This window comes from Schistocerca nitens, chromosome 12 (assembly GCF_023898315.1).
Source record: "Schistocerca nitens isolate TAMUIC-IGC-003100 chromosome 12, iqSchNite1.1, whole genome shotgun sequence".
NCBI classification, from domain to species: domain Eukaryota; kingdom Metazoa; phylum Arthropoda; class Insecta; order Orthoptera; family Acrididae; genus Schistocerca; species Schistocerca nitens.
In genome coordinates, this window is record NC_064625.1 from 23,623,229 (window position 1) to 23,911,586 (window position 288,358).

General features: G+C 40.5%; 3 protein-coding genes across 3 annotated transcripts; 1 reads left to right on the forward strand and 2 right to left on the reverse strand.

The window, feature by feature from the left end:
* Positions 1–20,807: 20,807 nt before the first annotated feature.
* On the reverse strand, positions 20,808–69,595 carry LOC126215196 (putative GTP-binding protein 6). Its single transcript, XM_049941862.1, has 6 exons — positions 68,849–69,595; positions 60,043–60,204; positions 45,418–45,579; positions 34,250–34,345; positions 24,443–24,676; positions 20,808–21,891 (listed from the first exon to the last, which is right to left on the reverse strand). Exons 1-6 carry the CDS (start codon positions 69,557–69,559, stop codon positions 21,589–21,591), a joined length of 1,668 nt encoding a protein of 555 aa, XP_049797819.1. The 5' UTR covers positions 69,560–69,595; the 3' UTR covers positions 20,808–21,588.
* A 53,291-nt stretch (positions 69,596–122,886) lies between these two features.
* Positions 122,887–124,516, reverse strand: LOC126215224 (mitochondrial GTPase 1). Its single transcript, XM_049941891.1, has 2 exons — positions 124,496–124,516; positions 122,887–124,376 (listed from the first exon to the last, which is right to left on the reverse strand). The coding sequence occupies exon 2, from the start codon at positions 124,322–124,324 to the stop codon at positions 123,359–123,361; it is 966 nt and encodes a 321-aa protein (XP_049797848.1). The 5' UTR covers positions 124,325–124,376; positions 124,496–124,516; the 3' UTR covers positions 122,887–123,358.
* Positions 124,517–124,899: 383 nt separating this feature from the next.
* On the forward strand, positions 124,900–226,494 carry LOC126215078 (transmembrane protein 161B). Its single transcript, XM_049941727.1, has 12 exons — positions 124,900–125,011; positions 130,259–130,362; positions 150,675–150,825; positions 170,077–170,190; positions 175,194–175,273; positions 179,788–180,006; positions 191,388–191,504; positions 195,278–195,418; positions 206,786–206,960; positions 213,608–213,704; positions 216,350–216,519; positions 224,573–226,494. The coding sequence occupies exons 1-12, from the start codon at positions 125,009–125,011 to the stop codon at positions 224,690–224,692; spliced, it is 1,491 nt and encodes a 496-aa protein (XP_049797684.1). The 5' UTR covers positions 124,900–125,008; the 3' UTR covers positions 224,693–226,494.
* The last annotated feature ends 61,864 nt before the right edge of the window (positions 226,495–288,358 follow it).

Consider the following 288,358-nt stretch of genomic DNA (forward strand, 5'->3'; position numbering starts at 1 on the left):
AATAAATAAATAAATAAATAAATAAATAAATAAAAATAAAACCTAAACAGCACAGCTGTGCTGGTACTGCAAATGGCTGAAAGCAAGGGGAAACTATGGCCGCAATTTTTCCCCAATTTTTCCCTAGGGCATGCAGCTTTACTGTATGGTTAAATGATGGCATCCTCTTGGGTAAAGTATTCTGGAGGTAACATAGTCCCCATTCCGATCTCCGGGATAGGACTACACCGGAGGATGTCGTTATCAGGAGAAACAAAACTGGCATTCTACGGATCGGAGCAGGGAATGTCAGATCCCTTAATCGGGCAAGTAGGTTAGAAAATTTAAGAAGCGAAATGGATAGCTTAAAGTTAGATATAGTGGGAATTAGTGAAGTTCGGTGGGGGTAGGAACAGTATAACTGGTCAGGTGAATAAAGTGTTATAAATACAAAATCAAATAGGGGTAATGCAGGAGTAGGTTTAATAATCAATAAAAAAAATAGGAACACGAATGAGCTACTGCGAACAGCATAGTGAACACATTATTGTAGCCACGACAGATGGGAACCCCACACCTACCACAGTAGTAGAAGTTTGTATGCCAACTAGCTCCACAGATGACGAAGAGCTTGAAGAAATGTATTATGCGACAGAAGAAATTATTCAGATGGTTAATGGAGAAGGAAATTTAGTACTGATGGAGGACTGGAATTCGACAGTAGAGAAAGGACGAGAAGGGAAAGTAGTAGGTGAATATGGACTTGGGGTAAGAAATGACAGAGGAAGCCACCTGTTAGAATTTTTTCACAGAGCATAACTTAATCATAGTTAACACTTGGTTTACGAATCGTGAAAGAAGGTTGTATACATGGAAGAGGCCTGGAGACACTGGAAGGTTTCAGGCAGATAATATAATGGTAGGACAGAGGTTTAGGAATCAGGTTTTAAATTGTACAACATTTCCAGGGGCAGATATGGGCTGACCACAATTTATTGGTTATGAACTGTAGATTAAAATTGAAGAAATTGCAAAAAGGTAGGAATTTAAGGAGATGGGTCCTGGATAAACTGAAAGAACCAGAGGTTGTGGACAGTTTCAGTGGGAGCATTAGGAAACGATTGACAAGGACAGGGGAAATGAATACGGTAGAAGAAGAATAGGTAGCTTTGAGAAATAAAAATAGTGAAGGCAGCAGAGTATCAAATACATAAAAAGACGAAGGCTAGGGAAATCCTTGAATAACTAAGAGATATTGAATTTAATTGATGAAAGTTAAAAATATAAAAATGCGGTAAATAAAGCTGGCAAAAAGGAACGCAAACATCTCGAAATTGAGAGCAACAGGAAGTGCAAAATGGCTATGCAGGAATGGCTACAAGACAAATGTAAGTATGTAGAAGCTTAAACCACTAGGGGGTAAGATAGGTGCCACCTACAAGAAAAGTAGAGACCTTTGGAGAAAAGAGAACCATCTGTATGAATATCAAGAGCTCAGGTGGAAAAGCCAAGAAGGGAAATTAGAAAGCTGGTGACACAACTGGACAAGTGTCTAAAATGTTCAATGTGACTAGGCTGAAAAGTGAAAAAATGTGCATATTGTACTCTGTGATACAATTTACGTTCATAAATAAACTTTTTCTTACTCAACTACAAATTGGTTCTTACTTTAAAAATGACCCTTTTATATTGTAAATAAACTACAAAAAATGCAAGGGAATCCACTACATAACTTTTATATAAGGTGGAAGGAGTATATAGAGGGTCTATACAATGGAGATGTACTTGAGGGCTATATTATGGAAATGGTAGAGGACATAGATGAAGATGAGAGGGGAGATATGATACTGCATGAAGAATTTTACAGAGCACTGAAAGACTTAAATCAAAACAAGGTCCCGAGAGTATAGACAACATTCCGTTAGAACTACTTGCCTTGCCTACTAGCCTTGCGAGGACCAGCCACCGCGACACCCCTGCGCCCCTTCACTGATGGCCATTTAATAAAAGAATGTTTGGTAGTTGCAGCGGAACATTTGTGTCATATATGCGTCGCATACAGGACATGGCAGACGACGTCCATATTCAGCGAATATTAAAGAGATTCGTCCTGAGCTGCAACTAGAAATTATTGACCTGCACTGTGACAGAGAATACAGAGAGAATTTTCAGAACAAGAAAAACATTTTGGAATTCTACAGACACTTCCCTCAGGATAGATTTCCTCGTTTGCACAAACTGGCGGCTACAATAATATCAGTGTTCGGTTCCGCGTATGTTTGTGAACAACTGTTCTCTGCAATGAAATGTAACAAGACGCACCTGAGAAACGCATTGTCTGATTGAAATTTAAACTGCATGCTGCACCTACAATGCACAAGAACAATTACTCCGAACATAGAAGCAATTGTAAAGGGCAAAAAGTACAAGATAACCGAGAATCCCACACTTCAGTGACACCTTTTATTGTGTAACAGTTCACACATTAATACGAATGTAGAGGCATACACTAAGCTAATAAAATTATGTGACACGTGTCCATTCTCCTTTATTTGTTTCATTTGTCGCAGTAATAATTCGTGAGTGATATCCCTGCAGGTGGCCGTGGATTTACATTGACTGGCGGCAGCTGTTGTGTGCCCCTACGTGACTCTCCCCACACTCCGCTCTGGTCCGGTAGTGGGGGTAGCGTGCTCGCGCTGCTCCGTGCTCGCGCCTTGCTGCTCACAGCTTGCTCCGCGAGCACGTATGTTGTGAAGCCCTGCTGTACAAGGAGACATTCGAAGATGGAGACTGCTGTGTAGTAGATTTAAATAGCCCTACATGCAAAACTTCAGAAACAGTTCTGGGAACTCCCACAGGTAAGAAAGACATGGGCATACAAGATGAACAACAAAGTGCCTTAAGTTTGCTTATACAATACTTGCTGAAAAAAAATAAGGTGATACAGGCGGAGTAAACCATTTTTCCTTGAGCATGGCAGAGACTGCAGCAGTGTTTTCATCATTGTGGCAAAAAGAGGCGAAAATACAGTTTTTCAGATCGTAAGTGAACTGGAGACCCAATAAGCGAAAGGGAATGAAAATGAGTCAAATAACTGAACAATTTTACACAATGTATTCTTAAAATGCCGTATACCTCATTAGGTTGGCAACATATAGGTAAAAGCTTTCTGCCACTTGTTTGTTTCCTTTACAAGTTTTGTAGGAAGTTTGTTACTTTGTGTACTTGTATCTGAGTGTATGCATATGCATGCCAAAAAGTTGCTAGGAAATGTTAGCACTTTGGGGTCCTGAGCAACGTCGAAATCAGCTATTTGGTCACTTGAAATAAAGTTCCACAAGAAGGCGAAGTTTTGAAATTTATATTTGGCTATATACAGACCGACTTACAAACATTTTTAAAGGATTTACCTCAGGGTCAATGACTATAATAGATATTATGATGCCAAATGTCGGTATGTAGGCGTTTCTCTCTAATTTTAAAAGCTAGGGTAATAAGTGTTTTTTCCCCTTTTCTGTGCACAATTCGTTGCTGATAACAGAGGCATGGTGCTTTAGCAACTTGACACAACTGCTTCAAGCAGAAGTGACCTCACCCGCTTCGTCTGACGTCACCAGTTTCGAAGTGCACATCGGGAACAGAATGCGCGGAAACCAGAGAATTGGTACCTGGAATGTTACAACTCTGCTAGAAAATCTTAAAAGAGAAGTAAAATAATCATATGGATCTCGTAGGAGTTGCCGAGGTAAGATGGAATGGATATGGAGAGTTATGGTGAAGTAAAATGTATTGTACTACTAAGGAGGAGAAGTAAAAGGAATGAATGGAGTAGGAATAATTATGACAAAGGAAGTGGGTAAATGTGTGGAATATATGAGGCGGTCCATTCCAAAACTGGTCTTATCCAATTTTTTTTACGAAATGAGTGAAGCCTACTCCAATTTTCTTCAGAACACGATGCACTGACTCATTAGTCTATATTCACTCAAAAGTTGTTCTTTACTCAGGGTGTATACGTAGACAAGAAAAAAAAATCCTGGATTTCCTGGTTAAAAATACACTTTCTCCTGGGTGAAAATACACTTTTTCCGTGTTAAGTGACAGTATACTCTTTCTCGGCACTGTAAAACTCATCAATTCTTTGAATGTTTATGTTTTTATATACCGACGTTTTGAAAGACCTTTGATGTGCAGCAACATGTACGCTGCATATGTCCGTATTACGAAGGCATAAAGTTGAATTCTACCAAACACCGCATGTCACTTTCCGAAGCATTGAACTCGAGATTGCGAGGCGCTTTTGTAAGCCAGTCATAGCTCATTGTCACGTGATCTCGCCAGCTGATGACAGCACGGACACGTGATGCAGTAGGCCAATAGTAAGATCACTCTTTAAGTAGCGCGAACACACGAATAAGAAAAGTTAATGGTTTAAATTAATATACATAGCATTCACATATAATATTGGTCTCTAAGATTAATAAGCTGGAAAAGAAGCTAAGCTTCCAAATATAATGTTGATCTTTTTGCACGTGTTACATTTTAAGATACATCACATAAATGTGCCAGTAAAATTTTTAATAATGACGTATGATCTTGTGGGCTTGAAATTCTTCTAAATGGTCGTCCTCAAAGAGCTGATTTTTAAATGAGAGTCAAACGTTTTGTGATTTAAGTAATTCATCGTAGATTCTCGCACATAGTTCATCTTGCGTAAAAGGAAATTTGGTTTGAATGTAACGCTTTTCAAACCACCATTCGCAATATTTTCCTGTGACCTGTTAGAAATAGGTTTGTTTCCAGTCGGAAGAGAGCGCCAGATAACAGGCGTCACCGCGCTTACACAGCTACAATGACGCAGGAAACCCATTTGTTCGTACGTGTAAAACATTAAAAGATCTTACATCAGAGGATAATTCAAGAGCATCGGAATTTCGTGAACCGTGCTAAAATGCATAATTCGGCTTAAAATGCACATTCATATGTCCAGATTCGTATGTAAATTTTCTTGATGTACCAGTACTGTATTATCTCATGTTTGGTTCTTTATTATGGCATAATGCCATACATGAACTTGAAATGCAGCGAACAGTTGAAACTAGCCAATAGTGTGAAATTAAACACTGTTTCAAATAAAACAGAAAAGATTAATGAAAGCCAAATCTCTTTAGCAAATAGACAAAATAACTTCATTGTTCTGCAAGGTGATTAATGCTTGACTGTCAGGAAGGTAGAAATAAAATCTAAAACTAATAACATATTTTAGCCTTCTGTAATTATGCGGAAGTATTTTAATTCATTTGATAACTCCCGGCCGCAAAAATCCGTTTGTTATCATTTAACGTGAGAGCAATAAACTAAGAGGAAACAACAAAATCACTGAACGTAAACACAGGTCACGTGGAGACGATCCATCTTCCTACCACAACTCAGACTTTTCTGGACATCAGTGACAGATTTACTATATTTCCGAACCGTGGCAATATTAAGTAGTGGCGCCCAGCCATACTTCTGTAACCAGAAGCGAAAGAAGGTACTACTCATACGCGACTCAACTGTGTATGCGCAAGAGCCCGCCCGCCACTGCTCAAACGAATCTAATTTAAACAGTTGTCGCATCACGGTCATCGGAGGCAATTTGTTGTTAGGAAGCATTGCATAGTCTTCCTAAAGCCTTTGACACACTTTGCTGTTGGCAGACTCTTGTATGAGCACTGTGTTTTGTTGTTCTATATGGCGCATTTCCTTTGCAACTTAAGTTTTATTTTCGTTGAGTATTTTGTTAAACTTGCTAATACCGATAAATTTCAAGTAAAAGTGTGCCAAAAAACATTTCTCAATATTTTACATGTCAGTAAAGATAGAATTCAGAGAATTGCCAGAAATCACTACCAAACTGGTGAAATGCCTAAAGAGAAAAGAGGTGGTGCTAGAGACAGGCCACAGTACGATGCAAAGACACAATCTGTAAAGTCTTTTATTGAACGTTTGAAGTGCTGTGAAAGTCACTATTGTCGAGGAAAATCGTTGCAAAGAAAATATCTTCCCGGAAATTTAAGCATTGTAAAGTTACACAGGATGTATAATGCAGAGGTTTGGCACGGTATGAGAGTGAAGCGACAGTTGTTTCGCAACATTTTCACAACAGGTTACAATATTGGTTTTGGTTCACCTGTAAAAGATGCATGTTCTATGTGCATTGAACTTAAGGGAAAAATTGAGCATGCAAAGGATATGTCAGAAAAGATTTTGATGATATTCAGTTTAGGATTCATAAGTTAAAAGCTACAGCTTTTTACGCAAAGCTGCAATAAAAAAGGGATGATATGCTCACAATGTCATTTGACTGTCACAAAAATCTGATTAATCCTAAAATACCGGATCAAATTGCCTACTACAGTCGTCAGATATACACCTATAATTTTACAGTTGTGATGGGCCATTCACATACTGAATTGACAGTATGTTTTCACATATACGTGGATGGAACATGAATACAAAAAGGGATCAAATGAGATATCCTCTGCAATATTTGACAGACTTTCTAAATGTGATTTATCGAACTACTCAAGTTTGCGACTGTGCTGATGGTTGCGGAGGACAGAATAGAAACTCTACAGTGATAATGATGTGCTGCTGTTTTCTGTCAAAAGTGAGTCCCCCAAATGTGAAGCATATTGAACTGATATTTCCCATTCCAGGACACTCCTTTCTGCCATCAGACAGTCTTTGGACAAATAGAGAAGGACATTAGGACCAGGCCAGTAAGTTGCAACCCAAAAGAGTATGAAGATATTTTCGCATCGCATGCTCAGGTTTCTAAATTGGGTGTGGATCGCACAGTGAGAGATTGGAAGAAGGCTGCTGACAATATGATGAAAAAACCAAGTAGCTGGCATTCCAAATGTTCTTCAGCAAAGCAGTTCATCTTGTGTAAAACGTCTGAAGGAAACATGACAGTACAAGGAGAACCGGATTACAATGTAGACTGTGGTTCAGGAAGGTCTGTGACGAAGAAAGGTAACGTTTGATGAATATGGATGTTCCACAAGTTGTATCCTCAGGAGTGCCCTTGAACCCAGCCAAGATTAAGTACGTAGAGCATTTGCTACAAAAACATTTTGGATTGGAGTGGAAGGTGAATGAAGAACTGGCTTTCTACAAGAATTTGTTAGCGTCCAATACTGGAGAAACAAATTACTCCCCTGAAGAGACAATCAACGAATATTGTGAAACTCATGAGGATTTGACAGACTTAGTTATTTGAATTCTGTTCTATGAATAATTATGTAGAATCATTATTGTTTACTATGAACTGTGTTTTTTAAGTTCTAATAAATGAGTATAAACTGAATGCATCAGCACTATCACAAATGCACAAAAAAAGTGTATTCCTGAGTACATGAACTACGCACTTGCAGTGTGCTACAACAAAACTTGTCTAATCCTGGATATAAAGCAACATAACCAATTTCTCGATGGGAATAATTATATTCCCAATTAACAATGAATATTTATTAAAATTATGCTTTCCTACCAGGAAAAGAGTTCAGTTTCTGTCGGCATTAAGAAGTTTTTAGTTTTTTGTGTCTCCTGTAAAATTTCTCTTCATGGATAAGGCAAGTTTTGGAACAGACCGCCTCATATGGACTATGCAAATGACCGGGTTATTGGTGTAGGGCTGAAAGGAGCACAAAAAGATTTACTGATTGTCCAGGTGTATATGCCAACTTCAGAACATGATGACCAAATTGGAGAGGAAACGTGCAATGTAATAGAGAGAATAATAGACAAAAATAAAAAATGGTTCGGGCACAACCTATACATTTAGTATTCATAGATATAGAAAAAGCCTATGATAGTGTGCCTTTATCCAGTTTATGGAAAGCTTTAATATCAATAGGAATAAATCCAAGAATAATTAAAGCAATTCAAAATTTATATAAAAATTCTATTTCAAAAATAAAAATTGGTAAATATCTATCACATGGATTCCAAGTCACAAAAGGATTACGTCAAGGATGTAGCATCTCACCTACATTGTATAAAATATATACAGAAGTAACTTTACAGAATTGGAAGAAAAAATGTCACGCTATGGGAATACCAATAAATGATAGAACAATATACTCGTTACAATTTGCAGATGACCAACTGATTATAGCCCAAGACTATGAGGACATAGAATATATGACCAGAAAATTGATTCAAGAATATAAAAAATCAGGTCTAAATGTAAACATGAATAAAACAAAGTACATGGTAATTGGTGGAGTGAATGGAGACTTAATATTAGAAGAAGGGATGGGAACAATAACAGCTACTGAGGAATATAAATATTTAGGTGTGAAAATTACAAATGATGGGAAACAGGACAAAGAAATTAGATCAAGAATAAATTCTGGAAAGACGACAATCTCTTTATTGAATGGAATTCTCTGGGACAAACACATAACAACTGATAACAAAATAAGGATTTTTAAAACAATAGTTAGGAGCATTATTACATATGGTTCAGAAGTGTGGACAACAAAATGGCAACTGAAATCAAAATTATTAGCCACAGAAATGGATTTCTGGAGACGTTCAGCAAGAATATCAAGACGAGAAAGAATAAGAAATGAAGTAATCAGAGACAAGATGAAATGTAAAAATTCAATTATTGATTTCATCGAGCACAAACAACTTAAATGGTATGGACACATCAGACGAATGGAACAGGAAAGGCTACCAAAATGCATAATCGACTGGGTACCAATTGGAAGAAGAAAAAGGGGACGACCACCTGATACATGGATACAGGGAGTTCAGTCAGCAATGAGGAAGAACAACATTCCTGAAGATTTATGGACAAATAGAGAAGAGTGGAGAACAATAATTAGTGACTTACTGTAATCTAGAATAGGTGCTGGAAAAATGTACTCACATTGTAAATCCAGAATAATAATAATAAATAAAAAATGCTGCAAAATAGTAATGGGAGACTGGAATGCCATTTTGGAAAAAGGGAAAGAGGGAAACATAGTAGGCGGTCATGGTCTTGAAAAGACAAATGATAAAGGTGAATGGTTAATTGACTTCTGCACTGAGAGGCAGCTAATAGTGGCAGATACATGGTTCAAGAACAACAAGAGGAGGCTCTACTCTTGGAAATCACTAGGGGATAAATACAGAAACCAAATAGATTTTATACTGGTAGGAGAAAGATACAGGAATGGAATCAAGAAGGTGCAGATATTAATAGCGACCACAACTGACTTCTGGCAGAAATAGAAAAAGAATGAAAAAACTGAAGAAGGTGACCATGGTGAAGAAGTGGGATCTGGAGAAGATAAGGTCCAACAAAGAACAAATTACAGAAATGCTGTCACTTGAGTTTCTAAACACATTACGAGACAAAGAACCACCCGATAATGTCAACGAGTACTGGAATATGCTGAAAGAAGGAATCACTAAAGCAGGACAGCAAAATATAGGATATGTAATAGGGAAAAGGGCAAAAAAACCATGGGTCACACAAGAAATGATTTCCAAGATGGAGAGAAGAAAATTTAAAAACAAGAACACTGAAGATGGAAGAAAGATGTACCAAAGGTTAAATAATGAACCGCGAAGAGAAACAGAGCAGGCTAGGAATAAATGGCTAAAAGAGGAATGTGATGCAATTGAAGAACTGGACAGGACGGGAAGATACGACTTACTATAAAACAGAGTAAAGACTATGACATGGGATCAAAACAGAGCAAGAAGTGCTACTATGGAAATTGAGTAAAGACAAAGAGGAAGTGTACAAAGATCGTGACAATGTCCTCCAGAGATAGAAAGAATATCTAAAAGAGCTATGTGACACAGATCGCAAACCAGAAACTCTGGAACTCTTAACACTCTAAGCGCCAAGCCCGTAAAATTTACGGGCCTGGGATCGCGCGAAAATCACCAAGCCCGTAAAATTTACGGGCCGCTACATTTAATTTCATTCAAAACACTGCAACGTTATTTCTACGGGTTTGGCCAGCGCTATACGTTTTTCAGATGTTTATTAACAAAATGCGTCCATAGATGTCACGGCAGCGCTGTAATTCATGTTAAAACTTATCTTTGCATTCTCAGTCTGTATATCATTCAGTTGTTTGTCATCATGTTTCGGCGCGGTTTATCAGACGCAGAAATTGCGGATTTGATCAATCATAGCGACACTCTGGATAATGTAGAGAGTGATTCAGACGATTCTGAATGCAATGGTGTGTTTGAAGGTACGTATTTCCGAATTTTCCACGTAATTGTGCAGTACGCACATATCTGTTGAACATGTGTAAACGATGTATGTAGTTACACATAATGTGATATTCTTTTTAGAAGACGAGATTGATGACAGTTTGTCTTCAGATGAAGACGAGAATGATGTTGAAGGTGTTGCTTCAAATCCAGCAGCTGTGCCGTATCCGAAAGACAGTGAGTGGACTGCAGTTGACACCTACCGACCTCTGCCTGTCAACACGACACCCAGGCAGATACTAGTGGATATTGATGAGTCGAGTTCTGTACTGGATTGCAGTAAAGTGTTCCTTACTGACAGTGACGTAAATGAACTCAAGAGACAGACAAATTTGTATGCATCACAGACAATACAGAAGAAAAGAAGAGGAAATAATCTGAAGCCCCATTCAGTTTTGAGTTCGTGGAAGCCAGTGACTATAAGTGAGATGAGGCGTTTCTTGGGTATTATTTTCCACATGTGTGTTTCGAAAAAGCCAAAAATTGCGGACCATTGGAGCACTAATCCTGTTCTTAGTTGTAACTTTTGTCCCCATGTCATGAGCCGTTTGCGTTTCACTCAGATACTGTCATGCTTGCATCTTGTTGACAATTCAAATCAGAAAAAACCAGGCGAAGATGGATTTCATCCACTTTACAAAGTTTTGCCATATTATAATAATTTGAAGGAGCGATGTATCCAGGCATATCGTCCCTCAGAAAAAGTGACAATTGATGAAGGAATTTGCCCATTTCGAGGTCGTGTGAGTTTCCGTGTTTACATGCAAAATAAGCCTCATAAGTATGGACTGAAAGTATATGCTGTTGCTGAAGCCAGTAGTGGCTATGTTGTAAATTTTGAAGTTTATGCTGGTAAGCATATTGTTGACAATTCTTCGTCTGCGGTTATTTTGCGATTGTTGTCTGACAGCAGCTTGCTGAACAAAGGCCACACTGTGTATTTAGATCGATTTTATTCCAGTCCAGAGCTATTTCAGCAACTGGCAGAGAAAGGCACTGGAGCTGTTGGTACTGTGAACAAATCCAGGAAAGGATTGCCTAAAGATTTAGTATCTGCTAAGCTGAAAAAGGGCGAAATGTCTTTTCGGCGTAAAGATAATGTATTGGCAATGAAGTGGAAAGATAAGAGAGATGTGTATACATTGTCTACAAGGCATCAAGCAACATTTGGTACGCATACTAAGAGAAATGGGTCTGTAGTATTGAAACCACTTCAGGTACTTGATTACAACCTCAATAAAATTGGAGTGGATATTGGAGACCAACGCCTGCAGTACAATCCGTTCCAGCACAGAACTGTGAAATGGTGGCGAAAATTATATTTCCATTTGCTGCTTATGGGAGTATCAAATGCATTTTGGCTGTACAATGCAGTGCACAGGAAGAATATTACAATAACAGACTTTATAACAGTGCTTGCAGTTCAGCTTGTTGAAGACGACACACTTGAATTCATTCCAAGAAATGAAGGAACTGTAGGTCGGCTAACAAAGAGACATTTTTTGCAGCACATACCTGCAACTACTAAGAAGTATGCTGCTCGTGTGTGTCACGTGTGCAGTTCCAGGAGCAAGAAACAGAGTGGCAAGGCTTCTCGCAAAGAGACACGATACGAATGTGAACAGTGTGGCGTTGCACTCTGCCTGGAACCTTGCTTTAAAATTTTCCACACTAAAAAACAATATGATTCTGTGTGAAATTTATATGTAATACTGTATACTATCAGAAACATGTAATGTAGTGCCACAATTTTGGTTAAAAATAAATCACAATTGTATTCCCTTATTCGTATGACTTTTTCTAAATTCTTAAAACATCTAAGTGATTTCTATAACTGTACCTTAAAGCTGTGCATTGTAAAGTAGTTTCTTTCACTCAGAATTAAAGTAGAAATGTGCAGCTTCAAGATGGTACCAAATTTGCCACAATCCAAACAGTAGATTTGATGCAGTAATTTTTTTAATATTGGTAAAATTGCCCGGTTTCTAGGGACGGGTGCATAAAATAGGCCTGGTACAGAGAGTGTTAATCACTCAACAGCGTAAATGACGACGAGAAAGGACCAACCGTCATAATGGAAGAAGTAAAGTCTGCCATAGCTGCAGTGAAAAATGGCAAAGCAGTGGGTACAGATACGATACCGGGATAAATATTAAAATGCTTGAACCAAGATGGAATAAGAGAAATATTGAGGTTATGTAATAAAATATACGACAGTGGTGAATGGCCTGAGGACTTTCTGAGAATAGTACGTATTCCATTACCGAAAAAACAAGGAACCAAGAAATGCAGTGAGCACAGGACAATTAGCCTCATTTCACATGCAGCCAAAGTGATGTTAATAAGAGACTTGAAAGACTAATGGAGGAGAATCTCGGCAAGGAGCGATTTTAGACAGAATATGGGCACCAGAGATGCAATAGGGCTCCTACGAATCTTGGGAGAAAGGTTTATTGAAAAAGGAAGAGACCTCTATATGTGCTTCATCGATCTAGAAAAGGCATTTGACAATGTGGCTTCGGACAAGCTGGAGACTATAATGAGGGGAAAGAGAGTGGACTGGAAAACCAGAAGACTTGTAAACTCATTATATCTTAATCAAAAAGCCTCAGTTAAAATGAGAGGAGAAAGTACAAACTGGATCAGACTAGGAAAAGGAGTAAGACAAGGATGCTGTCTATCACCTACCCTTTTCAACCTCTACTTGGAAAATATGATTGACCAATGCTCATTAGACAAAGGAGTAGAAATTGGAGGAAGAAGAGTAGGGTCTTTAAGTTTGCTGATGACATGGTCCTTCTAGCCACAGGGGGGAAAAGAATTACAGGATTTAGCGGACACCACTGAAGCTAATGGAAAAAAATTATGGAAAGAAAATTAACACAAAGAAAACAAAAGTATTGGCACTAGGAGGAAATAAAGGAAAAAAATGCAGAATGGAGAAATATTAGAATAGGTGAAAACTTTAAGTATCTCTGAAGCAGGGTAGACACTGACTGGAAGTGCAGCACAGAAATTAAAACAAGGATAGCAATGGCAAAAGAGGTATTTTATAAGAACAGGATAATTTTCTGCAGCAGTCTGGACAGAGAAGTGAGGAAAAGACTCATAAAATGTTGTGTGTGGAGTGTTCTTCTGTATGGCACTGAAACATGGACTTTGAGAAAGAAAGAAAGAGAAAGGCTGGAGGCTTTTGAGATGTGGACATGGCGAACGATGGAAAGAATAAGTTGGACGGACAGAGTAAAAAATGACGAGTTACTGAGAAGAGTGGGAGAGAAAAGAAAGTTACTAGATGTAATAAAAAGAAGAAAAAGAAATTGGATTGGGCATATATTAAGAAAGAATGATGGACTGATAAAAACAGTTTTTGAAGGTTATGTAGAAGAGAAAAGGGAGTGAGGAAGGAAGAGATTTCAGATACTCGATGATGTGATGGACGGTACAACATACAGCAGCCTGAAGAAGGAAGCAATTGATCACAGAAAATGGAGAGGCAAAGGACCTGCTAATATAGCAGAAAATTGATGACGAACGTCAGACACTATTATGGAATGCGGGCTTCATTCCTTTGTGAGTCGTTCTCCCTTCCACAACAATGGACACGAAGGTGGAAAAAAAAAAGCCTCTCCCGCGGGATTTTAATGGCTTCTTCGAAGCACTGTTCACAAGTCAGCTGCGAGGTGTATCCCAATTTCAGTGGAATTAACTTCCCCGTTGGAGTTGTCTTAAGATATGAGGCTAAACACAGTGCTCCCTGTTGCACTGTTTGGCTTCACAGAAAACCACGTTGCGGTACAGTGTTAACTTTGGGTTGCCAAATGTATGTTTTCAGTTGGAACAGTACAGAATTTTCCTGTTTTGTTCCGGGTATGGTGCAAACCTTTAACCGTACACCAAATGTTCCAATTCCAACACTGTGCTGCTTTCCGAAGATGTCCAAGGCAACATGCAAGGCCGCCTACAATAAATCGCATCTTAAGGCAGATATCGACAGTTGACAATATGGCGGGTATCATGGGGGAAAACAAACTGGTGTGCTTGTGTTTTCGTAACGTGTGTCTAACATTGTATACGTGACATTCAAGAGATTATTAGCTAAAGTATTTATTACTACCTATTATTTCTGCTATATGCTGTGAATGTTGTCACAAGTGCTACACTAGTATTTATTTTCTAGATTCTCTAGTAAGTTCGTCATAATCTGAAGTGTAAACTGTTCTTGCGATGGGTTGTAGCTGTTGTGTACCAGGATGTAAATCCAATTACGGTGAAACAAACGATACTTCAACATTTAAGTTTCCCAAAGAAACAGTATTAAGGAACAAATGGATGAAATGAATTCATAGAGATAATTTTGATGCTATTTTGTCTAAAACTGACCCGGTGAGACCATGGCTGTGTACAATTAATGTAGGTTAATTCTTACAAAGAAGAAGACAGCAACCTAGCTGGGAAGTTAGCAGACATTTACATTAACCACTTAGAACACACATTTTCCAAAACTAACACTCACATCAACAGCAAAATCATCTACTATAAAAGGTATGCAGATGATACAATTATTCTTTTTGATGGCACTAATGAAGAAATTGACACATTAGCAACCAAGCTGAGCAGCATGCACAATAACATCAAATTCACTGTTGAACATGAATCCAACAACATCAATTTATTAGATTTAAAAATTTCCAGCAAAAACCAGAAACATCACTTTGAAATTTACAGAAAGCAAACAGCCACAGATGTGTGCATCAACAGCTCACCTTGGCATCCAAACCAACATAAGATGGCATACTTCAGGTCCATGCTTAATCGCCTGCATAAAATTCCATTGGAACCAGCTGAACAACATAAAGAAACCAATATCATCAAAGCCATACCTCTAAACAATGGATATAACCCACACGATTGATAAATTATCACAAAAAATCCAAAAAAACAGCAAACAACAAAGCCCCACACCAGACACCTATGCAGTCAACACAAAAGTCTGCAGAAAGCAACAGAAAATATGTCTCACTTCCTTTTCTATGGAGCATATCCCATAAAATAAGTAATCTTTTCAAAAACACAAGCATGAATATAATCTTCCACACAAACCATAAACTTCAGCAGCTAACCATTCATAACATACAGAATAACAACCCCTCATACAAAAGATCAGGTATATATAAACTCAGATGCCAAAATTGCCCCTCCTTCTATATTGGATAGACTGGGAGAAACTTTGAGATTCGATTCAAAGAACATTTAGATGCCATACATCTGAACAATCCTTCAAAATCTGCATTTGCAATGCACACAACTCTCAGTAAACATGGAGTAAAAAAAATTGAAGACCACATCCAAATATTGCATCATGTTGAGAAAGGTAGCCTCATGAATCTGCTTGAAGAGAGAAATATATACACATAAAAGCAAATCACCACATCATATTCTCAATGAATAGACAGAGCTAGCAAATGCAACCTTTCTGCAAAACTTCACTCACCCATTATCCAGTTTAGAACATAAATAAACACTACTCCTTTTAACAACAACATGCAATCAATAATCCAAATAAAGCATTACATCATAATATGGCTGCCTGCTCACTCACACATTACTGCAACTGTGAAACTGAATTAAAAATAAAAGTGGTGTGCCATACTACATTAATATAATTACTACTGTCACATTATTCATGTATCTCATGTGTATGTTGTCATCTGTTTATTGCATTGTATTTACACAATACCATATAAGTAACATTCATACAACTGGCCACCACATTTTCCCAATTTATTTGTAATTAATGCTCACTGAATATGGTATGCTCACAATGTAACATTATTCTTTGTAATATAAATACTTTTAATGCTACCTTGATTCCTCAGGGAAAAAAACTTTACTGCAACTATACTGGATTCAAAATTTCAGTGCACCATAGATGTTAATATAATTGTTACAGTCATATTATTCATTTTATCTCACCTCTCTGTTGCTACTTGTATATAGCACAGTATTTACATAATACCACATAAGTAGCATTCACACAAGCTGGTTACTACATCTGTCAACTTCATCTGTAATATTATATGCTCATAATGTGAGATTTACCTTTGTGTTTTAATTTTCATTATGTTATGTCATTCTTTAAAAACAGTCATACTGTGAAATGAAAGCAATCTGTATATTGTAATGTCTCAGAGAGAACGACTCTGACACTGCTGTATTTGTAAATCTGCAATCTTTGTGATAACTTCACATGTGGCAAATTCTTTTTGGTGTGTGTGTGTGTGTGTGTGTGTGTGTGTGTGTGTGTGTGTGTGTTGCTTTGCACAATATGGTAATGTACAAATTACATAAGTGCTGGATACAATCCTGCAACTTCGCAACAAAATCGCGCAGAATTTTCGACATAAGTACCATAACCACTTAATCTCACATATTTATTTACTCTGTGTTTCATAATTTGGAGGTTAGTTATTTTCACATAGAGCACTTCTAACACTGTTTTCTACCGTAGGGCACCAACACACCAAGAATATTTTGCCACAGGGGAAGAATAAAAATCGAAAACTGACGATTATGTAAAGTGTATCTTGCAAATCGTGTGAACACCCGTCTGATGATGAACTTGCCAGTTCGAAACCTAAATAGATAGCAGTATTAATAGTGGCTGGTTGCTGTCTTCTTCTTTGTAAGAATTAACCTACATTAGGTAATTTTGAAGTGAACGATAAAACTGTGGTATGCATTAAGCATTTTGAACCTAAGTTTGTGGTTAGGGTAGATATTTTTCCTGTGGGAAAGCAGTGGACCCATACGTGTGCCACGAGAAATAGCAAAACTAACAAATGGCGCAATTCCAACTATCTTTCCTAATCAACCTTCTTAACACACAGTTCCAGTTCCTAAGGAAAGGAAGAATACTGAAGAACATGTTTAACAGCTACTGGAACGTGATGAGTGTAGTTTCAGTAGCTGGTGCGAAAACGTTAATATTTCAGCATTTTAAAAGCGAAGTGCAGAAAAGGAATGTTTATCCATTTACACTTTTAGTAAACGATGACTATGTGTCTTATTAAATTAAAGGATGATTTATTCAGTGATGTGCCATTAGTTTCAGTGTGCTGCGAGATATCAAGTACCTTGGAAGTAAAAGTGTTTCACAAAAATGTGTGTTTGCCATAAGAAACCGTAAAATGGATATTAAAGTCTGGGAAGCAAGAGAACTTGGAATGTGACAAATGGAAAAAATTTGACAATCTGGTGAGTCACCTAAATGGTTTCACAGATAGCTCTATTGGTACCATAGCAGTGTATCGGTTGCAGCCGGACTTAGTTTTTCGAAGCGAGATTCTGCTGTGACCGGGCCACTGCTGTGAGGCTCCTTCTTCGGGTTGTAGCTACAGGGAGAGAGATGCGCAATACATGGGCCTACCCTTCTTAGCCTCTCCTACCCTCTCCTCTCCTGCGGTATTCCCCCCTTCACGTGGGCCCGCTGATTTCGCCGAGTGGAAGACCGCACCGGGGGCTTGAGGGGGAGGGGAGGAGGGGGGAGCGGCTACCAGCCCCCCCTCACACTATCCCCTTTGTTTCAGTTGGGGGCAGCATTCAAGAAAGCACGAGTGGTGGCCTTTTCGCTGAAGGCACCACCCAAACTTCCCCAGCACCTGCCCGGCCAAACAGCAGTGTCTAAGATTCTGTTCCTGTTGCAGAACTCTTTGGCTGCAGTGAGTGCCACCGCAGTTTCACCACGAAAAACGGCCTCGTGGTCCACCGCCGCCGCCAACAACACCCGGTGGCCGCCAATGCCGAGATTGTCACAGAGAGGCACCGTGCGAGGTGGACAGAACAGGTCCTGTCACTCGCCAAAGCAGAGGCTGAACTGTTCCTCGAGAGGGACGTCCGGTTCTTCTTCGTAAATCGAGGACTTCTACAGATGTTCCCCGACCAAACGCTCGAGTCGATCACGTGCCAACGCCGAAAGCCTGCCCACAAGCAGCTCGTCCAGGACTTCACAGAGGCACTCGAAAGTGGTCAGGGGGAAGAGCCGGTGTCCCGCCGGGGAGCGGAGAGGTCACTGCTCGACGTGGGCGACGGTGCTGCGCCGGCCGATGACGCGGCAGGTGACTTCGCGGCTGACGACACCGAGCTGCCGTCAGTGGGGCTGACCGACGCCGCCATCTGGCAGCACCTGGCGGGGCTACCTGCCTCTGCCCGGCGATTCTCGACCCTCGATCGTATCGTCGGTCTGGAGCCGGGGACGCAGCCGGACATCATCTCGGGCACGCTCCTTGACGCCCTTCCGTCGGTCGGGTCCAGAGAGGAGAAGGAAAAGAAGCAGAAGCCACGCAAGGCACCTCAGCGGCCGCCTGCGGGGCCGCCGCAGCAGAGATGCGAACAGTGCCAATGGGAGTAGGCAAAGACACAGGATGCCTTCCGACGGTCGCGCGCACGCTGCGTGCGTGGCTTCACGGACGGCACCCTGCTGCAGCTGCCACCCGACATCCGCTGTCTGCTGGACTTCTGAGCGGACCTCTTCACCGAGAAGCCAACCTCCACCGCGGGCTTCGTCCGTGACCGCCTACTGCCGCACTCCGAGCCTGTCGCTTTCGCGCACCTGTGGGGGGCGGTCACCAGTGAGGAGGTTGCGGCTGCCTTGCCGCCCAGAGGCTCCCCAGCGGGTCCTGACGGCCTCACTCCCATCGAGCTGCGGCACCTGCCTCCTGGCGAGGGCCCTTCCCGAGTGCCTCCTTCGTGCACGCACGTCCCTCTTCCCCGAAACGGATGCACCGACATCCCCCGCTGACTTTCGCCCCCTCACCGTTTGCTCGGTGTTGGCGCGAACCTCTCACACTGTTCTCGCCTCGCACCTGTTGCGTGTGTGTGCTGTGGACCAATGTTGGCGGGCATTCATCCCTCGGGATGGGATGTCGGAGACCACCTTCCACTTCTCCTGCCACTCTGCCTTTGTCGCATCGTTCGACGTTTCTGAAGCGTTCAACTCGGTCGATTATGTTGCCCTCCACCCTGTGCTGAGGATGGTCTATCGGATGGCTGCAACATCAATGCCTGGAAGTGTTTCACCCTCACCTTGGTCGCATCTGGCCAGGAGAAGAAGGTGAAAGTGGACAGCGACATCACCTTCGAGGCTGGCAACACTATCGTGTTGGCCCTACGATTGGGTGAGACCTTCCGGTACCTAGGGCTGCATTTCTCCACCTCGGGTCGCTGCATCTTCAACCCTTGAGGACACTGCAGGAACTGATGGATGTCATCCCATGAGCTCCACTCGAGCAGCAACAGCACCTCTACGCCCTCATCATTGTGCTGCTGCCTGGCCTGTAACACGGGCTGGCCCTTGGCCACACCCGCGTGGGTGGATGTCACCATCAGAGCTGCCATTAGGAGATGGTTCCACGTTCCGGCGGACACTCCCCTGGGCTACTTCCACACTCCTGTTGCCCGGGGGGTCTCGGCATTCCATCTTGCCTCTGACGTTACAAGAGATGGGGTCACCTAAGGACGGTGCAGCCCCAGACGAGGTGCAGCGCGAGATCACGGTGCTGGAGCGGCACCTGATGTGTGGAGGGTCACCTCCTCAAAACGTCGATGCACGTCGGAGAAATGTGAGCCGCGCGCCTACACACTGTCATCGATGCAGCTGTGCTCCCTTCGTCGCCGCCATCCGAGGGCAACATCAGTGGGTCACCGACACCAGTTGGCTGCTATCTGGGTGTGACTATATCAATGTCACCCGCACCCAATCGTCGCCTTCCCGACGAAGGCACGGCACAGTCGGGGGTGAGAGGTGGACACCAGATGTCGCACGGGCTGCCGAGCCATTGAAACTGCCAACCACGTCCTTCAGGCTTGCTACCGAATGCACGGATCCCAGGTCGAGCTGCACAATGCCACCGTCAAGTATATCGCTCGCAGGCTCGTGCAGAGGGGCTTTGACATCTCTGTGGAGCCCCACCTTTGTACACCCGAAGGACTATGCAAACCTCTAATCATAGGTGACTGTACACAATACTCTGCTAACAAGGGTGTAATAAATATTAATTTTTGTGGCTCCTAACAGGTTAATCTGAAACAATTCTGATGATGATGATGTTTGGTTTGTGGGGCGCTCAACTGCGTGGTTATCAGCGCCCGTACAATTGCCCAACCTTTGCTCAGTCCAATTTCGCCACTTTCTTGGATGATGATGAAATGAGGAGGACAACACAAACACCCAGTCATCTCGAGGCAGGTGAAAATCCCTGACCCCGCCGGGAATCGAACCCGGGAAACAATTCTGAATAGTGTCAGCACAAACTATGGAAACTGAAATTTAGAGTCAGGGGAAGGACAGAGAGCAGTCATTTGGGTGTCTAAAAGAAATCAAAGTGATGCAAAGCCTCGGCCTTACCTCTTAATGCAACATGCTCTGATGCTCGAGACCACTGGTTCATTTGGTGAGAAAAAAGGGGTACACTGCTGTGTCACACATGACGCAAAACATTAATGAGCACTTTGGAGACAAAAAGTATTTTCTAAAGCTCCAACACTTTTTGCCAAATACAAATTGGATTTATTCAAGTCACACAGAGTTGTATTCTCAACATCAGTATATCATTACTAGCAACTGAAGATTGACAATTCAACAACATTAATAGTGTGGCATACCTGAAGGTATTTCAAATATTCAAAAGTACCTGCAAACAAACCTGGTGTGTCTACAACAGCAACATTTACTGAAGTTACACTACAACAGTTACAATCATTGCAACATGGTGTTTCAGTGCAAAACCAGGAAACTGAACGTGATACTAACCACATAACAAATGCTACAGATTGCATCTCAACAAAAATACAAAAGAGCACGACAAGAGTATGGAAGACTGCCAAAAACGTCAGCTTCATAGTCAAAATGACACACTCAAAAAGTAATTCTCATCTCAATTGTCACTTTTGTGTGTTACCAGTGTCAAGCTACGTGCTCTGAACTCGTTGCCAAGTTGCCTATTATAAGAGTGAAGCTTGTTATAAACATACCTTAATACAATTCAAGCCACGTTTGACAAATATTAGTGTCACGACAGAAACAATCCAAATCATTTTCGCACCCAGTACAAAATATAACTTTTCAAAGTGTACAACACATGCAACAATTTTAACTTGGTAACAGCTACTTATCTATCTTGCAACGTTTGCAAGTGAAGGGGCACAATTTCAAAAAAAAATCCACCATATAGTACATTTATAATAAATACAAAAGATACTACGGCAAATGTCAGGTGTCACATTTTGGTACCTGCAGCACAGCAGTCTCTCACACACCGGTCACTCGAAGCACTACGACCTCCCGCGCAGGAACCTCCGCTTGAACTGGCCGAGCTGCTTGTCGGAGATGACGACCTTGACGTAGACGTACTGCTCGTCCTGCGGGTCGACGCTCACGCCGACGACGGCCGCCTCCTTGTACAGCCAGCGAGACTCCTCCCCTCCTGAGGGCACACGGACAGCCATCGACATCCTGCCCGTCGCGCGCAGAACCGCTCCCTCCATCTTCTCGCGGAGGGCGTCCAGCCCGATACTGCGTGTGGCGGAAACTGGCAACCAGTCACTCTGGTGCGCACTGGCCACTTCTGCGGGCAACTGGTGACAGGACAACAAGCCGGGTAACTAATTGTATATCGGTAAGATACCGAAATGGCAGTGGAAAATCCTGGTAGAACGCAGGCAATTTGAAAAGGGAAGAAAACACCTCAACAAATCAAAAAAGCACAGAGCCACCAAAACCCATGTGAAGAACACCAATAACTATGGTTTGATTAAAATTACTTGACAACTGACACATAACATGTCGGACATGCCTCCCTCCCATCACAGCACACAATTTCACGCCCAAACTGTTCACTGTTACCATAGTGCCATAGCAAATGGTCAGTTCATTTCTAAGTCCTCATCTGGCTTCCTTCCCCGATGTGTGTGAGTCCTGAATCCTAGGTCTGGTCTTATTTCAAGTTTCATCAGACACGCTACTCACACCAAAAATAACACACACATAATGATGGCAACAAAATATACAGGTATCATACACAGCACTAGCCAAACACTACTGGATCCCTTAGTACAAAATGTGGTTCAGCTTCACATTTTCAGTTACCATACCACTAACACAGAGGTTAGCCTACAGTAGATAAGCTTCATAAGAAATTGCATCAGCCTGAGCTTTTTGAAGGAAACAAATCATCGTTGTGACTGGTAGTATACACCGTAATAGGAAGTGATGCTGCACATTAGGTGAGGTAGATACCTGACATGCAAAAAGTTGTGCGTACGAGTCTTGTCAAGCGATATAATTTTTTCATTTATCTATCTTCATCGAAATTGCTGATCTCGTCATCATCTTCAACTGACTAGTTTAAATGTATTCATTTTTTTTTATTTTTAACCTTTTGTTATTTCATTTTCATCATCATACTGACTTTTTTTATTTGCTCTCTTTTTTTCTTCTTGTTTCATCTATAACCTATGACCAAGTGCCAACGAAGACTGCCCACCGATTCGTATTGTGTCAGCTCGCATAGTCACTGTGAGGTTAGTTCAGACAACTGATGAAAATTAGAAGTCGCAGTTTGCTTTTAGTGCTGCAACTGAAATTTTTGTGTCTTGAATTTGCTCATAGAGTTCAACTGTAATTGCCGCGAACAAAATGAGTGTGATTAATAGTTCTTTTAGAAGCTGCTGACCCCTGTTTTCTCGGATACACTGTACATCACAGGGTTGTGGTTACGTTAGGACAATAGTGTAAATTCAGGGCTACACAATGTATGGCCTGCCACAGTTCACTGTTCATATGAAATCAGATGTGGACAGAGCATCTTGCGTTCCCGCCATATCAGACAACAGCCATTTCCAACACTGCTCCACATCACATGAAGAGTGACCCGGCGTGTGTGCATGTCACCTTTAACTGAGTGGCAGCGACTGTGGCAACTGGCTGAAGTAATTTTAATCAGACTATAGCACCAAAGGACGGTCAGCACAGAATATAACTGTAAACACCATGTCAAGAAATCTCTCATCATTCCTGAATACTAAAACTACCGTCTCCTCCATACATCCCCCCCCCTCTCCCACTGCACCTAGCAACCAGCCATCCTCCCCCACACCATGACACCATGTGACTGCACTGTCACACAGCTACTGATGTTTCAAACACTGGAAAATCTAGAATGGAACAACAACATTATGGAAAGGACAGATTGGTACTCGGCACATAAAGAAGACATTGACTCACAGATAGGCACAATGGAAAGAATATAGAAATATTTAAGCTTTTGCACTGAGTTTTCACAAGAAACAGGACTCTCACAAATTCACACAACAACAACAACAGCCCCGGCCACTACGCCCCTTGTTGGTCGGAGACAGTAGCTGCGCGCGCGCGTGCGTGTGTGTGTGTGTGTGTGTGTGTGTGTGTGTGTGTGTGTGTGTGTGTGGGCGTGGGGGGGGGGGGGGGGGGGGGATGGTGGGATGTTCTGCCATCATCGTGCAAATGTGTGTGCGAGTTCTATTTCTGATAAACGGCTTTGTCTGAAAGCTTAAATATTTCTAGTGTTCTTTTCATTGTGTGTGTCTGAAATTCAGTGCCTCCTCCATGTGCTGAGCTGTTGTTCTTTGATTCTTAAAACCACATTTCATTAACTTTTTGGTTTCATTAACAAATGTTTGCAGAAAAGGGAATGTTCAGATAGTTATCTCTGTTGAGCAGAATATAATACTGCTTAAGAAAATCATGTCAAAATATCAGCAAAAGTAAAGAGTGGTGCATTTTACATTGCATTGATAAAAAAGGCAAAATTAAATTTTTACAAATTAGCTGCATTTTTTTTTAAAAGAATGATCAATGAAACTGTAATTTTAAAAAATTGAGAAAGAACTAACAAGATGAAGTAAATTTAGAAATCTGTCACATATCCCCTTTACAGCTACAATTTAGCTACTCCACAATGCATTGCCAGAGAATTCAGTACTGCATATCAATGTAGCATTTCTCTGAATGCTTTACTATAAAGCAAAGTGGTTAGTCTACTTTGATCCTAATGTCAGGAAATAACACAAATTAATGATGTCTCACAGAAGGAGCTTGATTAAGTATTCATACAACTTAACCACAGCAGCAGACAGAGGATTTCCTTACCAAGTCAATCTTATTCCCCACTACTATGACATTTTCGAGCAGCTCTGGACTGAGATCAAACGACTTTAGTGTCTGGTCCACATTGACAGCCTGTGCTTCCGAGTCCGGATGGCTGACATCTCTGACATGGACGACGACATCTGCCAACATCGCATCCTCCAGTGTCGCTCGGAACGACTCCAGCAGCTGTGTCGGGATGTCCGAAATGAAGCCTACTGTATCAACGTACAGCACCTGCAACACGTCATGTGACACGTGCTTCACAACATTCCCTCAAAACACAACATTCCCTCAAAACTCAACATTTCAAGGAAAATCAAATATGGAAATATTAGATTGACAAAGGAAAGAGGATTCCGAGTCAGGAAGCAGTGTCGGAAACTTAAGGGGCAGGGATGCAAGTAGGGGCAGGGGAGGGGGGGGGGGTCTAATTCTGAAGGACATTTTGTCTTTGCAAGCAAATGAATTTACTGTACATCAGCAATTCTCTATTTTATTACAGTGTTCGATCTAGACCATGAATATTTTTGGATTCTACTCTTCACAAAAATTTTTGTGATCTAGACTGACAAATTATGATTGCTACATCTTACACAGATACAGAATTATTTTTTGTGAAAACCCTCCTGCAAGTTGTAAGTGCATCATAACTCAAAAAAAGATTAGAATCATTGGAAACATACCTCGTAAAATCTCAAGCAGGCCACTATTTAACCACCACCACCACCAGCACCACCACCACCACCTCACCGCATTACATTGCCTATGTGTCAAATATCATATCTTTTTTATGAAAATTACAGAGTATGGACTCCGGTTTGACCAGGATGTTCACACATACAATACCAAAAAAAAAAAAAAAAAACTGCAACTGAATACAGAATATTCATACACATAAACGAAGAAAAATTTACCACACCAAGCTCTAATAAAGCTTCACACATTATCTGGCCACTGAGACAATATAAAACATTACACACTTCACTTCAAAACACGAGGGGCGTTTGGAAATGATTATAATAGCATTATAGCACTTTTTATCTTATTTATCAATGAACATGAGTCAAATACATTGGATCTCTCAATATATTCCCCACAGATATCAATATACTACCACCACCTATCTACAAACTTCATTACAGCACCACGGAATCATTGTTTTGGGATACTATGCACTCACTAGTCGAAAGCTGCCTAAAATTCTTTGCTGTTGCCCAATCTTTTACCCCACATTGCACTGTTCATGTTACTGAATAAAGCATAATCAAATAGAATAAGATCAGATGAATATAGTGGTATACTGTAATTATTCTGTATAGATAATGATGTGACTAACTTAAAAAAGATAATGATGTGACAAACTTAAAAAAGTTAGGATTCTTGAGTCAATTTTGGTAGCCATGTATTCCATTAAAAAGGCATAAAGTTTCTTGTATTCTCATATCAAGGTCTTGCACAGTGATTTTACTTTCACGCACAAGGAAAATTCGGCCGACATCCTTTTATAGCCACAATGTTGTATCTCTTCTTCCTTGACTGTGTAGCCTAGAATTTGAAATACTGAACTTTCATTCTAAGCACTGGTTAATGAGAAGGAGCAAAACTAACTTTGTTTCATTTTCCACCATATTCTTGCTATAAGTATAGATGCAATATATTACAGTCTCCTATACCATTTCCATCATACAATAACTTTTGTTGATCATTCAGAAATGACTTTTGGTGTAGCAACTACACTAATGCTCACGAAAACAGCTCAAATACTCTAATATCTCTTAAGACTTCATCTAAGAACATGTCTTTTAAAGTATAAGCCTCTACAATGTAATATAAAGTAATGCATTATCTCCATAACAATTCTTAGGCACGGAACATTTATGTGCAGGGCACAGAAAATTTTATATTCTATAAAAGTAAAAGTTGAAATAGTCTTATTTGGTTTTGTCTCTCATTTGGGATTTTCAGCATCTTTTAGGACGAATTCCAGCAGGTGTTGTATTTTTAAATGATACATTATAGTGAGTGAGGCACAACAATGAAGCTCAGTGATGTCAACTTTATTTATCATTCCACTGCTGATGGCAATGATCTGTCCCATAAACATGAGATTCTTGAACAGACATCACAGTTAAACTTTTAGGAATATCTGTTGTTTTGAATCCTTCCTTCCACAAAAATCATGCAGTCTGTCTCTGTCCCATGGTAGTTGCCTTCCATCTTGTCCTCAGCTTTCCCTACTTAACAACAAACAAGTGCTGTTCTTCCATTACACACAGTGTTCAGAATTGTCACATAGCATCTGCACAGCCTGCTAAAAACAGTTCATCGTCCCACAGATTCACAAAACAATGCAGTTGTAAATCATTTCCAAACACCTCTCATAACTCAAACTGTGCCTTCCAAACAAGTATCACCATATTGTAGGTGAATTTTTTAATGACAGGGTATTGTGTGTTGGTGACCTTGATGCTGATACTTTAGATACACATTGTAAATACTTGTTTTATTTCAGAATGAATTTTCACTCTGCAGTGGAGAGTGAGCCAACACAAAGCTTCTTTACAGATTAAAACTGTGCGCTGGACCAGGACTCCATCAGAAAGTTTCATTTGTTTTGTTGTTAGCCAAAGTACATTTTTTGTCCTGTTGTATGTAAACTGAGAAGTGGAAACATTTTTGTGCTTATGCAATTAACAAAATTTACTGTTAGTACTAAAACTGTTAACATACTATATTGTATAATATTTGTAAAGCTGTCACTATTCACTACTGTAAAAGTGTGTTCACAAGTTGTCAGGAAACTTGCTTGTGGTAATGTAGCATCACAGCCAGACTTTAATGAACTTCTTCCAATATCAAGAGAAACAATTATTAAATGACAATGGCTGCTATGCTTATGTGAAACAGTATTTATTTTTTTATTTAAACATCTATGTAATGCAGTGATGCATAAACTTTGTAAATAGTACTGAGATAAAAATTACGTTAAGATAACACTGTTAGAACATTATAAAAGGACATGTATGAATGTGAAAAGTCCTCTCATTCTTTAGCTGCCCTCTCATTCTTTTTTCCTTTGCACTCTTGTTATCAGATCTTTGATGGAATTATGTCTTTGTTGCTGAGCTGTACTAATAAGTGTGAGTTTTATTTATATGTGTAGATTAAGTCTTCAGTAAAGCATATAAAGTAAATTCCTTATTATGACCATGTTATTTGAAGATTCTCTTTCATTTTGGATAAGAAGAGAAAATAGATTTCATCCATGGAAAGTAAGGAAATTAAATATGGAAGCTTTTTGTTTTGTTTACGATTTTTTCAAAAGCCATTTTGTGGTAACTACTATTTGCATATTACATTCATTAGAACCTGCAGTCATTTATTTTCCTCCAAGTCCAATAATTTTTCTGAATGCAATTATTATGAAAGTAAACTTAATTTCTTTTACCACTCAGTAAAATACCAAACCAGCTGTTTCCAAGCTAACTGTGGGTTGGAGCTATTATGCTGTTTTAAAGTAAATGATAATAGTATTATTATCACTGTTGATTTTCACAAAAGTGAGATTAAAACAAAAATAGAAATAGGCCCCAGTTTTCATATAATGTTACCGCCAAAGACAGTTCCAATAAATAATTTCAAAAAACAATTAATGCTCCCGATTATCAGATTCAGAATATAAAGCAAATTTCGTGTAATTACAGGCAGTAATGTTATGATATCACTTGACTTGTCCTGTACCTGAGAAGATAAAAAGATGAAATAGGACGAATAAACTATTAAGCTATGCTATACAATCTGTGTCTTCTTTTCATAAAGTCTCTAATTGCTAGACAACACTTTTTTGGTGAGATTTAGACAAAAATGTGATACATAACTGGAAACCCTGCAGTTTTGCATTCATGTAATTTGTAGGATCGAGGATGATTTTAACTGTGACTGGTTTTGGATAAACATACTACAACAATGGATTGTGTGTGCACTCTGTTCACTATATACTCCCTGAATCTTTCAGTTTTTGAAGACGACCAACAAATTGCTGAAACTGGACGAAGGATTCTTTTACACAGAGAGAACGTCATTCTTTCCAAAAATTTGCAAAAAAGGCTAATAAGACATGTTTTAATGTAATTTTAAAATTTCTTGTGAATTCCAAATACTATCTCATGTCTTGTTACAAAAATTTTAGCATCGCAATGAAGAAATCCACTTTGTACCAGAGACAAGGATGCAGAGTCCAAATGGAAATAATTTCTCTGCTCCTGATTTTCTAATTATACATATCAAGGTTCATACAGATCAGATGTATGATTTGACATTGAAAAATCATTGTACCAATATGGAGTATCAGCAACAGCAACTGAAGCACCTGCCATATTTGGGTGCTATTGTGGAATTATAGGGGATTTAAAGCCGTGTACCGTGGGTGTTTGCAATACACTGCATCATTGATGAATAACATTTATTCGTTAAAAATTTGAGTGATAGATATGTCATTAACACAGTAAACAAAATCCAAAGCAACATGAATAACTCTGCTTTATTTGCACAGTTACACAAAGAAAACAACTAAGATTTTGATTGGTTACTCCTCCTCACCGATGTAGGCTGGATGTCAAAAGACTTGGGTTTACCATAATTTTGTGACTGTTTTAGAATTTCAGGATGCTAAAGATCCAATGTTAAAAGAAAATTTAATGATGTAGAAACCAGACACTGTTTATTTAACACACCTGTTTACCAAATTTAATGAGGTTAACTTGCAGTTATAAGTTAACAATCTAAATTTAAGAAAAACAAAATCCATCATTTCACCTTCTCTCGCCAGGATTATACCAATGAAGAAGCAAAATGTTGGTTGGCATAAATTTTTTCAGTTTCCCAGTCTGTAACAGACATACTGCCTGAGTGAAGTCATATTGACCTACACTCAACATTTAATTGTCCTTGACACAGACTTGGAAACTAAGCTTGAGGATATTTTTACTATGGAAATACATGACTAAATCAATGCTTGAAGTGATACTTAAGAAACAGATGCCATATTACAAGAAGTGCTGATCAGAGTAAGCACTAACAAAGAACTTTAGGAACACTTTAGAAATAGGTATGAGGAATTCTGGGTTGAGAGAGACATAGCTGTTACTTATCCTGTACTGTAGACTATCATGAGAAAGTCTGATAGCTTTTCCACTTTCAAACCTTACAGAAAGGGGTTTCAGTGCACATGCCTATCTCCTTAAACAGCAAAATATAAACATACAAATTGGGACTCACTGATGTAGGAGATTTTGGGTTAAACCAAACTAAACTGAAGATAAAAATCGAAAATTTGCTAATAAAGCTCCTGGCTCATCTCTTCCACTAAAGGCATTTATGTATTAATTTTACTAGATTCGCATTTTGTGTCATTTCATAAATGTATGAAACTCAACATTTTTTTATTTATTTTTTATTCTACACTTCTATAGTTAAACCTATCAAAGTAAGTAGCACTTAGCCTCAAAATCACTTTTGAAATTGATGAATTCGTAAAAACCCCATTTATGAAAGGCAGTGGTCTGCCCAAAGCAAGAATTTCGCTCGTGGTCTACAAGCCAAAAAGTTTGGGGACCTCTGCTTTACAGCAATAAGGATTGTCCGCACAGAATGTTATCACTTTATCAGCACACACCGTTTGGGCATCATTCAAAAATTCAAATGTTGTCTCGGGACACAAAACATTTAACTCTGCTTCATAGTAACAACACCAGTTGATGACTGTTGTGTACAAATTATGGCCCACAACTACACTGAAGAAAGTGTAACATCTAGAACAAATTTTCACACTGCAGCAGAGTGTGCAGTAGTTTGAAACTTCCTGACAGATTAAAATTGTGTACCAGACTGGGGATTGAACCTGGGACCTTTGCCTTCACAGAAGTGTTCGTCCTCCCCCAAGGCATGCAAGAAAACTTATGTGACATTGTAAGGTAGGACAGAGGTATTAGTGAAGCTGTGAGGACGGATCATGAGTTGTGCTTGGGAAGCTTAGTCAATAGAGCACTTTTCCGCAAAAGGCAAAAGTCCCAGGGCATGAGTCCCATTCTGCCACACAGTTTATAGTCTACCACACAGTTTCAGGATGCAATACAACGGTAGACTGTGTTTGGAGGCAACTATAACTGCTGTGTCAACCCAAACAGTTTGCAAGCATTTCCCCGTGATCAATTTTTTGTCTCTAGGCCAGGGGTGGGCAATAGTTTTGGCTCAGAGACCACTTTGCAGAAGCAGAGGTTAGGGACGGGCCACAGCTTCTAAAATGACTGCACAAGTGCTCTACCAACTGAGCTACACCAGCACGATCCACGGTCGATCGTCACAGCTTTGCTTTTGCCAGCACCTAATCTTGTACCTTCCAAACATCACAGAAGTTCTTCTGTTAGTAGCAATCCTACAATAAAGGATACTGCAGAGACATAGCTTAGTCACAGCCTGGGGATGCTGCCACCATGAAATTTTCAGTCTGCAGTGGAGTGTGCACTTATATAAAACTTCCTGGCAGATCACAACTGTGTACCGGACTGAGACCTAAACTCAGGAAATTTGCCTTCCAGACAGAAGGAAGGAGATGCGGTACTGATGGTAGTGAAACTGTGAGGACCGATTGTGGATTGCGCTTAAATAGCTCAGTCGGTAGAGCACTTTCCTCGACAAAGGCAAAGGTCCCAAGTTCACGAGTCTGTCCAGCACACAGAGATTCATATCAGCACACACTTCACTACAGAATGAAAAATTCACTCTAGAAAAATACCCCAGGCTGTGGCTAAGCCACGTCTCCACAATATCCTCTCTTCCAGGAGTGCTAGTCCTGAAAGTTTCGCAGGAGAGCTTCTGTCAAGTTCAGAAGGTAGGAGGTGAGGTACTGGTGGAAGTAAAGCAGTGAGGATGGGTCGTGAGTTGTGCTCGGGTAGCTCAGTCAGTAGAGCATTTGCTTGCGAAAGGCAAAAGTCCTGAGTTCGAGTCTCAGTCTGGCGCACACTTTAGTCTGCCAAAAAAGTTTCATATCACCGTGCACTCCACTGCAGAGTGAAAAAATTCATTCTGAATACACACTCTGGCAATATAAAGCAGCCCTAAATCAGAGGACTTGTTTGAACACTGCAATGCTTCACCAGGTCATACTGGAGGTGCCACACTCTCACTTTCCTCTGGCACCTGTACAGACTTACCCAGGGTGACCTAATATTTAATGTGGACTCCAAAACATCTACATCTATACTATACAAACCACCATAAGGTGCATAGTAGAGGGTACATTCCATTGTAGCAGTTATTATGGTTTCTTTCCTGTCCCATTCACATACGGAGCACAGGAAGAAAGATTGACTGAATGCCTCTGTGCGTTCAATTATTCTAATCTTATCCTCACGATCCTTATGTGAGTGATACATTGGTGGTTGGAGTATACGCCTAGAGTAATCATTTAAAGCTGGTTCTTGAAACATTGTTAATAGACTTTCTCAGGATAGTTTACACCTGTCTTCATGACTCTGCTAGTTCATTTCCTTCAGTATCTCTGTGACACTCTCCCACGGATTAAACAAACCTTATCATTCATGCTGCCCTTCTCCGTTAGTCCTATGTGGTATAGATTGCACAAACTTGAGCAATATTCTAGAACCGGTCCAACAAGTGATTTGTAAGTAATTTCTTCTGTAGACTGATTGCACTACCCCAACATTCTACCAATAAACCCAAGTCTACCACCAGCTTTACCCATTCCTAAACCTATGTGATCATTCCATTTCATATCCCTTTAAAATGTTACACTCAGGTATTTGTATGAGCTGGTCGATTCCAACAGTAACTCATTGGTATTATATTTATAGTATACTACAGGGTGTCTAGAAAAGGGCTCCCCGTTTTCAAAATTAAATATCTCGAAAACAAAGATCGATAGAGGAATGCAGTAAATGGTATGTTTATTGTGAAAGCTGTAAGAAGTTTATACAGCAGTTTGAAATAATAGTTACAAAAGCTGCTAACAGATGGCGCTGTACGCTTTACAGCTCATATCAGCATACATAAGTGAAATAATCATATGAAAACAATCTTTGCAAACAATCACATCACAATGTTTTCAAAATGTTCACCATTGGCACTAAAGAGGTGGCGCAAACGAAGAATGAAATTCGCCATCACATTTCGTAGTGTCTCAACCGAAATGGATTCACATGCCCCAGAGATCGCCGATTCAAGCTCGTCCAGCGTGGCGGGATGCTTCGGGTAGACCATGTCTTTCACTGTGCCCCACAAAAAAAAGTCACAGGGAGTCACATCCGGCGAATATGGAGGCCAATCCATGCCTGCACCAGTAAATTTGGGATATTCCAAAGCAATGACTCAATTCCCGAAGTATTCCTCAAGAAAGTGAAACACTTGTTCAGTCCGATGTGGTCAGGCTCCATCTTGCATAAACCATTCAGTACCTGGTCGATCCTCTAACGCTTGCTGTGTGGTGACAAATTGTTCCAAAATTGCAACGTAACGTGCACCAGTGACCGTTTCTCGAATGAAAAAAGGGCCAATAATGCCTCTACTGCATACTGCAGCCCACACAGTAACTTTAGGAGAATACAGGGGTTTCGCTTCACACCAATATGGCTTTTCGGAACCCCAAAATCGCCAGTTCTGCTTATTCACATATCCATTCAGGTGGAAGTGTGCTTCATCTGTAAACCAGATACAGCCAACATCAAATCCTTCACTATCAATCATTGTGAGCATCTGATTAGCAAAGGCAACCCTTTGTTGCACAGCTCTTACGGGTATGGCCTGGTGCATTTGAATTCTGAATGGAAACATGTGTAGGCTCTTTCTCAGTATTTTCTGCGTGCTGGAACGCTTCAAACCAGTCTCAGATGCAATTCTACGGACGGGTGACATTGGATTTCGCTGAATAATTCCAGAAACTGTGGCAATATTTTCAGGCGTAACTGCGGTTTGCTTGCGGCCAACATGCCCCACTAGATCATCAGCTACGCTGCCTGTTCGGGTCCTTTTGGGACATTAAATCGTGCTTGAAAACTTCGCCTTGTTGCCGTAGGACTCTCTTCTAACCTGTGGTACTCTAGCACCAGAAAAACGCATTGTTCAATGGAGTACATGGTTTTAGTCTCTTCCTTGGTACGCTAACCTCCTTTCACATTTCAATAGTAGAACTGATCGCTCTGAGCTTCAGATCACTATTTATACTAGGCATTACGTATGGCGATTACAGCGCCATCTGTTAGCAGCTTTTGTAACTATTATTTCAAATTGCTGTATAAACTTCTTACAGCTTTCACAATAAACATACCGTTTACTGCATTCCTCTGTCGATCTTTGTTTTCGAGATATTTAATTTTGAAATCAGGGAGTCCTTTTCTGGACACCCTGTAAGTTTTTTTTGTTTTGTAAAGTGAAAAATTTTACATTTCTGACCATTTAGAGCAAGTTGCCAATCTCTGCACCACATTGAAATCTTATAGAGATCTGGCTGTATATTTATGCATCTTCTTTCAGATAGTACTTCATTATAGATAACTGCATCATCTGCAAAAAGCCTGATTATACTATTAATATTGCCTGGCCTAGTACAACACTGCATTTTTCTCATACACAGATTATTGCCAGAGGTGAAGAAGCAACAAGTGACAGAACAAATTCGGGACTGGACAAGGACTGAACCCCACATATTACAAATTTTAGACTGAGAGGTAACAGCTGCGAAACACAGTTGAAACTGACAGATTCCCCAACACAGGAGGTGAGCAGCTGACAGACCTGGAGACGGCACGGTAAGAACCCAGCATGCACCGTCACATCGAGTGTGGCGAAAAGCTCGTCACGAGCCTCCAGCCGGTCATCGCCAGTCAGGGCCTGCAACGAGGGTGAGAAAACAGGTTGATTAGTTAATTACATCTTCTCCAAATCATCTTAATGATTTCTTTATCAAAATTATGCACAACAAATCAGTTTGCAAGTATGTATAATATTTATGAACATATTTTTTAGTGCTACTCACACAACTACACTTAAATGTAGGTTTTCTTTTTTTATAGGTTACCAGTTTTTAAATAAAAATTCACCTATTGAATACAAGGAGTTACGCAAAAGAAATAGTTTTAGATTATATTGGATGTCCAAGTTAAACATATAATATAAATTGTGATAGCTTGAGATGGAATTGAGATATTTATTGTCAGTTTGCTTGTAAAAGTATGGCACCACAAAATATTTTCTGTGTTTTCTTGCAGCAGTTGGTAGTGTGTACGCACATGCATAACTGCTTTGTTCACATAAATGCATGTCAGTAGCCATGTGGACTCCACAGCATAACATGTTGTGCATGCTTTCTTTTGTGGAGCCAAAGTCCGTTGCACTGGTACGTCATTTTCAGCACGAGTATGGACTGTGACCAACTAACGATGTTTCCAGTTACATAACAATCATGAAATAGGACAAATGGCTTAGGGAAAATGGGATTTTGATGTCAGGCCATAGGCCACCACAACAAGTGTGCAGTTCCGGTGGCTATTGTTGTCCTTCCAGCAGAGCCCCCATAAGTCTATACAACAGACAAATGGGAAGTTACAGTACCTCATTCAACAGTACACGATACAGTCCATAAAACATTGCGCCTACGGCTGTACAAACCACAGTTTGATCACAAAAGCCAGCCTGAGGACAGGCCATGATGGAAGGCACTCTCAAAGACAATTCAGACAAAAAAGGATGAAAACTAAGCATTCCTCCATTTTATCTGCTTCTCAGATGAGGCTACATTTCACACTTCCAGCACGATAAACAGACAGAATTGCTGCATATGTGGAATTGAAATCCCCCCCCCCCCCCCACACACACACACAGTGAACCTGGCAAAGTGAACGTGTGGGGTGGATTCTTGAAGAACAGGGTTATAGGCCCATTCTTCTTCACAGAGCATGCAGTTAATTTAATAACATATGTAGACATATTGGAGCTGTATGCTGTGCCACAATTTCCTCATGACGTGATCTTTCAACAAGATGGCGCATCATGACATTTTGCGAACACTGTGAGGAATTTCTTGGATGACAAGTTTCCAGATCACTGGATTTGGAGAGGCAGTCTGTCGATTGCTTGGCCCGCGAGAAGCTCAGACTAGAGATGGGGGATCCGCTCCTGAACTGTTTTATAGAGTTGAATCCTTCAAAGGAGTGAACAATCAGTGATTCAGAAAAAAAGAACGGTAGCTCCAAACGTTTCCCACAGCAGAGAGAGAGAGAGAGAGAGAGACGGAGCATATCAGCGGGGCCTCTGCTGGTCAGAGCACACTGCGCGCCACACAACACAGCCAGCGCCGGCCTCTGCCCTGCTTCTGCCTTGGCTGCCTGCATTGTGCAGTGCCCCATTGGATTTTGTGTTTCACATATCCCGTGCCGTCTCTGTGCTTCCTCTGCCGCGTGCAGTGTCTGGCGCACCTTAGCATCGCACTCCGTCGGCGATCGTTTCAGTCGCACGTCCTGCCCTCTGGGCAGTTGATGCGAGCAACAGGACAGAGAGCCTCCTAGCGGAGAACATAAGAACTACTTGCAACAACCTGCTCGCAAGAGAGCGGACGATTTGTCTCGGAGCGGGTGACTGGTGGCCGCTCACCGCTCCCCCCACCCTCGGAACTCGCCCGCTCAACACTCACCCCACCGTTCTCGACTCTCGCCAGAGCGTTGAGCAAAGCAACTCAGGTGTCACTCTGGTCTCTGCGGTCTTAGCTCACGCAGCAATACAGCTCGCGGCTCGACCAGCTTGACTCAGCGCCTCTGCATCGGAGTTCGTCTATACTGGATATTGTTCTTCGTACTAATACCGATGTGTATATTACATAATTATGTTATGTATACATCATTTGTTTTTATTTTATTTTTATTTGTTTAAACTGATCAGATGAGGTTCCTGACGACTCCTCTTACTATAGGATTTTTTATTATGGACACTCGAATTTACACTTTAATTACAAGCGAACCAATAAACGTATCGCAAAATGTGATACACCAATATTTTCCTTGTTTTATTCTGCATAAGGCTATATGCAGCACTTTGGTCTTACAGTCAAATTTATATTTTTTTTCTAATTGTAGTACGGATTTTGCGATTTTGGGCGTCTTAGGAAGGAAATGTTCACTTTAAAAATATATGGCTTGGGATGTATTTGTACGAGGTTAATGAAATTTTAATACATTATAGCCAAATACATTGTTAATGTAAATCTCAAGTTACAAAATTTTCCGATCACCCAAAAAACCACGATAGTGCAAAATAAATCGATAATCAAAAACTTTGTCATATCGTGGAAATTTCAATAAACAATACAAAATTCTTACTCATTATCTGTGTTACTTCAAAATAGGATCAAATAAGATCAAAATACAGGTATAGTACTGGAATAAACCAAGTTTAAAGGGCAATGTGCCTTCCATTTATTTTCTATTGTGAATGAGTGGTGAGTCATGAAAAAGACCTAGTTCATTTCAGGGAGTGAACAGTTCGGATCCGATCTCTGAAAAGAACAGTTTTGCCCATCTCTAGCTCAGACATTACACTTTTATTTTTTTCTGTACGGGTTTATCAAGAACCAAGTGCATTGGATACCAGTTTGTGATCTACCAAATCTCTGCCATCTCATTTGTGCAGCTATTGCAAATGTTATGCCTGCAATGCCACTAATGGTGCCCATTTCGGCGTGTATTAGGTATGTACAAAAACATTTTGAGTTACCAGACTTTTAGAAACATACTATCAATATATATCTCAATTACTTCTCAAGTTACTGAATTTTATATCACTGTATGTTTACCCTGTATGTAAAACTTGTTTTGCTGCCTCTCTGACATTTCATGTTACTGGCCAATGATTAAAAATTTTTGCTGGTGCATACTCAACTCCTTTCTGAACGACTGACAGTTTTACTAATGGGCAATGAAAGTCATTTTTCTTCTAGTGTTGTGGGTTCAGGCATCACTATCCTTCTCAAATTGTGAGATTAATTATGACAAATTTCATTAGTGCATATATAAATTGTGAACGTTCAGCTGTAATATGTAACTCCTCTACAAGAAACCATACCTACAAGATGACTGCAAATGAACACCACATGTTATTCTTACTGCTAGTTTTTGTGCAGGATCAATTAAGTGCTTACTTAACTAAACTGTATACTCTGGCACTCAGTTTGCTTAAATCATATTGGAGAAATGCTCAACACCTCGCTACTCACAGACAGGAGGCAGATAAACACATACAGAGTATCTTCATCATACAGCATTCTCCTTATCTATAACTTTTTGTTATGATATAGCCTTTCCATTGGTTTTCAATATCTGTCAACTGTCGAACAGAGATGAGAAACAAATGCAACACAAGTGCACATTGCGTCCAAGTCAGTGTGATCTGAGCGCACACAGTTAGCAACACATTACAAAAATGATAGGAAAGTTGTCAAAATATTGTGTAAACACAAAATTATGACTCGACTGCAAACATGAAAACTTATAAACCAAACTCCTCATCAATCAATAGACACTCACTGATTGCCATAAGAAAGATGTTCTTCAGATAACATCAAGTTCCTTTTATTGTAACCGTCACATTAGGCCAACAAGCATTTACTGAACACAAAATTAGAATAATGTAACACCAGGTTAAATAGTCTATCAGTCTACAAAACCAAATAACAACAGTTCCCAACTGAAATTAATGTAATTCCAAGTGTGGCTTCCTCGGTGTGTATGCATACTAGTATTACAACAGGTCTATTAAGCACAGTTCCAAAGAAATATTACCCTTGCAAATGCTACCTACTCATCAAACAGAAACACTACCAGTAAACCTCTGATTCTTTAAAGAATCTAACTCCCATGTATAAAACACCCTCAAACATCTCATTCCTTTCCAAAATGAGTTAATGTGTTAAGTATTTGCTTTTAAGCATGCAAGGGAGAAAAAGTTTAGGTAAGATTTGAAATTATGCTTAAAGTTCGTTCGAAATTGCAAAGCACTCTCACTGTGAAACACTGGATGAACATAAATTGAATATTTTCAGCAAAAGCAAGTCTTTCACAGGTCTCAATGTTCACGATGCCATATCTCCTGAACTGTGTTTTGTACAATGATATAATTTTGCAGGTGCATTGAGTGGTACATGTGGATACAGCCTGCAAACTGTGTTATGAATACAGTTGTTAGTAAAGGAGTAATAAATTAAAACACCATATGTCTGAGGCTGAAGTTTGACTGTGCAAACAGCGAAAATGTAGCAAGTGATGAACTTTTTTCCTTTCATCGTTTCGTGGAGAGCGTCAGCAAGAAAAGGTTTCGTAAAAGTTTAAAAATGTCTAAACTTTGTTGCTAGTTGCTAAGTGCAGCCATTCCAAAATACTAGACGAATAAAGTATTTGTATTCACATGGCATCAATTACACTGCTTCAAAACAAACACATATTTTCTAACTGTGATACTTGTCTTATTGCATTAAACTTTTAACATTAAGATCATACCTCTTAGTGAGTAGATCATCACAGCAATTAAAATTTTTAAATTGGGTCAATAATTACATGAAATATAGAAAACTGAACTTTTGTTGCCCCTACACTGCCCTTGCACCAGGTTCCAGAACATCATTCTATTAATACAGATGAGGAAATGTTATACCAGTTTGAGGAGTGCAGATGGTATACCCATCACTAGTCATGCAATAAATTGGAAAGCACAGCAGTCACTATACAAACTCAAGTCCAAGTAAACACTGGCAGCAGTTTTAGTTCACTTCACAGGGGCAGAGTCACATAATAGCACCTAGGTGAAGGAAAACTCTAGGTGAGCCAGGCACAGTAGATCCTACTACAAAATTTTGTGTGACTGACCTTCGAAATCAGAATTGGACAATGTTATCGCATATTGCCTGTATCTTCCACTCCCATTTCAGGCCACTAAACCACAATTCCACTTTCACCAATTGAAAGCACCGTGTTTTTATGTCATATATTAACTAATAGTAGCAACTCATCTATGTGTGGTGCCTGCTTTTCCCACAACAATTTGCTATTCTCATACATAAACATTTTTTTGTAATGGTGTAGAGTTATGCCACGTCAGACTTTCCCCTTTTCCTAAACCACACCAGTCCTTTTCTCGACTCCTCCCCCTTCCCCTTCAACCCTTCCACCAGGAGGAGGAGCTGCTGGCTCCAAATCTTACATGTTTCTTTTACCTTAGTATATGTTTACTCCTTCACCACTTGGTGAGCAGATTTTTTAACTACCCAATTATATTATACAATAAATTTTATAGATACATCAAACAAATTACATTAGTCCAGCTTTAGGCCTTATTCCACATAAAACACTGCTTATTACTCGCTAATTCCAAAATGTAAGTAACAAAGCTGTCCACTGAAATTTTTAGTGCCTATTCCTTGATAATGTACTGGCTTCACAACCCAAATTCACATATTGTACATTGGACTACTGCAGGGCTGAACAACAGACGTGTCAATACCAGAGAAGGAAAGTTGCTACTCACCATATAGCAGAGATGCCGAGTCACGATAGTCACAATGAAAAGATTCACACACACAGCTTTCGGCTGTTAAGCCTTTGTCAGCAGTAGCCAAGCGCGCGCGTGCGCACACACACACACACACGCGCGCGCGCGATCGCGCTTGTGTGTGCGCTTGTGTGTGTGTGTGTGTGTGTGTGTGTGTGTGTGTGTGTGTGTGTGTTTGTGCGCGCGCGCATGTCTACTGCTGACAAAGGCTTAATGGCCGAAAGCTAAGAGCGTGTGAATCTTTTTATTGTGACTATCGCAACTCAGCACCTCTACTATATGGTGAGTAGCAACTTTCCTTTTCTAGTATTGTTACGTATTTTCCATTCTTCAACAGACGTGTGAATTTCAAGAGCACTGTCTCATCTTATACCAAATTTTTATTTATTTACAAAAAAAAGCAGTAAGAAACCATATAATTTTTAAAAAGGGAAAACAACAAAAAAGACATGTCATAAATAATAGCCATCACTTAAGTGAATAAGTTTTGTTGTTTGCATGTTTGATTATAATGGTCTCTTGCTACATACGATGGCTGTGTTTTCAGTTTATTCTATTGTAATTTAGGTTCTTCACATCACTGAGTTAATGGTCAAAGATTTTTATGGCTGAACATTTAACTCCTTTCTGTATCACTACTGACAAGTGCCTCTATCAGCATGTACTTTCAATTGCGTGCTGTCAGGGTAATTGCTGACCACCCATTCCGCTCCCTATAATTTTAGTTGCCTCATTTCTACGCCAAGCTATGTCCCAGTGATAGACAGTGCAAGTCATTTCTTACTCCAGTATTATATGATGACAAGTTTAAAACTAAGGACAATTATTTTAAAATGTTTTATTCTGAAAACAGCATTGCAAGAAATATTTCTCTGCACAGCCTCCCCCATTCTCTGTGCACTTGATCTGTATCTTGATAAGATTCTTACTTTACTCTTGAACTTGGGCACATCTATTCTTGGACATCCTAGACCCCCCCCACATCATCTGACGAATAGCTTTGATTCACACAGATGCTCCTTCATTGGACCAAAAACGATGAGTGTTCCAGCTGCTTAGAACCCAGATTCTGAATGCACCAGACTGCTTTCCCAGCTGTATGAGGGTAGCTACTATCCTGAAGCAAAAATGCACCATTTGAAAGCTACCCTTTCCTCTATGTTTTTATTTTGGGTTCAAAGTTCCACATCAGTTGTTGCTACTCACACTATTTGACCTTTACAACTGTACCAACCCACTAGTGGGCCTTTCTTACCTCAAAACAATGTTGTCATCAGTTTCTCTGAAGAAACATGGCTTTTGAAATTTATTATTATTATTATTATTTTCCTGTAAGCAGAGAGACTGGCATTTCCATATGATGCTCTGGCACTGGTTTACAGTAATGGACCCACATCTGAACAGTTACTATATCAGGGTGTACACGCAGACAAGGAAAAATATACCCTGGATTTTTTCCAGGTGAAAATACACTTCCTTCGTGGTAAGTGGCAGTATAATTTTCGTCGGAACTGTAAAACTTATCAATCCTTTGACTGGTAAAGATTTTATACACAGACATAGAATTTCCTGGCACTTCAGGAAACAAAACTCAGCAAAAAGATAACGTGTTTTCGAATGATCTTCGATGCACAGCAACACATACGCTGCATATTTTCATATTATGAAACTCCACCAAACACAGCACGTTAGTTTACGAAGTACTGAAATTGAGACTGTGGTGCACTTTAGTCAATCATAGCTCACATCATGTTGTGTTATCTCACCAGCAAATGACAGCATAATGCCATACATGCCATAAGCTGAAATTGTGCACTTTAAATTCACGAACAGTTGACACCGGCTAATTGTGTGGAATGAAACACTTTGTTTCAAATAAATTGACTGCCTCTGCAGAAAAGATCAACAAAAGCCAAATTTCTTTAGTAAACCAACAAAAATAGCTTCATTGTTCTGCAAAGCAATTAATGCTCCATTGCCAATAACAAGGAAATAAAGTGCCATCAGAAAACAAACTACTAACATATTTTAGTCTTCCTTAATTATGTGAGTGTATTTTAATTTATTTGATAGCTCCCAGTCACAGAAAACCATCTTCTTTTCATTTGACGTGACAGTTGTAAACAAAGAGAGAACAACAAAATCATGAAACATAAACAAGGGTCATGTGGAGACTACTCCCACTGCAACCTGTCTGCTCTGCGAATGCACAAATCTGGCAGCATACGTCCACCAGAAAAATTTTTCCAGGTAGCATCTGGTTGCTTGCACCTACTCCATATACATCTAACAGCCACACTGTCAAGTAGTGAGAAGCAGGAGAAAGTGATACTCACATGTGGCTTCAGCTCCGTGCATACATGAGCCCACTGGCAACTGTTCAAATGAACCTAATTCAAACAGTTGTGATGCCACATTCATCAACATCAGCTTGTTGTTACACAGTAATGCTTAGTCTTAATTCTAAAGCCTTTGCCACATTTTTCTGTCGCTGGCTGCTTGTGTATGCACTGTGTCTCACTGCTGTAAATGGCACATTTTCTTTGCGACCTAAGTTTTATATTGGTGTTTTTCTCTCAATTATGATTTATTGCTGCAGTATTATTCTGCAGTAACAAGCTAAAGTAAAATTATAACCAGTCAAAATTACAAGATTTAACTCAAAATTAAAACAATGATAAAATCCCAGAAGTCTAAAAAATTTCTGGGGTTTTTCCCCCAGATGAAAAAATTCCCAGGTTTTTCTAGGATTTCAGGTTGTCCCAGAGCATATACACCCTGTTTTCACTAAAAAAAGTCCTTCTCTTTCCTGTTCGAAATTCCTTAAATGTGATTTCCACATTTCCAAATATCCCAGTCTGTGTTTGTCTGTCGGTTGACATGGTACCCAATGAGCACAAATTCAGTAGTTCAATGATTTGTGGACGATTACAAAAGCTGAGTCGCAGCTTATGTTCCACTCTCGTGCAGTATCTTCAATTGTGATACTATGACCATCAGGGGATTTCAGTAAGCTTTCCCTGTCTATTGTTTCTGAACTGAACGCCATACGCTGCACGCAAACGTGCTTGCTTTTTAAAATTTACGTACTCCTAAGGTTTTCACTGTCTAAGACAGCTATCACCATACTACAGCTGCATTCTGTAAATAATTTCCACAGATTTAGTCGCTTCAAAGTATAGAAAATGAATTATTCCCTCCATTTCCTCCCCAGTTCACTCAGAGAATGGGGCACTAAAAATAAAATGCTCTAAAATCAACACGAATAGGGCTAATTACTGAACTCTCTCAGAGTGTGAAAACAACAAAAAGCTTAAGACTTGTCATTACTGAGTCAGTGTTTTTGCCGTTACTTATTGACTTGCCCTCATATTTCCCAGTACTACTGTTAATGAAAACTGCTGCTCAAGTAATAAGCCACAGCAATTGGTTATTATACCTTAATGAAAATTTTGAGTGTTTCGCGACTCTCTTATTTTTATTGCCACAAAATGTTGGAGTTACTGCTGCTGCAATCTGTACAAACAGGATAGATAGTGCTCCACCATTCTTCCGCAACATCAACTGTGGTGTCTGTAATATCCTACCTCCCCTGGATGTCAGATAATGCAGTATGTTTAGTATGAGCTATGAGCACTTACTCATCTTCAACACTGTAAAACAAATCTCTTCTACCACAGATTCTCTGCTTTCAATATTTTGGGAGTGGTAGTGTGTGCCAAAACAAGAAAAAAATACCTGGTAAACATGGGCTCTAAAATGAACACCTCAAGAACTATGAGCACTTGTTCAGTAGAGAGATGGTTTTCACACACGCAAAGAGGAACAAGTGTTCGAGGCTCTTAACGCATTTAGAGCCCATTTTCACTTTTAACAAATGAAAGAAGAGAAACAGAAAATGACTGACTGCAGTCTTATTGAGGTGGATGTGAATTGAGAAGTACACTCACGATTTTTACAAGTTTTTTATTCACTGTTGGTGTGTTCTTAAAATGGTTATGTTGCCTACATTATTTTGAGATTCCATATAGCACTCTCTCAGTCCAACACAATTTGCCCATAGCCAGTACAGTAGCAGAAAAGAAAAGAAGAAGATTCAAAAGAGGTTATAATATTAGATTGGCAAATGTTTAAAGGATGTTCCGAGCTTTGCAACTTCACATGGACTGACAAAATATTAGCAACTAAAATTAAATTTTGAATGTAATGACAGTGAATTTATGAGGAATTAAGTTTGCTACTCAATACCTCATCTGTGTAGTAACAATCTATCCTATTTCATACTGATATTCCAACCCACATACTCCACTACTGGATCCTCAAAAAATTTTATTTCATGAAGCTAACGGCCAAAAATACTACACACAAATAAATAATATTATGAAAAGGAAAGTTGCTACTCACCAATTAGCAGAGATGCTTAGTCATAAATAGGCACATCTGCCTACCTGCGACTCGGCATTTCCGCTATATGGTGAGTAGCAGCTTTCCCTTTCATAATATTGTTACATTCTATTGTAGAGTTTCCATTGTTTAACACATAAATAAGTAATAAAAAGGCTGAGAAATACATAAGAAAGTCACAACAAAGATATGTCCAATGGGGAGAATAAAAATACACAACTTTCATATTTTAATTTACTATAGAATCAGACTGAAAATAACTGTAGAAGTAATTGCAGTGGGAATTTGTATTCTTCAATGACTGAAATGGTGTAGCCAAACAATGTATTTCAGTTTATGTTGAGCACAGAACTGAGGAAGATATTGTGAGCGAATGCAACAGCAGAAATTACTGAATTGCAGCTCTGCTAATATCAGTTAATATATTAATTTGTAGAATTGTAATCATATAATAAACAGCGAAACTGAATTCTTTTGTGTGTGAGGTAAGTAACTGAAACATGGTTTTGACATAAAAAAATAAGTAGGTAACATGATCAAACAGGTAAATAAAATAATGTCACTGTAGCAATAATGACCATGGTCAGCTGACAAGAGACATTACCAGCTAAGGTCAACAGAACGACGATTTCCCAGAAAGAATTAATACTCTCACGAAAAGAATAAGCCTTGAAGGTATACGGTATGTTGGTAGAAAATGTTCACAATAAGTGATAGTACAAGATCCAATTAAAAAATCAGGAAATGCAAACTAGGTTTAGAGAAAAATTTGGTGGTGGCATTCAAACGTAACCTTTTGGCACACGGGTGGAGTACAGTAACTGTTTGCAAAAATCTCTCTCTACAAGTTTCGTGAATGGCAAGAAGAGCAAGGCAAAAAATTCTCCACGTGGAGTAAGGTGCAAACCCGAGAATTAAACAAGATGTAATACTAGATGTGATGAATGTGTAACCTGCAGCTAGCCTACCTTTATGAGAGATGTTTTGCCAGCATTCGTGTAGCCCACAATGGCGACCACAGGTATGCCGTGCTTCTGCCGGTTGCTGCGCAGCAGCTGCCTCTGCGAGCGGAGGTTCTCCAGGGCGCGCTGAAGCTTGCGCTCCCGACCAGACAGGATCCGCCGTCTTAACTGTAACGACCAGTACACAGTGTTCACTAATTCTCCATACATGTTTTGAAAATTTTGCTTGTCTGTAACACATAACATTTCAGAATGCTTCCATTTCAGAAGCAACATTCCACCTATAGCAATATGATTTCTATCAAACCATGCATAATGAATTATGTGCGAGGGCTATCTAGAAAGTAATAGACGTTTTGGTCTAGCGTAGCAGTGGGTGGAGCTACAGCCACCATTTTGGTGCTGTAACATGCCTACACTCAGTACGCATCCAGTAGTGGTAGCATGTGGTCTGTGTTTCTGCTACTTTGCTTTGTTTGATGTATTAAAATTATGCCGCAACAGACAATCCCAACACTTGTGAGGTGTGTTCTGTGATTAGGTGTCTGTTGGCAAAAAACTGCTAACCAACTGAAATTTGTCAAACACTGACAAAGTTGAGGCAGGCGACACAAAACAAGCATTGCGGAAAACTTACCGTAAAAGTTTTGTTATTTCATGACAATGCCCATGCACACACGGGCATTTGTATCCAAGAGCTCCTATGGGGTTTTGGATGGGAGGTGTTTGATGGTACACCATACAATGAGTGATTACCAACTCTTCCCAGCACTAAAGACACGGCTCACTACACAACACTTTGAACTGACGCCGACCTGCTTGCCGGTATAAACCATTGGTTGAAATCACAGGTCATAGATTTCTATACAGATGGTACTGATAAACTTGTGTCACAGTATTAAAAGTGGCTCAATTTGAATGGAGATTATGTAGAAAAATAGCTTAAAAGTGTACCTTTAAAATGTATATAATAAAATTTGGTTTTCCATGTTGTAAATTTTTTATGTCAAAATGTCTTTTACTTTCTGGATAGCCCTCATATTTGAGAGCCCTTAGTTAATTGTTTATTTTATAACACTGTATATTTTGGTACCATGGCCAATGGCAAGCATATACGGGTTCAGATATTATTCCAACTGGAGGAGTTGAAGCTTTTTCACTCCAACGGCAAGTGGCAATTGACTCTGATGCTGAGCCTCATTTGACGTGATTTTTCATAGATCTCACATGCTCCATTCCCAAATATGGCTGTACTAGGCATCAATGCTGCATAGCACTGGCGTCTTGTGAGGGCTGTGTTATCTTTGTGTTGAACAGTAGCAGTGATGTTGAGAGAAAAGTTTTATTATTGCATTAAAGTTAGTAGGCGAAAAATGGCTAGTTCTTCATGCACAGTTTATTCTAAGGAATAGATTGAAGAGGTTTTAGAGAAATGTCTAACTGAAAATGAGTGTGAGTATGAGTTTAATGGTGGTAGTGATTCATTTTTAAACAATTTGAATGACATGACAATGCAAAAGAGTTTAAAAATATCATCTAATGAAAATTTTTGTATTGTAATGTTTATGTATACGTAAAGGGTGTTCGGAAATTCTCATTAAAAACTTCTATGACTTGTAGAGAGGAATGAGCACATCATATTATGGATGGGAACATGTCCAGAAACATAGTGTTTCCGTGCTACAACCCTTTGAAAACCTGTTTGCTAGGCTGGTTTGCAACAGGGTAGCCACGGTGGTGGGTGCTTACATCAGATTGGACTGATGTCATTTGACATCTCTCCTACCACTCTCCACTGGTTCAAGCCTCATTCACATGTCTGTGAGTGTTAGTGGTGGTATGGAGATATGGAGTGTTGGAGGTGGTATGGATGTAGTTTTTGCTCATCCACAACATACCAAATGGTGCTGGCAGCAAAATCCATTGCATCCACAATTTCCCGAGTACCCGTTGACGGGTGCCCTTCAATGTGATGCAGTACAGCCTCTTCCAATTCAAGTGTGCAGCATCTCCTCGGAGTATTATAGTAATGCCTGCTGACGGTGAAGGCTCTGTCTCGAAACCGTTGTGTAATTGTGGTTGAAAGGGTATGTGACAGAGCCGGACATTGTGAACACCAATCTTGACATAGGCAATGAGCAACTCTTCTGTTACTGTGAGCTTCACAAAACAGAAGGATCAAGTCCTGCAAACATATACTCAACTATGTTGCTCTGAGAGAGACACGTGAGTCACACTTGAACCTGGTCAGAGAGGTAGGGCAGACGTCAAGTTAACATCAGCTGATCCAATGCAAACATCTACCAATATCACCACCCCATTGCAAACCTACCTAGCAAACATGTTTTCAAATGGCTATAGCATGAAAATGGTATATTTCCGGACATGGGTTCCTGTTCAAAGCATTATGCACTCACTCCCTGCTACAAATCCTAGAAGCTTGTAATCGGAATTTCCAAACACCCTGTATTTGAAAGAAACTGCACTTTTGGTTTTAATGTATTCCCTAATTGTTGATCAGTGGCCCCTTTATTTGCACAAAGAGTCTCGCAATATCGTCTGTGGCACACTTGCCATCTAGGCAGTGGTGATTTAAATAATAGAACATGGAGATGCCCTATGTCTGCTTTATGAAGTGCAAAGAGTTACAAAATCTTGCAAAAAATAGCCAGTTAAACGTAGACTGTGTATTAGGAGCTACTTAACACACAGTAACATTCTTCCATTTCTCCACTACGCAGCCTGTAATGTTTTTGTCATTGTGGTGCTCAGTGCGAACACTTGTTTGATGCAGCTCTCCACGCTACTCTATCCTGCGCAAGCCTCCTCTTCTCTGAATAACTACTGCAATCTACATCCCACTGAACCTGCTTACTGTAGTCAAACCTTTTGTCTCCCTTTTAGAATCTTTACACCCCACAGTTCCATTCATCATCAAACTGGCAACTGTTTAATGCCTCGAGGTTCTCCCATCAAACAACCCCTTCTCTCTTCCTTCAGTTCCATTCAGTACCCCTTTGTTGTCCATTCTACCTGTTCTGCTACAGAATGACCTGTTGCAATTATCTGTCATTTCTAACACTGCACTTGACTAGTTAGTGTAGCAAATGTGCCAAGATGGTGTTAAAAAGTAAAGTTTGTGCAACAAAACGAATTTCAGTGAGGTCATCTCACAAGCTTACAGCAGGCTTAGTAGCAGAGGCAAGCATGTTTCTGTGCACATAATTATTCTAATAAGAAAATTTAAAAAATACCCAAGAATAAATTATTTGTGGATATAAGGTTCTTTTCTCTCTACACATACAAGTAACCATTTATTAAGATTTACTTTAAAAATGAATAACATGGTGAACCTGCACATTTTCTTGTTCACTTCTCAATCAGAATTTTCTCACATATAACCAGTGTGTTTTTGCAACTCAGAATGATATCTGTTAGTTTCACGATTTATTAATCCTTTACACAGTGCAACAAATGTAATGTGAATGTTCAGGTGACAGACGACTGCAACAGTTAACACTAATCATCATCATCATCATCATCATCATCATCAACAACAACAACAACAACAACAACAACAACAGTTTCCTGCCCCAGGCTGGGTCTGTTTGAAACATAAGCCTCACCATCTAGTCCAGTTTTCCCATCACCTTTCTGTGTTCACTCTGGTCCAGTCCTCGTCTCTCTCTCTCTCTCTCTCTCTCTCTCTCTCTCTTTTTTTTTTACGCACTCTTCCACACTTTTCAGTCATTCATCCCTTGGTTTTCCTCTTTGTCATTTCCTTCGCTGTTTTGTGTATCTTATTGGGAATCCTCTTGTTTTCCATTCTCTTTAAAAGCAAATTCCATCTTAGCCTTGATGTTTCTATCCTGTTATGTAATTCCCTTCTTTCAATATTTCGCAAATCCGTTCATTCCTCATCCTATCTCTCCTTGTTACTCCTATCCTACTTCCGAGGTACTTCATTTCACATGCCCTGTAATCTGCTTACATCTCTTTTCTTCATTACCCACGTTTCACATGCATAGGTCAGTACTGGAATGTAACTTCCACGTATTACTTCTTTGCCTTTTTGTGGGACATCTTTATTCCAAACCAGGCTCCTAACGCTTCGCAGGAATGCTTCTGCCTGTCTACCAAATTCACTGATGTCTTTTTCATTTCTTCCCTTTTCCTCTATCTCACTTCTGAAGTGCTTAACACTTTCCACCTTCTTTTATTCTCCTCCAGACCTTATTCTGCTATCTGGCCTATCTTTCTTTCTACACTGAAGTGCCAAAGAAACTGGTATAGGCTTGCAAATTCAAACACAGAGATATGTAAACAGGCAGAATATGGTGCTACAGTAAGCACCACCTATATAAGACAAGTGTCTGGCACAGTTGTCAGACTGGTTACTGCTGCTACAATTTAAGTTAGTTTGAACATGGTGCTACAGCCAACACACAAGTGATGGGACACAGCATCTCCGAGGTAGCAATGAAGTGGGTATTTTCCAGTATGACCATTTCACGAGTGTACCGTGAATATTAGAAATCTGGTAAAACATCTAATCTCCGACATCGCTGTGGTCGGAAAAAGATACTGCAACAATGGGATCAACAACGACTGAAGAGACTCTTCAACATGACAGAAGTGCAACCCTTCTGCAAATTGCTGCAGATTTCAATGCTGGGCCATCAGCAAGTTCAGTGTGCCAACCATTCAATGAAACATCATCAATACGGGCTTTCTGAGTTGAGTGCCCACTCGGGTACTCTTCATGACTGCACGACACAAGGCTTTGTACCTTGCCTGGACCCGTCAACACCGACATTGGACTGTTGATGACTGGAAACATCTTGCCTGGTTGGACGAGTCTCATTTCAAATTTTATTGAGCAGATGGACATGTGCGGGTATGGAGATAACCTCATGAATCCATGAATCCTGCATGTCAGCGGTGGATGCTCTGTAATGGTGTGGGGAGTGTGCTGTTGGAGTAATATGGGACCCCTGACACGTCTAGATACAACTGACAGCTGACACATATTTAAGCATCGTATCTGATCACCTGCATCCATTCATGTCCACTGTACATTCTGATGGACTTGAGCAATTCCAGTGGGACAATGCAATACCCCACACATCCAGAATTGGTAGAGTGTGGTTCTAGGAACACACTTCTGAGTTTAAACACTTCCACTGGCCACCTAACTCCCCAGACATGAACATTATTGAGCATACCTGAGATGCCTTGTAGCATGCTGTTCAGAAAAGATCTCCACCCATTGTACTCTTACGGATTTCTGTACAGTCCTGCACAATTCATGGTGTCAATTCCCTCCAGCACTACTTCTGACATTAGTCGAGTCCATGCCATGTCACATTGTGGTACTTCTGTACGCTTCCGGGGGCCTTGCAAGATATTAGGTAGGTGTGCCAGTTTATTTGTCTCTTCAGTGTAGTTTTACCAGGATCTCCTATTTGTTTACATTAAATTTCATTCCTCACTGTCTCACAGTTTCTTCGCAAGCGTACAGTTGATTCTGAATCTCTTCCTCCTCGTTTCCCCAGATTATCAAGTCACCCGTGAACACCACTGCTTTTATCTTGTCTTCCCCAGAGGAGAGGTGACAGTATACCACCCTGTATCACATCATTTGTTTGCTACAATCACGCCATCCTTTCATTTCCCATTTTCACACAACTCAGGCTTCCACACTACATCTCCTCCACTCTCCTTATTGTCTCTTTTTCCACTCCCTTCTTTTTATCTGCTTACCAAATGTTTCTTCCACAGATGCTACCAAATTCCTCTTTTATATCAAGAAAGGTCATCATGAGGTCTCCCCCAAATTCATAGTGGTGCTCCTGCAGCTACCTCACTGCAACTATGAGGCCAACAGTTGACCTCCAAGCTGTGAAGCTAAGCTATTCCTCCCTCAATTTGTTCTCTACCCTTTTTCAGATTCTGCTCTCAAAAATCTTTACATATATCTTGGCACAGGCTGGTACCAATGCGCCTCTCCTGTAGTTTCTACAGTCCTCCCTACTCTCTTTCTTGAATATAGAGACAATAGTGTTCTCTTCCAGTCTACTGGAGTCTTCTCGTTCCACTACACCCTCATCATACAATACTCTAGGCGCTCAGTCTGGAACCGCGCGACTGCTACAGTCGCAGGTTCGAATCCTGCCTCGGGCATGGATGTGTGCGATGTCCTTAGGTTAGTTAGGTTTAAGTAGTTCTAAGTTCTAGGGGACTGATGACCGCAGCTGTTCAGTCCCATAGTGCTCAGAGCCATTTGAACCATTAATTACCAAACCTTCCCTGCTGCCTTCACCATTTTGAGACTGACTTCGTCCATAACTTGTGTCTTTCCTTCTTTCGTCTTGTCCAGTGACATTTGCATTTCTTTTCATGTCAGGTCCCCCCCCTCCCCCCCCCCCCCCCCCAAAGTTTACTTCCACCTCCTTTAATCTATTATCCTCATCACCAAGTTTGTTCGGAATTAGCTAGTACTTGAAGTACTCCTTCCACATCATCTTCAGTGTATCTTTGTTATTAACCCCGTCCCCATTTCTGTCTGTCATTGTTGCATCCTCTCTCAATCCTCTCCTCTTTTGACCACCCCATATAGTACTTTCTTACTTCCTCTGCTATCTTCCTTCACCATCTTTGTCCTTTCTTCCATTCAGTTTCTTCTCTCCTCAGCCACTGAATAACTTGTCTCTTTCTTCTTTTCTTACACCCATCTCTTGCTAATTCAGCCCTTTCTGGGAACACCAGTCCGAAGATCTTTCTCTTCCTTCCCACTACTTCCTTGACTCTCTTTTTGCCATTTTCTGCCACTTGTCCTTCTGCATACAGCTTTTTCCTTTAGTTCCCATACTCTAATTCTCTTTACCTGATTCTCTGTTTCCTTCCATTCCCTCATGATTCTCACACAAGAGATGCGTCCAAATTCAAATGACTCTGTACTTTAACTTCTTGTGGACAAAATTTCAAGAGACAACTGGAAGAATTTTTCATCCCTCTACACCGAAGACAGAACATGTAGCTGGTCCAGCACTGTGTTAGCCACGATTTAAAAGCAAACAATTCACTTACATTACTCTTGATTATTAAAGGTTGATTCCAATGAACTTCAGACATACGGATGCCAGAGAAATGGCAAAGAAATCAGGGAAGGAATCCAAAAATAAAGTTATGACAGCAAACAAAACTTCATTTATCAATTCTGAACTGAAGCTATACGCGAAACCAACACAGAACTACAATGAAGTTATACGTGTTGTGACATAGTCGCAGTAGGGTTCTCCAGCGATCCAAGAACTATTTACTTTAATATAAATGCAGTCATAGACTATAAATGTTTATTAATAAGGTTATTAATTTTGGGCAACAATAACCATATACGGACCTGAATAAATGCAGTAGAGCAGGCTACTTGTCTCACTGTTTATTTTAATTGCTAATTAAAGCGATTGTAACATCAAAATACATGACACAAATTGTGTAATATATGAGGGTAAGTCAATTATCATCCACAAAGTAGTTATAAAATGTTGTTGTAATCAAACAGGAAACTTACAAGGACATCATTTTTCAACAAACTCTCCTTCCGTTTCAACACAGTTAGTCCATCGTTGTACAAGCTTCCTGATGCCCTCATAAAAGAACGTTCTCGGTTGAGCTGCAAGCCAGGGATGCACCGCTTCTTTCACTGCTTCGTCCGAGGCATTTTGACAGCCCCTTAATGCCTGTTTGAGTGGACCAAACAAGTGATTGTCAGAAGGAGTAAGATTGGGACTATATGGAGGATGATCCATTACTTCAAATTTGAGCTTCTGGAGCGTTTCAGCAGTGTGGGCAGCAGTATGCAGACAGGCATTGTCGTGCAACAACACAACCTTTTGACAGCAATCCTCAGCGTTTGCTTCAAATTGCAGGCTTTAGCCTCACAGTAAGTGTCTCACTGTAATGTACACTGTTTATTGTTGTGCCCCTTTCCCCATAATGTTCCAATACTGGACCTTGAGTGTCCCAAAAAGCCGAAGTATCAGTTTTTCCTTAGGACGGTTGGGTCTTGAACTTTTTCTTGCATGGCAAATTTGGACATTTCCATTCCATACTCTGCCGTTTACTCTCCGGCTCATAACGAGGGATCTATGTTTCATCACCAGTAATTATCCTGTCTACGAAGTTGTCCCCTTCATTACCATAGCGATCCAAATGTTTTTTGAAGATGTCCAGGCGCGTTTGTTTATGCAACTGTGTCAGTTATTTTGGGACCTATCTTGCACAAACTTTATGAAACCCGAGTCTGTTGTGGATGATTTCGTAGGCAGAACCATGACTAATTTGCAGACTATGTGCCACTTCGTCAATAGTTAATCGTCTAAGAGAGTCATTTCATGTGAACACTCAATGGTTTCTTCATTTGTGGCGGTAAACGGTTGTCCGGCTCCTTCATCATGCATAACACTTGTGCAACCATTTCAGAATTTTTCAGTCCATTCGTAGACACTCCGTTGTGGCAAAACACTGTTCCCATACCGTACCAAAAATCTTTGATGAATTTTGGCCCCTGATAGGCCTTCCGACCACAAAAAAATGGACCTCTGAACGGTGCTTTTCTTTGGTGCAAATAGACAGAGGAGCAGCCATGATTAACAGCACGGCAGCAGTAACAAAACTAACCTAGCAGCCTGAAAATTGAAAAGATATAACAACAAATAAACAAAGCATGTGTCAATGTAAAATGACAGTACTAGCAAAATAAACAAAAATATAGCTAAATTGTGGATAATAATTGACTTACCCTCGTGCTACATTCATTCACATCTCAGAAGGTCATCGTTGACCAAAATCAATAATCTGATTTATAAACATTTGTGATTTGTGACTATTCCTAATAAAATAAACAATGAAATTATATACCAGAAACTGGAGAAGAATTTGTCTCTTCTCAATTTTTTCTGAGCAAGATATCAAAACAAAGGTCTTCGACACGTACACTGGTACTCTGCAAGCCAGCCTGCAGTGTGTGGTGGAGGGTACCTGGCATACCACGGTCACTTCCTCCCCTTCGTGTTACAGTCACGGAAAGAATGACAGCCAATAAACCTCAGTGCCAGCTCGAATATCTCTAATTTTACAGTCATGGTCTTTTCAAGAGATGTACATAGAAGGAAGCAATATATCTGCCGACTCTTCTAGGAATGTACTCTCTCATAACTTTAACAATAAATCCCATTGTGATGAATGCCTCTCTTACAGCATCTGCCACTGCAACTGGCTGACCATCTCTGTGAACCTGTAATGAAATGCACTGCTCTTCTTTGGATTTTCTCTATTTCCTCTATGAGTCCTATCTGGTACGGGACCCATACCGACAAACAGTATTCGAGTACTAGCTGTTAGCTGTGGCTGTGCTTGGATATCAGTAGTTTCCTTATGAGTGATGGTGAGTAAGCTGTTATATATACAACGATAAGAGCTGCCTTCACGTTTCTGCATGTTCCTGTAAGAAAGCTGGTTATGTGTTATAGACAAAGTTACTTTTGCATTCAATGACATCCGCCTGGAAGCGTGAATTAAACATTTTCAGCATTTTATGTTTAATCATATTGTGTAGACAATATCAATCAGTAAAAGCATTTTTACAAGTGTGATACAGATAAAATGTCTACTAAACAGCTTCTTCAAAGAGTAAATATGTTTCCCTACATTATGTTACATTCTTCAAATGGTGATGCAATTTTGATGAAGTAAAGCCTATGCATTGCCCCAAGCTATGCTAAAGTTACCTTGGAAACCCCATGAAATTTCGTATAGTAGTTTTGGAGATTACTGTTGTCAAACAGACATGACGGTTTCCGATGAAACTTCAAAGTACAATATCTTTTTCCTGTGATCCAATTTTAAGTAAATAAACACTATACATTGCCGTAAGTTAAGCTCAAGTTACCCGCGGAAATTTCATAAAAAGTTCTCTAGTAGTTTTGGAGACAGGCACAACGAAAAAAGTGTTACACACACAGCTTTCAGCAAAAGCCTTCCTCAGGAAAGGAAAGACACACACATCCATTCACACACACATGTGCAAGGTGTGCTTGCTTGTGTAAATGAATGTGTGTGTGTGGGGGGGGGGGGGGGGGGGGGCAACCTGCGCGTTCTCTCTTTTGTGAAGAAGGCTTTGACTGAAAGCGCACGTGTTTTTTCTTTTGTGAAGAAGGCTTTGACTGAAAGCTAAGTGAGTAACCAACTTTTCATTGTGCCTGTCTGCAACTCAACATGTCATCTGTACTGTGAGTAGCATTCTTTTGTTCTCCTTATACTGTAGATATTCCAACCAGATTTTCCATTGTTTAGTTTCAGAGACTAGCACGTTCAGATAGACAGAATGACGCAACAGTTTTACGTTTTTGTTATTAATACAGATTGGTCAAACAAGTGTTTTGTAAGCTACTTCCTTAGTTGATGGGCTACATTTACTGAGGAGTCTTTCAATGAATCTTGTAACATTATCTATGTCTGCATACCTACAGTCACATAAACACTCCACAAGACACCGAACAGAGCATGGCAGAGGCTACACTGTATCAATATTAACAATTTAGTTTCTTATTCCATTCATATACTGAGTGAAAGAATAACAACTGCCTGCATACTAAGACTAATCCCTCATGATCCCTATGCAAAATATACACTGGTGGATGAACAATGGTCACAATTCATCATCGATTACAGATTCTCCAAATTTACCCCACTGGATTTTGCGAGAACTATGTTGCCTTCCTTTCAGGTACTCCCATTTAGGTTTCTCAGGCATTTCTGGTACACTTTCAAACAATTGAAAATCCAGGGTGAAATGTAACAATATGCTGGAAAAGGATAGTTGCTACTCACCATATAGTGAAGATGCTGAGTCGCAGAAAGGCACAGCAAAAAGTTTTTGGTCAACAAAGCTTTTGGCCAACAAGGTCTTTGTCAAAAATAGACAAAACACACACACACACACAAATGGTTCAAATGGCTCTGAGCACTATGGGACTTAACATCTGAGGTCATCAGTCCCCTAGAACTTAGAACTACTTAAACCTAACTAACCTAAGGACATCACACACATCCATGCCCGAGGCAAGATTCGAACTTGCGACCGTAGCGGTCGCGCGGTTCCAGACTGAAGCGCCTAGAGCTGCTCAGCCACAACGGCCAGCGCGCACACACGCACGCACGCGCGCGCACACACACACACACACACACACACACACACACACACACACACACACACACACACAAAATGACCAAAGTCTCTGGCAACTGGAGCCAGTGTGTGTGTGTGTGTGTGTGTGTGTGTGTGTGTGTGTGTATGTGTACAAAGGCCTTTAACTTTTCTGACAGTCTTTTTGTTGTCCTGTTGTCCCTTTCTATGATTCAGCACCTCTGCTACATGGTGATACACCTTCATATACACAATAGCAATGGTCACAAAACTTTATTGCTCAAGAACCCATGCTGACATTGTGGGGTGGCTCCTAAGGCCACATGTGTACAAAATTTATTATTAATTGGCAAAGAACCCATGCTGACATTGTGGGGTTGAGTTCTGAATGTTGTTTTGTCTTCTACACATTGGGTTGTAGCAAAACAGCTTAAATACATTGTCATATTCCCTGCTACAAATGTGTACCATATTTGAAGACGACTGTGCAACCACAAATCCGTGCTACTTCCGTGTGAAAATTTATACCACAACAGCGGATCAGCACAAGCTGTGCATGCCCACGAGTTGTCAGAACTGGAAGGCAAACAATAAGACATTGCCTGTCCCACACCCCTTCACTTGCAGTGGCCACACTGCTCACTCCTCTGCCACTGAGGTAAGTGGCCATCTTTACTTAGCTCACGGCCAAATTCACCGACATCATTTAAAATTAAGCTCATCTTAAAATATTACTTTGTTCAAAGGTTTTAACGACAATAGCTGCATTTGGGCATCGAAATGTAGCAAAGGTAACAAGTGAAAAATTGTGCCGGACCGAGACTCGAACACAGATTTCCCACTTTACGTGAATGGCTTTCTCATAGCATCTGCTTGTGGCTGCCATTACTTAAGTCCTATCAAAATGACTGTGGTGAACTCCTGGCTGCAAAGCATGTTCTGCAACATGCTAGTCTGTCAGTCTCTTCCCCCTTCTGCAACTGCCCTTGTGCTCTCCTAGTTGTTTTTTGACCATTCTTTTTGTAGTACTCACATATGTTTCCCCAAAATTACACAGAATCCTATAAATTCCTGCTTCTTTCAGCATTTGGCTTGCATCCTTGGCTGATTTTAGGTGATATTGTATCTTCTGGTTGGGTTTGTATATTACTGTGATGTTCCACTTTTTTCTGGGCAGTAAGTAACATCCTTAATGAAAGGCAGGCAAACTTTAAATTCCACCGGCACTTGAGCATCACTACGATTTCTACGTGGTGGACTTCACACTCTTTCCACCTCAGTGAAAAAATAACCATTCTTGAGCAATGCATTGGTGAGATGTATTTCAGTGCCAAGCAGCTCTGAATCGCAAATTTTCTTTTTCTATTCACCAATGATTTTACGATGCCTTGCTTTTGGAATGAATACCAGTGTAGGTAACGGTCTGTGTGCATGAGATTTGCTAAACCGTGTGGCCCAAGCTACCATTTTCCGCCATGTGGCAATAACGCCAGTGGACGATGGCAGTTGACAACGACCAATTGCGCTTGCGCATTCAAAACGTGTGACATCACGTCACTAGGTGGATGCGGAATTTTGCTGTAGTCAATAGCAAGCCAGGGTGCGAATCAGACATTCAAAGTCGCTATGATCCTCCTCGAAAAATGTCCTCCATGGATGGGGACGAAACACTGGATTTTAAGGTGAAATTCATTTGTCCACGGCATAACAGCTCAGGACATTTTATTAACTGTGACATTTCCAGCCATTTAAGTTTACATTTTACAAAGGGATACTTGTTCATCACACTGGTTCTCAATGTCAGAAGCTTATAAACACATGCCTAGACAGCTGCATCAGCTTAATGTGTGCGGTTTATTCTGGTGCATCTCCACTCTTGAAAGAAATCACTGCACATCTGCTGGAGCTTTCAGTCTTGGCTTGGCAGGTAGCTGCAAAAGAGCTCGTCAGCTAATACCGACAAGTGGGAAGTTCATGCAGTTATGTGGTTTTTTAATGCAAAAGGCATTAAACTGATCAACATTCGTCAACGGTTTACGGAAGTGTACAGAGAGTCGTGTATGTATGTCAAAAATGTCCACAAGTGGTGTAGGGAGTTTGCACGTGGTTGTACTGAAATTCATGATGAGGGAAGATACAGGAGACCGCCAATTCCCGAAGAGACAATCACAAGGGTTGAACAAATCGTGCTCTGAGATCAGTGTATCACTGTCAATGAGCTAGCTCTACAATTTTGTTCTCCAGGTTTCTCAAAGTACCTTTCCCTGGACTTTTACTGAAGTTCTGAAATTTCAGAAGATGTGTGCACGATGGGTCCCAAGAATGCTGACAGAAGACCACAAACGGCAATGTGTTGAAACTTCCCACCAATTTCTTCAACTCTGAGACAACGTTTTGGATTCAATAGTCACGGGTTATGAAACCTGGGCTTTCACCTTCAAACTTGAGACCAAACAACAGTCATGCGAGTTGTGGCATTCCGATTCACTCAAGCTACGAACATTCAACAGAACATGGTCTCAAGGTAAAGTCGTGGCAACTCTGATTTGGTATCGAAATGCGTTATTGTTGGTCAATTTATTGGTTCCTACGACAACAATAAATGCAGACAGGTATTTTTAGATGTCAATGGTCCCCCCACATCACCCATGAAACTGTGGGTCTTCTGCAACAGCTTGGACTGAACATCATCAAGCATCCACCCTATAGTCTGGACTTAGCATCCAGTGACTACCATTTGTTTCCCAAGTGGAAAGAATACGTGGCTGGAAGCCACTTCAGTGACGAAGAAGAGGTGAAATATGAGGTGCAACACTACTTCAACAGCAAGACGGCAGGCTGGTATGACGTGGGCATACAGAAACTGCTACAGCATTTACAGAAATGCATCAATCAATATGGTGATTATGTGGACAAACAGAAAAATTTTCAAGCTTCAAAATTATGTGCAATTTATTGCAAATAAACATTTCTTTATATTTTTTAAAAAACTTTGATCTCCCTCTTACTATCCTCAGAGGGAGCAGATGGAGAAGTCTCTCTTAAACTCTGTACAACAATGATTTCAATCAATTTACCATTAATTTTAAGTGACTTCCGTTCCCAATCACAATTTTGTTTGCAATAACAATGAACAACCCTTAATGTCAGGGAGAGGGATAAGTGGACAGAGAGAGGTGGGGATGAGATAGACAGAGAGGGGAAATGATGTGATGCACTGAGATGGTGATGAGGATGAGAGGGACAAAGAGAGGGGGACAAGGAGGTAGGTAAGAGTGGGAGGGACAGGGGAGGGGGAAGGGAAAGAGTTTAGGGTATATATCCAATTCCCAGAAATATTTAGCAGTTGTGAAGCATTGGTGGGTTTGCTACTTAACCTACAAAGAGCATGCACGAACTATGATTGTGGCCACTTTGCTTACTTCTAGGTAAGTTTCGCCTGGTCCACCAACAGAAGCTGACGCCCCTTGGGGCCGAGAGGCAGCCGTCTCGTGGATGCCTCTCAGGCGTGACCAGAGGTACGGGACCTCCGCCATTGCAACCTGCAGCTTTGCCTCCTTCGTACGGGCGTGTTCACGGAATATCTGAAACATTTTCAAAATTACAGTATTATGTACAGTCTCTATAAAATATGTTGCAGCTAACAAGGGCAATTTTGTATGAAGTTATTACTTTATTACTCTTCATAGGAGGTGTCAGGTAGCAACAATATTATTTGGTTCTGTAGTTTCTCTCTGTGTATTAGTTGATCAAACAGTCCATGAGTATACTGTCAGACCACAATCTCCAGCACATCTAACACCCCGAGAATTAGGCACATCACCATCATCAGCTGCATTTACAAACTGACCTCCTGTGGGCACATAGCCAATGTATACCCCCTATCTTCATGGGCTGCTCTACATAATGTACAGACCCGAAAATGTGTGTCAATGGCCAAAGAGGTGATGCATCAGTGACACCCGACAGGATACCTTGCCTGTGGGAGCACGGACATAAACAATCTGTGCGCTTTGTCACTGTTTGCTGTCTTCTCTTTAACAGAGCTCATGCTGGTCCCCAACTATTGCTGAGCCTATAGCTGCATTCCTGGTCGATAAGACTGTCCTTGGTGCACATTTTGATGGCCCTTCTAACAATGTTGTCCCGCTGCCTGCAACCGCCGACTTGTTGCGACATATTCGTCAAATGTTCGCTGGTGTTCTCAGCAGTGATCTTCGATGGTGCGCGTTGTCTGTCCACTATGTGTTGCCACAATTGCATGAAATCTGGTACACCCCAGCCTTCCATTAGCCAAAATAATCTTTTACACTGCCCAATAATGCAAATGTTCTATTGAGCAGACACAATGTCCAGTGCGGCCCCTCGGGAGAAGGGTCGCAGTTGCGGGGGAGCAGGGGAAACATGTCAGCCACTTGTCCCCAGGAAGTCTGTTTACCGGAGCACCTGATGGCGGTGATATGCCTGATCACGAAAATATTGTGCTCACTGAATATTATTAACCTGCAGCACACCCGCAGACTGCTCGATCAACATCATTATTAGCTGTTTACATGGTATCAAAATCTACTGGTTTCTTAGTTGACCAGTGTTAATCATAATGGGACAACTCTGTGGAAGGCAAAAACAAGGAAGGAAGATTAGAGACACCCTTCGGGGAAGATCCATAATTGTTGCTAAAATTTTTCATGCTGAATAAATCAGCTCCAGTTGACAATTCCTTTATTTGAATAAAATCTTACACCTGACCCGGGTATCAAGATGAAAATCCCATGTTCAGGTACTACAAAAATATAAGGGAAACTAAGAGGAATACCGTGGACTGGGTGGTTCTTTTAGGTTAGAAGGCCTCGGGAAAGTATGGGGTGAGCTGCAATCTCAAAGGGTGCATGGCAAATACAGGACGTGCTTGGATCAAGGAACAGTCGGAATTGTAGTTGTAAATTGTTGTAGTTGTGCTGGGAAAGTCCCTGAGCTTCAAGCGCTAATAGAAAGCACAGAAGCTGAAATCGTTATAGGTACCGAAAGCTGGCTAAAGCCTGAAACAAGTTCTGCAGAAATTTTTACAAAGTCTCAGACGGTGTTCAGGAAAGACAGATTAGGCAGCATTGGTGGTGGAGTGTTTGTGTCTGTCAGTAGTGGTTTATCTTGTATTGAAGTCTAAGTAGATACTCCGTGCGAATTGGTATGGGTGGAGGTTATACTTAACAGCTGAACTAAGTTAATAATTGGCTCCTTCTACCGACCCCCCCCCCCCCGAACTCTGATGATATAGTTGCTGAACAGTTCAGAGAAAATTTGAGTCTCGTAGCAAATAAATACCCCACTCATATGGTTATAGTTGGTGGGGACTTCAACCTTCCCTCGATATGTTGGCAAAAATACTTATTCAAAACCGGTGGTAGGCAGAAAACATCTTCTGAGATTGTCCTAAATGCTTTCTCCGAAAATTATTTCGAGCAGTTAGTCCACGAACCCACGCGAATTGTAAATGGTTGAGAAAACACACTTGACCTCTTAGCCACACACAATCCAGAGCTGATAGGGAGCATCATGACTGATACAGGGATTAGTAATCACAAGGTGGTCGTCGCTAGGCTCAATACCGTTTCTTCCAATTCCACCAGAAACAAACACAAAATAATTTTATTTAAAAAAGTGGATAAAGTGTCACTAGAAGCCTTCCTAAGAGACAATCTCCATTCCTTCCGAACTGACGATGCAAATGTAGACGAAATGTGGCTCAAATTCAAAGAAATAGTAGCAACAGCAATTGAGAGATTCATACCTCATAAACTGGTAAAAGATGGAACTGATCCCCCATGGTACACAAAACAGGTCCGAACGCTGTTGCAGAGGCAACAGAAAAAGCATGCGAAGTTCAGAAGAACGCGAAATACTGAAGATTGGCTAAAATTTACAGACGCGCGAAATTTGGCACCGAATTCAATGCGAGATGCCTTTAATAGGTTCCACCACGAAACATTGTCTCGAAATTTGGTAGAAAATCCGAAGAAATTCTGGATGTATGTAAAGTACACAAGTGGCAAGACGCAGTCAATACCTGCACTGGGCAGTGCCGATGGCACTGTTACCGACGACTGTGCCGCTAAAGCGGAGTTATTGAACGCAGTTTTCCGAAATTCCTTCACCAGGGAAGACGAATGGAATATTCCAGAATTTGAAACATGAACAGCTGCTAGCGTGAGTTTCTTAGAAGTAGATACCTTAGGGGTTGCAAAGCAACTCAAATCGCTTGATACGGGCAAGTGTTCAGGTCCAGATTGTATACCGATTAGGTTCCTTTCAGATTATGCTGATACAATAGCTCCCTACTTAGCAATCACATACAACCGCTCACTCACCAATAGATCTGTAGCTACAAATTGGAAAATTCCGCAGGTCGCACCAGTGTTTAAGAAGGGTAGTGTAGGAGTAATCCATCGAACTACAGACCTATATCATTGACGTTGGCTTGCAGTAGGGTTTTGGAGCATATACTGTATTCAAACATTATGAATCACCTCGAAGGGAACGATCTATTGATATGTAATCAGCATGGTTTCAGAAAACATCGTTCTTGTGCAACGCAGCTAGCTCTTTATTCGCATGAAGTAATGCCTGCTATTGACAGGGGATCTCAAGTTGATTCCGTATTTCTAGATTTCGCGAAAGCTTTTGACACCGTTCCTCACAAGCGACTTCCAATCAAGCTGCGGGCCTACGGGGTATCGTCTCAGTTGTGCGACTTGATTCGTGATTTCCTGTCGGGAAGGTCGCAGTTGGTAGTAATAGACAGCAAATCATCGAGTAAAACTGAAGTGATATCATGTGTTACCCAGGGAAGCGTCCTGGGACCTCTGCTGTTCCTGATCTACACTCCTGGAAATGGAAAAAAGAACACATTGACACCGGTGTGTCAGACCCACCATACTTGCTCCGGACACTGCGAGAGGGCTGTACAAGCAATGATCACACGCACGGCACAGCGGACACACCAGGAACCGCAGTGTTGGCCGTCGAATGGAGCTAGCTGCGCAGCATTTGTGCACTGCCGCCGTCAGTGTCAGCCAGTTTGCCGTGGCATACGGAGCTCCATCGCAGTCTTTAACACTGGTAGCATGCCGCGACAGCGTGGACGTGAACCGTATGTGCAGTTAACGGACTTTGAGCGACGGCGTATAGTGGGCATGAGGGAGGCCGGGTGGACGTACCGCCGAATTGCTCAACACGTGGGGCGTGAGGTCTCCACAGTACATCGATGTTGTCGCCAGTGGTCGGCGGAAGGTGCACGTGCCCGTCGACCTGGCACCGGACCACAGCGACGCACGGATGCACGCCAAGACCATAGGATCCTACGCAGTGCCGTAGGGGACCGCACCGCCACTTCCCAGCAAATTAGGGACACTGTTGCTCCTGGGGTATCGGCGAGGACCATTCGCAACCGTCTCCATGAAGCTGGGCGACGGTCCCGCACACCGTTAGGCCGTCTTCCGCTCACGCCCCAACATCGTGCAGCCCGCCTCCAGTAGTGTCGCAACAGGCGTGAATGGAGGGACGAATGGAGACGTGTCGTCTTCAGCGATGAGAGTCGCTTCTGCCTTGGTGCCAATGATGGTCGTATGCGTGTTTGGCGCCGTGCAGGTGAGCGCCACAATCAGGACTGCATACGACCGAGGCACACAGGGCCAACACCCGGCATCATGGTGTGGGGAGCGATCTCCTACACTGGCCGTACACCACTGGTGATCGTCGAGGGGACACTGAATAGTGCACGGTACATCCAAACCGTCATCGAACCCATCGTTCTACCATTCCTAGACCGGCAAGGGAACTTGCTGTTCCAACAGGACAATGCACGTCCGCATGTATCCCGTGCCACCCAACGTGCTCTAGAAGGTGTAAGTCAACTACCCTGGCCAGCAAGATCTCCGGATCTGTCCCCCATTGAGCATGTTTGGGACTGGATGAAGCGTCGTCTCACGCGGTCTGCACATCCAGCACGAACGCTGGTCCTACTGAGGCGCCAGGTGGAAATGGCATGGCAAGCCGTTCCACAGGACTACATCCAGCATCTCTACGATCGCCTCCATGGGAGAATAGCAGCCTGCATTGCTGCGAAAGGTGGATATACACTGTACTAGTGCCGACATTGTGCATGCTCTGTTGCCTGTGTCTATGTGCCTGTGGTTCTGTCAGTGTGATCATGTGATGTATCTGACCCCACGAATGTGTCAATAAAGTTTCCCCTTCCTGGGACAATGAATTCACGGTGTTCTTATTTCAATTTCCAGGAGTGTATATAAATGACCTGGGTGACAATCTGAGCAGTTCTCTTAGGTTGTTCGCAGATGATGCTGTAATTTACCGTCTAGTAAGGTCATCCGAAGACCAGTATGAGTTGCAAAGCGATTTAGAAAAGATTGCTGCATGGTGTGGCAGGTGACGCTAAATAACGAAAAGTATGAGGTGATCCACACGAGTTCCAAAAGAAAACTGTAGGAATTCGATTACTCGATAAATAGTACAATTCTCAAGGCTGTCAATTCAACTAAGTACCTGGGTGTTAAAATTACGAACAACTTCAGTTGGAAAGACCACATAGATAATATTGTGGGGAAGGCGAGCCAAAGGTTGCGTTTCATTGGCAGGACACTTAGAAGATGCAACAAGTCCACTAAAGAGACAGCTTACACTACACTTGTTCGTCCTCTGTTAGAATATTGCTGTGCGGTTTGGGATCCTTACCAGGTGGGTTTGACGGAGGACATCAAAAGGGTGCAAAAAAAGGGCAGCTTGTTTTGTATTATCACGTAATAGGGGAGAGAGTGTGGCAGATATGATACGTGAGTTGGGATGGAAGTCATTAAAGCAAAGACGTTTTTCGTCACGGCGAGATCTATTTACGAAATTTCAGTCACCAACTTTCTCTTCCGAATGCGAAAATATTTTGTTGAGCCCAACCTACATAGGTAGGAATGATCACCAAAACAAAATAAGAGAGATCAGAGCTCGAACAGAAAGGTTTAGGTGTTCGTTTTTCCCGTGCACTGTTCGGGAGTGGAATGGTAGAGAGATAGTATGATTGTGGTTCGACGAACCCTCTGCCAAGCACTTAAATGTGAATTGCAGAGTAATCATGTAGATGTAGATATAATTAACTCACATTAAGAGGATACACACAAATGTGAATATCAGGTCACATCTTTATTGCATAGGGAAAATTGTACCAGTCATATAACAAATCCAGCAAAATTATCAAATAGCATGTGAGATCCCATGTGGGTAAGGCATGAAGAAGTTCTCAGAGTCAACCAGTACCACATCACGTAAATTGGGTCTAAAAACAATCTGTATGTATCAACAAATAAATACTGACTGTCAGCCTAATGTAACTTAGGAACCAACTGTGGATGACCAGAAGGCATAAATGCCATTGAATGCCAATTTGTGGATCTCAAAATTGGCTAACCATATAAGTGCCCAGCCTGCCAAATGTTGTGGATATCCAGCATGACTGTGGAACAGACTGCCATGCGAACCGCAGTAAGACACCTCAGTATACGTGTCAGAGTAGCCACTGCCAGAACTAAGACTGAGGTCATGAGGGACAACCAAAGAAACCAAAGCTAACAACATTGCCGCAGCCCCACGTTTTCTCCCAAATGTGATCACCTATTAATAATGCTAAAACTACATTACTGTATGAATGGCATTAACTGAGACAGGACTCATATAGGGCAAACTATAAAAGAAAGTAAAACTGAAGCAGATTTATTCATCATGAAAAAGTCAGATTAGAGATTAATGTCTCATCAACAATGAGGTCATTAGGGATGGAGAGCAAGCTCAGATCTGGAAAGTACATCGCTTGTAGCCTTAGAAATGGTCATAAGAGATGAATCACCAACTCAGATTAGGGACACAAACTGCTCATGTCCTTTGGAAAGGAATCATTCCCATATTTGCATTATTCAATTTAGAGAACCAAGGAGAACCTAAATCTTGACAGCTAGGCAGTATTAGCCTACAAAAGAAGTGCACAACTGCATCTACATAGTAATAGGTAATGTAGACTTCTTTCACATCCTTTAAGTCCTTTCCTGGTATGTTTCAAAATTATCACAAACCATAACAGAAGCATGGAAAACCAACTTTAGGCCTAAACTCCACTCTAATTTTGGTGGACAAAATTTTTATCATTTCTTCTGTACCCAAATAAAGGGACTGACCCGTATGTTATGAAATCAGTAAATCACTACTCACTACAAGTACTGGCAGAAGACAGTCCAGTATGCCAGTACATTAATTTTGAACAAAATCAAAATTAATAACTGATCTTACTAATCAATTGTATGTCAAATGTTGAAGGACTAATCTGTAAACAATTCTAATGACAACCAACTGAATTATGCCCATCTCTCAACTGTGCATACACTTCAGAATCTGGTGTGAATCAACCTAGAATGCCAGATGCATAAAATCAACAGTGTAAATGATGTCAAGTAATTTCAACTTTCTTTCAAAGTATAAAATGTGTCAATTTTTCTACAAATCAACATTTTGTCTCAAGCATACTAACAATTCTCACAAACATTTCCATTTTATAAAATTTACATTACTTGTAACATCTGTTTAAGCAGACTGACATTCATTCACCCCATGGGAAGAAGTCAAAGCGCAGACCCTTGAACTACAAAAACAAGCTGAAAAAATAGGCCTCAAAATCTCTTTTGAAAAGACAAAGATAATGACAAACACAAAAAACCCAATGAAATGCATTAAGAGGGAAAACAAAAAACAGAGACTGTCAAAGAATTCAAGTATCTTGGAGAATGGATCAGCCTCAAGAAAAAGCAGTGGAATCCAGGCGAGGTGAAGTTGAACTGGCCTTCCAACTAACCAAAAACACATAAAAAAGGCCCCTCATGGAATGCAAAAATAAGACATTAGAATGGAGTAATCAAACCAGAGGTCCTGTATGCAGCTGAAACATTGTCCATCACCAACCATGGCCCAATTGAAAGGCTGGAGGTCAAAGAAAGGAACACACTAAGAAAAATCCACAACAACAAACTAATCACATTAAAAAATGAAGCCCTTTACCAAACTACAGAAAAACTCTCAGACATAATGATGAAAAAAAGAATTCTTTTTTACAGACACATCATCAGAATGAAATCAGACATGTTAACAAAAAAACTATTTCCACAAGACAGAAAAAAAACAACAAATCAGTTTAAGGAAACAGAAAAGCACTTACGAGAACTCCAAATCACAGAAAATGTACTCAGGGATTAAAAAACACTGAAAACGAGAAAGAGGGTTCTCAGTCAAAATTAAAACCAAACAACACTCCAAATCTCTGAAGAAGAAAGAAAAGCAAGATCAGAATGAATGAAATAATATACTGGGCTAATAGAAAGGCAAAGAATATTTTAAAACTGATTGCTCTAACGTACCAAAAGACATGATGAGACAAAAAATGAAGAAAAATAATACAAACACTCAAATCCCTGTAATGAAACCACAGACTTCATACACAGAAAAAGATGATCAACATAAAAAAGTACCAACATCAAACTAAAATAAACTTTTTGAGACTACTTCAGAAAAGAATTTTACATCAACACTAAGCTACAGTACTTTCCCCAGCCAGGACAAATATATTGTTTGCATATTCTTAAACTGTTTACATCATATAACTGATTTTAGGTTGTATAGTGTTTGTGCAACACATGCTGTACAATTAAATTATTTGACTGATCATTTGACATTACTGAAGATTTGACAGTGTCATTTATTTGTGGGAGGCAATGAAAACTTCGTAACTCCTTTTTGTTAAATTGTACAGGATAAGCAAAAATGGTTTCTTAAAAAACAATATAAAGTGATACAGATAAAGTTCCTACATATGTAACTGTATAGTAGAAGCCTAGTTATTGACAGATTGGATAAATCCATCACTTTCAAATCTCTCTTTCATAATGGAGTTACTGGTTACTAGCATTACAAGATTTTGCACTGCCTACCATCATTACACATATAGAATTTCAAATTTTCAAGACACCACAGGGAAAGCATTAAGACTACAGAGTTATTTACTGTTCAGTTAGGAAGCATCCATGTAACACTGTTCAAAACACAGCAATGATTTAAAGATACTTTCAGACCCTGTTTCTTGAAATCTGATTGGTAACATATGCCTATGTGTACTCTCATACTAACCTGGATAACAACTGTGTACCTATCAAAAACTGGAACGCCGAAGTGGTCTTCAAGTTCTTTGTGTTGAATGCCTTTCAATATGTTTGTACTGATGAAGACAGCAGTTATCTTCTTATCCTTCCGAATTCGTTGTTGCAGCCTCTCCAAATTTCCTTTTCCAAAAAAGGTTTTCTTATCGAAATTTTTCAACGAAATAATCTCTGTGTCCAGAACTGTCCATCTGCGTAGGGTTCTGACAAGTGCTACAGCCTCTTCCAACTGTAGTTCTGGAGTCGTAATTAATTTCTTCGATGGACCCCATTTAATATATGGTTGAATAACAAGTAGCTGGTGGCCCATTTCTGCTGTGCGCATAAATCTATTATATAATTCCAGATATTCTTCTTCGCTGGTATCATCCTCAGGATCTGAATCGAATGTGATTCTGTCACCCAGTCTATTCTTTGAAGAAAAATGTATCCCAGCAAATCTATTGCACGACGGTAATGCAACACCGAAAATCGCAAACCTCGATTCGAAAAAGGCCATAGGCCTACTACATTTATCATCCACACACCGTAAAGTTTCATTATGTTTATTAAAATAACATAAGGCACGATTCGAGTGAAAAACGTTTCTGGTGAGCATCCGTAAGCTGAAATTACCGAGAAGAAGGCGACTACCACAACCTGAGGCTGCACCCAGTGTTCGCTGCACCCAAGACACTGCCATTTTTTCTTTTGATCTTCATCCAATGTTTCAGAAACGATTTACAGTTCTGCAGCTTTCAGATACGTGTGTTTATCTTCGGCGGCCATCCAGGCCGCTTGGCAAGCTTTGGTCCTATCGCTCGTGACTTTGTAGGAGACGCCGGTGGCCAGTACGCTGGATACAAGTAATACAGCGTTTCTGCTATAGGGCAAACGTTTCTGTAGAAGCGTCTGGCCGATATATGAAGCCGAGAATGTCAATGCGAATCCAGCCAGCCCTGTTAGCAGCGCTCGTGACATACAGTCCAGATAGGACGAGAAACCTGGATGTTTATCCTTCTGCTGCTCTTTCAATTTCTTGATGTCGTTCATTGTGATGGTTCACACTCCACAAGCAATTCAAAGATACAAGTTGACATATTGAATCATAGCCGCCAACAGTGCGACGCTGATATTTTGACTGATAAATATGTAAACTTATGCGCAACTCCAAGATCAAATTAATTAAGCGACTACAATTTAACTCTCTTTAAGTCACTCAAAAAATCAATGAGAATGAAAATGAACCTTTAAACACAACTATAAATGCATCGTTACTTTGCCAACATTGGTCACTACGCCAGAGATCTTACAAACCAGCGACTTCCGCACTGCGTCAATATAGGCTGACAAAAAACAGTCACACTATTTTTCCCAGTTGTACTTGTGGGTCGCTAGACCAAACGAGTAACCGTTCTTAAATTTTCGCTTTTACTTTTGATGAATAACATTACACACGGTGTAACAAAAATGTGTGGCATGAATTGCACGACACATTCCTTACACATTGTCGAAGACATTGTGTAATATGAACATGAGTGTGGAAATGCTTTGTTTCCATGTTAGAACTCATTTCCTCCAACTAGTTAATAATGGGAAACACACACACGAACAGAGCGGACCAGCGTACCATATACAACTTTTTCTCACAGGAGATGTTCAATATGCCCTCCGTGGGCATTGATACCTGCATCAACAAGGCACCGTAGTGAATCCCGGATGCACTGACGTATCCCTGGAATACTGCGTATGGTTTCACACTTCACGGCCTTCCATAATACGGATACGGAGACATTGTGCGTCTTGTACTGAGGTTCCATTCACAAGAACTTTCAAATGCCCCCACAAATAAAATCCAGTGGGTTTAGGTCCGAAGAGCGTGGAGGTCAGGCAGTTGGTCCATCTCTGCCCATTAATCCGTCACAGAATCTGTTATTTAGAAGCCGATAAACATTAACACTGAAATGAGGAGGTGCTCCATCGCGCATGAAGTATAATACATGTTCTGTCACACACCTAAAGGCATACCTATTAACCGATCACGTAGAAAATTCTCTGCAAATTTACAATAACTTTGTCCATTGAGCCTTGGTCGAAGAACTTACTTATGGGAAGATTGACAAATGGTTTCTAGCAGTTGTTGTGCTCTTTCACGAACATAAGCTGATAATATCTTATATGTGACAGGGAGTAGAGAAATTCCTCTGTAATTATTCACACTATGTTTGTCCCATTTTTAATGTAATGGATGTATTAAGACACACTTCCAATCTTCTGGGATCCATATATTTTGAGTAATTCTTACTAGCTCCTTTCTTGAATTAGGCCCCAGACTATTGAGAAATTTTGCTACAATTCCGTACTCCCCAAAGGCTTTGTTATTTTTGAGTTTCTTTATGTGTTTGATAATTTCTTCTTGGCGGTGTAGAATCTTTTTGTTGCGGGGATTTGGTGTTGGATATTGGGAGGGTTTCTGTTAGTTCTGGACAGTTTAGTAGTTTTTCAAAATATTCGGATAGTACTTCACAATTTTCTTCATCGCTTAGTGCTAAATTTCCATCTGGTTTTCGGCAGCAAGCATTTTGAGGGTTACACCCAGTGCTGTTTTTCTGGGGGAACGCTGGGGGATGCGTACCCCTAAACTTTTTCGTCGACAAAGTAATTTTTTTACGATGTTGATTACTTGGAAGAGTGCCAAAGATTTATTTCACGGACGTAAATTTTTTTATTTCATTTTTTCGTGTTTGTAATTGCAATACGATTGATACGAGTTTTTGGTGGGTAAAACGATGTCATGTTTCAAGCATTTCGAAGCTGCAGCAACTGTTCTCAACAACTGATTCGCTGGCAGCCAGTTCGACAAGCATGTAGTGCCCTTGCCTGCTAATAGTGGGCGATGGTAGTGCTAAACGGATATGCATGTGCTCAAACGCCGAGCTACCGATAGATGTCTCTATGGTCCCACTACCATGATGGTGTTGATGACGTTATGACTAAAAGCAGACAGTTGGTATGCCATGCTTCAGTTACAAGTAATTTTCGCTGCATTATATCCAATGTCGGAGTACCCTCAAACTTTTTTTTTTTAGAAATAAAGCACTGGTTATACCCTTTAATTTGGTTGCAAAGGTCTTTACAATGTATGTTTAATATTGTATATGTAGAAGTAAATCATGTTAACAACAAACACTGGCAACATTAATGTAAAAATAAAAGAGAATATTTTTAAAATAAGACCTGAATTTTTTTTTAAAAAAAATGAAAAAAGTAACTTTACTCAAGTTCCAAGTGAGTAACTTCCATCTTACACTACATATGCTACTGGCAGCCTCAAAAGAACTCAAAGTTTCCTGACAAACTACAACTATACCAACTTCTAAAGCTATTGCTGCCACACTATACATTCTATATCGCCCACACCGGTATGTGTGTGACTCATCAGTCCTCGAGTCTATATATACTGTGTACCCATGTGGGAGGCCATAGCATTCTTCCATTTCTTTTTATTTTGTTTTTCTTATCAAATCATCCTGTGAAACAATAGGGGTTCGATCAGAATAAATATTACTCCACATAACAAAAATCATGACAATCATTATCCAAAGGATCATTATCCCTTGCATTGTACTCCTTTGGATAATAATTGTTATGGGTTTTTGCTATGTGGAGTAATATTCTCAATGGATACCTTACCACTTCACAAGACAATTTGAGAATGGGTTACGGATAAAAACCTGAAACCAGTCATCATCAAGTAATAAAAACAGCTTCTTTAGCAACTTGAGCTGTTAGTCATAATGAAGTTGCAAGTTACTTTCCATTGTGAAAGTGAAACAAAGATTAAATTTCATTAAAAACTTGAGCATTGTGTTTTTGTAAATAAAATAATAATTTAAGTGCACAGCCCATTTTATGGTGATGAAATTCCTTTTTACAGGCATCATAACTGAATATATGCCCACCAGTGATTGTAATGGTAAGTCAAAATAATGACTGAATTGCATATTTCTCATTGTCTAAATTGTTCTCAGAAGGGGAAAACGTGTTAAGGAGGCAAATAAAGGCTGTGCTTGGCGATAATTGTAAGTTTTTTCATTATAGTGGGAATGCGTGCAGAAGCTTGATCATTAATTTTATACCATGTTGTTTGTTCCAAAGACTAATAAGCCTCATTACAGTGCTGACATTATGAAAATCATATGTTTTGGTAATGAAATGATTGGCAAGGTATCTGCCATTTGTTCTGTGAAATATAATAGCTAATAGTTCAACTTATATCACAACAATCAGCAGTTTGGCCAGAATGGCATCCATTCTTAACAAAATTTTGGTTCAATAAATTAGATAACCAACTGTCTGATTATGAGCATTCCTCTACAAAAGCACAGTGTATCCAAATAGATACTCAGAAGTGACTGCAAATTCAGTGAATGTAAATAGAGAGGGTTTTAACAATGAAAGTATTGTTTTAGTCTCCCTAAAATGGCAGAAGGTCACACTCTCAGGTTCACACAATAACTATTCTCAGGATAGATAATGCCAACTCCCTTTATTCTATCCACCTAGTATTTACTAAAGACTCTGAGAATCAAGTTGATGTGATAAATGTAGCTGTTTAGTAAATACATAAGAAATGTATTCCTCTCTGACAAAGGAAGGCTTTCCAAGCCGCCACTAGAAAAAAGTGTATGTTGCACAGCTTGCATTAATTATTTAAGGGGCATCATGTTCTGCTAATGGCAATCAGTTTATATCTCATAGGGTATGTGCATCTTCTGGAACATCAGTTGACAGAATCAAAAGAATTCAGCAATATATGAGGGTGTAGTATGTCTGTAAGCTAACATATTTATGTACATTGTAGAACACTTCTCAACAAGAAATTATTTTAAATCTGCTCTAAAATCAATTTTAACTCTGTTCTAAAAGTAATTTTGTACTCCAACCAATTAAGCTGGTCGTGTGTTACAATGACACCAAAGTGTGGCATTCACGTTTTTGAGTAAGAGTTTTTCTCACTTGCTGTATATGGAGGGATGCATAGTTGTGAGTATTGTAACTGTGATAATCAGGGTTTGTCTGCAGGTCAGCAAGTCTAGCTGTTGTCATCAACACATGTTTGAAGAGAGGGGAATCAATTATCTGGACCTCAGTCATAAGGATTTGCGATTATCCGGTCTGTAAACTATAAACAAATATCTTCATAGTTAAGTCTGTGCACGTACGGACATGTCGCGCTGGACTACCCACGCATGCCCCACACTATCTCTGGCAAGTTTTATTATTGTTTCAGTTAAACAGTGTGCATTTCATTATTGTTTGAATTAAGACAGTTACCAATCGCTGTGTCGTGTCACACCTGTGCTTAAGAGGTGTTATCACTCAAAGATAAAATAAACATTATTGACTCATTTAAAAAAGGAGAAACTGGTCATAAGTTAGCCGATAAGCACAGTCTAGGTATTTCTACGATAAGAGAGCATTTGGAAGAAGCTTTGTATTGTTGGGTTTTACAAAAATGATCAGCTGGCCAACCAATATCTGGTCAGTTGCTAAGACATCATGGTTACATTAAAAAATATGTGGCAAATAACAGGTGGCTCTACATATTAAAATCTTATCATGGAATTTGCTAACTTAAAATACAAGGTGAAAAAATGTCAGCTGACGTGCAAGTAGATGCAGCAAATTCTTTTAATGATGATTTTTAAAAAGAACTGGATGAATATGACTATGGCTTAGACTTTTTTCACAATACTGATGAATTGGAAATCATTATTATAAAAATCTTTAGCTTTGTGGCAAGAGTGTTCAGATCCAGGACATAAAACTAATATAGAGCGAGTATCAATATTAGTTTGCACAAATGCTACTGAGACCCATGAAATCCCATTGCTCCTAAGTGGATAATCAAAACCCACAAATGCTTCAAAAATTTCAGGATTTCTCAAATTTACAAAAAGGCACATGGATAAACACCAAAATATTCACTGACTGATGTGAATTACTTTTATCAATGAAGTAAAAAAAGAAAATCAAATGAAACTGGTAAACATTGAATGGTCTTACTTTTACTGGATAATGCATCAACCCATCCTTCTGCTGAACTGTTGGAGACAGCAAATGGAATGTTTCCAGTAAAATTTTGCCTTTTAATGTGTCATCCTTGCAAGAACCAATAGATCAAGGTGTTATTGAAAGACTTAATAGACAACTTTTTCATACATGGGTAAGTCAATTATTATCCGCAAAGTAGTTATAAAATTTTATTGTAATCAAATAGGAAACTTACAAGAACATCATTTTTCGACATAGTCACCTTGCGTTTTAACGTACTTGGTTCATCATTGCACAAGCTTCCTGTTGCCCTCATAAAAGAAGGTTCTTGGTTGAGCTGCGAGCCAGGAATGCGTCGCTTCTTTCAGTGCTTCGTCCGAGGCAAATTGACGGCCCATTAATGGCTGTTTGAGTGGAACAAACAAGTCATAGTCAGAAGTGGCAAGATTGGGACTATACGGAGGATGATTAAGTACTTCAAATTTGAGTTTCTGGAGCGTTTCAGCAATGTGGGCAGCAGTATACAGATGGGCATTGTCGTGCAACAACACAACACCTTTCGACAGCAATTCTCAACATTTGCTTTGAATTGCAGGCTTTAGCGTGGCAGTAAGCATCTCACTGTAATGTACATTGTTTACTGTTGTGCCCCTTTCCCCATAATGTTCCAGTACGTTAACCTTGTGCATCCTAAAAAACCGTAAGCATCAGTTTTCCTGCGGATGGTTGGGTCTTGAACTTTATCTTGCATGGTGAATTTGGATGTTTCCATTCCATACTCTGCTGTTTACTCTCTGGCTAATAATGATGGATCCATGTTTTTTCACCAGTAATGATCCTGTCTAAGAAGTTGTCCCCTTCATTACCATAGCGATCCAAATGTTTTTTGCAGGTGTCTAAGCACGTTTGTTTATGCAACTGTGTGAGTTCTTTTGGGACCCATCTTACACAAAATTTATGAAACCCAGGTCTGTTGTGGATGATTTCATAGGCAAAACCGTGAATAATTCGCAGACGATGTGTCACTTCATCAGAAGTTAATCATCTGTCTAAGAGAATCATTTCATGTGAACGCTTGATGCTTTCTTCATTTGTGGCGGTAAATGATTGTTCGGCTCCTTCATTGTGCATAACACTTGTGCAACCATTTCAGAATTTTTTCAATCTATTCCACTGTGGCAAAACACTGTACAAAAAACTGTACCGAAAGTCTTCAATGATCTTTGGCCCATGATATGCCTTCCGATCACAAAAAACGGATCGCTGAATGTTGCTCTTCTTTGGTGCAAATAGACAGTGGAGCAGCCATGATTAACGGCAGTGATAATGAGACTAACCTAGCAGCTTGAAAATTGCAAAGATATAACAACAAATAACCAAAGCATGCGTCATCAATGTAAAATGACAGTACTGCCGAACTAAACAAAAATATAACTAAATTGCAGATAATAACGTGCAGGAATAAACAAACATGTGACCATTCATGCTGCTCTTCTCTGTATATGTTCAATATCTACCAACAGTTCTATTTGGTTCCACACGCTTGAGTAATATTCTAGAACCGAGATTTGTAGACAATCTCCTTTGTAGACTGATTGCACTTCCCCAGTATTCAACCGATAAACCAAAGTCTACAACCTGCTTTACTCACAGCTGAAACTATGTGATCATCCCATTTCATTTTCCTACAAAGTCTTACATCCAGGTATTTGCATGAGCTGGCCAGTTCCAACAGTGACTCACTGATATTACACATGAGTGGTTACCTTGATCCAAAACTTTCAGTATATCATGTGAGAAAAGTGCAAGTTGGGTTTCATACAATCAATGTTTTTGAAATCCATGCTGGTTGGCATTGAGAAGGTCATTTTATTCAAGATCCCCTCATTATGTTTGAACTCAGACTAGAACAGTTTCTACAACAAATTGATGTCAAGGATATTGGGAAGTAGTTTTATGGATCATTTCTACTACCCTTCCTGTAGACAGGTGTGACCTGTGGCTTTTTCCAAGACCTGGGCATGGTTCTTTGTTCAAGGGATCTACAATATATTATAGTTAGAAGAGGAGCTAACTCAGCCGTAAATTCAGTATAGAATTTGCCAGGGATTCCATTGGGGCCTGGAGCTTTGTTTAATTTTAACTATTTCAACTGTTTTCCAACACCACTGACAATAATACTTATTTCATTCATCTTTTCTGTGGTATGAGGATTAAATTGGATGCAATTGGTGTTGGACTGAAACAGACCAACAAATATGAGGCGACCTTATGCTACAAGACAATCTGTTACCACAAACTTTATTTGGAATTCACAGTTGTATGCTTCACCTACTCACAAACAAATTGTCACTTATTAAAGTAATCTAGACTTCAAGCTATGCTACAGATTGGTCTGTCATCCAAGCAACCACAACCAAATTGACTTATTTCATCCCAACACCTGTTTTGCTGTACTCATTTTGGGGACTCATAATATTTTCATATCAACCATGAAAGACTAATATTGACAGTATCATCTAAATCATACTCTGGATTATAACTTTTAGGAAACTTTTAGGAAAAAGTCTGCATGAAAAAGGTTATGATTGTTTCATATATAGTACACAAAAGAGAACAGAAAAGAAAACTATATGCTATATATATATATATATATATATATATATATATATATATATATATATATATATATATATATATATATGTTCAGGGCCATATCAAAGCGAGTGGAGCAATTCCACCTTTATTTATTTAGTTATTCTTTACCCATAGATTCTAGCTGATAATTTTCAGCTAAGAGAACGGGGTGTGTCATACAATTTCGTAGGCAGACCATCACCCACCAGTGTATACTGTATATACATTTCTCTGTGAGGCATACATTTAAGCAATTTCTGAAAATTTTTATTCATTTTATTTTTTTAATTGAGTACGGAAGCTTGTTAAAAATCCTTGTGTCTATTTCATCTGGAACACTCAGTATCATTTTGAGATTTCACTGTCTTGTGTAATAATTTTCACTTCCTGTTGTTGCACTGACATGTATGCCTTTATTAAGGAGGCATCTATCACTTGCCCTTACTGACATAATATTCTGATATAGGCCTACTTTCAGAGAGCACACAGTCATGTTATACTGTACAAATGCTTGTCTATAGCACTGTCTGGGTGATATAGTTGCTATGCACCTCACTGCTCTACTCTAAATTACAAATATTCCTTTTTAAGTACAGTACCAATTATACACCCTTCCTACATGTGAATTGAGTAGGACAGATGTTGGAACGTGAGTCCATATAACATTTTCCTGAGATATTTTCCATCCACAACTTTCACTGTTTTGTGTGCGAGGAAAATCTTGCTTTATTAGGTTTGAAACTTCTGTGTCAGTTGCTGAGGTGAATGCAGTGATATGATTTACATGTGGGAGTTTTGGAATTGTACTTACTTCAATCTGATTTACTCTGTGTTATCAATTCATCTGTTACAGTTACAAAATATCTGTTGGAGGTGTTTGATATTACTAGGGGAGCTGCATCACTTTCACTATCTTTTAACAGGCAGATGTCCTCTGTCCATTCCCTTTACTTTCCTATTTCTTCATCATAAGTCTTTTAACAAACTCTCTCCTTTATACACAATGATCTCAATGAAAAATACTGTTGTTTTGCTGAGAAAACTGGAATACTCTTTGTTTTTCATTTTGTACTGAGTATCACTTGCCTCATTCTTTTTTCACTTAGAGGTGTCATAAAATACTTTCATCTTATTTCTTGCACCGAGTGCCTCTCCTGCCATCCAAATTATCTTATTTTCATGTTAGTTTACTAGCCTTTTGTTGACAGGACATGTAACATTATAATAATAATTAAATAAAGAAAAAAAGCTTGTCCCATCTGGTATTTGCATAATTGTCTGCGTATACTGAATCCCATTTTTCTGCAATTAACATCTTCTCTAATAGAATTACATTTTGAGAGTTAGCCTGCCATTTTTGCACCCGTTCTTTTTTCTTCTCACTTCCTTTGCTTCCTTTAGATTTTATATCTACATCCATACTCTGCAAACCACTGTGAAGCACATGGCAGAGGGCACACCACATTGTACCAGTTATTAGGGCATTTTCCCATTCCATTCATGTATGGAATGCAGGAAGAATAATTATTTAAATGTATCTGTGCATGCTGTAATAATTTGATCTTGTCTTCATAGGATATTCCTAGTGTCATTATTTAATGCCAGTTCTTGAAACTTTGTTAGTGGACCTTCCCACGATAGTTTATGTCTATTTTCAACAGTCTTCCAGTTCAGTTTCTTTAGTATCTCTGTGACTCTTCCACAGATCAAACAAACCTGTGACCATTCACGCTATCCTTCTTTGTATACATTCACATCACCTGATAGTCCTATTTGGTATGGGTCCCACACACTTGAGCAATATTCTAGGATGGGTCAGATGAGTGATTCATAAGCCATCTCTTTTGTAGACAGATCGCCATTCCCCAGTATTCTACCAATAAACCGAAGTCTACTGCAACTGAGTGATCATTCCATTTCATATCCCTACAAAGTGCTACACTCACAGATTTGTATCAGTTTACAGTAAGCTGGTCCAAATGAATGCAGTACTTGAGCAGAGATGAAGAGGCTTGCATGGAATAGTCTAATGTGGATAGCTGCATAAAACTAGTCTGCAGACTGAAGACCACAACAGCAACATTGACAGTAAGTATTTTACTACATCTGAAGCACAGTTCAGTTTGGTAATATTATTGAAGCTCGTTTTTGATACTGTTATACAGCTTGATGGCAATTCACGAGTGTGTACACATCATCACTGCAGGTGACAGTACTTTCCTTGTATTAGATCTACAGGATCAGATATACTTTTACTTCAAGTACCTCAATACAGTTCTTCATAGTATTTAATTTACTTAGCAACAAAACTTAGAACACTGGCAGAAGTATTGCAACATTTCTCATAAATGTGATAACACACACCATTGTACTGGAAGTTTGACAAGCATGTACGAGGGAGGTTTGATATCTCCAGTAAGAAAGCAAGAGAAAAAAATGTTTGTTTCATGAACAACTCACCTTGCTTCTTAACATAGTCTCCTTTGAGGAATATGCACTTGCTCCAGCAATCCTCCTGCTTTTTCATCCCATCGGAAAAATAGGTTCTGTCAAACTCTGCAAAATACTTGTTGACTGCAACTATCACTTCCCCATTTGATGAAAATTTCTCCGCAGTGAGCCAAAGTTTCAATTTATGGTATAGAAAGAAATCACTTGGGACTAAGTCAAGTGAAGAGGGTAGATGACGAACCAATTAAAAGTCCATTTCAAACACTCTTGCCATTGTTGTTGGTGATGTACAGGATGGAGCATTATCATGGTGTGCCAACCTCAGTCTTTTTTTCAGCCAACACGAATTTCTAACGATCCAACAATTAAGCATAATAGGACCCAGTTATGATTTGCCGTGCTTGTAGTACTAGTTCAGAGTCTGTTCAAGTAATCCATGAGGAATATTCCTTAAGAATCCCCAAAACAGTGGCCATTACCTTACCAGCTGACAAAATGGTCTTTGTCTTCATCAGCGCACTTTCACTAAGCTTTGCCCACTGTTTTGACTGGTGTGTAACGGTGCATCCAGGTTTTATCAAAAGTAATAAACAGGTGCAAAAAGTCTTGCAGATTGTAATTAAACATCGCCAGACATTGTTTTGAAATTTTGTGCCAGATACATTTTTGTTTTACTGTGAGTAATCACAGCATCCATCTCCTGCACCGCTTCTTCATAGGCAATTCTCCATGCAGGATATTATGCATGCACTCCGTTGAGATGCCTACAGTCTCAGTAATCTCACAAACTTTTATTTGGCAGTCTTGCATTATTATATTGTGGATTTTGTCAATGGTTTCCTTTGTGGTGACCTCAAGTGGACGGAGAGAGTGCACTTCACCTTTCCATTCATTAATGGAAAAGTAAATGGTCTGCAGTTACGGTATCAAGTCCATGTGAACTCCATCCAGTTCTGTTTTGATTTGTGCAGCAGTCCAACCCTTGAAATGAAAATGTCTACACAAATAACAGCAAGAAACTCGCTGAAGCATGAACAATTTTTGGTCACACAAAGCTCAGTAAGCATCTATGATTGAAGACGTGTGTCAAATTAGGCCATGCTTGTAGTACTAGTTCAGTGTTCAGTTTTGTAGCAGCAGCATGTTAAGAAACCTCAAGCAGATCAATCATCTGCATCTACATCTACATTCATACTCTGAAATCTACAGTGACTCGCATGGCAGAAGGTGTTTGGCATGCTATTGCATACAATCTAACCTTACCTTCACGATCCGTATGGGAACAACACGTATGGCCTGAAGAATATTTCTAGAGCCTACACTTAATACTAGTTCTCAATATTTTATAAATAGGGTTTCATAAGTTGCAATCATATTCAAGAGTCTGTCAGTTCAGGTTTATCAACATTTACATGGCAGTTGCCTGTGAATCAAACAAACCTGTGACCATTCGTGCCATCCTTCTTTTTATATCTTCGATATCACCTGTTAGTCCTATTTGGTATGGGCCCCACACATTTGAGCCGTATTCTAAGATGGGAGACACAAGTGATTAGTCAACTGTCTCCTTTGGAAAACAACTCATCATTCCCAGAACCCTGGCAATGAACAGAGGTCTGCCATTCACTTTACCTACAACTGAGCCTATGTGGTCCTTCCATTTAATATCCTAATTGTTGTCACACCCAGATATTTGTACAACTTAAGTAATTACATACATGACTTATCCATACTATAATCATAGGAGACTACATTTTTCTTTTTGACTTGTAAATAATAGATTTCAGCTATCAGTCGTCCTTTTTAAATTTTATTGGCAGATCTAGATTTCAGCTAGAAACTAGCCATTCTCAATGCACTATAATTTTTGATCAATGCATGTAATGCCTGTTGGTCGGGCTTCATCCACAGTTCATTGAATACTACTGTTGAGAATGGCTAGTTTCTAGCTGAAATCTAGATCTGCCAATAAAATTTAAAAAGGACAACTGATAGCTGAAATATATTATTTACAGGTCAATATAACAGTTGCTGAGTGCAACAGCCTTCTGAATGGAAGGTAACCTGATTATTTTTATTTTTGTTTTGTGAAGTGCATAGTTTTACATTTCTGAACATTTAAAGCAAGTCACCGGGCTGTGCATCTCATTGAAATCTTATCAAGGTTGTACTGAATATTTGGGCAGCTGCTTCCAGACTGTACTTATTTGCAGAAAACTGTATCATCTGTGAAAAGTCTGAGGTTAGTATTAAAATTCCAGAATGAGATTTTCACTCTGCAGCGGAGTGTGCACTGATGTGAAACTTCCTGGCAGATTAAAACTGTGTGCCGGACTGAGACTCGAACTCGGGACCTTTGCCTTTCGCGGGCAAGTGCTCTACCATCTGAGCTACCCAAGCACGACTCACAACCCGTCCTCACAGCTTTACTTCTGCCAGCACCTCGTCTCCTACCTCCCAAACTTTACAGAACTAGCACTCTTGAAAGAAAGGATATTGCGGAGACATGGCTTAGCCACAGCCTGAGGGATGTTTCCAGAATGAGATTTTCACTCTACAGCAGAGTGTGTGCTGATGTAGAGCACTTGCCCGCGAAAGGCAAAGGTCCCAAGTTCGAGTCTTGGTCTGGCACACAGTTTTAATCTGCCAGGAAGTTTCACATCAGCGCACACTCTGCCGCAGAGTGAAAAATCTCATTCTGGAAACGTACCCCAGGCTGTGGCTAAGCCATATCTCCACAATATCCATCCTTTTAGGAGTGCTAGTTCTGCAAGGTTCGCAGGAGAGCTTCTGTTAAGTTTGGAAGGTAGGAGACGAGGTACTGGCAGAAGTAAAGCTGTGAGGACGGGGCGTGAGTCGTACTTGGGTAGCTCAGTTGGTAGAGCATTTGCCCGCGAAAGGCAAAGGTTCCGAGTTCGAGCCTTGGTCCGGCACACAGTTTTAATCTGCCAGGAAGTTTCAGTATCAAAATTGTCTGCAGTGTCATTAATATGCAGCATGAACAGCAAGGGTCCCAATACACTTCCCTGGGGACACAACTGAACTTACTTCTACATCTGGCAAAGACCCTCCATCCGAGATAACATGCTGTGTACACGCAACCAAAAACCCCTTAGTCCAGTAACAAATTTTTCTTGATACTCTTATAAATGTACCTTTGATAATAAGCATAAGCTTGATACTGAGTGAAATGATTTTCGGAAATCGAGGAATAATGCATGTACCCGACTGGCTTGATCCAAAGTTTCCTGTATGTTGTGTGGGAAAATTGCAAGTTGGGTTGCATATGATCGACGTTTTTGAAATTTGTGCTGGCTGGCATGGAGGAGGTCATTCTGTCCGAGATACCTCATTATGTGTGAGCTCAGGATATGTTCTAATATTCTACAACAAACTAATCTTTCAGTGGAAAAGCCAGGATGGAATGTAACAATATTATGAAAAGGAAAGTTGCTGAGACTCAGCATCTCCGATATGTGGTGAGCAGCAACTTTCCGTTTCATAATATTGTTACAAATTAATCTTTCTGTTACTATCTTTCATGACTGCAGAAAGTTCCGCTAGTGTCGAGTTTATTACCGGAGTGCCAAAATAGCATGGGGGTATTTTTATTATTAAGTGATCAATAGTAGTTTCATTATGCTTAGTTACTCTGCTGGTTTTATCTATTTATATTTTTAGGTTGTAAGTATGTAGTTGGTCCAGTAATTTTTTAGTGTTCCCTGCATTTTTTCTCATTTTTATGTTGAATTCACCAATAATTTTTAAATAAACATATTTTTGAAAGCTTTAGGTTTGCAGTTATCAGTTCAAAGAATGTTTTTATTTTGCTATTTGTCAGCTGGTACAGGTCTAATACAAGGTGCTATCCAAAATATCCAAGAATATTACTGTGAAAATCAAAAAACTGTATTTGCATCATGATGTCTTCCACCACCTTTAAAATAGTCACCTCACACTTGTATGCAGTGATCTCAGCGTTGTTTTCATTTTTGGAAGCACACCTGTAAGTCCACAGGGGGCAGGGTGTTCATGTAATTAATTTGATCTTGTCTTCATGGTCCTCCTGTGAGTGATACATAGGTGTCTAGTATATTCCTAGTGCCATCATTTAATGCCAGTTCTTGAAACTCAGTGAAGCATGAATGATTTTTAGTCACACAAACCTTGGTAAGCATCTATGCTTGACCACGTGTCAAATTAGGCTGTGCTTGTAGTACTCGTCCGATTCCACTCGGATATCTTTGATCAAGTCAAAATGTCAGCCTTTTAATCCTGTTTTCATGTTCGGGAACTAGTAGAAGTAGCTCATGGCTAGGTCTGGTCAGTAGGGAGGGTGGGGTACTATTGCCATGTTGTTTTGGCCGGGAATTCTTTCACAACAAGCGAGGTGTGTGAGGGTGCATTGGCACGGTGCATCGACCAGTTTTTCTTTTTCCACAACTCTTGCTGTTTGCTCCAAACGTTTTCCCTCAGTCACCTCAAAACCTTACAGTTAAACTGCCTGTTGACAATGTGACAACATGGAACAAAATCCTTAGCCTATGTATTATTCCCCAACTGTCAGTAAAAAAGATAAGCCTCGACTTCACGTTGCTGCGAACTTGTCAAGCTTTTTTCAGCCTTGTAGAAGATGATGTTTTCAGTCGTAATGATTCAATATTATGAGAAGGAAAGCTGCTACTCACCATATAGTGGAGATGCTGAGTCGCAGATAGGCATAACAAAAAGACTCCCACAATTAAAGCCTTCGTCAACAATAGACACACACACACACACACACACACACACACACACACACACACACACACACACACACACACAGGGCTGCAGTGTCAAGCAACTGAAAGCACACTGCGAGTAGCAGCACCAGTGTGTGATGGGAGTGGCGACTGTGGGGGGGATAAGAAGGAGGCTCGGGTGGGGAGGGAGAGGGATAGTATGGTGGGGTGGTGGACAGTGAAGTGCTGCAGGTTAGATGGAGGGCAGGGGTGGGTGGGGAGAGTGAAGTAGCGGAAAAGGAGAGAAATGAAAAGATTGGGTGTAGTGGTGGAATGACAGCTGTGTAGTGCTGGAATGGGAACAGGGAAGGGGCAGGATGGGTGAGGACAGTGGTAGTGACCTTTGTAATTCACTGACATACAGGGAGCCACAAGATAAAACGATAAAGATGGTGGAGAGTCAATGAAGGAAATAGTTGATATCTTTGATGTGGGAGGCTGGATTTTGGGCAGTTGGTTGGATGTGTTGGTAAATGAGGGCCGAAATTCTTTCAATTGAGGCACAATAACCAACTACAATGGGGCGTCCAGGGTTGTTGGGTTTCTGGATTTTGGGGAGGATGTAGAACGTGGGTGTGTGGGGTTAGGAGGGAGATGGACCTGGGGGACCTATGGATTTCATTAGGGATTGTTGGTTATGTTGGACTTCTGGGATGGGATCACTATGGCAGATGTAAAAGGTGTAGGAGTCAGACAGTTGGTAGAGGACTTCTGTCAGGTTGTCACTGTAACTAATCACTAGTGGTGGAGCCTTTGTCTGCAGGGAGGATGGTCATGTCAGGATCTGTTTTCTGGTTGCATATGGATATCTTTTCTTCTGCTGAAAGGTTACTGCTCTTAGGAAAGGACCTGGGGGAAGGATGGTGAGGCCAAGTTGGAGGTGATTATGGGGTAGCTAGGTGGAGGAGTATCATTGTTGGGTGGTGGTATGAACTGGAAGAAGCAAGGTTCACTGTTAGGATTAGTTTGGCATTGGTTGGAGGTATTGGTGGTGAAGTGTTCCCACTAGAGGTATTGAGAGAAGGAGAGCAGGTTTTTGACAAGGCCAGCATGGTTAAATTTAGGTGTGGGGATGATGGAGAGGCATTTAGATAGGGCTGAGATTTTTGGTAGAAAGGTTAACAACACTGTTAAAGCTATTTAGAATGGAGCTTCTCGTAATGACGTGTAAGAATAAATTGTAACTGAGCTAATCAAACATATTAGACATGCTGGCATCTACTAGTGAACTGATAACCTCAGCAATTAGGGCCCGCAAGCTTCTCCACCTACTAGTAGACAGGTAAGACTCCAGACTTTACAGCAACATATTATAATTTTCCTGAAAATAATTAACTTAAAAGATAACTGATGTTGAAGTTGGGAACACCCAAAAATACTGTTGCCTTGCATGACATTATTCCTTTTATATTCCCAAGTTTGACACTATACACCTGTAGCTTTAGTTTTTCTGGACCCAATGACATCCTTCATTAATCAATCAAGTCATTAATTAAGAATTTGCCAAAATTAACATAAATGAGTTAAGTCTAAATATGGCTGCCATACTTGTAAACGGGGAAATCACAGTGTACACACACAAAATGTGGGAGTCTGCTGAAAATCAATGCCTCTAAACTTTTTATTCTGTTCTCACTAGTGGATTAGGTGTTACATGTCACGCATGTTACTCAGCTGACTTTCCCGCTTCACTGACGAAAGTTGCAGTCGTCTGCCACTAGAGGACTCTGAATTGCAGTGTGTAACACAGTTGTGTGTAACATCACTATGTCAGTGCGTGACAAACAGTGTGTTGTAGTTGAATTTCTAACTGTTGATACATGGAGTATCCCCTCCTTTAGCAGGGCAGTACCGAACCACACGAGTGCTGTGACTTCTGCAACAGTCCGACAACTCGAGCTCGCTGTCATCAATCATCCTCCATAAAGTTCTGACGTGGTACCATCCGATTTTCATCTGTTTCCAAAACTTAAAGAACACCTTTGAGGACTTCACTTTGATAGCAATGAAGCAGTGCAAGCACAGGTGAGGTTGTAGCTCCACCACAAAGTCAAACATTCTACAGTGATAGTATCAACAAACTGATCTCTTGTTTGTATTTAAGTGTGTTTATCACCAGAGTGGTTATCTTGAGAAATAAATATGTGGAAACCGAGGACAAGCAAGTAGAATGTTAATAATGTTTGTTTTATATAAAAGTTTTAAGAGTTTTCACAAAAAAAATTTGGAGGTATTATTTTTCAGCACAACTTCATAGTTCTGCAACTTTTTTTTCTATTACTAACTGTTTATTTTGTAAATGAAATTATTACTCAAAAATACAACTCAGTTCAGTAAGTAAACTTTAACCCAGTAGTTTTTCAAACCATTATGTTGTTTCCAAAATACTAAAATGTTCATACATCAGTCATTCTAAGGCCAACCCCACTCCCAAAATCTTCAATCCAAGGTGGGTTCTTACATGACTAATATCTCTATGAGAATCTGCTGCTCACATTCATCCAGTTAACATCTTTGTAGTAACATGCACTACGTATTTTTAACCCCTTTGAGTTAGCAGGAGAGTAAATTTGACTCTGGTCGCAAATTGTTTCAACGTTTAGGACAATAGTTTACTTGTTTATTTACCAAAGAAAAATCACCAAACAGCCATATGTTTCCAGGAGCTGTTATTTTGTTTACAGACAGTTTCGTCATCTCATTATGCCAACTTGAGGTCCCTATGCACTCCGTGTACACAGAATCAGCTACATCACTGCATGGAAAACCAGAGCTGCATAAACCTGGAGTTGATGAATTTTTTGTGGAATGTGTAGCTTAAAGACGTGAAAACAACTTGTTACAGTTGTTGTCAAGCTTTGAAGTACGCACTCACAATAAAATTCGGGAATCCAGGTAGTGATGGCTTCAATCGTGCATGGATGTACCCGATTCTGTATACGTGGAGAACATAGGGGCCAGAAGATGGCATTAATGAGATGCTGAAACTGTTGTGTAAATAAAATAACAACTTCTGAAAACATATGGCTGTTTGGCTATTGTTCTTTGGTAAATATCTGGCTGCCCGTGGTCCTGTTTCTGTGATGGCTCAACAGAGATTAGTTTATTTGTGTCACTCCTCAAGCAATATTGTGTGTCCACTGCCTATATAAACTGAAGGTGCTGTAATAATGTTGTGGTCATGTCGTATCTCGCTTACAAATGTGTATTGCAAATGTTTTGGCAATACTGTATTGAGGAGTAATACAGTAAAGGTGTCTGCCTGTGAAAATTACTATTTGTGAGAACTGGAACTAGTCACTGTGTTGCATTCATTGACAATAAAAGCAGGAAAAACCACATTAATTAAAAAGTTGCCTGGCATTCATTATTGGAATATTTACTGTAAGACTGTATCGTTGAGGCACGCAAGCCTTCCCATCAACGGCAAGGTCCATGGTTCATGGGGGGCGGGGGGGGGGGGGGGCAACTTAATTCACCTACACTTAATTGGCCTTGTTTTACTTTTGTGGAAATTCTGTTTATAACCTTTTTTCAAGACATTTTCCATTCCATTTAACTAATCCACCAAGTCCTTTCTTTGCCATCTCTACCACAATTAAAATGGTATCAGCAAACTTAAAAATTATTTTTCCCCATGAACTTTAACTCATTTTGCAAAAATATCCTTGATTTCATCTGTTGCTTGCTCTATATAAAGATTTAACCACTTGGAGATAGGCTATAGACCTGTCTCATTCCCTTCAACTCGTATATCTAGTGTATTGTTTGAGTACTAACAATAGATAATCTTTCACTTCTTACTTTTTATTTCTGATAACTTCACAATTTTCATCAGGCCTGTCTGCAACTCGATGTGTCATCCATACAGTGAGCAGCAGTGTATCTTTTTCAAAATAAATGTTGGTTTGTCTTTTAAGATTAGTTGTAAGGTCAGCACTACCTCGTGTATTCCTGTATTTCTCCAGCACCCAAATTAGTCTTCCCAAACACTGGCTTTTACCAAGTCTGAAACATCTGAATACAGTATTTGTAGTGTTCTGCTCAACACAGTCACATTGATTAAATACCTAGCCATACCGTGCCATAGCAATATCAAATGGAATTAACATGGAATGCCAGTAGTTGGGAAGGTGAATGGTCATCTTCCATTTATTGGGAGAATTTTGGGAAAGTATAGCTCACCTATAGGGCATTCAAAAATTCCCATTACAAATTTGTAGCTCTTGTACAGGGTAGTGAGTATATAACATTATTATGAATTAAAGGAGATGGGACCTGGATAAACTGACTAAACCAGAGGTTGTACAGAGTTTCAGGGAGAGCATAAGGGAACAATTGATAAGAATGGGGGAAAGAAATACAGTAGAAGAAGAATGGGTAGCTTTGAGGGATGAAGTAGTGAAGGCAGCAGAGGATGAAGTAGGCAAAAAGACGAGGGCTAGTAGAAATCCTTGGGTGACAGAAGAAATATTGAATTTAATTGACGAAAGGAGAAAATACAAAAATGCAGTAAATGAAGCAGGCAAAAAGGAATAAAAACGTCTCAAAAATGAGATCAACAGGAAGTCCAAAACGGCTAAGCAGGCATGGCTAGAGGACAAATGTAAGGATGTAGATGCTTATCTCACTAGGGGTAAGACAGATACTGCCTACAGGAAAATTACAAGAGACCTTTGGAGAAAAGAGAACGACTTGTATGAATATCAAGAGCTCGGATGGGAACCCAGTTCTAAGCAAAGAAGGGAAAGCATAAAGGTGGAAGGAGTATATAGAGGGTCTATACAAGGGCGATGTACTTGAGGGCACTGTTATGGAAATGGAAGAGGACGTAGATGAAGATGAAATGGGAGATATGATACTGCGTGAAGAGTTTGATAGAGCACTGAAAGATCTGAGTCGAAACAAGGACCCGGGAGTAGACAACATTCCATTAGAACTACTGACGGCCTTGGGAGAGCCAGTCCTGACGAAACTCTACCATCTGGTAAGCAAGATGTATGAGACAGGCGAAATACCCTCAGACGTCAAGAAGAATATAGTAATTCCAATCCCAAAGAAAGCAGGCATTGACAGATGTGAAAATTACCGAACTATCAGTTTAATAAGTCACGGCTGCAAAATACTAACGCGAATTCTTTACAGACGAATGGAAAAACTGGTAGAAGCCAACCTTGGGGAGATCAGTTTGGATTCTGTAGAAATATGGGAACACGTGAGGCAATACTGACCCTACGACTTATCTTAGAAGCTAGATTAAGAAAAGGCAAACCTACATTTCTAGCATTTGTACACTTAGAGAAAGCTTTTGACAATGTTGACTGGAATACTCTCTTTCAAATTCTGAAGGTGGCAGGGGTAAAATACAGGGAGCGAAAGGCTATTTACAATTTGTACAGAAACCAGATGGCAGTTATAAGAGGCAAGGGACATGAAAGGGAAGCAGTGGTTGCGAAGGGAGTGAGACAGGGTTATAGCCCCTCCCCGAAGTTGTTCAATCTGTATATTGAGCAAGCAGTAAAGGAAACAAAAAAAAATTCGAAGTAGGTATTAAAATCCATGGAGAAGAAATAAAAACTTTGAGGTTCGCCGATGACATTGTAATTCTGTCAGAGACAGCAAAGGACTTGGAAGAGTAGCTGAACGGAATGGACAGTGTCTTGAAAGGAGGATATAAGATGAACATCAACAAAAGCAAAACGAGGATAATGGAATGTAGTCGAATTAAGTCGGGTGATGCTGAGGGAATTAGATTAGGAAATGAGACACTTAAAGTAGTAAAGGAGTTTTGCTATTTGGGGAGCTAAATAACTGATGATGGTCGAAGTAGAGAGGATATAAAATGTAGACTGACAATGGCAAGGAAAGCGTTTCTGAAGAAGAAAAATTTGTTAACATCGAGTATAGATTTAAGTGTTAGGAAGTTTCTGAAAGTATATGTATGGAGTGTAGCCATGTATGGAAGTGAAACGTGGACAATAACTAGTTTAGACAAGAAGAGAATAGAAGCTTTCGAAATGTGGTGCTACAGAAGAATGCTGAAGATTAGATGGGTAGATCACATAACTAATGAGGAGGTACTGAATAGGATTGGGGAGAAGAGGAGTTTGTGGCACAACTTGACTAGAAGAAGGGATCAGTTGGTAGGACATGTTCTGAGGCATCAAGGGATCACAAATTTAGTATTGGAGGGCAACGTGGAGGGTAAAAATCGCAGAGGGAGATCAAGAGATGAATACTCTAAGCAGATTCAGAGGGATGTAGGCTGCAGTACGTACTGGGAGATGAAGAAGCTTGTACAGGATGGAGTAGCATGGAGAGCTGCATCATACCAGTCTCAGGACTGAAGACAACAACAACAACAACAACAACATGAAACGGGAAGTTGCCACTCGCCATATAGTGGAGATGCTGAGTCACAGATAGGCACAACGACAAGATTGTCCACAAATAAAGCTCTCGGCTGTAAGGCTTTCATCAAAAATAGACGACAGACACACACATGCACGCACACACACATACATACACACACACGTGTTTGTGTGTGTGTGTTTTGCCTATTTTTTACGGAGGCCTTACAGGCCAGAAGCTTTAATTGTGACAGTCTTGTTGTTGTGCCTATCTGCGACTCAGCATCTCCAGTATATGGCGAGTGGCAACTTTCCTTTTCATAATACTGTTACTCAGTCCATGGAAAATGAAGGGTGGAATGTATCTGAATAGGACCATTGTTGTTCTATGATGGTCTCAGTTCAGATGTGTAACATGTTCAAATCTGCTGCACTAGAAATTGAAGATAAGCCAGGTAGGATGGAGTGTGTGTAACAGAACACGCTTTGTGGGTACAATGTCTGTAACAATGTTGGAGGCCGCCACATGGAGGCGCTGTGGTAATGCATTGGCACTGTTTTATATGAACAGTGTGCTGGGTTCTTTTTTGTTTTGGAATGCTGTAAGCACATAGTGTTTAAGTGTTAATACAAACAAATATGATTAAATGATAAATTGATGTTTTGTTATGTTTCCTTTTGGATTGTTACATAGTAATTTTACTGTGTCATGCCTAATTTAATTCCCCAAGCAGAAGTAGAAGAGTTAAACATCTGAACTGAAACCATCATAGAATGGTAACGTTACATTTCTGGGCTTGGGTTCCTATTTGAAATATTATGCCTCTCTCCTCTACAAGTCCTATAAGTTTGTAATGGGAACTTCTGAACTTCCTGTATAAAGAAGATTGCAAATAGAAGGCTAGTACTGCCCTTCCTTGTACATTATGTTTAATACCCAAGCAGACAAGATAAAAGAAATTAGGGCTTGTACACAGGTATATAGGCAGTCATTTTTCACTCATTCCATTTGCAAATGGAACAGGAAGAATGCTATCCCACCTTGCATAGCAATTGCACCATGCTCAACCGTTACATAAGGTATAAATGAGAATCAGTCTGTCATTTGCCTAGGTAAATCTGGAAGAATCAGCAAAAACCACACTCTGGCAATAAACCGCATCATGATCTTTAATGGGGTGTGTGGGGTTTGAAGCCAAAGCAGACTAATTTTATCTCTAATTTAGTATGAAGTATTTCTATGAAACTTGAGGGAATATAAAATGTAGTGGGAAAAAACACATATATGGGGGTGTATGCAGCAGTGAGGGAGGGCGGTAGGTGGGCAGGGAAGGGTGTCTTCCACTACCACCAAAACAAAAAAATTATTACCCTCACTAACTGAACACACATCCTACACAGGCATGCTGACAGACATATCAAAAATATGAATTGGGATCAACTGCTGCTCATCATATTAAGGAACTATTGGACAGCACACAGACACATTTAAAAGTGGACTGTAGGATATTATTAAACAAAGTCATCTCTCTCTCTCTCTCTCTCTCTCTCTCTCTCACACACACACACACACACAGACACACACACACACACACAACTATTGTGTCTGGGCACTAGGGCTGACTCAGTTGAGATGCTATCTTGGGTGGTATGGGTAGTAGGGACACAGAAGAGGTGTCAAGGGAGGGGGAGACATAATGGGGGGGGGGGGTGAAGAAAGGTCCTGTTGTTGTGCAGATGGGAGTTGGCAGGGATGAGGCAGCACATCGTGCTATCTCAGCTAGGTGCCTACACTCCCACAAGCACACAATAGGACATTCCCTCATCCCCATTATGTACCTCCTCCTAACCTTTGTCACCTGGGGAGACATAATGGGGGGGGGGGGGTGAAGAAAGGTCCTGTTGTTGTGCAGATGGGAGTTGGCAGGGATGAGGCAGCACATCGTGCTATCTCAGCTAGGTGCCTACACTCCCACAAGCACACAATAGGACATTCCCTCATCCCCATTATGTACCTCCTCCTAACCTTTGTCACCTCTTTTGTACCCCACTACATAACCCAGATGAATCGAGTCTCAGTGCACGGACCCAAGTCCCCATCTGTGCGTGAGTTGTGTATGCATGCGTGCATGCATCTGTCATCCGTGTGTGTGTGTGTGTTTTGTGCACTGAGGTGACAAAAGTCACAGGATACCTTCTAATATTGTGTCAGACTTCCCTTTGTCTGGCGTAGGCCAGCAGAAAAAGAAATACTGCGATACAGTTGTACATAATTGGGAAACTGTTGCCAGTGCAGGATATTGTGCACGAACTGACCTCTTACGTCCCATAACATTCGATAGGATTCAAGTCGGGTAATCTGGGTGGCCAAATCGTCCACTTAAACTGTCCAGAATGTTCTTCAAACCAATCTCAAGCAACTGTGGCCCAATGATGTGGCGCATTGTGATCCATAAAAATTCCATCATTGTTTGGGAATATGAAGTTCATGAATGGCTGCAAATGGTCTCCAGGTAGCCAAACATAACTATTTCCAATCACTGATCAGTTCAGTTGGACCAGATAACCCAATCCATTCCATGTAAACAAAGCCCACACCATTATGGAGCCAACACCAGCTTGCACAATGCCTTGTTGACAACTGAAGTCCACGGCTTTGGTAGGGGGGGAGGGGGTGGAGGTCTGCGCCACAATCTAACTCTACCTTCGGCTCTTACCAATTGAAATCAGGACTCATCTGACAAGGCCACAGTTTTCCAGTCATCCAGGCTTCAACCGATACTGTCACATGCCCGGGAGAGGCATTGCGGGTGATGTCATGCTGTTAGGAAAGGCAACTGTGGTGATCGGCTGCTCCCACATCCTATTAATGCCAAATTTCACAACATTGACCTAACAGATACATTTGTCATACATCCCACATTGACTTCTGCAGTTATTTCACGTAGTGTTGCTTGTCTGCTAGCCCTGACAACTCTACACAAATGCCGCTGCTTCCATTAAGTGAAGGCAGTCAGCCATTAGGTTGTCCACAGTGAGAGGTAATGACGTCTGAAATGTGGTTTTCTTGGTACACTCTTCACTGTGGGTCTTGGAATATTGATTTCCCTGAACTGGACTGTCCCATGTATCTAGCTCCATCTACTGTTCCACATTCAAAGTCTGTTAATTCCTGCCGTATGGCCATAATCACATCAGAAACCTTTTCACATGAATCCTCAGAGTACAAATGACAGCTCCGCCAATGCACTGCTCTTTTATACCTTGTGTACGCGATACTAGCACTACCTATACAAGTGCATATTGCCATCACGTGACTTGTAACCTCAGTGTATGGAGTACTCGAGTCCGTCCATATACACCGCGCGCGCGCGCATACCTGTCCTTTTTTCCCCCTAAGGTAAGTCTTTCCGCTCCCGGGATTGGAATGACTCCTTACACTCTCCCTTAAAACCCACATCCTTTCGTCTTTCCCTCTCCATTCCTCTTTCCTGATGAAGCAACCGCTGGTTGTGAAAGCTTGAATTTTGTGTGTATGTTTGTGTTTGTTTGTGTGTCTATCAACATGCCAGCGCTCTCGTTTGGTAAGTTACATCATCTTTGTTTTTACATATACACATTTGTACAGATTTGGCTTTTCAGCATCCTTTACTTCTTTCAAAACTTTATCATTCTGTTAAACCTGGCTGCCTTTTCATCATCAGTTATGCTGTATTTGTTATCATTTGAATGTTTTTGCTTAATTGCCATTTTTGCTATTTACAATATGTTGTCATATTTAACTCTTCTCAATGACTTCGAAACTCTTTGACCTAGTTTTTTGGCTTTATTTTTCCAGAAGCAGTTGTTCCACTCGCATAGTTTCTGATAATCTTGATATATGGCAGGAAAAGGCAATCCTCCTTTTTCACATTACATCTATGAGGTGGAATCCAAAATTTTCGGGACTGGTGCTGCCATCTGGAAAGTAGGAGTAGTGGATCTTTGTACCACTAGGTGGAGAGAGTTGCACATCTGAAGAGTCAGTGTGCGGAGTGGCATTCAGCTGGGAGGACGTGTTGCGTGTCCACAGTGATTTCCGTATTACTCTGTGTTTCACGTGTGGCGATTTTACAATGCATCCGCGAACAGAACAGCGCGTGTGTGTCAAATTCTGTGCGAATCTCGGGAAAAGTTCTACAGAGACCCTTGCAATTTACGGTTATGACCCAGAGACAAAGCAACAATCATCCCAGTAGAAGAGCCCGAGCCCTCAAAGACCCAAAATAGCGAGACAGTTTAAGAGCAAAGTGAAGAGCATGATCATCATTTTGTTTGATACCGAGGGAATTGTGCACAAAGAATTCATCCCATCCAACCAAACTGAATTCCGCTTACTACTGTGAAGTTTTGTGACAGCTCTATGAAAACGTGCGGTGATGACGGCCCAAACTTTGGCGTCAAGGGAACTGGCTGCTGCATCACGACAACGCGTTCTGTCACACATCCTTGCTCACCAGGACCTTTCTGGCATAAAACAACATGGCAGCTGTACCCCACCCACTGTACTCGCCAGTTTGGCACCTTGTGACTTCACACTATTCCCAAAACTGAAACTCAAGTTGAAAGGCCATCGGTTCGACACTCTAGAGAGGATTCGAGAAGCATCGCTGGCGGCGATAAACACCCTCAAAGAACAGGACTTCCAGAAAACGTCTGACCAGTGGCAGAAGCACTGGGACCGGTGTGTATGTGCGGATGGGAACTACTTCGAGGGTGATGGTGACCATTAGCCCAAAGGTAAGGTTTTCAATGGATGGCAGCACCGGTCCAGAAAATTTGACAGCACCTCGTATTACCAAAACACATTTTCCCGATACAATGTGGCCCATTACCATTCTTTAATTTACAAAAATTTGTACTTTGGCATGCCACTACAGATGATTTGACTGTAACATACTGCCAGTGTAGATCATCAAGAAACAAAAGTAATGAATGATAATGCACAGCTGAATCAATTTGTTGAGTGGATACTTATCTCAATTCTGCCCGAGTTGTTGCATAAAATTTATATCTGGACAACTTTCTGCATGTAAGGCATGTACAGAAAGCAAGTATAATAGATTATATATTTTTTGAAAGAGTGTATTTGAAAAAAAAATATAGAATAAGTTTGATACATTTTTTTTACTATTTTTCAACGTAAGTACCATCCCGTTGAATGAATGTGGTGAGCTGTGGCACAAGCATATTTATGCCCACCTTAAAGAAATCTCCAATAAACTCCTATCCAAGCTTCAGAACCTCTTTATCCATCTGCTCGTTGACTGAAAATTTAATTACACTCATGCGAGCCTTCAGGAAGATGTAAAGACAATAATGCGAAGCTGCCAAAGCAGGGAAATACAGGGTGTGGTTCAAAGCATCACAAAAAATGAGTCCAAGACTGCCTTGCTGGCTAATACTGTGCGAGGATGGGTGTTGTCGTGCAACAATACACTTCTCGTCAGCATTCCCTTCCTTTTGTTCCCTTCACTGCTCCTCTTGAGCTTTTTTAGGGTCTCACAATAATCATTGTGCACTTATGGTTTCCCCCGAGGGAGATATTCAACCAAAATGATGCCCTTTCAGTCCTAAAACACTGAGGTCATGATATTTTTTACCCAAAAATTGTGGTTTTTAATTTTTTTTGTCAGATGGGGAATTGGTGTAACATCACTGTGAGGACAATCTTTGTCTCAGGTGTGTAATGAGCCACCTACCTTTCATCCCCTATCACAATAGAGATCAGAAAATCCTCGTCTTCCAGTCCAAGTTGCTCAAGACTCTCTTAGGTGCTACTGACCTAATTTTTCTCATGCTGCTTTTGTCAGCTGTTTTGGGACCCATCTTGTGCACAGTTTGCAGTATCATAGCATTTCGGCGAGTGTCTCATATAAGAGTGTTGTCAAACCATTGCAGAAATTTCATCCACTGTCATTTGGCAGTCTTCACAAACAGTTTCCTTGATTTTTTGCACTAACTTATCAGTCCAAATGGAAGGTTTCTCACCGTTCTGTTCAAGATCATTTGTTCTGCCTCCACTGATCTCCCTACACCACTTAACTACACTCATTCTGTTTGTAATCTGTTTGCTGTAAACGATTTTGATTCGTGAAAAAATTTTGGTAGGTGTTATTCCTGTCGTGAGTAGGAAGCGGATCACAGCACATGGCTTGCGCTTGGCAGGATATCCTATCGACACCTTTCGAGGAACTGGGCGCAACAATGTGAGTTTACATACTTCTGTGGTTCCTACAATGATCCCTCTGTCAGGGAATCCCCCTCTAGCCTTCACTCAGTGTTGTCAACCCACTAAAAACAAAAAACCTCAGTCTCTCACAGTCTCATTATTTACCTTATGAACATGCCTCATATGTTCTTTAATTTATTCATTTCCATTTGCAGCATAACTTTTTACATGGACTCAACAGGGATTAGACAGACTATACTGGATTTGAAATGGACTCTGAACTCTTTCAGCAGCTCATCCCACAAAAGTAATACAAACGTGTATCTGAGTAATAACACCATTGACAACGATGGTTTCACAGTTCTGATGCTCTGCCAAACATGGCACAACTGTCACTAGGAACATAAGGTAATAGACCAAACTGTTTACCGCATAAACAACATTTCCAGATTCTTCTGTGGACCAGGATACCTCAAAAAATAAAACCAATAAATTAATACATTAACAATTACAAACAATTTATTGTCAAACATACAACATTTTCATAACAGTGAAACAGCATATATTTTGGCAATTTGTCTTTTGGAAAGTACATCTGCTTATTCTTCTGTATTTTATGGTAACTGCCAGTGGTAAAACAAGTCACAAATACAAAAATACAATTAACATATCTCTACTTCCCACAGTGAGAGCCATTTGCTATGGCACCAATGTCAACAATTAAAAAACAATGACATTCCACCAGTTTACAGCTTTAAGTAACAATGCAATATATAACATGTATAAAATACAAACTCATAGCTTCATCTAAAACATGTATAATTTCTCCTGGACATAACCTCTCTTATTGCACATATTGTAGTGATCTTTGTCTTTCACATTTGCACTGCAGCACATGTATTCTGTGGAATGTGCTAGACTTCTTCGTATATTAGTTTGAGACATGTATAAATGGTTATTGTAAAACTGACATAATGAAAATGTTATTCTAAACACATTTCAAACATGCATTACGTAAACACACAGGATTAATAACAAAATCAATTTCTAGAAGTTGTCTCTGTGTAATAACTACTTTCAATACTATAAGAGTATGGTAGTTGTGGAAAATGAAGTAGACAGCTGGCAACTGTTTATAAATAAGAAACTCATAAGATTGGTGAACAAATTCAATGACAAGCAGTCTGCCGCACTGATGACTGTGACAGTACGCAGAACAAATTAAATGGTCAAATAAAACAAAAATTAAATAAGAATCTGAATATAAAACAATTTCTTAATTAGTAAACTGCTTTAAGTAATAAAATCTGTGTAGCTTTTTCAATAACAAGAAAATACTAAATCATACAAAAATCATATCAACTATGAAAATGTGTTATTTGCTAAAGCAAGAGGAGGGCAGGAATCTGAAGTTGATATTTTAAATAACAGCTATAGTAGGGAGGAGTGTCACCTGTCACGATTCGTCAACTGAGACAAGAAATTCCTTAACTTGAAACCAGGTCAGGAATCTCGAAATCTAAGGAATCTGCCCAAGGGCGATCAACTTTTTGGAAACAATGGTGAAGATGTGGAAAATAAATTTCCACTACAGAAATGGAGTCGTCATTATTCCCATTAAAATTTTACTAGGAACAATTCCTTCATCTTTCTGCGTTATTGTAACATGTATTCATTGTCTTTATCACATACCTCCCCTCCACGGACTTTTGTTTCTGCCTTTGTTTTAACCAGGCGGAAGGATGAAGTATGTTACTTTCGATGCAGAGTCACTGATAGATTTAGAAGTAACTTCGGGTGTAACCCAGGGACATACGTTGGGACTTTGCTGTTTGTTTTGCCAATCAATGACCTCACAGACAAAGAACTAACACGGGATACTGAACACATACAGAGAAGGGTAGCATGATTTGTCACAGGTTTGTTTGACCTGTGAGACAGTGTCGCAGAGGAGATGAAGAAACTGAACTGGCAGACACTTGAAGATAGAGATTATCTCAAGAAAGGCAACTTACATGATTTCAAGAACCAGTTTTAAATGACAACTCTAGGAATGTAGTACAACCTCCTGCATATAGAGGCATTTGAACACCCAGTTTTCTCTGTTTCATACATAAACAGATAATACGATGTACCCTCTGCCGCATATTTCATGAATTTTTTTTGCACAGTATGGATTTAGACATAGATACATGTTTGGTCATTGAATTGTTTCCATGTTGTGATGGTTCACAGGCCATCTCAGTAGGTAGCATAATGAAGATATAGCGTACACCAACTCCCAGCTTTGGTGCACATCATCAAACTTCCTGAAGTTGGGAGAACAAGAAGGTCAAGTACAACTCTGGCCTTCCCAAACTGGAGGATCTCACAGGCATTAGCTGACTCAGTTGCAGGTGTCTGCTGTAATTAATAGATGTTGCGTTCAGGACTTGGATGCAAGTGAGCAACAGAAGTTTAGAGACCTATCAAAACGTAGGAATCATACCAATTGTGGCTGAGCCAGTTTCTGTTATAATAATGCCCACCTCCACATCAATAAAAACTAAAAAAGGAACATTAGGGTTTAGTGTCCCCTCAACATCGAGGTTATTTGAAACAGAGCACAAGCTTTCGTTTCGAGGATGGGGAAGAAAATCTGTGTGTCCTTTTGAAACAATTCAGGCATTTGCCTGGAGATTTAGGGCTATGACAGAAAACCTAAAGGTGTATAGCTGGATACAGGTGTGAGCTGTCATCTTCCTTGTCATTTAAAAAAATAACAACAAAATAAAAATTGATGAAGTGGAATTCAATTTACCCATATCTTACATGACATTCTGAAAGCCACGGAAATGAGATAATCAGATGGATTAAGTATTTCCTGACTTCCGAAAAGCATTTAACTCGACGCTACACCAATGCTAATAAACAAAAATGTGATCACAAGAGTGACTGAGGAAAATTTTTCGCCGGACTGAGGATTTCTTGTTAGGGAGGACATAGACTGTTACTTTGGGGGAAATTCATTGCCAAAAGTAAAGGTAACTTCATAACATTGCTGTTCATGTTGTATGACTGGACAGACAGTGTCAATAGTAATCTCAGACTTTTTGCAGACAACGTGGTTACCTATGATGTCATACTGTCTGAAATAATCTGCAGATATATCAGTCAGATCTTAATAAGATTCCAGATGGTTCAAAGTTGCTGATATGCTTTAACATTGCAGCAATGTAAAATTATACACTCCACAAAGGGCAGACAAGTAGTATTCTACGACCACAGCATCAGTCAGTCACCATTGGAATCAGTCTACTTGTACAAATACCTGAACGTAACAATTTGTTGGAATATGAAATGGGAATATTACATAAAGTTGACTTAGAATGAGAATGTTGTATCTCAAAAATAAAACAAGAATATTTTTATTCCAATACTAGGTAATAACACCTCATTTCTCAACAATTAGTAACCCAAAGAGAGGTAATGACGACTGTGCTAAGCTCCAGTGAGGAGAAACAGAAACCGCGTATAATTGCTTTGTCGAGTCAGCCCAAGTTGATCCCCGGCAGTTGCAGTGGGCTGGGTGCGGAAGCTTCACACGGCTACCTCGACGAGTGATGATGTCAAGTTGTCTACAGTAACATCTCAGTGTTGTCACAGCTCCATAGATGACAACTGTTTTCGCCTGCAGCCATTACTTTACAGAAAGCAGCCGACAGTGCTGTGAGCTGGCAGGGACTCATTACACAGTATCGACTACAGGCAACCGTATTAATTGAGAAAACCTTGCATAACTTTTCTGAGGTACGAGGCTTTCATTATAAGCTGACAATAAGCTGTTGTACGTAAAATGTGTGCTAACCTTTGGTTCACTGGCAGGATATTGAGAAAATACAGTCAATTTACAAATAAGATTACTTACGGAACACTTGTGCATCCCATCTAAGAATGTTCAAGTGTGAGGAATCCATACAAAATAGGATTAATAGAGGATATGGAATGTATTCAGAGAAGTGACACAAATAGCCACACACTTGAGGGGTACAGTGGAAAAGGGGCACATGCCACCTGTGCAGTGATTTTGGTACAGTAAGACAACCGATGCCATCTAGTAGTGTAGATGGGAACTTCTAGCACAGAGGTATATGCCCGTTCCTTTAAAGAGAGCATATTATATTTGCTGTTATTAAAGACTGACACATTCCCGGTGGAAAAAAGGCCAATGCCAATAGTATCCCTGTGTCTCACAAGTCGATTCGTCTCATCGGTTGACTTGGTTTCGGAAAGCCAATCAGAAAGCATTTCTCAAATGTTGTTCATATATTTCCAAGACGGCGGCAATAGGTGTTGCTATTAATGTTACTCAAGAAGAAAATGCAACAGTGCACATAAAAAAAAAAAAAAAAAAAAAGAATTCGTACAGAAAATGAGATAAAAGATAATGAACGAAAGGGGTTAAGAAACAATGGAAAAGAATATAAATCCCGAAAAAATAAGGTTGTGCCCGAGAAAGTATGTTGTAGTGCCAGTGATCCATGCTGCAAAATTAGTTTCTACGAGCACTCAACACTGAATGAAGAACAGGTGATATTTATTGAGTTTTATCAGATTATAATAAGCAAAATGCTTATTTATTTGGATTAGTGCGGTCTAATGAGTGCAAAAAAGTGTATCCAAAGAAGAAGAAGGTTTCTTTCAGGTATTTTATTCGTGACACTCCAGTTACTGAGGTTGAAGTGTGCAGGACTGCATTTTTAGCTGTTCGTGCCATTTTAGTTAAATGTTTCAGAACTGTCCGTAGCAATGAAGACTGTGACACAGAGTCATGAATCTACAACACATGTATCTGTACATATGTCTAGATAGGATAGAAGAGGCAAGCTTTCTAACAGACCCCATGCCACTGATAACGAGAGAAAAAATGAGGTTAGAAATCACACTGAAATGTTTAAAAGGTGATCACGATGATGATGAGGTCCCATACTCCGGGGAGCATAGGGGAACAATGCGGCAGACCCACACCGCCTTACTAGGCAATATCCTAGCGGAGGTGGTTTGCCATTGCCTTCCTTCGACCGTAATGGAGATGAATGATGATCATGAAGACGACAGAACAACACTCAGTCTTCTCAAGGCAGGGAAAAATCCCTGACCGCGCCGGGAATCGAACCCGAGACCCCGTGCGTGGGATGCAAGAACACTACCGCAAGACCACGATTACACATCACATTATGGTAGAATGCAGAATCCGAACAAGTCCTACATAGCCTCTGTTCACTCGATTGCTGGAATGTATCATTTGTACTGTGAAGATCTTAAAAATACAGATGAAGTCCCAGTGAAACACCATGTGTATGAAACCATTTTCAACACAGAATATAATAGTGGTTTTAAATTGCCATCAAGACCTTAGCACTTTTTGTCGAAAATAGCATTACGGAAATTCCGAAAGACATAACAGCCAATTTCCAAATTAAACTAAAAAATGTTCTTAAATGCACACACTTCCTGCTAACAGAAGCCAAAAAAAGAAGATGTGTTATCATGAATCCAACGGCCCCCAAATGAAGATCACAGGTGAAGATACATAATGATCTGCATCCGGTTCGTTCGATTGTTAACGGTCGAAATAGTCCAGCATATAAAATAACGAAATTGTTGAACCAAATTCCGAAAATGACTTACGTGTATAAAAATAACTATTTGGTGCGTGGTAGTATGACCATGATAGATGATATTAAAGATACGCCAGTCACTGACACTTCCCGTTTGGTTTCGTTGGATGTTAAGAACTTATACTCCAGTGTTAGAAATCATTAAGAGAAATTTCATTAAATACGGTAAAATTTCAACGCAAGAGACAATTGAATTTATTGAACTCCTACAGCTCATTACAAGATTTAATTATTTTACGTTTAATAACAAATTTTATACTGAGGACGATGGGTCAGCCATGGGGTCCAGTATTTCAGGAACTATGGCGGACATTTTTATCAACGACCTTGAAGATAAAAGTTCTAAATTCTGACGATAACATTATGGAAAAAATTGTTAATTACAAACGTTATGTTGACGACACTCTGTTACTTGTCGATGGTTCCCGTGAGGACATTGAGGAAATAGTAAAAAAGTTCAACGACACACATAATAAAATAGAATTTACCATGGAGTATGAAACTGACAATTGTTTACAGTTCCTGGACCTGAATATAAAAAAGCAGGGCAACAAACATGCGTTCACCGTTTATAGAAAACAAACTACGACTGATGCCGTGATCCCAAATGATTCATGCCATCCGCAGGCTTATAAAGAAGCTGCTTTCCATAGTCTCGTGCATAGGGCAGTCAATATACCTATGAGCCAAAAAGATAGGGAGACTGAAATTAATACCGTTAAGAGAATAGCGATGAATAACGGTTACAAAATAGATATGGTTAAAAAACTGTTACGGAAAAGTAATAAGCGCAAAAAGAAAAAAACCTGATGGAGAGAAAGTGAAAATTATCACGATGCCATACTAAGGAACAGTCTCACAAAAGACAGCAAATATTTTTAAACCATACAATGTTAAAATAGCTTTTCAGACTAATAACCTAGTGAGGTATAGCCTTAAGCACGATATTGGCGAGAAGAGAAATAAGTTTGAAAGATCGGGAGTTTATAAGATTCAGTGCAGAGCTTGTGATGCAAAATATATAGGGCAGACTGGAAGATCATTCGCGATCCGACATAAAGAACAAAGATGCGTTCAGGTTAGGAAATTATGACAAATCAGCTGTTGCGAACCATATATATGAAACAGGCCATCCCCTTAATAGCATAGAAGATAACGTAGAAATATTGCATGTAGAAAAGAAAGGGAGGAAACGATTTACTAGAGGAATTCGAGATAGCTATCCATGAAAAGAAACAAAGCAATTTTCTAAATGCACAAGATAATTTTAAAGAAATGAGATTTTTTAGCAGGTTTTTAGAATTATTTTAGGGTAGGTATGTGACTTTAAACTTGTAGCATGTCACTGACGGAGTTGCGAGAGGCTAACGATGGCAGACCAATGCAATAAGGAAATAAGGCGCCCAATAGCATAGCGTTACCGTCAAGCACACGGCTGTAACCACGCCACAACACCAAGGCACGTCAGTTCACAACAGCTCCCGAGCCGGCACAGTGTGACAGCATACTTGGTAGCTATGGGACGGCCATCGACTTGTGTCAACAACTTCAATGTAAGACGAGGACCCACAGTCCAATATACTTTTAATTCTGTTTTACTCTATGGACTTCCCAACTATTTGTGATGATATTTTGTCTTTTTAGTCCGTTTAATTTCATGACATAGACTTTACAACCTGATGATGAGAGCATTGTCTCTTGAAACGCGTTGTTAAAAAATATATGTATAAGAATCGCGGTTGAATGCTAACAGTGATAACCGATACATGTCATATTTGTGATTCAGCTAAGGCCCGTAATAACACCGAATCCACAGACATCAAACTACACCTTGAGAAAGTTGAAGCTGCATATAGTGCTCTGAAAAGTGACTCAACTGAGTCAAAACAGGATGGTAGTGATGCACTCACTTTGTGCATGGACTTACAACACGCATTGCCAACACTATATATTTTGACAGAAACAGTTTCTTATAAGACACCATTTTGGACACATAATTACCGTTGTAGTGATGAAAAGGCAGTGATGTGTATCTGGTCCTGTCATGTCACATGTTCCTGCCATGTGACAGGGATTTTGGAGTCACTGAGAAGCTGAAAGGAAAGACACAGGCTGTGTACACTCCAGCAAAATGGGTTGAACTTATGAGAAAGAGCAAGCAAAAGAACCTATTCATTGTAGTTGAAATGAAGAAAGACGACTTTGTGTCATTGTCATCTATAATGAACAGTATCGTCAAACGTAATGTTTCTGTTCACAAAAAGCCTGCAGACATCAGAAACGCAATGGTGTTTAGATTAGTGAGCAGTGAACATTCTGTATATATCAAATATTCACACAATAAAACTGAGAAACCTGTACCAGTTAGTTCACAGGAGTGTCGTGAATGATTTACAAAGCTTGCAGACTGCCAGTTACTTCCTAAGTATCCAAATGGATGTCAAATTAAGGCAGCAAAGTTCAAGGACCTTCAAAGTTTACTGCAATTTGTGCCTCCAATATGTTCAAGTTTTTATCAGTCATTGAAAATTGATGGTAGTGGCAATACAATGGAACAGGAAAACATTGATGAGGAGTTTGACTATTAATGATGTGCTGTGTAATGTGTCTACAGGTCAAGGATTTCATTTTCTGTACTTTAAATTGTAATAAAGTGGCCTAATATTTAATAGTATTTGCAAAACACCATCCAGTTACTGTAACAACTATTGGTATCACAGCAAGAGTTCACATTACTATACAAAATCATATTTCTAAATTCCTATTTTCTGACACAACATACTCTGGTGGACCCTCATTTGTTTGACTCCTCTGAGTATGTCACAAAATGTTGAAGGATGTGAATTGGCAGAGTGTGGAACATAGACACCAACTGTCCCAACAAAGCCTACTAACAAATTTTCAGGAACCAATGTTACATAAAGAATTTAGAGATATTCTTTAGCTCTCTATCGACTGCCAAGCAGAGGACCTGTGTTTCATTCCCAGTACTGCCAGGGATTCTTCCCACGGTGGGAGGAATGGTACGGGGTGCATTCATCCTCGTGATGCCAACTGAGGAGATACTTGACCGAACAGTATTGGCTTCAGGTCACAAAAACTGACAACAACTGGGAGACTGCTGTGCTGACCCCACGACCCTGCCCTAATTCACTCCAGACAAATGCTGGGACTGTTTCAAAAGTGCACGCTGATTTCCTTCCCCGTCCTTGAAACAGTCGAAGCTTGTGAGCACAAGCATAATCCCTAATGACCTCAGTGTTAAAGGGACATTAAACCCTAATGTTCCTCAGTTAAATAACAACAAATGATGAAAATCGAAGGTTAGCAGAGATTCGTGCATCTGTACAATGATCTGAAACATGAAGCTTACGACTACCACCATCACAACTTAGCAAAAGATCTGGCAGAGAACCCAAGAAAATTCTGGTCTTGTGTAAAATCGCTAAGTGGGTCTAACACTTCTATTCAGTTCCTTGTCCTGACTCAGTTCCACAATTTGCAAACCATTAGAAAACACTCTCACATGGGATAACATCAGAAGCGGACAGATGGGATACACACGAACCAGTAACGAGAATGTCACGCACCAGTTGTCGATGATGTGCGATATATTTACCACAACATGTTTCGGGACTAGATTATCCCATTATTGAGTGTTATAGATTAGATTAAATTCAGTTTTCATTCCACAGACCCAAAAAATGAGATGATTCTCATGTGTGTGGAACATGTCAGAAAGTATGACATAAAACATTTGAATATAATACTTACTACACTGATCATTTGTCAGGAGATAGTCGAAAATAAGTTAATGCAATGCAGTAAACTGGGACAGCTAATATTTACAGAATTAACACACTGTCAGAATGAAGCAGTGTTATGCACTATTAATAAATTTATCATACACAAATAACTAATTTTGACTGTTGTGACCAAGTGTTGTCAAAACTGAAATCTAACAGATATTTTTACTTAAGCTGAGTTAACAGTCTCTGTTAAGATATTCATCTATCGAGTAGAAGGAGTTGCCTACTAAAAAGTCTTTCAAACTCTGTTTAAACCGTGCTTTATCTGAAAGCAAGTTTTTAATGGTTGCTGGAAATTTATTAAAAATGTGTGTTCCTGAATATTGGACCCCTTTTTGGACCACGGTAAGTAATTTTAGGCCTTTATGTACATTCCTCTTATTCCTAGTATTGATACTGTGTACTGAGCTATTGGTTGGAAATAGAGATGTATTACTTGCAACAAATTTCATTAAGGAATAAATATACTGAGAAGCAGTGGCTAGATTACAAAGTTCCTTGAACAGGTTTCTACAAGGTGTTCTCAAATTTACACCACAAATGATTCTTGATCATGATGATGATGATTGGATTGTGGGGCACTCAACTGCGTGGTTATCAGCGCCCGTACAAACTCCCAACCTTTTCTCAGTCCAATTTTGCCACGTGCATGAATGATGATGAAACGATGAGGACAACACAAACACCCAGTCATCTCGAGGCAGATGAAAATCCCTGACCCCGCCGGGAATCGAACCTGGGACCCCGTGCTCGGGAAGTGAGAACGCGACCGCGAGCGAGGCCACAAGCTGCGGATAAAATGATTCTTATCACAAGCTTTTGCACCCTAAAAACTTTTGCTCGGTTTGATGAGTTGCCCCAGAATATGATCCCATATGACATAATAGAATGAAAGTAAGCAAAATATGCAAGTTTTTTTATATTTATATCTCGTACATCTGACATCATTCTCACGGCAAATACAGACTTGTTTAGGTGCTTAAGCAATTCTGTGGTATGCCCTTCCCAACTGCATTTATTATTGAGTTGTAATCCCAGAAATTTAACACTGTCAACCTCTTCGATCTGCATGTCTTCATACATTGTACTCATGTCGGAAGGAAATCTCTTACAGGTTCTGAACTGCATATAGTGGGTCTTCACAAAGTTTAATAACAAAGAATTAGGTTTAGACCACTTATTAATGTCAGTGAAAAATTGATTAGCAGCTATTTCTAAATCTGTACTTGACTTCCTAGTTATTGCAATGTTTGTATCATCTGCAAACAAAACAAACCTAGCACCTGGCAATGTAACAGATGAGAGGTTATTAATATACACAAGAAAAAGCAATGGATCCAAAATGGAACCTTGATGAACACCACATGTAATTAATTCCCAGTCTGATGAAGACTGAATGCTTACTGCACAGGTATTTCGCAACGACATCCTTTGTTTCCTGTTAGATAGATAAGACTCAAACCATTTTGCAGCATTGCCAGTGACACCCCAATATTCTAATTTACTTAGGAGAATGCTGTGGCTTACACAGTCAAAATCTTCTGACAGGTCACAGAAAATGCCAGTAGCTTGTAATTTATTATCTAATGAATTAAGTACATTCTCACTAAGTGTAAATAGCTTTCTCTATATCAGAACCCTTCAGAAATCCAAACTCTGACTTGGGCAGTATATTATTTGCAGTCAGATGCTTAAGGAGATGCTTGAACACAACATTTTCAAATATTTTTGTGAAATCTGGCAAAAGTGAAATAGGTCGATAGTTTGATGATATCCCTTTTTCCCCCTTCTTGTAACGAGGCTTAACTTCAGTGTATGTTTTAGCCAGTCTGGAAATGTTCAGAGATTGATTACACAAATAACTTAAGATAGAACTTAACTCGCATGAGCACTCTTTGATTAACAGGATGACAGGAAGAAGTAGTAGAGATTTTTTTGTGCTTTAAGAGAGGAATCCGTCAATGTGTCAAATGAGGATGTAAGTGTCCAAGGCTCCCACTTTCCATCTTAGGAAGCAGCCACTGATTGATTCTATTTACACAGATCAAGTTTTAATGTTTTCCTATTGATAATTTTATATGGATGCACACGTGACAACATAGGTGCATTACTAGTTTTTAGAACGTGGAAGTGACAGTAGCATAGTTGGGGGCTGTGATAAGGAAATAACAGGACAGCACTATCTTTGGTAGGTGAAGGCAGCTGCCCTTAGTTTTCAACTGAGCCTTGTGAGACTTATGCACCAACATTTGATGTTCAAGGAAGTTTCATGTTTGTCAATGCATGTTTGCTGAGGGCTTTTTGCTTTTGGTGATGCCTAGTGGCACAGTAACTTTAAGGTATGCAGTACTAAGGACAATATTGGTAGATGTAAATGGTTGTCAGTATGTGCACTAAAGTAATGTACTGATCTTTTTTTTCCCCACTTGATAATGGGAGAGTAGTCCCCAAAACATGTTGTGCTACAAATATTACACATTTTCAACAATTGATGTTTAATACTCTCAGTGAAAAGTTATCTGTGAAGAATTTCATCACTATTAACTAACAACTGGGACATGTGAGTGTTAAGATTTAAGTCTGGTGTTTTTTAATGGCCGTTTGCTGTTCTGAGCTTGCTAGGTCTGATGACAAAAAAACTTTCTGACTTAGTCCAATTACCAAACCAACTTCTCAGTTGAAAGACCATTACTGAGCATGGCAGGTTCTGGAAAATAAAATGGAGGATAAAGATGAACTCCTGAAGCAAATTCTACAACATAGCAACTGTAGTTCACTTCATTTGCCCTCAAAAAGGCAGGATGGAAGGTTAGGGTTTAACATCTCAAGGACAATGAGATCACTTGAATCAGATTGGGTGAGAAATAGGGCAGTAAATCATTCATATCCTTACAAAGGAATCATCCAGATCATGTGATGCGTAGCGTTCATTTGCTATACAGGGCTGTATGTGTGTGCTTTGTCACTCCGAGATGGCGGAGCCATGAACAGCTTGCAGTAACGGGGTTGATGACAATGTTAATAGGGAACCAAAACAAATGAATCACTTTTATGTTAAACAGAACTTTCATTTATGGCCTAAGAGTCAGATGTTATGTACCATGGGATATGTCATTGTGAGTCTTGAACATTTTAAATACGAGGGGGTAAAAAAGAAACTGGAATAACTTTGCCATGAGCGGAGCTTATGTAGCACACATTTCTGCCACTTAGGCACGTATAGCGCAAGTCATTGCCAGTTCAGTGCTGCCCGAGTTGTTGAACTGGCTTGTTCTGTTCATCAGCAGTGATTGTTTTTGCTAGCACTGTTTTGTTCTTGTTTCATTTTTTATTATGGAAAGTTTAAGTGAACAATGTGCAGCTGTGAAATTTTATTTTCTACCCAGTAAAAATGTGGCTGAAACTGCTTTAATGCTGAGAACAGCTTACCAAGATGACACTATGCGAAAAACTCAAGTGTACGAGTGGTTTGCTCAGTTTAAAAATGGCGACATATCAACTGATGCCCATCAAATGCTCGAACTGACGAAATGTTGAAAAAATTTGGGAGCTTGTGATCACAGACCATCAACAGACAGTTGATGAACTGTCACAGATTAGTGGCTTATCTTGGAGCTCGGTTTGGCGAATTTTAACGGAAGATTTGAGAATGAAATTGGTTGTTGCCAAGTTTGTCCCTCAGATTCCGACAGACAATCAAAAGGAACATCGAGTTGAAACATGTCGTGATTTGAAACAACAGCTTGAAACTGATCCTTATTTTCTGCAAAGGGCACTACTGGTGTCGAGTCAGGATGTTACGGTTACGACCCAGAAACAGAGCAACAGTCAAGACAATGGAAGACGTCATCGTCATCCTGTTCAAAAAATGTAGTCAAGTCAAATCAAACATCAAAACAATGCTGATCTGCTTTTTTGGTGCCAAGGGTGTAGTTCATTGAGAGTTTGTTCCCCAGGTCAGTCTGTCAATCAAACCTTTTGTTTATGAGGTAGGGGCAGCTGTCAGTCATTTCTAAAGATAACTACAAAAAATGTTTCAAACATTGGAAGCACCAGTGGGACAAATGCATTAGTTGTAATGGAGAGTATTTGAAGGGGTAGTGTTTTTTGTAAACAATTTGAAAATATATAGCTTTTAAAAAGTAATTAATTTTTTTGGGTACAACCTCATTCAGAGAACTGCGACTGCGAGTTTGAAGTTTATTTAGTACCTTGAAGTAGTCATTGTGAGCTAACATTTTAGTATCAATCGGCAAGGCTCGAAGTCCAGAAGAAAAGCAGGTTTGTACACAGCGGTAGGGCAGAGTAACTGGACCACCAGAACAATTTCTGAAGGTGACCATTCATCAGCAAGATTCATAGCAGGTAACTGGCAGATTTGATCGGTGAAAATGTACCAAGTGCAAACAGCAGCTTAAGCACACTCCTAAGAAAAAACCACTACTTTCGCCATAAATTCGAAAACATGTGGATGATATTCAGCTTCTATAAGATCAAAGTGGATGGGATTAGGAGTTCCTGTCCCAGTTGTTATGAATAATGTAAGAAAGTGTAAGGCTGTAGATTCAAGACACTTTTTACAGCCATGCAGGGTAATATTTCACAAGTGAGTGGAATAATAATGTTCAGTGATGAACGGTAAAGTAAAGTACAACATAACAAACAAACAAATAAGAATATTTTGGTTTCTTCACCTTGATACTGGAATGATGTAGTCTCGCAGCAGTACAAACTCTGATTCAGTGTACATTAGCCTATGCCACAAAAGGGTAAGGGGCAATCAAATGAAAATGATAGCAGTTGCCATAACAGTTAATACATTTACCCTACTATGGGACGAGATGGTCAATACCTTCTTGGAAAAATGTTTGTGGATGCGTACGGAACCACGATTGTACCCTTCTGTCTGAAGCAAACCTGTGGCCACGAATGTCTTACTCTAGGGCTCCCAAAAATGGAAATTGTATGGGGAGAGATCAGGAATCTATCGAGGATTTGGTTGGTTGGTTGTTTTGGGGAAGGAGACCAGACAGCGAGGTCATTGGTCTCATCGGATTAGGGAAGGACGGGGAAGGAAGTCGGCCGTGCCCTTTGAAAGGAACCATCCCGGCATTTGCCTGGAGCGATTTAGGGAAATCACGGAAAACCTAAATCAGGATGGCCGGACGCAGGATTGAACCGTCGTCCTCTATCGAGGATTTGTAAGGCTTCCCAACGAAACTTCTGCAGTATGGTCAAAATGCTGATATGCTTGCAGATATAAAGCCAAAAGGACTGAGAAAAGAAAAACATTATGATTTTCTGAAGTGCATGGGTCTAGATACTTTTTAAGAAAATCATTTAAATGTTTTGAAGTGGGGTGTTGAGCTGATCAGACCCATTTAATGATATTGACTTTTTTTACATCTTTGTTCCTACATTTATATTGATTGTGTGTGTGTTAACATGCAGTAAAATGTACCAATGTGAAATGTTATACTAAACCACCAAATGTGTACATGTTTCTTGTGTTCTCGATATCCTCAGAACCTCAACAGTTGCCAGAAAAAAACAATTTCTTTTACTGTGCCCAGTTTCTCCGTGCCTGCATATGCTGCCTGTCCTGAATAAAGTGCCTTGAAAAAGCAGCTCTTCTTCCTCAATTTTGTGTTCTGGGTTTGGTTTAATTACATAACAGGTCTGAAACACTGTAAAAATGGAAAAAATACATTTTACAGATGAAGAAATGTTTTGAACAAAATGAAGCCATATACTTGAAAGGAGAGACAGCATTGGTCGCATATTTTTGTTTATTATCGCAAAATCGATTTTCTGTCACTTAGTGACCATCTTCAGTGCTGTAATATATAAGCTTATGGCGATCACATAGACTGAGCTCAGTCTATGTGATCGCCGTAAGCTTATTGACACCAGTGCTTACTAATTTAAGTTATATATTACACCACTGAAGATGGTCACTAAGTGACAGAAAATCGATTTTGCGATAATAAACAAAAATATACGACCAATGCTGTCTCTCCTTTCAAGTATACCCATTATCTGGTCATAGTGCACAGGACACTATGGAGTCGCCAATCAATAAAATGAAGCCAAGTGCAAAAGAGAGCAACCATAATGTCCATCGGTTTAGGACACAGAATTTGCATTCAGTAAAGGCATTCTCTGATCAAGCTAGAACTTTAAACCTGTAAAATGCTTATGATGGGCAGTTACCTTATTTACACTAATTAGTGCTAATGAAATGACAAACTATCAAATCCTGGCAAATGTTGGGAACCTAGATAAATTGTGAACCTACTGGATGTCAAAATAGTGGGCATCTGTGAAGTAACACATAAAGAGTGTAACAGATGACTAGCACATAATGGGGTCAAGAATTGTTCATAGTTAGGCATACGTGTCAAGGCTGGAACATGTTTTACTTTATTTTTGACTTGAGCATAGTTTAAATTGTGACCACTGCTTTCTCGCAATGTAATTATGTGGTTTCTCAAAATTTCACTCTGGTGAAGACAACCTTCGTAGACGTCACAACCTAGGTCGTTGTACCAAACAGTTATTTGCAACCGGCTGGCTGTATAATTCCCATGTTTGGAAATACAAGAAGGTAGTGGAATATTACCTGACAAATAAGATTTATCTTACTGAATTATGTAAGTGCCATAATCTTCAACTGATGTACGAGGGGTGACTGAAAAGTTCTCGGCCCACCCACAAAACTCTCGTCTGAGCCGAATGTCAGTTTAGAAACTAACAGTACGTTTTTTTTTTTCCAGTTGTCGGAGTTTGAAGTGCCCAAGGTGTACAAGTTTTGAGACACGGATAAAGGTAGCAAGCATACACTCATCAAATACCTGCTGAAAAGGGGCACAAGTGCACAAGAGATCCGTAATGACACGATGGAAACATTAGGGGAGGATTCCCATTCTTATTAAACTGTGAAATAGTGGGTGGTGGAATTTACGCAGAGCAACACCTCTGTCCAAGTTGCACATCATAGTGGACGACTGGTAACAGCTAGTTACTGCAACCCAGACAGAATGCTATACTGCTGAGAGAGGGGGCATTCAGGTACCTCAGGAACACACTAGACACATGATAAGAGTGTACTTGACACACACAGGGTATCATGTCAATGGGTCCCAAGAATGTTGGCAGCAGTAAACCAATGCCAGAAACACATAATGTCCAATGAAAACTTGACCCTTTTTGAGACAGATCCTGAGGTATTTTTCAAACGCTCTGTGGCAATGGATAAAGCACAGGTCCACCTCTTTCAACACGAATTCATAAGTCAACTGAAATAGTCGAAACACTACTCCTAACCCACCCCCAGGAATTTAGTCATGTCAGCTGGCAAGACACTGGTCTCTCTCTCTCTTTCTTTCTATTTTTTTTTTTTTTTTTTCGGAGGGGGTGTGGGGGGGGGGGGGTGGGGGGGTGATGTGAGGGATGTTATCCTGGCTGAATACCTAAAAAAAAAAAAGGTGAAACAGTGAACGGAGCATATTATGCTACTCAACTGATGCATCTGAGGGAAGCCATCAAAATGAAACATGTTGGGATGTTGACAGAAATGACTGCTCTTTCATCAGGACATTGTGCCCGCGCACACATCTGTCACTGTGATGTCTGCCACCGAGTCCTGTTACACATTCCTTTTGGTGTAGAACAGTCCACGGACTTGTGCAAATTGCCTAGACTCACTACCCCCACCTTGCTGATGCCTGCTGCATGGAACTGAAGGCAAGTCTTTAACTGTGTGTGAAAATCCAATGATGTTACACGAATGCTGCTGATAGAAGCTGAAGCAATCACTCACAAGTGTGTTCTCTTACAGTGAAGATGTCTCCAGCTGTAAACTTCACAGCATGCTGACGAAATGATTTGCTGAAGAAAGAAGGTAAAATATGGCAGCTGTCTTTTTGACATCAGAATAAACATTATCACAGTGGAAACAAACTCTTAAGGCATTAAATGAAATACTGTGTGTGTTAAAACGGTGCAGGCTGCTGACAACAGCACAGCAAATTAAAAGAGAAATAAAAACTCCACAGTATTGCTGAGAAAGACATGTCCTTTGGCTGTACTTCAGCCACACAACGAACAAACTAGGAACTGAGCTAACAGTAGAACTTTGTGTTTAACAAAATATTAAGTCAGCAGGGCATATTATTATTTTCTAGGAATGCTTAAAAATTCCTGTAGTACTATGTACCTACTTTGCACTCGTGCATAGCATATTGAGAAATGGCGTAGTGTTTTGGAAGAAATCAATCTGGATAAACATTCATTATACTTCAAAAGAAAGAAATAAGAATAATCACAGGGGCCATACAGAAAATCACGTAAGTATATTTTCAAAGAATTTTAAGCAATGACCATATCATCAATCTATATTTGTGATATTGCGTCTCTTCTGAAGACACACCAGGAATTCTCAGTATAAAACAATCACATCCATTGTAACGAAACAAGGAGGATATGATTTCAAAGAGAAATACACACAAGAGTAAACTGTTTCAGCCAAATGTTAAAAATAATATCATAATTTCACATATTAGAAAATACCTCAAAAATTTTAATAAGCAACAGTTTTTGTGTATTGAAGAATACATGAATCATAACCAATAAAAGCAGAGCAGCAAATTTCCTTCATTATAGTGAACTGAAGTGCTATGTTCACTCAGGTCATCAGATTCCACCCGTCCGCTTTGACCTGTGACGTAAGCATGTTGTGGTGTGGGCATCATTATGGCGCAGAGGTTTAGAGTTGGTTGTGTTTGATGGTGTATGTGTATGTGCTGAGTGTAACATGTTGTATTGGGTTTGTTTGACTTTGGTGTTGACTGTGTAGCGTCGCCTGGAGGATCAGCAGTTGGGGACATATCGTGGAAGTGTTTTCAGTGAATTATTAATGTGTGCGTTTTTTTAAAAATGTGTTTGGCATTTTTACTAGGGTCAGGCTGAGATGAGTGAGGACATGTTGTCCGTGATTAAGTTCCTTCAGTTGTTTGGGCTTATCACAGAGGTTGTTAGATGAAGCATTTGTTGCGAGAATATAAGGCTGACAAGAGTTCTGGCATCTTGAACCAGGGACACGTATGTGTGGTGGTGTCGGCAAGATAACATCTGCCGCTCCATTAGATGTTGTATCTGGTTCGATAAATCTAGGCTGGCCTCGAGAGAGATTGCTTTGTCGACATATTATTTTTGTTATAGGTCCTCGATTAGTTTTAGTGTGCATGAGACTGGAGTGAGTGAGAGAACCAGCGTTAGATTGATTTTCTTTTTGATTTTCTTTTTGTAGGGAAGTTTGTTCTGAGTATAGGGGTAAGTTGGGTGGGCTGGGGGTTGTAGTTGAGATTGATGAGTCACTGTTTGAGAAGAGGAAGTATAGATGGGGTAGTTCTCGGATTGGTATGTAGGTGTGGGGGGCTGCTGTTTTGGGAGGTGGGTGGGGGTTATGCCGACTGTGTTTTCAGGCTTTTAGAGGGCCATACTAAGATGGTATTGGTGGAGTTGATACAAGAATATATTGAGGACGGGGAGTGCTGTTCTATCAAATGCTCTTTCATTATTGGGTGTTTGGGGAAGATGGGTTATGATCATTTAGTTGTCAACCACAGTCCTGAGTTTAAAAATTATGAAACTGGGGCGTGCACTAAGGCAGTAGAGGTGTTTTGGGAGGGCAGTTAAACCAGTTATAGGAAGGGGGAAAAGGTGCTCTTCTAACCTTAAATCTCGTTTAAATGAGTACTGTTGGCGGAAGAGCATCCCTGGGGATTATTGCATTTTTTGTGTGTTTTGAGAGCTGTGGGTAAGATGTACAGGTCGAGGGGTTGGGTATGTGCGTGTGTTGGAGGGAGTGGGTGGGTTGTGGGTATTGGTTGTGGATTTAGCAGTGTGCGTTGTGGGTGGTGGGAATTCTTTTATGATTATGTTGCAGAGGACCTTTTTTGTTACAGGTTTTGTTGGTTTGTAAGGTGTGACTGATTTTGCGTTTTATTTGATGGTACCTTTTTGTTTGGAGGGGTGGGAGGTCAGTAAGGAAAATGAACAATTCCAGTTTTCATACCTTCATTTTGTATGTTTTGGGATCTTGTGGTGTTTTTTTACACTTATACATTTAGCTTGTCCCGTCCTAAGCCCCAATTTTCTGTGGTTGTCCGATTAGTTTCATTTTATTTTTCAAATGAGACATTATTGTATTACATGTATTTTTATGTTGCAGGCATATGTAGTGACATCATAGGCGTCATATAGGAGATGCTGCAGGTAGCAATTTCCAACTTGTGCAGTTCAAAAAAATTTGCAGCATCCTACGACTATAATATCCATGAGCCACAGTTGGAACTGGCCAGGTCACACAAATATCAGGGTCTAACACTTTGTACAAATATGAAATGGAATTCTTACTTAGGCTCGATCATTGATAAAGCAGGTGGCAGAATTGGTTTATTGGTAGAATACTGGGGAAATGCAGTCAATCTACAAAGAATATTTCTTACAAATATTCTTGTCAACTGATTCTAGAATATTGCTCAAGTGTGTGGGACCTGTACCAAACAGGGCTAACAGGGGATACTGAACATGCACAGAGAAGGCAGCACAAATCATCACAGGTTTGTCTGACCTATGGAAGAGTGTCACAGATATTCTGAATGAGATGACAGACTCATGACGACAGATGTCAACTGTCCTGAGAGAGCCTACTTATGAAGTTTCAAGAATCAGCTTTATACGAAGACTCTTAGGAGTATAGTGAGCTCGCATGACTAAAACCAACAATCCAACAACACATTTTGCCACCTGCAATGTCAGAACTACGTTACCTGGACATGACACTCCCACAGAGCTGGCCCTGTAATCAGAAAAACAGCCATAATCGACAGAGAACTGCTGCATCTTCGCACTGATGTGGCTGCATTGCAGGAAAACCACCTCTCAGAGGAAGGCAGCCTGTTTGAAGATAATTATACCTTTTTCTGGAAAGGGAGAGAAATTGGAGAAAGACGTGAGCATGGAGTTGGCTTTGCAGTACGAAACAGTCTTTTTAGCTGCTGCGAACAACCAAAATCTATTTATGAACTTTGAGATTAAGGACAGCATCAAGTCCCGTCTCATTAATCTCAGCATATGCTCCCACTATCAAAGCACCACCTGAAGTCAAAAAAATGGTTCAAATGGCTCTAACCACTATGGGACTCAACTTCTGAGGTCATTAGTCCCCTAGAACTTAGAACTAGTTAAACCTAACTAACCTAAGGACATCACACACATCCATGCCCGAGGCAGGATTCGAACCTGCGACTGTAGCAGTCTCGCAGTTCCAGACTGCAGTGCCTAGAACCGCAGGGCCACTTTGGCCGGCACCTGAAGTCAAAGACGAGTTTTATGAAGATTTGCAGAAACGCTTGGAGAATGTTTGTGGATCAGATAAAGTAATGTTACTGGGAGACTTCAATGCCAGGATTGGGAATACAGGGAACAAATTGGCCTGATTGTATTGGCCCACATGGAACTGGAAATATGAACGAGCGCGGTCAGCAACTGCTGGAACTTTGCACCTCTCTTTATCTATGTATCACTAATACTTACTTCCAGAACAGACCCATACTCAAGGTAACATGGAAACACCCACATTCAGGCCACTGCCATCAACTTGCCTTCTTCATAACCAGAAGATGTGACCTACGTCATGTCCATAACTCCCGTACATAGCACAGTGCTGACTATGATACTGATCGCTCTTTAGTTATGACCAAATCACAGTTCACACCAAAGAAGATTCACACAGCTGAGAGCATTTGTCAAAGAGTGAAGACTGACACCAAAGCTATCCAAGATGATAAGCTATATAAAAAGTTCAGAGAATATACTGAGATGAAACTGAATCCTGAGCAATTGATAACTGCACAGAGCATCGAAAATATATGGCATCTAGCTAAAGAAAATATTATGCAAACAGCTATTATAACATCTGGGAAGCTGGGTAGGACTCAGAGTGACTGGTTTGCTGAATGTGAAAGTCAGTTGCACCCATATATAGACGAGAAACAATGGTCATGTACAGGTTGTGAATAATCCCGAAGACCAACGAGCAACAGCCGATTACAAGGCCTGCAAAGCAGATCTGCAATGAGTTTCTCACCACTGTGCAAATAGGTATTGGACCAGCCTTTGTAAATCTATTCAGATCTGGCGAGACAAAGGAGATTACTGCGGTGTGTATCAAGGCATCAAAACGGCCATTCGACCAACAAGCATGAAGTACACTGCAATGAAACATATTAATGGTGACAATAAAGCCTAAAAGCTACGTAGATGGGTGCAGCACTATGCTAACCTATACTCAGAAGTAGTCAACATTTCTTCAGAAGCTTTGGATACTTTCCCAACTTACCCTGTTAAGTCTGAACTTTATGATCCCCCTACTCTCGACAAATTAAAATTTGCATTTAAAAGTCTAAGGGTAGGCAAGAGTACAGGCTGTGATAATGTACCAGCTGAAATCATAAAACAACAAAGCCTTTGACATCGTCAGTAGGGAGGGACTCTACAGTATATTGGAAAAAATTGGATATCCATCAACTTTGTTGTCCTTAATAAGATCTTTTCATGACAATATGCAGGCTCTGTAATCTTCGATGTTATTACATCTAAACCATTCAATATGAACTGCGGAATAAGACAACGCTGTGTGTTGGCGCCCACACTTTTCGGAATCTTCTTTTTGGTTCTGCTCCAAGTGGCTTTTGAGAATTGCATTGTTGGAGTACACCTGCACACTAGGAAAGATGGAAGGGCTTTCAACATCAAGTCTTCTGTAGAGTAAAACAAAGCACTGTGAGATAATCGCTCATGAACTCCTGTATGCTGTTGATCCTGCAGAAGAGCTCCAAGAGCTAGTATCAAGATTTTGTCATGCATGCCATCTATTCTCGATGAATGTAAACAGCAGGAAGACTGTAATTATAGTTCAGAGTGCTAATACACTGTCGAATATCACATTAGATGGAACTACTCTGCAAGTTGTTCAGCTATCTTGAATTCACTCTAAAATCAAACATGTCTGCTGACAAGGAGATTGATGCTCAAATTGGAACAGCTGTAACAACTTCTGGCAAGCTCTCTACGCATGTTTGGAAAAACAACAAACTCTCTTTGACCACCAAGGTTCTCGTGTATCAAACTTGCATCCTCAGCATCATTTTGTATGCATTGGAAACAAGGACCAGCTTATGCCAAATGAGAACCTCGTCTTAATGCTTTCCACGTGCGGTGCCCGAGATCCATCCTCGGAATAACGTGGAAGGACCGAGTGACCGACGAAGCAGTACTACCTAAAAACTAGCTGCAACAGCATTTCAACTATCTTGAAGCAGAGTCGACTCTGCTGGCTGGGGCACATCTACCGTATGGATCATGAGAAAGTACCACATGAGATGATGCTTGGAGAGATTTCTACAGCCAAAAGACCTGTAGTACACCCTTTGTTGAGGTTCAAGGACTCCTGTAAATGATATGGAGAGCTTTGGCATCAACACCAACACTGACTATGTTATGTGTGGGGTTTCATGCTGTACATAAGAATATTTGGGTCAATGGAAGCGTTCAGTTCCACCCATCTGCTTTGAGGTTGTGGTTGATGTAGTGGTGTGTGACGTCATTACGGCACGGTATCAGTAGTTGCGGTTGACCTCTATCGGTCATCAGAAATAACCGATTAACAGTTTTGGTAGTCTATTATGAATTTCAGTAAGTGTTTTGCTTTCAACTGTTTGTAAATTTTGCTTATCTCAAGTTTACATAAAACAGATTTTAACTTTGCCTGCACACACATTTTATAGTGTTCTGTGTAAAATTACATAAACACTTAGTATAAAGCATTACATAAAAACAGCTGCTGAACAGTGCAAGTGGAGAAGAACTGGCTTCTTACAAAGCAGATGTTTTTCATAAATTTGATCTAGAAGTTATTCTGAGAACTACCAATGTGAGTGGACTTACAATAGTCATAATTTGTTGTTAATGTACTTTACAGCGCTGTCTTGTTGTGGGCACTTCTGCCTGTAAAATTATAAATTGACTCATTCCACATCCACACAGTCTCAGCTTCAGGGTGTGACCAACAGAATGGAATGTGGAATTGGTTGAATGAATGGAATGAGAACTTGGTTCTGTATATTTCATACTTTAAGGCACATAAGAAAAATAAAGGTGAAGTGTGTCAGCTTTCTATAAAATCTCTCTCTAAATTTACAAAATGATGACAGAAGATAAATTTCAACAAATGTACCCTAGGTGATACAAAAAATTTCATGTTTCCCTAACATACATTAAACCCTATTCCCGAATTTCACAGTATATTAAAACAAAAATCCATAACAAATTAACAGAGAGGAACTTCCACAGCATTCCTATACTTTAACATGGCCACAATGTTGATAAAAGGAAAATGACACTTTATGCTTGTTCAGAAACGCTATTATTCACTAAAATAATTTTCAAGTGATGCTAGCACTATCCTCAGAAAATAATTTGGAAAGGTCATGCTGGCACCTAGAAATTAAAGATTAATTAAAGTATTTAAAGTTTTGTGTAACATTTGTCAGCTATATTACTTACATTAAAAAACAAGGTTAACTGTAACATTATACAATTTGCTGTTTCTTCTTGAAAAGTCATGTCAACCGAGCCTACCAGACCAGATGTCAACTTTGACTTGTAATTTAACGATGACCTGGATTGTGATATCATGTGGTAACAGAAAGACAACAGAGTACACACAGCATTTCTTTTCAGACTGTATTTGTTTTTTTGAAATGTAGACTATTGTGACATTTTGGTATGTAATGTGGCCTGAGGTCTGGGTTAGGTTGAAAGCTGACAGTTTAGTTGCGAATTACTGAAGTGGTATCAATTACTTCAGTTAATCCAAGCTGGTTACAGTCAACTACTTTAACTCAATTACTTAAATATGTAACTAACCAGAAAATAAATTTCTGTTTCTAACATATTAATCACAACTAATGACACTTCTCCCTCCATCATTATACCAAAGAAACTCATTCATTAGTGATAAAACTCAGATATGAGGAAATGTTCCACTGTAGCAACAATATTAGAAGTGAATACTATTTTACTATAGCAATATTGTTTTATATTTCTGTCGTACACAAAAACAGTGTTTGTAGCTTTCATATTGAGGATTTGAAAGAACTGATATATTTTAACACCTTTTAAAATAGAGAATGTACACGAAAGTTCTTACATAACAGCAACAATTAGATTGACTTGCCTAAAAGCACCTTATAACAGGTAATAATAAATGTCACTACAGCATGGCTGAGGATGGATAAAATGCTACTTACTCTCCTACAGCACTATCTTCCACAAGTAAAATACCTACACAACAGTTCATATTTCATTTAAAAAAACAGGAAATGGCAATCAGTCACATTTAAGTGATGACAGCTAATTAAGTCTTCATGCTGTTGCACATGCAGTACACATTATCAGCTCATATGTGTACAGTTACCTTTCCCATATTTGCTTTTTTTCCATTCCCATCCTGGAATTTCCATTAGGCCCTACTGTAAGGAGGAGTATGCAGTTTATGTGGAGAGTCTGGTTCAGTTTAAAAATTAGGCACTGCAAAAGCCTGGATAATTTGATAGAAATGGACAAGTTTCACAAATACTGGCACGTCTTTTTTATAACCAATAAGCACTAGACATTCGTAAGTGCACACCACATTACATTAATACTGTGCACTCACTGTTTTTAATTCATAACAATTCATAAGGCACACACATTTAACAGAAAAGAACTACGCTAAACACTGTAGAAAACTTACATCCTCCGTTTTATATCTGAATTGAAATTATTACGTTCTAGTTCTGAACAAAAGGCAGTTGCATACAGATATCTTCAGTTGTTATATTTTTAGTTATAAGTGAAATTAAACTGAACCAAAAACTTCCACCACTTAACCAGTTATACAAATAACGAAAAACACCCGATATATTTCCAAAAAGTTAAGTAAAACAGAATACAAAAGGGAATAGTATCCATACAGAAAAATTAAGTTAATAACTGTCTGTTGATGTGGCAAAAACACAGAAAAAAGGTAAGTTTGAGCCCCTTGGCTATGGAGCAACAGAGGGCAGAAAAATCTAAAATCTTAATTTTAGTGTTCAGTCTTAAAGTTACACATTTGGCATGACCAAAAGTGTTTTCATACTGTATGCATGCTTCAGTCTTCTGTACATATAAATTGCTGAGTGAGAATGAGTAAAGAAAAAACAACTGTCTTTTGTAAACACTTAAATTTAAATGGCCTGTTTGACTGATGTGCATCGTATCATAGGCCTTTTGAGATTAGCCATTTCTATAGTTCGAGAGAGTCACGTGTTTCGAAAGAAATGTGCCATGCACTTCACAGTGGTTTGCAGAGTATGGATGTGGATCAATTGTAACTGGGCAATCAGATTACTCATCTAACTTTTAAATTTACTAGGTATACGCAGGAAGACATTTATCACGATACAGTGCCCAGCACAAGATCTTCGTCCAACATTATTGTTCCCAGATCACCCTTCCTAAATGCCTTTAAAAAAAATGCTGCGGCAGATGTCATATCTGGCTTGTATACGTACTGCCCATCATAATTCCTTACCTTTAAAGTTTTACCCAACTTCAGGGCGCACTGTGTCAACACAGTGCCAATGTTGTCTGAGGGTTCTTGGAGACCCATGAGCTCTACATAATTAAAGCGTCGGTGTTTGTTCAACCAGAAGAGAAGATAGTCCGCGATAATTTCTTCCCCCACTAGGTGATCCTGCAGGCTTGCACACAGTGAAAGGCGAAGGCCTGCTTCCACATCCCTAATAGATGGGGTAAGTATGCCAGGCGTGTCAATAAGATACACTTTTGGTTCTTCGCTGACTTTAATGATGTTCTGAACACTCTTCGTGATTCCCGCCTTTGCACCTACTGCAGCTGCACTAGACTTACCAAGAAATCTGTTACGTAACGTGTTTATAAGTGACGACTTTCCAACATTTGGAACGCCGACAATCATGATACTGTATTCACTAGTCTCTGACCGATTGTATCTGTTTGAGCTCGAAATGAGTTCACATGCTCTTGGAATTATCTTCTTCACGCCGCTGCACTTAGCGTCTTTACAGTTTGTGAACAGCACGTCTGGTGTACCTTCCTGCTTCAGTCGAGCTAACACTTTAGAGCTGTAATTCATATCTGTCAAGTCTTTCTTGTTCAGCACCAATATATGTGGTTTCAGACCGCAAACCGTATGTTTGAAATCTGGGTTACGTCCTGATAATGGTATTCTAGCATCATGTACTTCAATGACACAGTCTACTGATTTCAACTTCTGTTGCATTTGCTTCAGCCCTCTTCCCATGTGGCCAGGAAACCAATGCAGAGCTTCTTTATTTATTACCCTGAAACAATCTCTAAAATGATATGTAACACTAGCCATCCTGTTGCTTTCTTTTCACAGCGAAAACTGTCACGTAACACCTAACAGCAGACTGCAACAAAAAAAAGAAAAAAAAAGAAATTTCGACGACAGTAAGACTGTTTTAGAAGTCTGCGAGGCACATATTTACATCTAGAGTACTACAAACAATCGTAAGGCACAAAACACAACCTATTACAACCACCTTTCACGACGCCATCTGCCGCACTGCATCAGACTTACGCGTTTTGACGCAGTACTTGCAGCTTCCGCAGATTTCACTTTGCCGCAAATTTTATGGCAATAATATCTTTGATGGACAACATGACAAAAATGTTTACATCACTTATTTCAAACAAATCGAATGTATAAAAAACTTGTAGTTGTACTTCCCTTATAATTTTATCAAATGTAAATTACAATTAAATGGATACTCAAAAAAATTACGACAGCAAATAGTAAAGTAAAGGAACTTGGGAAACAGCAGATTTATTTCGTAACTTACTATGTAGTATTACAACTATAAGTTTATAAAAGTAAGTTGTTAAATAAAAATAAAAGTTGGGTGCAGGGAAATATCGACGCGTACTTGTCGACTTTCGCTATATGCGACGACGATATTCAAACCCCCAAATGTAGCAACACTTATGCTATAAAAAGCAAACAAACAAGAGACCGTGTTGTCTGCACGCTGTAAATAGCGAAATGGTAAGCCATTAACACATGTAAATTGATCACTTCCTAGAGTTTATTACACCCTATCTGCTGTTTTTCGAGATATTTAAGAATGGAGCTTTATTTTTTAGTGAGATGTAGCAACATTATTCTGAAATAAATTATTTCCTGTATAATATCTGTTGTAGGCTTTTTGTTTTAATAGCCTTTTCCATTAATGTCAAATATTTTGTTGTCATGTTTAGTCCTTGGAGATATGTGCCTTTTGTCCGCAATTGTAAATCTTCCGGTAGATTACTACTAGATCCGAGCATTTATTCAATCATCATAGTGGACTCTAAAATGACGGTATTTAAAACAAACTGACCCAAGGGGGTTAGGAGAATGTAATACAAAATGTATTGGCTTGGAATAGATGACATAATTCTCAAGCATTGTGTTCTTCGACATAATTTGATTGTCTGAATACTTGGTTTGAATGAAACCTTTCGAGAGAAATGAGGCCTAGCTTCTTAGACTGCAGTTATAATAAAAGGAAAGACTATAAGCTACTTCCATTAAAAGCGGTCACGCGTTTCGTCTGTTAAAACATTATTGTAAACAGCATATAGAATGTTGTCAAAGTGAAGTTCATGTCATGTCGTACATTATTGATGACAGCCTCTTATTTATGTTGAGTTTCGGGTTACCTGCAGTGGTAGTCACAATAAGGATAGGGGACTTAATTGAGCAGTTGATTCTTTCTTATGCCAAATTGCAGTATGTACAAAGAATGTGTATCCAATATATGTTAAGCCAATACAATAACATTTTCTACGAATCTTATTGTTGTGGTCTCCAGTCCTTATGCAGGTTTCATACAGCTGTCCACACTAGTCTATTCTCTGCATAATTACTGCACCCTACTTTCATTTGATTCTGCTTAATGTTGTCAGAGCTGGGTTGTTCTGTATGATTTTTGCTCTTCTGGTCTCCCCCCCCCCCCCTTCATTACTAAATTGATGATTCCTTGATGTTTCAGGATATGTCCAAACAATCGATCCACTTGTTTAGTCAATTTGTCCTACAACTTCTTTGTTTCTCCGGTTGAGTTCAGTACTTCCTCATTGTTACCTAATCTTCAGAAATCGCTTCAATTTTTAGTGTACCATTTTAATAATTTAAGTTCCTCAGCATCACCTGTTTTAATTACTTCACTTCATTAACCTTGTTTTACTTTGGTTGGTACCCCTCTTATATTTCCAAACCACTATCTGTTCAGTTCATCTGAGATTGCATGCCATTTGCTGTCACTGAGAGTCTTGCAATGTGAGCAACAAACCTTTATGTCTGCATTCCTCCCTTGTGGACTTATATTCACTTTGGAATTTTCTCTTTGGTTTCCTGTAATAATTGTTCAATAAACATAGCAACAAACACGAAAATACATATGAATAAGACAATAACATCTCCCTCCAAAAATACAAACTAACGGGATAACCGTGCGAATATGGGGGTTTAGGGAGGGGACAACCTAAATATAACAGTAAAAAAAAAAAAAACCTACCAAGTTCCCGAAACACACAAGATGACGAATTAAAAAAAAAATAATTACAAAAATGTACAGGAATCAGACACTTCCCTTGACCTATATAGGTCAACTATAACTACTGATAAGAAAAAACCAACACCCACTACTACGAAAAACAAAACCACAACACCTCAAAAATTAAAAATGTAAACATCCCTATGTAAATTAAAACATTCAATACACAAAACATTACAACTTGAGAAAAATAGACCCAATAAAGCAATTACTTGCGCCCCCCCCCCCCCCCCACACACACACAACAACAAGACGGCATCTACATATATAACCAACTCGAACTCCGCGCCGTAATGACGGCACACACCACGACGCCTTTACGTCATGGGTCAAAGCAGATGGATGGAATTGGATGCTTCCGTTGACCCCTGTTCTAATAACATGGCAGGGATAGGCTGGAATCCTGTCTCACTCCCTTCTCAACTACTGCCTCAGGTTGACACTGTCAAGTTTTCTCTACTACTTCAAATGCTATGCGTATATATCTGTGTGTGTGTGTGTGTGTGTGTGTGTGTGTGTGTGTGTGTGTGTGTGTGTGAGAGAGAGAGAGAGAGAGAAATGAGCATGTCACAGTGATATAGGATTTGTCAAGGTAATACAATACAAATCAATGTGCCGAAATATGTAAAATGCTTTATGAGGATAGGACCGATAGCGTATAGCAATAGACTGATATTCGGCCATGGTCTGGATTAAGGAACCAGCCTGGCATTGGCCTTAGTGGTCTAGGAAACCACAGAAACCCAGATCAAAGTGATTTAGAGAAAGCAGCTCAATCCTCCCAAATATGAGGTCAGTGTCTTAACAGCTGCACTGTCTTGCATAGTAAGACCCTCCTCTATAATTTACCTTGATTTACACACAGTTTGTTTCAGGTAATTTGTCAATACGAAACATTGTTTTGTTCTTCATTGCCACACACGCTGAGGACACCTAGTAATGACTCTTGGGACTGTTTCCAGTTACTTGCAATACAAAACATAGTTCTACTGTTCAGTGCTGCATACACTTAAGACACTCACAGATAACTGCAGGACTGTGAAGATGCTGCTGTTCCTCTTGCCTCAATTCCAGACCCTGTATTCAGTTGTGTTCCATTATCCACTTGACAAACTAAGCCAGCATTAAACTGATGTTTTGGTAGTATTTGCACATATTCCTTTTTTTGGAATTGGGATTATTACATTATGTTTAAAGTCATAGGCTATATTGCCTAGTTCCTATATCTTACACACTATGTCAAGAGTAGCAACCAAAATCAGTTTAGAACTTATCCCTGAACAAGCTGGCTTCAGAAAACGGAAAGCAGGTTGTTGTCAAATACTATACCTGACTCGGCACATTAAAGACGGTTTTGAAAGTAAACTGATAATTGCTACTGCCTTTGTTGACTTTTCTGCTGTGTGTGATACAGTAAACCACCAATGACTCCTCATGAAAGTCTATGAATTAACAAAGGGCATTTGACTGACTGACATACTAAGAGACATGTTGCAGAATAGAAGATTCTACATAACTGTCCAAGGATAGAAAAACAGATGGAGAAAACAAAAGAACGGACTACCTCAGTGAAGTATTCTTTTGCCTATTCTGTACAATATGTATGCAAATGACCAGTCACGCCAGCCGGAAATACAGAGATTCGTATATGCTGTCGGCACTGTCATTACTGCTCGAGGAAGAACATTCAAAGAGATTGAAAGAAAAATCGCAGAGGCTTTGCAACTTAGTAAACTAGTATGAAGAAAAACATCTGTGACCTAATCCAGAAAAACACTAATATATGCATTCCACCAGCATACTAGAGAAGCCTCAAGACAGTTGGAAATAGAATAGAGAGGAGTTAAACTACAACAATGCATCAAACAAAAATTCTAGGGAGTCATCCTAGACTGTTCATTGCTGGGTTAAACTGTAACACTGCACCAATCTAAAAGGAAAAATATGTGCCAGAAACAACATTACACATAAACTGATCAGTTCAACATGGGCAGCACAACCTTAACTTCTTCGTTCATCAGCAATGGGACACTGTTTTGCAGCCAAGGAATATGCAGCACACATGTGAGGTGTCTTGCCACTCCAAACAAGTAGATGTCACTTTAAATGAGACTGTCAGGATTGCCACTGGATGCACCTAAACCTGTACACAAAATTTACCCATTTGCAGTCTTTACACCACCAAATACGAGACACACAGTAGCCCATGAAATGGGGGTGGGGGGTGGGGGAAGTAGCAAATAGACTCATGGTGCACACTGTGTAGCCACCAAACAGTTTCAACTTGTCTTAAGTTGAGGAAGAGCTGTATCCAATGAACAGTACCACTAGCAGACCAATGTGAGACCTGCCGTCTATTTTTATGGTTGGAAATACTGTGAAATACAAACCTGCACCTCAAAGAAGAAATCGCCCAAGGGCAGCAACTACAGTATAGTCCATGGAGAGCACTGAATAGATTGAGAACGGGATTGGCAAAATGCTAAGTAACGTTGTTAAGTGGGGATAGTCTGAAGATGACAATTGTGCATGTAGAGAAACATAGACGATTGAACATTTGCTCATGTGTCGATAGATGGAGCTTGTTTGCACAGCGGAAGAGCTATTTTTGTGCAATGACAAGTCCATTAAAGTTTTGGAGGAAGAGAGTTGAGATGTTCTTGGCTAGACACAGAAAGTAAAGTAAGATCTTTTGTCATGGCTGGCTCTTGCAAGTATGACAGTAATTTTGAGGGAATGCATTGTACACCACAGACCTTGTTTCCTAAGTCTTTCAGTGCTCTGTCAAATACGTCTTACAGTATCATGTCCCCCATCTCATCTTCACCCACTTCCTCTTCTTTTTCTATAAGATTATCCTCAAGTTATATAGATCTTTTTTATTATGTTGGTGGCATAATTTTGTATTGTTTTTGTGTTGCATGTTGGTATTCCAGTTGTCATTTTTTATTTGTAGTTCACTGTAGTCCCAAAAGACCGTCGTCATGCCTTTACTGTCTGAGGGTGGGGATTTGCATCTTTTCTTCGGAGGACAAGTGGTGTGCGCCAGTCTACGGACTGCCATTTTGTATCCATTTTGAAGTGATGAGCCACGTTTGATTGCCTTTGACAATGTTCGACAAAATATTGTCACAATCGGCCTTGTAATGCACGAGCAACTCTGCTATCCGTGTGACAGGCGAGCCGTCTACTACAGAGTCCCACAGCCTATTGGAAAAATTGTGCTTACATTAACAAATTAAAAATGCTCAGAAAATTTCATAGCCTATTTTCTCGATAAACTTTGAGCATTACATTGAATTGTTCTGATAAACTCATAGTTGAGTTCTGAATTTCATGTACCATAAATATAAAAAATCCGAATGCAGTGTGGTCTCCTTGTTATTCTGAAAACTGAGTATTGCTTGCCTCTTTTTCGTCATGCTTGTCTGCAACTGTATGCCTCATCTGTGGTGAGTAGCAGTCCATCCTTTCTGTGTTGTTGTTATTCCATCTCGAATTTTCCGTTGTTTTGGTTTCATATGATGATAAATTAGTCATATCTACGGTAACACGTGCAGCAACTTGGCTTCTCTCGACACTGTTATATCGTTTAGGAAGTAATGCCAATGCGTACCATCTTTATTTTAATTTAATTTACTGTAATTTGATCCTTCACTGTTGCCTGATGAAGTTTTGTGGACGTTGTTCGACAGGCACTCTTCGGCACGCAGCTCGTCATAACGCTGGTGATGGTCAGTGTTATACAGAAGCTTGGACCACATTATTCTCTAGCAAGGTGGCTTCTCTGCTCCACAGGGTAGGCTGTCTTGCTCTTCACAGTACTTTTGTAATTAAAAAAAAATAACATAATTTTACTCAGTAATGTGTAATGGCGAATATTTTAGACAAGTTTTTGTAATAGCAAGAAGTGCAATGACATGTTTGTAATGTAACCTCTGCTGATATTGATTTATTTTTCTTTTTACATTTGGGAAAATAATCACTTTTTGAAAATGTAAGTAACTGGATAGATAAAAAATCTACTCAGGTGGCAGGAGCACACATATACAGGGTGTATCATAATTAATGGCGTAAACACATACAGTTGAAAGTACACGGTACTAGAAGCAAAAAAAGTCTCTGTAAACATAGGGTCAAAAATGCTTACCTTAAGAGCTACGAGCCATTTTTCATCTTCGATACTGTGAAACAAATCTTTTCTACTGGAAGTTCTTTGCTTTCCATATTTTGGGAAGTGATAGTATGGACCAAAATAAGAAAAAATGTCCAGCAAACATGTGCTCTGAAACACATACCTTAAAAGTTATGAGCACTTGATCATTAGAAGAGTTGTGTTTTAGAGTAGCAAAGATGAACAAGTGCTCAAAGCTCTTAAGGTCCGTACTACCATTTCCCAAAATATGGAAAGCAAAGAACTTGCAGTAGAAGAGATTTGATTCACAGTATCAATGATGGAAAAATTGCTCGTAGCTGTTAAGGTATGCATTTTTGACCCGATGTTTACTGAGACGTTTTTGCTTCTAGTATCGTGTACTTTAGACTGTACACGTGTACACAATTAATTATGATACATCCTGTGTAGAAGGTATTACAGTTTGCAAGATTTCAGAGCCAGTGACTCCTCCTACTGGCAGGAGGGTGAAAGGGGATGGAAGGGGGATGAAGGAACAGGACTGGTGAGGCTTAGGAAATGGGGAGAGTTACAGAAAAGCTGTCCAGAACTCCGAGTCTGGGAAGACTTAGTAGACAGAACGAGAGTGAAAGGCCGATTGTCGATGGCTACACTGGACGAGATTTGAAAATATGAGAACTTAAAGGTGGAAGACACGCAATACAGAGACTGCTGACAAAACATCATGGAAGAGTTAATAAGAGCTGAAAGCCATGTGCATCATATGTGGCAGGTGAGGTGGGGGCCAGGAGGAATATAGACAGGTCATCTCACCTGTACATCATGTATAATGCTCTAGCTTTCCACTTTTATTAACTCTTGCACAATGTTTTGTCAGTAATCTGTGCCTTGCTTATTACCCTATATTCCACCTCTAAGCTCATGGGTTTTCAAGTCTCTTCCAGTGCAGTCTCTAACAATAAGTCTTTCCTTCTCATACTGTCTGATAAGCCTTCCTGTCCCAGGGTTTTGGGTGACATTTTCAAACCCTATCCTTTTTCTAAACCTAACCAGTCCTCTTTTTTTTTTTTTTTTTTTTTTTTCCGTCTTCCTTCCCCTCACCTCTTCTACCAAAAGGAGGACACACTAGCTCTGAAATTTTGCAAGCTTTAATACCCTTCTAGGTGTGTTCTCCTACCACCACTTGGTGAGTGGATTGATCTAGCCAATTTATTTATACAGGGTGTTACAAAAAGGTATGGCCAAACTTTCAGGAAACATTCCTCACACACAAATAAAGAAAAGATGATATGTGGACATGTGTCCGGAAACGCTTAATTTCCATGTTAGAGCTCATTTTAGTTTCGTCAGTATGTACTGTACTTCCTCGATTCACCGCCAATTGGCCCAATTGAAGGAAGCTAATGTTGACTTCGGTGCTTGTGTTGACATGCGACTCATTGCTCTGCAGTACTAGCATCAAGCACATCAGTACGTAGCATCAACAGGTTAGTGTTCATCAAGAACGTGGTTTTGCAGTCACTGCAATGTTTACAAATGCGGGGTTGGCAGATGCCCATTTGATGTGTGGATTAGCACGGGGCAATAGCCGTGGCGCGGTATGTTTGTATCGAGACAGATTTCCAGAACGAAGGTGTCCCGACAGGAAGGCGTTCGAAGCAATTGATCGGCGTCTTAGGGAGCACGGAACATTCCAGCCTATGACTCGCGACTGGGGAAGACCTAGAACCACGAGGACACCTGCAATGGACGAGGCAATTCTTCATGCAGTTGACGATAACCCTAATGTCAGCGTCAGAGACTTGCCGCTGTACAAGGTAACGTTGACCATGTCACTGTATGGAGAGTGCTATGAGAGAACCAGTTGTTTCCGTACCGTGTAAAGCGCGTGCAGGCACTATCAGCAGCTGATTGGCCTCCACGGGTACACTTCTGCGAATGGTTCATCCAACAATGTGTCAATCTTCATTCCAGTGCATATGTTCTCTTTACGGATGAGGCTTCATTCCAACGAGATCAGATTGTAAATTTTCACAATCAACATGTGTGAGCTGTCACGAATCCCCACGCAATTGTGCAATCACATCATCAACACAGATTTTCTGTAAACGTTTGGGCAGGCATTCTTGGTGATGTCTTGATTGGGCCCCATGTTCGTCCACCTACGCTCAGTGGAGCACGTTATCATGATTTCATATGGGATACTCTACCTGTGCTGCTAGAACATGTGCCTTTACAAGTACGACACAACATGTGGTTTATGCACGATGGAGCTCCTGCACATTTCAGTCAAAGTGTTTGTACGCTTCTCAACAACAGATTCAGTGACCGATGGATTGGTAGAGGCTGACCAATTCCATGGCCTCCATGCTCTCCTGAGATCAACCCTCTTGACTTTCATTTATGGGGGCATTTGAAAGCTCTTGTCTACGCAACCCCGGTACCAAATATAGAGACTCTTCGTGCTCGTATTGTGGACGGCTGTGATACAATACGCCGTTCTCCAGGGCTGCATCAGCGCATTAGGGATTCCATGCGACGGAGGGTGGATGCACGTATCCTCGCTAATGGAGGACATTTTGAACATTTCCTGTAACAAAGTGTTTGAAGTCATGCTGGTATGTTCTGTTGCTGTGTGTTTCCATTCCATGATTAATGTGATTTGAAGAGAAGTAATAAAATGAGCTCTAACATGGAAAGTAAGCGTTTCCGGACACATGTCCACATAACATATTTTCTTTCTTTGTGTGTGAGGAATGTTTCATGAAAGTTTGGCCGTACCTTTTTGTAACACCCTGTATATGTGGGTATATACAGGGGATAGACAAAATAATGTGAAAATTGATAATAATGGAATGGTTGTGTTTGATAGTCAGCAACGCAGGTAAGGCACGTGTTGTGCTGGACTGTGTGTATTCATTATGGACTAGGCATCAGTACAGGTTGTTTGAGTAGAGCACACTTCATTCCAAAGAGGGCATATTGTGGGGGCTGAGTTAGCTGGAGCATCAGTTACCAACACAGCCAACTTATTGAATGTTTCAGGAGCAACTGTTTCAACAGTCATGACAGCCTCTACAAAACATATAAAGACATCATCATGTAAATCTAATAGTGGGTGCAAATGAAAACTAAATAACAGAGATAGTCATATGCTAACACAAATTGTGTCAAAAGAACACACAACTATGGCAACTAAAGTGACTGCAGAGTTCAATAGCCATCTTCGAGACCTCGTATCTATCGACACTGTCTGCCGAAAACTCCGTAAAGTGAATATTTGTGGACGAGCTGCTGTACTGAAAACATTAGATGCAAATAATCGTAAATCGTGGTGTCAGGAGCATAAACCCTGGACAGACGATCAGTGGAAACACGTCATGTGGTCCGATGAGTCAGCGTTTCCATTGTTTCCGACACAGAGCTAGGTTTATGTCTGGAGAATGCTAAAGGAAGCCTAAAATCCTGATTGCTTGATTTCAATGACTAAGCATGAAGGTGGAAGTGTGATGGTGTGGCCAGCTGTATCACGGTATTCTGTTGGTCCCATCATTACTCTCAAAGGCTTTGTTACAGCCATTGATTATGTGAACATTTTAGGTGATAAGATGCACCCCATGATTCAGATGTTGTTCCCCAACGAATGTGCTATATTACTGGACAATAATGTACCCATTCACACAGCCAGGACAGTACAATTGTGGTATGAGGAATATGCAATTGAACTTCAGCATCTTCCTGGCCAGTACAGTCCCCAGACTTAAACATTATCGAACCCTTGTGGCAGTACTGGAGCACAGGCTCTTCATCACTACAGGAGTTAGAAGAGTTTCTGATCAAAGAGTGGCATAACATTCAACCGGAGACTATACAATCATCATATGCCCGTATTCCAAAAAGAATCACAGCTATCTTATGGGCAAATGGGGGTTCAACCTCTTATTAATAAACCATTCTCAAGCAAGTACAGGTGTTCGCATTATTTTGTCTATCCCCCGTATGTCTGTTGCAATGGACCATTGTGTTGATGACTGATGATGATCATTGGGTATGTCATTACATATCAAAAATTTTCTATTAGCTTGTGTACTCAGTTGCTATAAATTTTTTGAATAGCCTCACGATGCCTGCAACTACTAAGTTTTATTTTCAGTTCGTACTATCATACAGTATTGGCGTTTGGCTATTTTCCAGCACTTACGGACGTTTGTTGGCTCTCCGATTGTATAAATTATCACTAGCGGTAAATATTTGAAGTTTACTGATTGTGATGTTACGAAGAACTTATGCCAACAGTACCTACCAACAACTGTTAACTCTGTAGCTAGTGATGTATATTCCACTAAATTGGCAATATTTGGCATTGCAGGTGTTTCATGATCAAAATGCTAACAAATGTATCTTGTGGAGGGTAACAGGTAGTTCTGTAGCTGAACTAAGCCAAAATGAAGTGTTACCTTCCTAATTATCAGTCACCCTGATGCTATTTGTGATAATTTTTACCTTAGTGTCTTGTTCTAGTGCCACAAAATCTTGCCATGTGACTACTTCACCTTCTGCAGAAAGTTGAGGCTTGTAAGAGAGCTCTAAACTGTGCAAGCTACTGAATGATGTAAATGTCTTTCAGTAACTCTTCTGCATTTTGTGTCAACTCTATAAAAACATTTACAACTGTAGGTCAACAAATCTCTCTTCAATTCGTAACTTGCATCAGTCGTTACATATTATCATTTCCATACAAAATCTGGGAACAGAATAACATTCTTGTTAAGCTTGCTTGAGCTGTGTTCCCAGATGTTGTCATTATCGGCTGCATCTCTTGCTCTGTGCCTTCCGAGACATCGTCGAGCCGTGACACCAAACTATAAGTGACCCTGCCATCGCACGTAGAGATACTCGATCACCGTCACTCCTTGACGATGTTTTGTGACCACTCTTTTTTCACAACATCTGCACATACATCAAACAACACCACACAAAGTGGGAAGTTCTCTGTCTAAATATTAAATAAACAAAGTTTTTACATGCACATCCCTCATCAGCTTGAGAGAAAGAAGTGCAACATGTTGTTCTGAACACACTTGGTACTTGAAAATGGCATATGACCGTGGTCGATCAATAATATGAAAATAAAATAATGTTAATGTTTGCAGAACTCAGTAAAAAGAATGCATCAAGAAATTTTTGAAGCAATATCATAATTATTACAATGTCGAAATGTGGACGACCAAAGTAACAACAACAACAACAACACAAAACTGTCAGCACAATGGTTTACTTAATTTTACCAAGCTGAGTATTGCACAAAGAATAGTAAAGAGCATGCTTTCATGTAATTTTATTCAAATTGTGCTTATGTCTTATGCAACCAACAGCGCATTATATAATGATTTTATCTTGAAACTCTTCCATTGGTCCATGTTTGCATAGAAAAACAACAATATGGGAGTGTGGATCCACCTTGAAGCAAAACACTTTATTTATTTATTTATTTATTTATTTATTCCCCCAAACAAGTTTCAGCAACAAATATCTCCATCGTCAATGGGTTTTTTGATTCTGAAACGTGCAGAAATAGCATACTTATAAAATATTGTTATGTGTGTATTATTTTGTTCCAAATATTGTTTCTGTGAGTAGTTTGACAATACCTTATTTACTATATGTCACAGGATGATATTCCAATTTTGCTGCTGTTTCCAGTGCATTTTCTGTTTCTTTGTTGCTGCTTTTCCTCAGTATACATTGTGCCATCTGCAACTGTATGAGTGGCTGTTAGTAAAAAAATACAAAAATGTGAACTTAGGTATCTCAGTGTTACACATTTGGGATTGCAGTGTGTTGTGGATACAGTTTTGGTGTACTAGGTTGTTACATAGTCTGTCATGCACACACATTCATTTGATGGCTTGTGGGTACCTTTAAACACAGAGAAACACAACTTTTGCACCTCGTTAGAGATCTAAAATGTTAAGCCATCTTGCTGGTTGGATGTGTTGCGAGAAATGTATCACATATTGTAAGAAGATTAGGAAAATTATAGTGGGAGTTCTGAGTTACTTATGTCTCTGAGCATGATACATTTTTTGCCTCTGCTATAGCCTATTGTATGTAATAATTTTCTTCTATTGCTAGTTTTCAGTATAAACTGTTGCTGTGTTTCAGGATGTGCAGATCTCTTTTATATGAGTGGAGTTGTAAGTTTTGTTCATTAGGTATTCTACAAAAGTGGAATGTGTGCTATCACTCTTTAGAGCTCTCATGTGTTCCGTGTACCTTGTTTGGAAATTTCTGCTCGATTGTCCTGTGTACTGGGCCTGACAGGAGTTAAATGTGAGTTTGTATATTTCAGTCTTGTTCTGAATGTTGTTGGGATCCCACTGATGATGGTGATATTTATTGCTGAAACTAATTTTCTTCCCCCATGAACCAATCTATTGGTTATCAACTGCAGATTGAAACTGAAGAAACTGCAAAAAGGTGGGAATTTAAGGAGATGGGACCTGGATAAACTGAAAGAACCAGAGGTTGTACAGAGTTTCAGGGAGAGCATAAGGGAACAATTGACAGGAATGGGGGAAAGAAATACAGTAGAAGAAGAATGGGTAGCTCTGAGGGATGAAGTAGTGAAGGCAGCAGAGGATCAAGTAGGTAAAAAGACGAGGGCTAATAGAAATCCTTGGGTAACGGAAGAAATATTGAATTTAATTGATGAAAGGAGAAAATATAAAAATGCATTAAATGAAGCAGGCAAAAGGGAATACAAACGTCTCAAAAATGAGATGGACAGAAAGTGCAAAATGGCTAAGCAGGGATGGCTAGAGGACAAATGTAAGGATGTAGAGGCTTGTCTCACTAGGGGTAAGATAGATACTGCCTACAGGAAAATTAAAGAGACCTTTGGAGAGAAGAGAACCACTTGTATGAATATCAAGAGCTCAGATGGCAACCCAGTTCTAAGCAAAGAAGGGAAGGCAGAAAGGTGGAAGGAGTATATAGAGGGTTTATACAAGGGCGATGTACTTGAGGACAGTATTATGGAAATGGAAGAGGATGTAGATGAAGATGAAAGGGGAGATAAGATACTGCGTGAAGAGTTTGACAGAGCACTGAAAGACCTGAGTCGAAACAAGGCCCCGGGAGTAGACAACATTCCATTAGAACTACTGATGGCCTTGGGAGAGCCAGTCATGACAAAACTCTACCATCTGGTGAGCAAGATGTATGAGACAGGCAAAATACCCACAGACTTCAAGGAGAATATAATAATTCCAATACCAAAGAAAGCAGGTGTTGACAGATGTGAAAATTACCGAACTATCAGTTTAATAAGTCACAGCTGCAAAATACTAACGCGAATTCTTTACAGACGAATGGAAAAACTGGTAGAAGCGGACCTCGGGGAAGATCAGTTTGGATTCCGTAGAAATGTTGGAACACGTGAGGCAATACTAACCTTACGACTTATCTTAGAAGAAAGATTAAGAAAAGGCAAACCTACGTTTCTAGCATTTGTAGACTTAGAGAAAGCTTTTGACAACGTTAACTGGAATACTCTCTTTCAAATTCTGAATGTGGCAGGGGTAAAATACAGGGAGCGAAAGGCTATTTACAATTTGTACAGAAACCAGATGGCAGTTGTAAGAGTCGAGGGACATGAAAGGGAAGCAGTGGTTGGGAAAGGAGTGAGACAGGGTTGTAGCCTCTCCCCGATGTTATTCAATCTGTATATTGAGCAAGCAGTAAAGGAAACAAAAGAAAAATTCGGAGTAGGTATTAAAATTCATGGAGAAGGAGTAAAAACTTTGAGGTTCGCCGATGACATTGTAATTCTGTCAGAGACAGCAAAGGACTTGGAAGAGCAGTTGAACGGAATGGACAGTGTCTTGAAAGGAGGATATAAGATGAACATCAACAAAAGCAAAACGAGGATAATGGAATGTAGTCAAATTAAATCGGGTGATGCTGAGGGGATTAGATTAGGAAATGAGACACTTAAAGTAGTAAAGGAGTTTTGCTATTTAGGGAGTAAAATAACTGATGATGGTCGAAGTAGAGAGGATATAAAATGTAGACTGGCAATGGCAAGGAAATCGTTTCTGAAGAAGAGAAATTTGTTAACATCGAGTATAGATTTAAGTGTCAGGAAGTCGTTTCTGAAAGTATTTGTATGGAGTGTAGCCATGTATGGAAGTGAAACATGGACGATAACCAGTTTGGACAAGAAGAGAATAGAAGCTTTCGAAATGTGGTGCTACAGAAGAATGCTGAAGATAAGGTGGGTAGATCACGTAACTAATGAGGAGGTATTGAATAGGATTGGGGAGAAGAGAAGTTTGTGGCACAACTTGACTAGAAGAAGGGATCGGTTGGTAGGACATGTTTTGAGGCATCAAGGGATCACAAATTTAGCATTGGAGGGCAGCGTGGAGGGTAAAAATCGTAGAGGGAGACCTAGAGATCAATACACTAAGCAGATTCAGAAGGATGTAGGTTGCAGTAGGTACTGGGAGATTAAGAAGCTTGCACAGGATAGAGTAGCGTGGAGAGCTGCATCAAACCAGTCTCAGGACTGAAGACCACAACAACAACAACAACAAACTAATTTTGGGGGAATAAATAAATAACAAAAGTGTTTTGCATCGAGGCGGACCCACAAATCCCATATTGTTGTTTTAGCACATTGAATTTTAGAATACATCTGACAGTTAAGCAGGTTAAGCAGTCATCAGTCCAAAGATTGTTTTGAACACCATAGTGGTTTACTAGACATGGTCCTGTGGGAGGTGGTGTGCCATTGCCTTTCTCAGACAATTTAACTGACTTACCCAGCTGGTTATTGGTGGACCTACAGTTTAACACGGGTTCCGATCCACGGTGTGACTCGGCGGTTTTCACATCGACAAACACTGACAGAGGTGGAAAGTAATGTTAAGTGACAGATGAAAATCCTACCATTGACTGGACATCTAACCCGAGATCTTTGGATTTGTAGTCCAGCACTTTACCACTGAGCTACAGAGCCCTGCATGTGGTGGTTGCAATAAATTTGTAACAACACCTCTGTGGCACACTGCACATAACTTTAGTCACCTTCAGCAAATACATTAATACTGTATACCATCAGCAATTGTCTTGACAGTGGCATCAATTAATGAAAAGCTGCTCCTGGCTCCTGTTATTAATTAGAACTTTATTACATCCACGTGGCCAGTTTTAGCTGTAATATTAGGCTATTGTCAAGTGTGTCTGAAACTGCCAAATGTTAATATAGTACATTATATTATGGTTTTGTGTGTGTGTGTGTGTGTGTGTGTGTGTGTGTGTGTGTGTGTGTGTGTGTGTGTGTGTAAAAATGTAAGAGATGAAGGACAATGCTTAAATACATATAGTACAAGTGCGGAAAGAATGTACACCTTGTGTGATGATGCAGAGAAGCAGCAACAGATGATAAAAACGGTGGAAGTCAAATGTATATTAAAAACTATTCATGCCTAATGATTTCTGATACCTTAAAACTGTTAACTCTTTTTAAGTTAAACTGTGTTATCTAATGTGTTTCAAAATTACAGTGCACATTTTTCAGGTGAAATGAGTCAAGTAGATTTTAAAAAAGTGTCACGCCCAATGACGTCACAATAAATATGGGCATTTTGTCATTATAAAAACTGTACAATTCACCATACATTAAAACGGTTAACGCTCTTAAGCTTGAAAGCTACAATCTGAAGTGTTTCAGAATTATAATTCTATGATTTTCAAAAAAAAATTCTGAAATTAATTATTTGAAATTAATAAAAACAGTGGCAGTGGATGAGGCGTCAGTTGAGCAAAATTTGAACAAACAGGGCTGTGGCATAGCTCGGGCACACCATCGAATGCTTAAGAAAAGTACGTTTATAAACAACTAGCTACAGCTGCAAACTTACAGAATGTCTTTAAAGGATGTTGCAAGGGGGTCAGATATCCAAGAAATTGGTTCTCTTTAATATGCATTGCTTGTTAAGTATTATTTCCTTGGCATTTTTTCTGTTGAGTGCTGTTTCTATCTCGTCAAGGAAAAGACACTTAATGAGCAATGCACATTAAAGAGAGCTGATTTCTTGGATATCTGCTCCCAGTTATTGACAACTTCCTTTAAAGATGTCCTACAAATTTGTAGCTGTAGCTAGTTATTTGAACATACTTCTCTTAAGCACTCGATGAGACTTACAGGCTATGCCAGAACCCTCAACAGCTCCCTTTGCTTTAAATTTTACTCGTTAGAGATCATACCTGTATGCTTGACTCATGCGTCTCATTCATTGCAACTACTTTTATTAATTCCAAATAATTACTTTCAGCATTTTCCTCAAAAACCATGTAATTCTAAATCCCAAACACACCATAATGTAACTCTTTTAGGCTTAAGCATAATAATAATTTTAATGTGTTGGACTGTACAGTTTTTATAATTACGACATGCCCATTTTTCTCATTGGGTGCAACACTTTTTTAAATCTACTTGCCTTTTGCTGTTTTATTATTTACTATTAGCATTTTATCTGAAAAACGTTAAATAACTATTTTTGAGCTAAACCATGTTAACAGATTTAAGGTAGCTGGTTGTACAGTTTTTAATGTCTACAACATGCCCATTTTTCTCATGATGTCATTGGGTGTGAAAATCTTTTTAGATATGTTTTATGTCCACTGTTTTTATGTTTTGATGTTGCTTCTCTACAGCATAGCATTCTTTCTGTATTTGTACTGTACACATATAAGCTTTGTCCTTCAACTCCTACAATTTTAATTTGTTTTCCACACACACAAACAAACCATTATATTATGTATTCATATTTGGCAGTTTCATAACGCGCTTGATAACAGCCTAATATAAAGGCCAAAACTGGTTGTGTGGTCGTAATAATGTTATAATTAGAAACTGTAGTGGTTTTTCATTATACAGTGGCAGAATCAGCATCAACAAGCAAGGAGAAACTAATAAATTATCTCAATGCCGCGAGGGCAGAAGTTTGCAGGTTTCTTCAGATATGACATAACCACTTGATGATTAGATCCCTTAGAGCTAGCAAGTTCCAGGGATGTTGTTTATTATGTTTCACCCACTGTTTCAAATAGTCCCAGACACTTGCTGTGGGATTAAAATTGGGTAACTGCAGACCAGTCGAGGTGTGTGTAAAATGGGGAACATGTGAGGGTGGTTTGAAAAGTTCTTGGAATCACCACGAGAGGTCAGTGCTAGCACAACAAGTTGTTCACATAATATTCATTGGACTGTTGTCTGTAAACACATGCTACATCAGTGCTCTACAGAGAGCTGTGGTGGTGACGTGGCTCTGTTGTTGTTCCCGCTTAGTGATTAGCGAAGATTGAAAAAAAAAAATCAAGATTCAAGCAGTGGTTAAGTACTTCGTAATGGATGGTATTAAAGCAAAGGACATTCATGCCGATATCCAGAATACACTAGGGGACTCTGCTCCTTCATAGTCAACTGTTGCCAAGTGGACAAATGAATTTAAATTTGGTCGGGAGAGCTCAGATGATGATCCGCGCAGCGGTTGGCCAAGATGTGTTTCTACTCCAGAAGTCATTGCAAAAGTGCAAAAAATGGTCATGGAGGATCACCAGTTGAAAGTGTGTGAAATTGCTCATGCTTGCCATATGTTGTCAGTAAGGGTATATCACATTTTAACTGAAGAATTAGAAATCAGAAAATTATCTGCAAATGTGTGCTGCGATTCTTGACGTGCGCCCGCACCCGTGTGCCATCGCCACGGCAAAATTGCACAAACTAAGGTATGAATTGTCGCCACACCTGCCTTATTCAGCTGATACGGCTCCGTCAGACTGCCATCTCTTCCAAAAACTTAACTTTTCTCGGTAGACGAAGATTTACTTCAATTGAAGAATTGATAGCTGGAGTTGACAACTATTTTGCAGGCCTGGAGGAAACACATTTTCGAGATGGGATCGAGGCACTGGAACATCATTGGACCAAGTGCATTAATCTACAAGGAGACTACATTGAAAAATAAAAAAGGTTCAGTGATATAAGTACTTTTTTTCTATTCTGTTCAGAGTACTTTTCAAACCATCCTTGTTCGTGTGTGAAGCATTGTGAAGAAGGCTGTTTTCCTCCCGGAAGATGTGTCTGCAGCATACTCACTACGATATATAGAAGAAAGGGCAACACTTTGTCACTGAGAACGTTGAAATAAACATCCTAGTTCACGTTCACATTAATCTGGATGAATGGGCCCAAGTCACAGTATGAAAACAACCTTCAAATCGTCACAGCACCACCTCCAGCCTGAACTACAGCCTTCATGCACTGAGTATTAAATACACTGCTGGCCACCGTAAATGCAACACCCTGAAGGAAGCATCCGAATCAAGTGAAATTTACACCATGAGTTTGCAGCGATGAGATATGCAACTGATTAGAATTTCAGTGCAGACGCACATCACGCGCGCCTGTGGCGCCACCTCATAGCGCCATTTAAGGCTTGGCGATTTCGACGAGTGTACGTTCGGCACGTGTGTTTACCTTGTGGTTGTTTCACAAGACGATCAGTTATGCCTCGTAGACAACAGCGAACATCTTTTGATCAAGTATCCGAGTTCGACAGAGGAAGGATAGTGGCTTACCGAGATTGTGGATTATCATACAGAGAAATCGCTAGTCGTGTTGGACGAAACCAAACAACTGTAATGCGGATATGTGACCGTTGGATGCCGGAGGGTACGACGGACCGACGTGGTCGATCGCATTCACCTCGGTGCACCACTGCACGTGCTGATAGGCAAATTGTGCGCATGGCAGTGACGGATCGCTCAGTGACATCCCGAACCATAGCACAGCACATTGCGTCTGTAACGCATCATCCAGTGTCTGCGTGTACCATTCGATGCCGTTTACAGCAGAGTGGTGTGTCCGCAAACGTCCATTGCTTCGTCTACCACTGACGCAGAACCACAGACGTCTCCATCGCCAATGGTGTGATGACAGACGGATGTGGACGGCAGAATGGAATGACATTGTCTTTACTGACGAGGCACGCTTCTGTCTGCAGCACCACGATGGTCGGATTCGAGTGTGGAGGCACCGTGGAGAGAGGATGCTGGACAGCTGCATTATGCACCGCCACACTGGTCTTGCACCGGGTATTATGGTATGGGGCGGTATTGGATATTACTCTCGCACGCCTCTAGTACGCATTGCCGGTACTTTAAATAGCCGGCGTTATATATCCGAAGTGCTGGAGCCAGTTGTCCTTCCTTACCTTCAGGGCTCGGCCAAAGCCATATTTCAACAGGATAATGCGCGACCACACGTGGCACGCATTGTCCAAAGGTTCTTCGTCAATAACCAGATTGAATTGCTTCCCTGGCCGGCTCGCTCTCCGGATCTTTCGCCGATAGAAAACATGTGGTCCACGGTTGCTCAACGAGTGACCCAGATTACATCCCCAGCTGCCACACCAGATGATCTTTGGCAACGTTTGGAAGCTGCTTGAGCTGCTGTACCCCAGGAACACATCCAACGTCTCTTTGACTCAATGCCGAGACGTGTGGCAGCGGTGATCTCCAACAATGGAGGCTACTCTGGCTACTGATTCTGGCAGGAACCACATGTCACAGACGTCTGTAAACGTAATCATTTGATACTTGGTCAACATGTTATCTACAAAATAAATTTTGTTGTGCTACCTCTTGTCTTTCTTGGTGTTGCATTTACGGTGGCCAGCAGTGTACCTTGTCGAACTATCTGTGCACTCGACACCTCACATCATTTTGAAAGAGATCTCGCCGTACTTTGTAGCTGTAGCCGCTTACTGTCCACTTTGTGTGTTGCTTGGCCCATTGAAGATGTGCGGGCTTCGTGTTGCTATGAGCAACAGCCTTCTGCGAGGTACCAAACTTCGAAGGTCCATTATACGCAGCTGTCTCCAGAATGTCCTCCTGGGAACTGACTGAGATGGACCTGTGCTTATAGGTAACAATGTCCTGGCAACATCAACAGGGTTGCCACAGGTTCCGGAAATCAGGGGAATTTGGGAAAGAAAAAAAAAACTGGAAAAATCTCCTTTTTGTGTCAGTGGATGAAATGGTTTGCTTACTGAGGCGTCGTGCATCGTTGCTGGCTGGGTGTAGCTGAGTACGTGCACTGCTTCCCTGCTCGCTCATTCTGCTTCTCCCCTTCCTAGGGAAGTGTGAGGAGTCGTTTGTTTGGATCTGATTTTCGGAGACGGTAGATGCAGCGGCTGGAGATGGCTGTCATGTGTGTGTCAGTTGTGTCTGAGTTATCATGTGAATGTGTTTGTGCTCTTGTTTTCTGACAAAAACTGTGGCTGAAAATTTAGTTGTGAGAGTGTGATTGTCCTTTCTATGTTTCTTTCTGTGGCTCGGTAGTCATCTTTACGGTTAGTTGCCACCTATCCCCTTTATTACTGATTCTTACAGTATTTGAACAAGTTATCAGTTGCACGGGTTGATCACTGTGGTCTCATTTCGTCGTCATGCTGTCGTGAATAGCTGGTCACACGAGTGGATTTCCATGACAGGCCAAAACCGCTGGCCATTTCTGTGGTTATCTTTATCGGATCTGGCCTGCCGATCTGAAGCCATTCGGTTTCCACTATTGTGCAGGCCCTGCCTGTCAGATCTAGTCTCACCGATCTGCCCACAGGCTGGGTCTGTTAGTGTGTGGCAAAATGCAGCACATTTTCATGGTTTGTCCATATACCCAGGACTGTGGTGCTCCTCAGCAGGCCAGAGTCCATGACCGATGGGTTTCAGGAATTGTGACTGTTTCACCCCAAGTACGTTGCACAGTGTGGTGTCTTATAGACATTTCATTTGTTCTAGTAAATTTTGGCACTTCAAAAGTAGTTTATATGTTAGAAAGTATGGATGACAAAGAAGAAGAAAATTGTCAGTTGTTGGTGGTTGTACGCTATGTACTCACATTTCTCGAAAGAAAAATCACACAATACCTGTAAAATAATAAATACAACACAGTGGGTAATAACCGACAATAATGAACGTAGTAGAACCAACATTTTATTGGTGATCATCCACAGTGTTGATTTACGCAATTCTTCCCTGCATTATACACTTCTCTCAAGAGGCCTACTTTTTTCTAAGGCTAGTTCTGAAATCAGGCATTTTACATCTGTCTTGCGACTTCGCATCCGGCCATTCTGATTTAGGTTTTCCTCGATTTCCCTAAATTGCTCAAGGCAAATGACCGTATGGTTCCTTTGAAAGGGCATGGCCGACTTCCTTCCCCATCCTTCCCTAATCCGATGTGACCGATGACCTCGCTGTCTGGTCTCCTCCTCCAAACTACAATTCAACACACACACACACACACACACACACACACACACACACACACACACACACACACACACAAAGCTATAGCAGTATGGTTTTTTAGGATAAGCTGTGACCTTGATAAAAGAACTTTCGTAAATTTGCCTGAAGTGATTTAGGAAAACATAATCCAGGATGGTCGGGTAAAGCAAACTCCATCCTCCTGGAAGTGAAATCATTGCCTTAAAATCTGTACTGCCCCATTTGCTTGGTTCCTGCTGTGCAGTGTTCTTTGATATAAACACAGTTTTAACCTTTCTCGCTGCATACATCGACGACACACACCCAATGGTGACGCCAGAAGCATGAAATTGCTGCTGTCCCCCTTGCACGGACTCCATTCCAAAACTTAAGTCTTATTTTTGATCAGGACAACTGTTAAATCACAAGTGAGTGCAAGGTCCCAAAGGCCAGTGATGTTTTTGGCATTTGATGTCCTGCATATTTTCTACCATGCAACCATAATATTGGCTGCTAATGGCAACAGGGGGTGTGACTGGAGTTATCCAGTGGTGAGCACAGGGTGAGGTTATGGAGTGTAGCTGAACTGCTTAGTCGATGTGTAATTCATAACAGTGCTACTGGTGTTGATACAAAGGAGAGCAATAGCAACAATAAACAAAGCAAACATTGCATTATATCTACAACAACAATTGCCAAAGATGACATTTCATCAGAAAGGAACCCAAGGAATTTTGCGAAGTGAAAAAGAAGTGGCAGATGAAATATTAGAGTTTCTGCAAGATGAGTCAGCAGAATGTGTGGTGTTGAATACACTCAACTGTGTGGGCAATGTTCAGGAGGAGTACAATGATGTCAGAACTCGTTTAACAGGCAAAAGTGATATTGAAACAGGTGTTGAGCCATGTAGTTCATATTTCTTTTCAGACAGAGATCTGCAAATCCTGTCTCCAGTGAAATGTAGTAAAGGACAATTGTCCAAAAAGCAGGTAATAAACATAATTATGTACTTAGAAGGTCATCCAGAGCACAATTTAAAAAAAAAAAAAAAAATGAACAGATTTTGAGTAAGTCCACAGCAGTATGATCATATAGTGCAGATATTCGAGAGAGGATAAGCTGCACTTGTTACAAAAGTTGGCATATGTGCATGTGAAGGAAGCTAGATACAATTTACAGGATGCGCACGATAGTGACCGACTATGTTACACACATTAAATTGCACGCGACATAGTATAGTGATTTCAGGGGAAGCAGTGGATAGTTGCATAACTTCAAACAGTGTTACAGAATTGGAAGAAGTAAGATAACGAAATTTCAAACAAAGTGTCAGTTTGACGATGCACAGCAAACTGCAGAATTGACCCAAAAATGTATAGAGGAGATAAACAAACTTATCCTACCTTTTGGTAAGGAATTTGTTTTCATTTCTGACCAGTCGGGATTTGAAGAGGAAATGCATATGAAGGGAATCCTGCAAATTAGAGGTTCCAAGAGAGATGTGTGAAGATCAGCTAACATCAGTGCCTTAACGGATTCATATACAATTATGCCGACTGTCAATCTGAATGGTAAATTGGCTGGAAAGTTATTTATTGTGCTGAAAGAAGTTGGAGGTGCTGTACCGCCTACAACTGTTTCTCGTGTGCATGATCTTGCAAGTGCCGTAGGGAATACGTACATCATAGCAAGCAAACATGGAAACATGGGTGTAAGAGAACTACAATTATGGTACGAGTACTGTTTTTGGCCAATAGCTGGTAAAAATAACTTGCTTTTACTTGGTTACTGGTCTGTGTGTAAAAATTGTACTCCTTTTGAGCAAACTATCCCTCCTGTAGAGCGTGTGTCCTTAGAATTCATACCACCTGGATAAATTCAGGATCTGGATGTTTGTTTCATCTTTGCTTGTAAAACATATTACATACTATCTGCAGCTACGCTTTAAAGGATAGACACTTTCACAATAAGCTCCACGATGGACTACTTCACATTGGGTTGCGTGCCATCTCATTTCTTCAGTTCTCATCATTCCCTTACGTCAATTCTATGTGCATTCTTCAAGAGTAAATAACTTGCTGAATGTTCTGTATGGTTTGTGGGAGTTAACCATCTGTCTTCCCGGTGCGAATCTTTATGATCACTCTGGTGTGCCTTTTATCACTTGGTGTTCATGTTGCAAGATACTGGTTTGTTTTGAACATTTCTTGAATATCAACTATGTCCATTTTGTCAAATGTAATACATACATCCCATAGACAGGCGATCTCTGCCCCTCCCGGACACTCATTTTCTGTCACCCTCCTAGTGCACATGGTAAGTCATTAGCAGCTAATATTTTTCTAAATGAAATGAAGCAATACCAGAGACTTATCTGGTCTCATACAGATATGATTTTATGTACGAGGGCGTTTCGAAAAGTAAAGATACAATGACTTGCAGTTGTTCAATAGAACATTTATTTAGAAAACATCAGTTACATCTTATTAACTGGATTATTTGTTATTTTTCGACATAATCACCCCCATTATCCAAACATTTGTTAAGTCAGTGCACAAGCTTTTGTTTACCACAGTCATAGAAGGTTGCCGCCTGTTGTCGGAACCACATTTCAACTTCATTTTTGATCTCTTCATCGTCATGGAATGATTTTCCACCAAGATGTGACTTCAGGTAACGGAAGACATGGAAGTCAGTGGGCGCAAGGTGTGGGCTGTATGGCAGATGATCCAATACGTCCCATTTGAATTGTTTGAGTAGTGCTTTGGTTACGAGTGCTGTGTGAGGCCGAGCGAGGTCATGAAGCAAATTGACTCCACTTGTCAGCACTCCCCTGTGTTTGTTTTGATTTGCCCTTCGAAGACGTTTCAAAGTCTGGCAATGTGCAGCAGCATTAATTGACACTCCAGGAGGCATAAATTCCAACAGAAGAATGTCTTGTCTGTCCCAAAAAACAGAAACCATGACTTTCTTCGCTGATATCAACGTTTTGCATTTCTTGGCTTTTGCTGAATTCAAATGGCGCCATTGTATTGATTGTTGCTTGGATTCAGGTGCATGGTGATAAACCCACGTCTCGTTACCTGTCGCAATGTGATCAAGGAACTCGTCACCTGCTTCAGCATAGCATGTGAGGAAGTCGACTGCAAAGCCCATCCTTTTCTTTTTGTGTTCTTCCGTTGACAGTTTTGGAACCCAGCATGCACACAATTCCCTGTACCCTAACTTGACAGTCACAACGTCATAAAGAGTTGTCATTGGCACGTCCGGTATGATTCAATGCAATTTGTTCAATGTGAGATGTCTATTCCCACAAATTGCTTCCTCCGTTCTCCGAAGAAGGGCATCAGAGGTCACAGATGGCCGACGTGTTCTTTGTTCGTCATGAACATCGGTCCTACCTTAAGAGAAATGACGACACCATTTCATTACATTTTGTCGATTCATAATGTTCCCATAAACAGAAACAATTTGTTTGTGAATATCCGCTGGTCGCTGACCTTTTGTATGAAGAAAACGTATGATGGAGCGCACTTCACATTTGGCGGGATTCTGAATCGGCGCAGCCATTTTAAACAAGACCTACTCCAACCAGAAGCAACGTTCAACTGCCGAACGACCGCGAGGAGAAAGCTAATGGTTCAAGGTTAACACCAGTGTTGCCAACTTGCTTGCCAAAACTCTTCTGTTCCTCTGGCGTGCGGTGTGTGTTTATTTTCCGAAATACCCTCGTACATAGACTGAAGTGGTGAGTGAAAATTTGTACCAAGGCCAAGAATCGAACCAGGGTGTCCTGCTTAGTAGTTAGGTGCATTAACCACTGAGCCACCTTGGCACAGCGGGTCACACAACTGCACTGATGACCCTGGCATGCCTCAATCCAGAGTCTCACTGCCACCACAGTCTACTTTAAATTCCCTCTTACACATGAAAAGAATTGCCGGGGCTCTCCCCATTCTGAGATAGCACCTCAGCATTGAACGTAAATGGGGGATCCAGCCTAAAACCCAGCATCGAATGTAAATGGGGATCCAGCCTGAAACCCAAGTGCACATATTTATATAAATGAAATGACACAATTTCAGAGACTGGTCTCGTACAGATAAAAATAGTGAGCAAGTACTGAACCGAGTAGAGAGAAAAATAAATTTGTGGCGCAACTTTACTAAAAGGAGGGATCAGTTGATAGGTAATGTCCCGAGGCACCGAGGAATTGTCAGTTTAGTAATGGCATGGAGTGTGTGTGTGGGGTAAAAATTGTAGGAGGAGACTGAGGCTTGAATGCAGTAAGCAGACTTAAATGCATGTGGGTTGCATCAGTAATGCAGAAATGAAAAGACTTCTACAGTATAGATTAACATGAATAGTTGCATTGGACCAGTCTTCAGACTGAGACCACAACAGCAACACTAATTTCTTTAAATTATTAAATTAAGTACAGTTACAAATAGTTTCATTACATCTGAACTACACATTCCATCCATCTCGACAGTTTTCAAAGTAATTTATTGCATTCATTTGTCAGCAGCAGACTATTTGCTTGTTCTCCATATTTGCTTGTGACACAGCCAAGGTGCTTCTCTCTCATAGCAATGTGGAGGATAATATCACAATTCATCATTTCTCTCCCACAGGCTCATTCGCTTCCTGTATCCCACCGATGACGAACTGCGGAGAGCTGCCGGAGTCCCTAAGGACAAACCCAAATCTAAGAAGGGGGGCCGACATGTGGAGAATGGCAGAGCTGGTGACACATTCCACGTTCCGAGGAATCTGGATATTCAGGTAGGTTTGTTGTATGAGCTGAGGGAAAATCTCTGAATCCATTTTAAGTTTAAATTTCTTTATGATGAAAACATCAGCCACCAATCAATTTTTGGACAAGGTGTGTTATTTTCAAGATGCAGCTTCTAATGGCACTAAATTGTAGCATATATATATGAGCACTAAATTATAGTATTTACATGATGGGCACTCGGATGAAAACCAAACACCTGCCACTGCGAGACTGTGGAATGGCCCCATTCGAAAGTAATCATCACATAAACTAAGACATTTATCTCACTGGGAGACGTGAATATCGATACCTGTTTCGAAAAACGCTTTTGGCCCTGACGGGTCCATGACCGCACCCCCTCTAACACTTCCTCGTCTCAGTCAATCTGACATCCACACGTGTCTTTCTTCTGGTTACCAGAAATGTGAAAATCACACAATGATAGGCCCAGGCTGTACTGAGTATGTTGCAGTGTTTCCCAGATAAATTGTTGAAGGGCAGCCTTTGTCCTATTGGGAATACGAGGGCAGGCATTATCGTCAACTGTAATATTTTGTCCGACAGCTTTCCTGGGCGTTTTGACTTTATGGTGTGTTCTAGTTTCTGCAAATTGTCTTTATAGGGTCATGCATCGGTCATGTTCCCACGCTCGAGGATCTCGACGAGCTGAAGGCCACTGTGGTCAGAGGAGGAGGTCGTCGTGACCTAACGTGGTGCTACCGCTTAGAATCTGAGGGCAAACATCAAAGCCAACAGTGCAAACAACCCAAATCTTCTCCGTCAAAGAATTCCTAAGCTGTTCACACAAGTTACAGCAAGGTCACGATGACTCCCTCTGCTCGTAGAGTTCCTCGCGTGTGGAATCACAATCGATGCGCACCGCTATCGAGACACTATGCGGAACCTGTGAGATGCTGTAAAGTCAGAAAGCCCAGGAGTGTTGTCGGATGGAATTGTCTTGTTTTACAGTAACGCCCTCCCCTACACCGCTAGTTGGATAAAGCTACTCTCCAGAGATTTGACTGGGAAACACTGCAATATCGTCTGTGCATCCCAGACCTTTCACTGTGTGAATTTCTCACTTTTGGCAATCTGAAGAAGCACGTGCGTTAATGTCGGTTCCAGTCGTGTGAGGAAGCGCAAGAATGGGTGCGACTGTGGATCTGCCAGTGGCTGACCACTTTCTATGAAACAGGAATCGGTCATCTCGTCTCCCGATGGGAGAGATACCTCAACACGTTTGTCAAACTGTTCCGCAGTCCCATTGCGGCGAGCGTTCTGTTTACCTTTCACTGCTCCTTATACACTGATGAACCAAAACATTATGACCACACATTTAATAATGTGTCGGCCCACTTTTGAAGCTCAAACAAAATGCAGCAGCAATTCTGTGTGGCATCAGTTTGATAAGTCCTCGTCAGGTTTCTGCAGATATGTGGCATCAGATGTCTACACAGAGTTCACACAATTCCCATAAATTATTTGTTGCCACTGGTTTGTGGGTGCATTGCTAATGGCCAAAAATGTAAGATGTGTGTACAGTGGGGTACAAATAGATCGGATTTGGTGGCCGAGGCATCGGTGTTTGTTCACTATTGTACTGCTCGAACCACTGTACCAAAAGTCTGCTGCTGGGAAGACACCAGCATGAGTTGATGCAGGTGGTTTGCAATAATGTTAAACTGGTGTCTTCAGTTACAACGGTAAGTCATGTGGAAGCCCAAGTGAATGTGCCCCATACCACAAATACCACCCCCACTGGCTCATGTCTGTGGTGCCGTGCACATTTTTAATGATCGTGTGCCCGGTTGACGGTGTATCTGGACGTGATAGTCCACCTTACCTGAACACAGCTATCAGCCTGGTGTAACGAGAAGTGTGATTCAGCTGATCGGGTAACATATTTCCATCAATCGGCTGTCCAATCTCGTTGATCCTGAGCCCATTCGAGTTGTGAACAATGATTATTGTGGCATCTGCATCTGCCGCAGAGTACCACATTTGACAGTGTGCGCTGAATGTTGTGCCGTGAAACACTTGTGCTTACACCGGCATTGTAATCTGCCACAGATAGCCCACCTATCCTGCTTTACAGAGTGGCCAAGTCTCCGACCTACGCGAGATCTGCCACCAATTACCACCTATCCTGTGTTACAGTGGGGTCTCTGATCTACACATTCTTTGATAAAGTGTGAACATTCAACACTTTTTGCTCACTTGTGGTTCCACCGTCCCTCGACAACTTTCTGTAGGTGCTCACGAGAGTAGGACGCGAACAGCTGACTATTTTGCTGTTTCTTAGATTTTCATTCCCAGACACCGAGCCACAACAATCAGCCCTTTGTCAGAGTCACTTATTTCAGTGGATTTCTCATTCACAACCAGTATTATTGCTTGAATGATTCTTCAGTCATCTCTGCTTCCCTTGTATAAAGGATTATTATGAATAATTGAAGTGATTTCACATATTTGCTGTAGCTATATTATTCGGCATATTGTCACAGTGCTTCGTACACACACAGAAAAACTCAATGAATCCTTCTTCTTCTTCTCAGGGTGTATACGACCTGGGACAACCGGAAGATCCGGGAAAAACCCGGGAATTTTTTCATCCGGGAGAAAACCAGGGAATTGTTTAGAATTCCGGGAATTTTTCATTGTTTTAGTTTTGAGTTAAATTTTTGTGATTTTGACTGTTAAGAACCCATACTGTAACAAAGGATATTACTGTATCTCGCCATTGCAGAATAATACTGCAGCAACAAAACATAAACGAGAGAAAAAAAACAAAATGAAAATAAAACTTATGTTGCAAAGGAAATGTCCCATATACAAAAACAAAACACAGTGCTCATACAAGCTTCTGCCAACAGCAAAGTGTGTCAAAATCTTTAGGAAGACTATGCAATGCTTCATAACAACAAATTTCCTCCGATGAGCGTGATGTGACAACTGTTTAAATTAGACTCGTTTGAGCAGTTGCGGGCGGGCTATTGCGCATGCGCAGTTGAGTCGCGTAGGAGTAGTACCTTCTTTCGCTTCTGGTTACAGGAAGTATGGCTGGGCGCCACTACTTAACATTGCCCCAGTTCGGAAATATAGTAAATCTGGGGCTGATGCCCAGAGCAGTCTAAGTTGTGGTGGGGAGATGGGTCATCACCACATGACCTGTGTTTACGTTCAGTGATTTTGTTGCTTCCTCTTCGTTTATTGCTCTCACGTTAAATGATAAACGGATTTTTGCATCCGGGAGTTATCAGATGCATTACGGAAGGCTAAAATATGTTATTAGTTTTAGATTTTATTTCCACCTTCCTGACAGTCAAGCATTAATCGCCTTGCAGAACAATGAAGTTATTTTTGTCGGTTTTCTAAAGAGATTTGACTTTCATTAATCTTTTCTGCTGAGGCAGTCAATTTATTTGAAATGAAGTGTTTAATTTAACACTATGGCTAGTTTCAGCTGTTCGCTGCATTTCAAGTGCATGTACGGCATTATGCCATAATAAAGAACCAAACATGAGATAATACAGTACTGGTACTCCAAGAAAATTTACCTACGAATCTGGACATACGAATGGGTATTTTAAGCCGAATTATGCATTTTAGTATGGTTCACGAAATTCCGATGCTCTTGAAGTATCCTCTGATGTCTTGTTTCTTTTATGACATAATGTAAGATCTTTTAATGTTTTACACGTACGAACATATGGGCTTCGTATGTCATCGTAGCTGCGTAAGCGCGGTGACGCCTGTTATCTGGCGCTATCTTCCAACTGCTGAAACGAACCTATTTCTAACAGGTCGCAGGAAAATATTGCGAGTGGTGGTTTGAAAAGCTTTACATTCAAACCAAATTTCCTTTTACGCAAGATGAACTGTGTGTGAGAATGAACGATGAATTTCTTAAATCACAAAGCGTTTGATTCTCATTTAAAAATCAACTCTTTGAGGATGACCATTTAGAAGAATTTCGAGCCCAGAAGATCAGACATTTACATCATTATTAAAAATTTTACTGGCACATTTGTGTGATGTATCTTAAAGTGTACACGCGCAAAAAGATCAACCTTCTCTTCCAGCTTTAATTTAAACAATTAATTTTTGTTATTTGTGTGTTCGCGCTACTTAAGAGTGATATTGCTGCTATTGGCTGACTACGTCACGTGTCCTATGCTGTCATCAGCTGGCGAGATCACGTGATTTGTGCTATGGCTGGTTTACAAAAGCGCATCGCTGTCTCGATTTCAGTGTTTTCGGAAAGTGAGGAAAGTGACATGCCATGTTTGGTAGCATTCAAATTTATACCTTCGTAATACGGAAATATGCAGCGTACATGTTGCTGCACATCGAAGGTCTTTCAAAACGTGTTTTTCCCTCCTGAGTTTCATTTTCTGAAGTGCCGGGAAATTCTATGTCCGTATATAAAACCATAAACATTCAAAGGATTGATGAGTTTTACAGTGCTGAGGAAGAGTGTACTGTCACTTAGCACAGAAAAATTGTATTTTCACTCGGGAGAAAGTGTACTTTTAACCACGAAATCCGGGAAAAATCCGGGAATTTTTTTTCCTTGGCCACGTATACACCCTGTCCTCTTTTTTTCACTTGTGTGTGTGCTGCCCCCTCCCCTCAACTTATTGTGCAGATATGCAGTCAATAATAAAGCTCTTTCCCTGTGTCACACAGCATTTCCCATCAATCTGTTCACAAGCACTGTTGATGTGAGCATACAGTTCTGGTAGGTTTGTTAGTAGAGAAGGCGTAAGCACTGAATCTTTCACCTAACCCTAGACAAAGAAATCACCCGGGGTCAGGTGAAGAGAGTTTGTTGACAATGGCACAAATTGCTGATCATCAACCTCACCACGACCAGTCTGTCGGTTTCTCAATTTTCCTTTTAAGAATTCGCAAACATCATTGTGGAAATGGGATGGAACAGCATTCTACTGGTAGATGAAGTCCACACTGTTGATATCCAGCTGTGGCATCATCCAATTTTCCACTATGTCCAGATACACGTGTCCTGTAATGGTCTTTTCTCAGAAGGAAAAGGAACCATTAACTTTAAACCATGAGACTGCACAGGCCACATTAACTGCTGATGAATATCAAATGTGCTGCACGATAGCACAGGGATTCACACATTGTGCCTTTTCAAAAAATGTTGCCTCTTCGCTGAAGATGAGTTTCTCACAAAACCCATTCTCTTCGATAAGGTGTTGTGACCGCACCAAGTCAGTTGTGGTATGTTCAGCTCTCCGGTTGCTCTGTTTGTCGACTTCTATGGGCTGCGTGTGAAATTATTGAGCTCTGTTGTATTTCATTCTGAAATTCGTTGCACTGTTGTGGGAGACTGATGTGAATGTATTTTGAGCACTGTGTGTCTGCTGCCATCTTGCCTATCTGCTCACTGCTGTGCTCTGATACCAGAAATCTGATGTATGGCTGCAACAGTACAAAACTTTTTCAGTTTTTCTATAGAGCTGAGTTTTGTGAAAATATCTCAATTAACGTTGCTACAGTGAATTTAGGAAATTGCTTCAATCACTTCTGATAATCTTGTACTTTCTGTACCGTGTCACCTGCTCACAACACCACCAGGTAGCATCCTGTCTTGTAGTGGGCACTGTTTGTAAGATTTCGGCATCTGATCTGTGAAAATGCCAAATGACTTGTGAAGGTTGCAGTTTTCTTGCCACAACACTTTGCAGCTATGGCCACATTAAAGTGGATCCGAATCTTAATTTCTAAGACATTTTATGATTCTTGTTTAAACAACACACTGCAGTTTTGTTTTAAAGAACAAAGTGCTCCATACATTGTGTAGTCTTACACCTCACAAGAGAAACGCTTCATCACACCCCCCTCAGATTTAGTGGTAAGACAGCCCAGTCGACACCTGTCGAAATCAACACAGATCAAGCGAGAAAACAGAAGAAAGTGTACTGAATTGTGAAAGGGGGGGGGGGGGGGGGCAAAATAGAAACAGTGAATGGTTCAATGGTCCATAGAGCAGTGTGAAAGAGCCGTGGTGCCATGGTCAGGGTATTAGAATGTGAGGGGGGTGAGCTGTGTTCAAAGTTCCCTAGTAGTCCCCCTCCGTACCCCCCCCCCCTCCCCCTCCAAGGTACAGTGAGATGTAAGGAATGGATCTATAATGAAAGTTGATTCTGCGCAGCTACTCTATTAACAGCCAAAAAAATTGGCTTTTGAATGGGAACTGCAAACTTTTGATGACAGGTCAACCGAATCCTCCACCGGAATACGCATCTGGTGTGTCATACGTGGCATTAGTAACACTATGTTTGTCATATGAAAGGAATCTCTTATTAATGTACCTAATTCATGCACGTGGCGAGTGAGTGATTTATGCCTCCGTGTGGTCTGTCAAAACACACGTTTTTGACATTTTCGAAGTTTCGTTCCATTTTGGAAGTTTTGACTCCTGAATTCCTTTGTTGTAACGTAGTTCACACCGATGTATCAGTTTTTTCATTTCTGTGAGGTGTCCATACGATACACTATGTGATCAAAAATATCCAGACACCTGGCTCAAAGTGACTTAAAAGTTCGTGGCACCCTCCATTAGTAATGCAGGAATTCAGTATGGTGTTGGCCCTCCGTTAGCCTTGATGACAGCTGCCACTCTCGCAGGCTTACATTCGGTCAGGTGCTGGAAGGTTTCCTGGGGAATGGTTGCCCATTCTTCAAGGAGTGCTGCACTGAGCAGAGGTATCGATGTCAGTCGGTGAGGCCTGGCATGAAGTCGGCGTTCCAAAACATCCCAAAGGTGTTCTATAGGATTCGTGTCGGGACTCTGTGCAGGCCAGTCCATTACAAGGATGTTATTGTCATGTGACCACTTTGCCATAGGCCGTGCATTATGAACAGGTGCTCGATTGTGTTGGAAGATGCAGTCACCATCCCCAAATTGCTCTTCAACAGTGGGAAGGAAGAAGGTGTTTAAAACATGAATGAATGTAGGCGTGTGCTGTGATAGTGTCGTGCAAAACAACAAGGGGTGCAGGCCCCCTCCATGAAAAACACGTCCACACCGTAACACCACCGCCTCCAAATTTTACTGTTTGCCCTACACACACTGGCACATGACGTGCACCGGGCGTTCGCCATATCCACACCCTGCCATTGGATCACCTCCTTGTGTACTCCACACAATGTTTTTTCCACTTTTCAGTTGTCCAAAGTTTACGCTCCTTACACCAAGCGAGGTGTCGTTTGGCATACTGGCGTGACGTGTGGCTTATGAGCGGCCACTCGACCGTGAAATCCAAGTTTTCCCACCTTCCACCTAACTGTCATAGTACTTGCAGTGGATCCTGATGCAGTCTGGAATTCCTGTGTGATGGTCTGGATTACGACTATCTTCAACTGTCGGCAGTCTCTGTCAGTCAACAGACGATATTGGCTTGTATGCTTTTACACACTACGACCCTCTTCAACTGTTGGCAGTGTCTGTCAATCAACAGACGAGGTCCGCGTGTATGCTTTTGTGCTGTATGTGTCCCTTCAAATTTCCACTTCACTATCACATCGGAAACGGTGGACCTAGGGATGTTTAGGAGTGTGTAAATCTCACATAAAGACATATGACCCAAGTGACACCCCATCACCTGACCACGTTAGAAGTCCGTGAGTTCAGCGTAGCATCCCATTCTACGCTCTCATGATGTCTAATGGCGACTGAGGTCGCTGATATGGAGTACCTGGCAGTAGGTGTCCGGGTACTTTTGATCACATAGTGTATGTCGCCTGGTCTCACTATTCATCACATTTACTTGCAACAGTAATATATTCTTACCATTTGACTCATATTCTATATATATATATATATATATATACAGTACAAGGGAGTTTTGAACATGGCTCATCTGGTTTGCAGTCAAACACCGTGATCATTTAACCATGATGCCAAGGCTCTTGTAGCCGCCTCAACATTGCACTTGGTAAGCTTGGACCATTCACTGTTTCGGTTTTGCTCCATTTTTCACAGTTTAGTACACCTTCTTCCCATTTTGTCCTGTACTGACAGAGAGAAAAGATTGTTGAGTTATTTGGCATATTTTCACTCCCTGTTGTTTTAATGAATTTTCTTCAGGGCAGTTTACTTAAAGTAACTAAAGTGTTTTTGCAGCAAAAACGAGCAGTAGGAATATAGTTACGGTATAAGGGGCAATCGGAAAGTTGCCATTTGATGACATTGCTGCAGCATGTGTGCAACTTGCAGACATGCAAAGTTTTATGATTTGTCTGTCATTATCACGAGTTCTAGGCCAAAATTTCTGTGTTACGGAAACCTCTGCTGCAATTGTGGAATTCACTATCTGATTTATTTTAGTAGTTCACTTCATCATCATTTTATGAACCAGTATTGTTTCAGAAGTAGTGTAGTACTCTTTTATCACCTATTTAGTGCAGACTACACACAAATTATACACTTCTCTACACTTGTGTTGCCTTGCTGACTCCTCTACTGTGGGTGCATAAATTTGTAGTTATATTGTGGTTTGACATACTGATGTTCACAATTTGATGTCAGTGCCGAGTTTAAATCAATTGAGTAGCATTTAAATTAACTCTCCCACTTTTTTCAGGTGTTTGGAATGCCATTATGTGCTATTGTTTGGTTTGCTTTTTACACATTTTTTTAAACATAGCCTGGAAATACTTAGTTTCGTTAGCATTTTTTAAGATAAATTTTACTAATGCAAGAGTCATGATTAAAGTCCAGTTTTTACTTCTTTGATATATCTGTTTACTGTACCTTCAGAATCTGCAGTTTTTTAAACTGTTTTGTCGCCTAACAACTGATCTTATTCACTCTCCACTAACATTTTGCTTTAAAGTTCCAGCACCCACTCTTGTCTTTCTCACTAGCAGTTAAAGGCCTAAATTTCTACATTTTGATTGTTACAATTAGACTTGAAATTGAGATTAAGATGATGTGACTTACCAAATGAAAGTGCTGGCAGGTCGACAGACACACAAACATACACACAAAATTCAAGCTTTCGCAACAAACTGTTGCCTCATCAGGAAAGAGGGAAGGAGAGGGAAAGACGAAAGGATGTGGGTTTTAAGGGAGAGGGTAAGGAGTCATTCCAATCCCGGGAGCGGAAAGACTTACCTTAGGGGGAAAAAAGGACAGGTATACACTCGCACACACACACACATATCCATCCACACATATACAGACACAAGCAGATATATATATATATATATATATATATATATATATATATATATATATATATATATATATATAATAATAATAATAAACAGGAGAAAAAACTGAAAAATACATCCAACTGGCTGAGGAAGTCAAAGACATGTGGCATCAGGATAAAGTTGACATAATACCAATTATACTATCAACTACAGGAGTCATACCACACAATATCCACCAGTACATCAATGCAATAGAGCTACATCCAAACGTATATATACAACTACAGAAATCAGTAATTATTGATACATGTTCAATTACCCGAAAGTTCCTAAATGCAATATAACACATACCATACAGTTAAAAGGAAGTGACGCCTGATCAAGGTCCGCGTCACTTTCCATTTTTAACCAGACTTAACGTCTGAGAAAGTAAATAATAATAATAATAATAATAATAAACCCGTTGGAGGCCCGGGAAAAGAATAGGCCTCGGGTATGTTCTGCCAGTCGTAAAAGGTGACGAAAAGAACAAACCACTAATAGGGCTAACCCCCCTTTTAGTGTGATTAGTTGGTTCAGGACAGAACTAAAGAAGCCTCAGACAAGCGCCGTCATGGTTGGGGATGACGCTTGAACCCTATGCCCGCCCACAATGGTAACGACACTGCTAGCCAACTGAAAAATGATTTAAATCCAAATAGAGGTGTTTTGCAGGATGTGCTTCCTGCAACCACCCTAGAAGGAAAACAAAGACAGAGGATGAGACGGTCAGACGAAGTTAATCGACACCTCATGTTCTGTTATTACCAAGCAACAAACCTAGGAACCAACACAACTGGATACAGATCACAAGTATACACAACATTTATTACCAGATACCCGGAATTAAAATTTTTAACAGAACGACTAGCTGATCAGATCCGTGTAATAATAAAAAATAACGGGATACCACAGTCAGAATTAGAAAACATCAAACAACAAGTTCAACAAATACTGGAACAAAATAATGTGCAATCAGAAGAAGAAGAAAATACAGTAATGGACTCAACCTTCCCAGAGCAAACAAACAAAGAACAACACGCATAAATTAAACAATCAGAGGAAAACAAAATCTTAAGACAGCCACCAGAACAAGCACAAATAGAACACGAAGTGATACGCATGTTAGATATAGAAGAAAAATTTCAGCTGACATATATAGAATACAAAGACAGAAATACAGACATTAGACCATTCTTGCATAGACCGCCAAATAACCCACAAGTCGAAACAACAATAACAACTATCAACACAATCATACACAACAAAATAAATGAAAACACAACTATGCAAGAGTTACAACTACTGGTTTATATAGGAGCACTCACTACACTAAATATACACACTAGGCAGAGATCAGAACCAACCAACACACAGAAGAAACCCACAAAACCAGCATGGCAACACAGGCTACAGATCAGAATAGAAAACTTAGAAAAGACATTGGACAGCTAACACAATTTATAAGAATTGAAATATCAGACAAAAAAAACCAAAAAGGTTAGGTAAAATCTCACAACAAGAAGCGATAGAGCAATTAGATGAAAAGAAGCAAAAATTACAAGCATTGGCCAAACGACCTTTAAATATGTCTGCTTGTGTCTGTATATGTGTGGATGGATATGTGCGTGTGTGTGAGTGTATACCTGTCCTTTTTTCCCCCTAAGGTAAGTCTTTCCGCTCCCGGGATTGGAATGACTCCTTACCCTCTCCCTTAAAACCTACATCTTTTCGTCTTTCCCTCTCCTACCCCTCTTTCCTGATGAGGCAACAGTTTGTTGTGAAAGCTTGAATTTTGTGTGTGTGTTTGTGTTTGTTTGTGTGTCTATCGACCTGCCAGCGCTTTCGTTTGGTAAGTCACATCATCTTTGATTTTTACATATAAATTATTTAGCAGTTAAATTGCAGACCCATACACATTCCCTGATACACTTACACATGGAATAACTTATCTGAAACATAAAGACCAAGCAGATACAGCAAACCCAGCTAAATATTGCCCCATAACATGCCTACCAACAATATACAAAATATTAACTTCAGTCATTACACAGAAATTAATGACACATACAACACAGAACAAAATTATAAATGAAGAACAAAAAGGCTGTTGCAAAGGAGCACGAGGATGTAAAGAGCAACTGATAATAGATGCAGAGGTGACATATCAAGCTAAAACCAAACAAAGGTCGCTACACTACACATACATTGATTACCAAAAAGCTTTTGATAGTGTACCCCACTCATGGTTACTACAAATATTGGAAATATACAAAGTAGATCCTAAATTGATACAGTTCCTAAACATAGTAATGAAAAATTGGAAAACCACACTTAATATCCAAACAAATTCAAATAATATCACATCACAGCCAATACAGATTAAGCGTGGAATACACCAAGGGGACTCATTAAGTCCTTTCTGGTTCTGCCTTGCTCTGAACCCACTATCCAACATGCTAAACAATACAAATTATGGATACAATATTACTGGAACATACCAACACAAAATCACACATTTGCTATACATGGATGATCTAAAACTACTGGCAGCAACAAATCAGCAACTCAACCAATCACTAAAGATAACAGAAGTATTCAGCAATTATATAAATATGGCTTTTGGAACAGACAAATGTAAGAAAAATAGCATAGTCAAGGGAAAACGCACTACACAGGAAGATTACATATTGGATAACCACAGCGACTGCATAGAAGCGATGGAAAAAACAGATGCCTATAAATATCTAGGATACAGACAAAAAATAGGAATAGATAATACAAATATTAAAGAAGAAGTAAAAGAAAAATACAGACAAAGACTAACAAAAATACTGAAAACAGAATTGACAGCAAGAAACAAGACAAAAGCTATAAATACTTATGCTATACCAATATTGGCCTACTCATTTGGAATAGTGAAATGGAGTAACACAGACCTAGAAGCACTCAATACACTTACACGATCACAATGCCACAAATATAGAATACATCACATACATTCAGCAACAGAAAGATTCACGTTAAGCAGAAAGGAAGGAGGAAGGGGATTTATCGATATAAAAAACCTACATTATGGACAGGTAGACAATTTAAGAAAATTCTTTATAGAACGAGCAGAAACTAGCAAAATATACAAAGCAATCACTCATATAAATACATCGGCTACACCTCTGCAATTTCATAACCACTTCTACAACCCTTTAGATAATGGGATTGAAGCATAGTGCAGGCAGGAAGTAAATACTTTTGCCAAGTGATTTATTGTTATCTCTCCTGCCAGTTTGAGGATGTCAACGCTGAGCTCATCATCACGTGGCACTGTTCCCTTCTTCATGCTATCTAGAGCACACTTGACTTCCGATGGGAGTATATCTGGAACACTAGGCACATCATTTAATTTAGACACACTCAAATACAATACAATACACAAATTTTCATGTAGACTTTCCCTCTCAGTGAAGACTTCAGAATGGAGTTATGTACTCTGGTGGCAAGATATTCGACAAGCTCCCATCTAATGTAAAGCGAGATAATATCTCTCCCATCCCCACCTTCCGTATCTTTTTGTAATCCGTGACAACATTTGGTGTTTGCCGTTCTTTGAGTTTACTTCTTGAAATATATTGTTATCAAATCTGTTGCCCATTGTAGAATCTCTTTTGTCCTTCCATTTCATCATCATCTGCTTGTGTCCATATGCCATTACATATTTGCCCTCCTTTGGTTTGTCCATTTTGGAGAAGTATGGGGACACCTTTCTGTATCACCATATCGTGCTGACAGTGTCGGTGTTCTTATACGTCGGATCTACATCTACATAAATAATGTGAAAGTCACTGTACGGTGCGTGGCGGAGGGTACCCTTACTACTACTACTCATTTCCTTTCTTGTTCTACTCCCAAATAGAGCAAGGGAAAAAACGATTGTCTATATGTCTCCATACGAGCCCTAATTTCTCGTATCTTATCTTCACAGTTCTTACACACAATGTGTGTTTGCGGCAGTAGAATTGTTCGGTAGTCAGCTTCAGATGCTGCTTCTCTAAATTTTCTCAATAGTGTTTCTCGAAAAGAACATTTCCTTCCCTCCAGGAATTCCCATTTGAGTTCCTGAAGCATCTCCGTAGTAATTGCATATTGTTTGAGCCTACCGGTAACAAATCTAGCAGCCTGCCTGTGAATTACTTCGATGTCTTCCTCCGATCTGACCTGGTACAGTCCCAAATACTCTAGCAGTACGCGAGAATAGGTCGTATCAGTGTCTTATGTGCGGTCTCCATTACAGGGGAACCGCTCTTTCTTAAAACTCTCCCAATAAACCGAAGTTGTCCATTCGCCTTCCCTACCACAGTTCTCACATGCTCGTTCCACCTCATATTGCATTGCAGTGTTATGCCCAGATATTTAAACGACTTGACTGTGTCAAGCAGGACACTAGTAATACTGTATCCAGACATTACTGGTTTGGTCTTCCTATTCATATGCATTAACTTACATTTTTTCTACATTTAAGGCTAGCTACCATTCATCACACCAACTGGAAACTTTGTCTAAGTCATCTTGTATCTTCCTACAGTCACTCAACTTCGACACATTCCCATACACCACAGAATTTCCAGCAAACAGCCACAGATGACTGCCCACCCTGTCTGCCAAATCGTTTATGTATATAGAGAACAACAGCAGTCCCTTCACATTTCCCTCTGACACTTCCGACGATACCCTTGTTTCTGATGAACACACGCCATTGAGGGTAACGTGCTGGGTTCTATTATTTAAGAAGTCTTCAAGTCACTCACATATCTGTGAACTTATTCCATTTGCTCGTATCTTCATTAAGAGCTTGTCAGACGGTTTCCAGAAATCTAGAAATATGGAATCTGCCTGTTGCCCTACATCCATAGCTCACTATGTATCGTGTGAGAAAAGGACAATCTGAGTTTTGCACAAGGAGTCCTTTCTAAAACCGTGCTGATTTGTGGTCATAAGCTTCTCAGTCTCAAGAAAGTTTATTATACCTGAACTGAGAATAAGTTAAAGGATTCTGCAGCAAACAGAATTTAGGACAGTGGTCTGTAAGCTTGCAGGTCTGTTTTTTTTTTTAACCCTTCTTATATATTGGAGTTGCCTGTGCTTTTCTCAAGTTGCTTGGGACTTTGTGCTGGGTGAGAGATTAATGATAAGTGCAAGCTAGGTAAGAAGCCAGTGTCGTAGAGTACTCTGTAAAATCGAACAGGGATTCCATCCGGACATGGTGATTTATTTACTTTCAAATCTTTCAGCTGTTTCTCTTGCTGTCCATGCAGGAGTCTGTCTGATGGTCAAATTAAGTTATGTTTGCACAATTCTCCAGTGTAAATGATTTCTTGAATGTGATTGTCAGTCAGATCTCGACTGGGGTGGCAGTTGTCAAATACAATAACTCTTTGCAAGCAGATCATGGGTTAACTTCCAAAACAGTTCGAGAAGTTATTTTCCACTCAGGATAAAGACTGCCATGATTTTGTTCTTACCAGTGTAAACAACAACAAAATTGTAGTGGACTGCTGGTACAGTATCTTGACAGATAAGAGGAACTATGTAGGGGAGGAAGCATTAATTAAACTATATTGCCAAGTGACTGTCCCAGCACCTAGAACCCAATACCAGTTGCCCTTTGCCAGTCAGATGGATTCCAAGAGCAACAAAAAAATTTGATTTTCAGTATTTCACATAATTATTGCTGAATCTAAAAATAGTCTACTTACTAAGAGTTATAATCTTATGTTAAAGGTTTGATAAAATAAGACATGTATTACAATTGTAGACTGAAGGCAGCTGACGATACACAAATACACATACTTTTATTCATCTGTTATTTGAGAATGACAGCAATTAGCAATTTCTAGCAAACTTTACACATAATTTCAAACCTACATGGAACTTTTTTCACTGACTCCCCAACAAAATGATGAAAGGGAAAAGTTTATCACTACTCAGCGTGCATGGGTGTACAGGTGTGATACTGCTAGTTACGTAAGCCCATTCACCATGGCCAGGTCATATCATATTCGATGGGAAAAATCGGTTTTTAATATAAAGCATCAATCAAAATCAAATCGGATTATTAATTTTCTTGTGACTGGCGCAAAACATGTTCAATATGCTGTGCACCAGTTTCTGCAACAAGTTGAAATCGAGAAACAGCATGTTCCACAACTGACCGAAATGTTTCCAGTGTCACGTTCAGAATGTGTTGTGCAATGTGTGCATTCGATGCAGCTAGGTTTGCAATCAGAACACTGAACACAACATCTTTCAGATAGCCCCACGGCCAGAAGTCACACGGATTAAGATCAGGTGATCGGGACAGCCAGGCTGTAGGGAAATGGTGGCTGATAATTCTAGCATTTCTGAAAAGGTACTTCAGCAGCTGCCACTGTTCGAGAGCTGGAATGACGTGTGTGCACAGACACTCATAGCGCTTATTACTGACGGTAGAGGAAACAGGACAGGACGGAAGCACCTGTCTCTTCGAAAAAATATGGCCCTATGATAAATGATGCCATAGAACTGCACCACACAGTGACTTTTTCAGGAAGAAGTGGTACTGGTTGATTTGCGTGTGGATTTTCTGTTGCTCATATTCGACAATTCTGTGTATTGACATATCCTGTCAGATGGAAGTGAGCTTTGGCTGTCCACAAAATCTTCCATGGCCATTTGGCCAATCATTCTCCACTTGCACGCAAGCAAGAAATTCTAAAGCGAAGGTCTCTTTTGCTGGCAGGTAAACAGGAAGCAACTCAAAATTGGTAATTTTGAATGGATAGCAAAGAAGGGTGTTCCATAGGGTTTTACACACTGTGCTCACAGGTATGTCCGATGTTCGGACAATTCTCCATGCGCTACACGTTCTCACGTCACCACTCATCTTCACACAGTCAAGTGTTTATTGTAAAACAGTTAAGATCTTTAGAAGCCAGGAAGGCATCTGACCCAGACAGTATATGTTGACTATGCTACAAATATAGCACCATTCTTATCCATCATCTATCAGAGATCATTGGAACAGTGGAAAGTTCCACGGGACTGGAAGAAGGCCCAGGTCATAGCAATCTATAAAAAGAGGAGAAAATCGGATGCACATAATTAACGGCCAATTTCACTGACATCGATTTGTTGTAGAATCGTGGAACATATTTTGTATTCAAGCATAATGACCTTCCTAGACTCTGAGAAGCTCATCTGCAGAAACCAGCACGATTTTAGGAAACAGCTTTCATGTGAGACACAACTGGCCCTCTTTGTGCATGATATACAACAGGCTCTAGATACCAGCTCCCAGGTTGATGCCATATTTCTTGACTTTCGAAAGGCGTTCGACTCAGTTCCGCACTGTCGCTTGCTCCAAAAAGTGTGTGCTTACAATCCATCCGATGACATTGCAGTTGGATAGAAAGTTTTCTAACGGCTAGAGAGTAGTATGTCATCCTGAATGGGGTGACTTCAACAGAAACAAGCGTAACTTCAGGTGTGCCCCAGGGCAGCGTAATAGGTCCGCTGCTTTTTACGATTTACATAAACGATCTGGTTGATGGTATCGACAGTGGCATTAGATTGTTTACTGATGATGCTGTAGTCTACAGGAAAGTAGTATCACATGAAAGTTGTGAACAAATCAATGAGGATTTGCAGACAATAAATGCATGGTGTAATGAGTGGCAGTTATCTCTCAATATTAGTAAGTGTAACCTACTGTGTATAATAAGGCGAAACTCACCATTAATGTATGAGTACGAAATAAATGCCCAGTCTTTGGAAGCAGTAACTCCGTGAAGTATCTGGGTGTGACTACTCGATATGATCTCAAATGGAATGATCAGATTATATTATTACCACCAGCTCTCAAATCGTGCAATGATCACCATTCAAAGATAAGTGGTATTAGAGCTCGTACTGAGGCATTCAGACAGTCGTTTTTCCTTTGCGCAATCCGTGAGTGGAACTTTGGCGTGAATTGTGCCCTCCGCCACACACCGCTCAGTGGCTAGTGGAGTATATATGTAGATGTTTAAATATCTGGGCATAACGTTGCAGAGGTGGAATGAGTATGTGAGAAGTGTGATACGGAAGGTGAATGGTTGACTTTGGTTTATTGGGAGAATTTTAGGAGAGAGTGGTTCATCTGTTAAGGAAACCGCTTATAGAACACTGGTACAACCTATTCTGAGTACTGCTAGAGTGTTTGAGATCCATCGCATTGAAGAAGGACATTGAAGCAATTCAAAGGTCAGCTGCTAGATTTGTTACTGGTAGGTTTGAACAACATGTAAGTCGTATGGAAATATTTCGGGAAGTGAAATGGGAATCCCTGGAGGGAAGTCAAGAAACTATCTTGAGAAAATTTAGAGAACCAGCATTTGATGCTGACTGCTGAACGATTCTACTGGCACCAACATACATAGCGCGTAAGGGCCATGAAGATAAAATACAAGAAATTAGGACTCGTATGGAGGTGTATAACAGTAGTTTTTCCCTCGCTCTATTTGTGATTGGAACAGGAAAGGAAATGACTTGTTGTGGTTTCAGGTACCCTCTGCCATGCGTAGATGTAGAAGTAAGGTAAGAAAGAGTGTAGGCTACTGTGAATTGTTCAGTGACAGGATTGTTCTTGTCAGAATCAGCAGCAAAACGATGCCAACAGCAATAGTTCAGGTATATATTCCAATGCCTCAAGCAGCAGACGAAGATGTAGGGAAATATGAGGGTATTGAACATGTAATTCCGCATGGAAAGGGAGATGATAATCTAATAATCATGTGGAATTTGAACATGTAATTCAGTATGTAAATGGAGATGATATTCTAATAATCTTGTGAAATTTGAATATGGTACTAGGAGAATGAATATAAGAGAGAGTTACAGAAGAAAATAATCTTGGTAGTAGGAATGAGGAAGGGGAAAGACTAATTGAGTTGTACAATAAGTTTCAGCTAGTAATAGAACATACTGTTCAGAAATCGTGAAAGGAGAAGGTATACTTGAGAAAGCTCCAAAGACATGTGAAGAGCCCAGTTGGATTACTTCATGGTCAGACAGAGTTTCTAAAACCAAGACATTGGATTGTAAGGCATGCCCAGGAGCAGTTGTAGACTTATATCACAATTTAATAATGGTGAAGAGTAGCCTGAGGTTTAAGAGAATCATCCCAGAAGAATCAGGGTGGAAAGAAGTGAGATACTGAACTACTGAGGAATGGTGAGGTGCATTTGAAGTTCTCTAAGGCTTAGAACTGTGACAATTGAGACTGCAGTATGCAGAAGGAGTAGGTAACAGGACGACAAGCTAACAGAGAAGCAAATATTTCCCAGAGTCAGATCATGTTGCCACAACTGATAATGAAGGAGAAAGAGGTTTAATCAGTCACTGTTTGTTAGTTATTGATTTTGACAATGAACATATACTTTTGTCCCTGTGCACCATCTGAAGGTGATGTTTGAACTATGTAAATGGTTTCTGGTTTTTTGTACTTGTACCCTATTCACTATTCTGTTGTAACAGAAGATTTCACTTATGTTCATGGCTGGAAACTACACTCTCAATACCGAGCGAGGTGGCGCAGTGGTTAGCACACTGGACTCGCATTCGGGAGGACGACGGTTCAATCCCGCGTCCGGCCATCCTGATTTAGGTTTTCCGCGATTTCCTTAAATCGCTCCAGGCAAATGCCGGGATGGTTCCTTTGAAAGGGCACGGCCGACTTCCTTCCCCGTCCCCTAATCCGATGAGACCGATGACCTCGCAGTTTGGTCTCTTCCCTCAAACAACCCAACCCAACATACACTCTCACTTGGTTTTGATAAGATTCATTCTCTCTCTCTCTCTCTCTCTCTCTCTCTCTCTCTCTCTCTCTCACACACACACACACACACACACACACACACACACACACAGAGAGAGAGAGAGAGAGAGAGAGAGAGAGAGAGAGAGAGAGAGAGAGACTTACTATTTCCTTAATTTGATAAATACACTTGCCTCTCTTGCAGCTAGAAACGGCAAAGGTGTCCTCATTGGACGTCGTCCACCTGCGCTACTACAGTGAGTACCAGTGGTTTGTCGACTTCTCGCTGTATGCTGCTATTGTTTACATCTTGACGGAGGTGAGTGTGAAAGGTATGTGTGCATTTAAGGCGAGTGGCAATATGGCAGAAGTGCATCCTAGCTTGTTGAAGTATTCCTTGTAAGACTCTATTGAAAGTCTGCAAATGATTAGTTTTTCAAGAATAACTGCCCTTCCCCTGTATGCAGTAGTGTCCAGTTAGGAACATGCGTAGTACTTTCTGGATGTCATGCTAATGTTACTCTATAGTGGTAATTTTGCTTAAGTTTATCCTTGTTGCAATGGAATTGTTTGAGGTCTGTGACTGTTTTACTAAGTTCACAAACTTACATATTTTCTGCTTCACTCACATTCATTATTGAAGATAATACAGTAGTGGCAGTTGCATGTCACCATATGGGTTTTGCACATCAAACTATACTAAGTCACCAAAAATCGAAGGATACCTCCTGATATCGAGTTGGGCTTCCTTTAGCCCGGTGTAGTTCAGCAACTCAATGTGGCACGGACTCAACAAGTCACTGGCTGTCCCTCGCAGAAATATTGAGCCACGCTGCCTTCTATAGCTGTCTGTAATTGCAAAAGTGTTGCCAGTACGGGATTTTGTGCACGAACTGACTGTCAGTTATGTCCCATAAATGTTCAGTGGGATTCACATAGGGCAGTCTGTGTGGCCAAATCGTTCACTCAAATAGTCCAGAATGTCCTTCGAACCAGTTGTGAACAATTGTGGCCCGGTTCATGGCACATTGTCATCCGTAAAAATTCCATCGTTGTTTGGGAGCATTAAGTCTGTGGGTGAATGTCTGCAAATAGTCTCCAAGGAGCTGAACATAACCATTTCCAGTGAATGATTGGTTCAGTTGCACCAAAGAACCCAGTCCGTTCCATGCAAACATAGCCCACACAGTTATTGAGCCACCACAAGCTTGCACAGTGCCCTGTCAACGACCTGAGTCCATGGCTTCTTGGGGTCTGTGCCACACTTGAACCCTACCGTCAGCTCCTATCAACTGGAATTGGGACTCATCTGACCAGGCCACGGTTTTCCAGTTGTTAAGGTTCAACCAATATGGCCGTGTGCTCAGGAGAGGCACCACAGGCAATATCATGCTGTTAGCAAAGGAACTCGTGTCAGTTGTCTGCTACCACAGCCCATTAATGCCAAATTGTGCCGCACTGTCTTTACGGATACATTCGTTGTATGTCCCACATTGATTTCTGCGGTTATTTCACACAGCGGCGTTTGTCTATTAGCACTGACAACTCTATGCAAATGCTGCTGCTCTCGGTCGTTAGGTGAAGACCGTTGGCCACTGCATCGTCCGTGGTGAGAGATAATGCTCGAAATTTGGTATTCTCGCCACACTCGTGACACTGTGGATCTCAGAATATTGAATTCCCCTAACAGTTCCTGAAATGAAATGTCCCGTGTGTCAAACTCCAACTACCATTCTGAATTGAAAGTACATTAATTCCTGTTGTGTGGCCATAATCGGGCCGGAAAACTTTTCACGTGAATCACCCGAGCACAAATAACATCTCCGACAATGCACTGCCCTTTCCTGCCTTGTGTATGCAATACTGCCACCCTCTGTATATGTGCGTCTCACTACACTGTGACTTTTGTCACTTCAGTGTATGTTGTACACAGTTCTTATTAATGTTTTTGCTTTAAGTTTTCATTCAAGACTATACCCACAATTTCCTGAGGAATCTCTTCTGCATGACCTGTAACTTCTCCTTGCTGTAGTTTATCAGTGATAACACCAATTCCTGTCAGATCACCGAAGTTGAGCACTGTCGGGCTCGGCTAGCACTCGGATGAGTGGCTGTCTGGGTCTGCCTGGCGCTTTAGACATGCGGGGTGCACTCGGCCCGTGTGAGTCCAATTGAGGAGCTACTCGATTGAGACTTAGTGGCTCTGATCACGAAGGCTTACACCAGCCGGGACAGTGGCGTGCTGACCGCGTGCCCCTCCACATCCGCATTCAGTGACACCTGTCAGTTGAGGATGACACAGCAGTCAGTCAGTACCATTGGGCCTTCCAAGGCTTGTTTGTGTGGAGTTAAGCTTAGTTGCCTTGCCTATTTTGGTGTTCCAGATGATATACAGGGTGGTCGATCTGAAGTTTCAGATGAGATTATCTCAAAAACTCTACATCGGGTAAAAATAGTGGGTAAGAAAAGTCCGTAAGCTCAAAGGGGGACATCAAATGATACTACACATGATCCCCAGCCCCCACCCCCTTTGGAGGGTCGGGGAGGGGGGGGGGGGGGCGTGGCAACTTTTAAATCTTAAATGGAAACCCCCACTTTTTATCGCAGATTCGGATTCTCCATAAAAAAGTAATCTAGTTTTGTCTGAAACACTTTTAAAACCATTGACAGATGTCACTGAAATCGAGAAAAATTGAAGTTGGGGAGAACTCCTATTTATTTCGAATGATCCGAGAAGGACACATCTAATCGATACAAAATGTGCACCAATTCTTTGATTATGCCAAATTAAGCTATATTTTTTACAAAATGTATCCTACCCACCACAGTTTTTGATGGAGGGAGGCGGAATGGTATTAAAATCTCGTAAGGGAACTCTTCACAGTTGCATTACTCACCCGATTGTGTCGCTACCGTGGCCGAACTGCCAACTGTGGCTCAGTATAAAGGTCGGGGCAATGCGATCAGACATCACTTCACTTTCAGATTGTAAACCGTAAACATCAACTGACGAAAGTAAATTATTCTTTAGCAAAACATTGCTCACTGTTCTCCTACAGAGATTGTCGATATGATGTTAATTGTAGGTGAATGCCATAACAATTATGCTGCAGCTGCGCAATTGTATGTGGATCGTTTCCCAAACAGACGACATCCAAGCAAAAACATTATTCGAAATTGCACTCAACGAGCTCAGAATGGATACGTGCACCATCCACCTCATCATTGCGAATACAATGAAAATGATGCTCGTGCCCTTATCGTTCTCACTTGTGTTCAACTGGATCCTGAAATTAGTAGCTGTGTGATTCGGAGACAAATTGGAGTACCAAAATAAACTGTTTTGAGGCTTTTGAAAGCACATAAATATCATGCACATCATATCACACTGACACAAGCATTAACGCCGAAAGATGTGCAAATACTCATGCATTTCTGCCAATGGGCCTTGGAAATGATGAGAGGTGACAATGATTGATTTTTTTTTTTTTTTTTTTTTTTTTTTTAAAGATACGTTTTGTTCGCCGATGAAGCCACATTCAAAAACAATGGCAAATTAAATCGTCATGATTGTCATTATTGGTCCCCTGTCAACCCACACTGGCACAGACCCATTGACAATCAACACAAATGGTCGTTAATGGTCTGGTGTGCAATTTTAAACGGTCACTTGATAGGACCATATTTTTTTGACCGAAATGTTACTGGGGAATCTTATTTACAACTTCTCCGCAATGATTTGTTGGAGCTAATGGAAGATGTTGATTTAGAAACTAGACTACAAATGTGGTTCCAACAGGTTGGAGCAGCTCCCTATTACGCTAAAAACGTGCGGTACATTTTAAATTTACAGTACCCAGGTCGGCGGATAGGATGCAGAGGATCAATTCAGTGTCATCCACGTTTACCAGACCTAACATCTCCTGATTTTTTTTTTTTTGTGGGGTTATTTAAAAAATATTGTTTATCAAAGACAGCGCACAACCCGAAACGATATGGAGCAACGCATTCGAAGAGTGTGTGCAGCCATACCATGGGATGTGCTGCTCAAAACTGTGGACAACTTTCGCAGATGATTGACTTTATGCATTGAAGCAAATGGGGATAATTTTGAACAAATTCTTCATGGCTAATTTCATTAATTAAGCCTCCAAATTGTGAGAGGCAATGGGACTCACTAATGAAGCACCCCATGGGAACATCATTCTACTATGTCCATATCGTCGTTCCTGGGTAACGATAAAAGTTGGATACAGTTCATTTTGTACAAAAATAGCTTAATTTGGTGTAACGAAATAATTGGTGCTCATTTTGTATTGATTTGATGCATCTTTCTCAGATAATTCTAAATAAATCAGAGTTCTTCCCCAATTTTACTTTTTTCTCAATTTCAGCGCCATCTGTCAATGGTGTAAAAGAATGTTTCAGACAAAACTTGATTACTTTTTTATGGAGAATCCGAATCTGCAATAAAAAATGGGTGTTTCCATTTAAGATTTAAAAGTTGCCCCACCCAAGGGGGGTCGAGGGCTGGAGGTCACATGTAGTATCATTTGATGTCCCCCTTTGAGCTTTCGAACTTGTCTCGTACTATTTTTACCCAATGTATAGTTTTCAAGAGAATCTCGTCCGAAACTTCAGATGTCACTGTACGCATTTTTTGCCAGTCTGTACTTGTCTGCTTTGTGAAATTCCATGGTACATCAAAGGTTTTTGATCTGTTTTTGTGTATAACCTCAGTTACTCAAACTTTTTGACTCTTTCAGTGTTTCTCATCTGAAGTCAAAGGAATTTTGGTGAAAGTTGGTCACTGGCCACGAATATGGTATTTTTTGTTTAATATATTTTTTTTTATTTTTTTTCTGGTAATCTTTTCTGAGAAGTCAATTCTTATGGCTGCTTTTTCTGGGAGTTATGATAATGTCACAAAGTCCAAGCTGTTAGCTTTAAGCCTTTCTGATTTTTCTCTGTAAGCAATTGGGTTTACTTAGTGACCATCGGTGCCAGGCATTGTTATGCATATGATCACTATTAATAAAATGGAAATTATTAATGTCTTTTTGGGTATAGTTACATATCTTTTTTTATGATAATGACCTGTTCAGTAGTTGCAGCATGTAGGGTTAATTTTAAGCTTCTTAGTCAAGCAACATTTGCGGAAGCTGTAATTTAATTTGTCAGATATGTTTTACTGTACCACCACCTATACAACTTTGCTCCGCTTTAGCTTCTACGAAGTATTCGGTTATTTATGACTATCGCATGAAGTTCAGGTGATGTAAATCTATGTTTTAATCAGTATATTGCTTTCTTTGTCTACAGGTGTACAGTTACTACTTCCCCCTGAAGGATGAATTCAACCTGAGCATGGTGTGGTGCACGCTAGCTGTTGGATTTTCATTGTATCCTCTTCAAAAGTCACACCGAGAAAGAGAGAGAGGGAGCTTAAATAATAATTTAAACTGTGAGGTTTTTCCGATTCTGAACAGTTTCAGTTTTTTGTTTGTTTTATTTTATTTCCTCTATTTTTGGTGTTCATTTATTTTGGTATTTCGAGCACACCAGTACTTATGTCTTTTTAGGGTTCTGTACTGCAGTCTGTAAAAACGGAACACGTATAGGATCACTTTGTTGTCCGTCTGTCTATCTGTTAAGACCCTTTTTTCTCAGGAATTGGTACGCGGATAAAGTTGAAACTTACGTCTCAGACATGCAGTCCCTTGGCCGACTAATCTGTGAATGTTTGTTTCACATAAAACTTGAAATGGTATATCTGTGTGCAGTAATCACTCCTGGATATCTGATCACTGGTAAATTCCAAAGCATGCGTTATGAGCAATAAAGTCATTCCTTGTCTGATGTTTGACCTTCACCATTCCGACCCAGTCAGCCAGAGTGGAGAATTGCTGGTTAGCATAATAATGGTTGCCTGCTTCCTGCAGTACTTTGTCACATTTATATTACTGAAATTAAAACATTCTCAAAATTTATGGAATCCGTGGGACCAATACCTTGCCAGTATTAATGTTGATAATGGGGCAAAATGATGAGATTTTAGATTCCCAAAATGGATAAAGTGCCTGTATACATCACTAAGTTTGTTCGGAACCCTCATTGTGTGAGTCCTACTCGCACCTGAGTTCTAAGATGCCACAAAATCATAAAAACAAGGGACTTCATTATTGTCGAAGGTATTTCTAAACAGTATAGAGAAGAAACTGAGTCTCAGGAACCAAGTTGATTGTTTTTCCCTCTAGAAGCAAAATGAAATAATGACTGAACGTGAAGAATTTGTACTCTAACCGGAGACTATCACATCAAGTAGTACTTCGACAAAAACTAGCTGCAATGATGCACCGAGCCCAGATTATGCAAATAATGATCATGAGCAACTGCTGCAAGTTGAGTCAGAGTGGAAGTCACCCAGAATTCTGAAGCCAAAGAGGCTGCATGACTTTGTAACTTATCAGTGTAAACAGTCATCCAACACTGAGCCTGGAAGAAGCAATGATGCCAGACCATGCTAAAAATGGCTGGAAGCAATACAAGAAGAGTTACAATTGCACAAAGAGAACCATACTTGATAGTCTTCTGTTTCACCTTCACACACGAAACCAATAAATGTGAAGTGGATGTTTAAAACAAAGAAAGATTTGAAAGGCCACATTGTATGCTACAAAGCATGGCTAGCAATAAAAGCTTGTGCTCACAAGCAAGTCCTGGACTATGATTGAAGATATGCGCCAGTTATAAGTCGTTAAGATATTTATTTGGTGTAGCTGCTAAACATGATCTTGACGTTGATCATCTAGACGTTATCATGGTTTTCTATGTTTAAGTTCCAGAAGTAGACCCTGTTACAAAGACAGTGAAATACACAAATATTAAAAGACTAAGAAAGGCATTGTATGGATTAATGCAAGGTGATCAATGCTGGAACTTGAAATTAGGCAGAGCACTGTTGAATCTAAGCTTCAAGAAATCAACAGCTGACCATTGTGTCTGTTACAGAAATCAAGATTCAGACATTTTAATAGAAGCTGTGTATGTGGATGATATGCTAATTTTCAGTAACAGTTCACAAGAGAAAGAAGTTTTCAAAAACAGAATAACAGAAAAATGTAAGCCAAAAGATCTTGGTGAAGCTACAAATCGGTTATATGTCCTAATTACAAGGAATTGCAAAGAATGTTGTCTGTGCAACAGTGGAAAATTCAGGATGGAATGTAACAATATTATGAAAAGGATAGTTGCTTCTCACAATATAACAGAGACTCACAGGAGATAAGGAAAGAAAAGGTACTTTTTTCAGTTTCGATAATAGAAGGTAATGTCAGCAGAAACTTTTAATTTGTTTTTCACAAACTCCATGTTCTTTAAACCATACAGCAATGGACTCTGACTCCTTTATTTTGCGGTGATTCCCGGTTCTAACAACAAATGGCACCATAGACGTGAAATACGACTGAACCATGTCCTGGTTGAACACCTCATTCACTTGAAATATGTGATAAGCAGTCACATCTCTACTATTAAAACTCTCCAGACCTGCAACGGCTGTCACTGTATCACCAGGATACTGCACAATTGCAGCAGTGACCGAACGATTACCATGTTGAGGTGTATCTTTCTGTGTAAGTGCAAAATTCAGAACACACCCGCAAAACACCCACGGGCCTTGCTGAATCACTTGTGCTCCGGTGTTACTAATTGTAGTAACCGCTTTATCATCAATGGCCTTATAGACAGTTAGGCAAAAATGCCTAAATCTCCTCCTATAGCGTGGCATCTCCGTCAGAAAATGAGATTTTGTCCAATAAGGCCATGCACGAACCCAAGCGCACGCGCGTGCTCACACACACACACACACACACACACACACACACACACACACACACACACACACACATGAGACTGCTGTCTCAGGCAACTGAAACCACAGTGCAAGCAGCAGCACCAGTGCATGATGGGAGTGGTGACTGGGTGGGGGTAAGGAGGAGGCTGTGGCAGGGAGGGGGAGGGATAGTATGGTGGGGGTGACGGACAGTGAAGTGCAGGGAGAGGTGGGGAGCGGGTGGGGGGAAGTGGCAGGAAAGGAGAGAAATAAAAAGACTGGGTGTGGTGGCGGAATGAAGGCTGTGTAGTGCTGGAATAACCTTTGTTAGTCACTGTCGTCGTCCATCTAGCCCTGTCCCTGTTCCCATTCCAGCACTACACAACTGTCATTCCACAACCACACTCAGTCTCATCATTTTTCTCCTTTTCCGCTACTTGGCCCCCCTCCCCCTCCCCACCTCTTCCCTGCCCCCCGTCTAGCCTGCAGCACTTCACTGTCCGCCACTCCCACCATACTATCACTCCCCCCCTCCCCACCCCAGCCTCCTCCTTACCCCCACCCATTTGCCACTCCCATCATGCACTGGTGCTGCTGCTCATGGTGTACTTTCAGTTGCCTGAGACTGCAGTCGTGTGTGTGTGTGTGTGTGTGTGTGTGTGTGTGTGTGTGTGTGTGTCTATTGTTGAAGTAGGCCTTGATGGAAGAAAGCTGTAATTGTGAGAGTCTTTTTGTTGCACCTATCTGCGACTGAGCATCTCCACTATATGGTGCGTGGCAACTTCCTCTCTTATAATAATGTTAAGTTCAAATTTGTGACGTTCTAAGGTCTGTGGTTCCTTAGTGGTGTAAAAAAAAGAAACTGAGGTTCCTTGTCATTGCAGTCAAAAGATATCTAGACCATTTGTGTCACATATTTTGATACTTGGAAACCCACTCAAGAAATTCTGCTGTTGACCTAGAATTGTGAAGTATGTGAGAAGCAAGGTTTTACAGTACAGGTACAGGGGGAAAAATGTGTAAATTGTTAAATAGTAATTATATCACAAAAAATACCGTTTTACCATTAGCCCTTACATTGCGTTCATCATCTGCCAAACACATAATAGAAACAAATTATTGTGTGTAATACCAAACAGCAATAAAAAAATTAAGTAATAATAAAGTTCAATTCCAATGATGAATTTCTTACCAGAACTAATTGATGCAATGTTGTTATTAATACCACATAATGTGCAGTAATGCAATCATTGTAAATAAGTGCTGTAAAATGTTTTATTTTATTCAGTTTTTTATTTGATGATGCATGGCTACAGTAGCTTAAGAATTATCATATAAAACTAAGTGTATTGAACATTTAATGTTTGATGATAAGTTTTATACCCTTTTAAATGTAAATATACTTAAGTTTTTTTGACTGGGCAATTTCATTTGGGATCTGTGGAGGTACGTTACCATATCAGTTCTTGTTTTGTAAATATTCATTGTGTATTCTTGTTTTCTGACATGTTCCACATGCCAGAGGATCTCCTCACTGTGGATCATTGAGAATAAAAAGTACATCTAATCTAACCCAATCATAAAATATGAATTTAATAAAATATTTTTTGTTTACCTACTGAAACATGACTACAAATTATATTTTATGATTGGGTTAGATTAGATGTACTATATATAAGGCCGCATCAAAATCTCTACAGTAGTTGCTCAGACCAGTCCAGACACACAACGTATATATAAACTGAAATCGCCTGCTCACTTCATGTTGTATGTCTGGACTAGTCTGAGCAACTACTGTAGAGATTTTGATGCAGTCTTGGAGTTTCTAGGACCTATGTCCTCCCAGTACCGATATCGAAAAGAGGCAAAAATTATAGAGATTCTCGATTCCTGGGACAGATAAACTATCTGTATACATAATTAAGTTTGTACGGAACTCACAATGCAGAATTTGGCCTCTTTTTTTCCCACTTAACTGTCTGTAAGTAAACCAGAGTGCAAATAGCAGTAGGGTGTGTGAGGTGAAGAGAGTTGAGGCTCATAGGCAGCACATATCTGGCGAGTACTTGACTCCGTATCCAGAAAGTTGCTCCTGTCACTGACCGCACACTACTTCCGCGGCGAGGAGTCGGTCGGGGAGAGGTCGACGGTTTTGGTGACGGCGCTGATCTACCTCCTGGTGGCGATGGCGGTGCTGATTGCGGACGAGCGCACGCTCGAGACGGGGCTGGACCGGGCGTATGCCAGCTTCAACCGCAGCGCGTCGCAGTTCCTGCAGGACCAGCAGGGCCTCAAGTCCAGGTGAGTGAGCCTCATTTCTCGATTTTCTGCTCTACGCCTGTATCTGTACTCCACAAACCACCATGTAGAGTGTGGCAGATAGAACTTCTGGTACCAGCTTTATATGTCAGGTTCATAATGGTGTGCCCATCATTTCATTAATGGTCATAGTTATTGTGATATTTGCTTGGAAGTAAGACACAGTGCAAAATCTGATAAAGCTTATAATGAAAAATAGAGGTCACTATGATTTTGTTTGGTGCATATCACATAATATGTTGCGGCATATGAAATTTAGCTTACATATTGAATTCTTCTTTAGACTCTGCTGGAGGTCTCGATTTGTCACCAGTGTCGAGATAATTGATCGAGGAAGCACACTCATTTGTGATCGCACCGTGCCAGCCGTAAAGCCAGAGTGAAATATCCACAACATTCCTCGTAGACATTTTGAGATATTGAAATGAGATTTTGGCAAATAACAGCATGCAAAGTGGAGAGTATGTTGTGATATGATTATTATGCAAAACTTCATTATCTACCGTGTTATTCCACTCGCTACTGACTTTTTCTATGAAAGAATGTCATTTTTAAAGTCCATCAATAGTTGGTGGAACGAGAAATGCTACGGGTTTTGGAACAACATAAGTGAAGGCATTGCACATTTATTTTGAACTGAGTATGTGCTTTTTCATAAGCTATCGACCTTTCTTTTCATCAGTTCCTCACTTGGTATACTTAATAAACTAATTTTTCAGAATTCTTTTGCAACTGCGTCTGCACAACATGTTAGTGAGCTGCTGTGTTTTGGCAAAAGAAGCAAATTTTAACATGGCAACCAAAGAAATGTTTAGGTTTTACTCAAAATCACTCGTAATGCTTCTCTGAAAGTTACAAATGGTTTACAAGCCAAGCAAAAATAAATCCCTGCTTTTCCAATGAAATTCTTTTCATATACTAACCAAAGCAAAGTTGATGACAGATCTTTTTGAATGACCACCTAACGAATGGGGGTGTGGAGGGCCCCCACTTCATACTTATAGAAAATGTGAGCGTAGACTTCTGTGTAGAATAGCACTTCCCCTCCAGTGCTCGGCATTTCCCCTACAGCATCTGCCGGTAACCCCCACCATTACCGCTCTCCCCACGTGTGTCCTGCCATCTGTGCATCTAGCAGCCACAGAATTCTGCGTGCATTATACGTCTGCACGTGTACTCCACAAACCACCCTACAGTGCATAGTGGAGGGTGCCTCGAACTGCTAGTAGTCATTTGCTTTCCTGTTCCTCTCACAAACAGGGGGGAAAACTGCCGACAGGCCTCTTCGTGAGCCCTATTTCCTCTCCTCTTATTTTCACGGTCCTCATACAAAATGGGATGTCGGCAGCAGTAAGGTCGATCTGCAGTCGGCCTCAAATGCCAGTTCACTAAATTTCCACAATAGCGCATCACAAAAAGAGCATGGTCTTTCCTCAGGAGATTCTCACCGGAGTTCACAAAGCACCTCCGTAATACGTGCATGTTGATGGTACCTAGCACCCCTCCTCCGAATTGCTTCAGTGTCTTCCTTTAATCTGACCTGGCACGGATCCCGACCACTCGAGAATGGGTAACACTAATGTTCTGTACGTCGTCTTCTTTATAGATGAGCCACACTTTCCCAAAATTCTCCCAATAAAACAAAGTTGGGCACTCACCTTCCCAACTGTCTCGAGCAGCACATTGCTAATGCTGTTTTCGAACATTACCAAATTATTTTCTCGATTCGTCTGCATTAACTAACATCTTTCCACATTCAGAGCTAACTGCCATTCATCACACTAACTAGAAATTCTGCCTAAGCCATCTCGTGTCCTCGTACAGTCGCTCAACTTCGCCACCTTACTGTACACGACAGCTCCACTAGCAAACGGATGTAAATTACTGTTCACCCTGTCTCTCAGATCACTTATTTGTGCAGGGAAGAAGATCGGTCCTGTCACACTTCCCTGGGGCACTCCTGACGATGGACTTGTCTGTGATGAACACTCCCCATCGAGGTTAACATACTGGTGTGTATTACTTGAGAAGTCTTTGAGCCAATCACGTATCTTGCAACCTGTTCCGTGTGGGTCAGACCGTCGTCAGTCTGCAGTGGAGTACCGTGTCAAATGCTCTCCACAAATCGAGGAATATGGAATCTGCCTATTGCCTTCTATCCGCTGTTTGTAGGATATCGTGTGAGGAAAGGGTGAGCCGAGTTTCGCATAAGCAATGACAACTCCTTCTGAGGTAAGAAAGCTAACTATTCACAGTGAGGGTAGACACTTGCTACAAAACATACTTCCCTTCATTACTCCTCTCTGTTGCGGCACTTGCTTGACCTGCACACTGCAACCCCTTTTAAAATCAATGAAGTTAAAATGTATTCACTATACTTACTGTTCATAAATCGCTCGATTGCTGCACTCCTTACTTCTGAATTGGCAGAAATTGGAAGACTTCAGACTGTAATGTATTGTGTCTGATCACAGCCACTAATAGTAGTAGTAGTAACAATAATAATAATTACGGATACAATAAGGAAAAGAAGACTGCAGTTCTACGGACATATCCACAGGATGAATGAAAACAGAATTTCAAAGCGAATTCTTAAAGTCATCAACTCGGGCAGGGGAAAAACAAAATAGATAAAAGAAGTTGAAGAGGACCTCAGACAAGCACACATAACAGTAAATGATGCAGGAAATAGAACTGAATTCAGGAACATCATCAAAAAACATAAATTTGACACCACAACACAGAAGAGACCAGGATGCAAATGGACAGCGGAGCGAAAGAAACAACACAGTGAACACATGAAGAAAATTTGGGCTCAGAAGAAACATAAACAAACAATCATCATAAAGGAATTGAAGTTCAAACGCTCTCGTAAATCGGAATAATCGAAAATAATAATAATAATAATAATGTGTACAGCACTATAGTAGCCCTTACATAGTTACTGCTGTGTTGTGCTGTCAATTAATCCATTTACCTATTTCGAAGTGAGTAATGAAGCAATTTCTGGACTACCACATATACTATTTACAACTTTAAGAAGACATTTTCTTGAGATATTTAGTATTTGTTAGTGTATATCTCAGTTTTATCATAATCAATGTACAGGACAGAGCACAACATACATATGTAGTGGGTGGATTATATGTGGAAACTGCAACCTCCACCGCATTAATGCTGCTAATAGAGAAAACGTAATTATTGATAATTTATATAAATCAGTATTAGCATCTTACAAAATTGTGATAGTAGTAAAGATCCTTTGAAAATAATTTAGTTTTATGACTGAAACAGGATTGAATCATTTAGTTTTTACCCCTCAGAAAATTTCATTTTAGCCCTCAGGGGTAATTACACCAGATGAACCATCTTATCACCTGTAATTTATCAGTTTTTTGTTGTTGTAGTCATTTCATTAAAGAAAATAACTGAGCAAAAGGATCCTGACACCTATTAGTGGATGTTAGTATTGGGTGTGTCTGCTGTTTGCCTCTATGGTGGTTTGAACCCTGCAGGGGACACTCTTAATGACGTGTCTGAATGTCTGTAGACAAACAGTAGCCAGTTCTTCTGGCAATAGCTGAAAACGGATAAGGTAGTGATGCTGGATGCTGGGGTCTCGAGTGAAGTTGACATTGTAACTTGCCCCTTAGGTGTAGCCGTGCAGTCTGAGGCGCCTTGTCACGTTTCATGTGGCTTCCCCCCACCCCATCAGAGGTTTGAGTCCTCCCTCAGGCATGTGTGTGTGTGTGTGTGTGTGTGTGTGTGTGTGTGTATCATCCGTAGTGTAAGTTAGTTTAAGTTAGATTACATAGTGCGTAAGCCTAGGGACGGACGACCTCAGCAGTTTGGTCCCATAGTCCTTACCACAAATTTCCAATATTGTTCCATTTGATTAAAGTTAGGACTCTGAGCAGACTACTGTCTTCCAGGACAGTTATTGTCCACAAACTATTGCTTCACAGATGTTATTCTTTGACTGAGTGCAATTTCATACTGGACCAATCGATCATTGTCTCAGAACTGTTCCTCTACTCCGTACGTAAATTGAAGGGGGGAAGGGAAGAGAGGAAAGGAAAGGAAAGGAAAGGAAAGGAAAGGAAGGGAAAGGAAGGGAAGGAGAGGGGATAACTGCTGTCAGCTGCATCAGGACTTCACATGGAATCAGCAGCAATGAGTGAAAATGTGTACCAGTCTGGGATTTGAACCCGGGATCTCCTTCTTACTAGGCAGGTGCGTTAACCACTGCACCATCCAGGACACGCCATTATCGCAATTGCACGGACTACCTCGGCACGCCTCACCGTCGATTCACACTCCCTCCGGGCGCCACCTATCCACAGTCCCTGTCCATTTCCTCTCTGCTCACTCTTCGAGACTCCCATGTTCGTAGTACATTGAAATGCTGCTACATTCGAAGATGAACAATACATGCGGACGTGCATTGTGCTGTTGGAACAGCAAGTTCCCTTGCCGGTCTAGGAATGGTAGAACGATGGGTTCGATGATGGTTTGGATGTACCGTGCACTATTCAGTGTCCCCTCGACGATCACCAGTGGTGTACGGCCAGTGTAGGAGATCGCTCCCCACACTATGATGCCGGGTGTTGGCCCTGTGTGCCTCGGTCGTATGCAGTCCTGATTGTGGCGCTCACCTGCACGGCACCAAACACGCATACGACCATCATTGGCACCAAGGCAGAAGCGACTCTCATCGCTGAAGACGATGCGTCTCCATTCGTCCCTCCATTCACGCCTGTCGCGACACCACTGGAGGCGGGCTGCACGATGTTGGGGCGTGAGCGGAAGACGGCCTAACGGTGTGCGGGACCGTAGCCCAGCTTCATGGAGACGGTTGCGAATGGTCCTCGCCGATACCCCAGGAGCAACAGTGTCCCTAATTTGCTGGGAAGTGGCGGTGCGGTCCCCTACGGCACTGCGTAGGATCCTACGGTCTTGGCGTGCATCCGTGCGTCGCTGCGGTCCGGTCCCAGGTCGACGGGCACGTGCACCTTCCGCCGAGCAGTGGCGACAACATCGATGTACTGTGGAGACCTCACGCCCCACGTGTTGAGCAATTCGGCGGTATGTCCACCCGGCCTCCCGCATGCCCACTATACGCCCTCGCTCAAAGTCCGTCAACTGCACATACGGTTCATGTCCACGCTGTCACGGCATGCTACCAGTGTTAAAGACTGCGATGGAGCTCCGTATGCCACGGCAAACTGGCTGACACTGACGGCGGTGGTGCACAAATGCTGCGCAGCTAGCGCCATTCGACGGCCAACACCGCGGTTCCTGGTGTGTCCGCTGTGCCGTGCGTGTGATCATTGCTTGTACAGCCCTCTCGCAGTGTCCGGAGCAAGTATGGTGGGTTTAACACACCGGTGTCAATGTGTTCTTTTTTCCATTTCCAGGAGTGTATATTCGACGACGGAAGTTAGTTGTGGCGGCACCTACCAACATTTTTCAGAACTTCCACTTTGCACTTGATTCTAAGCCGCAGGCAGTTTTTTGGATTAGAAAAACCGGAAAAAAGTGCGGCTTAGATTCGAGTAAATACGGTACGCCCAAACCACAAAAAACACCCCAATACTATAGCACTACTGTCTCTGTACTTCACTGTGTGCACGCGCGCAGTAATTATTCTAACCTTATCCTCACGACCCGTATGTGAGCGATATGTAGGGGGTTGTAGTATATCCCTAGAGTAATTATTTAAAGCTGGTTCTTGAAATTTTGATAATAGTCTTTCTCAGAATAGTTTACATCTGCCTTCCAAAGTGCCAGTTCAGTTCCTTCTGTCTCTGTAACACTCTCCCACAGATTAAACAAACCTGTGACCATTCATGTTGTCCTTCTCTGTATATGTTAAATATGCCTTTTACTCCCATCAAGTACAGGTCCCACACACTTGAGCAATATTTTAGAACCAGTCGCAGGAGTGATTTGTAAGCAATCTCTTTTGTAGATTTATGGCCACGTTCCTAGTATCCTACCAATAAACTGAAGTCTGTCACCTGCTTTACTCACAACTAAACCTGTGTAATCATTCCATTTCATATCCCCACAAAGTTTTACACCGAGGTATTTGTACGAGTTGGTCGCTTCCAACAGTAACTCATTCATATTATAGCTGTAGATATTACATTTTTTTGTTTTGCGAAGTGCAGAATTTTACATTTCTGGACATTCAGAACAAGTTGCCAATCTCTGCACCACATTGAAATCTTATAAAGATCTGGGAGAATATTTATGCAGCTTCTCTCGGATAGTACTTCATTATAGGTAACTGCATCATCTGTGTAAAAAAAAAAACTGATTTTACTATTAATATTGTGTGCAATGTAATTAATACACAACATTAACAGCAGGGGTCCCAACACTCTTCTGGGGCGCACCTGAATGTATAGATCCAATCAAACAGCCAGATATTTTAAATTGCTGCAATATAGCATTCAGTACAGGAAATGGCAACGTGCCCGAGGCATCCGGCGGTCTCCCGTGTGTCGTCACCACGCAATGCTGACAGAGGACAGTGTTGACTTGCAGTGGCTCGTAATGCTGACTGCCTCTGCCAGCTGTGACTTCAGGTCTGGGCAGTCACGGCTAGCTACAGCCACTCGTGTCGTGACACGGCTTGCGCACCCTGCACTGTCCAGTAGGCAGCAGGCAGGTGACGTAGTGGCAGTGACCCGTGGCCTCGCATCAGTGGGCAGCGAGCTGCTTCCTGTGGTGGCTGTGGCCACTGGTCACATGGTTTCAGGGTGGATTGCCCTAGTGCAGAGTCAAACTGTGCTCGACAAAAAGCTTTCCAGGTGTTGCCCGAATATCGCAGCCTCTTAGTGTAGAGCAGTGATACTAAAAGAGCTGACTTTAGTGTAAAATGGCTAGGTATTTAAATACTTCCAGAGCTGCACTTGCTTGAGCTGTGCTGGGCCTTGCGACACATAAGAGATGTGATGAAAAAGTAATGGCAATTTTTTTAAAGAATCTTTATTTATTCATTGTCAACAAATTTGTCCCTTTAAAATTAACCCCTCTCAGATACAGTAACTTGTGCCAGAACTTTTTCCGGTCTCGGAAGCCCTTGTGGAACTCGCTTTGGGTGTTCAGCTCCTTTAGCGATCCTGTTTTTATCTCGTCGGCAGTGGCAAAATGATATCCTTTCGTGGTTCTCCTGAGTCTCAGGAATAGGAAAAAAAGGTCGCAGGGGCCGAAGTCTGGTGAATACAGTGGCTGAGGCAATGTAACTGTTTTGTTTATTGCCAAAAAATTACAAATGAGCATTGAGATTTGAGCAGGAACATTGTCATGATACAATTTCCACTAGTGTTTTGCCACAATTCTGGCCGTTTTCCTCAGACTGCTTCAAGCATACAGTCATAACTTCCAAGTAGTGTTCCTTATTGACTGTACGACTGTAAGTCAGGAACTCACAATCCACTATCCCATTGTAATCGAAGAAAACAGTGAGAAGAATCTTCACATATGATAGAACATGTAGAAATTTTTTGGTCTTAGCTCTGCATGCAGTTTCCGTTGGGACGATTCTGCCTTGCTTTTGACATCATACCTGTGTTTCATCACTAGGGCCCGGATTTTAATTACCTAAAAAACAGGGAAATATGCAAGCATTTATGACCTAAAACTTACATAAATACGACCTTAAAAAATAAAATATGACTTAATAGAAGTTTATTTAAAGCATTCTTCTTTGTTTATTTAATTTTTTATTCACCATAAAGTAATACAAAATTCACTTCTCAAAATATTGTAAGTATAGTTCTTTCTTTCTGTAGGGTTTGTAGCTAAATTGCACCTATTTTTTGAATGTCTGAATGTTTTATTTTCTAAACACAAAGTACAGTGAAAAGATCGTCTATCGAAACAGTGAAACGTTTTTATTTTTACATAGTATTTAAAGCATTTCACATTATTTAATATCATATTTCAGTCTTCAGTATCTGCAAAGTTGCACTGGATCACAAGATGAATTTTCAGGTTTTCCATTGTCAAAAATCTACGGTTGTCGCTGAGGATAGTTTTGTACCTGGAAAAGCTTCTCTCCACTTGACAAGATGTCAAATGGTTCTGAGCACTATGGGACTTAACATCTGAGGTCATCAGTCCCCTAGAACTTCGAACTACTTAAACCTAACTAACTTAAGGACATCACACACATCCATGCCCGAGGCAGGATTCGAACCTGCAACCGTAGCAGTCGCGCGGTTCCAGACTGAAGCGCCTAGAACCGGTCGGCCACACCGGCCGGCTACAATAAGCAACTGGAGCATATTTGAAGGCAGCCAGGTCACTGGAGTTCAGCTTTGTTTCAGTATCATCAAATGTTGCGGCATTCCCTGAAAGAATGTTACTAATTTTGCACAGTGTAGAATATCCAGGATTCCATTGGAGAACACTTTGCAATTTGGTTTTCACTTTGTCAGCCACATGACCACTAGCTCGACCCAACTCACTCTGCACATGTTGCACAATACTCAGGGCCTCACATAGGTGAGTGCCGACAGCTTCCAGTCGTTTGATGGCTTTTGATATCACTGAAAAATTAGCATTGATGTATGCCAAGTTTCGAGACAATGTATCTGTAAAAATGTCTTTCACAATTTTGATAGCACTTGACTCATCGCTATCAAGCTCACAGAAGATTGTCTTTATTTGAGTGTAGTTGATGCAGTAATACTCAGCAGCATTAAGCCAAGAACCCCATCATGTAAGAACAGGTTTAGGTGGGAGGGGTGTTGAAGGTGCTTGTTCCTTGAATTTCTGCACTTGGAGCCTTCACATAGAATTTCTTTCCACAGGAAATTAATTTGTGCTTGTCAGGATAATCTGATCGCACCTCGTCGGCAACTCTGTGCAATGCATGTGCAAGGCAAGTGATGTACACCATACTGGGGTAGAGAATCTGAAGCTCTTTGGCTGCTTTAGCCGTATATGAAGCACCATCTGTTACAAACAGCAAAACGTTGTCTCTTTTTCACACCATCCAGCCACAGTAGCTTCAAAGAGTTGTCAAACAAAATAGCAATCGTCAAATTGTTTACTCTATTGAGAGCTTCACATGTTAGTAGGAACATATCTCCAGGGCCATCAACTTTTAGAACACTAACAACAACATTTGCAATATATCACCCACTAATATCCGTAGTTTCATCTATCAACAGCCAGATCTTTTGCTCAGCAATAGTAATTCATATTTTGTTGAGCACATCATTGTAGCATACGGATAAATAGTTCTTTCTCAGTGTAGATTCATCTGGAACTGGATGTGTTGTGTACTTCTCCAAGAACCGTCTGAAGCGTAGATTCTTCAGCTTTTCCAATGGGATGTTGCAGGATACCATCATCTCACACAAATCCATGCAGAATGATTGCACGGTTGACGATTGACCTGTCTGTTCAAATAACAGCGTTTGCCTGCTGTTATTTTCAGCACTTTGTTTCACACAGCTGCTGTGTTTAGTGGTATTACAGTGTTGTTGCACATTAAAGTGCTTTTCTGCACTAACTTTAACTTCACACAGTTTACAAAATAATATTTTCCCATCAGTATTAAAGAACTTCTCTCCAAATTCTCGAACATATCCTCGCAACTTCTAGCTGTCGGAGCACTTTGTTTTAGGCATGTTGAAGAAGGCAAAGGCTGTATTCAAACTGGTTACTGGGAACACCTGTGCGACTGTGATGATTATTACGGCAGAAGCTGCATTTGTTGGCTCTGAGAGCGTATTGCCGACTTTGCGCAACAGTGTTTTATGTTCGCAAAACGACTGTTGTGGTACACCGATTTTCTGCTACAGTCCTGAGAAATAAAGCTGTGTACTAATTTATCTGTTTATCTTTCATAATAGCACGTTAAATATTGTCTCATGAGCAACATATTCATTTTCTTATTCATGTGTCCCGTAAGATACGAGAAAAACGGTATATGCATATTTGGAAAAAGTTGACGGAAGTATGACCTATTATATTAAAAGTTAGCCACAGTATGACCTATTACTAAAATTTGTTGAAATATGACTCTATATGCACAATCAAAATACATTTTTCGACACTAAAATGCCTAGATTTGTGTATAAATTGTTCTAAAATTCACCCTATAGTTCAGAAAAAAATATGACTTGTCATTAAAATCCAGGCCCTATTCATCACCTATTATAACCGTCTGCAGATTGCGAATAGGATTGTATAGTGGCTATATGATTTATTGGTAACGTCTAAAAATTTGTGCCAAACCAGGATTTGAGCCCAGATTTCCCTCTATGTGAGCGGTCATCTTAAACTGCCTCGGTCATCCAAACATGACTGACCCAAACTTCCGTATGTCAGATAGTCGAGTCATTGTAAGAAGATTCCTGACAATTGCAGTAGGCTGGGCACAGCAGCTTTGTCACGTTACACAATTTTGTAAATGTCTCCACAGAAACACCCCAGTGTTGCCAGAGCTCTGTTGACAGTTACTGTTTTCACCTGCAGCCATCTGTGCTTCATAGTTGAATGCTGGCCACAGCACTGCCAGCCGTGAGGGATCAACTTACGTCGACTTGATTGTAGGGCCTACGTCCCATAGTGCTCGCATACAAATTGTACGATGTCTGTATTTTAATGTCTGTATAGTTTGATGCAATGTTCTTTTGGACAGTCAAATCTAAAGGCCATAAATTCAAGTAAATATGTAGGAATTACAAGTACAAAAAAGTTATCTGGAAATAACATTTAGAAAATGTTGTGGGGAAGGCAAAGCAAAGACTTCGTTTTATTGGCTGAACACTTAGAAAATGTAACAGATGTACTAAAGAGACTGCCTACACTACGCTTGTCTGTCCTGCTTTGGATTACTGCTGTGCAGTTTGGGATGCTAGGGTTAACGGAGTACATCGAGAAAGTTGAGAGAAGGGCAGCTCATTTTGTATTATCACAAAATAGGGGGGATAGTGTCTCTAGCATGATGCAGGATTTGGAGTGGACATAATTAAAACAGAGGTGTTTTTTGTTGCAGTGGAATCTTCTCAGAAAATTTAAGTCACCAACTTTCTCTTCAGAATGCGAAAATATTTTGTTGGCGCTGACCTACAAGGGGAGAAACGATCGTCATAAAATCAGAGCTCACACGGAAAGATATGGGCGTATTTTTTATTTTTTTATTTTTTGCACGCTGTTCGAGATTGGAATAATAGAGAATTATTGTGAAGGTGGTTCGACGAACCTTCTATCGGGCACTGGAGAGTGATTTGAAGAGTATCCGTATAGATGTAAATATAGGTGCATTTACTGTGAGAATTTTGAAACCGTGACAAGTTGTTAGTGCTAGCTGAAGTGTTTTTTGCTTCTTATTTCAGAGGGCCTGCTTCACAGCTGATACTGAAGCTGTCGCTGGCCGTGTGGTGCGGCGTGGTGGGAGCGCTCTTCACCTTTCCGGGGCTCCGCATGGCCCGTATGCACTGGGACTCTCTCAGGTATGCTGCAGTATGCCAGAAATTCTGTGTCTGGCATGACTCGAAGTTTGATGCTGGGATCTTTTTTACAAGGTCGAAAGGAACTTTTTTATGCGAACGAAGAGACTGCAAATTTTAAGCTTATTTTTTAGGCATTCCAGAATGTTGTGAATGATGTTAGAATACTGTGTATTTGATCTCGTGCAATAAATGTTGAATTAGTGAGGTGTAATTGTATGTTTGAGCAGTGGAGAAATGTAGAACACACAAATAAATACCGACTCTATGACGTATCCTAGAAGATAGGGGAAGAAAGGCAAACCTACATTTATAGCATGTGTATATTTAGAGAAGGCTTTTGAAATTATGAGTGGACTACACGCTTCAAAATTTGGAAGGTAGCAGGGATAAAATGCAAGGAGTGAAAAGTTATTTATGGCTTATGTAGAAACTGAAATGTGACGTAAGTTGTTTTTGGTATACAACCGATGTTGCATATCCTGTGTGTAGTCTGTAACCATCTTATGTTTGACATCAGTAGATTTATTTAACAAAATTTGTTTGGTTGCCTTTTTTGGATGTTTGCTGAGATGGCCCTGCTGTTCAGTTCCAACAAACTGGGCGCCAGCAGTATTCACAGCTCTTAATCTCATTGTATGTGTACAGGTGCTGAAAGAGAGCATTAATTGTCTTCTGAGCCACTTGACTGACATAAACAACTGAACTTTTAACCTTCTGTATTCACCCTTTCTTTTACAACAAAAATTCTTTTGTAATACAAACTCGTATAATAAGTGGGTTGACAGAGTGTCTGAAACATACTTAGCTTGTGCAAAGCAACACGAAAAGTGTATGTTTACGTAAGGCAGTTCAAGTCGTGTCTCCCAGTGTCTATTGTATCCACAACCTTTTCTCTTTTTCACTTTGTCTTCTAAATACCTTCAAAGCATTACACCAAGGAACAAGTGGCACTACACAGCAGGTGGAAACACTCACTCACAGTCTCACCTTGTAGAAGTGATAGCTTAAAGACATTCTCCCATCTGAACATATCATAATAGTATCTCCCACAGTGGGATGTCCTAACACTTACTTACTTCTAAACATCATGAACATCTTTTATCATGTCAGAAGCTTGAAAATGATACATGCCATCATAAAAATGTCATGTTATACTTCACAGAATGTAGTTATACAAGTCAAAGGACATGGAAAGGGAAGCAGTGGTTGAGAATAATTGCGAGATATCGTAGTCTATCTCCATTGCTATGCAGTCTGTACACTGAACAAGCAGTAAAGGAAACAAAGGAGAAATTTGGTGAGGGATTTAAAGTTCAAGTAAAAGAAGTAAAAAGATGACGTAATTCTGTCTTGCTGTAATTGTGGTGCAAGCAATTTCTGCAGCATATTTAGGTACATGAAACCAGTTAGTTTTCTTCCGAAAGAAAAATGACCCCTTAAGCATTTGAAGAGGACACGGCCCAAAAACTTAAGTGAATTGCAAATGTGTTCCAAAATGTTGTGTGGATGTTCTGTAACCCAAATACCCACATTATGATGATTCACCTTTCCAGACACTTGAAGTGTTGGTTTCTGTGAAAAACCATCTTACTTCAGCAGCCACTGTGAGTCACTGTAAAAGTTGGAATGAAACTCATTGTCCTGAGTAGTCATAATGTCCAACCGCAGCAGATGCAGTTGTACGTGCAGACACATACACAGAATGCACCAGACAGTTGACTGTGATATCTGCTGTCCACTGGTCACACGTATCCTTGATTACCTCACATACCCGTAGAATGTTTGTCACACACATTCCAGCTTCTCTGCTGACTGTCCCAAATGGCCTGTTTACTTAGCACTGCATAAGCAGGCAGTCTCACTGAATGTGTTTTACCACCCACGGATTGTTTCACCTGTCGGAGCTGAAACTTGGTATTTGGTATGAAATTGTCACTCAACTTTCACAACTGACTCGCATTTAGCAAATTAGAAAAGACACACTGCACTCCACATAGGCCATGATCTCGTGCACCTGCTATGCCAAGGCACATACAGTATATCCCCACTTTTACATTTCCAGAACTGATGTTTTACCGCCATTTACAACAGTTTTTATCTGTCCCATCAAATTTCCTATGCCCACAGTGTTAATTTTCACCAGATTTTGCAACATATTTACAATTTTCCCATAATTTACTCATGGAAAAAATGTTTGTGGAGAAAAAGTAACACTGGCATTATGTTGACTGTCCAGTAGTGTTTACAGGTATTACATGGTTAAGTTTCTTGACACCAGGGCACTCTACTCAGTGGATCTGAACCGTTAAATGTGTAAAAGTTGGAACAGTTTGTGCCGTATCTCCCGCTGCTGCTGAGCTCTACTTGGCGTGGCGGCTGATGGAAGTAAGGTTCATTAGAATTAAGATATCGTCAAGAATTGCAAACATTTCCAAACTGTCTCTACTGCCCCAATGCAGTTTTGTGATTGTTGCGATCATCGTGACACCTTTGTCAAACCATATTTAGCGTGTTTCTGTGTATGGCCACTTGGAGTGCTAGTGTCACTGTCATTCACTTTGCGTTGCTCAAATGTGTTTAGTTTAATCACAGCGCCAGTGACATATTTTATTCGTGCTGAGCAAAACGTGTTTCGGGAATTTATTTCTCGTTGTCAAGTGCAGTATTTATGTACGTATTTTTTGTGATGTTACACAAACAAACAATGTGAGTGATAGTTTGTGTGTATGTGTGGTTTTCTACATAACTGATGAGGTACAGTATCTGATAACTTCAAAAAGACAATGTGTCGAGTCCATGCCATATCGAGCTGCTGCAATATGCTGTTGAAAGGGAAGTTCGACACAATATTAGGAGGTATCCCGTGTATTTTGTTACCTTAATATATTACAGTAACATGTAAAAATTTGAAGTAAATCAGTCGAGTACTTTCAGACTTTGCTAACAGTGGTTCCCCTTTATACATTACATATATATTTATATTAAAAATATATGGCCCATAATTGTCCAAATCTTCATTAGAGTATTGTGTAAAAATTTGAAGTAAATTGGTCAAGAACTTTGAGATTTGTGGTTGTAATGTCTCCCCTTTATATGTACATATTTAGTTGTGTATGTAATATATATATATATATATATATTTTAAAGAATTGGTATATAAAACACAGTATGTATTTGAATGCAACATTGCCATAATGTCAAAGCAATCAGTAAAGAACTTTCGAGGTTTTAAGACTTCGAACACACAATCATTTACATTTTTATATAGATTTCCCTTAAAATTATTACATACCTATTTATATATTATATATGGCATTCCAGTAGGTATATAAAAAAGTGCATATTTGAATGCAACATTATATTAAAATTTCATAGGTTGGTATATAAAAACTCGTGTGTATTTGAATGCATCAGTGCGTCAAAATTAAAAAATAAAAAAGAAACTGAAGAAGAAATTTCAGAGATTTACTGTTTTCAATAAACAAACATTAATGTTTCTATTTATATAGATTGTATTAACTCATAAATTGTTTATGTTTTGAGAGTTGTTTGTTTGTAAGAAGACATAGGTCTATGCCTCACTTTGTTGGATTTCAGATAGAGAGAGTGAGTGAGTGTTTCATTTTAGTCTGCTCTGAGGAAGGGTGCTGGTGCTGTCTGAAAGCTCAGCCATCTTTACTGCCTCCTGTATTTATACTTTGTGTTGTAACTGATACTAAAACTGTGCAGTTTGAATTGGGTGACCTAATATAGGTTGATTTCTTTTGTTTCAGGTATTCGGCAGAGAATCGTGTTCTGCGCCTGCTGCTGAACACGAGCTTTGCACTGCCGCTGCTACTGGTGGTGCTGTGGATCCGGCCTGTGAGCCGAGACTATCTCACGGGTAGAGTCTTCACTGGCATGACGGGCCCCTTGTAAGTTGTATTAGGAGTACACATGAGGGGACTCCTTCCTTGCCTGTTGAGCACACAAATAAATGTAGTCAGACCTAAAAAATATGTTGAGGATTGTAACAATAAGTAAAAGATCATTTGCCTTACAAAGACTGAGAGGTCTATAGGTCTATGAAGGGTAAACTATTCTGAGAAGTATCTTTGCAATTAATCGTGAATGGTAAACTATTGCACCAATATAAATGCCGTGCAGAAGGAATGGAGTTGGATGTACTGTAGATCATACTTGGATGAAGCATAGAGTGGAATTTTAGCAGTGGGAGGTTAAACACAAAATTCTGACAGAACAACATTTATTTGATTTGGTAAATTTAATTCCACACATAAGTATGTGTGCAACTAATATGATGGTTGCTGTTCCCAGCTATCTACTATGTTGCATGTGAATGAAACCTATATATAACATTACTTTGGAGTTCCCTGCAAGTTTTACATCTGGAGGAGGGAATGATCTCTGGAAGAGGGAATGACCAAAGGATTGTTTAATTACAAACAATTACATTCACATGCACTTGAGAGGCTAACAGGAAGGAAAAGAACTAAAAAAAATTCACCACAACTTACGCACCCAGCAAGAAGGGTTGTTTCCTCGATTTTAACACATGGAATAAAAGAACAAAATTACTATTAAAATGAATAGCTTTAAAAGAATTGAAGGGTAAATAAGAATCACAATTAATTCAGATCCTGTGTGGTGGAAGATGTTTTCATTAGAACATGACGAAGTGGTCACAAACAAAACTGTGTACAATGTAAGTATGGAATTTTGAATGAAGGAATGAATTTGCACAGAATTCACTATAAGGGAACAAGATCTACAAACTTAAGGCTCTTAGATCTAAATGTTGACACATGGTAACAAGAACAAGCAAATACCAAAGAAGAATATTATCAGGTGAGACAAACTACAGAAAATTCAGTTGTAAGTTCACGGAAATCATATAAAATATAGACGTGCTCACGAAAGCAACAATAAACTAAATGAACTGTACTTGACATGGCTCCACATGTTTGAATAAATGGTTGAACTGAACAATAACCTACACAGCCCCTGGATTCTAATGCAATTAACACTTGCAAACTAGAAAGTAAAATTTCTCACGCACGATAGTGAACTCTGAAAGGAATCGCTAACTTTGACTAGATTTGAAAACTTGGATAAAACACAATGTTAACTTAATAATGAGGAGGAACTCTTTATTAGCAGCCTACCTTACCCACCTCACATGCCACGGAAGAGTGGTGAGCTCGTGCTCCAAAAAATGGGGTTTGTCCTCCAGCAGAAGTGATCAAAGAATCAGCCTTTTTATTGTGCCAACTTACACAAAAGGCAAACAGAAAGAAATATAATATGAAATATGGAAAATGTGTAAATTGTGGCTGATATGAACAAACTCAAACTCAGCTGCTCAGTCTCTTTTAAATCAGAGCAAATTGCCTAACTGCTCTGAGAATTAAGGTGCTAGAGATATAGAAATGAGGTCCTTTTTAATGCAAACTCTTGAAGAGGCTCATATAGAGACCTTTCAAAATGGCCAGATGTAATGAATATGATAAACAATAGATGCAGGTGAGAAAGGGGTGGAGAGAGAGAGAGAGAGAGAGAGAGAGAGAGAGAGAGAGAGAGAGCATGTGGCAGAGGGTGAGGAGCAAGATTGGTGGGAGATGGGGAAGGAGTGGCATGCATTTTGAAGAAGGGACGTCGAACAGAACTGTAGACCTATATCTCTAACGTCGATCAGTTGTAGAATTTTGGAACACATATTATGTTCGAGTATAATGACTTTTCTAGAGACTAGAAATCTATTCTGTAGGAATCAGCATGGGTTTTGAAAAAGACGGTCGTGTGAAACCCAGCTCGCGCTATTCGTCCACGAGACTCAGAGGGCCATAGACACGGGTTCCCAGGTAGAAGCCGTGTTTCTTGACTTCCGCAAGGCATTCGATACAGTTCCCCACAGTCATTTAATGAACAAAGTAAGAGCATATGGACTATCAGACGAATTGCGTGATTGGATTGAAGAGTTCCTAGATAACAGAACGCAGCATGTCATTCTCAATGGAGAGAAGTCTTCCGAAGTAAGAGTGATTTCAGGTGCGCCGCAGGGGAGTGTCGTAGGACCGTTGCTATTCACAATATACATAAATGACCTGGTGGATGACATCGGAAGTTCACTGAGGCTTTTTGCAGATGATGCTGTGGTGTATCGAGACGTTGTTACAATGGAAAATTGTACTGAAATGCAGGAGGATCTGCAGCGAATTGACACATGGTGCAGGGAATGGCAATTGAATCTCAATGTAGACAAGTGTAATGTGCTGCGAATACATAGAAAGATAGATCCTTTATCATTTAGCTACAATATAGCAGGTCAGCAACTGGAAGCAGTTAATTCCATAAGGAGTGATTTAAAATGGAATGATCATGTAAAGTTGATCGTCGGTAAAGCAGATGCCAGACTGAGATTCATTGGAAGAATCCTAAGGAAATGCAGTCCGAAAACAAAGGAAGTAGGTTACAGTATGCTTGTTCGCCCACTGCTCGAATACTGCTCAGCAGTGTGAGATCCGTACCAGATAGGGTCGATAGAAGAGATAGAGAAGATCCAACGGAGAGCAGCGCGCTTCGTTACAGGATCATTTAGTAATCGCGAAAGCATTACGGAGTTGTTGTTGTTGTGGTCTTCAGTCCTGAGACTGGTTTGATGCAGCTCTCCATGCTACTCTATCGTGTGCAAGCTTCTTCATCTCCCAGTACCTACTGCAACCTACATCCCTCTGAATCTGTTTAGTGTATTCATCTCTTGGTCTCCCTCTACGATTTTTACCCTCCACGCTGCCCTCCAATGCTAAATTTGTGATCCCTTGATGCCTCAAAACATGTCCTACCAACCGATCCCTTCTTCTAGTCAAGTTGTGCCACAAACTTCTCTTCTCCCCAATCCTATTCAGTACCTCCTCATTAGTTACGTGATCTACCCACCTTATCTTCAGCATTCTTCTGTAGCACCACATTTCGAAAGCTTCTATTCTCTTCTTGTCCAAACTAGGTATCGTCCATGTTTCACTTCCATACATGGCTACACTCCATACAAATACTTTCAGAAACGACTTCCTGACACTTAAATCTATACTTGATGTTAACAAATTTCTCTTCTTGAGAAACGCTTTCCTTGCCATTGCCAGTCTACATTTTATATCCTCTCTACTTCGACCATCATCGGTTATTTTACTCCCCAAGTAGCAAAACTCCTTTACTACTTTAAGTCTCTCATTTCCTAACCTAATTCCCTCAGCATCACCCGACTTAATTTGACTACATTCCATTATCCTCGTTTTGCTTTTGTTGATGTTCATCTTATATCCTCCTTTCAAGACACTGTCCATTCCGTTCAACTGCTCTTCCAAGTCCTTTGCTGTCTCTGACAGAATTACAATGTCATCGGCAAACCTCAAAGTTTTCACTTCTTCTCCATGAATTTTAATACCTACTCCGAATGTTTCTTTTGTTTCCTTTACTGCTTGCTCAATATACAGATTGAATAACATCGGGGAGAGGCTACAACCCTGTCTCACACCTTTCCCAACCACTGCTTCCCTTTCATGCCCCTCAACTCTTATAACTGCCATCTGGTTTCTGTACAAATTGTAAATAGCCTTTCGCTCCCTGTATTTTACCCCTGCCACCTTCAGAATTTGAAAGAGAGTATTCCAGTATTACGGAGATGATAGATAAACTCCAGTGGAAGACTCTGCAGGAGAGACGCTCAATAGCTCGGTACGGGCTTTTGTTGAAGTTTCGAGAACATACCTTCACCGAGGAATCAAGCAGTATATTGCTCCCTCCTACGTATATCTCGCGAAGAGACCATGAGGATAAAATCAGAGAGATTAGAGCCCACACAGAAGCATACCGACAATCCTTTCCACAAACAATACGAGACTGGAATAGAAGGGAGAACCGATAGAGGTACTCAAGGTACCCTCCGCCACACACTGTCAGGTGGCTTGCGGAGTATGGATGTAGATGTAGATGTAGACAGAAGAGAGAAGGGAGAAGATGAGGTGAGGCAGTGGGAAATAGATTAGTGGAAGTTTAGGCCAGAGGGATTGTAAGAGTGCACAATATGCTGCGGAGACAAGCCCCACCTGCGCACTTGAGAGAAACTTGTGCAGGAGGGTAGTGTCCAGATGGCTTGCATAGTGAATCAACTGTTGCAGTCATTTTACGTTGTGGTGTGCAACGAAGGATATGTTGCAGGGAGAGTTCCCACCTGCACAACTCAGAAAAGTCAGTGTCTCTGGGAAGTAACCAGCTGTGGCACAGGCTGTGAAGCAGTTGTGTTGAAGTTGTGCACATAGTCAGGTGGCACTACTCAGAAACCGGGCGGTCGAGCTGTCTCTCGACAAAAATTTGGTGGTGGCGATTCGTGCAGGCAAGCAGCTTGTCAGTGGTCGTGCGCACGTAGCATGCGGCACAGTGGTTGCGGCTAAAGTGTTAGACGCTGCGGCTGCTTACACAGGTGGCACTGGCATTGTTGAAGTAGGAGGCGCCAGGGACAGAGTGGGAGAATGTACAGGATAGGTTTTGCATGTATCTCGTGACTGCAAAATGTATCCGAGGTGGCATGCACACTCGGTGGTAGTGCGCCAGTCTTCCACTCTGAGGGCCTGGGGGCGAATCCGCCAGGGTCCCTACACATCCATTGTAGTTTCATTATAAGACGTACTGGGAACAGACCTGTCAACAGCTGTTAGTACGTGTTCAGAAAGTCTTTTGCAAATTTTGTCTGCCCTGAAAAGGACCTTTTTTTGTAGCTAGGACATCGTTTACATCTACATCTACATCTACATGACTACTCTGCAATTCACATTTAAGTGCTTGGCAGAGGGTTCATCGAACCACAATCGTACTATCTCCCTACCATTCCACTCCCGAACAGCGCACGGGAAAAACGAACACCTAAACCTTTCTGTTCGAGCTCTGATTTCTCTTATTTTATTTTGATGATCATTCCTACCTATGTACGTTGGGCTCAACAACATATTTTCGCATTCGGAAGAGAAAGTTGGTGACTGAAATTTCGTAAATAGATATCGCCACGACGAAAAACGTCTTTGCTTTAATGACTTCCATCCCAACTCGCGTATCATATCTGCCACACTCTCTCCCCTATTACGTGATAATACAAAACGAGCTGCCCTTTTTTGCACCCTTTCGATGTTCTCTGTCAATCCCACCTGGTAAGGATCTAAGTGTCCTGCCAATGAAACACAACCTTTGGCTCGCCTTCCCCACAATATTATCTATGTGGTCTTTCCAAATGAAGTTGTTCGTAATTTTTACACCCATGTACTTAGTTGAATTGACAGCCTTGAGAATTGTACTATTTATCGAGTAATCGAATTCCAACGGATTTCTTTTGGAACTTGTGTGGATCACCTCACACTTTTCGTTATTTAGCCTCAACTGCCACCTGCCACACCATACAGTAATCTTTCCTAAATTGCTTTGCAACTGATACTTAAAGTAGGTGCTCAAACTGGTGACCCTCTGACTCGACACAAGCTTGGTAACGTGGAACGCTGTTTTGTCGAACTCTTTAAAAGATTCCTGGTATTGCTGTAATGTGATTTACAGCATGTTGAATGCAATACATTAATTCCTCTTTGTTTCTAGGTAGTCCGCATCTGGGTGGGTGAACTTGAACCTTGAAGAATCCCCACAGGAAAAAGTCCGGTGGCGTGAAGTCTGGTGACCGTGGGGGCCATGTCCTACGAGCACCTCTGCCAATTACCCGTCAGTCAAAGAGTTCATTTAAATTTTTGTGCACAGCACGACTGTTATCTGAGGGCGTCCTATCGTGCTGCAACCACATGCATAGCCCTATGTCCAGAGGAACATCTTCCAGCAGGCTGGGTAGAATTTCTTGCAAAACATGAAGTTAATTTGCCCCGGTGAATCGAGGAGGTAGACGGACCGTCCCAGTCAGATGCTCACCCAAAATACCTGCCCAAATGTTGAGTGAAAATCATCCCTGATGTCCGTAGACATACGTGACATGAGAATTTACCCTTGCCCAGTAATGAACGTTTAGAGTATTGTAAAGGCCGATCCGATGAAAGGTGCACTCGTCGGTAAACAACACAGTGGTGGGGAAGTCATGATCTCGTACAACATGTTGCAGAAACCACTGGCAAAACCGTAGCCTGTGTTCATAGTGTGCAGCGGGATTTAGGTCTTGGACAGGGTGGAAACTAAATGGATGATGGCCGTCATCCCTCAGAACCTCCCAGACTAACCGATGAGTGACCCCCGTGCTGTGTCCAGCCCCTCGAGTACTTGTCGTAGGTGCTTCCTCGAAGTGCTCGAGAACAGTCTCTTCAAATGCAGCATCCCATCGTGTTCCAGGTCTTCCAGCATCACCGTGATATTCCGCTAATGAGCCTATTTCGCCAAGTCGCTGGTGAATTGCTTTAAACGTTTGTGGGTGTGGGTGTGGGTGTGGGTGTGGAGTCTTGCTGGGTACCGTTCCTCATACAACCGTCGAGCTTCGTGCACATTACTGTCGGCTAGTCCATCAACATATACCGTATCTCGTTGTTCTTCAAATGAAATACTGAGCTGCCATGCTTACTGCATTACTAAATCATTGGTGACATGTGACATGTGTGTGTGTGCTCCAAAGTGCAGCTTACGTGTGAATGCCTCTGACGTGAGGTGGAGACAAACAGCAATACCTATTTGACACGTGTGTATCACACTGGGGCAGTGACAGGGCAAGAGATTTTCGTATGTGTGAAATGATAACCATAGCACTGCCTGTCAACTGATGAACGGCAAGAGAGCAATTCCACAGCCAACCGGAGCGTGTGGCACCAAATTTCCGTAGTTAAAAAATGGTGCGTTGTTGACGTTTACAGCATGAGTAATTGCTACTGGCATCAGCTATCCAGGGTTAAAATTTCGTAACATTTTTTCCACCCTGTATATATGTATTAGGGATATGAGCCATGGGCCAAGAGGTTGGAAGCAGGGTGGAGTAGGGATGGATAAAGACATTGCACAGCTTTAGCTTCGGTAGACGGAGAAATACCAATGTTAGGGGTGGGAAGATAGTGGGTAGGATATTCCTCATTTCAGGGCACAATGAGAGGTAGTCAGAACCCTACCAGAGAATGCGATTCAGTTGCTCCAGTCCTGGGTAGTACTGAGTCACGAGGGAGACCCTCCTTTGTGGCCAGATAGTAGGTACGTGGGGGACGGTAGGTGATAGGGTAGACAAACTGCGGAAGATCTGTTTTTTTTTTGGTCTGGGGGAGGATAATTTTGGTCTGTGAGGCATATTTGGGAAGGGCCTGTTCGTTGCAGCAAGCGTGATGACCACAGTTGGCTGGGTCATTTCTTGGGGTCGAATGGGTGACGGCTGTTGAAACAGAGGTATTGTTGGTGGTCAGTAAGTATGACGTGGACAGAGGTACTGGTGGAGCTATCCTCGAGACGGAGGTCGACATCACGGAAGGTGACTTGGTGAATCACCTGCATACACCTTTCCCCTTCTCTGCTTCCATCCCTCCCCCCACCCTGCCCTCTACCCATCACCCAATGCAGTCTCGTTATGCCCACTATTCTGTGCGTGCCACTTCCGTGCACACTCCCACAGGCAGCACTGCAGCATCTTCCCTCACTCCTATCTTGCTATACCTCACTCTCTGCACTCCTGCCTCTTCTGTAATGCCGCTACTCACCCCAACCGAAATCACTGCTCACCGCAGTCGAGCCCTTGTGGTGTAGCACAGTGGACTCGCTTTCAGGAGGGCGACAGTTCAAACCTGCATCTGTCTGTCCAGATTTAGGTTCTCAGTGATTTCCCTAAGGAAGGCTGGTCACATTATGCCAAATTTCATGGATTTCGGTTTTTTGTGATTTCACTAAATCGCTGAAGGCAGAGCTGGCCACAGTGTGCAGAACTTCATGTGGGCCGAGCGTGTGGACCACGGGCGGGCCGAGGCTCTGCCCTTGTCGCCTTTGCTCATTCTTTCCTGGAAGTACTCGGTACAGCATGTCATTTCATTTAATATTGTGGAGTGTCTTTTTCGGTCTGCACAACTGTCTTCAGTTTGGCAGAATTGTGATGTCAGCACTCTTTACCCTTTGCTATTTGTTTGTGGTCTCGTAGATGCTCGCAGGTCCAGTAGATGTTTGTACAAAAAGAGGCACTCCAGTGATCTCCCGTTGCGAGCCTTTAAAAATAAATGGGATTGCCAAAAGAGTTGTTGTTGTGGTCTTCAGTCCTGAGACTGGTTTGATGCAGCTCTCCATGCTCTCCATGCTCTCCTGTGCAAGCTTTTTCATCTCCCAGTACCTACTGCAACCTACATCCTTCTGAATCTGCTTAGTGTATTCATCTCTTGGTCTCCCTCTACGATTTTTACCCTCCACGCTGCCCTCCAATACTAAATTGGTGATCCCTTGATGCCTCAGAACATGTCCTACCAACCAATCCCTTCTTCTGGTCACGTTGTGCCACAAACTTCTCTTCTCCCCAATCCTATTCAATACTTCCTCATTAGTTATGTGATCTACCCATCTAATCTTCAGCATTCTTCTGTAGCACCACATTTCGAAAGCTTCTATTCTCTTCTTGTCCAAACCATTTATCGTCCATGTTTCACTTCCATACATGGCTACACTCCATACGAATACTTTCAGAAATGACTTCCTGACACTTAAATCAGTACTGGATGTTAACAAATTTCTCTTCTTCAGAAACGCTTTCCTTGCCATTGCCAGCCTACATTTTATATCCTCTCTACTTCGACCATCATCAGTTATTTTGCTCCCCAAATAGCAAAACTCCTTTACTACTTTAAGTGCCTCATTTCCTAATCTAATTCCCTCAGCATCACACGACTTAATTAGACTACATTCCATTATCCTTGTTTTGCTTTTGTTGATGTTCATCTTATATCCTCCTTTCAAGACACTGTCCATTCCATTCAACTGCTCTTCCAAGTCCTTTGCTGTCTCTGACAGAATTACAATGTCATCGGCGAACCTCAAAATTTTTATTTCTTCTCCATGAATTTTAATACCTACTCCGAATTTTTCTTTTGTTTCCTTTACTGCTTGCTCAATATACAGATTGAACAACATCGGGGAGAGGCTACAACCCTGTCTTACTCCCTTCCCAACCACTGCTTCCCTTTCATGTCCCTCGACTCTTATAACTGCCATCTGGTTTCTGTACAAATTGTAAATAGCCTTTCGCTCCCTGTATTTTACCCCTGCCACCTTTAGAATTTGAAGAGAAGGATGAGAATTCCCAACATACATGGTGCAGTCGCATACATAATGGGTTCAGCAAATTTGCTAGGAAACAGTATTACAATACCGTGCAGAAAGAATTTGAAGACTTAGTTGACAATGAAAGAGCAAAGAACTAAAACAATTGACAGATGGGATTCATTGTTCGGTACGTCAAGAAGTACCTTGTGCTGAATTTTCAGCCATGTAACGCGTGGGGAAATTGGTGTTACAAGTAGTAAAATTTCTGTAAACGCGCACATTATTCCACTATCAGTTGCGACTGTTTTAGAAGGAACTGAATGAAGAGTATTCAGATTTATATGTTCTGAAAAGTATGTTCGTTAAGTCAATAGGTAAGCCTGGAACAGTTTTCTGATCTAAAACTTTCTATTGTTGAATTTATATAGAGCAGGAAAGAAAATTAAAATGCCTGGAATGAATTGAAGACCTTGCATTTTAAGTGGACGTGACTGCACACCGCCCACATTAAGACATTGGAAGGTGAGGAACAACTTATCTGATATAATGATGCATTTTTTAAAAAAAATTATGTTGTAGAAGGAAGACTTTTTGACACAGTCCAGTTTCCTAAGCTCATTGTAGCTAAATAAAATGTGAGACTTAAAGGAATTCATTGTGACCTTGAAAGAAATACAGACATATTTTCTTAAACGTTTTGAGAACACTGTCAGTTGTACATTGTTTTTGAACTGCTAGATCAGTGTAAAGCACTCCTATGCATGAGCAGATGTCATTGATTGATCTGCAAGGGAATTCCTGTTTTAATGACAAATCCTTTTATGTTAAAGCGGTCCAGGACGTCTGTATTGCTTTCCTCAGGTAGAGTTTCCACATCTCAATAATGACGTGGCAAGACTGTTACAATATTTGAGAAGGAAAGCTGCTACTCACCATACAGCGGAGATGCTGAGTCGCGATAGGCACAACAAAAAGATTCACACAATTGAAGCTTTCGGCCATTAAGGTTTCCTTTGTAACTACATTCTTTTGCATCCACTACACTTAATGTCCATCCTTCTTTCTTTCCTGTTTTTCTCTTGCCTTACGAACCGCTCTGGCCTGCCTTAATGGCTGAAAGCTTTAATTGTGTGAATCTTTTTGTTGTGCCTATCGCGACTCAGCCTCTCTGCTATATGGTGAGTAGCAACTTTCTTTCTCTGTTATTGTTACATTCCATCCTGGATTTTCCATTGTTTGATTGTTACAATATTTTGGTTGACATATTTGTGTGAAAGACCTTTTTCTAATTATGAAACTAAATAAGTTAAAACTATGTAACAACTTGAGTGCAAAAATCTGTGAAATTGTCTGTGTCTGTCTGTATGTAGGCAGTTGATACCAGATAAAAATTGTCTTCAGTGTGCCAAAAATAATTAAATAATGCTGAAAATTTATTTTAGTTGTCATCTATGTTGTTGAGAAATGTGAAATATAAAACCAAGTTGTATGCATTGTGACTGCACTGCTATTTAAATGTGGCACGTTTACAGTTTTCCTCTCTCACCGCTCCTCACGTTCAGACACGATATGGCGGTGAGAGGGAAACGTGCAGCAGAGCTGAGCACTATGGCACTTGTGCCAGGGTACAGCCCACGAGCCGAAATCTTGGCTGCCCCCGGCTTAAGGCAAATGACGGCACGGTTCCCTCGAAAGGGCTCAGCTTCTTTCCCTCTCCATCATTCTCCAATCTGAGGTTGTGCCGCACGTGAATGAGTGCACTGTTTGGGACATTTTATGACTGACAGTATAATTTCTATTGTTATATGTCAACAGTGATGATTTTTGTGGATTTTGTTGTGTGACACCATTGATTTTTTATCAACTATTATGATGCTGTAAGTGTTTTTATGAAAATGATGAGGCCCGTGGACCAAAACTGGTAGTTCAGTAAAGAAACTTTAGCAGCATCTGTTAGTGGTAAATCATGATGTTCTTCAAATATTTACGAGCTGTGTGGCACCAGCTTTTTAAAATATATTGTTTCTCTTTTCCCCCAGCATGACACCAGAACTTTTTGAGACAATGAGGCTGTGGCTGGTAGTCTTCGCAATTCTCTTGAGGATAGTCTTGATGCCCACGTACCTACAAGCATACCTCAACATGGCCTACCATCGCCTGGAGGAGCAGAAGAAGGAAGCTGGCCGTATCACCAACACTGAACTCCAGAAAAAGGTAGTGTCTGTGTCTAATGAAAGCAGTAGCACATGTCTCATATTTGTCATACACCAGTAACTGTCACCTGTTTTCGTGAGGCTGTGTGTCAGCTTTTGTGACATTTCCAGCAGGACACATTAACACATTTGTAATAAACTGCACAACCACTGTGACTGATGTAATCGATTTTGATGAAAGTTCCAAAAACATTTTGACACAGTTAGAGACGGAGAAACAGTCTTGTGTTAAGGGGACTTGTTTTTGAACAGAAGGGAAAATCTTGACAAATTTGTCAGTTTTCTTAATAGAGTAGCTCAAAGAATAAGAGTTATAAGCCCATGTAATGTGTATCACCTTTTAACAGGTCTTTTGGGAACTTTGTGACGTGTATGCCGTGTACTCGCTGTTTGCCTAAAGGGAACGACAACCCCTCGGACACTGAAGCAGCACCAGTTTGTTTGTACATACAGGATGTTGCCTCCCTATAAATAGTTGATGACAGCTGTCAGGAGAAGCCTAACGGAGGTGCTCCGTGCCAGGGACTTGTTTTCTCCACTGTGCATGTGTGCAGAACTGGATCGGCTATATAGGGCAGTGCAGGCCAACAGGTTGGCAGTTAGCCCCACTGGAGCTCTGCATCAATTTGTGTGCCGGCTCTTAGCAGCCCATCAGTCAGAGCCCGGTCGGAAGCCACCGCGCAGGACATACGACTTCCAGTGACATCTAGAAACTTACCTGTTGGCCGGTTATGCCGAATGCTTTACCTTCATTGTTAGTTGTTATCAGTGGCATAGGCTTCACGTCCCACTTCATTTATTCCAGATGTGTGCCTGTTTGTGTCTGAGAAGTTGTATTATTTTTTTACTGAGAAGAGTTTGCTCCGGCACTTTTTTTCTGAATTGTATTTTGTGTTTCAAGTGAAACAAAGCAAATCAATTATTTATGTACAGCACAGGTACGCATATCTCGAAATAAAATGAAGTAAAATCTTCATATTTTTTATGGAAGTTCTTTTCACCACTATTTTTAAAGCAGACTTTCAAAAAGATGTTGCTGTCATAAATTATGGTTCAAAAAATTGTTAATAATGATTATAAAAATTTCAGCAACTTATAGTTTTTCTTTAGAACGTCTCTGATTTTCAATAAACTATGTCTTACACTAGTATATAAAATTTCAGCCTTCTATCTAAAACACCGGATGAATTTACAATTGCAAATAATGACTACCATCAGCTGTAGAATGGAATGACAATGAAAAATTGTGCCGTAATAGTTTGTAAGCAATATGTACCAGCACATCGAAAAAGGAAATTCAGATTAAAGTTAAAACTTGTTTTCCTGTCTATTGTGCTAAAACTAATGCTTCCCAGATCCATATTCATCTTGTTTCTGCTGTTTTTCTTTCTCCCTTTTCTTTTTCAGACTACTTCTGCTTGTTGTTCTTGATTCTTTCGTGGATTGCACCACTGACTCCCCTGCTTTGAAGAGCCTCCTGTGGTCAATGACAAAGTTCTGTGCATAATGAGTCCACCAGGCACTCCCATCAATTTCTGTAAACTTAAACTTTGTCACTATAACATAGCAGAGCATCCAGCACACCTATTTTAAAGTTTTTGTCCTACAGAGACCATTTTTGGTATCCATTTACATATACAGCTTTTAAAACTCTCATTTGAGTTTTGAGTCCTAGCCTGTAAACAATTCTCTAATAATCCTGAGTTACTAACAATACTATAAAAATGAAAGTTGCTACTCACCATATAGTGGAGATGCTGAGTCGCAGATAGGCACAACAAAATGACTGTCACATATAAAGCTTTTGGCCAGTAAGGCCTTCATCAAAAATAGGCGATAGACTGACACACACACACACACATACGCACGCACGCACACACGTTACATCCCATTCTGGATTTTCCATTGTTTGATTAAATATATAGGTTTTTCAACTTCCATTATAGCAAACGGCAAAGAATACTTGTGGTGAGAGCAGAATTCTTTTTTTAAAAAGAGAGCTGTTTGCCTGAAATGGAGCATTGTCATGCATGCAGTCACTTTCAAATTGCTCTAATTTTGGGGCTTTCTTCTGTACGATTTCCTCTAAGTAAACTTTTTCTTGGTCAGAAAACTACAGATAAATTTTTAAGACATAAATTAAAATATTGATTTTTCGGCATTTATTCATGTACTAGTTCCTTAATATGTCATGATAAATACAGAATCGCTAACATAACTTAACAATTTGAACATGGCTCTTAGGAAGGAGGTGTGTTAAGGAGAGATGGGGACAGCCTCATCTGAAGTGACTGGTTGACAGCTTTATTTACCATCTGCATCGGCAGCAACAATGAATCAGTTAAATGAGTAGTGTGAGTTTGTTGAAGAGGCCTACTTTTCTAAGAGATGATAGATTCTCACCACATGATATAAGTAGCAAATTTTGTAAAATAAATATGGTAATCCCCATGAAACATGGACCTTGCCATTGGTGGGGAGTCTTGTGTGCCTCAGCGATACAAATTCCCACACCGTGGGTGCAACCACAATGGTTGGGTATCTGTTGAGAGGCCACACAAGCATGTTGTTCATGAAGAGGGGCAGCAGCCTTTTCAGTAGTTGCAGGGCCAACAGTCTGGATGATTAACTGATCTGACCTTGTAACATCAACCAAAATGACCTTGCTGTGCTAGTACTGAGAATAGCTGAAAACAAGGGGAAACTACAGCCGTAATTTTTCCTAAGTGCTTGCAGCTCTACTGTATGGTTAAATGATGATGGTATTCTCTTGGGTAAAGTATTCCAAAGGTAAAATAGCCCTCCATTCGGATCTCCGGGCGAGAACTACACATAAGAAGGTCTTTATAGGGAGAAACAAAACTGGCGTTCTACGGATCGGAGTGTGGACTGTCAGATCCCTTATTGGGCAGGGAGGTTTGAAAATTTTAAGGAAATGGATAGGTTAAAGTTAATGTAGTGGGAATTCGAAGTTCAGTAGCAGGAAGAACAGGACTTCTAGTCAAGTGAATACAGGGTTATAAATATGAAAGAAAATAGCGGTAATGCAGGAATAGTTTTAATAATTAGTAAAAAATAGGAACAAGGATAAGCTACTATGAACAGCATAGTGAACGTATTATTATTGTAGCCAAGATAGGCACAAAACCCACACCCACCACAGTAATAAAAGTTTATAGCTCCGCAGAATATGAGGAGATTGGGAAAATGTATGACGAGATGAAAGAAATAATTCAGATAGTTAAGGGGAATGAAAAGTTAATAGTCACAGGGGACTGGAATTTGATAGGAATAAAAGGAACATTAGTAGGTGAATATGGACTGGGGAAAAAATGAAAGAGGAAGCCACTTAGTAGAATTTTGCATAGAGAATAATTTAATCATCGCTAACACTTGGGTTTAAGAATTGTGAAAGAAAGTTGTATACGTGGAAGACACCTGGAGGCACCAGAAGGCTTCATACTGATTATTTAATGGTAAGACAGAGATTTCGGAACCAGGTTCTAAATTTTAAGACCTTTCTAGGGGCAGATGTTGACTCTGACCACAATTTATTGGTTATGAACTGTAGATGAAAACTGAAGAAACTGCAAAAAGGTGGGAATTTAATGAAATGGGACCTGGAAAAACCGAAAGACCCAGAGGTTGTAGATGGTTTCAGAGCGAATATTAGGGAATGATTGACAAGATCGGGGGAACGGAATAGAGTAGAATAGTGGGTAGCTTTGAGAGATGAAACGGTGAAGGCAGCAGAGGATCAAGTACATAAAAGATGAGGCCTAATAGATATCCTTGGCTGACACAAGAGAAATTGAATTTAATTGATGAAAGGAGAAAATATAAAAATGCAATGAATGAAGCAGGCAAAAGGGAATAGAAATGTCTCAAAAATGAGATTGACAGAAAGTGCAAAATGGCTAAGTAGGAATGACTAGAGGACAAATGTAAGGATGTAGAAGCATATATCACGAGGAGTAAGATAGATGCTGCCTACAGGAAAATTAAAGAAACCTTTGGAGAAAAGAGAACCACCTATTTGAATACAAAGAGCTCAGATGGAAAACCAGTTCTAAGCAAAGAAGGCAAGGCAGAAAGGTGGAAGGAGTATATAGAGGATCTATACAAGGGTGATGTGCTTGAGGGCAATATTATGGAAATGGAACAGGAAGGGAGGTATTATACTGCTGAAGAATTTGACAAAACACTGAAAGACTTAGATCAAAACAACGCCCTGGAAGTAGAGAACATTCCGTTAGAGCTGCTGATAGTCTTGGGAGAGCCAGCCATGACAAAACTCTTTCATCTGGTTAGGAGGATGTATGAGACAGGCAAAATACTGTCAGACTTAAAGAAGAATGTAGTAATTCCAATACAAAAGAAAGTAGGTGCTGACAGTGTGAAAATTACCAAATTATCAGTTTAATAAGTCATGGTTGCAAAATACTAACGTGAACCCATTACAAAAGAATGGAAAAACTGGTAGAAGCCAACCTCGGGAAGATCTGTTTGGATTCTGGAGAAATGCGGGAACACAAGAGGAAATAATAACCCTACAACTAATAGAAGATAGGTTAAGGAAAGGCAGACCTACGTTTACAGCATTTATAGACTTAGAGAAAGCTTTTGACAATGTTGACTGGAATACTCTCTTTCAAATTCCGAAGGTGGCAGGGGTAAAATACAGGGAGTGAGAGGCTATTTACAATTTGTAGAGAAACCAGATGGTGGTTATAAGAGTCGAGTGGCACAGAAGGGAAGCAGTGGTTGGGAAGGGAGTGAGACAGGGTTGTAGCTTATCCCCAATGTCATTCAATCTGTATGTTGAGCAAGCAATAAAGGAAACAAAACAAAAAAGTTGGAGTAGGAATTAAAGTGCAGGGAGAAGAAATAATGATGACATTGCAATTCTGTAAGAGACAGCAAAGGTGCAATTCTGTGAGAGACACCAAAGGATCTTTAAAAGCAATTGAATGGAATGGGAAGTGGTTTAAAAGGAGGATTCAAGATAAACATCAAGAAAAGCAAAGCAAAACGAGGGTAATGGAATGTAGTCAAATTAATTCATGTGATGCTGAGGGAAGTAGATCAGGAGTTTTGCTATTTGGGAAGCAAAATAACTGATGGAGGTCAAAGTAGGGACAATAGAAAATGTAGTCTGGCAATGGCAAGGAAAGCGTTTCTGAAGAAGAGAAATTTGTTAACATTGAGTATAGATAATAAGTGTCAGGAAGTCGTTTCTGAAAGTATTTGAAGGGAGTGTAGCCATCTATGGAAGTGAAACATGGACGATAAACAGTTTAGGCAAGAAGAGAATAGAAGCTTTTGAAATGTGCTGCTACAGAGGAATGCTGAAGATTAGATGGGTAGATCACATAACTAATGAGGAGGTAGTGAATAGAACTGGGGAGAAGGGAACTTTGTGGCACAATTTGACTAGAAGAAGGGATTGGTCGATAGGACATATTCTGAGGCATCAAGGGATCCCCAATTTAGTACTGGAGGGAAGTGTGTAGGGTAAAGATTGTAGAGGGAGACCACAACATGAATACAGTAACAAGATTCAGAAGGATGTAGGTTGCAGTAGTAGCTACTCAAGATGAAGAGTCTTGCACAGGATTGAATAGCATGGAGAGCTGCATCAAACAAGTCTTTGGACTGAAGACCACAAAAACAACAAATATAATATGTAACTCATATGAATAAATAATTACATATTTATATTAGAAAAGTCAGTTTATGAAAGATTGCAGTTTTTTGAATTTTATTTCTTATTTCATTAGTCAGCTCTCTATGAACCACGATAAGCTTACAACCGTTATGATGATTTTCTCAGTTTTTCTGTTTCCATTTAGACCAAATGTTTTTCACCTATTCACTGTGCTTATTGTTGCATTCTTCTATTTGGCACCAGTTGTTTGATCGTCATCTCTGAAAGTCTCAAATCTCACTACAGCTGTTCAGAAAGTGTGTTAAGTGTTGCATATTTTCTGTTTGTTTACCCATTTCATCTACATGGTTTTTGATATTGATTGTAATATTATTGGTGATAATATATGAGAAAATTTAATGGGTAAGAAATTTTATAAAAAAACTTTACAGTGTAATAAACTAATTGTAACTCCTTTTCTAGCAATTAAAAAAAAAGAGTTAATTGTTTAGGAAACATAAGTTGATGTCTGTCAGTGTCCTCGTGGGTCATTTGGTCTTTGACTTGATATTTTCTTTGAGTTTGATGTTGTTGTATGAAGCTCTGTCAGATTACTGTGTGGCTGATTATGGATGCATAAAGCAAGTGTATCCTCACACAAGTGTCTGATTTATGGAATAAACACAAGGACTATTCACATAATATTAAAGACAAGTATTTTTATTTTCAAATTGTTGTGGAATCATAAGATACACTGCCAACTAGGTGTGTGGTGCTAGTAATTCTTGCAATTGCTTTGAAGCTAAATATATTTAATTGTCACAAAATTATTGTCTGTAATCATTATAGTTGGCAAGTGAGAGTAACAATCCAGTGGTTGTGAAAATCAGTTTTATTTTTTCTCAGTTTTTGAAAGTTTTAAATTTATATTATTGCTAGCTTTATTTTGTGAAATTGTGGCTTGGGAGATAGTGTTGCTATTTTTTTTCTGTTCATTCCAGATAGCGGCTGTGTTTTACTACATGTGTGTGGTGACTATCCAGTATGTTGCTCCGATCATCATGTGCCTCTTCCTCACGATGATGTACAAAACACTCGGTGAGTCAAACCAGCTGGCTAAATGTACAACAGATGTGTTGAGTGTGATTCTGCTTTGTGGTTTATTTACATGAGTAGACTACATTTTGTAGCATCCAAAATAGCCAAAATGAAGGTGAAATAACAGAATAGAAAGGGAAATAGTTGTGATGAGACAGGAAAATTTCCCAAAAACACTAACGATAGCATGTAAAGTAATGCAAAGTTGTCAGTTTTTTGCAAAATAATGTGAAATCAGTGCCTTTATGAAATATTGCAAATTTTTTCCTATTCCTGTATAAACAAAATGTTATAAATTTGAGGACAAGTTTACCAGTATTTGAATGTTTAAATTGGATTTTGCCTGTTTTCCCCTTGGGGCTGAGGTTTGTGTGTAATCTTAAAATGTGACTACGTAGGCTTTCCCGGCGTGATAAGTCTTAAAAATCTTAAAATGACAGTTGATTTCCCATGTAATGAACTAGTCAAAAATAGCACCAAAATTGCCAAAAAAACCACCTAATTTTGCTAAAAAAACTGAAATTAAAAAAAAAAATACCAGTGAAATACGCAAAGAAACAGATTTGGCAAAAAAGAAAACCACTGAATGTGGCAAAAAAAATGACCAAGTATGGAAAAAAGGTAACATCAAATCTGAAAAGAGTAGCATCAAATTAACACCAAATTGGGCAAAAATTAAAACCAATTTAGTCAAAAAATAATACCAAAACCGCCAAAAAATAACACAAATTGCTAAAAATAACACCAAAATGGGCAAAAAATCAAATTTGGGAAAAAACACAGAAATAAGGAAAAATATGAAACAATTTCATAAAAATAATTATTTAATTTGAAAAAATACTGAACTTGGCAAGAAATAACTTGAAAATTTGCAAAAAGATATACCAAATTTGATACAAATTTTGAATTCAGCAAACAACAATGCAAATTGCAAGAAATAGTATTGACATTCATAAAAATAACACTGAAATTGAAAAAAGATAACATGGAAAAGGAGAAAAAAATAACAGTCCAATTGACAAAAAAAGGGTAAGCAAATATTATTGAATTTGGTGAAAAAATTGTACTGACACTGGAAAAATAACACCGGGATTGGAAAAAATAATACCAAATTGGCCATAAAATAAGAGATTTTTTTCTGCACCTAGTTATGAATAATCAACAAGAATGGTTCCTTTAGTTCCTGAGTTATCTTCATTTGTATGATTTGCAGAGCCAACATATCGCTTTTTTAAAAATTGTGAAGATGAGATGAGAGGTCAGCGCCAGCACAACGAGTTGTTCACGTGATAATTCATTGGACTGTTGCCTGTAAACACGTGCCACGTCAGTGCTCTTGGAACAGAGCTGTGGCGGTGACGTGGCTCTGTTGTTGTTCCCGCATAGTGATTTGCGAAGATGGAAAAACATAGATTCGAGCAGTGATTAAGTACTAAGTAAAGAAAGGTATGAAAGCAAAGGTCATTCACACCGATCGAGAATACACTGTGGGACTCTGCTTCTTCATATTCAACTGTTTCTAAGTGGACAAATGAATTTAAATTTGGTCGGGAGAGCTTAGATGAAGATCCACGCAGTGGTCAGCTAAGATGTGTCACTACACCAGAAATCATTGCAAAAATGCACAAAATGGCCATGGAGGATCGCCGAGTGAAAGTGCATGAAATTGCTCAAGCTTGTCAGATGTCATCTGAAAGGGTACATCACATTCTAACTGAAGAATTAGAAATGGAAAAAATTATCTGCAAGTGGATGCCACAACTCTTTGACACTGGATCAAAAACGCAAATATCGGAACAATGTTTGGCCCATTTAAGGAGAAGAGAGCAAGGTTTTTTGGCACCGGTTTGTGACCAGAGATGAAACTTGTGCGCACTACTATACCTCAGAGACAAAACACCAGTCAAAGCAGTGGAAACGTGCCGATTCTCCGCCAGAACAGAAAGCAAAGACAATTTCTTTGGTGGGAAAGGTCATGGCATCAGTGTTCTGGGATGCGAAGGGGATTCTGTTTGTAGATTATCTCCCCACTGGGCAAACAGTTGCTTGAGAATGCTACGCTAACCTCCTGGACAAATTACAACAGAAGGTACACGAAAGGCCAGGTTTAGCGAGGAAGAAAGTCATCTTCCATCAAGACAATGCGCGCCCACACATGTGCCATCACCCTGGTAAAATTGCACGAACTGAGGTATGAATTGTTGCCACACCCACCTTATTCACCTGATATAGCTCCACCAGACTTTCATCTCTTCCCAAAACTGAAAATTTTTCTCAGTGGACGAAGATTCACTTCAAATGAAGAATTGATAGCTGGAGTTGACAACTATTTTGCAGGCCTGGAGAAAACTTGTTTTCGAGATGGGATCAAGACACTGGAACATCGTTGGACCAAGTGCATTAATCTACAAGGAGACTACATTGAAAAATAAAATAAAGTTTCAGTGAAGTAAGTACTTTTTTCCTATTCTGTTCCGAGAACTTTTCAAACCACCCTCATATTAACATCAATTCTGTCCCCATTTTTGTGTAGTGGGTGCATCAGTACAGCTTGCTGGTCACCCAGAGTTTACTCAGTTCACAAAATTAGTATAATTATTTTATTATTAGAATAATAGTATTGATATTCCTGCCTCATTTTGCAGGAGGCTATACGTGGACTGGGCAGGTGGCACCTGCTACTGGATTTTCACCTCTGGACAACCCGAAGCCCTCTTCGCCTCTACAGGGACCGTCCGTGTCCGGCACTGAGGGTACCGAGTCCATCAGGCAGTCCGCCCAGGAGTTTGCTCTCGCCCTCAACTCCCTCAAACAGGTACAGCACAACAAAACACCCAGCAGATTACCTGTTCTTGTTGTTGGTGTTGACACTCAAAGAAAGGTTATGAGGAGGATGTGCAAGAGTTCTTCATTCATACATGTCCTTGTCCCTCCCATAGGACAAGGTACAGAGTTGCACAAAGTAGCCTGCCTCTCCCTCTGCAGTGTTTTACATTCAAGTTAGTAGAGTTGCAGACAGCCATTACTAGAAATTTGTGAGAATTGTGTAATGAATAAGAAGTCTGCACCCATATCAGATTGGGTACCTATGCCCCAGACACACATTTCATATAGGCAGCTGTAAGCATTTCAATAATGATACAAGCTGCACGTTATGTACATGTTTCAGTAGTGATACAGGCTATGCAAGATATATTACGTGGTAGCGGGAGATCCATCCCATTTTTGGCAACTCTCACTGTCTCTCAAAATCACAAATCTTTAAATTTGTAGAGATTCTTCGAGATAGCAGGAAACAGCAGTACGGTAAACCTAAAATAGTAGCTGTGATAACAGTATTGAACACTGGCATTTCTTACATCCTGCCTATCATGTATCCAGCAGGCATGATCAAGGGTTTTTTGTGAATGTGTGAAAGGCAAATCTAATAGGTGATACCATTTGTGGTAAAAAGAATATCACCTTCTACATTAGAAAGTAGTGAGAAAGGATAACAACAGCAATTCTGTTATTTGGGAGTCATTCTCTTTTTTGCTATTACTGAGCTCCCCAAAAGGTGGTAAAAAATTCCTCTTTTGTGCTGCTTCACCTTTCCCTATCATATTCTGCACGTTATGGTCGACCTTGGAGAGAGGTATTCTGTCTGGATACCCACCATTGTAATAAGAGCTACGATCATTTATGCTGGAGTGTGGTAGAACGCAAAGTAGAACAGAAGGTGGCAGCTAAGGAGCTTGGCAAGTTGCAGATTCTGAGACATTACTGTGTGCTTAGCCTTGAGAGGTGGAATTAGCAGGTCATCCATTGCTGGAATGGAGACCTTGCAGAACGTGCCCCTATTACACCTGTGGGTTAAAATAGAGGGGTGGCAGATGCAGTCAAGCTAAAAACTGCAAATTACTGGATACCTTTTGGATATCCTATCCTAAAATCCACCACACCAATATGGGGAATGTGGTAAATATAGGAATGTTTGGTGAAATGATGATTATGTAACAACTTCCAGCTGCTTTGATAAACCTTTTACCATAACAATTGAAACATATTCTGGTTTCCAGAATGAGCTTTTCACTCTGCAGCGGAGTGTGCGCTGATATGAAACTTCCTGGCAGATTAAAACTGTGTGCCCGACTGAGACTTGAACTCAGAGCCTTTGCCTTTCGCAGGCAAGTGCTCTGCCATCTGAGCTACCGAAGCACGACTCACACCCAGTCCTCACAGCTCTACTTCTGCCAGGATCTCGTCTCCTACCTTCCAAACTTTATTCTGGTTTACCGATGGATCAAAACAAAGGTGTGGGTGCTAGGTTTTACGGAGTACAGCTAGCCTAGAGAGAGCATCTGTCTACAGAAGTAGGCCTCAGTATTCCGGTCGGGAATATCTGCCGTCAGTGTATGTGCAGAGGATAATTGGTGCAGGCACTATAATGACTGCAGCATCTTTGTTTATTCAGACACCTGAGCAACTCCGAAATCTCAGTCAACCTGTGCAGCAAGATCAAAAGATCTTCACAGAATGCTGTGAAGCCCTTGTGAGGCTAGGGGAAGCAACAAGGTAACCTTGCTGTGGTTCCCCAGTCAATCAGGAATCATCGCCAGTGAATGAGCCGATAGGCTGACTGGGGCAGGTGTGACGACTCTGCCTGTTGGACTGGAAACTGTCTTAACTGTAGCTAAGACAGTGGTAAAATATAAACTATGTAGGTGGATCAGGAAACAGTGCACAGAGCAATGGACTGCGATCCAAAGAGAAAGTTGTGGCAACATAATTATGCAAAAGACACGTTTTAAGGGAAGTTCTGTAAACCTGGGATTGAGTGGGAGACAGACTAAACTCGTGGAAGGACTACTGCAGGAGTGCCTCAGGAAGGAGTGATAGGACTGTTGCTGTTTTCTATATACATAAATGATTTGGCAGACAGGGTGGGCAGCAATCTGCAGTTGTTCGGTGATGATGCTGTGGTGTACAAGAAGGTGTCAAGGATAAGTGACTGTAAGTTGATACAAGATGACCTAGACAAAATTTCTAGTTGGTTTGATGGAATGGCAACTGGTTCTTAATGTAAAAAAATAGGGGGGGGGGGGGGGGGGAAATAGCCAACTTTGGTTTATTGGGAGAAATTTAGGAAAGTGTAGTTCATCTGTGAAGATGACCACATATAGGACGCTAGTGCGACATATTCTAGAGTACTGCTAGAGTATTCAGGATCTGCACCAGGTCGGATTGAAAGAAGACATCAAAGCAATTCAGAGACGAGATGCTAGATTTGTTTTGGTAGGTTCGATCAGCATGGAAGTGTTACGGATATGATTTCGAAGCTTAACTGGGAATCCCGGGGGGGGGGGGGGGGGGGGGGGGTTGTGTAAAAGACATTTATTTTGAAGAACACTACCGAGTAAGTTTAGAAAATCCGCGTTTGAAGCTGAAGCTGACCGCAGAACGATCCTACTGCCGCCAACATACATTTCGCTTGGGGACCGTAAAGATGAGGTAGAAGAAATGAAGGCTCATGCGGAGGTGTATAGACAGTTGTTTTTTCCCTCACTTTATCTGCAAGTGGGCAGGAAAGGAATTGACTAGTTATGTTACAGGGTGCCCTTCACCAAACGCTGTACAGTGGCTTGTGGAGTATATATGTAGATGTAGTGAAATGTCATGGGAACTTTAAGGAACATCTATGCACGATGGGTGTGGGGGGAAAGAAGCCCCTTCGTATAGTGTGTGTAGCGAGGGGGATGAAACTGCATTAATCTTCCAGTACTTCACATTGGAGATCAAAAAATATAGAATATTCCGTATTGCTCTGCAACATTACACCCAGATATTTACCTGTCGTTACCGTGTCAAGGAGGACACAACTAATACTGGATAGGAACATTACAGGTTTGTTCTTCGTACTCTTCTGCATCAACTTTCTTTTTTCCACATTTAGAGCTAGCTGCCATTCATCACACCAACTAGAAATTTTGTCTAAGTTGTCTTATAACTTCCTGGAGTCACTCAACTTTGACACCTTACCGTGCACCACAGCATCATCAGCAAACAATTGCAGATGGCTGCCTACCCTGTCCACCAGTGAATTTACTCCATATGCTCATACCTTAGTTAGCAGCCTGCAGTGGGGTACTGTGTCAAATGCTTTCCAGAAATCTGGAAATATGGAATCTGTTGCCCTTCATCTATAGTTCACCATGTGTAATGTGAGAAAAGGGCAAGCTGAGTTTCACAAGAGCAATGCTTCCTAAAAACCATGCTGATTCTTGGACAAAGCTTCTAAGTCTCAAAATGGTTTATTGTATTCAAACTGAGAATATGTTCGATGATTCTGCAGCAAATCAATGTTAGGGGTATTGATCTGTAATTTTTTACTGGGAAAGAGATTCATGATAAATGCAACCTAGATAAGGGGCCTTGGAGTACTTTTTGTGAAACTGAATTGGGATTCCATCCAGACCTGTTTTTCACTCCTTTAGTTGTTCCCCTGTGCCAGGGATGCATATTAGAATGTTGCCCACACGAGAGTCTGTGCAATGGTCAAGTGATGGTATGTTTGTATGATTCTCGTGTGTGAACAATTTCTTGAATGTGAAATTTAATACTTCAACTTTTGTTTTGCTATCTTCAACTGCCACTCCAGACTGGTCAACAAGGGACTGAATGGAAGCTTGTTGCATGCTTCACGCATAGATCTCTCACTGACACATGACTTTACTAAGTTTTGCTTGTCATTATTTGTGCATTCTCTTTTGAACTGTGAGTACAGCAGCCTCTGTTTCCTCAGCATCTTGCAAATTTTGTTATTTAACTGTGGTTGGTGTTTTCCATCCCTTAACCACATAACTCTCCAGACCACAATTTCCAGTCTGCTTAAACCCTCTACGTCCATGTTACTGGAACTAAGTGATGTTTGTTCATTGTGTAAGTGCAATAACTTTTGTAACCACAGTTGATATAATGACAATATGATCACTAATCCCTGTTTCTATACTAACACTGTTGATAAGATCCAGCCTATTCGTAGCTACAGGGTACGAGATATTTCCAGTACATACGGGCTGCCGAGCAAGCTGCTCAAGGCAGTTTTCAGAAAATGGTTCAGAAGTATCTTGCACAACTGTCTGTCTGTACCCCCTGCAATGAGTCCATAAGCATCCTGGTCTATACTCGGTAGGTTAAAGTTGCCTTCAACTAGCATTGCATGATCTGGATATTTACACGCTAGTGACTATAGACTATCTTCGAATAGCAGAATCGGTGGCTGGTAAAAGCATCCAATAATTAACTTGGTTTCACCTGCACCTTTTATGTGTCCCCAGATAACTTCACACTCAACTTCGACCTCAGTAGAGACAATATTTTTGTCAACTGCAATGAACACTCGTCCTTGTATGGCCTCTAATCTGTACGTCCAATATACATTCCATGACTCGTTAAATGTCTCAGAGCTTTCCACTTTGGATTTCAGCTAGCTCTCGATCCCAAGAATGATCTGAGTGCGAGAACTTCCCTGTAGGGCAGTAAATTCGGGAACTTTATTACGAATACTTCAACAGTTTACTGATAAAACTTTGACAGTCAAAGTGTCTTTACTCTCAATGCGATCCGACTCCCTTGCTGCATATTGACTGGCAAGTGTTCATCAGAGAACCTCAAACAATCATCTAGCCTAAAAAACCTTCATGTGTACTTCACAAGTACTGTGCTTCCTGATTAGCTGCTTCCTTTGTGTAGAGAACTCCTGACCTATCAAGGGGTCGGAAAAATCCCCACACGATAATGCAGGTCTAGAAATCTGCAACCAAGACAATCATAGAGTTGATGAAGCCTTTGGTTGAGTCCCTCCACTCAGCCCCAATCCAAAGAATCCTGATTAATTCTGGGAACAATGCTACATATTGCGAGCTGTGTTTGCCACTTGTATGAAATGAGGATGGCCTCAGGATCCCTGCAACAGGCGTTGTTGGTGCCGACATGAGCCACAACTTGCAGAAGACCGTACCCCGCACACTTAATAGCCACAGGCAAGGCCGTCTCCTTATCTTGGCTTTCTTTCCAGGCCTTACCACTGTCTGCCTAAGGGGCTCCATAACACCCCTAATGTTGGAGCTCCCAATAATCGATAAACTCTTCCCCCCCCCTCTCTGTGTCTGCTCGGACCCTGCTGAAGGAACGGTCACTTGTTCACTCACAGGGTGAATGCGCAAGGCCAGGTGGCCAGTCTCCACATTCGCCCTCCGCCTCAAGTAACGTGAATACGTTACCACCTGCCACTCACCCTGCTATGAGGGCAGATCCACCGTGTTGGGTACCCCTAGGAGGTGCTTCAGAAGCAGAGCCCACGGGCGACACAAGCGGCACCTGAGGTATCCCATCAGATTTTCCGCCACTGCCACAACCCGAGGCAGCAGCCTGAAGGTGACCGACTGTAGCCAGAGCCGCATTCAGCCGTTCGCAAATTGCGATGAGCTCCTCCTGCACCCACACACAGCTTCTAACCATCCTTATGAAAATGTGAATGGTTCTGGAAAAACGCCAAATCACTAGCACAGACGTTGCTGACGATGCCAATGTATCCTTTCGCTCACACCGAGCAATTTTTTCAGAGGTTTTGGGCATGAAACATGTAGCAGCAAAGTTTGCTCCAAAATTCTTGAATTTTGACAAAAAATGATGTCGCTAAGACATCACTCGGGAATTGCTGAATGAAGTCACCAGTAATTCAGATCTTGTAAAGAAGGTTATGGCAAGTACCGAAACAAGGGTGTACAGTATGACGACAAAACTGAGGTCCAATCATCCTAATAGAAACTGCCTGAAGAGCCAAGACCGAAAAAAATTTGGTTAGTGCAGCCACATGTGAAGGTTACTCTCACTGTTTCGTTCAATTACAGTGGTATAGTGGACAATGAATTCCTGCCTGAGGTCATACAGTCAGTAAGGAATACTACCTGGAAGTTGTGCACCATTTGTGTGAAGCAATCCACAGAAGACGACCAGAATTGTGGCAGAACCACTCACGTAAACTGCATCACGAGAAGTGTCTGACTCACATCTCGCTGCTTGTTCGTGATTTGTGGCAAAAAAAAAAAAAAAAAAAAAAAAAAAAAAGTTATGTTGCCTCAGCCATCGTTTTTTCCTGCGACATGAGAATCGTGTAAGCATATCGTTTTGCCACCATTGATGAGAAAAAACAGAATTACTGAAGGAGCTGAATGCCATAACAAAAACAGAGTTCCACAAGTGTTTCCAAAATTGGAAAAAGTGCTGCCACAATGATATTATATCTGACAGGGATTACTGTGAAGGGGACAAAGTTGATGTTGATGATGACTAAATAAAGATTCTTCAAGAAAAACAAAAATTGCTGTTTCTTTTTTACCAGACTTGGTGTATCATTTTCTCATTCTAGCTGAACTTGGAACAATGGGAAGCTTTCATTTGCAGCCATGAGAAAAAAGTAAAGTAAATCTTGTTCTCACAGACAAGAAAAGCTGGTTCAGAGAAATTTGAATTTGTAACATAGAAAAAGCTAGAAATCTCACAGAAATGTTCTGGTGAAACAATCGGCACCTGTTTTTTTTTCTGTGTGTTGTCACTTTTGTATGTTCTTGTATTTGTTTATGTTGAGTTTCATAATATTTGTTACATTATCAGTTTGTGCTGCAACACATTTGATGGGGTTCATGTCAAGCATAGCTGGGCAGTGTTAATGAAAAAGTTAACTTCGCTAATTCTTAATCCTTTGCTAAAAAAAGTTATTTTTTTTTAAGATGTCAAAGCATTACTTTACAGGAGATTTATCAGAAGTTGAAGTTAATCTTTGATCGTTAATTCGTTTGCTATGCATTGATCCACACTGGCTTGAGACACTAGACTGCCAGTTGCAGCAATGCCAAAGGTACTCCAGTGCTTCTGTCCTATTATTTTTAACTGGATTACTACAGCTGGCTCCACTCTTAATATCTGAGTACCCAAGATTGATTTGCTTTCATCAACAGAGCATGCTTTCACGATTTATTCAAACTGCACGTATCATGATCCGTGTGCTTCCCCCTACGTGTTGTTTCAAATTGTTAAAGCTTGAAGTGTGAGCTCTAATTGTCAGTTTTTTAGCCAATCACTGTTTCGAATTGAAAAGTATTTGTTCTCCCAATCGGGATGTAAAATTAATATGTGATCACTTAATTGCAGCCATTGATTTCATCGGTTGTAGGGCTAGAATATGATTCCACGATTTAGTTTCCACAGTCAATCTGCTATCAAAAAATAATACTAAACACGAACTTTGTAAACAAACAATGGTAAACAGGCAGCCCCAAGTTACTACCCTCCATCGACATTATTGCACTTGGCCTCCCATGGTCGTTACCAGAAACGTGGTGACATTACAGTAAACCACATAAAATTTTTTGACTGTCATGTAGACTGGAATTCTGAGTAGCTTGGCAGGCAAGTTGTCTGGTCATTAAAACAGCAGAAAATGCTCCGATCGGCTTCAATTACACATAAGAGCCAATGGAAGGACCACCACACCAGATGCAATAACATCGTGGTTGTGTGTATTCTCACTAGCACTCAGTTGTTTGCATCAATCGCACGCACCCCAGTTTATCCACAGACCTACATGACAATTTCCGCGGGCAGCGCGTTGCCTTTTTTTCATAAATAGATGGTACCTAATTAAATATTAATGGATTCAAAGAAAGTTAAAGAGCCCATTAATGTTTCTTAAAAATCAAGTTAAAAGTTAATCCATTACTCAAAAAGTTAACTTAATTAATGATTAATAGATTAACAGTCTTGTGCCCAGCCGTGTGTGCGAGTTATTCAGGTAGACAATGCTCCATTTGCTCCACTTGTCATTGCAGGTGTTCACGACAGAGGTGTTCCGCGGACTGCTGGGCTTCATGACCTGGTGGACGTGCTTCTCCTGGTTCTCTACATCTTCACTCGGCATGCTGTATCAGTCCTACTTCAGATCCACCTAGTACATCGCCCGCGTACCGAACGAGTACGAAGATTGTCACAATGGGCGACTTTAGTGAAGAAGGCGTTCCGGCGGCGGGGCAGATACGAGAAATCTGTGTGGTGTGTTACCTCTGACTCAAATGTAGGGCCTCATTAGTAGCAACTCGTGCAGTCTCCCGGGCTGCTGACAGAATGCAAACTGCTCGCTGGAAGAGCAATGGTGTGCCATCGAGGCTCAGAATATAGGCAGTACGAGTGACGTGCGCACAAGCGAATGTGGACTTGGAGTACTGGTTGAGCTCGGTACTGCCACTCTAGTGTTGCACACTAAACCTTTTCTGTGTAGTACTCTCTTCATTCATTTTGTAGATAAGGTTTTCTTTCCCCAGGCAAAGCTTGACGTAATATTGGGAAGAAATATTGATAAAATGTAATTTAAAGGTGATGTGTAATGCCACAGCTTTCTACCTGTTTCTTTGTCACCCACTGCAGACTGCAATCAAGCTCACATAATCTTGTACATGGACAAGTAAATTCCACAAATTTATTTCTAGAATGCGCTCTTTTATTCACAAGTGTGTCGATCACATTTGGCAAATATTAAAGTTAACAGTATTAGGAAAAGGATAGATTGGTACTTCACCGTAAAAATGACCCATTGAGTTGCAGATAGGTACAATGATAAGGCTGTTACATTTTATAGATTTTGGCAAAAGCCTTCCTCAGCAAGAATGAACACACAGACACACACAGTGTCATACAAATGAGCACACCTCATGCACAGATGACCACTACTGCTGGCAGCTCTGACACGAATTCTGGTTTACTAAGACACACTCAGAATAGCAAAGTCGAGCAACAAAATATTTAACACCAACTTGTCAGAAGTTCCGTTTGGATCTGCCAGTGGTAGTGGTCATGTGTGCATGAAGTGTATTGCTTGTGTGAATGCATGTGTTTCTTTGCCGAAGAAGGCTCTGGTCAAAAGTTGTGTGTGTAGTAAGTAGTCTTTTTACTATGCCTGCCTGCAGCTCAACAAGTAATCTTTACAATTCGTAGAAATCTATGCTTTTCCTAATATTGTCGATATTCCGACTTGGAGTTTCCATTGTTTGATATGTTAAAGTTAATTGGTTTAGATGCTAATGAATCATCACAACTAAAAAAACCAGAGAAGACAGAAATGCAAAATTTGTATTAAACTTAAACTAGTACAGAAACGTTGAGAAGTGGATGCTAAAGACAGAAACAAAAATCAACCCGGTATAATGTTATGCAAGGAACGTGTGAAGTTATTATGAAGCACCCATTGTGGACACTTGAAATGAACTGTAGGTGTGAGCCAGTGTGGGTTACATTTGTGAGAAGTACAATGTAATTAGGTAATATGTTTGTTTCATTTTATATGATTCGTAGTCCCAGTTTTGTCTAAATTTTTCTCAGTATCCTCTGTTGTCGTTGATTATATTTCGAGCAAATTGAAAGTGATGATGATGTATTTTTTAAACATAAACAACTGTTTACATTGCACTTCTCCCACATGAAAGCCAAGCATACTCGTGCCTTCTAGAAACATAGCTATTTCAGTTTTAAGGTACAACACTTGATCAACCGTGGCAGTTAATTTTAAATGACTGCAGTGAATGCTTCATAATCACTTGATATATATTGCCCCTGTGACACAATACAGAGTATCTTATTATCTTTCTCTGCAGTTTGCACTTTTTAAATTTTTATAGCAGTTTATATTTAATGGTAATCTTTCATTTTTATCTTTTCTAGTTTTTAGTTCTTATGATAACTCATTAATCAAAACCAGTTAACTGTAATACATCTACAAAATGTAATGGTAACATTTGTGAATAAAATAGCATATTTCAAATAGCTCGCATGCTCCACTGTGGCAAAGGCAGATATCATTATTTTTTTCCTACCAATTGACTTATGAATTCTTTCTCTATTCTTCATACGTATACCAACTCTGTGCTCACATTTGATCAACCTCTCACATTTGATCATCCTCTGTGACAAAATTCAATGAGACTTAAGGTCTCCCATCAATGTCAATAATTTTAACACCATATATACTTTGATGGTCATATTTACCAATCACAAATTCATTTTGTGTCTACATTTTAAGTATTTCATTAACATCTCTCTCTCTCTCTCTCTCTCTCTCTCTCTCTCTCTCTGAAACAGCCACTGCAGGCTACGCCTGTAAAGTATACCAACAGCAAATTACAGTGAGCACCTTTATCGAGTAACAGATTATAGTTTGTAACAAATGAAATTCTCTTATCCATCCTTTCAGATATCCCACATATGTAGTCTTCATGCACCACATACCTCTAGCACAGCTTGGTGACTGTCTTGATTTTTGTCAGTGTTAATTGTGCACTGAAACTGCAGCCACAACTCAGAAACACTGCTGTGGCTGAGCCGACAGTGCATCTGATGCTACACTGATGACCCAGGTTCGATCTTTGGTGTCACTGGGAAATTTCCCTCAGTGGGACTACTGGAAATGGGTCTTCTCTGCAATGTGGAGACAATACAGAAGCTACTCGAAAGAGTAGTAGTTTCCATCGCCAACATTTATTTATTTATTTCCAGCTTCATCTCTGTGTAGCACTTGCAACCGACAGCCTCAGTTAATTACTGGACATATTCCAATCTCTCGTCTTCCTCTACCGAATTACCCTCTACAGCTCCCTCTAGTACGATGGCAGTTATTCCCTGATGTCTTGACAAATGTCCTACCATGCTTTCTCTCCTTCTTCTCAGTGTTTTCAATGTATTCCTTTCCTTGTCGATTTTGCGGAGAACCGCCTCGTTCCTTACCTTAGCGATCTTAATGTCATCTTTAGTCCGGCAAACTTGAGTAGGTATCCCGAGTTTTTGGGCTTCTACTTGTTTTTCCCATTTCCTAATGACATTACTTGGGATGAGGTTGAAGAGGAGTATTGACAGTGCACCTCACTGGCGAATACCGGTTTTAATATTGCAATGAATACTTATATTTATCTCATAAATTTTACTCTTGATTTTGTGTCTGAGTGTTTGCTTGAAGAGGCTTATTGTCTTTGGGTCTAGTCCCTGCCCTTGTAGAACATCAAAAAGACAGTCGGTCAGCTGAGTTATATTGCTTTTCCAGTCCACCTGATTTTCAACTTGCTTCTGTAGCACCACATCTTAAATGTTCAATTCTCTTCTTTTCCGGTTTTCTCACCGTGTTTCACTACTATACAATTATATGCTCTAAACGTACATTCTCAGAAATTTCTTCCCCAAATTAAGGCCTATTTTTGATATTAATAGACTTCTCTTGGCCAGGAATGCCCTTTTTTCCAGTGCTAGACTACTTTTTATGTCCTCCTTGCTCAATCTGTTGTGGGTTGCAGAATTCCATAACTTCAGGTGCTTCTCATTACTTTCGTCGTTCTTAGATTTACTCTCAGTACATATTCTGTAGTCATTAGTGTTCATTCCGTGTAGCAGATCCTGTAATTCTTCTTCACTTTCACTGAGGATAGCAATACCATTAACAAATCTTACCATTGATGTCGTTTCACCTCAAATTTGAATTCCACTCTTCAACCTTTATTTCCATCATTGCCTCTTCAATGTATAGATAGAACAGCAGATGTGGAAGACTATGTCCCTTTGTAACACCAACATTAATGTTCAGGGAAAATGTGTGCTGACCACAGCCCCATTTTCCCGACACTTATTTAAGGCTTTGAGCAGCAGTTGACCAACTTAACACAGCTGTCTTGGCCCAATTGCAGATTTAGTTTCAACCAAAGCTCAATATTACGGATTGTCTTCCACAGAGTTGTGAACGGTGCACTAAACTCATTCCCTTTGTGAATTCTTAAATGTTTTCACTGATAATGTATTACTTCAGGTAACTTAATTACAGAGATCATCAATACAATACAAATTAAGCCTAATTTCTCCTAATCAGGATGCAAACAGGTTGTAATATTCCTGATAAGGTAGTCATTGTTCTTGGAAGAAAGAATAAATTTTGCATTTAAAACGGAATGGATGAAAACGCTATACATCAGCTTTGGATGTTTCCCCAGTAACATCATTAGGCTCTTCATCTCCATTATTTATTCTGCAAAGATGGAATAACTGATTGTTTCGTGGGAATAGTTTACTTACATATATATACAGCAATCTGGCCATGCAGACCACGTCCTCCTTTCTGTTTGTGCTTGGTTCCTCCAGGTGTTTTTAGTCTGCAGGACTGCCAGCATTGTCTTGTTGTTCCTCTGGGGAGCCTGGTGTTTGGTTTCCCCTCACGTGCCTTCATCACCTTTCTTCTGGTGTACAGGTTACATGGCCCACCAACGGCATTCTTTTGCTCTTCAGCTTCTGTAGAATTTTTGGCTGCTGCATCATAGGAAGAGTTCCTCAGTCCTCCTCCCATCATCCTCCATTCTCCTTCTCTAAGGTGGGTTCCAATATCTTGCTCATTACTTTTCAATAATTTTGATTCCACCAATAATTCTTGTATTGGAGCCTAAGTCTCTTTCATTTCAGTTTCATAACTGATTGCTTACTTCAGTGGGTCCATTCCCTTGGGGGAGAGCCATCGGTTTTCAGTTGCTGCTTTATGTAGTGACTAGTGAACTGTGGTTAATTGAATAACATTTTGTATTGTCTCTGATAGCTTCTGGTGCCACTGTAGTAGACACAATAATTTCCACAAATTCCCATTCCTGCTGATAATAAGACAGCTGTAATGAAAGTGCTGCTTCTAAAGTGTTAATTCCGATCTCAGAAGTGGTTTTTCATTCTCCACTTCCATATATCCAATCATGAAAACAGCTGTTAGAAACAGTTGTACAGTCTGTATTACCAATGAACTATTATTAAACTGCTATATCTATTTTTTGCCCCAACTGGTTTCCAGTGACAATGCAGTTTTATCTTGAGACCAAAATAGCAACATTTGAAAGTAAAAGAAGAAAAAATCAGAAAAAGTGGAAGCACGAGTTGAGGACCATTCATTTCTTTGCTTTCAAGCTCTTGTCTGTGCTTGTGCTGACCGGTAGTTCTCTCTCAAAGCTACTATTTTTGTTAAGAGAGCTGGTGAGTTTCAACTATAAGATAATTTTTTCATAACACAGAAAATTTTGAATGCATAATTACTCGATACATTTTGTTCATGATTTTATCTCTACCTTGAAGCAGCAAAAACACTCTTCTAGAGTTGTTTTGAGTAATGAGACAAATACATAATTGGTAATCACTGTATTTACAAGAAACAGTTTCCCTTTATTGACAAAAAGGAATATTATGATTGTAGGAAATGGAGTTTTATTAAGCTTATCCATCACAAATGAGCTCTTGAAACAGTGAATTGTGTTATGAATAAAACAGCCTGAGAAATTTTAATTATTCTTTGCCCTTAACTTTATGCAAGTCTGATTCACAAAATGCTACTCTCAGTGAGAACTACCAAACGTACCTTAGCTTTGACTTCCCTCTGTTAAAAATTGTTCATTGTTTGTGTAATGCTATTTTCAATAGCAAACAAAATTATGTTTGAAGCCACACATCCAAACTCTGCATCAGCTTAAAAGCTGTAATTCTTCTCATTTATTTAGTGACTGAAAATATTGTGTGCTTTTTGAAAGTGTTGTCTGCTGGCACTTCATTCTGCTAGGAGCATACTTCATTTTTAAGAATAATTTCAGTAGATGACACTTTTTTTCCTGAGATTGACTTGATGTTTGCTGCTATATGTATTCATGTTATTGGCATTCTGTAACCTTTTGTGCCAACAGCACAGCTGGCCAGTTTGTAAGAAATAGTTCAGATGAATCATTTGTCAGAGTTCCATAACTGAAGTTAGTCTTGCGTGAAGAGAAATGAGAAAGTGTGATGGAATATTTGATAGTGTTTGTTGTTAGAATGCTTTTGTTTTCTGTGGTTGCGGGTGCTGCTGCACAAGTATTTTATCGAAGTAAAATACTGCAGGTATAGCACACACAGTAAGAGGAAATAATGTCTTTTCAACTTAAGTTACCACTGCTTGCACATTGTTATGGACATTTCTTTTAAAGCACAAACAGGAAGGCAATTCTAGTGAGCATACCATTTCAGTTATTGTTCCACTTCACAATCCATGGCTACACACACTCACACAAAGTCTTTGGTCAAAAATTCCAGCTATTTCCTACCGCATGTCAGCACAAACTATTTTAGAGATACCTGAGAGTTTCATGGACAGATTGCCAGAAGGTGTTGTGAATGGTGATTTCCTTATTTCATAACATATATAATATAAATCATTTGATTCAGGTACAGGAGACACATCAAACCTGCAGTAAAATTTGACAACAGACAAAGAGCAGGCAATGTTAACAAATAGCATAATAATAGTAATAATACAGTTTTGTACAATAAAATCTAACACTTCATTACCCCTTGATCAAACTATCATTTCATCCTCTATGAATTCTTCTATTGAATAATAGCATTTCCCCCACAAAATCTGCTGTAGACTTGTTTTTAAAATTTCTGGCTTCATATTAAATGTGTTTTTGCCCATCAACTTGTTATATATTGTTTATTTATTCTCTTCTGAATCAATACTGTACATGACATGCACATGGTGATGCACAAACATACATTTGATGTTGGACATTATGATAATTTGCTGGCATGAAGTAATATGCCGAAAGTTTGCACAAACATGAGTTTACATACATATTTTCTGAGAAGTTATGAACACACAAATTACATACTCAGTTATACATTTGTATTTTAGTGCTGCATTCCTATCACACACATACACAACAGTACCTGGTTGGATATTCTTTCTGCACTTAATTTACTTTGTAGCAGATAATATAGATGCAAGATTTTTGCACATACTTGCATTAATGTTTTACTCTTTACAAAATTCTTTGCTGCAATTTGTTTCATGTTTCATACCACCCATGTGGAGCAGAAATTCACTTGCACTGTAGAAATAATGAAGTAGGAATAATTTTAATTTTTTATTAAATACAGTCGGGGACTTACTGTTTCTTATTTCTGATGGGAGGCTGTTGTATATTTTAATGCCTTTGTTGAAGGGAGAGTTTTTAAAGGCAGAGGTGCGCATTTCTTTAACATGGAGTTTCATTTTCTGCCTAGTACCATAGTCATGGACATTTACATTTTTATTAATTTTTGTAATATTACTTTTTACAAATTTGCATAGTTCTAGTATATACAAGCTGCCAAGGGGTAGGATGAGCAACTTTTGGAAGAGGTGTCTGCCGCTGTCAGTCGGCTGTGCCTTATTCATTATTCTTATAGCTCTCTTTTGGGTGAGGAGAATGTTTGGGCTATGTGTAGAGTCTCCCCAGAATATAATACCATACTGCATTACACTGTGGAATTTTGCATAGTAGGCTGTGTGAACAGTTTCTGGGCTTGTGCAGTATGCGAGGATTCGTAGGGCATAGCACACTTTATTTAGCTTACTATTAGTTTTATTGATGTGTGTTCACTATTTTAGATTTTCCTGGATCTATAAGCCTAGAAATCTTGTTTCTGTACTTGGGAACCGCATAATTTCATATCGGGCATAAATTTATTTGTTCTTAGGTGGAAGTTTAGGTAAGTGGTTTTCTTTGTGTTAACTATGAGCTTGTTTTTCTCAAACCAATCACCAAGTTCATCTGTATTTCCATTTATGGCCTCTTGGAGTTCATGTTCATTTTTTCTTGTTATGAGGATACTGGTATCATCTGCGAAGAGTGTACTGGTGCTGGCATTGATGTTTGATGGTAGGTCGTTTATGTACACAAGGAAGAGCGCTGGTCCAAGTATTGAGCCTTGGGGCACGCTTTGTGTAATATTACAATAGTCAGAGTAGTATGTTTCAATATGTCCTTGATTGTTATGTTTTATTGACACTTTTTGTTTCCTATTTGTCAGGTATGAGCTGAAGCAGTTTAGTGGGGTGCCTCTGATGCCATATGACTCCAGTTTGTTGAGAAGAATCTTGTGGTCTATGACATCAAATGCCTTGGACAAATCTAGGAAGATCCCAACTGCTTTTTGTTTTTTGTCTAGAGCATCTAGGGTGGAGTGTAAATACTCATATATGGCAGTTGTCGTGGATTTGTTTTTTCGGAAACTATGCTGGGCATCAGGTAGTATCTGGTTCTTATCAAGAAAATTTATTAGTCTTTGGTGAACTAATCTCTCCAAAAGTTTACCAAACACAGGTAATAGCGATGTGTGTCTGTAGTTTTCTGCGTCGAGTTTTTCACCTTAAAGATTGGGACGACTTTAGCCACGTTCGTGCAGTTTGGAAATGTACCTGCCATCAACGGTGAATTGTACACATTTGAGAGTGGGAGAGCTATTTTGTTTATGCAGTTTTTGATGATGAAATCTGGGATGTCATTGATTCCAGATGAGAATTTATTCTTGAGGTACTTTGCACTTAGCACAATTTCTTCAGCAGTAGTTTCCCAGAAGAATATAGATTCTACAGGAGTTGTTATTTTGTTTTGTCTGTTGGGTGTGGGCTTGTTGATGCTTTATAACAGATTTTTAACAATATTTTCATAGTAATTGTTGAAAATATTTGCATTTCTTGTGGATTAGTAACTCTGGTGTTGGTGTGGATCAGAATAGTGTTTTCATGTTTACTGCTGTTGATTTGTTTCGTTCCTTATGATGTTCCACACTGCCTTGGTTTTGTTTCAGGATGTTGCCACATAGTTGTCATTTGCTATTCGGTTTGCTAGTGCTATGACTTTTTTAAGGATGTTGACATATTGCTTGATATATCTTTATTGGGATGGGGTTGTTATTTTTTAGATACTTCAACAGATCTCTCTTCCTTCTGCAGGAAATCTTTACACCAGTTGTTATCCATGGCTTCTTATTGGGTTCTTTTGCTGTGGTGTGTTTATGTTTAAGAGGAAAGACAATATTGAAGTGATATAGAAAAAATGTGTTTAGGAATGATTCCATTTTGTTGTCTGTAGCGCCTGCTTCATATACTTTGTTCCGTGTTTCTGCTGCTAAGGAATCATTCAAGATTTTCATGTTTTCATTGCTGTTATTTCTTACTTTAGTTGTGTATTTGTTGTGATCCCCATCTGTGCATATAATTTCAGCTGGTCTGTGGGTAGCATAAAATTATTTTTGTTTCTCACGTTATATGTGTGGTTTTTGTCTGCTTTGTGTGAAGATTATAATTTGGTAAATGTATATGGAGAGAACAGTTAGGATTTGTAGTGTCCAAAATAATTTGTGCAAGACTGTTTGCTGTGCAGTACACGTGATCTGACAATTTTTCTTTTGCAGTTCCAGTATTCGAGATACACTATTTGAACTTGCCCAGAAAATTATACCATGTCTAATAACAGATTCAAAATAACTATGATAAGCAGTTTTTAGTGTACTCAAATCAGTAAAATTTGCTAGTATTTTGTGTTACAAATGCAAAATTGCATAATTTATTTGATAGGAAGTCAATATGTATATTCTAGCTTAAATTCTTGTCCACATTTAGTTCTAGGTATTTGACTGTGTTATGTTGTCAAGTTCCACACATTTTACATGTTTGGTTGTACCATATGAAGTTGTGGAATATTCAGTTTCAACCCACTTAACTAGAATCAGTTTTTCTGCTGTGTCATTTTCAATTAAAACAGAATGAGACACACCTTGTGATACTCTATTCCATTTATGTTTTTAAGTGTCTGAGATTCCATTTTTCTTAAGTTCTTTGACTACTAGGTAATTTTCAAAATTTAGGACAATATAATGTCAACCCAGTTAGACACCCATAAATGTATTAATTACTTTTGCTTTTGTAATGATATTAGTCTTACTGAACAGTGATTTACTTGCGACGCTTAACTGTATGTGTGTGGCAGCACAACATCCAACAGAATGACTGTAAGAAAATTTGATGCACATGTGGTTTTGAGAATCACGAAAGGGAAAGCACAAAAAAATAATTCACTTCCACAAATATATATTTCAGAATTGTACTATCAGTGGAAATGTCTGTATATTTCGTACCTTGTTAGAAATTGTTTGCAAGAGTATTATGTAGTACTGTAAAGTGTGTACATTTCCAATATTTCGTACTCGGCTAAAAAGTGAGAGGATGAAGAAATTATAAAATACATGCTTCAATTTCATGAACATTACAATATGATCGTATTCCTGACGGTTGAGGTGCGCATTCATCTGAAGACTTATTTATATAAAATGCATTCATCTGTTTCTAAGGGTCTTTCACTCTGAAAAAAAGGAATTTTCGGAAAAAGTGGTGGTTTTAAGGGCTAAAAATTAAAATAAGCAACATGTGCCAAACGACAGAAAAAAATTGTGTGTAAATATGCCTTACAGATAAAGTCACAAAGATGTGATGGTGATATTTTAGCTGCTCATTGTGAGTAAAACCTTTCCTTTTGAGTAAAGTAATACTCAAGTAAGTGGTGTATTTGCTAGGTTAGAATATGAGTGATGTGCCTATCAGCATTGTGCTTTTTATGTTGTAGCATAAACACAAGAACAGCAAAAAAGGTTTCCATTTTTTATGTTAAAGAACATTAGATGTTTTGTCTGCAGTTTGTGTGATGTAGGAGAGTTTTGTGTAGTTTTTTTTGTTACCATGAATTTGACCAGTATGTTGTAACCAGATGTATTAAAATTTTATTTTTGTTGTTGTTGTTGTAGCCTTTTGTTACCACCACAGTGCAAATATAGTGTTATTAAAACATGACTGTCATAAAATTCATCAAGGCCTTGACAGCAAGAAACGAGTTGCATATAAATTTGAAAATAGACTTAAGAGACAAAAATTTTGACCGTTTTAAGGACTTTGGTGATCTTTCAGACCATGCCACGGAAAAAATATTCAATTATTACACAAAAAAGTGTGGGCAAATAATTCAACAGTTACAGGTTTATCCCTTTCTTTGCTTTTTAAATCATTATTTTGTCAATCTTCTGAAAGACATTTCACATTTTGATGAATAGTCCAAAGGGAACACCTGCAACAGGAAGTGAGATGTAGTCTCCAGTTCAAAACCCAGAACAACATCTGCAAGGATTGTGACGGCATATCTACTTCTGTTTATTTTATTTTCTCACTTCTGACATCAGTTATCGCAATACTCAACTTCAGCATTTTTTAGATAATCTCACATGCAATATTGGATTTTTGGGCCCATCTTGATGCAAACATTTCAACTGTAACTCACCACCATCAATAGGTTTTTTATTCTTTTACTTTTGTGCCATTACTTTGATGTGCTGTTACTAGGGTACCGAAAGGTGATATGAAGTGAGGACTGGATGCTAGAAAAGCAGAATGACAATTTCAAATTTTTGTTAGCACTAAACATTCACGAGCAATTAGGATTATTAAATCATTAATCACCATCTTGCTTTCTGGGTACGCCCTCTGTGGATTATATGTTCCAGTGGATATTTAGCAAATAACCTTCAGTTAAATAATTCACAGAAATTTGCAACTAAATAGCACTACTTCCTTTTAAAATTTTAATTTACTTAACCAAAAACATCGCGTCAGTGTGCCAAACTCCACACTTGCAATGTGTGCTGGCCCAGGCCCGGCCTGTCATTAAACTTTGCTCGGTCCTCCTCAGAAGTAACTGGAACAGTGCAACATTACATTAGCACTGCAGTGTGACACTTTTTGGTCAGCAAAACTCAGAGTTTGGCAGAATCTTGGTGTCGGCACTGTTTACCCTTCGGTATGTGTTTCTTGTATGAACGATGTCCACAGGTCCAGTGGCTGTTTCCACAAAAAGAGGCATTCGAAAGATCTACCATCACAATCCTTGAAAGTGAATGGGAGTGATGAGAGAGGACTGAGAATTCTGAAGTCACATAAGTGATGGCTACTGCATATCTGCTATGAAATGATGTATCATCATTGTGCAGAAAGAATTTAAAGATTTAGTTACAATGAAAGAGCAAAAAGTTGGTTTGTGGGATTAAAGGGACCAGACTGCAACGGTCATCGGTCCCTTGTTCCAAAACTTAAAAACTACCACACAGAGTAAAAAAACGGATAATAGACAACAGACAACACAGGACAAGAAAAACTCTGACAAAGAACAGACATAACAAATTAAAATCACATGGAGTGTGGCAGTGGTTGGCCAACCATAGAATAAAAAAGGAAAAGCCAACCACCAAGAACACATTAAAAACTGTTTAAAACCATAGGCCAAAGGCCAGAATCAACTCAAAACAATAAAATAAAACATAAACACTCAAATTAAATGATAAAAACCCCCTGCCTGAATAAAACGTTTCAGCCATAGCAGGGTCATCAGGTAAAAGGGCAGGTGAAGAAATTGGTGGTACAAACAGTAGATTTTCTGAAGTCACATGCATTATTCCATTAAGTTATGACAGTTTTTCACTGGAACTGAACAGAGTGTCTGGAGACTTCTTGTATTACACCAAAGTTCATTGATTAAGTCAAGGGGTGTGTGTGTCGAATGATTTTTTTGATTTAGAACTAGCTGTTGTTGACTTTATGAAGGAAGGAGTGCAGGAGCGCAAATTAGAACATAGAGACTGGATTGCAGACTTCTTATTTTGAGTGGACTCAACTGCTCATTGCGCACAATAAGACTTTGTAAGATAGCCTCTTTCTGAGTTGATGGGGGTGCATTTAAAGAGAAAATAGCTTTGTAGAAGGGATACATTCTGACAAAGATAGCACAGTTCCCTAAACTCACTCATGTTAAAGAAAACACAAGGTTTGAGGAATTCATTGTGCCCGTGAAAGAATTAAAAGGATGGTTTCCTAAATGTTGTAATAATACTACCAATATGACATCTGTTTTCAAGACCATTTGCTGTTTCCACTGAAAGCACCCTTGTGTGTGGGCAGATTAACTGTTTGACCTGCAAGGTCATTCCAATTTTAAATACCTTTAACATTAAAACTGTCTAGGACATATACATCTTTCCTCACGTAGAGTTCCCATGTTTCCACAATGAGGTTGTAAAAGTGCTACAATATTTCTATCAACATGAGCACATGTGAAAGATTTTTATTTTCCAATTATGAAACTAAATAGTTAAGATTATGTAGCAACATGCGTGGGAAAATCTGTAAAACTGTCTGCATCTGTCCGTATGCAGTCAGTCTGTATAAGAAAAACATTATATTGTGCTTTCAGTGTGACATAATTAAATAATACTGGAAACTTTTGTTTGTGATCTATGATGCTGAGAAATGTGAAATATAGAACCCTAACACCATAATTTTTTACACAATTCAGTATAACAGGCAGTTTTCTACTAAACATGAAATAGTAAGTAAAACTTTTTTTACAATTTATGTAAACACCTCACACACCTGGGAATGAAATCATCTTATGTAGTATCATAATGAGGTAGCATTAACAACCCTTAAAAGTTACATTAGTTACTAACACTCGATATGGGCTATTAAAATTATTTTGCTGGCAGGTCATTTGACAACCCAGGCACTCCACTAGCTTCACACTTGCTACATAGACAACCACCACACAGCATGCACTGGAAAATAGTGCCGGATTAGTACTGTGACAATATTTGCTGGAGATCGATAAACATCACATTACATCAGACATTTCAGCAGGTAATATGGGAATCAGTATCAATTGCTGAAGGTGCCATCAGTTTTAACCTCTTCCTTGAGTTATTAGTGTCACCTCCCTGGAAAAGAAACTATTAGTTCTGAAAGTTAGGCTAGCTTTGTGTAGGACAGTTGGCAGAATGATTTTTCACCTCATGGAGGGAAGTACTGCTCATAATTCCATAACAAAAAAAAAAAGAAAGTCAACAATGCATATTTTCTAAAATTAATCTCGGGAATTTTCCATTCTTATTCTTCCTTCTCTTTGGTTTCAGAATTATTTGATTCAAGACTAAAAAAGACTCAAAGTCAGCAAGAGCAGCCATTACCTGTGGGGGAAACAGCAATTGTTGAAATTAAGTTTTTCAGAACAGCCACAAGTTACACTCAGTAGGTTTTACTGACAGGATTTGCTCTGTGAGATTGCAAGAGCATCATCAGAATCTCTGAAATTTACACCGCCAAAAAATACAGTAAGATGACAAAAGTCAGGGAATGCCTCCTAATATCATGTTGGACCTCCTTTTGCCCAGCATAGTGCAGCAACTTTATGTAGCATGGACTTGACAAGCTGTTGGAACTCCCCTGCAGAAATATTGAGCCATGCTGCCTCTGTATTTGTCCATCATTACGGGAGTGTTACTGGTGCAGGATTTTGTACACGGACTGACTTCTTGATTCTGTCCCATAAATGTTCGACAGGATTCATGTTGGGCAATCTGGGAGGCCAAATCATTCACAGAAATTGTCCAGAATGTTCTTCAAACAATTGCAGCCTGGTGACGTGGTGCGTTATGATCCATAAAAATATTGTTTGGGAACATGAAGTCCACGAATGACTACAAATGGTCTCCAAGTAGCCGAACATAATCATTTCAAGTAAATGATCAGTTCAATTGGACCAGAGGACTCAGTCTATTCCGTGTTAACACAGTCCACACCATTACAGAGCCTCCACCAGCTTGAACAGCCCCTGCTGGCATGCAGTGTCCATGGATTCATGAGGTTGTCTCCATACCCATACATTAGGTCTTTACAATTCGAAACGAGACTCGCCTGACCAGGCAACATGTTTCGAGACATCAACTGTCTAATGTTGGTGTTGATAGGCCCAGATGAGGCACAAAGCTTTGTCATGCAGTCATCAAGGATACACGAGTGGGCCTTCGACTCTGAATGCCCATATCAATGACGTTTCATTGAATGGTTTGTTGCACGCTGACACTTGATGGCACAGCATTGAAATCTGCAGCAATTTGGGGACGGGTTGCATTTCTGTCACAATGAACGATTCTCTTCAGTCAATGTTGGCCCCATTCTTGCAGGATCTTTTTCCGGGCACAGCGATGTCAGAGATCAGATGTTTAACTAAATTCCTTATATTCACGGTATACTCGTGAAATAGTCATACGGGAAAATCCCGACTTCATCGCTGCCTTGCAGGTACTGTGTCCTGATGCTCGTGCGCCGACTATAACACCACGTTCAAACTCTATCAGATCTTGGTAACCTGCCATTGTAGCAGCAGTAACCAATTTAACAACTGCCCCAGAAACTTGTCGTCTTATACAGGAGTTGCCAACCACAACACCGTATTCTGTCCATTTACATATCTCTGTATTTGAATACGTATGCCTATACCAGTTTCTTTGGCACTTCAGTGTAGTTTGGTGCACAAGTTAATAGCATTTTGGTTTTACATGTTGGTATGGGTTTATGTATTAATTGTCATTTTTATTTGTAGTTAGCTGTTTCTAGTTTAATTCACATATTGCCATTTGGAGATAGTGAGTGGAACTGTGGACATAGAAAACAAGAGTGCCAAGTGGAGACATCAGCCCATGTCTGACATTCTTCTGTTTGAGTTCAGTAAACGGGTGACATCAGCAGAGGCAGACAGAAACATTTGCACCATGTATAGGCATAAAGGACAGAGCATGGAAAGAAAACAGTTTTCTCGTTTTGAGAAGGATCGTTTTGACATTAGTGAGTCTCCATATTCAAGAAGACCTTCATGGTTCGACAAGGATCTTTTAAACACATTAATCCACAATGATCCACATTAATGTACTCAAGAACTTGCAAATGTGATCATTCCACCATCAGGCGACATTTGCATGTAATGGGGAACGTTCAAAAATCAGGTGTGTGGGTACTGTATGCTCTGAACCAGTCCAAAAAAAAATCTGGTGTCCATAAGGGCTTCTCTGCTTGCTCGTCATCAATTGGCTTGTGAGAAACACCAACCATTCCTTTCCTGTGTCATTACTGGTGAGAAGAAATGGTGTCTTTACACTAACATAAGGAGAAGAAGGGAACGGCCGAGCCTAAACAAAGCAGCAACTCCCCATACAAAGACAAATGCGCATCCATAAAAGATTGTTACGAATCTGGTAGAACAGCCGAAGTGTGGTATACGAGTTGCTTCCCTGAAGTGAAACCATCACTGGTGGCATTTACTGTCGACAACTGAGGTGCCTTGCAGATGCAGTTCGAGAACAATGACCAGGAAGAACGTGTGAAGTGATACTACTCCACAATAATGCCCTGCCATTCTGTTAGACTGATTTTCCACTCTCTGTCTAACACCATTCAAGGAACTTCTTTTCCAGATGAAAATACACTCTCAACATGGCTCAATGAATTATTTGCCTCAAAACCACATGATTTTTACAGTTGCAGGATCAAAAAGTTACCCCAGTGTTGGCAGACTGTTTTAAATAGTGGAGGAGAATATATTACTCATGACTAAGACTTATGTCAAAATAATAACGCGAATTCTTTACAGACGAATGGAAAAACTGGTAGAAGCCGACCTCAGGGAAGATCAGTTTGGATTCCGTGGAAATATTGGATTACGTGAGGCAATACTGACTCTACAACTTATCTTAGAAGAAATGTTAAGGAAAGGCAAACCTAGGTTTCTAGCATTTGTAGACTTACAGAAAGCTTTTGACAATGTTGACTGGAATACTCTTTCAAATTCTAAAGGTGGCAGGGGTAAAACACAGGGAGTGAAAGGCCATTTACAGTTTGTACAGAAACCAGATGGCAGTTATAAGAGTTGAGGGACATGAAAAGGAAGCAGTGGTTGGGAAGGGAGTGAGACAGGGTTGTAGCCTCTCCCCGATGTTATTCACTCTGTATATTGAGCAAGCAATAAAGGAAACAAAAGAAAAGTTTGGAGTAGGTATTAAAATCCACGGAGAAGGAATAAAAACTTTGAGTTTCGCCGATGACATTGTAATTCTGCCAGAGGCAGCAAAGGACTTGGAAGAGCAGTTGAACGGAATGGACAGTGTCTTGAAAGGAGGGGTATAAGATGAACATCAACAAAATCAAAACGAGGATAATGGAATGTAGTCGAATTAAGTCGGGTGATGTTGAGGGAATTAGATTAGGAAATGAGACACTTAAAATAGTAAAGGAGTTTTGCTATTTGAGGAGAAAACTGATGATGGTCGAAGTAGAGAGGATATAAAATGTAGACTGGCAATGGCAAGGAAATCGTTTCTGAAGAAGAGAAATTTGTTAACATCGAGTATAGATTTAAGTGTCAGGAAGTCGTTTCTGAAAGTATTCGTATGGAGTGTAGCCATGTATGGAAGTGAAACATGGACAATAAATAGTTTGGACAAGAAGAGAATAGAAGCTTTCGAAATGTGGTGCTACAGAAGAATGCTGAAGATTAGGTGGGTAGATCACGTAACTAATGAGGAGGTATTGGAGAACAGAGAAATTTGTGGCACAACTTGACTAGGAGAAGGGACCGGTTGGTAGGACATGTTCTGAGGCATCAAGGGATCACAAATTTAGCATCGGAGGGCAGCGTGGAGGTAAAAAATCGTAGGAGGAGACCAAGAGATGAATACACTAAGCAGATTCAGAAGGATGTAGGTTGCAGTATGTACTGGGAGATGATGAAGCTTGCACAGGATAGAGTAGCATGGAGAGCTGCATCAAACCAGTCTCAAGACTGAACACAACAACAACAAGACTCTGCTCTGTTTAAAACTTGAGAAAAAACACTTAAGAATTTAAACACCAACCTGGTTACCTACCTCTTACTCACGCGAAACAATCCATGAAGTAGACCGTAGGTACTCTTCTTTTGTTTCCAATAGCCACATGATTGCACAGGGTGAAGCAAGTTATATGGACTCAGAGCTTCACAAATAGGTTGCTGCATTTATCGGACAAAGAATCCCATCTTACACAGATGTAATAGTTACCATAGCTTTGACATGAACATCCTTTTACTTACCATCATACAGCTTCTGCATTGTGTCACTACTTCACACAGTCTCATTAACTGGTCCTAAGTAAGAACCAATCATATCAAAATGATATGGAAATTTTTGTACGTGTTTTTCATGCTTACTTGCCCCTTCCAGGTTTCAGGGAGAAATCAAGCTTTCAACAACTTCCGTGTTGTCACTACGAGCTGTCTGTATAATGTATTTAACTACTGCGTATAAAATAGCATCACAGTATTAGTTACAACAGTCAGCTCCTGACAATTACTATGGAAGAAGCTGTTGAATGCTTAAGTTACCTATGAGCCATGACATGAGAAAAGATATCTTTTTTTTCAAGGTTGTGGACAAAAATACTGTCATCATTCACACAGGAGAATCGTGTGCAAACATACTATCATTTGGCCATCAGACAGACTCCCGAATGGATGACATAGTAACAAGAATCTCTGGCGTTGAGAAACAACTGAAAGATTTGAAAGCACATAAATCACCAGGTCCGGAATGGAACCCAAATTAGGTTACACAAAAAGTACTCTACGCCATTAGACCCTTAACTAGTCTGCATTAATCGTGAATCTCTCACCCAGCACAAAGTTCCAAGGAAATGGAAAAAATTGCAGGTGACACCAAAATATAAGAAGGTTAGAAGGATGGACGCGCAAAATTACAGACAAATATCCCTAACTTGGGTTTTCTGTAGCATCCTTGAAAATCCTCAATTTGAATATAATAAACTTTCTTGAGATAGCTTATTTCCATGAATCAGCATGCTTGTAGAAAGCCTCAATAAACGGCAACAGGCAGATGCTATATTTCTAGATTTCCGGAAGGCAATTGACACGGTGCCCCATTGCAGACTGTTAATGAAGGTACGAGCATATGGAATAACTTCACGGATGTGAGGGTAGCTCGAAGACTTAAGTAAAACAACCCAGTATGTTGTTCTCGACAGGGAGTGTTCATCAGAGACAAGGGTATCTTTAGGAATGCCGCAGGGAAGTGTGATAGGACTGCTGTTATTCTGCCTCCTTGGCAGACAGGGAGGGCAGGAATCCACAGATGTTTGCTGACGATGCTGTACTGTACAGGAAGGTGTCGAAGTCAAGTGATTGTAGCAAGCTACCAGATGACTTCGACAAAATTACTAGTTGGTGTGACGACTGGCAGCTAGCTCTATGTGTGGAAAATTGAAAGTTAATGGAGATGAGTAGGAAGAAAAAATCTGAAATGTTCGGATACAGTATTACTAGTGTCCTGTTTGATGCAATTACGAAATATCTGGATGTAACATTGAAAAGCGATAATAAATGTGAGAACTATGGTAGAGAAGGCGAATGGTGAACTTCAGTTTGTTGGGAGAATTTTAGAAAAGAGTGGTTCACCTGTAAAGGAGACTCCAGCATATAAGATGCTTTGTCGACCTATTCTCGAGTGTCTGGGATCCGTACCAGATCGGACTGAAGGAAAACACTGAAGCAATTCGGGGACAAGATGCTACATTTGTTACTGGTAACTTAAAACAACACGTAAACATTACAGAGATGCATTGGGTATCAAATGAGAATCAAGGCAACACTTCTTGAGAAACAACACTGATAAAATTTAGAGGAGCAGCATTTGAAGCTGACTACTGAGCAATTTTACTGCCACCAATGTACATTGTACATAAGGACATAGATAAGATATGAGAAACTATGGCTCATACGGAAGCATATAGACAGTTGTTTTTCCCTCGCACTATCTGCGAGTGGAGCAGGATAGTCAATCACTAGCAGTGGTATAGGGTACGATCCGCCAGGCACCGTACAGTTGCTTGTGCAGTATCGATGCAGATGCAGAATTTTTTCATTTTTCATCTTAATGAATGAATAATATTAATGAACACTGATAAGTGAAACAAGTGATAGATGACAAATATTCATAGGGACATGAATTAAAACAGCTGTGAATGTCAAACAGTATTTATTTCATTTTGAACAAATATATAGCTACTTACACCATCACTGGAGGTCCCTATTTCTAACAGTAATAGACTATAGAGATGTAAAGAGATTTATAAATATATACAATCAATCAATGAATGGTTTTATTCGACATTAGTAACACAGTAGTAAGTGAGTAACACAAATGTAAGTGGGGCATAAAAGTGTAAATGAATATATCCATGTTACAGTGTGCAATCCAAGAAAGAGGATGGCTTTAAAGAATGACACTAACAGTACTGAAATACAACATTATTAATGCCCAGAATATACCAACATTTGAACGACATGCTACACAAACAACATGTGAATTATTTACAAGTAACAGCCTCGAGAAACGAACAAGCGTTAGTCAACATTCAAGAAAAAAGTGACTAATATTCAGACAAATTATACACTGGTGTATTTAACATCCAAATGAATGCACAATTCTGTCAAATAGACAATTTGGTTTCATTACTCATATTTTATTTCATTGATTTGTTGAAACAAAAACAATGTTACAGCAGCACATGCGTGCGGCAAACAGATTGTTCAATACAATTTTCTTTGTCTGCCGAGTTTATCTTGGGATGGTGAGGAAGACAATGCTAGCAATGCATTGATTAACAGTTAACTTCTCTGATGGAATAAAGAAACGCTACATGATTAGACTAATACTGTTGGTATCGTCGTCATTGTTGTTCTCATTAATACAGTTCGTTGCCCTTAGCATTATTGAACCAACATGAGTACATGTTCCATAAATGGGTGACAATAGTTGATGACATATTCCTTGGTGTGCAGTTACATACTGTGGAAGCCCTGATGGATGTCATCATGTTGAAGTCAAGTGCACATATGCATAGCTTGTACATCCTCTAGTTTAGTAGCAGTCATAACATACACGGGTCAAAGTCATCATTCACAATGTAGTCCACATCTTGTGCTCCACGAGAAGAGCTTTGATGCACATCCACTCATATTCATTGGTTCTGAAGTCCTCATGCTGTAACTATTTGTGGAATGCTGTTTTTCCCCATAAAGCTGATGCCAAAACAGAAATTGAAGAACTGTAGCTTCTGATACTTTTGGGTCAAGATTCATGTGCTTAGCACCAATTTTCTCTTAGCACGGAAGGTGAAGTGTCTTCTTCAGTGTCAGACATACACATTGCCCTTGCAATGGGTGGTACAGAAAGCAGGGTGTGGCGCACATCATGATGGCAACAATTAATCTGGGAGCCATAGAAATCTGAAATGTCCTAAGACACCTAGGAAGAGTGTCTTCACCGTATCTGCCTACCAAACACAAAAAACTCTTAGAGAGGAATCGAGGGTATCTTGTGCCTCAGCTAAATCCAATGAAGATTGCTTTTATTGCTGTGCCTGGCATGTCGTGGCGCCAAACAAGACACATCATCGTACCAGTCCTATTTTCGCACCAGCCCCATTGTCATGTCTGGCAACATAAGGGAAAACAAAAGAAATGACTCCTGGTGCCCAAAGCATATCATCAGGACAGGTCCTTGATGGACCTAGAAGTTGCAAACTGATGCTAGCACATTTGTCCATTTTGTTCCCACTGCAATCACCGCTCAGCCATATTAGACAAGTTCTGTGGTCTCTAGCACTGCAGGGTGGTCTTGCAGTAGTGATAGTGTAAAATGTTTACCACCAGCCTCACCACATCTTTCGGTGATGATGGTCTCGTGGAAATGTGGTAGCACAACTTCTGTACGGTGTATTCCAGAATCCGACAATCACATCATCTCAGAGAAGTGCGAAGACTGGCGAAGCATCTTCTATCTTCAGACTTCAGTTTTGATGCACACATTACCTGCTGACACTTCTATAGTAGACTCCAGTGTTACTACCATAAAACACTCATTGATTCTTGGCATACATACTTCTGTTAACACCAATAGTTAGACAGGTTTGCAGTACTCGAGATGGAATCTTGATGGTGCAGAACACGTCTCAAATTGGCTGTTGTGACTATACTTGCAGATGAGATAGATGAATGTAATAGTTTACAGCCTTCCTTGTCCATTCAACTGGCTGAATTCCTCATAAATATATCTTCAGGTATGCAGGGGGAATCACAAAAAAAAAAAAAATTGGTTGCACAGTATTAACAAAGACAACAACAATGATGATGTTATAGTTCCAACAATTAGCTTAAGCGGAAAACAATATACATAATAAATAGGAGTGCAATGAAAATGTCAATGTTGACAAAGAAATTGCTTAAACTGACACACTACCTCCAGCTTGACTTTCACTGCACATTTACTTAACAAGATATGAGCACCAGTATCCATAGTGTGTTCAGATCAAAGGTAATTTTTTTAAAATTAAAACATGTCTGTATCCATTCAATTAACTTTAAAGAAGCAAATAGTAAAAACCCAGTGACGTATTATAAAAAAAGCTGGACACGTGCTGCTTCAAGCTCTTTTACGAACAAATAAGATAGTTTCAGAAAAATTTTGAGTTATGGTATGTGCTGAACTAATAATCCTTGCAATTCTAATATTTGTAAAGATTGTACTGAAATTTGATAGATATTACCAACTCTTGTAATTACTACTTATAACAATAAGACATGGAGGTATATGACTTTTGAAAAGTTGTCATTATTTATGACCCCATGAAACACAAAAAATAAATGACTAACCAATAGATTGTATCAAACAGAAGACAAGTATCCAATTCCACAACTTCAGATACATCTTTTGAAACTGAACAACACAAACTGAACATCGCTTAGTAAGGAGCTCAACAATCATAAATGAGGTTACAGCAAAGTCTACCACTGAACGAACAGTGGTGCTGAAAATTCTTAAGGGCCATCTGGTGTTAAATTAACATATCATTAATGGTTATGCAACAAAGGACAATTGCACACCTACATTACCAAATAATGTAACATTACAGTAAAACTGATAAATATGTAAGCCGATTCTGTGCCAGTACTATTTTTACCTGTGTACACAGGGTACTCTCTTCACACACAAGAAATTTATCTTCACACACAAGAAATTTAGTATTTTGATTTCGTTTGTGCCATATTATGCACATACATATGAAGTAACAAAAAAATTGAAGCAAATAAAGATCACATTTATATCATCGAGTACCAGTAATGCACCTTTATACTTGAAAGTGCTTACAAGAGAATTACCCAAAAGCAGAAGCCAGTATGCAATATGAAAGGAAGTACTATCTTAAGCATCAATTGAGTTGTTATTAACTTTACATTTAATTTTGGATTCTTTTTGAGTAATCTGTGCATGAACTATTTTACAAATTATTCTAACTCTTAACTGTGTGCTGGCAATTCTGTTGACCCAAACCTATTTTCCTGGCCAACAATAAAAATTTGCATGCAAAATATATAAACAGGTTATTGTATACACGAATAAACTACTTATTTTATTAGAAGACTTTCCAGATTAAAGGATAAGGTAAAGAATCTCTCAACAAGACAAATTACTTTCAAATAGCTATAATTTTTACAAGCACTGTAACTGTATATTCAGACAAGTAAGTCTTCCCTGTATATAAAACAAATCACCACAGCTTGTTTTAAGTTTAAGGTAAATAATTTTCAATACTTGGTAAGAACATGTAAGAAACTTCCGTTAAGCCTGTCATATGAAATGATTTGTTTACAAGACGTGGTCTTTCACAAAATATCAAACACAGAACAGCTGTAAGTCATCTACCTATTGTACAGCGGAAATTCTAATGAATACAATGTCATTTATAGTTGAAAAATCTAAATAAATCAACATAAGTGTACACATTATCTCCTGCAACACATTCAATTTTAGTTATCGTCTAGACATCAGCATAGTAATTGTTAGCAGCTCCCTTTTTGAAATAATTCTGTCAAAAGCCAAATAGTATGGGCAATAGCATGATGTAAAACTAAAGCTCAGTTTTTTCGTGTACAATTAACATTAGCAGCTATGTCACAAACGGCATCATGGAACATGAGCCAGACATTAACCAGGCTTTTAAAAAGACACAATACAATTTTCTTTAAGGGATTAAAATTTTATATAGTTTTTTTTTTGCACAGCAAGGAGACAAATCCTAATATTACAAAAATTCATTTACTTACAGAGCACAGAATGGTAAAAAATTAACATTATTTAATAATAAACAACTGTGAAATTCTACACCCAGGTTCTGTGATAAATAATTCCATCCTCCTTCCACTTTCTCTATCTCAACATTATAGTAAGGCACTGACTCACTTTTTCAGATGGCCCCAAGGGACAACGTGAAGAATTAAGAGACAGTAGAAGTTTCACAAAGACAGTGACGCCAGGCAAAAGTTAGTACTCTTTTTACACTTACTGTAAACATGTTTGCAAGAACGTATTAAAAATGGTACATAGCATATTAAAATTAACAGTACATTACGTTTATCCAGAGCTACAAGAAATAATATTCCTGTAGGTATGAGTGAGTTAATTCCTTAGAAACTGTTTCCTCTTTCAATAAACGTGACATGTAGATACTGTTTCATAAAAATGATCTATGGATTAGTAAAATAACTAATATTTTCTGCATATTACTGCCAAGATGACAATTTCAATTTTAAACACAGGAGCACACACAGAACTGTGAAACATAAAATAGTACACAAACTAAAACCACCAGGCTCTCTCTTGGCAACTCAAGAATATATTGAAGACTGGCTTAACAATTACACCAGACTGGCAGAAACTGCTATAAGATACTGTGAATACAAGACTGCTTTTTAAATTATAAAATTTGAGTACATCAGCAATTACCACACACATGGATCAAAATGGACACACCATTTCAAATGTTAAAGACAATAATACAGAAAAATATAACATACACCTGACATACATAAGAAATTGGATCTCTTGTAATAACTAGAAAAGTACACCCACATCCTCACTTCATCTCAATACATATGAGCAACTTGAGCTAGCAAACAAACAATTCATGCACATGTTCCTAGCATTATTGACAAAAGGGCCTCTGAGAATAGGAACTATTAACAAGAATAAACTTATTGTAATACAAAAAATAATCACATGCAATACTGAAAAATATAATGTCACAATCAAAACACTCATCATTACACTAGCCTAATAAACACATTTGCTAATTTTTCCTATGACATGCACATACATAAATTTATACCTTAAGTAACTTTTATGTGTACGTCAGTCTTAATTTTATTAAATCTAAACTCTCAACACATGTTGCACTCCCCTCTCCCTTTTAATATTGAACTGTGTACTGCCCTCAACTATGGTAACTGGATATAGTTGAAGGCAGTAACAAGAGGGCACTACGTAAGAAATTCATTTTTACAAAAAACCATCTTTTTCCTGTGATTAAGGTTTGCACCTACCACACACATTCTTTGCTTAAAGCACTGTTGTTCAGATCTTGCTTTGTTGAGAATGAGTGGTGTATTTACGTGGTGCATAGCCTTTTCATTGTAAATAAAAACACTGCATGCAAAGTTCTTGTCGGAGGCTGCAGCTGACATGAGGAATATTGTGAATTGTTTGTGTGTTACAGTGTTTTGTTTGCAAAAGTGTGCTGTTTACACTTTAGGACCAGAACGACAGCCGCTAAAAAAATCTGGTGTGTGTGTGTGTGGGGGGGGGGGGGGGGGGGGTGGAAAACCATCAACATCTCATCGAGATGCTAACAGGGCGTTAATACGTGCCACTAGAGGAAATGACATCATGTACTTCATTGTGTGTGTGTTAAAGGCACAAGGACCAAAACACAACAGAACGACAGCCACTAAAAAAATCTGGTGTGTGTGTGTGTGTGTGTGTGTGTGTGTGTGTGTGAGATGATGTGACTTACCAACTGCCAGCACTTTCATTTGGTAAGTCACATCATCTTTGTATTTAGATATATTTTTCCTACGTGGAATGTTTCCCTCTATTATATATATATATATATATATATATATATATATATATATATATATATATATATATATATATATAAAGATGATGTGACTTACCGAACAAAAGCGCTGGCAGGTCGATAGACACACAAACACACACACAAAATTCAAGCTTTCGCAACAAACTGTTGCCTCATCAGGAAAGAGGGAAGGAGAGGGAAAGACGAAAGGATGTGGGTTTTAAGGGAGAGGGTAAGGAGTCATTCCAATCCCGGGAGCGGAAAGACTTACCTTAGGGGGAAAAAAAGGACAGGTACCCCCTAAGGTAAGTCTTTGTTTTTTTTACGGCTGCTGCTCTCCTCGGCGTCCGACCCCAACGCCAGGGATCGGGTGGGGCTGACGCCGCTGCACTGGGTGGCACGGAATGGCCACGAAGAAGCGGCGGCTGCGTTGCTGCAGGCCGGAGCCGACAGGGGGGTGACGAGTAATAGTGGGAGGACCCCCCTGGACTACGCCTGGGAGGAAAACCATCGCCATCTCATCGAGATGCTAACAGAGCGTTAATACGTGCCACTAGAGGAAATTACATCATGTACTTCATTGTACATAACATTAAAATAAAAAATTGAAAAAAGAACGCTTTCTCTATTTATTTCTACCTTTTGCAGTCCACACAATTCCTCCAGTAACACAACCACTACTGCAACAACAGGAGATATCTGTAAACCAGCGTGACAAACCTTCCTTTTGAGAATTCACTCTGTAAGACATTTCAGAAGCAATTTCCGCAAAAGCTCAGCAACAATTGACGAATACTCCATCATTCATAAACTCTACTTCTCTCTCCCTCTCGGTCTTGTGTTTCTCGTCCCACATACAATATTCAAACAGCTTACAAGAATACAGCTGACGTCTTTCACAACCGCCTGTATTTCGAAACGAAAACACCCAATCTCTTCCAAGAGACAAATGCGAGAATACCGGTTGTTGTGTAACACATCGCCCAGCCACAATAACATCACTTCTTTCCACCAGTCCGCTACATTACCTAATTACTGCAAACTATTTGCTAGCAGTGTCTATGGTGCTACATGACATCAGTGCAAACTGCACCATTCTCAAATTACTGCCATATAAGCTGTTCAGTTAGAATGTATCTTCACTTCAGATTTCACACTCAATTCACTTGTGCACTGCACAAGTACTTTTCGTGTTTAATTGTAATGTCACATTGGTAGCAGTACTCACACCACATCATGCTCACACCATCTGCAGCCTTCCTGCCAGCTCACCTTCAAATAAAGAGAATTGAAGAACCACCTAAAATCATTCCTCTCCCACACACCTCCCTTGCTGCTCTTACAGAACAAACTACCATCTCTCAGGGAATTATACTCAATCACGTGAGACATGGAGCGATCACTGGAATTATACGGCAGTTTCCCAAAGTACGCTGTGATACAATTAGACTTGGCGTACCCGTGCGTGCATGTGTGACCAAAGTGGCAGACTGCATTTTGAACAAGAACTTCTGTGGCCCTCATGTGGCGGCGTTACAGACGGAAGCTCCTTAACATTCTCTGAGGAAGCAGCGGCACCAGAAGAAAGTATTGACTTGGTGAGTGACCTCCACGGCATTAATGAATACCTGATCCTCAACATATAACATATATATACAGGGTGATTCAAAAATGCATGTAAATATTTTAAGGGTGTATTTGTGAGGTAAATATAAGACAAAAATGTTCTATAAATGTTTTTCCATAAACGTTTAATTCCAGAGTTATCGTTAAATACGAAAGTCATGTCCGTATCAAAACGACGGCAGTGCAAGCAGCAGGATGCCATATTCTGGTACGTAATTCACATACGTATCTCCCAACAGTTGATTCGAAACTGCATGAATAGTGTTTGTTTTTGTTTGCACGTGATGTTTACTCCTACTGTACGGAAGATGGCGCTGATGTTGTTGGTAACGGAAAAGTACGTCCTGTCGTTCATTCATCGTCGGAAGGCTAAAGGTTTCGTGCACATGATGTACTCAAACAGTGAGTATGCTGATATGCACCTTGTGTATGGTGCAGCAGATGGAAATGCACTTGCAGCAAGACGAAGGTACAGTGAGCTGTTTCCAGGAAGACGGTTACCAAGTCATCAGACGTTTGTATCTGTGGACAGACGTATGCGGGAGTATGGCATTCGTCCTGGGCCACATTCAGGTCGACCACTTGAGCATGCAGTGAACGTCGAGGAACATGTTTTGGACCTGGTAGACCAAGATCCATCTATCAGTACGAGACAAATTAGTGCAGCTGTACGACTTCCACAATCTACTGTATGGCGGCTGCTTCGGAGACAACAGTTGCATCCATTTCACCTGCAAAAAGTGCACGAATTGACACCTGAAGACTATCCTCGCCGTCAGCAATTCTGCCAGTGGTTACAAGAGCGTCATTTGAATGATCCAATGTTCATTCGGCGGATATTATTCACAGATGAGGCCATGTTTACTCGTGCGGGTGTAATCAATTCGCATAATATGCACCAGTGGGCTGTCGAGAATCCTGGCGCGAGAATTGTGCGTGGATATCAACATCAATTCTCCATAAACATTTGGTGTGGTATTGTGGGGAATTACTTACTCGGACCTCATGTTCTGCCTCCAAGGCTGAATGGGCACGCGTACTGCGAATTTTTGGAGGGAGAATTGCCTGGATTGTTACAGGATGTCCCTCTTGCAACACGAGCCACCATGTGGTTTATGCACGATGGTGCTCCCGCCCATTACAGCCGCAACGTAAGGGCGTACCTCAATTCTGCGTATCCACATCGATGGATAGGTCGCGGAGGACCAATTGCTTGGCCAGCCAGATCACCTGACCTGAACCCTTTAAACTTTTATTTATGGGGCCGACTAAAGACATTGGTGTATTCTTCTGCAGTACCGAACAGAGAAGTGCTACAACAAAGAATTGAAGGTGGTTGTGAAATTATTCGTGGAGAGTTGAACGGACTGTGTAATGTGCAGAGATCATTGATGCGACGAGCACGGGTCTGTCTGCAAGTTCAGGGACAGCATTTTGAACATGCATTGCATTAAGATTTGTGCAAATACAGTACAGTACAGTACAGTCTGTAAAATGCTTCAATTTTCCTTAGTTATTGTGCATTGCTGTAGTTCAATCAACAGGACCTAAATTAATACAGTGTTCGCGAGGAATTGTTTCAGTTTGTTACGTCACGTTTATTTATCAGTTTGCGTTGTTAGTCCAAATGCACTGTAATTAAACTGTGAACTCTGGGAATTAAATACCTTACGTTGTATTGAATGTATTATCCTGTTTTGTTCATAACTCTGTAATAAGCCAAGTATGGAAAAAATTGTATAGAACATTTTTGTCTTATATTTACCTCACAAATACACCCTTGAAATATTTACATGCATTTTTGAATCACCCTGTATATATACATATATGTGCACACAAGTTATATATATAACTACACAAATGTCATCTGCCGACGGAAGAGGTCGAGGCCGTGGCCAGCCACGTGGCCGTGGTTCATTCCGCGGAGGCCGTGGTAGAGGCCAAGGAGCACAGTCTCCTGCCGACAACTCCAACGCAGTGGCACCAGAAGTAGAAGCAGGGCCCTCTGAACAACCAGCCCAAGACTAAGAAGAACTTCTGGAAGAACAAACCGAAAAGGGAGGAAAAGAAACAGCCAGATTTGAACCCCAAATCTCAGAGTACGAAAGGAAGTACAGAAAAGAACGACCCTCTTGTGAATGATTTAATGATTGTACCAGGTGTAAATGGCTTCATTGAAAGACGCCAAGACAGGCGGTTCCAGCTTGACTTCACCCAGTTTGTTAAGCTGGTGCGCGCTAGTTACGACGCACAAGTGCAATCAGACAGGAGTATTAAGAAATTCGTTCCTTTCTGTTCATACCAATACTACTGTTTCGTTCTCCTTTGGAAACGACTGTATTGTGTTTTGGCTAGCAGAGGTGATTTCACTCTAGAATACATTGAATTGGACAGTAGACTATCATTTGATCTACCTGTTCCTACGGACGTGAATCTATACCTCATGGGCGTTGGCGACTTAGTCGACGCAAATGCCAGGGAGTTTATCTTGCAGCTCCAGAGAGAGCTTACTGCAGATGGAGACTTTGGCAGAGTGTCAGCCGAAACGCATATACACTATGAGACACTACCATCACCGAAGATTGCCTTGCTGAAAGTTCAAGCTGACATTCGATATACCATTACGACGAGAGATCCACAAGGACACGCTCAGTGGCTAAATCGAGAGTGGGACTTACCAGCGAACTTGAGGCCGGAGAATCCAGGTCTTACTCAGCCGACAGTAGGCCTATTGGGATGGAGTAGTGCAGAAAGGTTGATGCAAGATGCTGAGGACGCTTTGAATTCAGCCGGAATAGATGAAAACAACATTGAAGTTAGGAACGTAGGTAACGTTCCAATAAATATTCGTCTGTTGCAACAAGTGGCAGGCTATCTAGCGAATTCTAAGTGCAAAGTGACTGGAGAACTAAGCCAATCAAGATATGGCTCTCTTGCTCAGACAGCATATTTAACCAGATCTAGGGGAGACGTTGAAGCAAACCCTCACCTTAGAATCACGGCAAAGAACGGGACTACCAACAGCTACACACAAGCAGGCATCCACATTGCTAGTGCAGCTTCCATTTTCAGGTACCGCGTTCAGCGAAGAATACCCGGACAAGCGACAAACGATGCCTTTTGCTATCGATGGAGTCAGGCAGGTCAACCACCAGGATGGCTCGAAAACGAGAACGCCGTATGGGAGGCCGGAGCCGAAAATTTGTTATGGAACATCAACGAGTTCACAGCTGGCGAACAACCAGGCAATGCCTTGCTGTAAGATCCCGGAGGTCAGCGACCAGGGATTAGTTTAGTTATGTGTGCACACTAGGTACTTTATGTATATTTACATTTTTTCCCCCTAAGGTAAGTCTTTCCACTCCCGGGATTGGAATGACTCCTTACCCTCTCTCTTAAAACCCACATCCTTTCGTCTTTCCCTCTCCTTCCCTCTTTCCTGATGAGGCAACAGTCTGTTGCGAAAGCTTGAATTTTGTGTGTATGTTTGTGTTTGTTTGTGTGTCTGTCGACCTGCCAGCACTTTCATTTGGTAAGTCACATCATCTTCATATATATATGCGCCGAAAAAGTTGGGCTACAAATTTCCTTCCAAAAAAGCAAATTCATCTGCTCAAAATTTGAAACTCAAAAACTGACTACAAAATATGGACAAATTGAGAGAGTTCCATTCTTTAAATACTTAGACGAGGTCCTAGAACCCACAGGGGGAGAGAAAACTGCACAAAAAGTTCGACTGCAAAAACTGAAAAGAGCATACTGGGAAACCCACAACATCTACAATAAAAAGTGTCTCTCCATTCACTCAAAAATACAACACTACAATACAGTAATCAAGCCCGAAGCACTATATGCCAGCGAAACACTCACACTCCATAGAAAAGGCGACCTGGAAGGCATCCTGAAAGAGGAACGCAAAATTATCAGAAAGATTCTTGGCCCAAAAAGAACTGGAGATGGATACAGGTTAGAGTCTCGGAAAACTACAGAAAAATTATCTAACCTCGCCGCAGACATCCGGAAAAGAAGACTAAAATTTTACGGTCATATCCACAGACTCCCAACACCCAGACTCTCCCACAAAATTTTAATATACATTGAAAAATTGAAAACCATACCCTGGATACAAGAAACCAAAACAGATCTAGCAAATGCACAAATAAATTCTTCAGAAGTTATAAACAGAAATGTATACAGGCAAAAAATCAATAGTTGGAAAGTACAACCCGAGAATGAAGTTTGCAAGAGACGGGACAAAATGGACAGAGTAAAGAAAGAGAATTCATGGGGAAAGAATGAGAGAAGTTTGGAGAATTAAAAAATTGAATCGGAAAAGCTTTGCGCGATCCGTATGGGTCCAATCGCACATAATAATAATAATAATAATATATATATATATATAATGCGACTTACCAAACGAAAGTGCTGGCACGTCGATAGCCACACAAACAAACACAAACACACACACAAAATTCAAGCTTTCCCAACAAACTGTTGCCTCATCAGGAAAGAGGGAAGGAGAGGGAAAGACGAAAGGAAGTGGGTTTTAAGGGAGAGGGTAAGGAGTCATTCCAATCCCGGGAGCGGAAAGACTTACCTTAGGGGGAAAAAAGGACGGGGATACACACGCACACACACACACACACACACACACACACACACACACACACACACACACACACACATCCATCCACACATCTACAGACACAAGCAGACATATTTAAATATGGCAGACAGTGTTTGTTGGTAATGAGGATCACCCTGTGGCTAAACATGCCTTGGTGCACGGCCAGCACATCTTGGAACAGTGTTACACTGTCCGGGTTATCTGGATACTTCCCACTAACACCAACCTATCCGAACTCCGGAGATGGGAACTTGCTCTTCACTATATCCTCTCTTCCCGTTATCCACCAGGCCTCAATCTCCGCTAATTTCAAGTTGCCACCACTCATACCTCACCTGTCATTCAACAACATCTTTGCCTCTGCACTTCTGCCTCAACTGACTTCTCTGCCCAAACTCTTTGTCTTTAAATATGTCTGCTTGTGTCTGTATATGTGTGGATGGATATGTGTGTGTGTGCGCGAGTGTATACCCGTCCTTTTTTTCCCCCTAAGGTAAGTCTTTCCGCTCCCGGGATTGGAATGACTCCTTACCCTCTCCCTTAAAACCCACATCCTTTCGTCTTTCCCTCTCCTTCCCTCTTTCCTGATGAGGCAACAGTTTGTTGCGAAAGCTTGAATTTCGTGTGTATGTTTGTGTGTCGACCTGCCAGCACTTTCAATTGGTAAGTCACATCATCTTTATATATATAATGCTGTGACTTATCAAACGAGAAAGTGCTGGTAGATAGACACAATAAAAAACACACACAAACACACACAAATATCAAGCTTTCGCAACCCACGGTTGCTTCATCAGGAAAGAGGGAAGGAGAGGCAAAGACGAAAGGATGTGGGTTTTAAGGGAGAGGGTAAGGAGTCATTCCAATCCCGGGAGCGGAAAGACTTACCTTAGGGGGAAAAAGGGACAGGTATACACACGCGCGCAGCAGTTTGGCGGCAACTACAGGAGTGAGGCTGTACTGTACACTTGTCCGCCCTATCATCGAGTATGCCTGCCCAGTCTGGGGCTATGCAGCCAAAACGCAATTGCTGAGGCTGCAGAGAGTCCAAAATCGGGCACTCAGACGGGCAATCCACGTTAGGAAGCACTTCCCCACTGCCGACACCCACGTGGCAACGGAAGTGAAGATGCTAAAAGAAAGATTCAGAGAACTCGCGGTAGCATTTTACCAAACCGCGAGTCACTCTGACAACCAACTAATAAACAACCTAGGGAACTACCCCACTGAAAATCTAAAATTCAGGAGGCCAAAGTGCACCCTAAATTAAAAACACAATCAAACATAAACACACAAAAGTGGTTCATGAAACTCTGCATAAAAAGTAAGGTCAAAACAAAAAGTAAGGTGCATGTCACATGCAAAAATTTAACATATAAGTTTGGAGGAAATGTCAGAGGACAACAAACCACCACCACAAGACTGCTTGATGTCCGAGTACGTCAAATATGTGTAGTGTGTGCGAACGGAATGTCGGCGGCCGCAACCGGAAGTTCGGCAGCCGCAATCGGACCGTCGACGCAGGGAATCGAAGCCCGACTGACAGACATTTATAACACTGACAATGGGCAGACAGACCACTCGCTGAGTGGCAGTGAAGGGTTGAGCATCGCTCCTCTAACTAGAGCACTGTCAGCCATAGGCCCCCGCTTGCACGGGAGTACAAACAGAAGTGTTTTCCGGCTTTGTTTTTATTAAAACAATGACGGGCACTTGCACCGAGGTCTAGCAGCTTAGCAAAATGGCACTTGGGAAGTTTTGCATGGCATCGTCTGACAGCAGAATTGTGTCTTCTAGTCGAGGTGGTATGTCGAGCTTGGGTGGTGCCTTGGGGTCGCAGCGGTCTCTTTCCGCTGACGACATAAGGCGAGTTTTCTTGTTGCCGCGGGCCGCACTGCTGGCCGTTTCGAGCGCTTCAGAGCTGCTGCAGAGTTAGTCTCTGCCCCCCCCCCCCCCAAGAATAGGGAAGAAGTAGGCCACGACCTCAAAGCAGGCCGCGGAACCACAGAAAGGTTTTCCGCCACCTCCGTCCAGAATTCCGCGTCTACCATCGTTCTCCTAGGGTCAGCAATGCAACCAGAAAACCCAACGGTGACAACAAAAGTTGCAACTGACAATCAGCTGGCAGCAACCCCCCTTTCCGCTCCTGACATGGCAAACACACTCAAATCACAAACAAACAAATACATTGTCAGTATTTGCGATCCCCCCCCCTCCCTCCCCCCTCCTTAGCCCGCTCCTACTTGCCAACGGCCAAAATCGCCTCACCAAACACATCTTTAACCTAAGTGGCAAGCAGAAGTCCCATCAACTGACCAAAATCCTTCCCAAACCCACAACTGCTACCCAACCCCCTACCCGATCTCAGTTCCTCAAATCCCCCCACTCAAGTCCACTTCATCCAAGTAGTGGTGTGCAAGGAAGGACAGGAAGGAGAAGCACTCCACCACCCCCACACCAACCACTCCCTGTGAGGAAACTGCACCCCCAACAGCACCTGTCGTCGCCCTGAGAGGGTAGCAGGAAACAACTGCACTGGAAGGGAACCACTTAACCGGGCAGGATTCAGATGGTTTCGTGCTGGCGAAGAAAACCTTTTGCCAACTGAGGCTTCCAGCTGCTCGGGGCGTGGAACCCACCCCTAGCAGGTTTCAGGCGGTGGCTGATGAGCCAGAGACATCACATAACACAAACACAAAATCGTGTCACCCATCACCTCCCTCAGATTGTCGCAGAGTTTACCCAGAATTATGAGGAACTCTTCTAGATGCTAAAAACAGAAATTGGGGGAGGCAGTTTCCAGGCAAAACCTGCTGGTTGTGATAAAATCAAAATAACAGCATGCACACTTGAGCACTACACCACAATCAAAACACTTCTTAACAACAAAAACATACCCCACTACACATTCCCCACAACAAAGACACGAAACAAAAACACTGATCAGAGACCTACTGAGACGACTGTCCCCCCAGGCGATCAAAACAGACTTGACTGCCCAGGAGTGCGTTGTCAAGGTAGTCCAGCAGATGGGCAACATAGGAAGCAAATGGCCCCTATACCAGGTCACACTGCCAGATATCCCGCAAAACAAAAGGGAAATAAAGATGATCCTAGCTGTCCCTGTGACCCCTGAACCACTGCACCGCAAAAACAAGACGGTGCAGTGCTTCAGGTGTCAGGGCCTTAATCATACTGCAGCACACTGCTCCATTGCAGTAAGGTGCAGAAAATGCGCCAAGGCTCATGAGACAAGGACATGCACAATAAAACACAGACCCACAAATAAGGTGCGCGCTGTGTGGTAAATACCACACAGCGGGTTACCAAGGTTGTGAGGTCCACAAAAGACACTCACAGCAGGCAAAGGGTGCCAAGGCTGCCCCCCATTTACACAAACAAAACATCACCAACCCATCCAGCCACACAAGAAAACAAAACATGACAACACACATGGACAAGGCCTGGGTAAAACCAAGACCGGACACACCAAGGGCAACTTATGCGGAAGTGGTTTCTCCTTCGAGAAGCCGTGGAAACGTAGTCGCATCACCACAACACCAGACACCATCACAAGCACAACACCGGGAAGCACACAGCAACAACGACCAGGTCCACCATGACAGAGAAAGCTCTAGGGAACCCCACACACAGCCCACACCCTCGGATCAGGTGTTAGGCATTATGGTGCAGACCATGAACCTCGTCATGGAAATAATGAAGGAATTCAGGGAAGCCCAGAAGCAGAACACACAGATCCTAGTTGCCCTTCAGGCAGCAGTCCAGCAGTAGCTCCCCTCTGCGACTTCCTAAGTAGTTTCAAAACCCCATCAAGAATAGACGACCAAACATCCAAGGCCTGACATTGTGCGTCTTTAATGCAGACGGCATTGTTAATCAAGAGGTCGAGTTCAGAGAACTCATGAAGGAGTTCTCCATTGACATATGCATGATGGGGGAAACCCACCTAAAACAGGGAATAAAAGCGACAGTCCCCAACTATGTTAGCTATCGCAAAGACAGGCCAACCCAAGGTGGAGGAGTGGCCGTATACATAAAAAGAGGGATCCCCATCACCAGGTCTTCTTACCAGCCACCAATAAAATCGAAGCAGTGGCAGTGGAAGTAGCCACTGCCACCGGACCCCTAACAATTGTTGCAGTCTACCGACCCCCACATGACCAGATAGATGTGGGAGACATAGATGCTCTAGGGCAAATTGAAGGAAAACTCATAATAGGGGGAGACTTCAATGCCAAACACCCTGATTGGAATTCTAGAGTAACCTCCAGAGCAGGCGCCAAACTGCAACAACTAGCGTGCACCCACCACTTCGAATCATGGGGTCCAGTCGGGCCCACACATTTTCCAAAAAATGGAGGCAGGTCCGACGTGTTAGACATAGCTCGCACTAGGAGGATCGAAGGGTTTGTGGCCGCAAGGACAATCAACAGAATGTCCTCCGACCACAACCCAGTGATTCTAGAGGTCGATGTGGGAGAATGGGTAGCACTCCCACAGTACCAGACGTCTTACAAACGTACAGACTGGGAGCGATACCGAGAAACTGTCGCCTCTGATATCACTCGCGCTCCGCCACCTACTGCCGAAACACAGTAGAACAAGCGCTACAAGACTTAACAGGCACCATCTTGCAGGCAGTGGAAGAGGCCACCTCTCCACAAATACAGCTCCCGGAACACTTGCTAGCTCAAATTCGACATAAGAACAGAGTGGCAAAAGAGTGGAAGATCACCAGAAATCAGGCCACCAGGAGGCTGCTCAATCATCTACAGAGAGAACTGAAGGTAGCGCTCAATGAGCACAGAAACCAGCATTGGCAAAACCGCCTCACAGCTCTCATCGTAGACGATCATACACTACGGCAAGCAATCAAACAGTTCACAAAAAGACGCGCAAGGATGCTGCCACTGCACGGCGAGCGGGGTCTGGTCTACAGCCATGATGAGAAGGCCAACGCCCTCGCCGACTCATTTGAGAAGCAGTTTCAAGCGGCAGAACCCCAGGATGAAGAGGATGAAGTGGTAGTCAGTCGTCAACTGGCTGTCTTCCTCAATGCTGAAGAGGACCCAGAGGACAAACCCACATTTTTCATCCCTGAGGACGTGGCAAAAGCAATTAGGTCCCTCCCCACAAAAATGGCGCCAGGACAAGACAGTATCACCAATCAGTTAGTCAAAAATCTCCCACCCACGGCGATCACACACCTCACGAACGTCCTCAACGAGATTACTCGATCCCGCGAGTTCCCAGCTTGCTGGAAACATGCGGAAGTGGTCGCGATACACAAACCAGGGAAAGACCCTCTATTCCCGCAGCACTACAGGCCGATTAGCCTCTTGCCAACTCCCAGCAAGATCTATGAGCGCCTCTTGCTAAGACCCATACAGGAAGATATTACCAGAGAGCAACTTCTGCCTGATTTCCAATTCGGGTTCTGGCAGAACCACTCTGCCGCACAACAGGTCATGAGAGTGGTTGAATCAGCCACAGAGGGCTTCAACCACAGAGTCTACTGCGGGTAGTGCTACTAGATGTAGCCAAACCCTTTGACTCAGTATGGCATAGAGGGCTACTCTACAAGTTGTACATACAAGGGTTTCCCAGGAGCGTAGTTAAGCTGATCAAAAGCTATCACACGAATAGAACTTTCTCAGTCAAAGTAGAAACTGCCACCTCCACCAAAAGGCGTATTCGTGCTGGGGTGCCACAGGGTCCTGAGGCCCGTTTTGTACAGTCTGTACACTGCAGACACACCAACGGCCCCCCTGGTGCACACTGCACAGTATGCAGTCGACACAGCCTTCTACACGACAAATGCAAACAAGGACCTGGTCATCCGTAGGCTACAATGGGTTTTAGATGATACAGAAACTTGGGCCCGTCCCTGGCTTATCACCATCAACTCTGAAAAGACACAGGTTATCCTGATTACCCGCAGGCTCGGAAGGCACGAACCTCCTCAACATCCCCAACCTCCACCTTCACCTAAATGGAACCCAACTCCCCTGGCACAGAACCGCCAAGTACTTTGGCGTAACCTTGGACTCTCGTTTCACGTGGAAACCCCACATAGACGAGGTCCACAGGAAGGTCTGCGCCAGAATGTCCATCCTATACCCAATCCTGAACTCAACCAGCTCCCTTCCCTGCCCAGTAGCAGTTAATGTGTACCAGGGCCTGATCCGGCCAGTAATGGAATATGCGTGGCCTGCCTGGGGATACGCGGCAAAGCAGCACCTGGACAAACTCCAGAGGCTGCAGAACCGTGCCCTCAGGAGGGCATTGCATTTACCTCTTGGATTCCCCACAGATGACCTGCACGCCGCAGCTGAAATCCCACTCCTGAGAGAGCGTTTCCAAGATCAGGCAAGGGCCTTCTATGAAGGTTCAAGGTCTGTATGACATGTCCCGCAACAAGCACAAGCGCCCCATGACGATCTTTGACGATTATGCTACTACTACCAATAGTTGCCAGCATGAAGCGGTTGAGGACAAGCGAAATGTGGTCTTACTTCGCAACTCTTGATCAAGAGTTTGCGAAATGTACTTTTTGCCGTAAGAAATTATCGTACAAATCTACGGCGACAAATTTAAAAAAACATCTTCAGAAATCACATGTAATTGTGAATTTCTCTTCACAAAGACCTTTGGAGCTAGATTTGGGTAAGTAATGAAAAAAATATATTTATTGCCATTACGGTTATTTCAGTGCACGTATAATCATTTATTTTTTATTTTATTAATTTTTTTTAAATATAAGAGCATGCTATACAGTGTGGTGCTTTGTGCACTGTTACACGCAAGTTTTCATTTGTCGGGACTACTTAAGCTGTCGATACCACCGCACCTGTTTGCCTTGGCATTTTCATTTCTCTTCTCAGTTCTCTCTTTCTATGTTCTAGATTAAACATTAAATTATGTTTTATTACCCATTGAGTTGCATATGGTGCCGGAATACTTAATTATTTAATTCGCAGTTATTGTTGCAGCTGTAATAACGATAGTGCTAATAAAATGTCACTGTGTGATATATGTCGTCTGTGACGCTATTTGATATTTGGGCGCACTAACTACAAAAAGTCTGTATACTATGTGTATCTGGAAGCTTCTGTAACAATTATTAGTAACTAATCGGATAGCAGTTTGTATCAGTACCAAGGGGTTTGGTGGTGGTGGCAGCTGGAGGGGGGTGGGGGGGGAACTATTTTATACAGGGTGGTCCCGAATTCATGGTACAAACTTTAATGGTAGGTACAGGACATTGTAACAAGGATTTATTGTATAGGAATGTATAGTCGCAGGTGACGCGGTGAGGCGTAAACAGGGGAAAGAGAAATGGAGTGATCGGTTGGTGTCACTGCCGGTAGAGGGCAGTAGATGAACATGATGTATCGCAGTAGGGACAAGTGCCATTCACAATTGTGCTGCCGTAGACGATGGGTGACTTTACGTATGCAGAAAAAGCAGACATGCATTACATGTACGGCCGTGCAAATGGTAACGCCAGAGCTGCGTTACGAATGTATCGCGCGGAGTATCCTAATCGACGAATGCCGGATCATAGAATTTTTCAACGGTTACATCGTCAACTTTGTGAAACAGGTACGTTCGACGTCAACAGACATGACGCTGGTCGATTAAGAGCTGTACGCACTCCACGACTGGAAGAACGCATCTTGAACATAGTGGCTGATAGACCCGAGTCAAGCACAAGAACTGTTGCGCGTGACGTACATGTGAGTCATCAGACTGTATGCAGAGTGTTAAATGAAAATCGCTTACACCCCTTCCATTTTCAAAAAGTACAAGCATTGAATCCGGCAGATTATCCTCTTCGCGTGAACTTCTGCCAGTGGTTGTTGCAGCAATGTGCGTTGCAGCCGGATTTCGTAGGTCATGTGCTATTTACAGATGAAGCGACATTTTCACGCGAGGGTGTCTTTAATGCGCACAATTCCCATGTGTGGGCAACAGATAATCCACATGCAACGCGTCCACATGCGTATCAACAACGTTTCGGTATTAATGTGTGGGCTGGTATTGTGAACGACTTTTTGATTGGGCCATACTTACTACCCACGCGACTCTGTGGCGAAAGCTATCTTATTTTTCTGCAAGAAGTGTTACCAGAACTGCTGCAAGATGTTCCGCTCGCCATTCGTAACCGCATGTGGTTTCAGCACGATGGAGCGCCAGCACACTTCAGCACTGCTGTACGGAATTACCTGAATGCCACGTTTGGTGCTAGATGGATTGGGCGTGGTGGACCAGTCCCTTGGCCACCCCGATCTCCTGATTTCTCTTGCCTCGATTACTTTTTATGGGGACATCTTAAGAGCCTTGTTTATGAGACTCCAGTTGACTCAGATGAGGATCTCGTTGCTCGCATATCTGTAGCTGCTGCAGGTGTGCGTGAAATACCAGGCATCTTTGAACGTGTACGCCAATCGCTGCACCGACGCTGTCAAGCATGTATCGCTCATGGTGGACGCAATTTTGAACACTTACTGTAAACATGACACTTGTCAACAACGATTTCAATAAAATCTTTCGTTTTCCTTTCGGCCGTTATTTCCCCTGTTTACGCCTCACCGCGTCACCTGGGACTATACATTCCTATACAATATATCCTTGTTACAATGTCCTGCACCTACCATTAAAGTTTGTACCATGAATTCGGGACCACCCTGTAGTTTAAAATTTTGAAAAGAATAATTGTTTTTAATGAAGTCTTCGACTGAATTCCATAAATGTTTTAAATTTTGTGGTTAAACTTCACCCAAAAATTTGACACCATAATAGTACATGTGACTTTCCACAGTGACAGTCATATTGAATAGTTTAAAGTTCAGGGCCCTGCTTATACATCAGTATTTGTTTAAAACATGTTAATATGTCAACAACAATTAACAGATTTTTTAGGGTGGAAATACAGTACCCTCCCTTCCCCCACCTGGTAGTACACATTATTGAAAATGTGTTGGTATTGCTAGAATTAAAGAAGAAACTTGAAGCTATAGTCATTACTAAACCTGAGTCAATTGTCAACTAGTATGAAGTAAATATTCAAGCTGCAAGTACCATGTAGAATACTTACGCAAACACTGTAATATATATCACCAAAAGTAATATGGCATCATTTCCATTGTGCTTAAGCTGATATGAAACCTAGTTTTCTGTAGGTCAAACCCCTCCTGTAGAGGTGGAGGTGATCCTTGGCACCAGTAGTGTGGAAGAGGAGAGAGCTGCTCCAGTCACCTCGATGCAGCAAGGTGTTCAAAGTACAATAACATCATATGTCTCCAAAAGGATCTGAGTGAATCAGAAAAAGAAGATAGATGGGCAACTTCTTCCACTGTTCACTAAAGACTTTCAACTATTTCCAGTCGTGGTTTTTTGCGGGCCCTTAATCCTGGTCATGAGTTACCAAGCAGGAAGCATGTTTCAGATGTAATGCTGCCAGCAGCATACACAGCAGCAAGGGAGAAAATGGAAGAAAAACTGTTAGCTGCGGAGACAGTTAGTTTGACAACGGATTGCTGGACTTGCCACGTGAGATATCGCCAAGTCGACTTGCGGCCGTAGCAATTTATTGCGGAAGTGACTTGCTGCAGGTTTTCCGCTTCCAGTATGAACCCCATGCAAGAAGTATCTGGAAGTAACTTGCAGCTTTTAGGATTTATTTCTATTTGCTTCAAATAGGAAGCGCACGTTATAGTAAGTAAGTCGTCTGTGTAACACACATATTTGACATTTTACTTAATCTGGTGACTTACTTTTATGCAACCATCTCATGTATTATATGCTAACAAATTTCAGAAATGGAGGAGAAACAGGAATGGACAAAGCAGGATAAAGAACATTTTATTGAAGCCGTGGGGAGCTACCCCCGAAATATGGGACGTGCATAACCGAGACTTTAAGGACAGAGTGAGGAACATAAGGGCATTAAATTAAATCTCGTCGATATTCGACACATCTGTGAAATAAGTACAGAGAAAGTGGCATAACTTGAAGACACAATTTTCGCAAGAAGTTAGGAAACTTCAGAAAATAAAAAGCGGCTCTCCTGGGATAGTTTCAGACTCTCGGTGGCCGTATTTCTCTGCAATGAAATTTCTAGAAAGTAGTGCTGCCACAGACTGACAGAGTCTGAATGTATGTTTTGCCGGTGTATACAGCTGGTGAAGAGTTCTTGGGCTTCCAGCTGGGTGGTGGTATCTTCAAACTGCGACGTTTCAACGAGTGACAAAATCGTGAGCCTACTGAGAAAATCAAACATAAATACCATCTTCTGACCACTGCTGAAGACAAAAGACCCACTCAAACTCAACACATCTGGCATATATAGCACTGCCTGCGAATGTGGTGTACAGTACATTGGACAAACGCAGCGCTGCATCTCGAAAAGGTGTGAGGAACACATCAGACACGTCCCACTTGGACGGACAGAGAAATCTGATATAGTTGAACAGTGTCAAAGAAAACCACACCTCTGATTTCGAGAACACCCGGGTGCTGTGCCGAACCGGGAGCTATTGGGACAGCATCATAAAAGAATCGACAGAAATACGTGTCCATGAGAATCATGTGAACAGGGACGAGGGTTATCAACTTAGCGCAGCCTGGAATACAGCATTAGCTGCAATACGCCGTGAACACAGCAAGAACAGTACTGCTCACGAGACACAACCGGAATGCTCTGACGGAGACACGAATGGTGCAGCCACTACCCCGTCCACCCCGCCCGCCGGCTCCTCTGGATCCAGTCTCCTGCAGCCAGGTGGTGGGGGGCAAGCCGCAGGTATAAAGAAAGTTTTTATAAATTAATAAATAGTACAATTTTCAGCAAAACAAAATTTGAGGGAACAAGGTGAAATTTTGATTAGAACCAAATGGGATTGGCGTTATGGCATAAGGAAATTCACTGCCAAACCAAATTTTAAGTGAGTCAATGTATTCAAATAACTTTGTTGCTGTGGAGGTGGCGAAGACTGCAGCAGAGTTTATGAAACCTATTGGTGTGGGGATGTGTATGCTAGACCTTTCCAAATGCGACATGTACCACTTTCATTTTGAGTTTGTGAAAACTCTTTTTGCCTAAAGTACTTTATATGGATCTACTGGGTGAGTAACTGCAATCACATGAAGTAATGAGGCATCATAGTAATGAATTTAACATGCGCTCATACACAGCCAATAATACTTATGGTATTATTCCAGAGAACAAGAAGATTATCAGCCTTACGAAAGACGAGGCAAATGGATTGCTGATTGCGATCAAAAATGTATACGTATCACACATTGGAAGGCGCCACCTAAAAGCGGGCTAAGGGTGTGCATCGTATGGCAACAAGAGCATTCTCTATCAAAGATTATTTGAGGTGCTCGAACAGCGGTGTTCGCGGTGCTGCACCGCATATGATATGGGAAACTAGTACTTGTTGGAGAGGACACGAGTTGTACACGGTACTGGAGTTTAAAATCGGCCTGGCACCTCATGATGATAGATGGGTCATTTGTGATGACGGGATTGAAACTCTCTCGTACTCGCAGTACTCACTTGTATGAGAGAAGGGGTGGGGACTCAGAGAGAGAGAGAGAGAGAGAGAGAGAGAGAGAGAGAGAGAGAGAGAGGAGGGGGGGGGGGGATAGAAAAAGAGTTTGCAGAGTAGTACTATGATCCTTTTATCATAGCGTAAGTAATTTTATGAGCGTACGCGTGTGTGTGTGTGTGTGTGTGTGTGTGTGTGTGTGTGTGTGTTTTTGTTTGTGTGTGTGTGTGTGTGTGTGTGTGTGTAAATATTTATTTATTTGTGTGTACTACGTACACATGTATATACACATACCATATGTGGGGAAAAAAATTAAAAGATAAACCATGGTGGAAAAAAAAAAAAGAAAGAAAGAAAGAAAGAAAGAAAACGAAAAAAAGAAAAAAGTATGAAGAAAAAATATATTTGTATAATTATTTATTCATATGCAATGTACATGACCCTGTAAATATACAGGGTGGTCCCGAATTCATGGTACAAACTTTAATGGTAGGTGCAGGACATTGTAACAAGGATATATTGTATAGGAATGTATAGTCCCAGGTGACGCGGTGAGGCGTAAATAGGGGAAATAACGGCCGAAAGGAAAACGAAAGATTTTATTGAAATCGTTGTTGACAAGTGTCATGTTTACAGTAAGTGTTCAAAATTGCGTCCACCATGAGCGATACATGCTTGACAGCGTCGGTGCAGCGATTGGCGTACACGTTCAAAGATGCCTGGTATTTCACGCACACCTGCAGCAGCTACAGATATGCGAGCAACGAGATCCTCATCTGAGTCAACTGGAGTCTCATAAACAAGGCTCTTAAGATGTCCCCATAAAAAGTAATCGAGGCAAGAGAAATCAGGAGATCGGGGTGGCCAAGGGACTGGTCCACCACGCCCAATCCATCTAGCACCAAACGTGGCATTCAGGTAATTCCGTACAGCAGTGCTGAAGTGTGCTGGCGCTCCATCGTGCTGAAACCACATGCGGTTACGAATGGCGAGCGGAACATCTTGCAGCAGTTCTGGTAACACTTCTTGCAGAAAAATAAGATAGCTTTCGCCACAGAGTCGCGTGGGTAGTAAGTATGGCCCAATCAAAATGTCGTTCACAATACCAGCCCACACATTAATACCGAAACGTTGTTGATACGCATGTGGACGCGTTGCATGTGGATTATCTGTTGCCCACACATGGGAATTGTGCGCATTAAAGACACCCTCGCGTGAAAATGTCGCTTCATCTGTAAATAGCACATGACCTACGAAATCCGGCTGCAACGCACATTGCTGCAACAACCACTGGCAGAAGTTCACGCGAGGAGGATAATCTGCCGGATTCAATGCTTGTACTTTTTGAAAATGGAAGGGGTGTAAGCGATTTTCATTTAACACTCTGCATACAGTCTGATGACTCACATGTACGTCACGCGCAACAGTTCTTGTACTTGACTCGGGTCTATCAGCCACTATGTTCAAGATGCGTTCTTCCAGTCGTGGAGTGCGTACAGCTCTTAATCGACCAGCGTCATGTCTGTTGACGTCGAACGTACCTGTTTCACAAAGTTGACGATGTAACCGCTGAAAAATTCTATGATCCGGCATTCGTCGATTAGGATACTCCGCGCGATACATTCGTAACGCAGCTCTGGCGTTACCATTTGCACGGCCGTACATGTAATGCATGTCTGCTTTTTCTGCATACGTAAAGTCACCCATCGTCTACGGCAGCACAATTGTGAATGGCGCTTGTCCCTACTGCGATACATCATGTTCATCTACTGCCCTCTACCGGCAGTGACACCAACCGATCACTCCATTTCTCTTTCCCCTGTTTACGCCTCACCGCGTCCCCTGCGACTATACATTCCTATACAATAAATCCTTGTTACAATGTCCTGTACCTACCATTAAAGTTTGTACCATGAATTCGGGACCACCCTGTATATATTAAGCACCATGAGCGTCTTGTAAATAGCAAGGTTTTTAGTTTTCACCTGCCGCTAGCCATCAAAGTCAGATTAGTTTTATCCGCTGCTGTACACCAAGTTCATTTCAGGAACCATATTACATTTTGACTGAGCACGACTAGACTGCTTACGCGACCTTCGGAACAACGAATAGCGGAGTACGGAAACAGCTCACAGCGCTCCCACCCTAACTGGCAATTGTGAAGTGATCAGGTAATAGTTATTTAAAACACGCTTTTGGCAGGGGGGAGGGGGCGACATATAATATGGTGCGCCTAGGGGTGCAAAATTTTTTAAATCTGCCACTGACTACACACCAGCAATATCCACCAAACTGAATAAAACAAAACCATGCTAATATACAAACACTAAAGAGAACAACACGAGTCCATCCTATATAACAAAAATGACAACTTTTACAACCCTATCAACTCGGGTTTTTGACAGCAGCCTACATTATTAAATCTGCAATGTGATCATGCCCGAGCCCAAGACCACGCACGCATGTGCACACACCCGCACAGATGTCACTTTCATCCTCCCCTTCATATCTACTGTGAATTATTTACTGGTTTCTTTTTTTATTTTTCTAGACGAACAGCTGACTTCCATAACTCATGAAAACTCAGTAAAGCCATCCAAAAAATACAGCAGTTTTTACTCTATGTCAACCTGATATTACATAATCTCTTTATATTATGAAAGGTGTATCAATCTGAATACCTTTAATTCCTTATCAGTTATTCAACATTTACTTAGTTATAATGTGTAACAGATGTATGTAACCTCAATAAACTCACAGCACTTGCATAACCAAAATTCTGTTTGCTCCCCTTCTGTCACCATTTTTATTGTCTACCACTGAATCCCAACCTGAGCTGTTGTTTATGTATAATTCTGCCACTGTTGGCAACATCATAATTACACTCAATGTGTTCAGATTTTCTCTGGTCACAAAAATGAGTACAAAATTAAAGCTATATAAACTTGACAAAAAAGGATTTGTGTATCACTTTTGATATCTGGAACCACAACACCCTAATTCAGTAGTTAACCTTTCCTCCAAACCTCTCTCCCAGTCCTAAACCTCTGTCCTATCCAAAGGCCTCACCTTCAGCCCTACTCCCAGATTCAACCAAACAGCCCTCGTCAAAGATTTACTGTCCTACACTCGTACTCTCTGCTGGAAATATCACTTTGCCATGAAGAAAAATAATCCTAATCCTACTCCTAATGATCCAACTCCCCACGACACTATCCAAATTGAACCCTGCCTGGAACAGTTCCGTCCTCCGTCACAGCGGGACCCACCTCCTCTTCCTCAAAATCACCCTCTCCAAACCTTCCAGGGATTTCTCACTTCCAGCCTTGCCTCTCAATCCTTCTTGAAAAACCTTAATCCTACTCCCAACATCACCACAGCTGACGCCCAGGCTATCCGTGATCTGAAGGCTGACCGATCCATCGTCGTTCTTCCGGCTGACAAGGGTTCCACGACCATGGTACTTGATCGTCAGGAGTATGTGGCTGAGGGACTGCGTCAGCTTTCAGACAACACCACATACAAAGTTTGCCAAGGTAATCCCATTCCTGATGTCCAGGCGGAGCTTCAAGGAATCCTCAGAACCTTAAGCCCCTACAAAACCTTTCACCTGACTCCATCAACCTCCTGACCCCACTGACACCCCGCACCCCTACCTTCACCTACTTCCTAAAATTCACAAACCCAATCATCCCGGCCGCCCCATTGTAGATCGACACCTTCAACCCATTACATGCAGTCTCCCATCCTTCATCAAAGACACCAACCACTTTCTCGAACGCCTGGAATCCTTACCCAATCTGTTACCCCCAGAAACCATCCTTGTAACCACTGATGCAACTTCCTTATACACAAATATTCCGCACGTCCAGGGCCTCGCTGCGATGGAGCACTTCCTTTCATGCCAATCACCTGCCACCCTACCTAAAACCTCTTTCCTCCTGACTCACAACTTCTTCACTTTCGAAGGCCAGACATACCAACAATCAAAGGGAACAGGCCAACCTATGTATGGGTCGCTTTCAGGAAGCCTTCTTGGTTACCCAGGCCTGCCAACCCAAAGTTTGGTACAGATTTATTGATGACATCTTCATGATCTGGACTCACAGTGAAGAAGAACTCCAGAATTTCCTCTCCAACCTCAACTCCTTTGGTTCCATCAGATTCACCTGGTCCTACTCCAAATCCCATGCCACTTTCCTTGACGTTGACCTCCATCTGCCCAATGGCCAACAAACCCACCAACAAGCAACATCCATTATGACAGCTGCCACCCATTCCATATCAAACGGTCCCTTCCCTACATCCTAGGTCTTCGTGGCAAACGAATCTGCTCCAGTCCTGAATCCCTGAACCATTACACCAACAACCTGAAAACAGCTTTCGCATCCCGCAACTACCCTCCCGACCTGGTACAGAAGCAAATAATCAGAGCCACTTCCTCATCCCTTCAAACCCAGAACCTCCCACAGAAGAACCCCAAAAGTGTCCCACTTGTGACATAAAATCCTCCCCACTCTACCAAGAGTAACCTCTTGGTTCATCCCTATGAAATCCCCAAACCACCTTCTCTACCCTATGGCTCCTACCCTTGTAACTGCCCCCCGGTGTAAAACCTGCCCCATGCACCCTCCCACCACCACCACCTACTCCAGTCCTGTAACCCGGAAGGTTTACACGATCAAAGGCAGAGCCACATGTGAAAGCACCCACGTGATTTACCAACTGTCCTGCCTACACTGTGAAGTTTTCTATGTGGGAATGACCAGCAACAAACTGTCCATTCGCATGGACAGACACAGGCAGACAGTGTTTGTTGGTAATGAGGATCACCCTGTGGCTAAACATGCCTTGGTGCACGGCCAGCACATCTTGGCACAGTGTAACACCGTCCGGATTATCTGGATACTTCCAACTGACACCAACCTATCAGAACTACGGAGATGGGAACTTGCCCTTCAATACATCCTCTCTTCCCGTTACCCACCAGGCCTCAACCTCCGCTAATTTCAAGTTGCCACCGCTCATACCTCACCTGTCATTCAACAACATCTTTGCCTCTGTACTTCCGCCTCGACTGACATCTCTGCCCCAACTCTTTGCCTTTACGTATGTCTGCTTGTGTCTGTATATGTGAGGATGGATATGTGTGTGTGTGGGGGGGGGGGGAGGGGGGGGGGCTCGCGATTGTATACCTGTCCCTTTTTCCCCCTAAGGTAAGTCTTTCCGCTCCCGGGATTGGAATGACTCCTTACCCTCTCCCTTAAAACCCATATCCTTTCGTCTTTCCCTCTCCTTCCCTCTTTCCTGATGAAGCAACCGTGGGTTGCGAAAGCTTGAATTTTGTGTGTGTGTTTGTGTTTGTTAGTGTCTCTATCAACATACCAACGCTTTCGTTTGGTGAGTTACATCATCTTTGTTTTTAGATATATTAATATAGATTTATATCTAAAAATAAAGATGATGTGACTTACCAAATGAAAGTGCTGGCAGGTCGACAGACACACAAACAAACACAAACATACACACAAAATTCAAGCTTTCGCAACAAACTGTTGCCTCATCAGGAAAGAGGGAAGGAGAGGGAAAGATGAAAGGATGTGGGTTTTAAGGGAGAGGGTAAGGAGTCATTCCAATCCCGGGAGCGGAAAGACTTACCTTAGGGGGAAAAAAAGGACGGGTATACACTCGCGCGCACACACACACACACATATCCATCCACACATATACAGACACAAGCAGACATATTTAAAGACCAATGATTTAATATATCTATCCATCCACTCAATCAAAGATCTCCACAACACTCCAAAATAATGGTTTTGTCGGCTATATGTCTTCATACCTTGAAACAGTGTTCCTGTGTTTGCTATATTTCCTTTACACTTATCAGTTTCTACAAACCATCTTCATTTACAAAGTGTGATCATTTATCTGAGATGTAACTGGATAGATAAAAACACCTATTCGCCAGCCAGCATCAGGAGAACACACATATAAAGGTATTAAAGTTTGCAAACTTTTGGAGCCAGTGGCTCCTCCTCCTGGCAGAAGGATTGAAGGGGGAATGAAGAGGAGTGAAGGAAAAGGACAGGTTTGGGTGACTTTTCTGAACTCTCATTATTTCCTACTAAACCACCAATTGTTTTCCTTCATGCCTCTTCCTTCCCCTTCAACCCTTCTGCCAGAAGGTGCCACTGGTTCCGAAAGCTTGCTGACAATGAATAAAAATATTTCACTTTTAGTGAAATACTGTACGTCAGAAAGCGTTTTAACCTCACCACAACCCGATCCACTATTACACAAATATACTGAATTTTAATTTCAGTTGTAATGGATGGGAAAAAAACACAGTGTTCGCTCCACCACCAACTGCTGGCTCAATGTTAATTTAATTAAAGAAAAGAAAAAAAAAAAAAACTATCAACATCTACTGCAGCTGCTAGGCACCATTTCACATTAACTGATTTGGGTGTAACGGCTAAGTCAGGCAGATGCATCAGATGAAATTACCACAACAAAAATCTTTTCCTGGCAGTAACATTACAGTGTCACAAGTGATACTTGCTGATGACGCCTTCCACTTGTAGACACAGATTGAGGGCAGAGGCATTGGCACGGCACCACAAATAAAAGAAAATTGTTGTGGAGGTGTTTAAATTGGGTCATTCCACACCAAGTGGTCTAAAACTGAAAAAAGTTCCCACCATCATGGTCTCCAATTTTCGTCAAATTTTAACTGTAGCTTTAGTCAAGTGTTGAAGTAAGTTTCCCAAGATTTCAGGCCTCTAGCTGCAATAGCTGCTGATCTAGACCCCCTTGTCTGAAGTGTACTTAGTCCGTGTGCATGCAACATAAAAAAATGTCATATTTGGAGTCTAATAAAATCGAAACTAATTCATAAGAATGGTTAGTAAGATGCGACCCTGTACAGTTTTTTTTGCTGATTCCAACGAAATTATTTATAACATTACTCATGCAAACCCCGGTCAAATAACTCGACTCAAAGTATACTTCAAAATTTGTCGTGACACAACGCGACAAATTTTGACCAATATTAAGACTGCAATGATTTCCTTGCAGTTGAAGATATGGACTTGAACTTTTGGCCAAGCTTCATGCTTGTGCTAGACATAATGCAGCCGGATTTGCAATGATCCAGGCCATATGGTCGCCCTGCAGTATCTCTTCAAATTAGGCAGTGTCAGCACAAACGGTAAAATTTACCAAAGTTTCAAGCCAATTACTAAAAAATAGTTGGCCTGAATCTGCTTGTGAATAGTATCACCTAAAAGAGAAAATCTTGCTCTACAAGACTGACATTTGTTTTTTTTTGCAACGCGACCATTAAGTACTCATTAACTCACATCAAAGTTGTTATATTTTGTATGCGCGATGCACTAATTTTTCTTCATTTCTAGGAATTTGAATCTTAATAGTCGCTTAGAATTACTGATATAATTGGATATTTCATTCGTGTTTTATTCAGTGATTGGCCAGTGAGAGATGTCAGAAGTTAATGAAGAAGAAGAATCGTTGGCCCCCTGTTCAATTGGAAAAGATGCTGCTGCATCAAAGTGCCATGTTATCTTCTATGCTAAGAAGACTGGATTCAAAGCGTTTAGTGATTTCACAGAATGTGACCAGAAATTGCTTGTTTCGCGTTCAGAAGCCAAACTTGACGAAAATTCCATCATTTGCTTCCACCATGAAGCCCTCTTCCTACATGAATATCAAGCGATGCAAAAGAAATGTTGCAATCCATTCAAGAAGAGGAATCACAATGTAAAAGCTGGACTTAGACTGCTTGATAATGAAACAGCTGCCAAACTTTGCCTGTTAAAGAAAAAAGAAGTGATTGATATAAAACCTGGTCAGAAGCTTTGCCCTCGCTGCATGTCGGCACTGAACCAAAAGCTAGAAGATTCATCATCACTATCAACCCAATCTGAACAAGATTTCACAACGGATGAAACTGAACCAGCCATCAACAAAAGTTTATCATTTATTGGTGCTTCACCATTGAAAAGAAGACAACTAAGTAAAAGAGATAAGCCAAGCTATGCAAAAAGAAAGATCTTGGATGCACAAAGTTTAATTGGGAATCAAATTGCTGCTGCTGTAGGAATCAATTACGATGAACAGCCAAGTTCAAGTAAAAGTCGCCCATGCAGTAATTGTGCAGATCTTGATAATCTTATAGAAGAGTTGAAAGAAAAATGTAAAGTGTCAAATCGTAGGACAAAAGTTCAAATATTGACCTTGGTTCCAAGAAGCTGGACAATTAAAGATACGACAACAGCATTTAATGTATCAGAAAGAATGGTAAAGCAAGCGAGAAAACTGAAGAATGAGCAAGGTGTTCTAGCTTTTCCAGCAAATCGGCAAGGAAGGAAGCTTTCAGATGAAGTTGTCCAGAAAGTACATGACTTTTTTCAAGATGACGAATTCAGCAGACTTTGTCCAGGGAAGAAAGACTGTGTGCCTGTGAGAATTTCAGGAACAAAGGTGTACAAGCAAAAGCGGTTGTTGCTTTGCAATTTGAAGGAAATGTACGTGTCTTATCAGAAGCAAAATGGACCAGAAATTGGCTTCTCAAAGTTTTGCGAGCTTAGACCAAAATGGTGTGTTACAGTTGGCTCTGCTGGAATGCACTCAGTTTGTGTCTGTACAATACACCAAAATGTCAAGCTTATGCTCACTGGTGCATCAATCAATGAAGACTACAAGGAAATTCTTAGCAAAGCTGTTTGCAGCTTGGAAAACAAGGATTGTATGCTTCATCGTTGTGAAAACTGCCCTGGTCCAGAAGGTGTAGAAGCAGTTATTGCAACATATTTTGAAGATAATGACCCTGAAGAACCGATTGAGTACAAACAATGGATTCATACCGACAGGGATACTTTAGAAACAAAGCAGCTTTCAACAGAAGAGTATGTTGAAGATATTGCAGCAAAAATTTGGAACCTGTCTTGTCATCACTACATTGCCAAGCATCAAAGCCAGCACCTGAAAGCTCTCAAAACTGATTTGAAAGAAGGCGAATTCATAATACTAATGGATTTTGCTGAAAACTATTCATTTATTGTTCAAGATGCAGTGCAAGGCTTTCACTGGGAAAACAGTCAAGCAACAGTTCATCCATTTGTAGTCTACTACTGTGAAAACGAAGAGGTGCAATGTGTGAATCTTTGTGTTATTAGTGACTGCCTTCGACACGATACGATTACTGTCCATGTTTACATTGGAAAAGTAATCAATTACCTGAAGATGCAATTTTCCAAAATAAGCCACATCCACTACTTCAGTGATGGTTCAGCTGCACAATATAAGAATTTCAAGAATTTTCTCAACTTATGCTATCACAAAGAAGATTTTGAAATAACAGCAGAATGGAATTTCTTTGGAACAAGCCATGGAAAGTCGCCTTGTGATGGCATTGGAGGCACAACAAAACGGTTGGCAGCAAGAGCAAGTTTGCAACGTCCATATGAAAACCAGATTCTAACACCCAAAGATCTTTTCAACTTCTGCAATGATAATATCAATGGAATCAAATTCTTTTTCATCAGCAAAGAGGAAGTTGAAGAAGAAAAAGCTTCTCAAGAAGAAAGATTCCTGCAAGGGCACACTCTAGCTGGCACAAGAGAAAACCACCATTTTTTGCCCATTGATATGACGACAATTCAGGTCAGTAGAGTTTCAAATGATGCGACATCTTTTTTGGCCAAAATTAGTGCTGCTGAACTAGTAGTTCAAGTCATGGATCTTCAGCCTGGGCAGTATGTTGCTTGCATTTATGAAAAGAAATGGTGGATTGGAAACATCGTTGAAATCTCAGTCGAACAGAAAGATGCTTTCATAAGCTTTATGCATCCTCATGGTCCTGCAAGTTCATTTTATTGGCCCTTAAGACGTGATACTTGCTGGATTCCAGAACAACTTATCATTGGTGTTATTCCAGCTCCATCAGTGACATCATCTGGTCGGCAATACAGTTTTCCTGAAAGCATTCTCTTGCAAATCAACGATGCTTTCAGAATGATGAAGTAACTGAGGAAGACAGGCTTGGGAACCTGCATAAAGAAACCCACAATCAGGCTTGGGATCCTGTGGTAAAGACACCCTGTAATCAGGCTTGGGAACCTGCAGTAAAGATACCCACCCGTGGCTGTTACTGCATGGCTATCGGGCGTGGCCCCTATGGCGATGGGGATGCTGGTTTTATTGTGATAACCAGTAATGGCTCAGCCATCATGGACCAACGCAGGGCACTGCGCACACAAAATATAAGATACTTTGACCTGAGTAAATAAGCACTTAATGGAAGCGTTGCAAAAGAAAAATATATCCATCTTGTAGAGCAAAATTTTCTCTTTCAGATGATACTATTCACAATTAAATCCAGGCTGACTATTTTGTAGTAATGGGCTTTGAACTTTGGTAAATAAAGCCATTTGCGCTGACACTGCCAAATTTGAAGAGATTTTGCAAGGCGACTATAAAGCCTGGGTAGTTGGAAATCCAGCTGTATTATGTCCAGCACAAAGATAAGACTTGGTAAAAAGTTCAAGTCCATATCTTTATCTGCAAGGAAATTATTGCAGTCTGAATATTGGTCAAAATTTGTCGCATTAAGCCACGACAGAATTAGGGGTACACTTTGAGTCGACTTGTTTGACCGGATTTTGCATCAGTAATCTTATAATTAATTTCGTTTGAATCAGCACAAAAAACTGTACAGGGTCTCATCTTACTAACCATTCTTATGAATTGGTTTCAATTTTATGAGACCCCAAAAATGGCATTTTGTCTGATGTCGCGCGCATGCGAACTTACTACCCTTCAGACAAGGGGGTCTAGATCAGCAAGTATTGCAGCTAGAGGCTTGAAATCTTGAGAAACTTAATTTAGCACTTGACTAGTGCTACAGATAAAATTTGAAGAAAATTGGAGACATGATGGTGGGAAGGTTTAGACCACTTGGCATGGAATGACCCAATTTTTATATGCACTCCTATTTCAAAAATTCACAAATGGATCTCAGAGGGCCAAGCAGCAAAAAACTACACATCTCAGAGACACAAAGAACTCTAGAAATTACATGGCTTCATCTAAAAGTTGTTAATTGGTTCTGTGGGAGTCAGCCCTCATGGATAGACCTGACCAGTAATATCTCAGACAGGTAAATGTGCACATTCATAAGCTGACTGCACCTCCTGACAACGATAAGATCTGACACGGTTAATGAGAACAAAGGCAAAACTTGTAAAGAACAAGACGTTGAGTAAGAGAACACAGAAAGGGAAAGGCCTTCCACTAAAGAAAAATGAAAGAGTAAGTGAAAGTCTGACTTCCCAAACACATGCAGGAATGACTGAAGGAAGTGGCACACCATTCATTCAGCCCCCCCACAAAGGTGTAGTCTGCAGACCTATGTTCACAATCGTAATGCTGAATGAAATAATAGTAACGGTGAGAATATACTTCGATTTTTTTACTGTGTAAATTATGATGTTCTCTAAGTCATGAAACGTTGTTGCTATTATAGTTCTTAAATTAATTCCAAGACATCTTAAATTAATTCCAAGACACACAAATTTCTAAAATTTCCAGATGAATGCTTTTTGAATTTAGTATTTTACCCATTTTCAGCAACAGTAGTTGTGTATACTTGTTGTTTAATTTTTTTGGTACTGTTTTTGCACAGGCACTATGAACTACATGACCACAAGATTATGCTCAAAGCATCTCACTGCTGACACTCACAAATAATGCAACAGTTATGGCCTTCTACAAGAGCTCTAAGGGCTGGTTAAGGAAATAAAATTTATATTATGTAAATGGTTGCTGATTATTTTGATATACGAATTTTAAAGGCTGCATTTCACCAATCTACAAAATATTGGATGTTAGCTGAAGCATGTGCTAAGTAGCGATTTAAAGAAATTCTTATAAATATATTAAAAAAGGGGCGGTGTGGGGTTGTTAGATACCCATCGAGCACCACCTCCCCAGGTGGCAGATAGGAGAAAGAGTCCGAGATATGGGTGGTACTGGGGAAATGAAATACCCATGGGGGTCCAAATACTAACACAGGCTTAAACGCTTAGTGTCTGTTCTGACATCCAGCAGCTAGTGGTCAGCATCTGTTTACCTAGTTCATGTGGCTGCTACAAATATGTCTTGATCTCAACAATCAAGTCTTTGACAATTGTTACCTCCAACAGAGGTAACGACAACCACCAACAACTTGAAAAAATCATGATGGATATCCACTACCCCCGGCCCCTGTGAATTTACTGAATTTTCCTGATCGGATTCTGGGGGACCAGGAACATCACGAAATAGAGAAGAGTCTGAGCTTCTCGTAACCTCTTCACAAACATTTTATTGGCACACTCATCGCCAATACACTGGTTAAAATAGGCAAACTTAAACACCTTACTGATGTGCTAGAAAAATTTCACATCATCCTCGCAATACAAGAGACACATTTTACGGTCTAGAACCATTTCGACACGGAAAACTACAGTATATACAAAGGAAAACCTGCTGTGAGGCAGGGAACAACAATGTTTTCCACAGGATTTGTGGTACGTAAACCAGTCGTAGACAACATCGTAGACTTCAGTTCAGTATCAGAAAGGATCTCCACAATAACCTTCAAATCAGGAAACAAAAGATACACAACCATCAATGCACATGCACCTACAAATGATCACAACAGGAAGAGACCACAAGAAGCTGGGACTTTTGGAAGACATTGAAGAAATGACAAACAAAATACCAGAAAGATACATCAAAATTGTATTAGGAGATTTCAATCCACAACTTGGCATAGAGAAGAAGTACAAGCAAATCACAGGTCCACATACCAATGCAGAAACAAGAATGGGGAGCATTTCGTAAAGCACTGTCAAAATTTTAACTTAAACATTATGTCAACACAATTCAGAAACCACAACGAAAACTCACGAAGTGCAAATGTGAAAAAACTTATGGGGAGAATTCCAAATAGACCACGTAGCCATAACTAGTATAAATACAAGTGAAATTCTAAATGTGAGAACTCTCAAAGGAGTCTTCAAGTCCAACCATTACTTGCTACGAGTAAAGATTAGGCCTATTCCAAGGAATAGAAAGACAACACAGAACAAAATTATAAAACCAGATCCATAATACATAAAGGTAAACGAAGACAAAATTATTGAAGAAATTAATCAGAATGCAACAGAGAATCGGACAGACCTGGCAAAGACAATTCAGACGGCAATGTGTTGGGGTCAGCCTAACAGGAAACATAGATGGTGGAATGGAACTTATTATCACACAGTTGAATGAAGAGCAAAGGCATGGAAAAAGTTTAGCAGCAACAGAAACGTGGCAGGATTTCCACAAATTCCAAAAACAATCCTCAAAAGATATTAGAGCAGTGAAAAGGGCACATAAGAAAAACAGACTAAATGAAACCAAGTAAAACTTAAAAAAAGTAATACGAGAAATTTTTACAGAATATTCAGGGAAGATATAAAGGATTATCAGCCTCCAAATATCTGCTTCAGAAGAACAAATGGATCTCCAGAAACAAACACTAAAGAAAACTGCAATACTCTTAAAGGATACTTTGACGAACTCCTCAACTGTGAGAAGCCCAAAGATAAATTACACTTCATGAAAATGCTATCAAACCCAGGCTCGAAGCCGCCTACAATGAAAGAGGTAGAGGAGGTTATGAAACGACTAAAGAACAACAGAGCACCAGGGGAAGATGCCATTATCACTGAGATCTGGAAACTCATAGACCAAATTCATAAAATTCTTTTGGAAATATCGAATACAGATAAAATTCCACAGGAATCGAAATGCACACTGATTCATCCACTCCACAAAAAGGAAGACAGGTCAGACCCAAATAACAGAGGGCTTTCATTATTACCGGTCACTTACAAAATTCTGTCCAAAGTGTTACTGAAGAGACTGGATCCTCAAGTGCATACAAAGATAGGTGAATACCAGGCAGGGTTGGAACTTAATAAAAACTTAATAAAAAAACTTAATTGTGACTTTGGGACAGCTAAACAATGCTCTTCAGTAACACCCAATCAAACTGCCCATCAGCTCCTACTAAATGGAAAACCCAACAAGAAATGTCAGAAATAAAAATCAGCAGAATTCAGAGTCAAGAGTCAAACATGTTCGAAATACCATTCACCATGAAAGGTCTTTATCATGGAATGAATTAAATGAAAAACTGGAAAGCAGCGGGAGTCGACGATATATGCGTGGAACAGATCAAACAGCTCAGACCTACTGCCAAGCAATGGATCCTGCAGCTCTTTAATCATTGCTTAAAAACGTGTAAAATCCCAAAGATGTGGAGGAAATCAAAGGTAGTGGCGCTACTAAAACCTGGGAAAGACGCCCAATAGCACTTCTGTGCCAGCTGTACAAACTGTAAGAAAGAATAATCCTAAACCGCACAGGAAATATCGCAGACCAAAAGCTCTTTCCCCAACAGGCTGGATTCAGACCCGTCAAATCAGACCAGTCAAATCCTAGCACTCACAGAACACATAGAGGAAGGGTTTGAAAACAAACAAATAACAGGTGTAACATTGGTGGACTTAAGTTCTGCATACGACACCGTCAACCACAGAAAGCTCATGGAAAAACTGTACTGTACATTTAAGGATCATTAGTTCACAAAAATCATTGAATCTCTGCTGCAAAACAGACAGTTGTATGTAATGCTGGACAGAAAAAAAAATAAAAAAAAAAGCCAATGGCATCGACAAAAGAACGGTCTCGCCCAGGGCAGTGTGCTGCCCCCCATACTATTTAACCTGTACACCAATGATCAACCAACACCGGAACGTACTACCCATTTCTTGTATGCCAATGATCTGGCCATTACAGCGCAAGGAAATAGCTTCGAGGAAGTAGAAGAGAAATTAGAAAGCTCGCTACACGTAATATCTGAATACTATGAAGAGAACTCCCTCAAACCAAATCCATCTAAGACACAGGTTAGCGTTTTCCACCTCCGCACAAAACAGGCAAACAGGAAGCTGAACGTCACCTGGAATCGCAAAAAAATTGGACCATACGGACAAACCAACATACCTTGGTGTCGTGGTGGATAGATCACTGATGTACAGATATCACTGTGAAAAAACCTGCCAAAAAGTTGCTGCCAGGAACAATATTTTAAGAAAACTGACGAATAGTAAATGGGGAGCTAGTCCGACTGTATTACGAACAACTGCTCAAGCACTTTGCTTCTCCACGGCAGAATATGCATGCCCTGTGTGGTCTCGATCTACACATGCCAAAAAAGTCACTACAGTCCTTAATGAAACATGCAGGCTAACAACAGGATGCACGAAACCCACTCCACTTGGGAAAATATACAAAGCAGCTGGATTCTCATCTCCTGAATCCCGAAGAATTGCGCACGAACATACAGAAAAATTTAAACAGATTTTCGATGAGCGCCACCCGCTGCATGGTTCTTCATGTGGACGTAGCAGACTTAAATCCCACAAGAGATTTCTCACTAGTGAATTGAACGAGTCTCCGAAGGACTACCCTGCCTCACGAGAGATACCCAGCGGCAGTACATCAAGCTGGAAGATTTGGAGAACACTGAACCGCATCAGAACAGACGTAGCACCAGTTAAAGCAAACCTAATCAAATGGGGCTTCAAGGACGAAGGAGACAACAAATGCGACTGTGGTGAAGTTCAGGATATGGAACACCTTCTACAGTGTTCCATCTGCCCCACAAGGTGTACCCTTGACGAACTATGGCTTGAGAAGAGAGAAACATTGAACTTGGCCCGACATTGGGCTGAAAGGCTTTGAAACAAATCTCCGGACACAAAAAAGTAAAGTAAGTACAGTAATTAGCAATCTGTCTCTTCCTACACTGTTCACTGTTCCATTTTTATATATTTTTATTGTTGCCATTATTAAAACCTTACGCGCCTGTGGCATACTGGAAGGGACGGGGGGGGGGGGGGATCCCAATTTATATTCGTGTGGAAGGGATAGGTAGGTAGGTAGGTAGGTAGGTGGGTGGGTGTATGGGGGCACAGGCAGTAACAAATTGCGACCTCACCAACACAGCCAGGTTCTCTTATGAAGACACAGCACTTGTAGTTATACAGGCTACGTATTGTCATTATATTTAGTTCTTTGAAATAATGTCAACACAATTAATGGGGGCAAAATCTTGCAACATACCTTACAGCTTTGTTCCACAATCTGAACACTAATTTCGAACCTGCTGTAATTCCTCATTAGAAAATCCCATAAAATAAGTGATATTAGAAGAGTGCATATAATGACACTGCTCATCTTGTATGCAGATATGTGATAAGTGCTTGTCTGCCACGTAATTTCCCTGTGTGGGAATCCCTAATGATGTTTTGATCAATGAGCAAGTTTAATGATTTGAGTGTTTTGTTACTGTGACAGGGATGATTTCCAGATGAGTAACTAAATAAACAGAAAAGTAGCAAGACGAAATAGTAGTGACATGATCAGCCTTTACTACACAGAAATAACAAATCAAACTTTTCTGTCACCTTCCTCACTTTGAGCCTACACAATGAGTTATTTATTATAGTCAAGAGTATGATCTGCTCAAGGTGAGGCCTATACAAGCCTCAAAAGCTACTTCTAGTGTTTGTTTAGAGCTAAGCCACTTTAATAATTACAACACAACATTCACCTTTTTAAAAAAAATTTCATCCATTCAGAGTCTCATTTTTTTCTATTCTGCATTCATTCCTTGACATCATTATATAAACCTCACGTCCTGCATAGCCTTAAAATAGTGTGACTGCAATTTATTTCATTTTTAACACACTAACAGTTAAGATTCAGAAACTAACCACTTTTGCTGCACAAAAGAAAAGTCTATTAACATAGGCTATGTTATATAATTTTCAAGCACAACTATGGATAATCTGCAAATTTGATCTTCAGTATACTGAATATTAGAAAAGTTGCTTCCCAGAGTAGACAGACAATTCATGTTTAGCACTGAGCAACCGATTAATTAGAAAAAATATGCAAACTCCCAAGTACGCTCGAGCAGACAACTTCAATTGATTTGTCAACTCTAATGGAGTTGATCCTTAAGATCAACATCTTGTTGGCTCTCAACGGTGAATATTATTGTTGTTGTTATGGTCTTCAGTCCTGAGACTGGTTTGATGCAGCTCTCCATGCTACTCTATCCTGAGCAAGTTTCTTCATCTCCCAGTACCTACTGCAGCATACATCCGTCTGAATCTGCTTAGTGTATTCATCTCTTGGTCTCCCCCTACGATTTTTACCCTCCACGCTGCCCTCCAATGCTAAATTTGTGATCCCTTGATGCCTCAAAACATGTCCTACCAACCGATCCCTTCTTCTAGTCAAGTTGTGCCACAAACTTCTCTTCTCCCCAATTCTATTCAATACCTCCTCATTAGTTATGTGATCTACCCACCTTATCTTCAGCATTCTTCTGTAGCACCACATTTCGAAAGCTTCTATTCTCTTCTTGTCCAAACTGGTTATCGTCCATGTTTCGCTTTCATACATGGCTACACTCCATACAAATACTTTCAGAAACGACTTCCTGACACTTAAATCTATACTCGATGTTAACAAATTTCTCTTCTTCAGTAACGATTTCCTTGCCATTGCCAGTCTACATTTTATATCCTCTCTACTTAAACCATCATCAGTTATTTTACTCCCTAAATAGCAAAACTCCTTTACTACTTTAAGTGTCTCATTTCCTAATCTAATCCCCGCAGCATCACCCGATTTAATTTGACTACATTCCATTATCCTCGTTTTGCTTTTGTTGATGTTCATCTTATATCCTCCTTTCAAGACACTGTCCATTCCGTTCAACTGCTCTTCCAAGTCCTTTGCTGTCTCTGACAGAATTACAATATCATCGGCGAACCTCAAAGTTTTTACTTCTTCTCCATGAATTTTAATACCTACTCCGAATTTTTCTTTTGTTTCCTTTACTGCTTGCTCAATATACACTTTGAATAACATCGGGGAGAGGCTACAACCCTGTCTCACTCCTTTCCCAACCACTGCTTCCCTTTCATGCCCCTCGACTCATAACTGCCATCTGGTTTCTGCACAAATTGTAAATAGCCTTTCGCTCCCTGTATTTTATCCCTGCCACCTTCAGAATCTGAAAGAGAGTATTCCAGTTAACGTTGTCAAAAGCTTTCTCTAAGTCTACAAATGCTAGAAACGTAGGTTTGCCTTTTCTTAATCTTTCTTCTAAGATAAGTCGTAAGGTTAGTATTGCCTCACGTGTTCCAACATTTCTACGGAATCCAAACTGATCTTCCCCGAGGTCCGCTTCTACTAGTTTTTCCATTCGTCTGTAAAGAATTCGCGTTAGTATTTTGCAGCTGTGACTTATTAAACTGATAGTTCGGTAATTTTCACATCTGTCAACACCTGCTTTCTTTGGGATTGGAATTATTATATTCTTCTTGAAGTCTGTGGGTATTTCGCCTGTCTCATACATCTTGCTCACCAGATGGTAGTGTTTTGTCTTGACTGGCTCTCCCAAGGCCATCAGTAGTTCTAATGGAATGTTGTCTACTCCCGGGGCCTTGTTTCGACTCAGGTCTTTCAGTGCTCTTTCAAATTCTTCACGCAGTATCGTAACTCCCAATTCATCTTCATCTACATCCTCTTCCATTTCCATAATATTGTTCTCAAGTACATCGCCCTTGTATAAACCCTCTATATACTCCTTCCACCTTTCTGCCTTCCCTTCTTTGCTTAGAACTGGGTTGCCATCTGAGCTCTTGATATTCATACAAGTGGTTCTCACCTCTCCAAAGGTCTCTTTAATTTTCCTGTAGGCAGTATCTATCTTACCCCTAGTGAGACAAGCCTCTACATCCTTACATTTGTCCTCTAGCCATCCCTGCTTAGCCATTTTGCACTTCCTGTAGATCTCATTTTTGAGACGTTTGTATTCCTTTTTGCCTGCTTCATTTACTGCATTTTTATATTTTCTCCTTTCATCAATTAAATTCAATATTTCTTCTGTTACCCAAGGATTTCTATTAGCCTTGGTCTTTTTACCTACTTGATCCTCTGCTGCCTTCACTACTTCATCCCTCAAAGCTACCCATTCTTCTTCTACTGTATTTCTTTCCCCCATTCCTGTCAATTGTTCCCTTATGCTCTCCCTGAAACTCTCTACAACCTCTGGTTCTTTCAGTTTATCCAGGTCCCATCTCCTTAAATTCCCACCTTTTTGCAGTTTCTTCAGTTTCAATCTGCAGTTCATAACCAATAGATTGTGGTCAGAATCCGTATCTGCCCCTGGAAATGTCTTACAATTTAAAACCTGGTTCCTAAATCTCTGTCTTACCATTATATAATCTATCTGATACCTTTTAGTATCTCCAGGATTCTTCCATGTATACAACCTTCTCTTATGATTCTTGAACCAAGTGTTAGCTATGATTAAGTTATGCTCTGTGCAAAATTCTACAAGGCGGCTTCCTCTTTCATTTCTTCCCCCCAGTCCATATTCACCTACTGTTTCCTTCTCTCCCTTTTCCTACTGACGAATTCCAGACATTATTAAATTTTCGTCTCCCATCACTATCTGAATAATTTCTTTTATCTCGTCATACATTTCATCAATTTCTTCATCATCTGCAGAGCTAGTTGGCATATAAACTTGTACTACTGTAGTAGGCATGGGCTTTGTGTCTATCTTGGCCACAATAATGCGTTCACTATGCTGTTTGTAGTAGCTAACCCGCACTCCTATTTTTTTATTCATTATTAAACCTACTCCTGCATTACCCCTATTTGATTTTGTATTTATAACCCTGTAATCACCTGACCAAAAGTCTTGTTCCTCCTGCCACCGAACTTCACTAATTCCCACTATATCTAACTTTAACCTATCCATTTCCCTTTTTAAATTTTCTAACCTACCTGCCCGATTAAGGGATCTGACATTCCACGCTCCGATCCGTAGAAC

Coding starts and splice junctions, on each gene's coding strand:
- LOC126215078 (XM_049941727.1), top strand. Junction 150,826..170,076: donor CGAGGAATCTGGATATTCAG/GTAGGTTTGTTG, acceptor CCTCTCTTGCAG/CTAGAAACGGCAAAGGTGTC. Junction 213,705..216,349: donor GATGATGTACAAAACACTCG/GTGAGTCAAACC, acceptor CTCATTTTGCAG/GAGGCTATACGTGGACTGGG.
- LOC126215224 (XM_049941891.1), bottom strand. CDS start 124,324: ATGGCTAGTGTTACATATCATTTTAGAGATTGTTTCAGGGTAATAAAT.
- LOC126215196 (XM_049941862.1), bottom strand. CDS start 69,559: ATGGCAGTGTCTTGGGTGCAGCGAACACTGGGTGCAGCCTCAGGTTGT. Junction 45,580..60,042: donor CAGGCGAAACTTACCTAGAA/GTAAGCAAAGTG, acceptor TGGTCGTTACAG/TTAAGACGGCGGATCCTGTC. Junction 34,346..45,417: donor GCAAAACATCTCTCATAAAG/GTAGGCTAGCTG, acceptor CCCTCGTTGCAG/GCCCTGACTGGCGATGACCG.